Source organism: Embiotoca jacksoni, unplaced genomic scaffold (assembly GCF_022577435.1).
Source record: "Embiotoca jacksoni isolate LCO1_2020_lvr unplaced genomic scaffold, fEmbJac1.0.p SCAF_73, whole genome shotgun sequence".
Taxonomy (NCBI): Eukaryota; Metazoa; Chordata; class Actinopteri; family Embiotocidae; genus Embiotoca; species Embiotoca jacksoni.
Genome location: NW_027185429.1, coordinates 237,796 through 526,153, shown reverse-complemented (window position 1 = coordinate 526,153; position 288,358 = coordinate 237,796). Strand labels below are relative to the sequence as shown.

At 42.2% G+C, this 288,358-nt stretch overlaps 10 protein-coding genes across 14 annotated transcripts in view; 3 read left to right on the top strand and 7 right to left on the bottom strand.

Annotated features, from left to right (window-relative positions):
• cfap61 (cilia and flagella associated protein 61) overlaps positions 1 to 10,888 on the bottom strand; it is a 36,273-nt gene extending 25,385 nt beyond the window's left edge. The window contains exons 1-13 of the mRNA XM_069177510.1: positions 10,860 to 10,888; positions 9,770 to 9,957; positions 8,428 to 8,578; positions 8,231 to 8,307; positions 7,990 to 8,057; positions 7,779 to 7,899; positions 6,768 to 6,900; positions 5,669 to 5,848; positions 5,474 to 5,553; positions 4,630 to 4,669; positions 2,622 to 2,758; positions 1,973 to 2,099; positions 840 to 917 (exon numbers count right to left, since the gene is read on the bottom strand). Of these exons, the coding sequence (XP_069033611.1) occupies positions 840 to 917; positions 1,973 to 2,099; positions 2,622 to 2,758; positions 4,630 to 4,669; positions 5,474 to 5,553; positions 5,669 to 5,848; positions 6,768 to 6,900; positions 7,779 to 7,899; positions 7,990 to 8,057; positions 8,231 to 8,307; positions 8,428 to 8,578; positions 9,770 to 9,912 (1,335 nt within the window). The 5' untranslated portion in view covers positions 9,913 to 9,957; positions 10,860 to 10,888. The remainder of the gene's footprint in view (positions 1 to 839; positions 918 to 1,972; positions 2,100 to 2,621; positions 2,759 to 4,629; positions 4,670 to 5,473; positions 5,554 to 5,668; positions 5,849 to 6,767; positions 6,901 to 7,778; positions 7,900 to 7,989; positions 8,058 to 8,230; positions 8,308 to 8,427; positions 8,579 to 9,769; positions 9,958 to 10,859) is intronic.
• Positions 10,889 to 11,013: 125 nt separating this feature from the next.
• On the top strand, positions 11,014 to 18,631 carry crnkl1 (crooked neck pre-mRNA splicing factor 1). The gene is made up of 14 exons (XM_069177464.1): positions 11,014 to 11,181; positions 12,173 to 12,325; positions 12,432 to 12,523; positions 12,719 to 12,877; positions 13,785 to 13,951; positions 14,692 to 14,870; positions 14,950 to 15,120; positions 15,388 to 15,579; positions 15,700 to 15,759; positions 15,850 to 15,930; positions 16,226 to 16,465; positions 16,571 to 16,672; positions 16,788 to 17,039; positions 17,716 to 18,631. Exons 1-14 carry the CDS (start codon positions 11,134 to 11,136, stop codon positions 18,514 to 18,516), a joined length of 2,697 nt encoding a protein of 898 aa, XP_069033565.1. The 5' UTR covers positions 11,014 to 11,133; the 3' UTR covers positions 18,517 to 18,631.
• Positions 18,632 to 18,642: 11 nt separating this feature from the next.
• Positions 18,643 to 22,690, bottom strand: naa20 (N-alpha-acetyltransferase 20, NatB catalytic subunit). Its single transcript, XM_069177465.1, has 6 exons — positions 22,584 to 22,690; positions 20,391 to 20,415; positions 20,137 to 20,227; positions 19,713 to 19,848; positions 19,472 to 19,617; positions 18,643 to 18,888 (listed from the first exon to the last, which is right to left on the bottom strand). The coding sequence occupies exons 1-6, from the start codon at positions 22,634 to 22,636 to the stop codon at positions 18,803 to 18,805; spliced, it is 537 nt and encodes a 178-aa protein (XP_069033566.1). The 5' UTR covers positions 22,637 to 22,690; the 3' UTR covers positions 18,643 to 18,802.
• A 708-nt stretch (positions 22,691 to 23,398) lies between these two features.
• cd109 (CD109 molecule) lies at positions 23,399 to 43,223 on the top strand. Its single transcript, XM_069177486.1, has 32 exons — positions 23,399 to 23,463; positions 23,835 to 24,001; positions 24,797 to 25,122; positions 28,188 to 28,313; positions 28,738 to 28,777; positions 28,861 to 28,942; positions 29,037 to 29,130; positions 29,675 to 29,810; positions 30,019 to 30,125; positions 30,299 to 30,571; positions 31,271 to 31,372; positions 31,569 to 31,631; positions 31,711 to 31,884; positions 32,352 to 32,504; positions 33,419 to 33,511; positions 34,019 to 34,088; positions 34,188 to 34,305; positions 34,644 to 34,761; positions 34,857 to 34,970; positions 35,926 to 36,144; positions 36,398 to 36,539; positions 36,867 to 37,043; positions 37,802 to 37,883; positions 38,003 to 38,231; positions 38,349 to 38,520; positions 38,624 to 38,814; positions 40,129 to 40,284; positions 40,994 to 41,059; positions 41,330 to 41,466; positions 41,681 to 41,837; positions 42,416 to 42,518; positions 42,921 to 43,223. Exons 1-32 carry the CDS (start codon positions 23,399 to 23,401, stop codon positions 43,118 to 43,120), a joined length of 4,452 nt encoding a protein of 1,483 aa, XP_069033587.1. The 3' UTR covers positions 43,121 to 43,223.
• A 59,374-nt stretch (positions 43,224 to 102,597) lies between these two features.
• Positions 102,598 to 217,227, bottom strand: col12a1b (collagen, type XII, alpha 1b). Of its 3 annotated transcripts, none has more exons than XM_069177466.1 (75): positions 216,713 to 217,227; positions 212,647 to 212,763; positions 210,464 to 210,607; positions 209,681 to 209,740; positions 208,778 to 209,041; positions 208,186 to 208,350; positions 206,562 to 206,735; positions 205,804 to 206,094; positions 205,084 to 205,686; positions 201,667 to 201,945; positions 191,295 to 191,564; positions 189,242 to 189,508; positions 188,082 to 188,274; positions 187,189 to 187,313; positions 184,596 to 184,745; positions 183,486 to 183,605; positions 183,211 to 183,375; positions 182,850 to 182,996; positions 181,684 to 181,826; positions 177,680 to 177,809; positions 176,153 to 176,298; positions 175,339 to 175,468; positions 174,613 to 174,749; positions 174,286 to 174,415; positions 173,388 to 173,527; positions 170,431 to 170,563; positions 170,307 to 170,324; positions 168,425 to 168,564; positions 164,689 to 164,818; positions 163,756 to 163,904; positions 163,451 to 163,580; positions 163,222 to 163,361; positions 162,884 to 163,013; positions 162,661 to 162,800; positions 162,116 to 162,245; positions 161,894 to 162,033; positions 160,704 to 160,833; positions 160,177 to 160,316; positions 159,967 to 160,096; positions 157,712 to 157,851; positions 156,976 to 157,105; positions 156,524 to 156,663; positions 156,271 to 156,400; positions 153,341 to 153,486; positions 149,690 to 149,819; positions 149,409 to 149,551; positions 148,273 to 148,402; positions 147,955 to 148,074; positions 147,445 to 147,591; positions 147,015 to 147,131; positions 145,528 to 145,680; positions 144,968 to 145,042; positions 143,746 to 143,885; positions 142,742 to 142,865; positions 142,520 to 142,663; positions 142,269 to 142,433; positions 142,150 to 142,188; positions 141,934 to 142,072; positions 141,698 to 141,840; positions 141,513 to 141,622; positions 140,408 to 140,566; positions 139,910 to 139,987; positions 138,162 to 138,248; positions 136,649 to 136,702; positions 135,754 to 135,849; positions 135,032 to 135,085; positions 133,710 to 133,763; positions 133,578 to 133,631; positions 133,412 to 133,483; positions 133,290 to 133,325; positions 132,848 to 132,914; positions 132,585 to 132,770; positions 132,191 to 132,259; positions 131,868 to 132,038; positions 102,598 to 103,585 (listed from the first exon to the last, which is right to left on the bottom strand). In XM_069177466.1, the coding sequence occupies exons 1-75, from the start codon at positions 216,786 to 216,788 to the stop codon at positions 103,494 to 103,496; spliced, it is 10,380 nt and encodes a 3,459-aa protein (XP_069033567.1). In that variant the 5' UTR covers positions 216,789 to 217,227; the 3' UTR covers positions 102,598 to 103,493. The 3 variants fall into 3 exon arrangements, with proteins under 3 accessions (XP_069033567.1, XP_069033568.1, XP_069033570.1); XM_069177467.1 differs by having other exon boundaries at positions 163,765 to 163,904; XM_069177469.1 differs by having other exon boundaries at positions 103,493 to 105,489.
• Positions 217,228 to 219,464: 2,237 nt separating this feature from the next.
• cox7a2b (cytochrome c oxidase subunit 7A2b) lies at positions 219,465 to 223,256 on the bottom strand. Its single transcript, XM_069177499.1, has 4 exons — positions 223,149 to 223,256; positions 222,753 to 222,842; positions 220,613 to 220,697; positions 219,465 to 219,743 (listed from the first exon to the last, which is right to left on the bottom strand). The coding sequence occupies exons 1-4, from the start codon at positions 223,164 to 223,166 to the stop codon at positions 219,685 to 219,687; spliced, it is 252 nt and encodes an 83-aa protein (XP_069033600.1). The 5' UTR covers positions 223,167 to 223,256; the 3' UTR covers positions 219,465 to 219,684.
• A 1,122-nt stretch (positions 223,257 to 224,378) lies between these two features.
• LOC138215381 (uncharacterized) lies at positions 224,379 to 228,995 on the bottom strand. The gene is made up of 9 exons (XM_069177498.1): positions 228,867 to 228,995; positions 227,834 to 227,993; positions 227,265 to 227,351; positions 226,782 to 227,108; positions 226,394 to 226,648; positions 226,124 to 226,237; positions 225,506 to 225,601; positions 225,364 to 225,392; positions 224,379 to 225,035 (listed from the first exon to the last, which is right to left on the bottom strand). Exons 3-9 carry the CDS (start codon positions 227,323 to 227,325, stop codon positions 224,958 to 224,960), a joined length of 960 nt encoding a protein of 319 aa, XP_069033599.1. The 5' UTR covers positions 227,326 to 227,351; positions 227,834 to 227,993; positions 228,867 to 228,995; the 3' UTR covers positions 224,379 to 224,957.
• Positions 228,996 to 229,873: 878 nt separating this feature from the next.
• Positions 229,874 to 235,174, bottom strand: LOC138215358 (cell cycle control protein 50A-like). The gene is made up of 7 exons (XM_069177463.1): positions 234,754 to 235,174; positions 233,083 to 233,202; positions 232,880 to 232,987; positions 232,672 to 232,759; positions 232,225 to 232,371; positions 231,375 to 231,581; positions 229,874 to 231,290 (listed from the first exon to the last, which is right to left on the bottom strand). Exons 1-7 carry the CDS (start codon positions 234,991 to 234,993, stop codon positions 231,097 to 231,099), a joined length of 1,104 nt encoding a protein of 367 aa, XP_069033564.1. The 5' UTR covers positions 234,994 to 235,174; the 3' UTR covers positions 229,874 to 231,096.
• Positions 235,175 to 235,708: 534 nt separating this feature from the next.
• On the bottom strand, positions 235,709 to 260,883 carry filip1b (filamin A interacting protein 1b). 3 transcript variants are annotated; one of them, XM_069177462.1, is made up of 7 exons: positions 260,541 to 260,883; positions 247,691 to 247,944; positions 245,479 to 245,652; positions 244,368 to 244,546; positions 239,440 to 242,200; positions 238,449 to 238,506; positions 235,709 to 236,119 (listed from the first exon to the last, which is right to left on the bottom strand). In XM_069177462.1, the coding sequence occupies exons 2-7, from the start codon at positions 247,934 to 247,936 to the stop codon at positions 236,085 to 236,087; spliced, it is 3,453 nt and encodes a 1,150-aa protein (XP_069033563.1). In that variant the 5' UTR covers positions 247,937 to 247,944; positions 260,541 to 260,883; the 3' UTR covers positions 235,709 to 236,084. The 3 variants fall into 3 exon arrangements, with proteins under 3 accessions (XP_069033563.1, XP_069033561.1, XP_069033562.1); XM_069177460.1 differs by lacking the exon at positions 235,709 to 236,119 and having other exon boundaries at positions 237,877 to 238,506; XM_069177461.1 differs by lacking the exons at positions 235,709 to 236,119; positions 260,541 to 260,883 and adding an exon at positions 250,308 to 250,384 and having other exon boundaries at positions 237,877 to 238,506.
• A 5,421-nt stretch (positions 260,884 to 266,304) lies between these two features.
• Positions 266,305 to 285,394, top strand: senp6a (SUMO specific peptidase 6a). The gene is given in 25 exon segments (XM_069177490.1): positions 266,305 to 266,406; positions 271,001 to 271,094; positions 272,051 to 272,108; positions 272,302 to 272,408; positions 272,742 to 272,879; positions 273,527 to 273,544; positions 274,167 to 274,237; positions 274,364 to 274,458; positions 274,600 to 274,981; positions 275,938 to 276,185; positions 276,265 to 276,405; positions 276,800 to 276,833; positions 276,999 to 277,187; positions 277,585 to 277,778; positions 278,487 to 278,650; positions 278,905 to 279,021; positions 279,105 to 279,227; positions 279,312 to 279,404; positions 279,864 to 280,165; positions 282,338 to 282,420; positions 282,505 to 282,543; positions 282,545 to 282,597; positions 282,710 to 282,778; positions 283,485 to 283,635; positions 284,376 to 285,394. Coding segments are annotated over 25 exon segments (3,243 nt in total). The 5' UTR covers positions 266,305 to 266,375; the 3' UTR covers positions 284,625 to 285,394.
• The last annotated feature ends 2,964 nt before the right edge of the window (positions 285,395 to 288,358 follow it).

Sequence of the window (288,358 nt, the reverse complement as noted above, 5' to 3'; positions counted from 1 at the left end):
TGACATTTTAATTAATGTTGGTGTAATATGCCCTGTAAAGTGCTGCAAATAATGAATATTTTTACTATCAAATAATCTTCTAATGAGGTTTTTACTGGATTGCAGATCAAAATGATCCAGCTGTTTGTTCTGTCTAGCATCCAAACACATATTTAAATTACAAGGATATAAAATGGAGACAGAAATCATGATGAATTGAAAATATGAAAAACTTCTATGATTGATATCAGTTCAGTTTAAGGATCACATGATATTCTGGTAGAATTGGTTACAGGTGAAAAAACAACACGATTTACTTACTTTTTATATAACCTGTCAAAAAAACATGCAGATTTTCCATTTCCACTGTAGTCTGTGCTTTTTGCAGCATGTTCCTGTAGCTGGTTGTTTTCTTTATTTGCAGTAACAACACGTTGTTTTCTGTGTTGTTGAATTGATGCAGATGTTTTCTGTGTGCTTGTGTTTTGCATGTCTCAAGCTGCACTGTGTTGCAGGGTCACTGTTATTTTCAGACTTTTAACATTGAACTTCTAAGAATTTGTGGGTCTACAGAGGTTAAAACGGGTGCTGCAGACGTGGAGATCTACTCTGGATCCTTTATTTCTCTTAATGCAACCGAGTGACAGCTTTGACCATCTTTTATTAGATCTGTCCTGACAATGCTGAGGAAGAATATTCCTGATGACTCAAGTGTAAAACTGGTGGAGTGCCCCTTTAAGGACGGACGTAAACATTTGGATTTAAAGGGTTAAATCTCCACACAAATAAAAGATGTTGTGGTTTCATTGTTTTGTGTTGATCCTCAGAGACAGAAGTGAAGACCGATGAACTGCACCTACCTGCTCGTCCCTGATGACCACGACCCCGACCACCAGACCGCCCACCTTAGCCACGAAGGCCTGCAGCGCCACCGCATCCTGACAACACATCAGATTTACATGTGAGCCCTGAACTGAACACGAGCCGAGTCCGGTGCCATGAATACACATGAGGTGTGTGCACTCTGGTTTGAGAAGTAATTATCGGTTCTGGAGCTGCGGCGGCGACAGCTGGGGTGTCAGTCAGAGAGGAGACTTCTCACCAATCTGCTGCCTGGCACACGCTCCCTGTTCCTCCTTATTCCAAGACAATCACACCGGCTCTAGTCACACTCCACGCTCCAAAATAATCACCATCTCATTTCTCAAGCAAACACAACCGCAACCTGGATATTTTATATATTATATAACAGTTTAAATCTTCTCTGCAGGCCAGAGTCTGTTTGGACAAAGAAACAGAGATGATACTGAATAAAGCTATAAACGTGTGATGTTATATGGAGCTTACAGAGTGAGCCACCTGACCCTCAGGCTAACTCTGAACTATGACTCCTGTTTCCATGGTTACACTCAGTGACACCTGCTGACAAAAAAAGGATGAAAATGTTGATAAAGCCATGATTTAATTGAACCATCCTCTCACTGTTCTCCTTCAACCGTCCTCCATGTGGTCTTAAAATTTACTTTAATATTGACATTTTGTCCGATTTTCTATTTTTAACTAAGTTGTATTATCTGTTTACTTTCATTTTCTTCTGACACTGATATTTTAACGAGGTTGTTCTTTGTGTTTCTTTGCACTTCTTAAAAACATGTGCCCTGCATTTTATTGTTGTTTTTTGTGTTTGTAAAGTTTATTGGATGATTTTGCACCATAAATAAAACTCAATTGAATTACAGAAGGACCAATGAGAGGAGAAAGAGTTTTTTTTGTAGACTACAGTCATCATATTTTGTCCAAATCTCTTTATTTTCTTTGTATTGTCACATTTTTCTCAGACCTTCCGCAATAAAATATCCTTGTAACTGTTATTTGTTTCAAGGAGCTGCTTCATTTAAAGTCAGAAACGAAACAGCTTGTTTCTACAGATCCGTTCAGAGCTCTAACTGAAGTCTGTCTGCAGGCGTGTTAGTATCAGTGTGGGTGGACTGACCGGGTCACTGCGGGCCTCGTAGTACTGGTCCAGGTCCTTCAGCAGGGACTCGCTGTGGTTCAGATCATTAACCAGTCGGGAGACAGCCGGTTGGTCTGCAGCTTTAGCCGTCCTCACCTTCATAGTCCTGCAGGAAGAAACACAAGAAACACACAAACTCAGAGGAGCTCTGGTCTTTCAACAGGCTGTGTGAAGAGTTTTAACATGAATAAATAGAGTTGTTCGCATAATTATAATAAAATAAAGGAGCTCAGCAGATTAAACACTGAATTTAATTTTAGGATTTGTGGCCCCCTTGTGGTCTGACTGAGCACTGCAGGTACACTTGGATGATTTTTCAAATAGTATGTATATATGGATATTTACCGATTAAATCAGACATATTTTCTTATTGAAATGATCAATATTAGATTTCAGAGGAGAACAGTGAGACGACAGGCCTGATGCTGAGTCGTCTTCTGGATGCAACTTCAGGAAGCAGCGGAAATCTCTGCAGATTGAGTTTATGGGGTTTTATTTATTTATTGTTCAGGACTTAAATTCACCTGTTACTGAGATGAGTGTCTCTCTTTCAAATGTTTAGCATCCTCCAACACTTCCATTAAGAAGTCTGTTGTTGTTGTTGTTGTTTGTTACCAGGACAACCCACCTGAGTCCGCCGCGGTGGAAGACGTAGAGCTCACAGGGCAGCAGGCTGCTGTGACGTGGCGGCACCCTGACAAAGTTCTGCAACAAGGAGAGCTCGGGGGACAGAACGGGAACCTGGATGATGCAGTAGTTCAGGTCCTGACAGACAGAGAAAACACACACTAACACACTGTAGAAGGTCCTGACAGACACAGAGAAAACACACACTAACACACTGTAGAAGGTCCTGACAGACACAGAGAAAACACACACACTAACACACTGTAGAAGGTCCTGACAGACACAGAGAAAACACACACACTAACACACTGTAGAAGGTCCTGACAGACACAGAGAAAACACACACTAACACACTGTAGAAGGTCCTGACAGACAGAGAAAACACACACTAACACACTGTAGAAGGTCCTGACAGACACAGAGAAAACACACACTAACACACTGTAGAAGGTCCTGACAGACACAGAGAAAACACACACACTAACACACTGTAGAAGGTCCTGACAGACAGAGAAAACACACACTAACACACTGTAGAAGGTCCTGACAGACACAGAGAAAACACACACTAACACACTGTAGAAGGTCCTGACAGACACAGAGAAAACACACACACTAACACACTGTAGAAGGTCCTGACAGACAGAGAAAACACACACTAACACACTGTAGAAGGTCCTGACAGACAGAGAAAACACACACACTAACACACTGTAGAAGGTCCTGACAGACAGAGAAAACACACACTAACACACTGTAGAAGGTCCTGACAGACAGAGAAAACACACACTAACACACTGTAGAAGGTCCTGACAGACAGAGAAAACACACACACTAACACACTGTAGAAGGTCCTGACAGACAGAGAAAACACACACTAACACACTGTAGAAGGTCCTGACAGACAGAGAAAACACACACTAACACACTGTAGAAGGTCCTGACAGACACAGAGAAAACACACACTAACACACTGTAGAAGGTCCTGACAGACACAGAGAAAACACACACTAACACACTGTAGAAGGTCCTGACAGACAGAGAAAACACACACTAACACACTGTAGAAGGTCCTGACAGACACAGAGAAAACACACACTAACACACTGTAGAAGGTCCTGACAGACAGAGAAAACACACACTAACACACTGTAGAAGGTCCTGACAGACACAGAGAAAACACACACACTAACACACTGTAGAAGGTCCTGACAGACACAGAGAAAACACACACTAACACACTGTAGAAGGTCCTGACAGACACAGAGAAAACACACACTAACACACTGTAGAAGGTCCTGACAGACACAGAGAAAACACACACTAACACACTGTAGAAGGTCCTGACAGACACAGAGAAAACACACACTGACACACACACAGTTCTTAGTGTGGCCGTATTTTATATTTCAAACAGCAGCAGCTCTCCAGACTAAACTTCCAGAGTTCTTTAAGGTGTTTAGGAGGAGAACGTGTCACAGTTCTTCTTCTGTGGGTTCAGTTGGACTCCACGATGCTGAGATCTGAACTCGGTGTGCTTCAGACCGTCTTCACAACCGTTCTGTTCTTCTTGTTGGTTCTTTGTGACTCCGACTGGATGTTTGGGCTCATTGTTCAGTGGCCTGATGTTTTAGGTGCATGTTGTCACGTCTATGGTTTGATTTCTGACTGGGAGACGCTCATTGCGTTTGATATCTTGTCTTTCTACATGATCGACTCTCAAATAAAAGCAAAAATGCCCAAATTAATCATTTTTAAGAATCGAAAACATCTGGATTGCCGAAAACATTTTCACAACGCTGCAACTTAAGTCCATGTTCACTTAAAAAAAAAACTTCCCCGAACTGTAAATCAGAAGATTTGTTTTTCTGTTTGGAAACTTATTTCCTGACCTGACATATTATCAGTTCAGAGTTTTTAGTTAATTTCTTGTCTGCTTTATAAAGTGTGGATCCTCAGGTAGAAGACATGAGCTGGTGGCTGAAATGAAATGTGAATGTGGTACTCACAGGGAACTGCGTGAATACGTGTGGAACGAAGTCCACCGATCTGGAAGAGCAGAAGAAGAAGGAGAGGAAGTTGAGTGTGTGCGGTGCAACAACTGCTCGCCTCGGCCTCTCTGTCACTTCAGGAGCTGCTCTCATTAATAACGTGCTCACTGTCAGCGGGAGGCGGCTCGGCTCGGCGCTCAGGAACAGCTGGGAGGTGAGAGGAGCTCAGCGGGAGCCGGCTAACAGTCACTCTCCCTGGACGGCTGCCATCGCAGCAGCCAAAACTCACAAAACCAGCAAAATATTGAAATCTAAAACATGAAAAACTGCAGGAAGTTGTTTCTTTTTTTAACAGTATCAAGTCATGTCAAAACATTTTCACTAGACTCTAATTAAACTCTAACTGTGGTTTGAAGTATTGTGTATTTTTATTGTTGTCTGTATAAAAGAAGATTTTCTTCCATCTCAGTGCTTCCTGACTTCCTTTCCTGTCTGTGACTCTCAGCTTCAAAACCTTTAAGTTTCTACAGAAGAATTCTTTACAAATGACTCAATTTTATTTTTACAATAAGATCAGTAATTTTCTAAAACAAAAAGTTGGTGTTGTTTTCACTAAAACTTAATTAAACAGGAGGAAATAGTACATTTTTGTTTTGGACTAATCTGCATTTGGTGTTTGTGGGATTTCAAAATAAAATACTAAATAAACTACAGTGTGTTCATTGTGATGGAGGACGATGCACCGAGTGGCTCACAGAAGGATAAAAACATTCATAGTTGGTTGTAGTTCTTTCACTGAATTTGTTGACGACATGAAAACATAGAAACCTGAAAGATTTAAAATTTTTGAATTGAACTTTACCTCATTTCCTGATTCTTGTGGATAACGAAGAGCTGAACACAGAAAGCGTCAGAATTCTTTGGAAGCTGTTCGTCCTCCTGCTGACAGGAGACAGTCACATCACACAAACAACAGATGTTGGATAAACCACACAGTTGATGTATTTCTGAGTTGCTCTGACATGATGCAGGACGATGTTTGCAGCAGTTTATTTACCTGCTGTGAAGCTGAAGTCTGCGTTTCTTCTTCTTCTCCTGATCGAGCTGCAGCTTTGTTGTGTTTCGTTCGCTGAACTTTGTACAAACCGTTGAAGTCACTCAGGTCAAAGTCTTCGTGGAGCTGCTTCAGATTCACGTCAATGCTCACGCTGATGAAGCCGGAGGCGTTTCCGTCGCTCTGTGGAGGAAACACACGTAAACCATGTCAGGTTTTTACAATGACTGTTTCAAAAACTTTCTATCTGGGAGCTTCTTCAGCTTATAAACTTAAGAATAAACCACAGAGAAGAGAGTGATACCCTTTGGAGGAGAAGAATCTCCATCTGATGAGGCTGAAACTGCATCAGTAAAAAGTCAGAAGAGTTCGGCCTCACAGATCTGCCGTCACTCAACAGATGATGTGGGCAAAAATACTGAGGTTTAAATTTTGTAAAAAAACTCTGTTTCTGGAGCTTTCAACCTCAACACATAGTTTTCATCAGCAGGTGGAGGTCACTGAGTTGTAAAGAAACTGAAGATGATTTTTTTTTTATCCTGATTGTTTCTTTAGAAATTATTGATCAGAGTAAGAGAGCATTTTTGTTCATGATGAGGAACTGAGCTGAGACACAGTTCTTAATCCTGCTGACGTGCTGCATCTCTAACTGACCATCTAACCGGATGAGAGGACCATTCAGAGGAACATCCTGCAGCTCCGGCGCTGCTTTGTGGTGGACTGAAGCTCCGAACCCCTCTGGGACGGTGTTGGACAGTTTGTCCTCTGAGTGCTGAACATAATCAGACAAAGAGCCCAAAATGCTTCAGATGTCTGGACACAATATGTTCAGTGAGAGCATGTCTTGGCCGACTATCAGCTCGCATCTGCCATATGCTGCCGTGAGCACATGTCAGCCCGACAGGCGGAGGGAGGGGAGGTGGAGGGGAGGTGGAGGGGCTGTTGGAGGAGGGGCGGGGGGGTCCCGAGGGAACAGAGCCAGGCGGATTTCTGACAGTCAGTAAGAGCATCACCAGCTTTTAGAGTATTTTTTAAACTGGAACAGTGAATCATAACTCAGATGAAATAACATCCAGGAGGACTTCGTGTGTTCTCATCTGACCTCACAGACGGCGTTGTGATGCTCCTCCTTCTGACAGTCTATCAACTCTGCCAGGAAGTACGGACGCTTGATGATGGACAGCAGCAATGTCTGCTCTTCAAATATGGCCATGATGTCGTCATGGTCTTCAACCCTGAGACACACACAGAAGAAATAATAGTAACCTGCACCTTAAAGCAGCAGCAGTCAACATGTTTAGTATCAAAGTGAATCCACTTTTCAGCCTTTTTTAGATCACAGTTTTGGTTGAATGGCCAATTTTCTGTCTCATTCGGTTCATTTCTAACAACATCAGACAGTCAGAGTCGACATAAAGTTCCCATTTTAAGTCAAATGTCAGACTCCCTGACTTCCTCCTGATTTTCACGGACTGAAAGGTGAAATTCAGAAAAACATGCCGAGCAGATATGAAACCGCCACGTTGTTTAGTTTCAATCATTTAAAAAGCTTACAGTTGTTTTCACTGCAAAACATTTGAATGCTTAAACCAACTGCACAAAAAAAAAAAGGGAACAAAATTAATGAATTTCCATGTCTTTTTTACTTCCTTGCAAACATACATGAACTTTGTTTTGCAGGATAAAACCTCTCAAGCAACACAGGAAACACGTGAAATAACGAGAGTTTTTATGAAGAAACATCTGGATAAAGAGCCTGATGTTTTCTCAGGAGCTGATGGAGACCAAATCTGAGAGAATATCAGGCTAACATTAAATAGGTGGAAGCAGATATGACCTGAATATGATGATGAAGTCACTGTCTGACCTCTGGAGGTGAAATCTGTGTTATCAAGGTGATAAATCGTCATGTTTGCGGAGCTCTACTGCCCCCAACTGGACAAAAAGTCTATAAATGCAGCTTTAACTTTGTCCAATTGTGGGCAGAATATTAGACTATTGATAAATGTCTGATGATGTGAGTATGGGCATCGTAGACAGCCAGTGTTCACATGTCCAGATCCCAGCTTGATCTCCACTGCTCTGATACTGTATGAACAGGAAGTAAAATCACCTGGCAGGGCGGATACAAAGCCGCGGACAGTGATCCCGTCTGTGGCAGATCGACGCCGAGCACCGCGGCCCGGGTTCAGTCTGCCGCTGCATGGGCTCAAACATCTCATCCAGCGCCGGCTCTGCACACACAGAAGGAACCTCAGTGAGTCTGCACAATTAACCAGCGAGTGAATGATGAACGAAGCAGTGAATCTGAAGCCGTTCTCCACCTAAAGGGCCGAGGCTCGGGCGGACCAGGCAGATGTGCTCCAGCTCGGTGGTGGCGTTGAAGACAGACCTGGAAGAAGAAGCATCACAACACAGTAGATAAATATAAGAATATTCATGAAACCTGACAGTGTCATCCAGGAAGCTATAATCCCAACACCACACAGAGCACATACATGGACATATAAGGCTGAATAACCCCGACAATTTACACGAGTTTATGTCACATTACATTTTTCATACCTCAGTATCTCCTTCACACCTGCTGAATCAAAGTCCGTCTGTGCCACGAAAAGATGGAGGAAAAGTGTGTTCAGAGGCTGCAGAGAGGAGACAAATAATAATAACAAATCATTTAGCCAAATCTCCCCAAAATACTGCATGTATAGTGAGAAACTGTGAGAGTATTCATGTTAAAATGAGACTAAAATGACACTGACGGTGCATTTGTCCACCCTGAAGTGTTCCTGCAGGAAAGCTTCCCATTGAGCCTGATGCACCACGTCTCCCAGAGGGTGATCGAAGAAGGAGGCGTGAGCCACCACGTCGTCCTGTTCGTTGGCCACAGTCACGGCCAGATTGGCTTTCTCTCTGAAAAGTCCAGGAGGGCAGAAACACAATAATGCCAACATGATAACTCGGTGGCACGATTTCACCGGAGACAAACACAAATCAAAATGTCAGGAGAAGAATCTCAAATCACTTTTTATAGAAATCCTACATATTTGAAATAAACTGAGTGAACAGAGAGGAAGTAGATTATATTTTTATTATCAATACTTCCACCATTAGATTCCACTTTAAAACGTTTATCCAAGATGATCACAACTGCTGGTTTTTTTGTGACAGAGGAAGTTTTCTTTTCTAACTCTTTGATTAGATTAAAGGGAAAATTGTCAGCATGTAAATGATACATGAAGATATGTATCAATGTGACTACAGCAGAATGGGAAATGTACACAATATGAATTAGATTTAATAAAATAATAATGACCTGATAAAACTTTCTTTGGTTTTAGTATGTTTTCAAGGGTATTCATCATTATCTTTCACTTTTTAAAGACTAATTATACACTAAGTGTTGCTATTTAACGAGTCTTTGTGAAGAAAGCTTGTTGCTGACTATCTTAACTCCAAAGATATTTAAAATAAAAACTGTAAGCAATGATCTGCGGACCCTCGCACGCAGCACGCGAGGCTCCGCATATTCCCGCTTGCAGTTTTAATGTTTTTCTCGATCTCATTCCTTATTCTTCTTTTTTTTTTAAATGCCTTTTTTTTTTGGCGGATTTAACATCTTCAAAAACTCATGAAAGTTGGTGCCTATACTATATACTTTATACTATATACTATATACTATATACTATATACTATATACTATATACTATATACTATAAACTATATATTATATAATATATACTATATACGATATACTTTATACTATATACTATATACTATATACTATAAACTATATACTATATACTATAAACTATATATTATATAATATATACTATATACGATATACTTTATACTATATACTATATAATATAAACTATATAATATATACTATATGCTGTATAATATATAATATATACTATATAATATATACTATATACTATATAATATATAATATATACTATATAATATATAATATAAACTATATACTATTTACAATATACTATATACAAAAATGAACTTTGGGTGACGTTTTGGAGGACATGCTACAGTGAGTTTGTCCCACCATCGGTGGTCGGGCCCTAAAAAGAAGAGAATGGTTCTCACAGCAGATGAATGACGTTGATCCTCCCGAACACGGCCCGGGTGGACGGACTCATGAGGACGTCGATCCTCTGAGCATCCGAAGACTCACTCCTCCTCACCGACACAGCTTTCTGATGGCCGCCGGCGGAAGTTAAAGTCCTCATCTTCTCCGGACGGAGGGACACGAGGAGGGACACGGAGGAGGGACACTGAGTAGAGACACAGAGGAGGGACACTGAGTAGAGACACGGAGGAGGGACACGGAGGAGGGACACTGAGGAGGGACACGGAGGAGGGACACTGAGTAGAGACACGGAGGAGGGACACGGAGGAGGGACACTGAGTAGAGACACGGAGGAGGGACACTGAGTAGAGACACGGAGGAGGGACACGGAGGAGGGACACTGAGGAGGGACACGGAGGAGGGACACTGAGTAGAGACACGGAGGAGGGACACGGAGGAGGGACACTGAGTAGAGACACGGAGGAGGGACACGGAGGAGGGACACTGAGTAGAGACACGGAGGAGGGACACTGAGTAGAGACACGGAGGAGGGACACGGAGGAGGGACACTGAGGAGGGACACGGAGGAGGGACACTGAGTAGAGACACGGAGGAGGGACACGGAGGAGGGACACTGAGTAGAGACACGGAGGAGGGACACGGAGGAGGGACACTGAGGAGGGACACGGAGGAGGGACACTGAGGAGGGACACGGAGGAGGTACACGGAGTAGAGACACGGAGGAGGGACACTGAGGAGGGACACGGAGGAGGGACACTGAGTAGAGACACGGAGGAGGGACACTGAGGAGGGACACGGAGGAGGGACACTGAGTAGAGACACGGAGGAGGTACACGGAGTAGAGACACGGAGGAGGGACACTGAGGAGGGACACGGAGGAGGGACACTGAGTAGAGACACTGAGGAGGGACACGGAGGAGGGACACTGAGTAGAGACACGGAGGAGGGACAGTGAGGAGGGACACGGAGGAGGGACAACAACACGGAGACAACAACAGATGATGTAGGTGACGTTTGTCAGACTAAACATTATAAACCACAACAGAAATGATGTCCTCCACGTCTTTGAGGACAAGTATGACGTACCTCTGACAGCTTGAAGTCCTCTCTGTGTCCTGACAGACTAAAGGACGTTAACTCACTCGCTCCCAACGGAAACTCCGTTGCCATAGTAACAGAACGCTCTGCAGGAGTTCAAAGGGTAAACGGGAACTCGCAAGGCATTCTGGGTAGCGTCATGGCGGCTCGCGCTGCGTGAACACACGAACGTCCTGCTTAGCTTTTTTAGCTCCAGCTGCGGCCGGAAACAAGTTCAATAACTTTCTGTTTAAAGTATCTTTTGGTCAAACCTGCCAGCAGAATGGCGTCCACGGCTGCGGGAAAGCAGCGGATACCGAAGGTGGCGAAGGTAAACAAAGAAAAGCAGGATCTGAGCGCCACGAGCGGGCTGCGGAGCTAATGCTAACAGCTAGCTGTTTCTTTGAACGGAGATCAGATCGAGATGGAGCAAAGTTGGATGTCCTATTTATGTCCTATTTATGTCCTATTTATGTCCTATTTAGGTCTTATTTATGTCTTATTTATGTCCTATTTATGTCTTATTTAGGTCTTATTTATGTCCTATTTATGTCTTATTTACGTCTTATTTACGTCGGAGGACAGGATGTCTTATTTATGTCTTATTTATATCAGAGGACAGGATGTCTTATTTATGTCGGAGGACAGGATGTCTTATTTGTGTCTTATTTATGTCTTATTTATGTCTCATTTACGTCGGAGGACAGGATGTCTTATTTATGTCTCATTTATGTCGGAGGACAGGATGTCTTATTTATGTCAGAGGACAAGATGTCTTACTTGTGTCTTATTTATGTCGGAGGACAGGATGTCTCATTTACGTCGGAGGACAGGAACCAGGCCACGACGTCCTGTCGAAGGTCTCTGGAGCTTGTCTTCACTGTTCGTGGTTCACTAATGTGTTTCATAGTTTCTATAATCTGTGACGTGTTTGTTAATAATCTGGTGAAACGAGATTCTTAATCTGTCAAGTTGTCTGAAAACGTTTAAAAAGCTCTGAAATATGCTGACGGACACTTCATCTGACTGACATGTGTCTATCACGCATGAACAGATCTAAAAGTGATTCAATCCAACTTTATTTCTAAAGCACCAAATCACAACACGGTTATTTCATGGCTCTTAACACACGAGAGTCTTCACAGCAGAACTTTCCAACATCACAGAGAAACCAACAACTCAACCGGAGCTGGGAGGGAAAGCTCCTCTTTGAGGGAGGAACCTCCGACAGGGACAGAAACGCTTGGACAACGCTGTTGATCACATGAACAGGAAGACATGACGCTGATAACCGCAGCGACTCCGTCTGTGCTGCGTTTCAGGTGAAGAACAAAGCTCCCGCCGAGGTTCAGATCACCGCCGAGCAGCTGCTGAGAGAAGCCAAAGAGAGGGAGCTCGAACTCCTGCCGCCGCCGCCGAAGCAGAAGATCACCGACGAGGAGGAGCTCAACGATTACAAACTAAAGAAGAGGAAGGTGAGCGACGACCGCTCGGTCTCTCCCTGAGCCGAGACACGCCGGAGGAGAAATATGAATCGTGTTCTTGACTTCATGTCAAACCGTCGTCTGTCTTTTCTTTCAGGGCTTTGAGGACAACATCAGGAAGAACCGCACTGTCATCAGTAACTGGATTAAATACGCACAATGGGAGGAAAGCCTGAAGGAGATCCAGAGGTAGGCTTCCTGTGAGAGAACGTTTATTCTGCAGAAAACAGCAGCGAATCAGGTTTTTTGATATTTCGGGTGAATTTAGCTCGATTTTACGGCGAGTTTCTGTTGAACAAACGTCACGTTGCTTTCGAATCGTTTCCGTCCTCGTGTGTCTCCGCCGTCCGGTTGTCGCTCACCGCTGCTTCCTTCTGGTTTCAGGGCTCGCTCCATCTACGAGCGAGCGCTGGACGTCGACCACCGCAACATCACGCTGTGGCTGAAGTACGCCGAGATGGAGATGAAGAGCCGGCAGGTGAACCACGCCCGCAACATCTGGGACAGAGCCATCACCATCCTGCCCCGGGTCAACCAGTTCTGGTAGGACGGACTGTCACGGCCTCCTGACACACAGATTGGACTGCAGCGTCTTATATTATAATATCTTACAATATTTCAAATGAAAAAACCTTTGATATTATGTGGAAGTTGTTTCTACTGAAGCCAAGTAGAAACCAAACAATGGAGCCTCTTTGGTGGAAAAGTGAAATTATGTTTAGAAACATTCTTATGCGTAAAATCAACATCTACAAAGAAAAAGGTGAAGATCAGAGAAAGATGAAGTCATCATTTGTTTATTTTATTTCACTTTTTAGAAGGCAGAAGCTCCAGCTGCCTTCTTTCTGTTTCTATAAAGTGTTTATCGTGTGTTCATGTTTTTAGTTACGTTTCATTTCATCTGATTTTCTTGATAAATAGTTTAGTTTTTAAAATGTCACAATGTTTTTAAGAATATTGTTTTGAGAATCACTTCAGCTTAAAAACAAAAAGTCCTCAAACTGTTCAGTAATGATCAGAAATGTTCTGATTGATTTCCTGTTGGACCACCAATGATTGCAGCTCTACATTGATTGACAGATAAATTGCTGCCAGTTTGGAGACATTATAATATAGAAGTTTACATTTATACTGCAGCCAACAGTTTGTGCTTCATTTCACATTTACAGACAATAAAGTAGAAGAAATGAACTCCTAATTTTTCATATTCATATTTTTCCTAATTGTATTCAGTTGCTAGTAGCAACAGGTTGCAAACTGTTTATGTTTGAAAACTCCACAAAAGGATCATTGAATCTCCTGAGAATGAACGTTGAACCGTGTGTTGCTGTAACAGCGTCGCTGGAGAATCTTCTGTGTTTTTTCAGCCTCTTTTCATTGTTTTTTTTTAATCCTGATTTGTTTGTTCTGCTTCACCTTTCTAACGTTTGACTGTCGGTGCTTTGAACAGGTACAAGTACACGTACATGGAGGAGATGCTGGGCAACGTGGCCGGCTGCAGGCAGGTGTTCGAGCGCTGGATGGAGTGGGAGCCCGACGAGCAGGCCTGGCACTCCTACATCAACTTCCAGCTGCGCTACAAGGAGGTGGACAAAGCTCGCATCATCTACGAGACATATATCCTTCTGGGTTTTACCCTCTCGGAGGAGCCGCGTTCACTGGAGCTGTTTGTACGAGCGGCCGGGAAATGAAACCTCAGGGAGGCCGACCGAGTTCGGACGGAGAGTGTTGAACGTTCAGTCATGTGACAGAAAGCGTGAGCAGAAATAAAGCTCCAGTTTATCGTCATTAGAGCTGCAACTAACAACTGATTTAATTATCCTTTAAGCTGCAGATGAGTATCGATCCAAAAAGTTTAAGTTACATTTTTCAGACACCTTTGTTTGACATTTAACTCACGATGACATCAAATGCATAAAAGCAGCAAATTCTCACATTTCAAAAACTCAAACCAGAGAATTTATTTGTTTAAAAATGATTTCAAGAGTTTTGGTAAATGATTTATCAGCTGAATGTTTCAGCTCCCAATTTTTCATGTCGACCATAAAAAATATACCAGAGCTAAACATTTTTTTTAATACTAATTATCCGAAGTTCACATATGCATCCAGAAAGAGTTTAAATTAGAATAAGATGATGATTTAGACTATTTGAAGCTTTTGCTTATTTATTTTAAATGCAAATTCATGTGTAAAATTTAAGATGAAGTTCAACACTTCCTGTCAGACCTCCTGCTGATTTGTTCCTCCTGCAGCTCCTATCAGTCATGTTTCATTTGTTCATTTGGCTCCGCCCCTTTCTGCAGCCCGTTGTTGTTGTTTTGTTTTGAATATTTGTTTTCCTTGACTCCGCTGCACTCGTCATCGTTCACCCCGAAGTGAAGAACTGGATTAAGTACGCTCGATTCGAGGAGAAGCACGGCTACATCGCCCACAGCAGGAAGGTGTACGAGAGGGCGGTGGAGTTCTTCGGCGAGGAGCACGTGGAGGAGAACCTGTTCGTGGCCTTCGCTCGCTTCGAGGAGACGCAGAAGGAGGCGAGTGAAGACCGAATTCTTTCTCTGGTGTGAGTTACAGTCGGTGTGTGTTCGTCACTGACGGTTCCTGTCTTCACAGTTCGAGCGCGTTCGGGTGATCTATAAGTACGCTCTGGACCGGATCCCCAAACACCAGGCGCAGGAGCTCTTCAAGAACTACACCATGTTCGAGAAGAAGTTCGGAGACCGGAGAGGAATCGAGGACGTCATCGTCAGCAAACGCAGGTTCCAGTACGAAGAGGAGGTCAAGGTACCGACTGGAGGAGATCGGCCTGGAAATGTTCCTTTTTACATATTAATGACACTTTCTGACAGAGAGTCCAGATAATTCAAATAAAAACTTGAAAAATGACAATAACTTGAATTTCAATTATTTTACAATAAATTAAAACACAAACCTAAACTTGAATTGATAATGTTCATATATAGTATTGGTGATTATAGAGGGATGTTTTCATCTTCATCAAGTATTTACTGCTGAGTTGTCACTCTGCCTGAATAAGAATTGTTCTTCCAGGCGAACCCGCACAACTACGACGCCTGGTTCGACTACCTGCGGCTGGTGGAGAGCGACGCCGACCCCGACACGGTGAGGGAGGTGTACGAGAGAGCCATCGCCAACATGCCCCCCATCCAGGAGAAGAGGCACTGGAGGCGCTACATCTACCTGTGGATCAACTACGGCCTGTACGAGGAGCTGGAGGTCAAGGTGGGTCCATCAGACGCCGGCGGGACACGACGCGTTCAAACGGTTTAAACTAAAACAACAAAAAAAGGATGTTTAACGATCATCAGATTCACCAGAATAAGAGTTTTATTCTCTCTTCAGGACCCTGAGAGAACAAGGCAGGTGTACCAGGCCTGTCTGGACCTCATCCCCCACAAGAAGGTAGTTTCTGTTGTCAACGACGGTCGATGGACTGAAGTCTTCCTGCTGTCGTCACCTGATTGTTTGAGTCGTGTTTTGTTTTGGTTTCAGTTCACGTTCGCTAAGATTTGGCTGCTCTACGCTCAGTTTGAGATCCGACAGAAGAACCTGCAGGGAGCCAGAAAGGTCATGGTAAGATTCAACGCCGTATACACCTGATAATCCAGATCGGGGGTTCCCAACTGGTGGGTTGTGACCTGAAAGTGGGTCTTGGAGCTACTTTTAAGGGGTCACGAATGTCAAACTTTTAATCAGGACGACTACAGAACTCCTGTTGCTGCACTTTTACTTTGAAGGCCGTTAGTCTCTGATGAAATGTGTGCAGAAGCTGTTTGCTGCCGGCGTCGCCATGACAATAACGACCAAAACTAACGTCATCGCATCGGTAGTTAGCTTCGTCCTGTCTCATCGCCGTCTCTCCGCTCAGGGCACCGCCATCGGGAAGTGTCCGAAGAACAAGCTGCTGAAGGGCTACATCGAGCTGGAGCTGCAGCTGCGGGAGTTCGACCGCTGCAGGAAGCTGTACGAGAAGTACCTGGAGTTCAGCCCTGAAAACTGCACCACCTGGATCAAGTTCGCAGAGCTGGAGACCATCCTGGGCGACGTGGAGAGGGCGCGCGCCATCTTCGAGCTCGCCATCGGACAGCCGCGGCTCGACATGCCGGAGGTAGCGACGTTCCCAAACGTTTGTCCACCAGTGTGTTCCTGTGCTGGAGGAGGTTCTCTTTAAGGCCCATCCCTCGTGTGCTGATGTTCTCTGTCACCCTCTCAGGTTCTGTGGAAGTCCTACATCGACTTCGAGATCGAGCAGGAAGAGTTCGGAAACACCAGAAATCTTTACAAGCGGCTGCTGCAGCGCACTCAACACGTCAAGGTGAGAAGGAACCTGCAGAAATCATCTCTTCGAAAGCAAATCGCATTTATTTACAATCCACTGAGTGTGAAAATCTGATCCTGATTTTTCTACCTTGCCGCGTTCCTCCGTGCAGGTCTGGATCAGCTACGCTAAGTTCGAGCTGTCCATCGACGACGGCGGCGATCGGCTGCAGAAGTGCCGGCAGATCTTCGAGGAGGCCAACAAGGGCATGAGGAGCTGCGAGGAGAAGGAGGAGCGGCTGATGCTGCTGGAGTCCTGGAGGGACTACGAGAAGGAGTTCGGCTCCGACGCCACCAGAGAGCGGGTCAGCAAGCTGCTGCCGGAGAAGGTGAAGAAGAGGAGGAAGCTGACGGCCGAGGACGGGGTGAGAGAAGATCACACTTTGTTTGGAGCGACGCAGTTTCTCATACAAATTAACCTGCGACTATTTTGATAACCTATCACATAAATATTTGATGGATTTCAGGCTCTAAAATTGAAGAATCTTTTGGTTTTGAATTTTAAACGTGACATTTAATAACAGGAAATTAGATTTTTAAATGTTTTATAGAACAAGTCATCAGTAAATTAAGTTGAAGTTGAATCGATAGTGAAAATAATCCTCAGTTCTTTGTTTTGAAATTTATTTCAAGTATTTATCACTTTTAATTTGTGCTAAAATGATCAATCACTTGATTAATTAACATGAAAATCAGTCACAACAACTAATAATTGTTTCAGTCACATGTTGAAAATGTTGAACACTTTTTTGGTTCCAGTTTTTAAATTTTTTGTTATTTGCTCTTTTTAAATCAAGACATTGAAAAATATTGAACATATTGAGAGAGTGAACAACATTATTGATTAGCTGTTGTCTCAACTCTTCGTTCACTGACTGACTTGAAGCCTTTAGAAACTCCCTATTCACCTTTTTAACATTTTAAATTTATACTAATGTTTTAACTCCTTAATTTATGATTTTCTTTTTAAATTGACTTCTGTGAGGCACAAAACTAGTTTATATGAAATTTAACCACCGTCCCTTCCTCTGATCCGATCAGTCGGACGCAGGTTGGGAGGAGTACTACGACTACATCTTCCCTGAGGACGCCGCCAACCAGCCTAACCTGAAGCTGCTCGCCATGGCGAAGATGTGGAAGAGGAAGCAGCAGGTGGTGGACGACGACGACAGCGAGAAGCCGCCGGAGACGAGTCCAACGGGAGAAGAGATGGAGACGACGTCTCCGCCGTCCTCCGAGGACGCTGCAGCTCCTCCCGAAGCTCCGCCGCAGAGCGAGTCCAACGGCGTGACGGAGGTGGAGCAGGACGACGACCGAGACGACAACGGCAGCAGCAGCAGCAGCAGCAGCAGCAGTAGTAGTAGTAGTGGTAGTAGTGGTGGTAGTAGTAGTAGTGGTAGTGGTAGTAGTAGCAGTAGTAGTGAGAGTGACAGCGATGATGGTAAAGGAGGGAAGAAGAAGAAGAAGAAGAAGAAGGTGAGCAGGAGCAGCGACAGTGATGATGATGATGATAAAGGAGAGAAGAAGAAGGTGAGCAGGAGCAGCGACAGTGATGATGATGATGATAAAGGAGAGAAGAAGAAGGTGAGCAGGAGCAGCGACAGTGATGATGATGATGATAAAGGAGAGAAGAAGAAGGTGAGCAGGAGCAGCGACAGTGATGATGATGATGATAAAGGAGAGAAGAAGAAGGTGAGCAGGAGCAGCAACAGTGATGATGATGATGATAAAGGAGAGAAGAAGAAGAAGAAGAAGGTGAGCAGGAGCAGCAACAGTGATGATGATGATGATAAAGGAGAGAAGAAGAAGGTGAGCAGGAACAACGAGGAGGATAAAGATTAGCTCCTCCTCTCAGGGACACGGGGGGTGGGGGGTGGTGGAGGACAGGCGTCCTGAATTTTCTACAGTTTGTCTTCTTTGTGTTTTCTTTGTTTCATTACACACACGTGAACTCAGACTCACTCGTCGTGTCGTTTCTTCAGCAAACGTTCATCTTTAATGAATTTACAGGAAATGAAACCTTGATGATGATGATGATGATGATGATGTATGACCGACGGCTCCCTGAGTGACGGGTCAACTATGTACAGTGTCGCTGAGCAGGGCGTCGGGGAGCGTCGGTCTGCCGTTATTCGATGTCCTCGGGTCGGACCGGGTGCGGCAGCGGGACGATGGACTTCTTCTCCGTGTCTCTGGACAGAGCTTTCCTCATATCTGCAGGTAGATGGAGGAAAGTCATCAGTTTCACCAGGAGGAACAGCGCCCTCCTCTGGTTCACTTTAATTCTGAAGCTGAACAGATTTCTACTGGATTCTATAAGCTTTGGTCAGTGGATATTAATAATAAAGTTACTTTTCTTAAACTAGTTGATGAGGAAGCTGAGAGAAAACAGTTTAGTGGTAGATTCTGATGAAAATATTCCAAAAGCTGAATAAAATATCTGCAGTTTTGTAGGAACTTTATGGGCAGTGATTTATTTTGGGTGAAATAATGAGACTAAAAAGACCCAAAATGAAAACAGTTTTCCATCCAGTCTTAAAACTCATATAATCCTCAATAGATTAGAAAAAGAAAAGTCCATTCAAATAAACATCCATAAAGTTGCCTGTAAATCAAAACCTCTAAAATACACATTTCAAATAAAAATAAAATTCCTCAAAATTTGTTGATCAAATCAAACCAACTTTGAATGACGTGGTTCATTTCTCTGACTCGTGTTACTTCCTGTTTCCTCCAGATGTTTATATGTTCCCGTACGTAGGAACCTGTAACGTGTCGTGTTTGTAGTTCGTCTCACCGTAGGCGTCTTCGTCGGGCTCTCCGTTGCTGGCCGAGTAATACTCGATGACCGTCCGGTACACGCTGTAGCCCAGACGCTTGTACATGTTCACCGCCACCTGGTTGGACACGCGCACGAACAGGTCCACGAAGAAACCGCCCTTCCTGCGAGACATCAAAACACCATTTCCTCACACTCCTTCAACTCTATTAAATCTGGTTTCTGTTGGTAAAGCCAGTTTTGTCACGAAGCCGCAGACCTCTCGGAGATCTCCTCCAGCATCTCCATGAGTTTGGCGGCCAGGCCGAGCCTCCTGAACTCCGGCGCGACGGACAGAGCCGTGACGTGACCGTGCCACTCCTCACGCGCCACGGATCCCTCCGCCTTCCCCATGACTGCAACACACGAAGGAGGCTCAGGATCTGTTCAGGCTTCACCACAGTGAGTAGGAGCACATCGTCCACAGGACAGCAGGGTGTGGACATTCTTTATTAATAACACTGAAATATATTTAGATCGTACTTTCCTTAACAAATCAGAAAACAAACATGAAATGACTTGAAGTTACACTAAAATAAACTGAAGTGGGAGAGTGAAACATGTGGAGAGTGTGTGCAGTAAAATACACAAACTACAAACTTAAATACAACCTGGAATTATGTTGTAATGGATGATGGACTTACTGTAACCCATCAGCTCACCGCCAGGAGCCTCGGCCACGATGAAGTACTCGGGCCAGTGAGCCAGGTACTGCAGGTAGAAGGGGATCCCGTACTGAGGTCAGACGTCAAAGAACGTAAACGGTTCACTACAAAGAGAGGTCATACTGATGTAATGATAGTTTAGACATCATGACATTCATGAAGGGAAGGCTTTTATTTCTATATCTTCATGTGGAGCTGTATGTGAAGTTACAACTGAAGAAAGTGAAGGATACAGTTTCAGTCAGAGGATCCAGGTTTCTGTTGGACAAGAACACAAACATCAGTCAGCTGATCGGAAACAACAACTCTATGGACTAATGGCAGGTTTACTTAACGTGACGTTATGTCACCCAAATATTGGACTTTATATTATTTACATGTTCCTCTCCGTGTTAGGGAAAAATCGGCATACTTGTGGTCAACTTAAACCTGTTAACTTATGATATTACATTTAAACAGCAGGTCTGTAACTACTGTATGAGCGAGGAGTAGCTAGCTAACCAGCAAGTTTGTTTCCTAAAAGAAGATCGTTTGACTGACGGACCATCAGACATGTTTGGAAGACACGCTGGGAGTCATGGTGGACCATCAGACATGTTTGGAAGACACGCTGGGAGTCATGGTGGACCATCAGACATGTTTGGAAGACACGCTGGGAGTCATGGTGGACCATCAGACATGTTTGGAAGACACGCTGGGAGTCATGATGGACCATCAGACATGTTTGGAAGACACGCTGGGAGTCATGGTGGACCATCAGACATGTTTGGAAGACACGCTGGGAGTCATGGTGGACCATCAGACATGTTTGGAAGACACGCTGGGAGTCATGGTGGACCATCAGACATGTTTGGAAGACACGCTGGGAGTCATGATGGACCATCAGACATGTTTGGAAGACACGCTGGGAGTCATGGTGGACCATCAGACATGTTTGGAAAACACGCTGGGAGTCATGATGGACCATCAGACATGTTTGGAAGACACGCTGGGAGTCATGGTGGACCATCAGACATGTTTGGAAAACACGCTGGGAGTCATGATGGACCATCAGACATGTTTGGAAGACACGCTGGGAGTCATGATGGACCATCAGACATGTTTGGAAGACACGCTGGGAGTCATGATGGACCATCAGACATGTTTGGAAAACACGCTGGGAGTCATGATGGACCATCAGACATGTTTGGAAAACACGCTGGGAGTCATGATGGACCATCAGACATGTTTGGAAGACACGCTGGGAGTCATGGTGGACCATCAGACATGTTTGGAAGACACGCTGGGAGTCATGATGGACCATCAGACATGTTTGGAAGACACGCTGGGAGTCATGATGGACCATCAGACATGTTTGGAAGACACGCTGGGAGTCATGGTGGACCATCAGACATGTTTGGAAGACACGCTGGGAGTCATGATGGACCATCAGACATGTTTGGAAGACACGCTGGGAGTCATGGTGGACCATCAGACATGTTTGGAAGACACGCTGGGAGTCATGATGGACCATCAGACATGTTTGGAAGACACGCTGGGAGTCATGGTGGACCATCAGACATGTTTGGAAGACACGCTGGGAGTCATGGTGGACCATCAGACATGTTTGGAAGACACGCTGGGAGTCATGGTGGACCATCAGACATGTTTGGAAGACACGCTGGGAGTCATGGTGGACCATCAGACATGTTTGGAAGACACGCTGGGAGTCATGGTGGACCATCAGACATGTTTGGAAGACACGCTGGGAGTCATGATGGACCATCAGACATGTTTGGAAGACACGCTGGGAGTCATGGTGGACCATCAGACATGTTTGGAAGACACGCTGGGAGTCATGGTGGACCATCAGACATGTTTGGAAGACACGTACAAGTCAAATCATGTGTTGGTTCACTTCAACCAGGAATGAACAGAATCCCTGAATGATGGGATTTTTATATGGAGTTTGGCAGAGCGCTCCCCCATCAGTGGACGGGGACAGACCGTGAGTCTGGTCCCCCATCAGTGGACGGGGACAGACCGTGAGTCTGCTCCCCCATCAGTGGACGGGGACAGACCGTGAGTCTGGTCCCCCATCATCAGACCATCATCAGACCGTGAGTCTGGTCCCCCATCATCAGTGGACGGGGACAGACCGTGAGTCTGGTCCCCCATCATCAGTGGACGGGGACCGACCGTGAGTCCGGTCCCCCATCAGCAGTGGACGGGGACAGACCGTGAGTCCGGTCCCCCATCAGTGGACGGGGACAGACCGTGAGTCCGGTCCCCCATCAGCAGTGGACGGGGACAGACCGTGAGTCCGGTCCCCCGCTGAGTCCTCTAACGGGCTGCTCACCAAACACGTCTCACACATCAACACCGGAAGTCTGGGTCAGCAACGGTAAATGCAGCGCACGTGGTAAAACAGACCAGAGTCCACTCACATATTGTTGAATTTAAACAGGTCGTCGCAGGTGAACGGTCGTAGTGTTGTCATGTTGGCTTGCTGCTGTGTCCTTTCACCCCACAGAGGAAGAGAGAAAACGGCTTCCTTCAAAAAGCACCAAGAAAACGAGTACCGCCCCCTGGCGAAAAGAGCAGGTACTACTTTCTATTGACAACATATTCCGATTTCATACAGAATGTTGTTTAGGCTTATATTTTTATGGCCTCTGTTTTGCTTGTTTGTTATTTTCTCAAAACAGATTAATTTTTGTAATAGTAAATTAAAAAACCTCTAACAACCATGCCAGCCTAATTAATCCTTGCTGCTGAAATAAGGAGCAGCAACTATTATTAAAAATAATAAAAATGACCTGGAAATCTACGGAGTCCCGCAAATTAAACTTATTGACATAAATGTTTTTGGTCAATTGTAGTTGATCAAATGTCATAATCATGATTAAAATCCACCCATACTTCTAATTCTAATACTTCTGAGTATTTAAACAACAAAGGAGGCATTTATCAGTCACAGGAGCTTTTCCACTGCGCCGAGTACTTTTTACTACTTTATGTACATTTACCTGTTTATACTTGTGTACTTTTACTTGAAACTGAATCAGTGCAGCAACACCCAGAAATGAAGCCTCCCTGTGGGGGATTCAGGTAAACTGACACTGCTTCAGCTCGTCAGGTGATACTGAGTGAGGAGGGGGAGGGGGTGGGGGCGGGGGTGTGGTCACTGTCTGCAGGTATGAAGGCGGCCGCTGACATCACCGGCCTCCAGCACCGAGTGAAGCCCCGTTGAGCGAGGTTCATGGAGCGTCTCCAGATGTGGGGCATCTTCGGCCTCGCCGTTCTCGCCGCCGCCCAGACGAACAGGTAAACGTACAGGTGGACTCACCGGGACGCTTTAAAGGGCCCGTCAGGGGTTTATCTGCTGCTTCTATCAGCTCAGTTCATCTTTTAAAAATGAAAGTTAAACATGTTTGAGGTAGAAAAAAACTAAAAGCAATGACGTATTTAATAAAAAGTATTAACTAGCTAGTAGTTTAAATTAGTTCCACATTATTTTTGTTCATAAATATACTTTACACAGTTTATTCATGCCATTATTCCATTTGTTTATATTAAATATTGAACACTTTGGGACTCCGTACAACTGCTTAAACAACAGATTTCCCTTTTATTTCCATGAGAAAATGTTTTTTTTGAATTTAATATAATTCCTGACAGTACGTTTGGTTCCTCAGGTCTGACCCGCCGCCCTCCTACCTGCTGCTGGCTCCCAGAGCGCTGCGACCCGGCATCCCGACATCCATATCGGTCACCATCCTGACCGCCTCCACTGTCACTGTGTCTGCTCACATCGTTGACAGCAACCGGACGCTGGCCTCGTCCTCTGCGACCGTTGAAGGAGGTACAGCATCATGTGATCACCGTCGACCAAACCGAAGGATCGACTTCTTTACACAGATTCAACATCACTTTTAAATTCTGTCTTTTAAAGGTTCGACCGAACTGCTGACTTTACCACCAGTAAGTATGACACAATTCTCTATTTGAGAAGTTTGCACAACGATTAAGTGTATTAATAGATTAAAAAAACAATGAATTTATTGTGAAAAATATTGGCAGTGTAGTTTATTTTGAAACAGCCTCACAGGAAGTGATTGATAGACCAGAAATTGATGTCATTTTCTGCAAAATGTTGTAATATTCCTTTAAAGGAGGTTGATCAGCACCATCTCAGGTGGTTTCAGTCATGTGACTCTTTGGGGGTCGAAACATCAACTGTGTTTGTATTCCTTCAAACTCTTGTTCCTTGTGTACGCCCACACTTTTCATGACAAAACACAGTCCAGAGTTTAGAAGCATTAATTCACTCACCTGTAGTTTACCTCCAGAAACAAGTTCAAAAGTCTGCTGTCTTTACAGGATGATATTTATCATTTTACATGACGTTCTCCTCTGAACACGTGTTTTCTAGTTACAGTTGTTGTGTGTCTGTATTGTTGTTTAAATTGTCGTCTGTCAGTTTCCTGCTAAATGAAACCAGAACGAACAGCAGCTGTGTGTTTGTGAAGCAGAGCAGGGAGGGGAAGCGTAAACCGATACGACGGGTTCAAACTCCCAGATGTTGAGCAAATTCACAGTCGGGTCGTCTCATCTGGACTTCGGCCCGGCGCTCGCTCGGCCGTGGTTTCTGTTACAGACTCCGGAGGAGCTTTAAAATCCTCCTGGAGCGCCTTCAGAAATCAGTGTTTATTTATATCGTTATCTTTACGTGTTGCTCTCCTGCAGGTCGACGAGGGCCAGTCCACCTACAGGCACCCCTACCGCCTGGAGGTCAAAGGTCACGTAGGCAGCGTGCAGGTTTTCTCAAACTCCACTCAGCTGCACTTCGACCTCAAAGCCTTCGCCACCTTCATCCAGACCGACCGAGCGGCGTACCTGCCGGGGCAGGTGGTGAAGATCCGAGCAGTGTCGGTGCTCCCCGACGGGGCGCCGAACGGCAGCCCGGTGGATGTCGTCATCAGAGTCAGTCTGTCTATTATACATATTACAGATATAGATATTATACATATTACAGATATAGATATTATACATATTACAGATATAGATATTATACATATTACAGATATAGATATTATACATATTATAGATATAGATATTATACACATTACAGATACAGATATTATAGATACAGATATTACACATATTACAGATATAGATATTATACATATTATAGATATAGATATCACACATATTACAGATATAGATATTATACATAGTACAGATATAGATATTATACATATTATAGATATAGATATTACACATATTACAGATATAGATATTACAGATATAGATATTATACATATTATAGATATAGATATTACACATATTATAGATATAACACATATTAGAGATACAGATATTACACATATTACAGATATAGATATTACACATATTACAGATATAGATATTACAGATATAGATATTACACATATTATAGATATAGATATTACACATATTACAGATACAGATATTATAGATACAGATATTACACATATTACAGATATAGATATTATACATATTATAGATATAGATATCACACATATTACAGATATAGATATTATACATATTATAGATATAGATATTACACATATTATAGATATAACACATATTAGAGATACAGATATTATACATATTACAGATACAGATATTACACATATAGATATTATACATAGTACAGATATAGATATTATACATATTACAGATACAGATATTATACATATTACAGATATATATATTATACATATTACAGATATAGATATTACACATATAGATATTACACATATTACAGATATAGATATTATATATATTACAAATACAGATATTATGCATATTACAGATATAGATATTATACATATTACAAATATAGAAATTATGCAAATTACAGATATAGATATTATACATATTACAGATATAGATATTATACATATTATAGATATAGATATTATACATATTACAAATATAGAAATTATACAAATTACAGATATAGATATTATACATATTACAGATATAGATATTATACATATTATAGATATAGATATTATACATATTACAAATATAGAAATTATACAAATTACAGATATAGATATTATACATATTATAGATATAGATATTACACATATAGATATTATACATATTATAGATATAGATATTATACATATTACAGATATAGATATTACACATAGTACAGATATAGATATTACACATAGTACAGATATAGATATTACACATATTACAGATACAGATATTATACATATTACAGATACAGATATTATACATATTACAGATATAGATATTACACATATTACAGATATAGATATTACACATATTATAGATATAGATATTACACATATTAGAGATACAGATATTACACATATTACAGATATAGATATTACACATATTACAGCTATAGATATTATACATATTATAGATATAGATATTATACATATTACAGATATAGATATTACACATAGTACAGATATATATATATATTATACATATTACAGATATAGATATTACACATATTACAGATATAGATATTATATATATTACAAATACAGATATTATGCATATTACAGATATAGATGTTATACATATTACAAATATAGAAATTATACAAATTACAGATATAGATATTATACATATTACAGATATGGATATTATACATATTATAGATATAGATATTATACATATTACAAATATAGAAATTATACAAATTACAGATATAGATATTATACATATTACAGATATAAATATTATAAATATTATAGATATGACATTTTCAGAACACGCATACCTTCAATAACCAGACATCATCAATATAAATCAATCCATCCATAAATAAATCCTCTGAAACACCCTTTTCCTCTTATATTTTTACTGTAATTTTCCATTTCATCAAACAATGCGGGCCACAGTAAAATTTCATCTCATTATGAATTAATTACATCATTGTTTATTTAATAATGTTCTTTTTTGAAAGTCAGTTTTATTTTTCTTAATGCAAAGTTGATGTCACAATCTCACTTTTTAATTTGTATGGAGACCTATGACAACAAATAAAAGTAAATACCTTCAAATACTTAAATACAAATATTCAAAACCATGAGAAAAAAGAAAAAACAATGAGAAAAAGAATTGAGATACATTTTAATTATTATTTATTTATTACATTTCTCTTTTATTACGTATATTATGTTTATCATCCATCCATTTTCTGCTGCTCATCCAGGGGCGGGTCACAGTTTATTATTTATTACAGTTATATTTATGACAAAAAAAACTTTACAGAAAAAACATGAATTTCACATGTGGAAAAACTTGTGACCACGTGATTGTGCACATGTGAAACATGCATTTTCGGAAACGTGGGTTTCGGAACATTTCCACGGTGTAATGTGTGAACCTCTGCAGATTCCCATGTGAAAACCTATTTTCCAGATGTTATCATACATAACAACAAGTGATAAACATGTTTCATACATGTGGAAAAAATCATGGGGAACTTTTTTTTTCTTCTTGCATTTTCCAAATGAATAAATTCAAAGTTAAAAAAGTCTTTTCTTTCCAAAACAACATAATAATGTTTTATTTTTTGTAAATTCGTCAAAGTAATCGGTATTGTCATTTGTATTTGATCCAAGTTCTGACTTTATGTGGAGTTTATTATGAAATAAACCCGATTGAACTGAATTTCAGTGTCCAACATTAGTTTTGTGAGGTTATTCCGAGAAACGATGAACCAAAGTTGTGTCTGCTGTTCGTCTCGGATATTTTTCTTCTGCATCCTGATTGCATTACTGAAAGAAAGTTTCTGTTTCCAATTCTTAGATACGTGTTATCATTAGAGTTTATGCCGAGCTCTGTTTTCAACACAGCGTTTGATGCGTATTTTATGAAGTGAGTCACCAGCATCTCCAGGAACTGTGGGCTTAATCAGTGTCTTGTGTTGAACATCAGAAACAGGTGTTCTTTTACGACACCTCAACAATATTTAAGCTACAAACTGATCAGAGTTTAATTTGGTCCAGGACCCGAGGGGGAACCTGCTGCGGCAGTGGCTGGCAGCGGAGGACGTCCTGGGTGTCGTGTCCAAAGAGTTCGAGCTGTCTGAAAACCCTCCTCTGGGTCAATGGACCATCGTCACTACAGTCAGTGTAAGTCTGCTACCAGAGAACCTCACTGAACCTGAACCAACCCACCTCTGCTGGTCTTATATGAAACTGCAGAGAAACTTTGGTGGAAGTGCAATGAACTTTTATTAATGTGATTCTTTTCAAAACAAAGCGCAAGATTAAATTCCATGTTAAGATAAAGATGTTTTTCTGTCTCGCTGAATGAAGCTCAATGTTCTGGAAAGTATGTGAGCGATAACGGTCACGACGCAAACAGTCGTAGACGCTGTTCAGAAGCAGGTAGATCGCCGGTCTTAGTCAGTAATCTGCTAGAAACTGATGCTGATGTGAGGCTTATTACATACCAATTATTAAATGTATCATCCTCACCACGAGTGGGGCAGCAAAATGAAAGGAGAGGTCTTGTTGTTTGAACCAGAAGGGTTTAATCTTCTGTGTTTCACAGGGCGTTTCAAGTGTGAAGTATTTCAGAGTGGCTCATTATGGTACGTATGTTACATGATAAAACATCCGACTTTTTACATGAAGAAAACACAAATCCATGCGTTGTGCGTTTGTGTGGTTGCAGTGCTGCCGAAGTTTGAGGTTGTGATAAAAGCTCCGGACGTCATTTATCACGAGGACATTCTGGAGGGCTTCGTCACAGCCAAGTGAGACCTTCATTTCAACCAGATTGTGTATCAATGATTTATCTTTCTGAATAAATGTGGGAATTATTCAGGATGATTGTGTTTTTATCCTCAGGTACACGTACGGCAAGCCTGTTCAGGGACACATGAATATAACGTTCATTCATCATTTTCATGGTATTGACGAGGCTTACTATGAAGACAGAGAGGTCTGTAATTCAGTTTATTCATAATACATTTATATTTCTTTGGTTTCAAATTGAGCTTATCCTCCACTCACATTAGCGTTGCATATTGCATAGTTCCACAAACCTGGAAATTATTATTAAATTATGAAGATAAAGTGCATTAAAGTCTTGGGTTATAATTCACCATAAAAATTACAACCAAGGAATTATTTATTTGAACACTGTGCCCTTTGTTTAAAAGGATTCATTCAAATGCAAAGCCGTGTATCACCTGCATAGAGGCGGAACAAAATCCCATGTTTACAGATTTGTTTTAACTGGAAGCAAACTGACACTTAAATATGATATCAAGAGCAGAAAGTTCAGCTGGTTAACATTAAAGTCATTTATCAAGTAAAACAACAAAATAATTGCTCACTGCAGGATCTCAAAGTACAGGATTTACCTCTTTTTCATCAATACAAATAGAATCGTTTTTGGAATTTGGACTGTTTCACACTTTTTAAGCTCAAAATCACATTCAACAGGTTAACTGATGATGAAAAGTCTCCTTATTTCTGTTTAGATCGACGGCACTGAAGGCTTCATGTTCTACGTTCCCGACTTCCATTCACGAAACAAAAGATCAACAAAAATGATCTTCTACGAGGGAAACATGGAGTCTGTAACAGTTGTTGTCCATGTAACTGAACACCTGACAGGTAATTACACAGGTCACTCATATAGATCACAACTCTTTAACACTGACTGTGATATTTATTTTCACTTTTACAATATTAGTCAGCCTTTTGCTTTGTACTGTTATGTTTTGTAGGAAAATTTTAGTCAGTCAACAGTCATTTTGAAATTTAGTCAGATATTACTCACATTGTGTCTTCTTGACTATTGTCAATGGTTCTCCTCTTTCAGGTTTCACATATAACAGTACGGCGAAGGTGTCTTTGACAACAACCAGATATAAAGTCTATTTTGAAAGTTATCCCAAAATACTGAGGCCCCTAAAGTTCACAGTCTGGGTAATAAAAGCAAACATTTTGTATAGATTCAACAACTACTCTGTTTATAATTCTAATTTTTTTTTTTTTTTTTTTTTTTTTTTTTTTTTTTTTTTTAGCACATTCTGTAACATACGTAACATACATATTCATTTAAAAACCGCAGAAGGTAAATAATTTTCTTGATTTTGTAGGTAAAAATATGTAAATACAATGATCAGCCATTGTCCCCTGAGGATCGACAAAATATGGTTGAAGTGTCAGTGGTGCAGCAGCAGCGAAGTCCGTGGGGTTGGATCATAGACAAGTTGGAAAAAGACTCCACATCAAACATTTCAGGTCCTTCAGGATTACGTCCGCAGAAGGAGGAGATGCCACCCGAAGACATGGAGCTTCCTGTCCCTGCAGACGGACTCATACCGCTCCACGTTGTGGTCATGAATGACACACAAGTAGTCACTATTGATGTAAGTTACAGAACAATATCTTTATAGTGTAAAAAAATACAAATATAGTAGACTTTAAAATGGCAGTTTGTAGAATGAAATGACAAGATTTGTTTGTGTGATTTTTAAGCACTGTCGATAAATCATTGAAAAAAGGTGTGAAAACACTGTAATTAAAAGAAAAATTAATATTCCTTTAGGTTCAAATTGAGCTTATCTTCCAATAATATTCGCTTGTATTTCATTTATATCAAATTGCAAGATGCCATGAAGCCAGAAATTATGAGTAAATTATGGACTCAAATAATTTTAAATCCCACTTTCATTGACATTTGATGGTACATTTTCTGTGGTATTTCCTTTTCACAGTAATGGCAAAGTGCATTAAAGTCTTGGGTTCTGATGCACATTACAACCAAGGAATTAATCATTTGAACACAGTTCTCTTTTTTTGATAGGATTATCTGAAATGTAACGCGGTATATCGTCTGCATAGAGGGGGAGCAAAATCCCATGTTTACAGAATTTGTGAGCCAACTAGAAGCTGATCAAGATGTTTAATGATTGATTAAGATTGTTTTTATCAAACCCCATCCATTTTCAATCTGTTGTTTATCATATGTTGCAGATGCCAAAAGAAAATATTGTCCAGTGTCATTTAGCACCAGGAGAGAAAAAGTACTGCGAGACTTTTCTTTTTTTTTTTGCTTTTGCTTTCAGGTCTCCTTTGACGACAGTCACAACACTCTGCAGCTCTACAGAAGCTACACATCACGCAGTCAGACCTACCTGCAGATCCAGAAACCCTCCAGACCCCCGGAGGTAAAACCAGAGGAACATAAGGAACGAAGTTTATCGTTATATATTTGTCAGAATTACAGAAATACTGTTGGTTGAGAGGATAAACACTTTCAAAAAAGATGCAAAAGAACTTACCGACATGATTTAAAAAAAAACATAAACCTGTTGATATTTTGCCTTTGGTGAAATGAAATATCTAAATGTTCCCTTCCTTCAGGTTGGTTCGCCCCTCATGCTGCACATTGAGAGGAATTTCCCAATGACTGAATTTCACTACATGGTAAGAAACCCATGATAATACCCAATTTCTGTTTAATCATCTGTTGAAAGGCCTCATGTCTGACGTGCTGTGTGTTCAGGTGAAGTCCAGAGGTCAGGTGGTTTCTGCTGGGAGAAGCTCTGGTGATCTGACCCTGGTCCCAGGGGTCTCCTGGGCTCCTCTGGCCTCCGTCGTCGTTTACTGTGTGCATCCCGACGGAGAGGTCGTCAACGATGTGATCCAGCTGCCCGTTACCCAAGTTTTACAAAACCAGGTGATCTGTTATTACCTCGGTTAAATAAAAGTACAAAATAATATCTTCGATGGCAGCGCAGTGTGATTTAGGAGTTTGATGTTATCAAGAAGGAAAAACCAGAGAACAAAAAGTTAAACTTTACCTGAACAACCTCGTCCATTTGTCTAATCTGTGAGCCAGTGACACGTCTTTGAAATCTGTGGAAAAGGAGGGATTTAGTTATCCTGGTTTTGCCTGTCACATCTTCAGTCTTCACCGTCATTATAGTCTAGAAACTCAATAAATTACAAAATGACCATCAGCACACTTAACAGAGGGCCTGGATTTAGAGATTGAGATCATAAAAATGTTGTATTTCTGGAGAGAACTTCAAACCTGAATGGGAGTCAGTTGGAGCGAGCATCTAGAAACGACACTCCAACATCCGTCAGCCTGATTCTTCGTAGTCATTACTTATATGTGACCGACCGGCCTGTGATTGGCAGGTGTCTCTGAGCTGGAGCGACGTGTTGAGACGCCCAGCTGACGAGGTCACCCTCAGGGTCACGGTGGCGGAGCCCCGCTCGCTGGTCGGCATCCTGGTGGTCGACAAGGCGACGCAGTGGGCAGGATCGCACAACGACATCACCAAGGAGACGGTGAGCACAACCTCACTATTCTCTGTCACCTGACTGCACCGCAGGCCTGTCAACCAAACAGACACGCCCCCAAACGTGCCGCTCTTTGTGGCCTAATATCTAATTAATGGCGGGATTATTTTCAGATGGACCGAAAGAAAACTAATAGCAAGTGGGCAACGACAAAAAATAATATGAATATTAAAGCTCAAAATGACACGAAAACAGTGAAGTAATATAATTTTATTATTGGTAAACAACATGCATTAAAGATTACAACATAAACAATTCAATTACATGAGAAAAGATTAAATCTGTTGCAGCAGCGTTTCTCCATACTCCAACTACGGAAGGTCAAGAGGACCAGAAATAAACAAATAATTGAAAATAATGAATAACGTCCCCTTTATTGCAGTTTTTTGCAATTTTTTTTATAAACAGAAGAATATCATGATTTTATCAGCAGATTTACTGTTTCTTAGATATTTTTTCCTTAAAGGAAGATGAGCTCAATTTATCTTAAAAAATGGTAAAATTGTCTTTATATGTTTCAGAAGTTAACTGAAAGATCAGTTTTTAATGAAGCCCATTATTTGTGTCTTTATTATTGATGTCAGCTCGCTGTGACTTCAGTCACCTGCTTCCTGTTTTTCACCGACCGTTGTCGGTCATTTAACCTCGCTGTGTTGTTTACAACAGTCCGCTCTGGGATCCGTGAACGCCACGACTCCCCCGAGTCCTCTCTGATACATCCAAACATTTCCTGGTGTCTCATCATCCCTGCGGTGAAACCCGAGCCGCCTCCACGCCTCGGTATCAGTGCGACTGTTTCATCTCGGAGCGGTCGGACTGGTTTCTAGACAAAGAGTTTTGTGCCGCTGTTTGTTGTGTTGTAACAGTAGCAGCTGCTGAGATTGACGGTGTTGCTTTCACAGGTGATGGAGTGGATGGGGGAGAAGTTTGGCGGTTCGGTCGGCGACGCCTACGCCGACATGCTGAAGATGGGAGATCCGTACTCCGTCTTCAAGGTTGGCCTCCGTCACATCTGTTCCTTCCACCATTAACGTCCTGTTTGCTCCGGAAGAACAGCATCCGGTTGTTACTATTAGTTATTATATTTACCTTTAATCAGCTGTGTTTACATTTCTTGCCATTTCAGGTACATTAAAATATATTCTGTCCTTGTGGACTCGATTAACCCCTTTAACCTGGAGGTTCTTGTACCGGGAACGAGCTGCAACTGATAGCTTTTATAACAGGTTCAGTAACATGAGTGTCACTGACTCTTTGCTGAAAGTCATTTATTTACTCTCTTATTCACAGTTTGGATTGAAGAAAAAACGTCAGATTTGATAAATTTGACACAATATTTTAGACGTCTACATCTGATGTCAAATCAACAAACATTCTCTCTCAGTTCTGACTGGAATCATTCTTGTATATGAATCAGCTTCCTGTTGAAGTGACTATTAAAAACTACAGAAGTGATTATTGAACCGATAAATGTGCAGTGAAATGTGTGTTGTTTTGTGCAGACATGTGATCTCGTTGTGTTGACTGACGCCAGTTTAAACAAGATGAAGCATCCGCCGGAGCCTGAATTTCGTAAGTCTCAAACAACAGCCTGCTTTTCACGGTCACTGAACTGTTATTGGTGTTGTGACCACGCAATGCTAATGCAGCTGACGCTCTTCATCTCAACAGCAGGGGAGGAAATGTTTACCCTGCAAGACACCGACAGTCTGGACATGGAGGAAAAACGGGAGCCACACGAGCGCTGGAACTTTCCAGAGACGTGGATCTGGATGAACGTCGACATGGGGTGAAGCACCGCCAACATCACGCTGTAAAACACATTCAAAAGACAACTTAAGAAGGAAGAAGAAGCGCACAGACTGAAATACAGCAGGAAGGGAAAGACAACGAGGGACAGGTGAAATCAACCAGGGGGCGGGCCCAACAATCATACAAAAGAAAAGGAAGTGAAAAAAGATATTTCAAAATCAAACAGGAAGCACAAAACCCCGACCGACTTGAAGACTACGAACCAGAAAATAAGTCCGAACTAGAACAGATCGGGAAACTTAAACAACATCGCAAACATAAACATGATTTTGTTTTTGGGTAATTAAAAGTGACATTTTTACAGTTTTTTTGCAGTGATTCGAACACAACGGAGATCCTTCTGACTGTACCAGACAGCATCACCACCTGGACCGCCACGGCCTTCGTCATGTCTGAGACTCGGGGGCTGGGCGTCGTCGAGCAGCCGGCCGAGGTATTCACGTCCGTACAAAACGCTCTTCTACACTGCAGCGGGACTGTTTGTCGCGCTGTTTTCAGTAGCAGCGTCTCACGTGACCTTTCCTGCAGCTCACGGTGTTCCAGGACTTCTTCCTGTCCCTGAATCTCCCGGCCTACATCATCCGAGGAGAGGAGCTGGTGCTGGAGGTCGTCCTGTTCAACTACCTGCAGCAGCACCAGATGGTCAGTCCGCTCCACCTCACACAGAGCATGTTGAAAAAAAACTAAGATCCTACAGGTGAAGAGGTCATTTCAAACACGTGAGCTAAAACTGTTTGTTGTGTTAAAATCTCTCTGACAACCTGAAGTATTTGTTATTTCTTTATACTTTAATTTCAAATATTCAGAAAAATGCAGGTTGTAGTTTAATCACATTTTTATTTACGTAGCAACCGATGCTGCTAAATTGTGATTGGTGCAGCCGTGTTGAGGCACTGCTGCAACATACAACTGCAGCCAGAGAAGCATCGATGTGATCAGAAAACATCCCAGTTTGTACGTTCAGATTCAGATGAAGCAACCTCAGTGTTCTGGTGTGAACTGTGTTTCATGACCAGCTCACCTTTAACCTCACTGGGACTCTTTCAAACTTCCAACCCCATTAGCTGAGAAGTGATTTCTATCCTTTGGAAATGAAATACACAAAGACTTGAGCAGCAGCAGATCTGCGATCGCTGCAAGTGAAAGATGATCCACCGCTCTGATGTTAATCTGGAGTTTTAATAAAAAAGACATGCAGGTCAGCGTGAACGTAGAAGAATCAAAACATTAGTCTTCAGTACAAAATGTGGTCAAATAGTCTGAAGGATTTTTTTACAGAACAGTTCTTTTGTTGGGGACTAGTTCCAGCGGCGGATTTATCTACTTCAGTTTCAAAAATACACGAGAAAAGTATTATTTTTTGTTGAGATGTGTTGCAGGTGGGATGAATGTGGTTCACGGGGTGAGTGGAGTCGGGTTTCTTTAATCTAATGTGCCATCGGCGGTTTTAAAACTGCTGCGAGGAAAAACACATCTTTAACCTTTAAATCCTTCAGAGTAAAAGAGCTCCTTTAAGTGTGCCCTCTTTGTTTCCTGCTCTTTGTGTGGAGCTGAACGTGATCTGGGCGGACTCTCTCTCTCTGGCTTTTGTCATCAGGTCACCGTGATTGTCGCGCAGAGCGACACCTTTGAGTTCGTCTTCCCAGACAATGAGGCGCTGGCCACGCCCAGCGTTCGCCAGGTGTTGGTGGAGAGCGAGAGCGGCGCCACCGTGCTCGTTCCCATCAGGCCGCTGGTCCTCGGAGAGATCCCCGTCTCCGTGAAGGCCATGTCGGAGGCGGCGACAGACTTCGTCCGCACGACGCTGCTCGTCAAGGTGACAAAACAACACCGTCACGTAGAGAGTTCTCCACACGATATAAAACACTTGATAAGCAGCTGTGATTCAGATTTTATATTTGAATAAAAAGGCATCGACAGTGAGAGGTGAAGCTGTTAGATTGTGCTCATCAGTCGGGAAGCCGACCGTCTGCTGCTCCACTGTGAGAACTCTTGATCTTCCTTTCCCACAAAAACGCCTCACCAGGTTTGTTTGTGTCCTTTTTGTTTGTATTTTGTGGATCCTGCAGGCCGAAGGACTCGAGCAGTCTTTCTCCTCCTCGCTGCTGCTGGAGCTCTCCCCGCCGCACTGGAGCCTCTCTGGAAACGTCACGTTCTCCTTCCCTCCAGATGTTGTGAGGGGCAGCGAGAGGGCTTCGGTGATGGCCGTCGGTATGTAAACACGCCGAGGAGAAAACAAGAAACTCGAGTCCTGGACCTGCCGGGAAACAGATTGCCTTCAGGTCCCAGGCTGATTCCTGGTAAACAACACATCAGGAGTAAATTATTCCTGACTAACAATAAGATTTACTGAGTGTGCAGTAAACACAGCTCTTCACCCGTCTCATTCCTCATTTTAATTAAAATCTTAATTTAAACGACCGCTATGACTCATTAACTTCACCAACTCATTATTTTCCTCAGTAAAAAATTCCTCATCTCTCCACCGTCGTTTCTCACAGCATCTAATGGTTTTGTCTGGTTTCCATGGTGACGAAGGCGACATCCTCGGCCCGTCCATCGGCGGCCTGGACTCTCTGATCCAGATGCCTCGCGGCTGCGGGGAACAGAACATGATCAACTTCGCACCGAACATCTACGTCCTGCAGTACCTGAATGCCACCGGGCAGGCGGACCAGGACACGAGCGCACGGGCCACCGGCTTCATGATGAAAGGTGGAGCGGCACGCCATGTTTCTACACCCCATCAATTACAGCACATTTACAAAATGTCTGTCTAGTATGAACGCCGTGAAACGCCAAACCTCAAAATTATTTGCAAAAAATTCAAACTATTAAAAATAATTAAAAGGAAAATCAGCAAATCTTCAGATTTAAGAAGCTGTGATCATGAAATTTGGGGTATTTTTGAGTGAAAAGTAACTTAAATATGATCAACATAGCTGCAAATAAACTTCCCTTCAATTGTTTACTTGTATTTACTGTTGGCTAATTTAATTTGTAACTACAAAGCATCATATTTTACAAACTCCTCGTTTCACATGCAAAAATCTGAATTTGGAAAGTAAGTGCGGCTGTTGCATTAATTTATCGGAGTAAAAATGATATAAAATCATTAACAGATTCGGAGAACCTGGAGAATTCAGGCCCTCAGGCAGCACTGCTTTAGAAATCCTGTAGTGGAAATCACCGCATGGGCTCAGGAACACTTGTGAAAACCATCGTCTGTGAACACAGTTCATCGCTGCGTCCACAAATGATGTTAAAACTCTCCAAAGAAGAAACCAGATAGAAACATGATCCAGAAACACCGCCGCCTTCTCTGGACCGAGATCATTGAAGATGGACCGAGTAATTCCATATTTGACCGTCATCAAGAGTACGAGACTTGATTCCAACAAGTTCTTGTAACACGCTGATTTATTTTGTTTGAAAGATTTTGTTTTGACGTCCTCGTCTGTCCTTCTCACCAGGTTACGAGCGCGAGTTGTCCTATCAGAGGGCAGACGGCTCCTTCAGCGCCTTCGGGGACCAGGACTCATCTGGAAGCACCTGGTATGTTACACACACACACACACACACACACACACACACACACACACACACACACACACACACACACACACACACACACACACACACACACACTGATGGGAGGAACCGTGTGTTTGCAGGCTGTCTGCCTTCGTGCTCAGGTGCTTCCTGCAGGCGCGGCCGTTCATCAGCATCGACCACCACGTGCTGCAGGCCGCGGCCGGCTGGATCGGATTCCAGCAGGCGGCCGACGGGCGTTTCCAGGAAGCCGGCCGGGTCATCCACACCGAGCTCCAAGGAGGCCTGGACGGGCCCGTCTCCCTCACGGCGTACGTCCTCATCGCTCTGCTGGAGGACGAGCACATCCGGGTGAGATGATCCGTTCTGTTGTGTCCACAGGGATCAATAACGATCGATGTCTGTAGCGACAGCTGGAAGAACTCCTGCGTTCCTGTTGTCTCTGCTGCCCTGCTTTCTGTCTGCCAGGCTCAGTATGCGAGCCAGGTGTCTGCAGCCCTCATGTACCTGGAGACCCGCCTGGCTCTGGGCGTCTCCAGCGACTACAGCCTCAGCCTGCTCACCTACGCTCTGGCTGTGGCCGGGAGCTCCAGCGCCACCGCGGCGCTCAGCGATCTGATTGGACGAGCTGAGATTCAAGGTATCGGACGAGCTGAGATTCTTTAAAACAATAAATAAAACTCTTCCTTTCCGTCTCGGAGTCGCCGTCCTCACCGCTCTCGTCTTTGCTCCTCCGTGAGCAGACGGCGTGCCCATGTGGTCGTCCCCGGACGCTGGCCTGTCGTCGTCGTGGCAACCTCGCTCTGCAGACATGGAGATGGCGGCCTACGTGCTGCTGTCTCAGCACCGGCTGGGTCGGACCTCAGAGGGGCTCGACCTCATGAAGTGGCTCAGCCGGCAGAGGAACCACAACGGAGGATTTGGAAGCACTCAGGTCAGATTTTAAAAGTCTAAACGGACACATCAGGGTGAGAAAAGTGTGAGAATAAATAATGTGTGAAGGTCTCATGTTCACGTTCGGTGACAGCTACATTCGGTTCGGTAATATATTAATATTCAATAAATTGATGATAGTTAATAGATTTTGAAGCTAAAGACACAAACGAGGAGGGATGAAGCTTTAAAAGCACTAAAATCAGCGATAAATATTTCCTTTTACAGAGTGTGTGTCTGAAGCCTGATGAATCTTATTCCTCTCGTTGCTCCAAATATGTTCCTTGATTTCCCTGAATTATGACCCACAGAACCACGAGACACATTAATGGGAAACGGGTTGAAATAGGAAACGGTGGCAAAACCTTTTGAAGCTTCCTCTTCTTTTTTGTTGGTGCTTCATAGAAGGTGGAATCAAAGCGTTCAGAGAGTTCCTGAACGCAGCACGGAGATGCACACGGAGCAGCAGGAAGCAGCGACCTTCATCAGGACGTATTCAGAGTTCATCATCATCACTGAGTTCAACACGTTAACGTGACCGCTGGTACGTGAACATTAGTGATGTCACCATGGAAACCTGAAACTGGAGCAGAGAAACAGCAGATTTTAGGTCAAATGTTTGGGAGAACCGAAAATCTTCAACACGTCCACTAACAGCCGAGTGTTCCTGAGCCCATGCAGTGATTTCTAATACAGAATCGTGTGTCAAACTCGAAGTTGTCAACAGAGACCCTTAAAACGCTTCAGAAAGTCTACGGCGATGAAGCGACGAGCCGGCGAGGTGTTCTGATGACATCACGTTTCAAGAGGGGCGGAGCTTCACTGTCCACTGTTGATGAAGAGACGACGCTGAGTACTTCCTGATGAAGGTCGCTGCTTCCTGCTGCTCCGTGTGCATCACTGTGCTGCGTTCAGGAACTCTCTGAACTTTTTGATCGAAGACAAACAGTAAGTCGTCAAACTCAATTTGCGGTAACGACGAGACTTCTTCTCGACCGGCCAAACTGGATTCATGCAGAAACAGAAATCCCCGTCTGTCACTGAGCAGTAAAGTGTGGTTGTACTGAAGGTCACATCAGAGGGAGGCTGTGGTCGTCTGGGTATGTGGTGACTAAAGGGCTGTTCACTCCTCAGCACGCTCTCACAGGCACCAACACGTTGACAGATGGTCTGAATACAGTCAGTGGTTTCAAATACAGCACAACGAATGAAGAGCAAAGCTTCGTCTGGAAAAAAAGACACGCAGCTCCACTCGGCCGTAAACAGGAAGTTGAGCTGTAACGGAGGATGTTGACAGAGTCTGGTTTCCTCTCAGGACACCGTGGTGGCTCTGCAGGCCTTGTCCACGTTCGCCGCTCTCGGAGGGTCTTTGGACGTCGACCTCGCCGTCACGGTGAACGGCGACGCCTCGACCGCCGTCGCCTCCTTCCGCATGGACCGGGACAACTACCTGCTCCACCAGAGCCAGCAGGTACACCGAGACCGGCGCTGATCACAACCACCGGCTGACACATTATCTCAGTTTGTGGGAATGAGTCAGATATCTGCTGGTGATTAAAGACTGTCAACAACCAATGAGAGGTCACGGAGCGGTGAGGCAGGAAACTGTTCACTTCCAGTACGAACGCACTGACGCTCACGCAAATGACTGGACTCAAGATAAAGAGCAAAGTTACATTTTAATTCCATTTTTTTAAATATTTGTGTTGTTTTCGCAACTGAAATTTATCTTCATTCATATTTTTGTAAAATTTCATTCACGTTTTTCTCACATTCACGTCAAATATTTCTCAGTTGCAATTTAGTCTTCTTTCTTAGTTGCCTTTTAGTCTCATTTTCATCAGTCACATCTTGGTCTCATCTTCCTCGTGAGAATTTTAGTCCGTCAATCAATTGATTAATCCAATAATTACGTCCGCTCTAGATCACCGGTTGGTTTTTTGGTTGAAGGGGAAATAATGAAAGTTTGATGTGTAATGACGGTCAGTAGCTGCTTGGCTCCACCAGACTATTGCTCTCGGCGTCAGTTGTCTTTTGTGAAGTTATAGTCTGGAAACCTCATATCGACTCGTGTATTTACGCAGTGAAATTTGGTCTGGTAATACCGGGCTCGGTCAGTAGGGGTCCAAAAATACATTTTTGCCAGTAAGAAAACTGTAATTTTATTTTTCACGTTTCAGATTGCACCAAAAGACGAGCTGAACCTGCAGGTGACGGCAGAAGGTCGTGGATTCGTCCTGTTTCAGGTACCAGGATGGAAATATTCAAACTATGCTATGAACTTCTACGTATCACTGTACAACAGCGCCGCCCGCTGGTCAGTGATCACCAACTCCTGTTCAGTGTGTTCAGTTAGGATAAGAAAATAAGTGTTTAATCATCAAATCCACTGTTTTTAATTTTTTTTACAAATTCACTTTAAACCATTTAACCGGTTGTTATGTTTGAAGTATTAAGTAGAGGAATGTAAAAGAAGTCGTTTCCTTCTTTCCTGTGAACCTCCTCGTCTTCCTCAGCTGAACGTGTTCTACAACGTGAGGACGGAGGCCGTGATGAGGAGGAGACGTGACGCCGGCGAACACGAAGCGTTTCATCTCGACGTCCAGTTCTCTGAATCCGGAATAAACTCGGCGAATCTGCTCATCTGCAGCAGGTTTCATCACGACTCTTTACAAACTATAAAATATCATCAAAGACACAACAAGAGAAACACCGGATGTCAATTTGAGAAGAAAATAAAAAAATATACTACTTTATTTTCCGTTGATTTCTTTCCGTGTGTTTCTGCATCAGAGAGACTGAGATTCATTGATTGCACACGATAAATAAAACGTGTGTTCTAGTGTAACTGCTGGTCTGTTGTTCAGCCTGCGGGGGGGTCTGAGTCTGAACGCCACCGGGATGGTCATCGTGGAGGTGGAGCTGCTCAGCGGCTTCAGTCTGCTGCCGGACGGCCCCGAGACCAACGACATCCTGAAGAGGGTGGAGACACCGCCGGGGAAAGTCGTCCTGTACCTGGACTCTGTGAGTCAAACACACACACACACACACACACAGACACACACACACACACACACACAGACACACACACACACACACACACACACACAGACAGACAGACACACACACACACACACACACAGACAGACAGACAGACACACACACACACACACACACACACACACACACAGACACACAGACAGACAGACAGACAGACACACACACACACACACACACACACACACACACACACACACACACACAGACAGACAGACAGACACACACACACACACACACACACACACACACACACACACACACACACACACACACACACACACACACACACACAGACAGACAGACAGACAGACAGACAGACACACACAGACAGACAGACAGACAGACACACACACACACACACACACACAGACAGACACACACACACACACACACACACACACAGACACACACACACACACACACACAGACACACACACACACACACACACACACACACAGACACACACACACACACAGCCCTGAGTGACTGCTGTCCGTGTCTGCGGCCAACACGTGAACTGAAACCCGTCTTGTGTTTCCAGGTGACGATGCAGCGGAGGTGTGTGGAGCTCCCGCTGGTCACGGAGTATAAAGTCGGCAAAGTCCAGGAAGCAACTGTTCTCATCTACGATTACTACGAACCAAGTAAGACTGGATTGAACTTTTAAACCTTTAACCCGACAAAAGTAGGACTTCTGAAGATAAACGCAACAAATAGATAAATAAAAATGAGGCTGGAGGCTTTTTAAACATGCGAATGTTCATAGAGAAAATAAAGAGCTTGTTCACGAAGTCCCTGGAGACGAATATAAACTCGGGCTGTTTGCTGCAGCGGCCATGTTCACACTAAAGACACAGACTGGCAGATCAAACCGACAGGTTGTACCACTACCGACAGAAGGGGAGGAACCACCTGGTGGTGACGCTCGGCATTGCAGCTGTTACGAGTTCACCAGTCCGACGAAGAGGAATAATGAGGAAGAGTCTTACACAATGGAAGTGATTAGTATTGAACTCTGACCTCTGACCCTTGTCCCGCCCCTGCAGGGCGGAGGAAGGCGAGGTCGTACAGGTCGTGGAGGCTGAGCAGCCTGCCCACCTGCTCCTTCTGCGGCGACGACTGCCGTCGGTGCAAAGCGGTCGGATGGGACGACACCATCAGCATCATGTCGCGCTGCAGCCGCCACCTCCCGCTGACCGCCCTGCCGCCCGCTCTGCTCCTCCTCTTCATCATCTTCGGCTTGTAAATACGACCGAACGAAGACTAGTTCACCTGTAGACGTGTAAATGTCAGGTTCAACATAAAGTAAAATGTGTAGACTGACCACAAACATTAAATGTGACTGAAAACATTTTATTGTTGCAGACTTTTTATTTGATTTAGTAAAGATGGTTATAAAAACTTTGCGTCAAACAATCGAATACGTAGAATCACAAATTCACAAATTATTCAGAACTGAAGAACTTTCATCTCTCAATCATCGATACGGATGGTAAAATAATTGTTGTGATAACTTTACACGGTTGAAAATATAAATTATTCCAACTCCATAGACTCCCATTATTTACTCCCAAGTTTTCCATCAGTTCTCTCGGTGTTGTTAGCTAAAGTCACTCCTTCTTATTAGTTTTCTGGAGGTCCATCTGAAAATAATCCCTCATTCATTAGAAAAGAAGATTCAAGAAGACCTGTTTTTGGGGGCGTGTCTGTTTGATTGACAGGCCTGTGGTGCAGTCAGGTTACAGCTATCGGTGGGCGGGACGTAGTATCGTCAGGTTTCCGATCAGATCGGTCAGATCCACCTCTGGCTCCTCCCCCAGCTCGTCCAAATATGGTCACTTCCTGCTCCAAACCGGTCCGAACTAACAAAGATGGTGACGGACAGAATCTGAACTGGTGACGTCACTGCTGGCTGCTGATTGGTTGTTGCACTTATCCACCAACACGCAAAAACTTTTTGGACTTCTTCCATTGAGCTGCAGAAGAAGGAAAGAAGATGTTCCTGCAGGAAAAACATTTAGCACCAAGATGAACACGTAGAAAACGTATTTCCTCCCGTTAACCAGCTCCGATCGCTCTGTGACCGCTGGAGGTTTATTTCCAGCTGGAGATGGGAACAGTAGCCGACTCGCAGCTTTCCCTCGTCAGATTAATGAGCAACAAAAAACGAAACAGCACCAAACAATCTGTTTAAAGGATTTACTCTGCGGACGTAAACCGCCGCCGGCAGAGTCGCTTTAATCAAACTTTGACCGTGACGAGTCGAATGTCCAAACAGCAGCAGGAGCGGCCTCGAAGACCTCCCGTAAATCTGCATAATAAAGCAGGCATGCTGCGGCGGCACGATAAATCTCCACGACAATCAAATTGATGGAGACATAAACATTAACGACGACGCGTCTTCAGACTTCAAAGCTCCGGCGATGGTGGACAGCTTGAACTTTCCGGTGAAGAGAAGCGCCGACTGCAGCTGAGAATATTTGACCCACATGTGGACGTGAGAAGCAGGTGGGATCGATACAGCCGGCGTTTATCGTCCTCTGGCTTTTTATGGCCTCAGATGTTCTGCCTCATTACAGCTGACCTCCGCTTGACATGTTCAACGACCCGCAGCATCATTTATCAGAAGAAAAGCCAGCGATCTTTAGACTGTAACAGTACGAAGGAATGTTTGGACACGGAGGGAAACGGAACAAGCTGAACATCTGACAACCAGCATCAGCATCATCTGCTGCTTGTGTTCAAGTTGGTTTCAAAGCTGCAAGAAGTCATGTTTGATCACGACTCTACAGACACGAGGTGAGATCAAAACTTTCAGAGAGTTCCTGAACGCAGCACAGCGATGCACACGGAGCAGCAGGAAGCAGCGACCTTCATCAGGACGTATTCAGAGTTCATCATCATCACCGAGTTCAACACGTTAACGTGACCGCTGGTACGTGAACATTAGTGATGTCACCATGGAAACGTGAAACTGGAGCAGAGAAAAGACATTTTTGGGGAACAAAAAATCTTCAACACGTCCACTTACAGCTGAATGTTCCTGAGCCCATGCAGTGATTTCCACTACAGAATCACAGCTGTTATTAGAGCAGTGCTGCCTGAAGGCCCAAAGATCACATTCATCCAATTTTGGTGTCTGGCATTGTCCCTTGTATCCGATTTTGAAATCCTCAATCCTCATGTTGTCATGTTGGAGAAGCCTGTTGCCATGGCGACACAGTTCAGGTGGTTCGCAGCAAGTATTCCCCCTCAGACGCCTCAGAAGGTCCCAGTGGAACTTGGTGTTGACAGTCTGACTCTGGGGAACCAATTCACGGTGACACAAAGAAAGCCCAGCTGGTGTCTCCTGACCTGACGCCTTCATCGGTCTTGGACAGTGAAGCTCCGCCCCTCTTGAAACGTGATGTCATCAGAACACCTCGCCGGCTCATCGCTTCGTCGCCGTAGACTTTCTGAAGACTTTCAAGGGTCTCTGTTGATGATGTACAGAGTTTAACACACACAAAAAAACCCCATCTCCGATTCTGTTGTGGAAATCACTGCATGGGCTCAGGAACCCTGTGAACAAGCGTGTTTAAGATTTTCTGTTCCCCAAAAATTTGACCCATAATCTAATGTTTCTCTGCTTCAGTTTCAGATAAAAGAAAAAGTTGTATTCTTCTGAAATACAAAGAGTGAAAGCAACACAGTCTCTGTAAGAAAGAGAAAGTTCGGGTGAAAACCACCGAGCTCACCGCTTCAGCCTTCAGACAGTCCATCAGATCCCGTCGGAGTATAAACACGACCGCAGAGGCTAAATATTTCCTCCGAACATCATCTGTCAGCGCTGCACCACATGTTCGGTCAACATGCGCTGCAGACAGCTCTGCTCAGTCTCATCAAACAATGTAAGAACGTCACAATCACAGCTACCATATTTCAAGAGAGCGCTTCAGATGAAGGAGATGAGTCACTCGGACGTGCAGCTGCACACATCTGGCTTCGATCAGCAGCCGAGGCCGGAGAGCAGAGGTTGTTTCTACTGGACAGAAATCTGAGGATACGCTCACATCCTCCTCTCGGGAGGTTCAGGTCCCAATCACAGGACGTTTTATCTTCTCACTGATTGCCTGATAAATCTAAATCATATTAAACTCTCAATGCTTCAACAAAAACCCTCAAACTTACATTAAACTCTCCTTAATTCATGTCAAGCCCCTTTGAATTAGTTTCACATCCTCTTTAAACTACTCGTCACTGTTTACTTTGTAATACATCCCATAATTTAACAAGCCGTGAATCGTTCAGTTGAAGGTTTATTAAAATCTCACCCCCTGCAGAGGGATTCTTTCACTCAGTGGGCGGGTACGTCTGTCTGATTGACACCTGTTGGGGGCGGGGCAACGTGCAGCTCTGTTGCTGTCATTGGTTCAGAGCTCTGCCAACCTTCAACCTGAACACAGGTGTAATCAGGGTGAACAAAAACACCCGGTCTCTGTGAAGAAGTGATTTAGTATTTTTAAGTGAATTTATTCACTATAAATTGTGAATAAAGTCAGTTTAGTTGTCAAATTGAGTATAAATTTAAGTTAGTTGGTTAACAGCGATATGGATCGAAGGAGGACAACTATTTTGGTCCTGACTAAAATATTTCAGCAAGTATTGGACATAAAGACTTTAATTATCCTGTGACATCAACATCTGCTGGGTGAGTTGGCTTCATTTTGGAGAGATTTTGTTCATTATTCTGTTTTATGTCCAAACACATGCAAAACTAAGGTTTATAAGGTAAAATTGTCACTGTTTTTTGGACATTTGAAGAAATGAATCCCGCCACTGTTCCCAGCTCCACCAGTAGGTGGCAGGCTTGCTTCAGGTAAAAATAAAACCTAAAATAAAACAACCTGGTTTGAACTCCCCCAAAACTGCAACTTTCCATGACACAAAGGTAACAACGGGAAACTTTTTATAGAGGCGTTCACATGAGCTGCGTAAGTCGAGGCGGTGCGAGCGGCGCTGACTGCCACCGTTAATGGGAGGCAGATGGACCTGGACCCAAACGCTGCCGACTAATGAGGCAAATATGGAATCAGTAGAGGTTTCACACAAGCAGGCAGACGGGATGCTGATTGTATATTTTGTTCTGTCGCTGTCAAACGGAGAGAGGAGGGTGGTCCGATCCAGTTATTCTGCTCCCAGTGATGCAGCTTCACATTTAGACCAAAAAATACATCACAGCAAATGTATTTATTACAGGACATTAAAGACTAATGATCTTGGCATCGAGCACCACAACGTGCATTTCTAAGAAAATAGCCTTCACTGATGTCGGTAAACCGAGCTGCTTTTTTTACAGGCTGCTTTGCTGTTTGAATCCAATTTAACTGAGCTCCATTCAAAAGGCAGAGCTCCATGAAGTGGCCCCCAGAGAGGATGAGGTCAAAGCTCAGACACTCGTTACACAAATCTGGAAGCTTCAGTTTGGTGATGAAGACGATACAAGAGAACAATAAGCAGCCTTTAGGTGTGTTTCCACCACAGGAACAGGAACCTCAGGAACCACGGCCCAAACTAAATACCAGTCATTGGTTGACTACATTGGTAAACACCTGGAACTTTGTAAAATCTGCAAATGCAAAAGAGTTTTGATTGAATTTTGTGGCCGTCAATAACCGGGATAAAGAAGCCCAAGAGATTTTACAACCTAGAGGTTGGTGATAAAGTCCAGGTCTTGTTGTCCTCTAATAATTTGTTTAATCTTCATCCTCCTGTGGAAAATGAGAATATGCTGGAGGCAATTTTGAATCCTGGCAAAACCCCTTAAAAATGTTTAGATTTTTGGTATAAAAGCATCTTTTGAATTAAATCAAGCAGTAAACTTCATGAGGACGTTTTCAGAGCGTCGCCTCTTGATCAACATCAGCACGTTAACGGGACCGCTGGTACGTGAACATCTGGGATTTCACCGTTGACCTGAAACTGGAGCTGAGAAACAACAGATTTTAGGTCAAATTTCTGACGTGTAACTGACTTCTAACCAACAACAGTAGCTTTAGTGGCACTTTGTGAAAAATAAAGTCTTTGGTTTGAACCTCGTGAAGCATTTAACAGGTAAAGAGCCGGATATCCCGTCAGGAGTTGGTGGAGACCAAAACCAAACTAAACGAGAACATCAAACTTCTCTTAAATTTACACGACTCAGAATGAATGATAATGTTGAGTTGGTCCTTTAATATATTTACATCTTATTACGCTGTTCTAAAGTGGAGAAAGTTTTAATTATTACACTAAAAGTATCGATACAACAATACGTCAAAGTCCCCAACTTTTTACTGACGTATCTAAATTCCAAGTACTGACTGTAGAGAGTTTACTTTACAGTTGGCTTGAATCTTCAGTGTTTTAGCAACACGGTGCTGCTGATCCAACGCTGGCGTCCGTTTCCAAATGTGACCTTGTGTTGAAGAACAACAGAACCGAACCAGGGAGGCCAACTTTTCACTGACAATTTGTCAGCTGACAGTTGTGTGATTGTCGGAGTTGGCTTCATGTTTGGGAGTAAATGTGTAATCTCAGACACCCGAGTGGCTTTTTATTCTCAGTCCTGTGTTTCAGCAATGCACTCACTGACCAATTACAACTGTAAATCAAAGTCATATTTCATTTATTGGACAGGTTTGGGAAATATGTCACATCTGCCTGGTTGGAGTTTATATCGGTTTTACAGAAAGTACTCGAAGCCAATTCAATTTCTCTTCTTGCTCTTATGTTATTCAGACTGTGAAAGGACCCGGAATTCTGCATACTTTCTTTAATGAAATAATACTTTTTAGTTCATTTTGAATGTTTTAAATAAAAATCTTGTATATTTATTGTACCTTTAAATCGGTCACATTTTATTCAAACTTTGAACGGTCGCTAGAACGTGGGTAAGAGTTAAATATTCTAATTGTAATGACTTGGTGTATAAACATACGTGTTTCTTATTATTTACCATTTCTTCTTCTATTTATCTTTCACTAGCTAACTATTAATTTGATTTATTCTGTATTTTGACAGCGCAACATTTAGCATTTTTCAATTTTTGTTAAAAACTAAACATCTTTCAAATGACTGAAGCTCGCTTAACAGAAAACAGTGTTGGCTTAACACATCTTTAAAATCACTTTCATCCTAAAACGCCACGTTGTGACAAGTTGTTTGTTCTAAATCTCTATTCTGTCCTTCATAGTGCTGCCGTGTCGTCGTATCAAGTATTTTTGCTAACAAGCTAACAAAATTAGCTCGTTCAACGTGTTACTTCCATGTTGACTTCTGTCTTCATATCTTTTTTTTACTTCTATATTTCCTCTTCATGACGGCCACAATTCAAATAAATTCACCGTTGTGTCCTTTTCCTTCTTTTCTTCTAAGTGTCCAAGTTAAATAAGCTAACGCTACGTGGCCATATCACCAGTAAACGTTGTTAAACTAGAGCAGATGTAGATGTCGCAGGCAGCGTGCCACTTCAGTTCAACTTCATCCATCATTTCAACCTCTGCTAAGTTTCTGGTGATAAATAGTCACGTTTCTCAAAACAGGCAGTCCAAAGATTGCACAAAGAGAAATGAAAGAGGGTGAATGTTTATTTCTTTGGGGAACAGAGAAGTGATTTTGGGCACATAAGTGTAGATTTTGAAACTGAATATTATCGACAGCAGTTCACAGGGTATTTACTCAGGCTGCAGGAGTCGTATGAGGAACCTGACCGATGCCCAGAAAATGAATCGAACAGAAAACATTTGTCAATATTACAGTAAATTATAGCTGCATTTTAATCACACTGACTTTCTGCTGGCAGAAATTTATACACGTCAACTATTGAGGGATTTAATGACTAGCACGTGTGCACAGTTTGTAAATTTACAATTTTACAGTCCAGTGAAAGACAAAAGAAGACTTTCTTTGAGCTAAACGTTGAGAATACGCAAAGTCATTCAGTTTTCTGCAGGAAGAAAGACCTGTCGCCTGTCGGGGTATTTAAGGAGCATTCAGGAGAAATATTATCATCAGATCTGCACATTAAATGATTGATGACTCAAACAGGACATCTTGACTTTTCCGTACAGCGTAGTTTTTATTCTTCATTTTTGGTGTTGCTACTTTTATAGAGTCTAAACTAAATTTGAAGAAGTCTAAACTTTGTCTACAAGTCCAGACAGAATTAAAGAAGAAATGAAATGAAGATAACGGTGTGAGTAGCAGCACCTGCAAAAAATTTACAGATGTGCGTGAGCCTCTTTATTTAATCAAAATTTTATTTTTATTTGGTCTGACACAGAACAATAAATGAGATATTCTGAAGTTTTACCACCAAACTGCCCTGTAGCTGTGTGTGCGAGTATTTGTTGTTCATTTTAAAAGGAATAAACCAAAATCCAGGATGAAAATAACTGCGACACCATCTTCCACCAAACTCCCCCAGAGGCCAGTTACATCAGAGCCGGAGCATCGGTGGAAGGCACAACTGTGTTTATGATATTACTTCAGGACAGATTATCTCTCCTATTTGTCAAAATCTCCGTGGCTGCCAGGCGACAGGAACTGCTGGAGAGCTAAAGCCAAAACTCCTATTAGCAGAAGAGCTGGCGTTTGAATTCAGCCTGAGCCCAGCGTGGGTTTATACGCAGTCAGCTGCCATAGACTTACTAAATCACCAATTAGAGTAATGAGAAGCAGGCGGCAATACTTCTTTTCAGTCACGTGTCTCCAGTGTGCATGTGAGTGTGAAAACGAATGGAAAAAGTGAACGAATTAAACTCGTCTCATACAGTTCGGTGTCATCGAGTGCCCCGAGAGAAAAGGTAGAGAAAGCAAAGGAGAGATTAAAGTTGTGAAAAGTGCAGACAGGCTTAACTGTGAGGAATCGGGAGCCATAAATATACAAGATTTTGGCATGGTGACACAAATTCAGCTCCCGCTTTCCCAGAACTACTGTTAAAAGATAAATGCTCCCATTTATCTTGAATGCCTCATACAGCTGTTTGCCCAGAGAGGTGTTTAAAGGCAGAAGGAAACTGAAACGCTCAGTTTGGTTCTCCAGGAAGTGATAACCACGCAGTGTGAAAGCACTTCATCAAATCCAATTATAATCCTATCAAGTCCGAAAATGTTTCAATACTTTTGATACAAAAAGGCAGAAAAAAGAAATGAAAGTGTAAAAAAAAATCCAATGAAGTCCATGAATGTTTTGGCCTGTGACTGTAGTGTAACGTAAAAAATATTTTTTATGAACTCAGCTACTTCGTTGTGGCCAAGAAAAGGTGGAATCGGTGCAGACTGGCTCCGTTAAAATGACTAACATTTACAGTGCAGATTTGAGAAGTGCTCGAGTACATTTTTTTTATTGCCACTTAACAGTTTGGGGATTTCTACATGCATTTTGAAGAGCATTGAAAGAGAACTGCAAGTTTTCAGTAGCAGATTTTATAAACCAGATTGAACCTCGTGGGACGCCTTTTGTTATTGGTTGGAACTCTGATTTAACTTTATCCACGTTTATGCATATAATAACCCATTCAACGTCATTTAGTTCTTGAAATCGTAACTTTCACACTCGGAAAATTTTAAATGAAGAAAATGTTTTTTTCTTTCTTAGTTGCTGTCTGAGGTCTCATATTTCCATGCTGTTATTAACAGCATCATGATCAGTCATCAGATTGTTGTCTAAAGTATTTTTGAGTTGAGGTTTAAACAGATTTAACAAGTAGAAGGTAAGAAGATAAATTCAGCTCAGAGGACACATGTTGTATATAATTACATCACTTTAGAGGAATCTAAAAAAAAAGACAAAAGAGTCCTTATAAAGTAAAAGAACCTGTTCAGTGCTTGTATAAACATTAAATTAAATAATAAAAATCTTATTAGGATCTCCCAGGTTTAGCTTTATGACCTCTCGACTGTTGGCTCCCTCACTGTGATGGTCGAACGCGATTTAAATGCAGATTCTGAATGATGAACCTCAGGCAATGATTGTTCTCCGACATCAACGCACAACATCGTGGAAATAAGCTCCTCGTTAGAACAAACATGTTGTAAAACCAATTAGATTTCATTGGTTATATGTGACCTTTTAAAACCTGTAATTGAAACAGCGTCTTCCGCAAATGGTATCAATAAGAAGGCACATGTTTGTTGTAGTTGTTTATTCTTTTAAGAGCCTGAGCTGAGGAAGAACATCCTAGATCTCTTCATTTTCTGCCACCATAATGGAATCAGTCTAATCATATTACTTACATTAAAGTTCAGATAATACATTATTGAGAAGACGAGCCATCTATTGGCTGGCGTGTGAAGTCAATAGGTGCTCATCGACATGTCGCATGTTAAATATTAGAAGTTCAAAACCTTGAGATGAACACGAGGCGCTAATCAGCAAACAAGCGTACGTTCCTCTGCTGCTCCAACAGGTCCATCCCGAGGTCACACTCACCTCCATGATTTGCAGCGTCTGGACAGCTTTGCTAACATCCATCAACAGCCCACTTTGACTCGAGGGCGGGGGGTGGGGGTGGGGGTGGGGTGGGGATTATCGTGTGTCAGAAGAAGACAGAAAATTGGACCCCCTTATTTTCCGAGGAGCTTTTGCGTCACTCAGGCAGCACGATGCCACGTTGGACAGAATTATGTTCTCTGAAGAATTTCCATTTGATGGCTTATTTTTTTCAAACATCTGAACTCCACATGAAAGCAGGCGTCTGCAGATTCACCTCCGAGCACCAAACATCTCCAGTTCAACTATTTATTTAAATGACATTTGAAATATAATCTTTTAGTCATTCTCATATTGTGGCTTATTTCTCATACAGTTGGCTTAATCCTTGTAATATTATCTATTTTCATGTAACTTTTTTTCCATGATAAACCTTTATTTAATGTTACCGTTTCCGTTTTTGGATTCTCATATTCACGTCAACGCAACAGTGAATGAATGTCATTGCCATGGCTGCTGTGGCAGACGCAGGAAGAAGCCCAACGTACTGAAAGGATGCTCGATGCGTAACGTGGAACAACATTTAACGCCCGTATGAAGACATAGAGGATATTTCCTATTTTTGAAGTGCTGGTTTGCTTTTACTGATCTTTGGATGACGTACAGACAAAACCTGGAGAATCCAGAGATCCATCTCTCTCTTTTATGGCACACGTGAAGAACATTTTGATCCCAGTACTTAGTTGGACTGAATTAAGAATCGCTGCTCTCCGTCTTTGTTGATCTGCAGATCCGTCTGTTTACATCCAACACGTGACGGTGAATGAACCGTCCACGCATCACCATGCCAACGATGTCTGTCGAAGGCCTCACAACGCAGCTGGTTGGTGGGAAAAAAACCAGCTGTTTAACTCAAACACCATCATCTTAACTGTATTTCTAAGAACCAGAAACATTTGAATAAATACAGAATATAAGACGGTGTGGTAGAAATAGGATGAAGAAGTGTTTAACGTCGGAGCTCCTACAGGTGGTCTGGGGTTTTCGGGTTCTATAGTTCTTGAAGTTACTGCTCTGATGTTCTGACCTTTCTGTGTTAAAGACGTCTGCGAGGTTTCGCCGGTCATCCGTCTGTCCTGTCATCAGCACAGTTTGCTGCTGGTATTAGCTGATGGGCGTCTGTCTGCAGCAGCATGACGGATGAGGCTGAACTCTGAAATAATATGTTGTGGTTTTAAAACGCTGGAGACCTGATGGCTATCAGAGGCGACCCCGAACATTTCAGTCACTCAGGTATTCAATAAGTCAACGGGGAGAAGATATGAAATACTCCCTGAAGGAAAGGAAAACCTTCAGGTGGGGGCCGAGTTGAAAAGACCAAACTGGCGCCGGACTGGTTTGACAGAAGGTTGAGCTTCGTTTCAGAGTCCAAACCAACGCAGGTAACCAAGACCACAACCATCTGTTTTAATACAGTATCCTTCATATTAACTCAGAAACATGAAGTACACTATTTGGAAATTAAATTAGATGAAGCTGAACCCATGAGACCAAATGGGAGACTTGTTGCTGGTGTTGTAGACATGAAGCTCGTAGTTGAACTGCAGGTTTGTGGGAACGGTGAAGCTTCTTCATCTTAAAGTTCTTGTGGATCTCTCAAGTTTCTCTTCTTCAGAAAGCTGCTGGCTTCATTGTTTATTGGTCTCCCGCAATTTCCACCTGGGTGAGGTTACTGGACCCTTCCTTCTCCACACTGGAGTCTAAACATCTAGTACTTGTACAACATGCTTGTAACCTCCATGTTTTCCTTCAACTACGTCACCTTGCAGAATCTTCAGTCCATTTTTTTTCCTTTCCATTTTTTTTAACGGTAAATGTATTGATCACTAATCTGCTTTGGTTCATAAAAGTGTCGTACATATTATCAGAAAGCCCTCTACCTCTGCAATCGAATTAAATCAAATCTACTGCGGAGTTTGAATTTGCGAGCTCACGGCTTTAAATACATGAACAGAAAGTCAGGTGTGTTTTCAGTTACTGCGCTCTGCAGTAAATGTCGCTGTGACAAGAGTCGTGAGATAATCCTCCAGATTCAGCCAAGCAACTGAGGCGACCTCATGAATCGGACTGTTAGAGGGATTAAGTGCGGTCATGTAGTTCTACCTGCTGCACATGTAAAACCAATCAGCACTTCAGCCTTTGATCCGAGTTATTAGCGATCTCGATGCGACGTGACGGTTCGTAAACATCAGACTGATGAGTTCGTCTGTCATAAACGGATATGAGTGATGTAGTCATTCGGAGAAATCTGTTTTCTTGAAGTTCTTCGCATGAATTATTGACTTTTTGGGGAGTCAACATGGAAAAAGTGTGTGAGAGCAGAAAGGAGCAGCTCTGCCTCCCCCCCCCCCACCACCACCACCGAAAGACAAGACGCAGGATGGACAGCCTGACTACGTTTGTTGTGCACATTGCCCAAAAGAATTAGCAATTAATGGAATTATGTTGATCCAAATGATATGAAGTAAACTTGCAGCATGTTCTTTGTGCAGCTTCCACTTGTTAAATGCAGACATCATGCAGCCATTTCAATGCGTGATCGACATACATGTTCACACACACAACATTTTCCTCACGCTGTTGAGTTCATGCCAGATCTTTTTTATTAACGCCGCGGCTCTCCAACCGCCTCAGGTGCTGGAATATTTTCCAGTGTAGCTCCATAAACTCTGCTCTGCTCCTATTTGTAACTCCTTTAAAAAAAAACAACAACAACAAAAAACTTGCATGCATTAAATTTGCTGTCATCCTAATCTTCACTTGATTGGTTGGTTCTGGTGTTCAAGTGCAGCAAACATCTCTGCTTCTCCATAATAATCTCTACTGCATTAAAGTTTTATGTCTTGAAATTAGTGCAAGAGTACATTCTTTATAAATTACCATGATTACCAACAACCGACAGCACCGAGAGCCAAATTCCCAGAATTCATTTCTGCTGTGATCATAGATTTCTGTTGTCATTGTTTCCCCTGTGGTTTCTGTTTTAATATATATGCAACATGCCGGGTTGTTTTCATGCTTGTCGAGAGTGTGCGTCATAATAAAACAAATTACTGACTCGCTTCAGCTTTAAAACAGGTCACGCATGCCCTTTGGGATGAGATCCGTCTGTCATATTTCATCCACAAATTCTTTCTGTAGTGCTGTTACTTCACCCGACCTCCGTCTGCTGCAGACTCAGATATAATATGCACGACTGAATTATGAATTTATGACCAATAGTGACAGAAGTAACATATGATATGGTGTCCACAAGCCTTTAATTGCCAAACACACCACGAAAATGTTGATTTACGAACATTTTCAGTGCTCGTTAAAAAGCACCACCCTTCAGTCAAAGAAAACTCCACATTCATCAGCAAACACGTCAGGAGAACTTGGTTTGGTTTCGTAGATGAATGCGTTAGTAAATATAATGATTGATGATAACACTGGCGGTTTTCTAGTTGTTTAGTTTTGTACCGTTATTTTACATGAAAGTATTTTGGCGAGTGTCACTTATTTTTCCCCAAAAGGGGGCGGGGCCTCGCTGCGAGCCGAAGTTCCCAAATGTTCTCGTCTGATTTATCGCTGAGTTTTCAGCACTTTCTTCAAAACGTTTTACCATTGTTGTTCTTGCTAACTTTAATTCACAAATTGTCTTCCATGTTGAACACTTTAAAGGAAGATATGCGGCGATCTTACAGACACGAACATGTAACCGAAGCAAGTGTAGCAACATTTCAAAAGCTGTGTAACTGAGATGTCTGGACTAAATAAAATGTTGGGAGTGGAATTTAAAATTGTCCCGATATCCAGGAGCTTCAAGGACGAGCTGAAATCTGCCTTCTCGGCTCTTCAGACTCTGACGGCGACGTCACCGTCAGAGTCTGAAACACCGATTAATCCGAGCAGCTCACCGTCCGGCTACAGGCTGCAGTCATGATATGTAAAACTGTGGACGGCTGTGTTAAAGGAATGTCTGAACCAGCAGGTGGTCTGGAAGCTTGGAGGCTGTTTTTTTCATTTCCAGACTCAGATTTCCCCTTTAGAAAAAAAAGCTCGTAAATTTCTGTCACTGACACATTTTTAAAATTTCCCCAGAAATCTGGCGTGGATTTGTTCATAGCTGCGGATCTCCAGCGAGTCCAGACGACCAGCAAACACACAATCAGGCTGCGTCTTCACATCCTACACACGTATGTGTCGCAGTATTTAATATTGTTTTGGGATTGGATTTAAAATTTGTCTTGATTTCTGTCACAAGATTTACTTAATGTGATTTGTGTCGAGCTTCAGCCGGATTGTGGGACAGTTCAGACAAGCAGCAAATGTCAGGGAAGACTAAAATATTGTTGCTTAAGCATACTTGTCATGTTGTGGCTGATTTATGGATTCATGACTCGAGGGCCTTGATGTTCATTCGAACACCAACATTATGAAATGCAGCTGTCACTTCGCCAGGATACAAACAGTATTTTCCTGAAAACTTCCCGAGAGCTTGAACCTTTTGACAGCTGAAGGATTTGATCAAAGATTGAGATGTAACACAAGCAGGTGATGTTTGATGTCTTAACTTCGATAAAATCTCACATCGAGAACACTGTCGAGACATGCGGTGTAATAAATTCACTGTCAGGTCAAAGGTCGGTAAAGTAACCTGATCTACCTGACCTACCTGACCTACGTGATCAACCTGATCTACGTGATCTACCTGATCTACGTGATCTACCTGACCTACCTGACCTACGTGACCTACCTGATCTACGTGATCTACGTGCTCTACCTGATCTACCTGACCTACCTGACCTACCTGACCTACGTGATCTACCTGACCTACCTGACCTACCTGATCTACGTGACCTACCCGATCTACCTGATCTACGTGATCTACCCGATCTACCTGACCTACCTGACCTACGTGATCTACCTGACCTACCTGACCTACCTGACCTACCTGATCTACCTGATCTACCTGACCTACCCGATCTACCTGATCTACGTGATCTACCTGATCTACCTGACCTACCCGATCTACCTGATCTACGTGCTCTACCTGACCTACGTGATCTACCCGATCTACCTGATCTACCTGACCTACCTGACCTACCTGATCTACCTGATCTACCTGACCTACCCGATCTACCTGACCTACCCGATCTACCTGATCTACGTGCTCTACCTGACCTACGTGATCTACCCGATCTACCTGATCTACGTGCTCTACCTGACCTACGTGATCTACCTGATCTACCTGACCTACCTGATCTACCTGATCTACCTGATCTACGTGATCTACCTGATCTACCTGATCTACCTGATCTACGTGATCTACCTGATCTACCTGATCTACGTGATCTACGTGATCTATGTGACATTGAAAGTATTAACGATGTTGTGTCATTTGTGACCGTTGAGACTGTTCATGGCAGCAGATTAAGTCGTAATTATTATTTATACACAATAAATGGTGGTGATAACGGATCTGAATCCTAAACGATGTATTACCGTCGTGCAGAGGTCAAAGGTCAGAAGTGATTGTGAGTGAGAAAATCTGAGAACATTAATACAACAAAATTAGGAGAGAAGAAGATTGTTGATTGTTTTCAGGTTGGACTCATGAGAACAGTTCAGTTTGTGGTTTTGTAATAAACTCAACTGAGTCTGATTGAGCAACGTGGCAGAGGAGGAGGAGGAAGAGGAGGAGGAGGAGGAAGAGGAGGAGAGGTCCTTCACCCCACCCAACACACAAACACACACTGAGGAATGCCGGGAATGCTGGGAAACCTTGAGATGAACCGGTGAGTCACTGCTCGGAGCAGCCGGCTGGAGGGAAACCTGCAGGTGAGACAACAGGTCCACGTCAGCCACCGCTTTGCTGCCTTTGGGTTTTTGTGTTGGTGGAACGTCTTCGTCAGATCCCGTGACTCCAGAATAAATGCAAGGAAGGCCGAATTTTTGTTTTACTTCAACAACTACTGCACACGTTTTTCATTATTGGCAAACACTATTAGAAAGAAAATGACTTCTTACTTCATGCTACTCTAACCTATTGTCAGTCCATCGCCCTTTTATTATATTTCATCTGCTTAGTTGTTTATCTATTCGATTATTAGTTATTTGGAAGTGAATTTTGGTTTCACTGGTTTATTAGAACAAAATAATCTATAAATTGAAATCAAACATTGTTTGAATTAAAGTATTATGTAAGAGTTAAACCTGTAATTAATCTATAATTTAATTTAAAATGAGAAAAATGGATTTTTCTTGGGGATGTAATATTAGTGAAGTAATCTCATCCTGTGCCTTGTTTCTTAAAAATGCATCAATTTAACTGCTTCAATAATAAGTTTAAGCATTTATTTCTTCCTGTTAAATAAATACGAATTAGGATTAAAGGATATTTCAAAGTCCTGGAGGTCACACGGGCTCCTGAATAGGTTTCTAAATGTGAACTCTTAAGTCTGGCCTGTAAAGAAAGATGAGAGGTCCCAATAAAAGCCATAAATCCAGCCGAGAGGCCTTCAGGCAGCCGTCCGTCATTCAGTCCTCTGGTCTCAACAGAGCGAACGCTGCGTAGTTTGGATTTGGTGCATTTGGCTGCCAGTAATCTGGAGATTTTGATGATTGGGGAGTCAAAACAATTCTAATTTATCTGATTTAAAGGGAGATGTGTCTTCACTCTGACATCTCATCTGGTTTGAGGCTGATGTTCTTCCTTCCAGCCATCCTCTGGTTTCAGCTCATTTCTAGGAAGAGTGACTTGCAGAGACTTGAAACCTGCTGCAGATGTGTAATCCATCAAAATCCATCAGTTGGCGTTTCATTATGGAGGTCAAGCAATTTCAAGTGGACGGTTTTTAAAATAAATTCTCACTTGTTGTGTTACGTAACATTCAAGATTTTAAAGTCAGAGACTAAACGCACATTACTCTTTCAAAAAAAATTGGTGATGTCTCGTGTCGACTGAAGGTTAAAACCAATCTTTTTAAATGAACTTCGAGATTTAAAACCAGTTTTGTCTGCATCATTGCTGGTTTGTGGACGTTTACAACTCGTTTACATGTGAAATAAGTTGTGTAAATAACAAAAACTGAAGTCTAAATCAAACAAATGCCAAATGGTTCCAAAATTATTAGCAACTTTTAAGATATAAATAGGTAAAATAACAGGTTTGTAAATGTTATTGGTGTTTGGCAATTAATGAAAAACCTTTTTCAAACCTCTATTTCAATGACATTTGATACTTTGAGCCCATTTTCACTCTGACATAAATAAATCCATGTTTTTGTTTTTAATATGCTCCTTCATTCAGCTTCCTACTATTTATTTTCATGCAGACATATAAAGGATGTAATTTATGTTTTTATATTTAATGGAATGAGTGTTTGCTTCTGTTTGAACCTGCAGAGTTAATAGTTGGGAACTTCCACGAATTTGTGACTGATAACGACACCATTAAATTAGTCATCGACGGCATCCGACCGCTGCACTCATCCTTTTGAGTGGTGGACCGACACGGCCACAAGATCGGCCAACGCCAGCGTCGTTGGAGCTCCTTCAGTATCGTCCCATTGGGCCACCTGACTCGTCGCAGCGCTTCCAGACTGTGATGACGGTGAAGACTGAAGCTGAGAGCGTCCAGCGTGCAGTCAGGCTGATGGGAACCTGGAGATGAGCCGGAGATGAGCCGGAGGATCGGCGACAGGTCAGGACACCTTGGAGGCCTCTGCAATCCGATTCTGGATAAACAGGCGGATGAGGACATGAAAGATTAGTTTCAGAAGTTTTGGGGCGTTAAAATGCGATAAAATTTTACTATCAATTTGTTTTGTGCCGTTTGTGTTTGCTTTGGTGTGTTTTGAGTTTGAGCCACAGCTTGATGTTCTCCTGGCTGCGCTGCCATTAGGGGTCAGCAGAGCTCTGCACAGCGTCACGGCAACAGAGAGGTGGAGGTGGTGGAGGAGAAGCCGGTGGTCCACGGTGATATCATTTTCCATCAGTTTACCTCCTCGCGACAGGCAGCAGCAGCCGCAGAACAGATGAGGTGAGGAGGAGGAGGAGGAGGAGGAGATTTTTCCACTACCACATTTCACCTCCGGGCGACCGCGTCTGGAAAGACAATATCTCCAGAAAGGAGGTCATCAGTCAGAGCGAACAGCATTCAGCCCAGCGAGCGAGTGCCAGTGATTCCTGTCTGGAGAGCAGCGTACAACATGCATCCTGCAGGGAGAGAGAAGTGTGTTCACAGACCGTTCAAAACTCCATTAGACCCGAACAGCCCCCATGAATCTCCCCACGCCACAGAACAAAACCTCCACGTCTTGGATCGGCTGGTTATTACATCAGCACAAATTGTTGATCGGTGACGAAATTCTCAGTGATGTCCAAATAAAAAATAAAAAAAACAACACTGCGTTTCCCTTGATGGATAAATGTTTCTCTCGGTTGTCAGGATTAAAATGTGAATGCGTCACCGGTCTGCGGCTCAGAGAGCGGCGCTGCCAAACAGACGTCCCGGTGTTTCTGACGTCTGCACCGGCACCGACCGGCACGACCGGCACCGACCGGCACCGAGCCGCGTCGGCATTCAAACCAAACTGTTCTCTTGAAGTAACGGTTTCAGGTCCAGACTGGTTTCCGTCACACGAACATGACAGTTTGACAGCTGTTAGGATGCTGACAGCTGCTCGGAGAGTCCGACGGGGCCGTAAGAATCTGGGTCACGATCCTTCAGCGACTTTCAGCTTTATTTACTGCTTCAGATTTGTGAGCCATATTTAAAAAAAGCAGAGACCCTGAATGTACTTACTCACATTTTCTAAAATACAGATGTTTTTTTTTTTTTTACACACATTTAAAGTTTTTAAAAATCTGATCAATCCATTTTCTAAAGTTTAATTGGTCGCCAAAACTCTGATGTATCTTCTGCAGGAATAAATACGCATTTAAGCAATATTACTTTTAGTAATTTTAAGCAAAAGTACTCCTTGGATTTCACGGGAACTAGTCACTATTATTCGAAGACCCCTCCCCCGTCGCTGGCACGCACACTCAATCCTGTTCACTGCGTAATCTCAGGCTTCAAAAACTCACGACTTCGACAAACCTGATGAAAAATTGTTTGTTGTGGAGATCCAACATCAAACCTGCTTCATCTGATGATGAAGCGAGCCTCTGGATGGAAAATCTGATCTGTGCTTTGCCTGATAAGGTTTTCACTGCTAGTAATGTGTTCTCCTCCTGTTGTTGTTTGATGGCAGTTTGCCAACAGCTTCTAGGTGCCTTTACACCACCTGGTGGCGGCAGTAGTGCGTTACAACTAGGCACCAGTAAAAATTCTTAGTAAAGAGTTAAATTAAATGCTGTACAACAGTAACAGTAGAAATGCTATGAAGTCTGCTATAGTTCAGAATTTTTTTTAATTAAAAGTCAAATCCATTAAAAAACGGCCAAACACAAACCTTTAAAGATGAAGCTCATAGGTTCAATTAAAATGTTGACATAAAAGCTGCAGACAAATATCATACGAGAATCTCCATTTGCAAAACCGTCTTCTCTTTGCTTCAGCTGTCACTCGTGACATTAATCCGCTTTTGTTCTGTTAATTCAGAACAAATGAGGGATGAAACACAAAGTTCAGAAAAGCCTGGCTGGGAAACATCACGTCCACGCTGGGAAACATCATGTCCCCGCGGGGAAACATCACGTCCACGCTGGGAAACATCATGTCCCCGCTGGGAAACATCATGTCCCCGCGGGGAAACATCACGTCCACGCTGGGACTGGAGACTTTAAGACATTCGAAGGATTTGTATGGACACCAGAAGGAACGCATGTGAACAGTTATAAATTATTATTGGTGACCGTTTCTGGCAAAGTGATTCAACCCACATGTCCGATAGACACTTTGACAATAAGAGAGAGTCTGTGGTCCCGTTACATCATTTAATGGTGGGAGTTACACCAACATTATCATCAGCAGCCATAACAGACACAACGCATGTCATGTCGGCTCGGGAATGTCTTTCTTTTGATGCGCAATTTTCTGCATGTTTTCGTTTTGTCATTAAATTGATTACTGGTTTGGCAGATGTTGGACAAAAGAAGACTGAGAAATGTTGTGCAGACGTTGGTTTTTAATTACGAGTAAAGCAGAATACTGACAGATCACTAAAAGTCGATAATCCAAGCAGTCTTTTTTAAATTATTCATAAAAGCTGCATTTATGATTTTTGGCCATTAGAGGGAGACGTAGTAACAAATCTTACAAATCATTTACAGTAAATCATCTCACCACTTTTAATTTTGGTGCATGCAATGTGCTTTCAGTAGATCGGAGATCTTAGTGAAGGGATTGTCGATGCTTCGTGACTTCACGTGAAAAATATTTACGATCTTTAACCACGTGTTTTTTCAGTTTGACTGTTAAAGCTGTCCTTCTGTTAGTTTTAGTCCAGAAATTAACCTTTAAAATTTTGAATATGTGTTTCCTGACCGTTTTCTGAACTGGCGTTATGAAGCCTCGAGTTCGCCATTTCGACTGTCGCCATCTTGCTATATACACAGCGGAAACCTGACAGCACGCAGGCCTGTCAATCTAACAGACACGCCCCCCAAACATACCGCTTTTTCAAGCCTAATTAATGATTTATTTGTCAGCTACGTCCAGTTTTATTAACAGTCTGTGAGTCTAACTACAAATAGATCCTACTCGAAAACTTGCATTTGGTTTTGTCACGTTCAGTCGAGCCAAAACTTCTAATCTCCATCCTCACATTTCCAATTTCTTATTTCCCTCCAGAATAAAACCCAAATCAGAGGAATTCCAATCATTTCTTTTACCAGCAAACGGACCTCCGCTGTGATTTCACCAACGGGTCTCTTCTCTGAAACAGCTTAGTTTTTATTTCTTCCACCTTTTTGTTCCCAGACTGTTCCTGGAGGCTGTTTTTCTTCTTCACCCAGTCTGACCGCCATCCAAACCCTTCAACGTCTTCACTTATTGTCTCTTTAGTTTCTCAGCCTTGCGCCAGATGATTTGGTTTGGGGTTAGAGCTCGCTGCTGGCAAACCCATCTTTCATGCAACCTGTGATTCATCTGTCAGAAAAAGAATACTGTCCTACGACATCAAAGGTTTCAGTTTATTTCATCCTGGTGGATTTCCCAGCGATGTCTCTGCTGTGTCCCTGTAGGTCAAACTGACTTTGGGTTCTCCGCCTCTGTTATACACATTCAGGGGAAAAAGAAGCGACACAATAAAAGCATAAATCAGGAAAAAGCTGGAGCTCCCTGCAGCGACTGCTCTCTAACTATAAGGATCTCCATCAGGGAACTTAATCACCGACATATTCATCCCTGAGACTACCAACATTATCATCTGAGATGCAGAGTCGATTTGGTTGCCGTGTCACGTAAATCTTTATTGATTTACGTGACACGGCAACCAAATCGAGCATTTGCAGCGAAGTTGGACTACCGAGTTTGTATTTGTGCATTTTGCTGTGAAAAAAATGTGTCAAATGTCATTGTTCTGAAAAATACAGGGAGAAAAACACAATTTATAATTCAGATGAAGCTAAATCAAATGATTTGATTATTTGTATCTATAATCACGACAAGAGGTTTACTGGAAATGTGGATTCCTTCACTGAAGGTAATGACAGCGGAAAAGTTCATTCAGATTATAAATGATCCCGTTCCCTCCAGACAGAAGCACCAAGAAGTGGGTTTAACGTCATCGTGTACGATGATGGCAGGAAAAAAATAACAATGACATAAATCAAGGTTTTTTATTTAGTGCCTGAAGGAGCGAGATAAAGTTAAAATCTGAATTTAAATGGAGATAATTTAATGGAGATAATTATCATGACAACTCCCAACTTCTCTCTTATCCACATTTATGGATCTTTGCCCGGATGAAATGAGAATATCACTGCTTCAGTCTCTCGGTCCTGAGGAGAAACGTTTGGTTGGTTTCCTGTTATTCTGTGTTATTTAGTCAAATTGTAATGTTATCTCTCTTTTTTGACATAATGCATTAGTTTCCCGCTTCAGATTGAACTTTCTGCATCAACCAAACTGTTTTATGTTCTCTCACATCAAGTATTTGATTTATTCTGGATTGCATTTTTTGCGTAATAATATAAAAACAAAAAGCTGTTGATTTATAAATGAGTTTAATCTAAAGGTGGAGACGGGAGATCCATCCCAGAAGAAAAACAAAGTAAATCCAATATTATCTCGTGAATGAATTTATCACAGATTTGTCCGACGTTTGGACCCATTTAGTTTGATTTGTTAATAAAGAAGTCAGGTGTGAAATAAAGCATCCTGTTACCAACCAAAATGAAAAGGTATTAAAACTATGAGATGAAACAAACTGCTTTTACGAAGATAAACAGACAGAGACTTTTGTCAACAATGTTTCAAAATTGAATTTACATCCATTAAGTGTCAACAAAGTACGTACATCAAAGCTGCAATTTTTTTTTATTTTATTTATTTATTTTTTTTAATATTAAGCATGAATGCATAACAGGCGCTGTAAAAGGGATTAAAAACAAAAGAATTATCATTCAAATCTGAAGTTCCTCTCAGTGATTTATATGCTTTCAGCTCATTGTTTTTGGTTTTACAGGACATTTTCTGTTGGATTCACTCTAGCTCATCTTATGAGATGCTTTCATTAATTAAGCTCCAATAGTTGAACCAAACACAGTTGTTACAGACGAATGAGTGAAAAAAGTGAGAGACCGATCAGAAGATCCATCTGAAGTTGGTTGAGACCAAAAATGGAGCTAAAAGCAAGAGAATTCTGGATTTAACGTCAATATTTAGAAACTAACAGCACCATAAATGAATGGAATGTATCTGCTGGTTGTATAAATAGGAAAAGGTTTAATGTCATGTTTACCTAGTGCTGCCCCCTGGTGGCCAAGAAAATAAATAAATCCCAAAGAATCAGCTAAGAATTTGTTTGGTGAAGTTGTTTCACACTCACGATGTTTTTACAAAAACATGGATTTAAACTAACAGGATAATGATGAGCCAGACATGTCCTGCTCTGCCTTCAGCATCCCATCGAGACATGAGGATTTACTAAAGTCAAACATTTCTCGGAGAGGCTTGCGGCTATATTTTGGTGCCAAGTTTTTAAGATTCAATGTACAGCCAGAATCTCCTGCACAGATTTCTTAGTAAAAAACGTGAATCCTTTCTCCTGCCGACAATATGGATTTTTCTACCCGTGCAGTAATCTATCAATCATCCATCAGTGGGTTTGCACATGTATTTTTTGGACCTTTGTGCTGCAGGATGCAAAAGGTGCAGACGGCCGCCGCCTTTGAGAGACACCAGATCGAGAGGCTGATTCATCTCCTTCCAAGTTGGCGGCGCAGCTCGCAGCGTTACCTGCCGGCCACGTTGGGATGGTTGGGTTGGCAGGTGTTCTTTCAAACCCTGAAAACACGTGTACAGGTACAAACACACACACACACACACACACACACATCCAGCCAACTGTATTCTGATGGCGGCGGTCCAGGTTACATTTAAGGTGAAAAACCTCGACCGTCGGAGCGACTGAGGCGAACAAAGTGTCCGCTCGAGTTTTTCTCGGAAACATGTGTTTCCCAGCTGGGCAGCAGCCGAAAAGCTCGAAACATAGCTCAAGTCTTTGAGTCTTAACAACAACGGTATGGTCCATTCGATGGTTATTTTCCTGACACCTCTCATTTCAAATATTTATATATTTTCCCTAAAATTTACAGCAAATTTTGAGATTGTTTTCTGGTTTCCAAGCAGCTTTTTTTGTCTAATTGAAAAGGAATTTACAGAGTTGAGTTGTAGTGCAGCTATAATTAGGTCTAATTAGTTTGACCACCCAACAACATGACCATATTGTTCACATCATAATTACAAGCTGAAAAACAACGTCAACTGACTTCATGACTGAAACTGATTTTCTTAAGTAATAAAATCAAAGTCTGTCAGGCTGAAATAGAATCCAGTATGAACACAAACAGAGGGACTTCAGCTACTTGTTAATAATTAGCTACACACTTGAATATTTCTGGTTTCACCTGTCTACATCACTTCAATTATAACTCACCTGAAGAAGCTAATTTAGGATATTGCTCTCGTGTAACCCCGACTTTTTTGGACCAACGCATGAAGGCTGACGTCTGAATGACGGATGTTTTTTTTAACCTAATTTAAGCAAGATGGTGTGATGATTGGTCAATGTAACCCAACACCCATTATATTTGGTTTTAATTACTTGGCTGACCTGAAGCGGCCATATTTGTTTGATTTTCCAGCACTTAAGTATCATTATGAGCCAAATCAGAGGTTCCAGAAAAATCCGTTTCCAGGTCGTAACTGTAACTGGGATGTCGACATGGATGCTAAACTGATGATCACATGAGACTTTTAAACCAGCGCCTCCCTCAGGATAAACCTTTATCTGCCCCAAAAGGATCAAAGACTTGACAGCCTGCATTTCAAGCAGCATTTTTGTTTTTTCGTCTGCCGGCTGAAGCTCATCACGAGGCCTCTCGTGTGGCTGAAGACACGCTAGGGTTTTTTTCAGTGTTTACTTGACTGTGATTTCTTATTTACCACCTTTACAACCAGCTGTTTCCATTCTATTGAGAGCAGACCTTTCATCTGATATCTCTAATTGGAAAAATGTGCTGAGAACAACAGAAGTGAATTAAGCAGAGTCTTGTGTGGCTACGAATTTAATGTGGCACACAACTAAGAAAGAACCACAAACTGAATTTGCAGTTTGCTGAAGAGCAGTAAATTTGTGGCAGCTGTGACCTGAAGTGTGTATTTACATGATGCAAACAGGATGTCAGACACAGAGCGAAGTGACAGGACATGATGACAGACAGAAAACTGAGACGCTGCAGCCTCAACATCACAGACGCCAAAAGATGACCAATAACAACCTGGGACATTTACACAGGAACCAATTCATGGTCGTAAAACTTTCCTTCATAATTCCACTTTGCAGCTGTTTTGTTAATCGGATCATTTCAATGCAATTCTAAATCTTCTGAATTAATTTCTCTACGGTGAAAAATCTGGAAATAATAAGAGGCTACTCAGAAAAATTAACCTTCTTCTTGTGCGGAAATCATGTGGAAAACAAAGACGTTTACACATTAACACTATTAACTATTAAAACTTTAGGCGATAGCGGATTTGTTTCCATCGACGTTTGTATTTTTCCAACCCGATTGTCAGAATCATTGGCACATTATAAACAATCGGTGCGGCTCCACATCTGTTCCACAGCATCGTGTTCTTATGGTAAATCATTTATCATACGAGTACGTTGATTATCGAACTTCTGACAACACTGGTCAGAGTTTTACATTCCAGGTGTTTGAGATGATGTTTGAAATGACCTTCTGCTGGTTGCTCGTATCTTCAAAAAAATTTCTGTGGCCTTCAAGAGAATGAAATTCTCTGTTGGAATGATTGATTTGACTTTTGGAGACACTCTTCCTGACCTGAAGCTAAAAAAAAGTGTTTATAGAAATTATTCTAAAGGGTCCATAATACCAGATCTTTAGAATATGCCTAAACAAGCCCTGATAGGGCCTTAAAATCAGCGCGGGACATCTCTTATCATCTGAAGTAAAGCATCTTCAAATTGTGGTCAAATTTATTACAGTAAATATATTTCAGCTGAAATCCAAAGAAAAACCTCTGCTGAGCTGCTCTGAGCTCGTTGACTGCACTGCAGATTTAAGTGTTGAGAAATCGGAACAGAAATATTTTTTGTTAGCAAAGAAGTAGGAAATGAAAGCAGGAAGGACTCAGTGAAATGGATGGAAGGTGCATTTTCAACCTGCTGTTTGTCTTCTTCAGCAGGAGCTGCAGGTGTTTCACAGCTTCGCTCACATGAATTATCAGTAAACAGACATTTCCTGAGTCATGACGTAACTATTCGGCCAATTTACCTGTTTGATGTGACAAACCTCACTTAGTTCAACCTGATGAGGAAACGATTACGCTTGAAGCAACAGCAGCTACGAGACACATTAACATCCTCCAATTATGTTTCCCGCCTTAAAGTCTCTTGTTCTTTTTGTCGAGCCGATTGCTCGATAATCCTCGGAGCTGTTTTCCAAGTCAGAGTGCAGGTTTTTTAAAGATATTGGCAATCGTTATCATCTTGAAGCACAGACTGTTTTAAGAAAAACCAGGCAGCCACATGCTCTTATTTCTCATGTCAAAGTCAAAGGAATTATCAAATTAGCATATTTCTACACATGTGCGCTGCTTTCTCTTGGATCCCGTCCACGTTATTTAAAAGGTGTCGTCGTACAGAGAGACTTCAAAGGAGGGAAAGTGACGGACTAATCAGCTGTCTGGAGGAGGGATGTGTTTCATTTTCATCACATCTGTGTGTCTGTTCTTGGACGACATACTCTGATGTGTAGTTTCTGTTTTCCAGATCCAGGCAGTGTTTAAAAAAAGTCATTTTTTAGTAGTGGCCAAACTGGGATTTGTTTCGTACCACACTTACCAAACTGCAGCGTATTTTCCTCAGTAACATCATGTAGGCCACGTAACGCAAGTGAAATACGTCAGTGCTTGTAATTCCCCTGGTGGCGCCGAGGTGCGTCGGCGGTGTTCCAGAAGCAGCTCCGGCTCAGTTTTGCTAAAGTTAGGCAGCGAGTCTATTTTGATGGACGGAGCAGATCAGCCCGGCAGGAACGTTTTATCCCCAAAAAAGTCAGTTGGTCAGAGAAGCTTGTCTGCAGGCTGCAGCACAACGAAGTAGGAATTAACAACAAACACAATTAAAACAGAAGAAAAGAAACCATTTAACTGTTAAATCAAAACAAAAACATCATTATTATTATTTATGATAGACGCACAAAAATCGGGAACAAAATTAGGAATCGAGGTCATAAAAAAAGCTCTTCGACCACGTCTGAGATGCTTCTGGTGACGCGTGAGCAGCTTGAAGGACGCAACGTCACAAACACAACAGCTGGAATTTAGACTCTTTTACCAGTGAAAAGCCAGTTTGTCCACTCAAACCACAACTCACGTTCTCTCACCTCGCGTTCTACGACGTAACACGACCTCGCGTTCTACGACGTAACACGACCTCGCCTTCTACGACGTAACACGACCTCGCCTTCTACGACGTAACACGACCTCGCGTTCTACGACGTAACACGACCTCGCCTTCTACGACGTAACACGACCTCGCGTTCTACGACGTAACACGACCTCGCCTTCTACGACGTAACACGACCTCGCCTTCTACGACGTAACACGACCTCGCCTTCTACGACGTAACACGACCTCGCCTTCTACGACGTAACACGACCTCGCCTTCTACGACGTAACACGACCTCGCCTTCTACGACGTAACACGACCTCGCCTTCTACGACGTAACACGACCTCGCCTTCTACGACGTAACACGACCTCGCCTTCTACGACGTAACACGACCTCGCCTTCTACGACGTAACACGACCTCGCCTTCTACGACGTAACACGACCTCGCGTTCTACGACGTAACACGACCTCGCCTTCTACGACGTAACACGACCTCGCGTTCTACGACGTAACACGACCTCGCCTTCTACGACGTAACACGACCTCGCGTTCTACGACGTAACACGACCTCGCCTTCTACGACGTAACATTACCTCGCGTTCTACGACGTAACACGACCTCGCCTTCTACGACGTAACACGACCTCGCCTTCTACGACGTAACACTACCTCGCGTTCTACGACGTAACACGACCTCGCCTTCTACGACGTAACACGACCTCGCCTTCTACGACGTAACACGACCTCGCCTTCTACGACGTAACACGACCTCGCCTTCTACGACGTAACACGACCTCGCCTTCTACGACGTAACACTACCTCGCCTTCTACGACGTAACGACCTCACGTTCTACGACGTAACACTACCTCGCGTTCTACGACGTAACACTACCTCGCGTTCTACGACGTAACACGACCTCGCCTTCTACGACGTAACACGACCTCGCCTTCTACGACGTAACACGACCTCGCCTTCTACGACGTAACACGACCTCGCGTTCTACGACGTAACACGACCTCGCCTTCTACGACGTAACACGACCTCGCCTTCTACGACGTAACACGACCTCGCCTTCTACGACGTAACACGACCTCACGTTCTACGACGTAACACGACCTCGCGTTCTACGACGTAACACTACCTCGCGTTCTACGACGTAACACGACCTCGCCTTCTACGACGTAACACGACCTCGCCTTCTACGACGTAACACGACCTCGCCTTCTACGACGTAACACGACCTCGCCTTCTACGACGTAACACGACCTCGCGTTCTACGACGTAACACGACCTCGCGTTCTACGACGTAACACGACCTCGCCTTCTACGACGTAACACGACCTCGCCTTCTACGACGTAACACGACCTCGCCTTCTACGACGTAACACGACCTCGCGTTCTACGACGTAACACGACCTCGCGTTCTACGACGTAACACTACCTCGCCTTCTACGACGTAACACGACCTCGCCTTCTACGACGTAACACGACCTCGCGTTCTACGACGTAACACGACCTCGCCTTCTACGACGTAACACGACCTCGCCTTCTACGACGTAACACGACCTCGCCTTCTACGACGTAACACGACCTCGCCTTCTACGACGTAACACGACCTCGCGTTCTACGACGTAACACGACCTCGCGTTCTACGACGTAACACGACCTCGCGTTCTACGACGTAACACGACCTCGCCTTCTACGACGTAACACGACCTCGCCTTCTACGACGTAACACGACCTCGCCTTCTACGACGTAACACGACCTCGCGTTCTACGACGTAACTCGACCTCGCGTTCTACGACGTAACACTACCTCGCCTTCTACGACGTAACACGACCTCGCGTTCTACGACGTAACACTACCTCGCGTTCTACGACGTAACACTACCTCGCCTTCTACGACGTAACACTACCTCGCGTTCTACGACGTAACACTACCTCGTGTTCTACGACGTAACACGACCTCGCGTTCTACGACGTAACACGACCTCGCGTTCTACGACGTAACACTACCTCGCGTTCTACGACGTAACACGACCTCGCGTTCTACGACGTAACACGACCTCGCGTTCTACGACGTAACACGACCTCGCCTTCTACGACGTAACACTACCTCGCGTTCTACGACGTAACACGACCTCGCCTTCTACGACGTAACACGACCTCGCCTTCTACGACGTAACACTACCTCGCGTTCTACGACGTAACACTACCTCGCCTTCTACGACGTAACACGACCTCGCGTTCTACGACGTAACACTACCTCGCGTTCTACGACGTAACACGACCTCGCGTTCTACGACGTAACACGACCTCGCCTTCTACGACGTAACACGACCTCGCCTTCTACGACGTAACACGACCTCGCGTTCTACGACGTAACTCGACCTCGCGTTCTACGACGTAACACTACCTCGCCTTCTACGACGTAACACGACCTCGCGTTCTACGACGTAACACTACCTCGCGTTCTACGACGTAACACTACCTCGCCTTCTACGACGTAACACTACCTCGCGTTCTACGACGTAACACTACCTCGTGTTCTACGACGTAACACGACCTCGCCTTCTACGACGTAACACTACCTCGTGTTCTACGACGTAACACGACCTCGCGTTCTACGACGTAACACGACCTCGCGTTCTACGACGTAACACTACCTCGCGTTCTACGACGTAACACGACCTCGCGTTCTACGACGTAACACGACCTCGCGTTCTACGACGTAACACGACCTCGCCTTCTACGACGTAACACTACCTCGCGTTCTACGACGTAACACTACCTCGCGTTCTACGACGTAACACGACCTCGCCTTCTACGACGTAACACGACCTCGCCTTCTACGACGTAACACGACCTCGCCTTCTACGACGTAACACTACCTCGCGTTCTACGACGTAACACTACCTCGCCTTCTACGACGTAACACGACCTCGCGTTCTACGACGTAACACTACCTCGCGTTCTACGACGTAACACGACCTCGCCTTCTACGACGTAACACGACCTCGCCTTCTACGACGTAACACGACCTCGCCTTCTACGACGTAACACTACCTCGCGTTCTACGACGTAACACTACCTCGCCTTCTACGACGTAACACGACCTCGCGTTCTACGACGTAACACTACCTCGCGTTCTACGACGTAACACGACCTCGCGTTCTACGACGTAACACGACCTCGCCTTCTACGACGTAACACGACCTCGCCTTCTACGACGTAACACGACCTCGCGTTCTACGACGTAACACGACCTCCTTCTTTGACCCGGTCGTCATGCGAATCGTTCTGACGCGAACGGCTTGGATAGAACGTCCGAATCAGACGGGTGGAGGTTGCGACCAGGCTGGCCTCCGATCGTTCAATACAAGTCTTCATTCAAAACGACTCAGAAACTGCAGATGAAGCAAATCAATCACGTGAAATCAGAGAAACGGTTTTCAAGTTCTGAAATGGGCTGTTATTTGTATTATTCTGTTTCCTGGTGTTGGTGAAGATTTGTGGAGAAACTCGTCCGCCGGACTGGAAGGAAAAACATCTTTCTGCCGCTGGCCCGTCGTGCTGCTGTCAGGCTTCAACTCGACCAGATGATCTCTCCCAGTGACGACCGTGACGAATGACTGACAGTCGATCAGATAAAACGTTGTAAGAGCTTACATTTATAATCCGTGTTTATTAAAGCCCTCTCTGACTGACAGGTCGCCGAGGACCCGAGGAATGCTTCAGGCCGGGTTTCTGCAGACGTCTCACCTGTTTGCAACCAAACTATCTTTCCTGATTATTCCATAAATCTTCAGCTTCTTTGCTTAAATGATTAGCCGTGAGAGAGCTGTTTAGACATCAGCTGTCATTACTTACACTCTTAGACACAAACGGCTAAATGAGAATGAAGTGAGGATCGATGACCACCGCGATGCTTCTCCCAGCATGCCGTTCTCCTGCGATGTCTCATTTATCTGCACAGATGTGAGGTTACAGGAGAGGACACGTTATCAGCTCGTTGAGCACCTGCTGGTCCAGGAAAGGTATTTTCTGGTCAAAAACAAATAGATAAAAGATAAAAGTGTTCACGCAGCGTCATCTGATGGTCGTCTGTTAACACTCGCCTCAGATAAAGAACAAATGTGGCAGGTGTTCGCCGGCGGGTTTTATTCTAAAACACTATGAATCTGTTTTCAAAATGAAGAAAGAGACTTTTCCATAAAATTGATTAATGATCAGATTTGAAAAAAGGACAATGAACTCTTAAAGTGTGATTGTTTCGCTGGCAGATGTCTGGAAATGTTGCGCAACTTGTTTTGCTTTTGAGGAAGAATTGATCATCGTCTGAGCATGAAGGTTCAGAGTCCATTTAAAGTTCTTTTATCTAAAACATTTCAAACAGTGGTTGCAACTCCAACACAGCAATAAATAACAGAATATTTGTTCAAACTAACCAGCAATCACAAAACAGGTTTGTCTTTAAATAATTGTAAGAACACAAAATATAAATTGTGACTTTCCTTGAGATGTTTTGGTGGCTGCAGTGATGCGCTAGCAGCAGCGGGGTGTCGGAGGACCTGAGGACGAGTTGTGACGTGAGGGTCCAGTCGTTTATTTATTTCATACCAAGAATCTCTGTCTCTACGTACGTAGGTTTGTTTGTTTGTTTGTTTGTTTGTTTGTCCTTGCATATCTCGACAACCGTTTGTCCTATCAGCTTCAAATTTGGTGGATGTATTGATGAGGACTCCAGGATTTGCATTGTCAAATTTTGTGCAATTTTGACAATTTTGAGACGTTTAATATTAATAGATTTTAATTAACAGACGACCGTCACTCTGTGCTGGAGCGGGGGCGGAGTCACAGCTGTAGTTCCAGAGAGCATCGCAGCGTACGTAGTCCAGCATGTTCACATCTACGTCTGCAGTGAGCTGTTTCCAAGAAAGCTACGCAGCAATACCACAAGCCAGGAAGTTTTCAACCGGCACTACACGAGTTTGAAGAATCAATTCTAAAAACAAACTGGGCGCCCGTGTAGCAAACTTTACCAGCAGTGGTGTCACATCGGTTTGTGAACTCCCATTTTGAAGCCGCCAGTCTGGCAATTTCGCCATCCGCCATCTTCACGTCTATTTTTAAATAGAATCTCCCCCAATTGGTCCTCGTGGTCACTTGTGGTATTGCAAGAAAACAAAACTTTTATGCAAACATTTTTTATTCATCGAGGTTTCATGTTTGAGTTGTTTATCTCTCAAATTGAAATTGTGACTAAAACGAGTTGGAAACTCAGCGAGGTGTCTCCTCTTTCTATTAATAAAGACAACATCAGGTGTAATTTCTCTAATGAGACCTGTAAGACTGATTTTTTTGCAAACAAAGTACAGAATAATGAATTGTGATGCTCCTTTCCTTCACTCCTTTGTTTGAATCTGCTGTCAACAATTAGCCAATTTACTCTGGATTATTTCCACATGAGAACAAACAGCTTGAATCTGACAAACTGAATTCTTTATTCACATCTCATAAAAGAAAGAATTTTTGCTTTTTCATTTGATGCCAGCAGCGAAAACACAAAAGACACCCTGATTCACTCATTCCTGGTTAACGCTGCATTTTGTTTGTTTGTTTGTTTGTTTGTTTACTACCCCATGTAATGTTCTTGGGTAATTACTACATTTAATGACACGGCACTTAAAAGCCGAGCAGAGTAAAGATGATGTTCAAACCTTGCAAGTCATGAGGTTTGCATCAAGACGAAAAGCAAAAAGCAGGATGATCGTTAAATCAGACCTGCAGGAGTCACTTTGATTTTAACAGGATTTCTTTTTGGTTTCTTTTTAAATACTTTGAATAGTTAAATCATGAGTGGAAAAGTCATTAAAACAGTCAGCTAAATGTGATACGTGGCTGAACGGTCCAGCTTGCATCCAAATGTTTGTACGAACGCAAACATCAACCAAAGAAACCAAAAAGCAACACTGACTTTTATGTAATTAATACTAATTAAGTTTACAATAATAAAAAGATATATAATGTGGCAACCCAGAATGATGTCACCAACAAAAACATTTTCAGCATTCTGGATTTTTGGTTGTTTTAACAATGATTTAATAAAGATCTTGTTTTGTTTTGAAATTTAATAAAATTTCAAAGATAAAATAATTTCAACCCGATGATGTTTTCTATCAATATCATGAACAAACGTTGTCTATTGAATCTGGCAAGTCCTGAATTGTTAATAGTCCGTGCAGGTCTTCCATGTTTCTAACGGAATCATGTTTATGACTTGTTCTGACAGAAGTAAAACTCCACTTGAAGAATGAAACCTTTGTTATTATTCTGACTGAATTGTTGAAAAATGTAAAAGCAGCCTGTTTGGCAGACGTATAAAAGTGTTTCCGTTCCCGAACATGACGATCTAATGTAAGAAATCCTGTTTCTCGATGTTTTCCCTGCAGGCTGTTGAAGGTTAAAATAATGTTTTGCTTTGCACACTGTCAGGCTGAGCTTTGCTCGCAGGAGGAAGCGGCTTCGGTACGACGACTTTCTCAGGATTTAAAACAACGAGCCGTTTTCATACCAGATGCTGGATTTTACAACCTCATTAGAGGTTCAAAAGGATTTCTCTTCAGGTTGGGGAAACTAAAACCTTCATGCTGCTGAGTCCAACTCATTTGTTCCCAACACTGAGATGGTATTTGGTCAGAAATCCAGTGAAGAGTTTGTCACCAGCGTTAAGCAGCTTCTGTTTCCAGACCTGTAGCTTTGACGGGTCAGTTCATTGGACTGTTTGGCCATCGGCAGGTTTCTGTCCAGACACGGCACACATTCTACCCAAACTCCCAGAAAACTGGCCAAGAAAACCCACCAGTTACTGAAATGTGTTTCCATCCATTACCTTTTAAACTCCACTCATGAATAAGATTTCCATGGTTTTCCGGACTGTGTTTTCTGGTCAGACCGATGCCTCGGCAGGCTGAGTGTACATCCACCTACTGAAGGAGAAAAGTTTCTCTGAGCAAAACCTGAAGCTACTTTTAAGACCTGACTTGTTACGTTGGAAACGTATTGGTCAATTGGCCAATCAGTGCAATCAGAGACATAAACAAGTTGATGTGAAGCTAATAACCTGTGTTCACACAGTGAGAATGGACAGAGTTTTACATCTCTTTGGTGGTTTTGCATCTTTTTGTGGTAGTTTTGTGCCTCATTGTTGTATTTTGTGTCTTTTTATATGAGTTTTATGTCCATTCTGTGTATATTTGTGTCCGTTTTGTGTTTCTTTGTAAACGTTTTGTGTCTCTTTGTGGTCTTATTGTGTCGTTTTTGGCAGCCTGGCATCTCTTTGGCAGTTTTGAATTTCTTTGTGTCAGTTATGTATCTTTCTGTTGTTTTTTTGTGTCTCTTTGTTGTATTTTTTTTGTCTCTTTCTGGTTGTTTTGTCGTGATTTTGGACTGTTTTGGGCCCTGGACCCCGTGGTTGGTCAACTCATTCAGTAATCCATAGCTGGTAATAAACAGCACAGCTCTGTGGCACAGATGAATAAGATACATCAGGACTTGTCAGTGGATTCATTCTGTGTTCGTTTTGATCTTTTCATGGAATTTGTTGACAATATAAAACATGATGTATCATCAGACTTTATGTTTTAACATGAAACTGTTTGCTGGCTGGTTATCTGAGCTTCACCGTCTGCCTGGCCACAACCTCCCAGGCCAAACCAAACTTTATGTTTATTGCTCGTTGTGGTCCAGACACTGACCTCAGCTCATGGATTGATTTAGACTCAGGGATTTAAGGTCCGGGAGCCTGAAGGCATCAGTTTCCTGAAGCCTTATCTCTGCTCTCTGGTGATGCAGACGGTAGTCTGTCTGCAGATTTATGCAGACGTTGAGAGAGAGAAAAAAAAAAGAAACCTCAAATGAACCGTGGAAAAACTGTTAAATCACTTTTTTTTTAAGCGCTAAATCCTAAATAAAACTGTTTCTGCTTTTTTTTTTTTTTTTTTTTACTTCATGCACAATGATGTCCTTTCCTGCTCGATGGAAATACTTAGTGTCTGTAACCAGAGGCCGGATTTTGTAGATGTAAGCAGTAATTTAAAGGGGGTTGATGTAATTCTAGGTTCCATTTACTTGCATGGTTTTGAAATGTAATCTTTTAAACATCCTTTGATTGATGGTAAATTAACATGTCTAGTTTTCAAAGGATTTTATGAGCACTTCCCATGAAGCTGAACAAACTTACTCGAAGCAAAAGTCGGCCCCCGTTTTATAAATGAACACTCAATAAATCAATTACCAAAGAAATGTTGTGCCTTTTTATTGTATTTATGTACTGCAGGCTTACAAGGTGCTGCACTGTCCATAACAAAGAGTCCATAACAGGAAGGATATCACATAACTCAATTTTATTACATCATTAAAACAAACAACAGAAACACAACATAAAGAACACGAGTGTGGCGAGTCAACTGTGTAAATATTGTTTATATTTGCAGCCATAAAGTCAGTTTATTTTGTCATAAACCAGGTTGCATGTTTTACACTGTTACCAAGGAGGACACACAGGTGGATGGTTTTATCTAATTATTGTTTTATTAGTTTTACTCTTATTTCAATGCCTGTAATTTGCAGTCTTTTTTCAGCCAAAGCATGTAAAACACCCGTCAGTCCACTAGAGGACGTGTCAGTGCCAAGTTCTCTTCAGTATCGCAGTTATCTAAAGATAACAGTCTGTACATTAATGGTTGCATTACAAACAGGAGCTTCTAACAGATAACTCAGTTACTTTTAACATGCACAATTTGACAAAATACTTCTAATATAGACTAAAAGCAGGTCTCACAGAGAACAGAAGCACCTCCTTAAAACACACGGACCAGAAGCTCGCACTTGCGTTCGACCGTTTTTGTTCTACATGTTTCTTTACGATGTAATTATATGTTACTATGTTTCTCCCATTTTTCATTTCAATGTTTTAAAGTGTATTTCCTTTTTATATTTATATAACACATTACGTAAAGTACTTTGAAGTTTTACATAAAACAGAAATAGTCTTGTTAAAGCCGCCAGATCACATCAACCAGACAAAGAAAAAAAATACTGGCACTTAAGCCAGAAAAATAAACAAGTCCAAAACTACTCCAAGAAAATATTAAAACATCACAGGAAGAAGAGAAATGAACCCAAATGTTGAGGCATCTTTAAAAGTTGTGCAATAAACCAGTAAAATAGAGCAACAGATAGGATTAGTGACTGATATTTAAAGCCGGGTTGATATCTTACTGCTGTCAGAAGCTAAAGGTCCCCACTAAATTCTACTCTCATGCCAGGAAGCTTTTAAAGAGTGATCAGCTCCAGTGCGGGATGTTCCCCGCAGACATTAATTATTGTTCCATGTGGAGATGATTACTATTGGTGAGACAGCAAAACTGGAATGTCCACGACTGTAGTTTCAAGTCTATCTGTCTCTGCAAAGGAGTCGGTCCACAGTTTCAGTCATGCTAGCGGAGTCACGCAAACATCATGCAGTTAGCCTGGTTTGCTTCATGTAAATATACAGATGTTATTATTATGTTTTATATGTAATAGCACGGTTGTGCTTTTTATCCACTTCATGCCAGAGCTGCACGGCTCCAAATTTGGCATTTCTTTTACTCATGGCGACAATTTCCCATTCATTTCAATAGGACATTTTTCACTGGTTTTTTATGAATTTTGTAAACCGAGTGCAACAAATCGCTAACATCAGTCATATTTTGTATATTTGTTTTTGCAACGCTACGAGTTACGTGCAGAAAATCTGAATGAGACAAAGGAATAATATGTATGAGTAATAGTAATAGGAAACAACTTTACAGTGAGTATGTTTACGTCAATAAAGAAAGAAGAATGTCGGAGATTTAGTGCTGTTAGCACATAGTGCCCAAAGTTTAAGGGTTGAAAAGGAAGTCCATATTTAATATTAGAACAATCTGAGTAGTGTTATCCAAAAGAGATCATCAAAATGTTTATTTTTAAAATCTTCATCCAAAAAGGAAATAGCATCTAAAGAAACAGAAAAACAACCACATCAAGTCAGCAGGAAGTTTATTATGAACGTGGATCATACTCTTATTTACCATCTGGTATCTGTTGTCAACGCAGAGAGCACTCAGAAGCATTCATATATTTGATCTTTCTTTTATCTTCTCTTCCCCAATTTTCTTAATTTGATTTACATTTATAGAGACTTTCACGTCCCTCAGCTCTCTTATCTTAACCTTTAATCTAATTCCAAACACGTACACTCAAACATGATCTCATTCATTATTCCGGATCTATGTGAAGCACCTGCGTCACATGTGGACACAATTAGCGAGCTGGAAATCCCATCCGTCCCGCGACGACAGGTTTCAGCGGAGAAGCTGTGCTTTGTTTGTTTGTTGGAAGTAACGATGACAGTTTGTTCAACCTGGAGAAATTCTGTCCTGAAAACAGGTATTTGTGTCGTCAGAAGCATCAAAACGCAGTGAGTGAAGGTCTGGAAGTGACTGAGAGTCTTCACAGTAACCCACCGAGGGCTCTCATCTGGCTAACGAGCGTGTCAGATGGTGGGGATTAGATCTTGGATTGAAACAGTGCAAATGTGGTGCTTGTGTTTCTGTATAAGATCCTTTCATCATCGGGAAGACTTTCATGTAAGCTCTGTAAACATCAAGCCGATCATTCACACTTCCCACACATTCATAACACTGAAGTTTCCCAACAGCTCGACTTTTCTTCTTACAATTAAAACCTTTCAGAGATACAGCCCCATAAATATCTATAGGACCTGGAACATCTGCACTTTATTTTCACACAGTCCCACGAGCGTCATTCTGCTGCTGCAAATACTCTGAAGAGCTCCAAATGTGGATTAATCCGCCGCTGAAAATAGTCCCACCAAGAAAGGAAAACTGGAAGGTCTCTAGACCTGTCTTTTAAACATATCTGGCATTTTTCTTTTCAAAGTGGCGTTATTAGAGATTTTACATAATTGATTACGAAGGTAATGCTTAAAGTAACAGACAAAAAGTGAAAATGAGCTGTTTCCCAAAGTCATGAATTCATCATTTTTTCACCATTTTGGTATTACTTAGAAACAGCGAAAATAAATTCCTGGACGGAGCCGTTTGCGTGACTGCGTTCCATGAACACTCATGCAGCACTGCACCGCGAATCGACAGGAGCTTCCTCTCCTTTGTTGGGAACATATCAAAACTCTGTGTGGTTTAAATGTGCCGTCCTGTAAACCCGTCTGTGGTGAGACGGCGGTCAGATACTGAATCAACTGTAAGTAAACCAATGAGTCACTGAGAGAGCAGTCAGACCGCATGTTCCTGACAGGTAGCGTGTTCTCCGGCTTGTTTGGTCTCCATGGAAACCTAGCGTTTACTGAAGCGTATAATAAAACCTGAGTGGGCTCACATCTACTCAGCAGTTCTGTGTTTAACTTTCAGTGCACAGAAATGAATGTTGGACTGTTTTAGCTGACTCGTTTGTTTTACTTTGTTTTGCATTAATAAAATTCCCTTCGAGTCGAAGAGCGACAGGTCACATTATTTCACAAAAATGTGAAAGAAGATATTTGTTCCGTGTTCAGATTAAGACTTTGAAGGACATTTTAGTAAACATCCTTAAATCAGTATATAACCGGCAATAACACATAAAATGGGTTTATCTTTGGTGTCTTTTAAACCACAAAGGAAACAGAATGTTTTCTCTTCAGGGAGAAAAACAATCAGTTTCTAGGTGATGTTAGTTTACCTGAATGTTGCCTGTTTCCTCATTTAAACCTATAAATGCTGCTGAATTTTTACTGATGTGTTGTCAAAAGGTAAAAATTGAGTAAAAACAGAGAGCTAAAAGTTGTTTATGACATTTTAAAACCCCAGATGAAAGGTAGATTACATATAATCGCACATGTAAAAAGCAGCAATTTGCTGGAGCTGCTTAAATCTAAGTCGTCCTGCTGCCCAGATCCTTTTCATCCAGGAATCTTCTGCAGACGTGCAGTTTATCTGATGGATTTTCCCCCAAGTTCTAAATCTAATAAAATAAAGTGACATCAGTCTGAAGCAAGCCTTTAAAATACACTTTGCGCAGTGTAGGAGCACATTGGAATAGTCTTGTCATGAGTAATGACAGACGGTGAAAACGTGAGTTGTGGCTGCTTAAAAATATCCTTTAATCTGTGTTGTGAGGTGGTTTTATGTTTTTTTCCAGAAGACGACCGCTGAGTCTGGACGGGATCTTTCCACAAATGCCGGGATTTAAATTCAGGCAGCCGGACTCACGGAGCGAAAGCCCACGCTGCTGCAGTAATGATTAATCTGATAAAACCCCAGACTCACCTATCAGCAGGAACCCTCCGTATACTTGGGTGAAATAGGATAACACATCAGGCTTTGTGGTCTTTGGGATGGATGAGGGTGTCGGCGGGTTCGTCCAGGGCTGTAAAACGACCAAATTATTTTTCCTCAGTTTATCGACGTAATCTGAAACTTAGAAATTCTCCCCTTGACAGTAGACAGTTTTGATCTGCCACCAGTTATGTCACAGCAGAAAGGCAAGTCAAACATGCTGGGAAGCTTCAGGAGAAGCCCACCCTGCCCGATCATACGAGGGTGGATCAATACGTTCAGAGACGGCTCCTGTTGTGTGTGAACGGAGGAGGAGGAGGAAGGTCCATCATCACTTCCTGAGTTCCTCACGTTAATGTCACCGCTGGTACGTGAACATTAGTGATGTCACCACGGACCTGAAACTGGAGCAGAGAAACATCAGACTTTAGGTAAAATTTTGGGGGAACAGAAAATGTTCAACACGCTCGCTTACAGCCGAATGTTCCTGAGCACATGCAATGATTTCCACCACAGAATCAGGGTTTTCTTTGTGTCACCGTGAATTCGTCCCCCAGAGTCAGACTGTCAACACCGAGTTCTACTGGAACCTTCTGAGGGGAACATTCGCTGCGAACCACCTGAACTGTGACGTCATGTCATGGCAACAGGGTTCGCATTTCTCACCTGCAACAACACAATCGCAGCCCCGCCCCCTCCTACTCACTGGATTTGACTTTGACCCAAACTTTGATGTGCGCTCTCTGCTCCAGTTTCAGGAATGTAACGAATTGCAGATGCAGCAGACCACTGCTCACTAAAACATGTTTAACTCAGGTGCTGATTTTGATCGAGCGATGAAACTTGGACTACTTACTCATGACGGTTACATCTTCTCTGCTGCGTTCACATCACGATGCGGAGGAGGAGTCTCTGAAGTATCTGATCCACTCTCGTAGTTACCAGAGTCCCATGACCACCTGGAAACGAATCACAAATGCCCCATTACTGATTATTTTAATCACACTTTTAAAAATGATTGTCACGTTTCTTAGTAAATCACGAAAAGCCAAACTTGGTGTTGCTGGATTTGGATTCTTGTGTATTTATTCTGTAAGAGCAGCTTCCATTGAGGTTGAGTTTTATTTTACAGCAGAAATAAAGATGAACAGGAGTGTGTGCAGATCTCCAGCAGCTCCGTGTTGTATAAAATCGGTCCCATTGTCCCGTTGCTGTGTCGGCTGTGAGAGTATTTTGCAGCTTGTAAACCATATTTTAGTTTTCCATTATGTTAGCAGCTCGTGCTGATCCAGTAAACCCTCTCTGGGTCTGTTCTGTTATGTTAAGCTCTGTCTAATGAAGTTCTGGCTTCTGTGCTTTAATTAAACTAATTTACTGTAGGTCAGAGTGTCGCTCCCAATAATGGCTGATAAAACCATCTGCCAGACACAAACACGCTCTAAATATTGCTCTTTATTGAGGCTGGAAAATCTTTCTGTGACTTTTAAGTCAAATTATAATTCTGTCTAATGCTGTTTGGACCGTGAGGGCTCCAATAAACTCTGCTGTCATCATCCAGCATCCAATAAATGTCATCATCTGGTATGAGAAGGTCCAGACTGCTGTGTGCCCAGAGCTCCAGGCATACTTGGATAAAGATGTGGTTTGGGGCCCCCAGGGGCCACCGAAGCTGCCCGCACGATTGTTTCACAGGATAATGGTGTCACCTCTCAGCATGACACACTCATTTAATATTTATTCTTGGCTCTCACAGGAATGCTATTCCAATTTTTCATATTCATAGCTCATAAATGCGAACAGAGGGTTTTACTTTTTGTCACTTTTTTTTGTAAAAAAAAAAAAACTCAACTCGATTTAACCCTTTAAACTCTGTAAATCCTCTCAGAATACTTTGGACATTGAGGCCAGATTTTAAGATATGCAGATTAATGTTGTCATTTCCTATTTACACACTTCAACAAAGCTGCTGCTGTTGACTGTATTTGACAGTTTAATACTTTCTGTTATTGAATAATAAAATCCTCATGTAGGTATCTAAGGCACAAAACAACTGATTTCTTTAGGAACACATTAAAGACTTCTGCAATATCAAGCTGGACTTTATTTTGCCGGTCTTTAGCCGAGAGGAATACCCTCCCCCACCCATCAGAAAAGCCCATTCATTAAAAAAGCAAACGTTTCCACTGACATCACGTCCATTCTGTAAGTGTAAAGTTAGAGGACCTGCTCCCGCTCCTTGGCACGGCCATCTCGTTTGATCAGCATCACTTCCCACCTCAATGTGAAGCAGCTGTTGGCCCGTTGGATCCCGTTGGATCCCGTTGCAGCCGGCAACCTTCACCATACTTCCATTTTAACTTGTCCTCGGCACAACAACATCGGGGTTCACGTTTGAGCATGATGAGCTCTCGCCGAGAGGCCGGCTGTATGGACGGAGATCATAAATCATCACTACAAATGCACTGTGTGATACATAGTGTGTATAAACAGATGAAGCACATGTTGAGTATAACTTTACTGTGTTATGTAGTGAACTCACACACAGTAGGAACGGCGCACAGTGGAAACACTTTGCACACTGAAGCTTAAAAATGTTATTTAAAAAGATGAATTTCTGCTTTCAAACCTAAAGAAATGCAGCGCTGCTCTGTCGAGTGGACGCTGGCATACAATTCATTTGCAAACATCAACTGTAGTTGTGGTTAAAAATACTGCAACTCTGCACATTTTCTTCATATGAATTTGTCTAATTTTTCAGAATTAAAATGATGAACATTGTGATTTACAGGTGCTCTCTAAGGAAGATACATTAAATATTTAACATCCATATATTCAGGTTGAACAGTATCACTTCATGGAAAAAAAAAAGATAAATCAATTTGTATGATTAATCTGAGTATGAAGGTTGTATTCAAGCAACATAAAGTCCAATAAACAAATAAGGTAAACAAAAAGAACAAGGGATTTCTGTTTGTCATGAGTTAATGTATAGTTTGTCCCTCTTTTGTAGGACAGAGGGCTCCTCCAGTTTCACTTCCGCTCCAAACTGGGGAAACAGCGCCCCTCTGGGTGATCAATAACCGTTGTGGTGAGACGTGGTACTGCACTCCCGCCGTCACAGCCGCTTGGAGTCAATCTAACGTGTTCTGATGAAAACTGGAGCTTCAGCCACTCATGTGACCACAGTCGGGTCTGACACGGGGCTGTCCAACACTGTGGGGTCTGACACGGGGCTGTCCAACGCTGTCGGGTCTGACACGGGGCTGTCCAACGCTGTGGGGTCTGACACGGGGCTGTCCAACACTGTCGGGTCTGACACGGGGCTGTCCAACACAGTCGGGTCTGACACGGGGCTGTCCAACGCTGTCGGGTCTGACACGGGGCTGTCCAACGCTGTGGGGTCTGACACGGGGCTGTCCAACACTGTCGGGTCTGACACGGGGCTGTCCAACACAGTCGGGTCTGACACGGGGCTGTCCAACGCTGTCGGGTCTGACACGGGGCTGTCCAACGCTGTGGGGTCTGACACGGGGCTGTCCAACGCTGTCGGGTCTGACACGGGGCTGTCCAACACTGTGGGGTCTGACACGGGGCTGTCCAACGCTGTCGGGTCTGACACGGGGCTGTCCAACACTGTGGGGTCTGACACGGGGCTGTCCAACGCTGTCGGGTCTGACACGGGGCTGTCCAACGCTGTCGGGTCTGACACGGGGCTGTCCAACGCTGTCGGGTCTGACACGGGGCTGTCCAACACTGTGGGGTCTGACACGGGGCTGTCCAACACTGTGGGGTCTGACACGGGGCTGTCCAACGCTGTCGGGTCTGACACGGGGCTGTCCAACGCTGTGGGGTCTGACACGGGGCTGTCCAACGCTGTCGGGTCTGACACGGGGCTGTCCAACGCTGTGGGGTCTGACACGGGGCTGTCCAACGCTGTCGGGTCTGACACGGGGCTGTCCAACGCTGTGGGGTCTGACACGGGGCTGTCCAACGCTGTGGGGTCTGACACGGGGCTGTCCAACGCTGTCGGGTCTGACACGGGGCTGTCCAACGCTGTGGGGTCTGACACGGGGCTGTCCAACACTGTGGGGTCTGACACGGGGCTGTCCAACGCTGTCGGGTCTGACACGGGGCTGTCCAACACTGTCGGGTCTGACACGGGGCTGTCCAACGCAGTCGGGTCTGACACGGGGCTGTCCAACGCTGTCGGGTCTGACACGGGGCTGTCCAACGCTGTGGGGTCTGACACGGGGCTGTCCAACGCTGTCGGGTCTGACACGGGGCTGTCCAACACTGTCGGGTCTGACACGGGGCTGTCCAACACAGTCGGGTCTGACACGGGGCTGTCCAACGCTGTCGGGTCTGACACGGGGCTGTCCAACACTGTCGGGTCTGACACGGGGCTGTCCAACACTGTCGGGTCTGACACGGGGCTGTCCAACACTGTCGGGTCTGACACGGGGCTGTCCAACACTGTGGGGTCTGACACGGGGCTGTCCAACGCTGTCGGGTCTGACACGGGGCTGTCCAACGCTGTCGGGTCTGACACGGGGCTGTCCAACGCTGTCGGGTCTGACACGGGGCTGTCCAACGCTGTGGGGTCTGACACGGGGCTGTCCAACACTGTGGGGTCTGACACGGGGCTGTCCAACGCTGTCGGGTCTGACACGGGGCTGTCCAACACTGTCGGGTCTGACACGGGGCTGTCCAACACTGTGGGGTCTGACACGGGGCTGTCCAACGCTGTCGGGTCTGACACGGGGCTGTCCAACGCTGTCGGGTCTGACACGGGGCTGTCCAACGCTGTCGGGTCTGACACGGGGCTGTCCAACACAGTCGGGTCTGACACGGGGCTGTCCAACGCTGTCGGGTCTGACACGGGGCTGTCCAACGCTGTCGGGCTGTAAGTATCCTGGAAACAACCTCTGATTTCATCCTGATGTCACAAACCGAGCGAATTTAGATTCAAAAGAAAATGGCGGCTGGCTTCGTGTTAGCTGTTGCTAAGCTGCATAGAAGGAGGCTGCGGGTATTTATCATCACAACATCAGGTGCTGGGGACGCGAGGGGACGGATGAATGGACCGTTTCACCTCCATGAAGGACAAGAGGAAGACTTCTGGTGAGGAAGGTGAGACACATTCACTGTTTCTGTTAGCTGTGTTAGCTTTACTGTTGGCGTTAGCCCGCCGGGGCTGGTCATGAATGAGTCAACTTCCGGTGTTAAACTGCTTGAATTGAATTCAATTTGGTTGGTTATTTATGTTGTTAAACACCCTGTGATGTAATATTATATTGTTAAACACCCTGCGATGTAATATTATGTTGTTAAACACCCTGTGATGTAATATTATGTTGTTAAACACCCTGTGATGTAATATTATGTTGTTAAACACCCTGCGATGTAATATTATGTTGTTAAACACCCTGTGATGTAATATTATATTGTTAAACACCCTGCGATGTAATATTATGTTGTTAAACACCCTGTGATGTAATATTATGCTTGTTAAACACCCTGCGATGTAATATTATGTTGTTAAACACCATGTGATGTAATATTATGTTGTTAAACACCCTGCGATGTAATATTATGTTGTTAAACACCATGTGATGTAATATTATGTTGTTAAACACCATGTGATGTAATATTATGTTGTTAAACACCATGTGATGTAATATTATGTTGTTAAACACCCTGTGATGTAATATTATGTTGTTAAACACCATGTGATGTAATATTATGTTGTTAAACACATGTGATGTAATATTATGTTGTTAAACACCATGTGATGTAATATTATGTTGTTAAACATCATGTGATGTAATATTATGTTGTTAAACACCATGTGATGTAATATTATGCTTGTTAAACACCCTGCGATGTAATATTATGTTGTTAAACACCATGTGATGTAATATTATGTTGTTAAACACCCTGCGATGTAATATTATGTTGTTAAACACCATGTGATGTAATATTATGTTGTTAAACACCATGTGATGTAATATTATGTTGTTAAACACCATGTGATGTAATATTATGTTGTTAAACACCATGTGATGTAATATTATGTTGTTAAACACCATGTGATGTAATATTATGTTGTTAAACACCATGTGATGTAATATTATGTTGTTAAACATCATGTGATGTAATATTATGCTTGTTAAACACCCTGTGATGTAATATTATGTTGGTTAAATAGTCTGTGATGTAATATTATGCTTGTTAAACACCCTGCGATGTAATATTATGTTGTTAAACACCCTGCGATGTAATATTATGTTGTTAAACATCATGTGATGTAATATTATGTTGTTAAACACCCTGTGATGTAATATTATGTTGTTAAACACCATGTGATGTAATATTATGTCGTTAAACACCATGTGATGTAATATTATGTTGTTAAACATCATGTGATGTAATATTATGCTTGTTAAACACCCTGTGATGTAATATTATGTTGGTTAAATAGTCTGTGATGTAATATTATGCTTGTTAAACACCCTGTGATGTAATATTATGCTGGTTAAATAGTCTGTGATGTAATATTATATTGTTAAACACCCTGTGATGTAATATTATGCTTGTTAAACACCCTGTGATGTAATATTATGTTGGTTAAATAGTCTGTGATGTAATATTATGTTTGTTAAACACCATGTGATGTAATATTATGTCGTTAAACACCATGTGATGTAATATTATGTCGTTAAACACCATGTGATGTAATATTATGCCGTTAAACATCATGTGATGTAATATTATGCTTGTTAAACACCCTGTGATGTAATATTATGCTGGTTAAATAGTCTGTGATGTAATATTATATTGTTAAACACCCTGTGATGTAATATTATGCTTGTTAAACACCCTGTGATGTAATATTATGTTGGTTAAATAGTCTGTGATGTAATATTATGTTGTTAAACATCATGTGATGTAGTACTATGCTTGTTAAACACCTTGTGATGTAATATTATGTTGTTAAACATCATGTGATGTAATATTATGTTGTTAAACATCATGTGATGTAATATTATGTTGTTAAACACCATGTGATGTAATATTATGTCGTTAAACACCATGTGATGTAATATTATGTCGTTAAACATCATGTGATGTAATATTATGTCGTTAAACACCATGTGATGTAATATCATGTTGTTAAACATCATGTGATGTAATATTATGTTGTTAAACATCATGTGATGTAATATTATGCTGTTAAACACCCTGTGATGTAATATTATGTTGGTTAAATAGTCTGTGATGTAATATTATGTCGTTAAACACCATGTGATGTAATATTATGTTTATTAAACACCCTGTGATGTAATATTATGTTTGTTAAACACCCTGTGATGTAATATTATGTTTATTAAACACCCTGTGATGTAATATTATGTTTGTTAAACACCCTGTGATGTAATATTATGTTGGTTAAACAGTCTGTGATGTAATATTATGTTGTTAAACATCATGTGATGTAATATTATGCTTGTTAAACACCCTGTGATGTAATATTATGTTGGTTAAATAGTCTGTGATGTAATATTATGCTGGTTAAATAGTCTGTGATGTAATATTATGTTGGTTAAACAGTCTGTGATGTAATATTATGTTGGTTAAACAGTCTTGTGCTTATAAAGGCCGTGCTGCTTAAATTAAATGTCCTGTTTTGGTGTTTGATTCCTTCGGTGCTTTGTTTGGATGCTGTGGAGGTTAGCCGTTACTACTTCCGGTTTCCATGTTAAGTCAGTCATGTTCTGAAGTTTATACTTTATGATGTTTATATTTGACACGCTGCCTCTTAAAATACTACAGACGGTTTGTCTGGTGAGTTTGATGAGTCCAATGGTCTCAGCTCCTCTGCATGTGTGACATGTGCATTATTTACCTGTTTGTTTGAGTTATTGATGTTCATGATTGTGATTTGTTGTGTTGCCATCGGTGACAAAGACATGGTGGATTTATAAATATATGTAAAATAATGGTTTCAGGTTCAATTTAACTGGCCTCTTAAATAACGGTGTAAAAGTGTACAAGCTGCAGCCAGCAGATTAAATTATTATTTTAATAAAAATAATGCACCTGATTATGTAGTAAATACTGGAATTAGGTGATTTGATTTGATTTTCATCTGTTTCTGTTTCACTGCTTTTTCCTGTGCTGGAGCAGAGGAACGTTTGCGGTTGAGTTTCACTTCCTTTCTCTGCCGTCGTCACTTCTCTGCGGTGCGGTTACCTCCAGCCGCCCGGGTCGCCCAGCAAATAAATGACTCATTCAATCAGAGTTGGACGCGTGCAGTCGGCCCACAGGTGTTTCTATATTTGGCTGGAAGTCCTTGTTTTGATTCGGGGAACTTTCTTTCCTGCCAGTAAAAGTCTCCAACGCATCCCGGAGCTTGTAAAGCAGCGTGCAGCCTCACTAATGTCACCCTGAGACGCCTGTTGGCAGCGCTCACTCAAACAGTCATCGCCTCTGGTGAAGGCAGCGGGCACGTTTTTGTTTTTTAAGATTTCTCTCCTTGTTTCCAGTTGGAGGGTCCATGCATGTTAAAATCAGGAAGTGCTTTAAAATGTTCAAAAATTCTAATTCTAACGTACTTTTACTTTTGTTTTACAGCTTTTAAATTGTTTTGTGATATCACATGAAAGTCGGCTGCTCCATAGTTTAGTCTTTAATGATGGTCATGCTGGTTGAGTTTGGATCTCAGACTGCTGAATGCTTCTATTTTTATTTTTTCTTTCATATCGTTACCGCAGAAGTACCTCAAAATATCGTGATAAACTTTGAAGTCTCTATCTAGTTGTTGTTTTTGTGATTGTTGTAATAAAAAATAATTTATTTAGTTTTTGCATTAAAGTAGAGGAAAAAAAATTAGATTTGTCTTAACAACTTCCTGCTGAGGAGTAATCTGTGCTAACTTCCTGTGAAAATAATCCTGCTGCACATCACAGAAATATTCTACCTGTAATGTGTTTGTCTTCCTGTGTTGAACTCAGAGAACCATCACGCGGCTCAAAGGGATGAAAAGAGTCTAAAGTGACGAATCTTTCCAGAACAGACCGTCTGGGACTGAAATATAGAAACTAAGAACACATCTGCCTTCAAAATAAGAGCTTTAGACTAATATAGAAGAATATTGTTTGGGCGGCACGGTGGTGCAGTGGTTAGCATTGTTGCCTCACAGCAAAAAGGTTCCGGGTTCGAATCCGGTCCTGGGCTTTTCTGTGCGGAGTTTGCATGTTCTCCCTGTGCTTGCGTGGGTTCTCTCCGGGTTCTCCGTCTTCCTCCCATCATCCAAAAACATGCACCTCAGGTTAGTTGGCGCCGCGGTCGTGGCAGCCTGTTGCAGCAGCTCCCCCTCGGGATGCTGCTGTAGCGAAAGAATTTCCCCTCGGGGATTAATAGAGTACAATAAAAAAAAAAAAAAAAAATTAGAAACAAAGAACACATCTGCCTTCAAAATAAGAGCTTTAGACTGTAATATAGAAACAAAGAACACATCTGCCTTCAAAATAAGAGCTTTAGACTAATATAGAAACAAAACACATCTGCCTTCAAAATAAGAGCTTAAGACTGTAATATAGAAACAAAGAACACATCTGCTGTCAGAATAAGAGCTTTAGATGCTTTTTAATTCATGTTAATTCAAAACTAAAACAAAGTTCAGTCTCTTCCATCTGGAAGTGGAGAAAACTCATTGAACATGTTCCGTGTTCATCATAAGACCACATTTCCCACAAACCCCGTCACTTCCTGTTGTTGCTGTTAGCTAGCAGCAGTTTGTTTTGATGGTGAGAGGAGAGGGGGCGGAGCCTCGCTGGTTGGAAATGAACAGTTATTTTTGGTAATATAGTCAGTTTTATATTGAAAGGAGACTTTATGATGTCATACTTTCAGCAGAGATTCTGTTGAAGACATTTTTTGTCGAAAGATTGCAGGAATTTTTGATTTATATTTTATAACGGTCTCAGATTTCTTATTTTCTGTATTTTAGTGCAGCTGTGGGAATTATAAAAAAATTACAATTAAAGGAATTTATTAAAAACAATTTGTGATCTTTGAGTTTTTGGTCTCTTCTACAGTTTGTTGCTGAAATGTTCTCCTCTCGTTAAAGCACCTGAAGGCAACATATGACTCACCGGGATGCCATCGGCCTTCTGGGAAATGTAGGACTTTGCCAACACAAACAATTGAAGGCGGGCAGATTGTAGCAGATATTTAGAGGCACCGCAGTGCAGATGTGTTTGTGGCTGACGGCGTGTTCATTTGTCTGAAGCTGACATGTTAACGTGTCTTTGTATACGTGACGATGCGTTCTCGCTGTCACACAGGTGTTCACGGGCTCGTCTGAATGAGTCCAGATGAGCGCGGGTCATGTGATCCGTCGCTTGGTTGAACATGTTTATCTGCCGTGTAAATAAGCACGATTCATTTCGACGTGTGAGCACGCTGAAGTCCGACCACGTGTGTCCAAAATGTCACGTAGAGGAAGGTCTGTTTAGGACATTTAATCCTCTAATTCACAACATTTTTGTGTCCAACGTGTCTCAGTTTGATGAAATATGAAGTGGAGTGGTTTGTTTTCAGGAGATCAGCTGCAGTTTTCATTTTTCACTGCAATAAAAAGACAATAGGAGGCTCCTGAACGCAGCTCATCATCATCAGACACGATTAATGGCTGTGAGCAGTAGAGTGCAACATCTGGAGTTTACTACATGTAAACAGCTGTTTTTTTTCCCGCTGGTATGAAAACTCTACAACCAGAGGAGGAAGAAATTCCCAGGAGACCTGATCTCTGCATGCAGCCTTTAATCCGACCGGAGTCCCGCTTTCATCCCGTCTTTATTTATAACTGTCCAACTCACTTCCAGGTGATTATTAAAGGACTGTGGAGACAATGACACATAAAGGAGAAGTCCAACAGTTTGGAGTTCTTCAGAGAAAATGTCTAAACGTTCCGGCCGTAGTTTCCGGGTTTCTTTAAAAGTGCCAGAGGTGAAGTTTTTGATTTGGCTGACGGTGTTCACTGTAGTGGCTGATGTGCAACTACGCCATCAAAAGCCATGCATATACAAGAAAACAACATTTGAATAGCTGTCCACTGTAGTGACCTCTACACATGAGCGGGTTAAGAGGGGTAGTACGAGGTGATTGTGCTCAGTTTGTAGAAGCAGCCGAATTTATTCACTTTGTATCTCAAACTCAACTGTAGAGGTCTGTTTCATATTTTTATTAAGTTTATAGTTTCAACTGTAGTTTCATCATTCTGCTGAGTCACAGCTTTTATTCTCAATTTAGTAGAAAAAAAACTTCAATTTTGCTAATTTTGCAGAAATGTTGCCTTCTTTCTATTATTTTTCTGACATACTGATCTTTTAATTTATGAAATGTGAGAGTTTGTCAACTTTCTAGTCCAAAAGCCCCAAAAATATAAAGAATGGCAGTAAGACAACAGAGAGACTGCGATCAGATAATCTTTGGCATTTTTTACTTGACAAATGACTTCAACACTGAATCACTTATCAAAACTGCAGCCGATCTACGAAGAGATGAATCCTGCCAGCGCCGGTTTTGTCGTCCATGTGGCTCAGAAACTACAGAAGAACTCCCAGAAACACAGATTACATGAAGCACAATGAGGAGACGTCGGACTGAAACGCTCACACAGTATGAAGCTTAATGTTTGTTGTCGTTTGTAAGTGAAGTTCAGACGGTGGAGGGTCGACGATGCAGCTGCAGCGCCGGGAGGCTACGAGCTGCTGCCTCCCGTCAGACTGCAGCTCTGGACTCCATCAGCTGCGTCTCAGGGGAGGTCAGGGGAGGAAACGGAGAGGGAACGGAGAGGAAACAGAGAGGAAATGGGGGGAAGCGGAGAGGAAACGGAGGGGAAACGGAGAGGAAATGGGGAGGAAGCGGGGAGGTCAGGGAGGAAGCAGGGAGGAAGAGGGGAGGTCAGGGAGGAAGTGGGGAGGTCAGGGAGGAAGAGGGGAGGAAGCAGGGAGGAAGCGGGTAGGAAAGAGTCTCGTTGTTGTTGTTTTCTCTGGCTTTCACACCGCAGAGCTCCTGAAGTCCCAGCAGCCTCGAGCCAGAACATCCCGATCATTTGAGATAATCTCCACTGGCTCGGTGGGCGGAGCTGCAGCAGTTCTGTCATCGGTGAGTCATCACTGATCGCCGGAGAAGAAGCTTATTAATCATTTAAATAACAGCTCCTCTGAAAGGGTGTGATGACACAGAGCATGCAAATAAGAGCACGCGTGTTCAGACGGGAAATGGACACGAGAGACTAACATGCAGGCATATTAGAAAGAATAACACCAATCTAATAAAACCAAAATAACTCCCCATGAGACCATAAATGACTTGTTTCAACTTCAAGACAAATAGCAGAAGGGTTTATTTGATTTATCTGATCTATGCTGTCATAAACAACAGTTTACTTTGTTTACCAAAACCTCCAATCCGCTCAGAGGAGATGAAGTGGAGATGCAGCCCATCTGTGACCGCACGACCCCGAAACCAAAACCATCTGCTGGGAGTCACGTGACTCCGCCTCCACAGCCCAACGCTCAAAACCTCTTTACAAACTGTATCGGAGAGATGTGCCGGAGGTTGGAGCCGCCGCCACACTTCTCACAGCACGCACACGTGACCTGACCTACAACCCAGTTTTATGGTGTGTGACGCTGGGAAACAGTGTGACTAACAGGACTCAGTGTCGGAGCTCAACGGGCCAAAACACCAACGTCACCGTCGGCCAAAGATGTTCACAGAGGTCACGGACGTTCACAGAGGTCACGGACGTTCACAGAGGTCACGCGCGTTCACAGAGGTCACGGACGTTCACAGAGGTCACAGGCGTTCACAGAGGTCACAGACGTTCACAGAGGTCACAGACGTTCACAGAGGTCACGCGCGTTCACAGAGGTCACGGACGTTCACAGAGGTCACGGACGTTCACAGAGGTCACGCGCGTTCACAGAGGTCACGGACGTTCACAGAGGTCACAGGCGTTCACAGAGGTCACAGACGTTCACAGAGGTCACGCGCGTTCACAGAGGTCACGGACGTTCACAGAGGTCACGGACGTTCACAGAGGTCACGGGCGTTCACAGAGGTCACGGACATTCACAGAGGTCACGGGCATTCACAGAGGTCACGGACATTCACAGAGGTCACGTACATTCACAAAACTAAAGCATTAAATCATGTTGGAGAAGCTTCACCCAGAGAATGGAAGACTTATTTTCTATTGATGAAGTTTGACGAAGAGGTCGAGGAACCTGCTGCCGAGGGAGGAAAGCTGTGAGCAGAGTCCTCTGGGTTTCTCTCCTGCTGGTGATTCACTAGTGGTTTGGACTCAGGACAGTGTTTTCCACTGCGTGTTAATCAGAGGGGGAAGTGGTTCTCTGTTGTTCCCGGTCAACTTGTGTTCACACCATTTATCACTGAGTCGGCAGAAGAACAGGCTGCTGTCTGTTGCCTCGGCGACCCCTGACACCTCGCTGTGTGTTGTCACACCCCCAGAGAAACTATTGGCATCATCGCTCCGACGGTTGATGATGAAATAAGTGCTTTGCAGAAGCATTCCTGTAGTTCATGTCTTTGTTTCATCTCAGTGTTTTACACCTGGATGAAATATGACTTTGAACTGAACATTTTTGTTTCGACCCATCGGTTAGACAAACAAGTCATTTAAAGATGTTACATTGGCAATGTATAGAAGTGATTGATTCATATTTTGAAAATATATTTTAAAGTTATAGAGATATTAATAGTTACTTACAGCCCTACTATTAATAATAAACACATTTTACCACATTTTGGCGGTAGTGGACATTTATTCATGTTGGTGTTGTGACTATGAATATCTGCACTAAACACTCGTCCAGCTGAGTGAAAACTACGAGACCAAACGATAGCAAACAAACTTTTATCATTCATCTTGGCGTTAATGTTGGAAGTAAAAGTACATTTATATTAACTTTTCTGTTGAGTGTCGAGTTGTAGTTTTTAATGTTTGCCGCTTCAGTCACGACGCAGCAACACATTTAATTTTAAAAAGGTTTACTTCATCACAGCAGCAGCGGTCCATCTGCCAGTTGCACGTTATGGAAAGTAGATGTAAAAATGTTGAGTGAAAGAAAACCAACATTAATATAATGACTTTAACCAGGTTTTATTGGAGAATAAAACCTGCAGTGTTTCCCTGCAGCTCGTCAGGCTGCGTTGTGATCCGGCAGGAACGTAAGGCGTCCGTCAGCCTCTCCTCACATGATGACGGGAGCCGTAAATGATAATGGACAAAATGCACAGCCATTAAACTCTGCCTGCTTGTTTAATATCAGCACTTATCAGAGCTGCAATGTTAATCTTGTATGAGTCGTAAAGACGGGAGCAGGAGGAGCCAGTCGTTCACCTCGAATGCCCCGCCGCCTCGGGAGGTCGGGGACTGGGAGGTCGTTTCTGTTCACTCCCTGTAATGATGTCATGATTTACTCATCACATCTAATAAACCGGTAGGTTTGATTGCCAGCGTGTTAGCTTGCTATTAGCATCGTTACTATTTGCTGATACTTGCTACTTACAATGCTGATATTCTGGTCTGGTTTTCAGCAGTTTGAGGTTTAGGTTTGTCCATTGATATCTTAATTTTGGACGTTTAATTAATTAATTAGTCAGTTGTCGGAAAAATAATTGACAGTTCATTCAGTTAAAATTTTCAAGCTAAAATATGTCAAAAAACAAGTCAAACAATTTGAGGAAGGCTCGTCCTGATCTGAACATCCTGGATCGAACTACAGACTGTTTATAAAAGAGTTCGTCGAGTGCCACTAGAGGTCGACTCCAAAAAGCCTCCGGCTCCATAGACTCCCATTCAACTTCTCTCATCAAATCCAAAGTGAATAAAATGTGTCCATCAGTTATCTCGGTGTTGTTAGCTAAAGTCACTCCTTCTTATTAGTTTTCTGGAGGTCCATCTGAAAATAATCCCTCATTCATTAGAAAAGAAGATTCAAGAAGACCTGTTTTTGGGGGCGTGTCTGTTTGATTGACAGGCCTGTGGTGCAGTCAGGTTACAGCTATCGGTGGGCGGGACGTAGTATCGTCAGGTTTCCAAATATGGTCACTTCCTGCTCCAAACCGCTTCAAACTAACAAGATGGTGACGGACAGAATCTGAACTGGAGGCTTTATAACGTTCACAAACCAACGATGACATCACTGATGGTTCTGATTGGATCGAACGCTCGACGAGTTTCTGAGTTCTGCAGGAAACAAACATCTTGTATCTCATGTGGGATTCATTAGAGGATCTTTGATTCCTTCAGCTGCCTCCTGGGAGGGAAGATTCTGTTTGTTGTGCAGTGAGCTTCGACATTTGGTCCATAATCGGATGTTCAGTCAGTGATGTTATCAACACATGAATGTTTTTCTTGCTGTCAGACTGAATCATTCCTGATGAAGGTGAGGAAGGTCTGAGGCCAAATGATGAAGGTGATCTTGTATTGCCTCCATCTGGTGAAGGGTCAGAGATTTGTTCTGGATTTGTTTTATGTTTCCTTCGAGGGTTTTTGTGTTTGAACCTGATAGTCTGAGAAAGTAATTCATTTAACAGAAGAGAAATGTTTAATTGGCCTGAAAGCTGAAAATGAAAACTGTCTGGTGTCTGAGTTGACCTTCCTCAGGTCCCTCCTCTTCTCTCTGATGCCACTTTTCCACGGGCATCATGTCAGACACTGATTAGCTTCACACCTGCTTCTGCTTCCAGTCTCTTCCATATTCCAACGTCAACAAAACTCAATTTTAAATCTCTAATCTGATATATTAAATCTTTTATTTTTTGGAACTTTCAGTCATAAAGTCGATCCTGAAGGAAAATACAGAGGTGAACATTGAATTTAACGTCACAGTTCAGTTTCATAGTTGAAATATGTTTTCAGATTTGCCAAAAGATGATAAATCTTTTATTGGTTCTGCAGTCAGAGATGTTTTCGGGCTGCAACGGACGAAGGAGTCTCTTCATTGACTATTAGTTGTTAGTTCAAGCTCAGGTTGACTAAAGATGGATGGATGGATGTGTTTGTTGTAGAAATTAAACCAGAAATCTTCCTTTAACGGCTAAAAACACTTTATAGCTTCAGCGAAGGTGAAAAACCAAAATGACCTAACGATGAAGAAAAAAACCATTAAAAAAACTAAAACATAGAAACGGACTCAATGCGGCCATTTTTGAAGTTGTGATTTTTGTCATTTGCATCATATTAAATTGCATTTTCCTTTAGGAGGTACAGAAGAACCACAAACTGAAGGGTTCGTCATTGTTGGAGTATTTTTGGCAGCTCATCTTTAGTGCTGCAATTTTATTCAAATATCTTGTTGTTTTAAAATTACTTTCAAGCATTTTAAAAGTGAAATTGTGAATTTTCAGTTTTAAAAATGTACGAACAGTAAGTGCTCCGTTCAAATTTTATATCTGTAAAAGTAAAGAAATAACAAAGGCTGGAGTTACTCAGAATTATCTTGCTTTTAACAAATCAATATGCAATAAGATCAAAACCAAAGTGTAAATCACAAGTTTCCAAACCTTTAAAGTGCAATTTGTTCATGATGTCAACATGAAGTGTTTCGAAGACGTTCAGCATCGGAGGCTGATGTTTATCCGTGTTGTCCTCCGTCTGGATCTGAAGCCGGCTGGTGACAGTAAACCGTGCCTCATCGTTATCAGATGGTTTCACCTCAAAAACATTTCAATATTGAGCTGAAGTTTTTTAATTTCCTCTGGAGATCATGTGACTTCTCTTTGGACGAGATGCAGCCGCTGATTCGGCTCGTTTAGTGAAAGTTCATTAAAAATCATCGGCAGACAACGTGCAGAACGTCAGCAGACATTTTCTTTGGGCCGAGCCTCCAGACGTTTCATTACACCGATAAATTAACAGAGCAGCCAAAAGCCTCCAATAAATAACAGGATACATGCATGTGTGGAAAATGATTTGATCCCCGTTGAGGAGCTCGGCCTGATCGCAGCGCTGACAGAATAATGTGGATCGATCGGAAGAATGACACACAAACGCTTCTTATGTCAACTGGACTTTATTTTTAGCGGCAGCTCTGATCCAACTTTCTTCTACACACCATCTCACTGCTGGAGTTTCCATAGATGTGGACGTTAGTGTGTGATGTCGTCTGCATACACTCTGCTACAGAGGCAGTGTGTGTGTGTGTGTGTGTGTGTGTGTGTGTGTGTGTGTGTGTGTGTGTGTGTGTGTGTGTGTGTGTGGTTTGATGTTTAACAAGCAGCCGATCAAAGAGCAGGATGACGATATAACGGAACCACAGACTTTATATGTGTACAAAGGTCGATCAAAAAGTTCGGCCCTCTCACAGCCAAGTGTTTCTGAGCCCATGCAGTGATTTCCACGACAGAATCCGGGATGTTTTTCTTTTGTTCAACAGAGACCCTTGAAATGCTTCAGAAAGTGGTGGAGTGGCTTGATAGGAGAGAACCGGTACAGCTGTAGCGTTGACAGTCCATTTCCCTCGGTTGAGGTCCTTCTAGTTTTATCATCAAATCACAGATGGAGTCGATGATTCTTCTGTAAAATCAGTGAGTTGTGTAAATGCAGACGTTTCCAGGGAGACAGTGACGGCTCCGTTTATGGAACAGTTTTCTTCGGTTCGATGACTTTTTTTCGATCTTCCAAGAGGAGCGAGTAAACGCAGAGTCAGCATGTGTCCGAGCTGCTGCCACCTCAGAGAAACTGGTCCAATTCCTGTTGGATATAATCTAAATAAACCGGAGAAAGAGCTGCTCCCACATCAGCTTTCAAACATTTCACAACCATGACTCAAACTGTCTCACTACAAACAATAATACACTTTAAACAGTTTGCTTTTGGTTTCAAACTGAAGCTCTCAATCTTGACTTTGTAAAAGTTGAATTAAAGCAAATTAATTGTTTTTGAGTCATGTAATTTCAGCATTTCTTTTTAAATGGTTTTCTAAGTTTAAATGTTGCACTCATCCACTTTTCTTTTGCTTCTTTGTCGGTTTTTGACTGATTCAGTAAATCCTGACGAATCAACATAATGAATCTGTCTTTAAAAAAAGAAATGATCTCAGAGGATGAAGCATGCTTTTTTATTATTCATAATCTCTGCCTCCAAGAAAAGCTGTCAAACTGAGCTGCAGCCTGTTGGTCAGCAGAACGTGTTGAAAGGAGCGACTCTGGTTCTGGTTCTGGTTCTGAACGGTGGCAGCTGCAGGGACAAACTGAGCAAACCACTGCTGCTGCCAGACTTTCCATGATGTCATCGCTGGCCGGCCGGCTTCTCCCAGTTTATAGTCTTGCTCAGAGCCGGAGACACCGAGCTGGAGGATGAGTTTTTATTGCACTTAGCAGCGACGTATCTACCGTAGGCCACAGGTCTGGACTGAGTCTGTCAATCTTTCTCCTCCAGGTGATTTGGACTCCAGTTTATTTGTTGAGCAAAGTGCTTCACATTAAACATAAAATACAAAGACATTAAAGATAAAGAAGGTGATATAAAAAGAGAGATAAAGCAGTTTAGTCCTGATGTTTAGAAAGTGAGCAGCTGCCAGTCATCTCCAGCACAGCCACAGATTTATCCTTGTAGTCATACATGACAACATCCGGAGAGTTTTCATGCAGCTGAACTCCCAACATCCCTGAAGCGTCTTTAATCTAATTTCCCCTCAGCAGGATGAAGGAAATGTGCATGCAGTTTACAGTTTGTTCTTAATGACCTTCAGTCATCGTGAAATATATATATATGTATATATATATATAGACGCCGGAGATACCACGTTTGATGGGGGTCAAATTTAAAACATTTCTGAGCGTGATGAAACACTTTAGGAATTTTTGTTTTTGTGTGTATATATATATATACATATATATATATATGTATATATACACATATATATAAACATATATATAAACATATATATATATATATAAATGTTTTAAATTTGACCCCCATCAAACGTGGTATCTCCAGCGTCTGCGAGGTCGAGAGAGGAACATCGAAGCTGCTGATAAGCTCGACCCTCTCAGGGAACAAGGCCACGCTGTCCTCCTCATCCCGTTTCAATTACAGCGCAGGAGCTTTCTGATTGGAAACAGCACGCTGGCTTTTCTAAAGCGCTTCTTTTCCTTTTTTCAGATTGGTGTGCTGCGGTCGCTGCTTTCTGCTGTCTGACTCAAGTAAGGAAAACATCCAAGCTGCTGGTGTGTGAAATGTCCACAATTAGTGAGACATGTTTCGTTATATCAGTTCAAATCCCCAAAATATTGTAATTAATACGAGGTTAATACGAATTCACGGTGACACGACCCCGCCACGTCAGAGAAAACCCACTGAGTGTCTTGAAACCAGAAAATTTTGACTTTTTTTGTCTGAAATATAACTTATCACTCATCGGGATAGTTAATGATTAATATTCTATCAAACGAGTGCCTGAAGGGAGAAATTAGACCCAGCAAAGCAACGCTGGATTTAAAAAAGGTGGCTACAGATGTGATATAAAGGCCAGCGGGCACTTCTCTTTTTCCTCTCTGATATGTAAACTGTATTCCTGTGTTATAACTGGTAGCTGTAGATGAGTCACACTCGAGTAGAGATGAACTCATCTGAAGAGACGGAGGGCAGTGATGAGGTGTTTCCATGGCACAGATCTCATGTTTACAGCTTATAGATGATTAGTGCGCTCAGCTTTATGTTTGTGGCAGTGATTCAGGGGGAAAATGTCCCAGGAGAAAATAGTGGTGAGCAAATCAGGCCAGTGAAGTTATAGCTGATTCTAAACAGCTTCTGGCTTTGGGGTCGTAAAACAAAAAGTTAGCGTTCAAAAAAGATGAAGAAAATAAGAGCTTTAAAACATTCCCCAACTTCCTGACTGTCGTATTTATACCTGCCTTTCCAAGTTTTTCTCAGAGACATAAAAAAGTGAAAATGTGCAGATGAGCTGTGGGACCGAGCCGATAATCCTGCTCTGATCCTTTTACCTCACCGTGGTCTTTGTTGCCAGTTCAAGTTCAAGTTTAGAAGTAGAAGAGGCCCTTAGCTGCAAACCTTCCTGATGGAGTCCAGATGGCCTTGAAGTCAAACCAGGAGCCCCCGAGTGCCTCTCTAGTTGACCTTTGACCCACGGATGATCTCTGGTGCCTTCCTTGTCATTTCAAGTGCCCTTCTAGTTCATCCAAATACTCTAAACTGAACCGTGACTACGTCCCACTAGGTGTCCAAGTGCTGCTCTTTCTTCTGTGTTTTTCTCTTTGGCCCACGTGGCCTTCTGGTTGGTCTTAATGCGTCTGATTGGCCAAGCGTCCCACTCGGTCACCAAAACGCGCCTCTGGAAGCCAAAGTGTCTGCGCGCCGAAGGATTAGTTTCACCAGAGATTCAGTTTTGATTGATCCAAGTGTTCCTTTAGCAGTTAGTCCAAGTGAACCTCTAGTCAACCCCAGGAATGGCGGCCCCTAGGGGCCCTTCTAGTATGTCCAGCTCTCCTTTCTGTTCCTCAGAAGAGCGTAAGCGTCCTGCTGGTTAGTCAAGTTCCCTCCAGTAAATCTCTACCAGAGCTAACAGGTGATCCACTCCGTGCCCCCCACATCTAATCAAACCCTCTCTAGAGTTTTATCATCAATTCCAGCAGGTGGTAACTGGGAAATTTCCCATTTTGAAACCCTGAGACAAAAAAAAAACACACAGGTGTAGATTTTCAGTAGTTTTATTGAAAAATGCCTCTTCTGTTTTCAGAAATAAATAAGAAAATAAGGCTGTGGAATTCACAATCTGCAGTTAAAACATGAAGCAGCAACACCATTTCCATAGTCTTGCACGCAGGTTTAGACTACATTCGATACTGAGAAAATGACAAGAATGACAACAACTTTTATTCTGGTTAAAACAAAATGAAATGTAACAAAGACATTTACTAAATAAACACCACAGACATGCAATTCCACCTTTGGTAAAATTAGCTGTGACGGAATAAAAGGAAACTGATAAATATTAAGTCTAGGGATACAAAACGAAAGCGGTGTTTAACTGCCGTAATGAAACTGGACCTCCTTGAAGACGACACTGAGCCGAAGGTTATATTTAACGTACTGATGAACTGTGACAGAAAAAACAAAAATCATTTCTCATCTGATGTCCCGACACTGTGAACATTTCTTTCTTGCGCTGCCGTTGCCAGCTTCGTTCCGATGAGTGCACTGTTCAACACTGCTAGTCAACACAAACTCAATGCAAATATGTTACAAGCAAAAGACACGAGTGGGAAAGGAAAGCTCACAGGTTGTCGTGGTTTCGTAACAGTTTTTCTTCTTCCATTTAAAAGGATTTTTGCTGAACAATCAGCCCCCCTCCCCACCCCCACCCTCACACACACACCCCCTCCGATCTGTCCGAACCCTTCACCTGCCACAAAAAGGAATATTCACAGACACTTGAAGGCGTTTAAAGGTATTTTCGAATAAATTTGAGGTGTCAAACCCCATTTTGTTTTCTGTGTATAATTCTAACAACAAACACAGTTTGAACAAGAGAAAAGGAAAAGGAGAACTGGGCTTCTCTTATGACGTTAGCCTGTTGGATGTCTTTCTTCATAGCGACCTCTTTCGACGCTGGTTTTGCAACACCTCAACCTCGTCGGGGACTTGGACGACCCGGGTGTCTGGTTCTGGAGGGTATCGGCCTGCTCGGAGATAGTGTTTGGGCTGGTTGAGCGAAAAGTTGACAAGTTTCCTCTGACTTTGTCTCAGCATGCACAAGAAGAACGGTTTAACTGAGGTGTTTCTGTCTGACTGCTGGTTAGTAAAGAGCTGGGGGCGTGGCCTCAGGATCTGGGAGGGAGTGGCTTGTGTGACACAGCAGGTGGGAAAGAATCGTTCCTGTTTTCAACTCAAAACAGGAAGCAGTGACATTTGTTTTGTAGACCTACGAAGCCAAAACAGCTTCCACTCAAAAGTGAGTGAGTTTCCAGCCTTAAAAAAACAGGGCTGATCGTGTGATTTTTTTTGGGGGGGGGAAACAAAATGTCTTCAGAACCAAACTGCTCAGTTAGCTTAGGCAGTTTTGAAGATTTATACGAAGTCATTGATTAATATTCAGCCTAAAATCAGCCAGTGAACCAGATTGACAACAAACTCTTTTTTTATAAACTTGACTTTGATTCATTGCTGCTGTCTTTATTTTACAGCTGGGAAGCTGCAGGCTAACAATAAACAAAGCTAACAACATTAGCAAAGCTGAGCTACTTTAATCTAAAAGCAGGTCATCGATTCAGCAGAGAAACTCAGAATATCGTTAGATATTTGAATGATTTTCACAGTTAACGAGCTGTTTAAACTACACCTGAAGTTAATCTGTGATTTTAACCAGACTAATTAATTACTTTTCTCTCGCTTTTCGCTTCTTAACAGCAAAACGTATTATTGTTATTGTTATTAGTATTGTCCTTGTTTTGAAAATCTAACAAACAACTAGTGGAGAAAATAAACTTTATATTTCCATGATAACATTTAATGTCCATCTGCTGCTAAAAGACTTTGTGGTGACAAATTCTCCAAAAATAAATCATCTTTAAATGGCAGGATGTCATCAACAACCTTCTCGTGCTGCACTGCCATTGGCCGAGACACCGACAAATTCACAAACACTGAGGGGTGTGGTCTCCCGAGGCCCCCTTTGGACACGCCCCCGGTGAACATGGCAGTGCGTCCCTGTTCTTCCAGGTGTTAGTCTGATCAGTCAGGTGACTTCACCACACAGGAAGTACCAACACTCATTCATTTACAAAATAAAACACGGAAACATTCAAGTAGGAGCTCTGCTTTGGGACACACGGTTAGTATTTCATCACAGGTACAGTGGAGGCGTTCAGGGAGAAAAGCTAAATAAAACCAGTAAAAAAGAGGAGAAGCTGCTTGTTGTACACGAAGCGGTGAGTCTAAACCTCCAGGGTCACATGTGCAGGAGAAGAGATTCAGTTTGGCCCTGAGCAGTTTACAACGGACACTTTAAAGAGGCGTTTCTGTCGGCATTCAGCAAGCAGCGGGTTGTTGTTGTTTGCAAGGCACAAGCTGTCAGAGTCCAGATGTTAACGACTGGACGTCGAGGACTCGGTTCAAACATCATTTACAGGCACACATTAGTTTATTTACAGGTCACATGTTAACAGTTGCTGCTGCTGCCGGTGGTGCTGCTGTTGCTCTCTCTGCTACCAATCCACCTTTGTTAGTATTTGTTTGGGGCTGTTTGTTGTTGTTGGTGCATGCTCCTCCACTCAACACAAGGGTTCTTTGTTTGGTCTTTGGCTTCAAGATGCAAACAGGCCACTAAACAGGTCGGTGGCATCATCAGCGCTGCTGCTGCTCTGTTCTACCGGCTGTGAGTCGATGTTAGTACGGGGTCCCTCTTTGTTGTTGTTGTTGTTGTTGTTGTTTGTCAGCACAGTTTGTTAATTGTTTCCTTTGGCGGTTATCCTTTAAACAGCTCTAGAGCGTATGAGCATGTGTTTCAGTTACTGGACTTGTGTTTTTGTTTGTTTTCAGGAAGTCAGTGAAAGCAGCACAGGCGGCATGAAAAGTTACTGTGAACCTGAAACAGGCCAAAGAGTGGGAGGAGTCAGTTAGAGGGATCAACAGGTTCCACACATGCATCAATCATGAAATAACATTTCAGGGGACTCACGTCTTCCTGTGTGAACCAGCAGGATGTTATAGTGTGACTTCTTTATCATATTATAGACGACATGCTATAGTGTGACTTCTTTATCATATTATAGACGACACGCTATAGTGTGACTTCTTTATCATATTTTAGACGACATGCTATAGTATGACTTTTTTATCATATTATAGACGACATGCTATAGTATGACTTTTTTATCATATTATAGACGACATGCTATAGTGTGACTTTTTTTATCATATTTTAGACGACATGCTATAGTGTGACTTTTTTATCATATTATAGACGACATGCTATAGTGTGACTTTTTTATCATATTATAGACGACATGCTATAGTGTGACTTTTTTATGATATTTTAGACGACATGCTATAGTGTGACTTTTTTATCATATTATAGACGACATGCTATAGTGTGACTTTTTTATCATATTTTAGACGACATGCTATAGTATGACTTTTTTATCATATTATAGACGACACGCTATAGTGTGACTTTTTTATCATATTTTAGACGACATGCTATAGTGTGACTTTTTTATCATATTTTAGACGACATGCTATAGTGTGACTTTTTTATCATATTATAGACGACACGCTATAGTGTGACTTCTTTATCATATTTTAGACGACATGCTATAGTGTGACTTTTTTATGATATTTTAGACGACATGCTATAGTATGACTTCTTTATCATATTATAGACGACACGCTATAGTGTGACTTCTTTATCATATTTTAGACGACACGCTATAGTGTGACTTTTTTATCATATTATAGACGACATGCTATAGTATGACTTTTTTATCATATTATAGACGACACGCTATAGTGTGACTTTTTTATCATATTTTAGACGACATGCTATAGTGTGACTTTTTTATCATATTTTAGACGACATGCTATAGTGTGACTTTTTTATCATATTATAGACGACACGCTATAGTGTGACTTTTTTATCATATTATAGACGACATGCTATAGTGTGACTTTTTTATCATATTTTAGACGACATGCTATAGTGTGACTTTTTTATCATATTATAGACGACACGCTATAGTGTGACTTTTTTATCATATTATAGACGACACGCTATAGTGTGACTTTTTTATCATATTGTAGACGACACGCTATAGTGTGACTTTTTTATCATATTTTAGACGACATGCTATAGTGTGACTTTTTTATCATATTATAGACGACACGCTATAGTGTGACTTTTTTATCATATTATAGACGACACGCTATAGTGTGACTTTTTTTTATCATATTATAGACGACATGCTATAGTGTGACTTTTTTATCATATTTTAGACGACATGCTATAGTGTGACTTTTTTATCATATTTTAGACGACATGCTATAGTGTGACTTTTTTATCATATTTTAGACGACATGCTATAGTGTGACTTTTTTATCATATTATAGACGACATGCTATAGTGTGACTTTTTTATTATATTTCAGACGACAAGCTATAGTGACTTTTTTATCATATTATAGACGACATGCTATAGTGTGACTTTTTTATTATATTTCAGACGACAAGCTATAGTGTGACTTTTTTATCATATTTTAGACGACACGCTATAGTGACTTTTTTTTATCATATTATAGACGACATGCTATAGTGTGACTTTTTTATTATATTATAGACGACATGCTATAGTGTGACTTTTTTATCATATTATAGACGACACGCTATAGTGTGACTTTTTTATCATATTTTAGACGACATGCTATAGTGTGACTTTTTTATCATATTATAGACGACATGCTATAGTGTGACTTTTTTATCATGTTATAGACGACACGCTATAGTGTGACTTTTTTATCATATTATAGACGACATGCTATAGTGTGACTTTTTTATTATATTATAGACGACATGCTATAGTGTGAATTTTTTATCATATTATAGACGACATGCTATAGTGTGACTTTTTTATCATATTTCAGACGACAAGCTATAGTGTGACTTTTTTATCATGTTATAGACGACACGCTATAGTGTGAATTTTTTATCATATAGACGACATGCTATAGTGTGACTTTTTTATTATATTTCAGACGACAAGCTATAGTGTGACTTTTTTTATCATATTTTAGACGACATGCTATAGTGTGACTTTTTTATCATATTTTAGACGACATGCTATAGTGTGACTTTTTTATCATATTATAGACGACACGCTATAGTGTGACTTTTTTATCATATTTTAGACGACATGCTATAGTGTGACTTTTTTATCATATTATAGACGACATGCTATAGTGTGACTTTTTTTATCATATTTTAGACGACATGCTATAGTGTGACTTTTTTATCATATTTTAGACGACATGCTATAGTGTGACTTTTTTATCATATTTTAGACGACATGCTATAGTGTGACTTTTTTATCATATTATAGACGACACGCTATAGTGTGACTTTTTTTATCATATTTTAAACGACACGCTATAGTGTGAATTTTTTATCATATTATAGACGACATGCTATAGTGTGACTTTTTTATTATATTTCAGACGACAAGCTATAGTGACTTTTTTATCATATTATAGACGACATGCTATAGTGTGACTTTTTTATTATATTTCAGACGACAAGCTATAGTGTGACTTTTTTATCATATTTTAGACGACACGCTATAGTGACTTTTTTTTATCATATTATAGACGACATGCTATAGTGTGACTTTTTTATTATATTATAGACGACATGCTATAGTGTGACTTTTTTATCATATTATAGACGACACGCTATAGTGTGACTTTTTTATCATATTTTAGACGACATGCTATAGTGTGACTTTTTTATCATATTATAGACGACATGCTATAGTGTGACTTTTTTATCATATTTTAGACGACATGCTATAGTATGACTTTTTTATCATGTTATAGACGACACGCTATAGTGTGACTTTTTTATCATATTATAGACGACATGCTATAGTGTGACTTTTTTATTATATTATAGACGACATGCTATAGTGTGAATTTTTTATCATATTATAGACGACATGCTATAGTGTGACTTTTTTATCATATTTCAGACGACAAGCTATAGTGTGACTTTTTTATCATGTTATACACGACACGCTATAGTGTGACTTTTTTATCATATAGACGACATGCTATAGTGTGACTTTTTTATTATATTTCAGACGACAAGCTATAGTGTGACTTTTTTTATCATATTTTAGACGACATGCTATAGTGTGACTTTTTTATCATATTTTAGACGACATGCTATAGTGTGACTTTTTTATCATATTATAGACGACACGCTATAGTGTGACTTTTTTATCATATTTTAGACGACATGCTATAGTGTGACTTTTTTATCATATTATAGACGACATGCTATAGTGTGACTTTTTTTATCATATTTTAGACGACATGCTATAGTGTGACTTTTTTATCATATTATAGACGACACGCTATAGTGTGACTTTTTTTATCATATTTTAGACGACATGCTATAGTGTGACTTTTTTATCATATTATAGACGACACGCTATAGTGTGACTTTTTTATCATATTTTAGACGACATGCTATAGTGTGACTTTTTTATCATATTATAGACGACACGCTATAGTGTGACTTTTTTATCATATTATAGACGACATGCTATAGTGTGACTTTTTTATCACACTATAGACGACATGCTATAGTGTGACTTTTTTATCATATTATAGACGACACGCTATAGTGTGACTTTTTTATCATATTGTAGACGACATGCTATAGTGTGACTTTTTTATCATATTATAGACGACACGCTATAGTGTGACTTTTTTTATCATATTATAGACGACATGCTATAGTGACTTTTTTTTATCATATTATAGATGACATGCTATAGTGTGACTTTTTTATCATATTTTAGACGACATGCTATAGTGTGACTTTTTTATCATATTTTAGACGACATGCTATAGTGTGACTTTTTTATCATATTTTAGACGACATGCTATAGTGTGACTTTTTTATCATATTATAGACGACACGCTATAGTGTGACTTTTTTTATCATATTTTAAACGACACGCTATAGTGTGAATTTTTTATCATATTATAGACGACATGCTATAGTGTGACTTTTTTATTATATTTCAGACGACAAGCTATAGTGTGACTTTTTTATCATGTTATAGACGACACGCTATAGTGTGACTTTTTTATCATATTATAGACGACATGCTATAGTGTGACTTTTTTATTATATTTCAGACGACAAGCTATAGTGTGACTTTTTTATCATATTTTAGACGACACGCTATAGTGACTTTTTTTATCATATTATAGACGACATGCTATAGTGTGACTTTTTTATTATATTATAGACAAACACGCTATAGTGTGACTTTTTTTTATCATATTTTAAACGACACGCTATAGTGTGACTTTTTTATCATATTATAGACGACACGCTATAGTGTGACTTTTTTTTATCATATTTCAGATGACACGCTATAGTGTGACTTTTTTATCATATTATAGGCGACACGCTATAGTGTGACTTTTTTATCATATTATAGACGACATGCTATAGTGTGACTTTATCATCGTATTATAGATGACACGCTATAGTATGACTTTTTTATCATATTATAGACGACATGCTATAGTGTGACTTTTTTTTATCATATTTTAAACGACACGCTATAGTATGAATTTTTTATCATATTATAGACGAAACGCTACAGTGACTTTTTTATCACACTATAGACGACATGCTATAGTGTGACTTTTTTTATTATATTATAGACGACACGCTATAGTGTGACTTTTTTATCATATTTTAGACGACACGCTATAGTGTGACTTTTTTATTATATTATAGACGACACGCTATAGTGTGACTTTTTTATGATATTATAGACGACATGTTATAGTATGACTTTTTTATCATATTTTAGACGACACGCTATAGTGTGAATTTTTTATCATATTTTAGACGACACGCTATAGTGTGACTTTTTTATCATATTTTAGACGACACGCTATAGTGTGACTTTTTTATCATGTTATAGACGACACGCTATAGTGTGAATTTTTTATCATGTTATAGACGACACGCTATAGTGTGAATTTTTTATCATGTTATAGACGACACGCTATAGTGTGACTTTTTTATTATATTATAGACGACACGCTATAGTGTGACTTTTTTATCATGTTATAGACGACACGCTATGGTGTGACTTTTTTATCATATTTTAGACGACACGCTATAGTGTGACTTTTTTTATCATATTTTAGACGACACGCTATAGTGTGACTTTTTTATCATATTATAGACGACACGCTATAGTGTGACTTTTTTATCATATTATAGACGACACGCTATAGTGTGACTTTTTTATCATATTATAGACGACATGCTATAGTGTGACTTTTTTATCATATTGTAGACGACACGCTATAGTGTGACTTTTTTATCATATTATAGACGACACGCTATAGTGTGACTTTTTTATCATATTATAGACGACATGCTATAGTGTGACTTTTTTATCATATTTTAGACGACATGCTATAGTGTGACTTTTTTATCATATTTTAGACGACATGCTATAGTGTGACTTTTTTATCATATTATAGACGACACGCTATAGTGTGACTTTTTTATCATATTATAGACGACACGCTATAGTGTGACTTTTTTATCATATTATAGACGACATGCTATAGTGTGACTTTTTTATCATATTGTAGACGACACGCTATAGTGTGACTTTTTTATCATATTATAGACGACACGCTATAGTGTGACTTTTTTATCATATTATAGACGACATGCTATAGTGTGACTTTTTTATCATATTTTAGACGACATGCTATAGTGTGACTTTTTTATCATATTTTAGACGACATGCTATAGTGTGACTTTTTTATCATATTTTAGACGACATGCTATAGTGTGACTTTTTTATCATATTTTAGACGACATGCTATAGTGTGACTTTTTTATTATATTTCAGACGACAAGCTATAGTGTGACTTTTTTATCATGTTATAGACGACACGCTATAGTGTGACTTTTTTCTTATATTTCAGACGACAAGCTATAGTGTGACTTTTTTATCATATTTTAGACGACACGCTATAGTGACTTTTTTTATCATATTATATACGACATGCTATAGTGTGACTTTTTTATTATATTATAGACAAACACGCTATAGTGTGACTTTTTTTTATCATATTTTAAACGACACGCTATAGTGTGACTTTTTTATCATATTATAGACGACACGCTATAGTGTGACTTTTTTTTATCATATTTCAGATGACGCTATAGTGTGACTTTTTTATCATATTATAGACGACACGCTATAGTGTGACTTTTTTTATCATATTTCAGACGACACGCTATAGTGTGACTTTTTTATCATATTATAGACGACACGCTATAGTGTGACTTTTTTATCATATTATAGACGACATGCTATAGTGTGACTTTTTTATCGTATTATAGATGACACGCTATAGTATGACTTTATCATATTATAGACGACATGCTATAGTGTGACTTTTTTTTATCATATTTTAAACGACACGCTATAGTATGACTTTTTTTATCATATTATAGACGAAACGCTACAGTGACTTTTTTATCATATTATAGACGACATGCTATAGTGTGACTTTTTTTATTATATTATAGACGACACGCTATAGTGTGAATTTTTTATCATATTTTAGACGACACGCTATAGTGTGACTTTTTTATCATGTTATAGACGACACGCTATAGTGTGAATTTTTTATCATGTTATAGACGACACGCTATAGTGTGACTTTTTTATGATATTATAGATGACATGTTATAGTATGACTTTTTTATCATATTTTAGACGACACGCTATAGTATGACTTTTTTATTATATTATAGACGACACGCTATAGTGTGACTTTTTTATCATGTTATAGACGACACGCTATAGTGTGAATTTTTTATCATGTTATAGACGACACGCTATAGTGTGACTTTTTTATTATATTATAGACGACACGCTATAGTGTGACTTTTTTATCATGTTATAGACGACACGCTATAGTGTGACTTTTTTATCATATTTTAGACGACACGCTATCGTGTGACTTTTTTATCATATTATAGACGACATGCTATAGTGTGACTTTTTTTATTATATTATAGACGACACGCTATAGTGTGACTTTTTTATGATATTATAGACGACATGTTATAGTATGACTTTTTTATCATATTTTAGACGACACGCTATAGTGTGACTTTTTTATCATGTTATAGACGACACGCTATAGTGTGAATTTTTTATCATATTTTAGACGACACGCTATAGTGTGACTTTTTTATCATGTTATAGACGACACGCTATAGTGTGACTTTTTTATCATGTTATAGACGACACGCTATAGTGTGAATTTTTTATCATGTTATAGACGACACGCTATAGTGTGACTTTTTTATCATGTTATAGACGACACGCTATAGTGTGACTTTTTTATCATATTTTAGACGACACGCTATCGTGTGACTTTTTTTATCATATTATAGACGACATGCTATAGTGTGACTTTTTTTTATCATATTTTAAACGACACGCTATAGTATGACTTTTTTTATCATATTATAGACGAAACGCTACAGTGACTTTTTTATCATATTATAGACGACATGCTATAGTGTGACTTTTTTTTATTATATTATAGACGACATGCTATAGTGTGACTTTTTTATCATATTTTAGACGACACGCTATAGTGTGAATTTTTTATCATATTTTAGACGACACGCTATAGTGTGACTTTTTTATCATGTTATAGACGACACGCTATAGTGTGAATTTTTTATCATGTTATAGACGACACGCTATAGTGTGACTTTTTTATGATATTATAGACGACATGTTATAGTATGACTTTTTTATCATATTTTAGACGACACGCTATAGTATGACTTTTTTATTATATTATAGACGACACGCTATAGTGTGACTTTTTTATCATGTTATAGACGACACGCTATAGTGTGAATTTTTTATCATGTTATAGACGACACACTATAGTGTGACTTTTTTATTATATTATAGACGACACGCTATAGTGTGACTTTTTTATCATGTTATAGACGACACGCTATAGTGTGACTTTTTTATCATATTTTAGACGACACGCTATCGTGTGACTTTTTTATCATATTATAGACGACACGCTATAGTGTGACTTTTTTATTATATTATAGACGACACGCTATAGTGTGACTTTTTTTTATCATATTTTAGACGACAAGCTATAGTGTGACTTTTTTATTATATTATAGACGACACGCTATAGTGTGACTTTTTTATTATATTGTAGACGACACGCTATAGTGTGACTTTTTTATGATATTATAGACGACATGTTATAGTATGACTTTTTTATCATATTTTAGACGACACGCTATAGTGTGACTTTTTTATCATGTTATAGACGACACGCTATAGTGTGAATTTTTTATCATATTTTAGACGACACGCTATAGTGTGACTTTTTTATCATGTTATAGACGACACGCTATAGTGTGACTTTTTTATCATGTTATAGACGACACGCTATAGTGTGACTTTTTTATCATGTTATAGACGACACGCTATAGTGTGACTTTTTTATTATATTATAGACGACACGCTATAGTGTGACTTTTTTATCATGTTATAGACGACACGCTATAGTGTGACTTTTTTATCATATTTTAGACGACACGCTATCGTGTGACTTTTTTTTATCATATTTTAGACGACACGCTATCGTGTGACTTTTTTTTATCATATTATAGACGACATGCTATTGTGTGACTTTTTTTATTATATTATAGACGACACGCTATAGTGTGACTTTTTTATCATATTTTAGACGACACGCTATAGTGTGACTTTTTTATTATATTATAGACGACACGCTATAGTGTGACTTTTTTATTATATTGTAGACGACACGCTATAGTGTGACTTTTTTATGATATTATAGACGACATGTTATAGTGTGACTTTTTTATCATATTTTAGACGACACCGCTATAGTGTGACTTTTTTATCATGTTATAGACGACACGCTATAGTGTGAATTTTTTATCATATTTTAGACGACACGCTATAGTGTGACTTTTTTATCATGTTATAGACGACACGCTATAGTGTGAATTTTTTATCATGTTATAGACGACACGCTATAGTGTGACTTTTTTATGATATTATAGACGACATGTTATAGTATGACTTTTTTATCATATTTTAGACGACACGCTATAGTATGACTTTTTTATTATATTATAGACGACACGCTATAGTGTGACTTTTTTATCATGTTATAGACGACACGCTATAGTGTGAATTTTTTATCATGTTATAGACGACACGCTATAGTGTGACTTTATCATATTTTAGACGACACGCTGAAGTGTGACTTTTTTATTATATTATAGACGACACGCTATAGTATGACTTTTTTATTATATTATAGACGAAATGCTATGTGTGACTTTTTTATTATATTATAGACGACACGCTATAGTGTGGACTTTTTTATTATATTATAGACGACACGCTATAGTATGACTTTTTTATTATATTATAGACGAAATGCTATAGTGTGACTTTTTTATTATATTATAGACGACACGCTATAGTGTGACTTTTTTATTATATTATAGACGAAATGCTATAGTGTGACTTTTTTATTATATTATAGACGAAATGCTATAGTGTGACTTTTTTATTATATTATAGACGACACGCTATAGTGTGACTTTTTTATTATATTATAGACGAAATGCTATAGTGTGACTTTTTTATTATATTATAGACGACACGCTATAGTGTGACTTTTTTATTATATTATAGACGACACGCTATAGTGTGACTTTTTTATTATATTATAGACGACACGCTATAGTATGACTTTTTTATTATATTATAGACGAAATGCTATAGTGTGACTTTTTTATTATATTATAGACGACACGCTATAGTGTGACTTTTTATTATATTATAGACGACACGCTATAGTGTGACTTTTTTATTATATTATAGACGACACGCTACAGTGTGACTTTTTTATTATATTATAGACGACATGCTATAGTATGACTTTTTTATCATATTATAGACGACACGCTATAGTATGACTTTTTTTATGATATTTTAGAAGACATGCTATAGTGTGACTTTTTTATCATATTATAGACGACACGCTATAGTGTGACTTTTTTTATCATATTATAGACGACATGCTATAGTGTGACTTTTTTATCATATTTAGACGACATGCTATAGTGTGACTTTTTTATCATATTTTAGACGACATGCTATAGTATGACTTTTTTTATCATATTTTAGACGACATGCTATAGTGTGACTTTTTTATCATATTTTAGACGACATGCTATAGTGTGACTTTTTTATCATATTTTAGACGACATGCTATAGTGTGACTTTTTTATCATATTTTAGACGACATGCTATAGTGTGACTTTTTTATCATATTTTAGACGACATGCTATAGTGTGACTTTTTTATCATATTTTAGACGACATGCTATAGTGTGACTTTTTTATCATATTTTAGACGACATGCTATACTGTGACTTTTTTATCATGTTATAGACGACACGCTATAGTGTGACTTTTTTTATCATATTATAAACGACATGCTATAGTGTGACTTTTTTATCATGTTATAGACGACACGCTATAGTGTGACTTTTTTATCATATTTTAGACGACACGCTATCGTGACTTTTTTTATCATATTATAGACGACATGCTATAGTGTGACTTTTTTATTATATTATAGACAAACACGCTATAGTGTGACTTATTTTATCATATTTTAAACGACACGCTATAGTGTGACTTTTTTATCATATTATAGACGACACGCTATAGTGTGACTTTTTTTATCATATTTCAGACGACACGCTATAGTGTGACTTTTTTATCATATTATAGACGACACGCTATAGTGTGACTTTTTTTATCATATTTCAGACGACACGCTATAGTGTGACTTTTTTATCATATTATAGACGACACGCTACAGTGTGACTTTTTTATCATATTATAAACGACATGCTATAGTGTGACTTTTTTTATCATATTTTAAACGACACGCTATAGTGTGACTTTTTTATCATATTATAGACGACACGCTATAGTGTGACTTTTTTATCATATTATAGACGACATGCTATAGTGTGACTTTTTTTATCATATTTTAAACGACACGCTATAGTGTGACTTTTTTATCATATTATAGACGACACGCTATAGTGTGACTTTTTTATTATATTTCAGACGACAAGCTATAGTGTGACTTTTTTATCATGTTATAGACGACACGCTATAGTGACTTTTTTTTATCATATTATAGACGACATGCTATAGTATGACTTTTTTATTATATTATAGACAAACACGCTATAGTGTGACTTTTTTTATCATATTTTAAACGACACGCTATAGTGTGACTTTTTTATCATATTATAGACGACATGCTATAGTGTGACTTTTTTATCATATTTCAGACGACACGCTATAGTGTGACTTTTTTTATCATATTATAGACGACACGCTATAGTGTGACTTTTTCATCATATTATAAACGACATGCTATAGTGTGACTTTTTTATCATGTTATAGACGACACGCTATAGTGTGACTTTTTTATCAAATTTTAGACGACACGCTATAGTGACTTTTTTTTATCATATTATAGACGACATGCTATAGTGTGACTTTTTTATTATATTATAGACAAACACGTTATAGTGTGACTTTTTTTATCATATTTCAGACGACACGCTATAGTGTGACTTTTTTATCATATTATAGACGACACGCTATAGTGTGACTTTTTTTTATCATATTTCAGACGACACGCTATAGTGTGACTTTTTTATCATATTATAGACGACACGCTATAGTGTGACTTTTTTATCATATTATAAACGACATGCTATAGTGTGACTTTTTTTTATCATATTTTAAACGACACGCTATAGTGTGACTTTTTTATCATATTATAGACGACACGCTATAGTGTGACTTTTTTATCATATTATAGACGACATGCTATAGTGTGACTTTTTTTTATCATATTTTAAACGACACGTTATAGTGTGACTTTATCATATTATAGACGACACGCTATAGTGTGACTTTTTTATTATATTTCAGACGACAAGCTATAGTGTGACGTTTTTATCATGTTATAGACGACACGCTATAGTGACTTTTTTTATCATATTATAGACGACATGCTATAGTGTGACTTTTTTATTATATTATAGACAAACACGCTATAGTGTGACTTTTTTTATCATATTTTAAACGACACGCTATAGTGTGACTTTTTTATCATATTATAGACGACACGCTATAGTGTGACTTTTTTTTATCATATTTCAGACGACACGCTATAGTGTGACTTTTTTATCATATTATAGACGACACGCTATAGTGTGACTTTTTTATCATATTATAGACGACACGCTATAGTGTGACTTTTTTATCATATTATAGACGACACGCTATAGTGTGACTTTTTTATCATATTATAGACGACATGCTATAGTGACTTTTTTTTATCATATTATAGACGACACGCTATAGTGTGACTTTTTTTATCATATTATAGACGACACGCTATAGCGTGACTTTTTTTTATCATATTTCAGACGACACGCTATAGTATGACTTTTTTATCATATTATAGACGACACGCTATAGTGTGACTTTTTTCATCATATTATAGACGACACGCTATAGTGTGACTTTTTTATTATATTATAGACGACACGCGATAGTGTGACTTTTTTATTATATTGTAGACGACACGCTATAGTGTGACTTTTTTATGATATTATAGACGACATGTTATAGCATGACTTTTTTATCATATTTTAGACGACACGCTATAGTGTGACTTTTTTATTATATTATAGACGACACGCTATAGTGTGACTTTTTTATCATGTTATAGACGACACGCTATAGTGTGAATTTTTTATTATATTATAGACGACACGCTATAGTGTGACTTTTTTATCATGTTATAGACGACACGCTATAGTGTGAATTTTTTATCATGTTATAGACGACACGCTATAGTGTGACTTTTTTATTATATTATAGACGACACGCTATAGTGTGACTTTTTTATCATGTTATAGACGACACGCTATAGTGTGACTTTTTTATCATATTTTAGACGACACGCTATCGTGTGACTTTTTTATCATATTATAGACGAAACGCTATAGTGTGACTTTTTTATTATATTATAGACGACAAGCTATAGTGTGACTTCTTTATCATATTTTAGACGACACGCTAAAGTGTGACTTTTTTATTATATTATAGACGAAATGCTATAGTGTGACTTTTTTATTATATTATAGACGACACGCTATAGTGTGACTTTTTTATTATATTATAGACGACACGCTATAGTGTGACTTTTTTATTATATTATAGACGACATGCTAAAGTGTGACTTTTTTATTATATTATAGACGACACGCTATAGTGTGACTTTTTTATTATATTATAGACGACACGCTATAGTATGACTTTTTTATCATATTATAGACGACACGCTATAGTGTGACTTTTTTATTATATTATAGACGACACGCTATAGCGTGACTTTTTTGTTATATTATAGACGACACGCTATAGTGTGACTTTTTTTATTATATTATAGACGACACGCTATAGTGTGACTTTTTTATTATATTACAGACGACACGCTATAGTGTGACTTTTTTGTTATATTATAGACGACACGCTATAGTATGACTTTTTTATCATATTATAGACGACACGCTATAGTGTGACTTTTTTTATGATATTTTAGACGACACGCTATAGTGTGACTTTTTTATCATATTATAGACGACACGCTATAGTGTGACTTTTTTATCATATTATAGACGACATGCTATAGTGTGACTTCTTTATCACACTATAGACGACACGCTATAGTGTGACTTTTTTATCATATTATAGATGACATGCTATAGTGTGACTTCTTTATCACACTATAGACGACACGCTATAGTATGACTTTTTTATCATATTATAGACGACACGCTATAGTGTGACTTTTTTATCATATTTTAGACGACATGCTATAGTGTGACTTTTTTATCATATTTTAGACGACATGCTATAGTGTGACTTTTTTATCATATTTTAGACGACATGCTATAGTGTGACTTTTTTATTATATTATAGACGACACGCTATAGTGTGACTTTTTTTTATCATATGATAGACGACACTCTATAGTGTCACTTTTTTATTATATTATAGACGACACGCTATAGTGTGACTTTTTTATGATATTATAGACGACACGCTATAGTGTGACTTTTTTATTATATTATAGACGACACTCTATAGTGTGACTTTTTTATGATATTATAGACGACACTCTATAGTGTGACTTTTTTATCATATTATAGACGACACGCAATAGTGTGACTTTTTTTTATCATATTTTAAAAAGACACGCTATAGTGTGACTTTTTTATTATATTATAGACGACACGCTATAGTGACTTTTTTATTATATTATAGACGACACGCTATAGTGTGACTTTTTTATCATATTATAGACGACATGCTATAGTGTGACTTTTTTTATTTTATTATAGACGACACGCTATGGTGTGACTTTTTTATCATATTATAGACGACACGCTATAGTGTGACTTTTTTATCATATTTTAAACGACACACTATAGTGTGACTTTTTTATCATATTATAGACGAAACGCTATAGTGTGACTTTTTTATCATATTATAGACGACACGCTATAGTGTGACTTTTTTATCATATTATAGACGACATGCTATAGTGTGACTTTTTTATTATATTATATACGACACGCTATAGTGTGACTTTTTTATCATATTATAGACGACATGCTTTAGTGTGACTTTTTTATTATATTATATACGACACGCTATAGTGTGACTTTTTTATCATATTTTAGACGACACGCTATAGTGTGACTTTTTTATTATATTATAGACTACACGCTATAGTGTGACTTTTTTTTTATCATATTATAGACGACACGCTATAGTGTGACTTTTTTATTATATTATAGACGACATGCTATAGTGTGACTTTTTTATTATATTATAGACGACACGCTATAGTGTGACTTTTTTATCATATAATAGACGACACTCTATAGTGTGAATTTTTTATTATATTATAGACGACACGCTATAGTGTGACTTTTTTATTATATTATAGACGACACGCTATAGTGTCACTTTTTTATTATATTATAGACGACACTCTATAGTGTGACTTTTTTATTATATTATAGACGACACGCTGTAGTGACTTTTTTATCATATTATAGACGACACGCTATAGTGTGACTTTTTTTATTATATTATAGACGACACGCTATAGTGTGACTTTTTTATCATATTATAGACGACACGCTATAGTGTGACTTTTTTTTTATCATATTTTAAACGTCACGCTATAGCGTGACTTTTTTTTCATATTATAGACGACACGCTATAGTGTGACTTTTTTTTATCATATTATAGACGACACGCTATAGTGTGACTTTTTTTATTATATTATATACGACACGCTATAGTGTGACTTTTTTATCATATTATAGACGACACGCTATAGTGTGACTTTTTTATTATATTATATACGACACGCTATAGTGTGACTTTTTTATCATATTTTAGACGACACGCTATAGTGTGACTTTTTTGTTATATTATAGACGACACGCTATAGTATGACTTTTTTATCATATTATAGACGACACGCTATAGTGTGACTTTTTTATTATATTATAGACGACATGCTATAGTGTGATTTTTTATTATATTATATACGACATGCTATAGTGTGACTTTTTTATCATATTATAGACGACACGCCATAGTGTGACTTTTTTATCATATTATAGACGACACGCCATAGTGTGACTTTTTTATTATATTATAGACGACACGCTATAGTGTGACTGTTTTATTATATTATATACGACACGCTATAGTATGACTTTTTTATCATATTATAGACGACATGCTATAGTGTGACTTTTTTATTATATTATATACGACATGCTATAGTGTGACTTTTTTATCATATTATAGACGACACGCTATAGTGTGACTTTTTTATTATATTACAGACGACACGCTATAGTGTGACTTTTTTGTTATATTATAGACGACACGCTATAGTGTGACTTTTTTGTCATATTATAGACGACACGCTATAGTGTGACTTTTTTGTTATATTATAGACGACAAGCTATAGTGTGACTTTTTTATCATATTATAGACGACACGCTATAGTGTGACTTTTTTATCATATTATAGACGACACGCTATAGTGTGACTTTTTTATTATATTATAGACAACACGCTATAGTGTGACTTTTTTAACATATTATAGACGAAACGCTATAGTATGACTTTTTTATATTTTAGACGACACGCTATAGTGTGACTTTTTTATTACATTATAGACGACATGCTATAGTGTGACTTTTTTATTATATTATAAACGACACGCTATAGTGTGACTTTTTTATTATATTATAGACGACACGCTATAGTGTGACTTTTTTTTATCATATGATAGACGACACTCTATAGTGTCACTTTTTTATTATATTATAGACGACACGCTATAGTGTGACTTTTTTATGATATTATAGACGACACTCTACAGTGTGACTTTTTTATCATATAGACGACACGCTATAGTGTGACTTTTTTTATCATATTTTAAACGACACGCTATAGTGTGACTTTTTTATTATATTATAGACGACACGCTATAGTGTGACTTTTTTATTATATTATAGACGACACTCTATAGTGTGACTTTTTTATCATATTATAGACGACACGCTATAGTGTGACTTTTTTTTATCATATTTTAAACGACACGCTATAGTGTGACTTTTTTATTATATTATAGACGACACGCTATAGTGTGACTTTTTTATTATATTATAGACGACACGCTATAGTGTGACTTTTTTTATTATATTATAGACGACACGCTACAGTGTGACTTTTTTATCATATTATAGACGACACGCTATAGTGTGACTTTTTTATTATATTATAGACGACGCGCTATAGTGTGACTTTTTTATTATATTATAGACGACACTCTATAGTGTGACTTTTTTATGATATTATAGACGACACTCTATAGTGTGACTTTTTTATCATATTATAGACGACACGCTATAGTGTGACTTTTTTTTATCATATTTTAAAAAGACACGCTATAGTGTGACTTTTTTATTATATTATAGACGACACGCTATAGTGTGACTTTTTTATTATATTATAGACGACACGCTATAGTGTGACTTTTTTATCATATTATAGACGACATGCTATAGTGTGACTTTTTTTATTTTATTATAGACGACACGCTATGGTGTGACTTTTTTATCATATTATAGACGACACGCTATAGTGTGACTTTTTTATCATATTTTAAACGACACACTATAGTGTGACTTTTTTATCATATTATAGACGAAACGCTATAGTGTGACTTTTTTATTATATTACAGACGACACGCTATAGTGTGACTTTTTTGTTATATTATAGACGACACGCTATAGTGTGACTTTTTTGTCATATTATAGACGACACGCTATAGTGTGACTTTTTTGTTATATTATAGACGACAAGCTATAGTGTGACTTTTTTATCATATTATAGACGACACGCTATAGTGTGACTTTTTTATCATATTATAGACGACACGCTATAGTGTGACTTTTTTATTATATTATAGACAACACGCTATAGTGTGACTTTTTTAACATATTATAGACGAAACGCTATAGTGTGACTTTTTTATCATATTATAGACGACACGCTATAGTGTGACTTTTTTTTATCATATTTTAAACGACACGCTATAGTGTGACTTTTTTATTATATTATAGACGACACGCTATAGTGTGACTTTTTTATTATATTATAGACGACACGCTATAGTGTGACTTTTTTTATTATATTATAGACGACACGCTATAGTGTGACTTTTTTATTATATTATAGACGACACGCTACAGTGTGACTTTTTTATCATATTATAGACGACACGCTATAGTGTGACTTTTTTATTATATTATAGACGACACGCTATAGTGTGACTTTTTTATTATATTATAGACGACACTCTATAGTGTGACTTTTTTATGATATTATAGACGACACTCTATAGTGTGACTTTTTTATCATATTATAGACGACACGCTATAGTGTGACTTTTTTTTATCATATTTTAAAAAGACACGCTATAGTGTGACTTTTTTATTATATTATAGACGACACGCTATAGTGTGACTTTTTTATTATATTATAGACGACACGCTATAGTGTGACTTTTTTATCATATTATAGACGACATGCTATAGTGTGACTTTTTTATCATATTATAGACGACATGCTTTAGTGTGACTTTTTTATTATATTATATACGACACGCTATAGTGTGACTTTTTTATCATATTTTAGACGACACGCTATAGTGTGACTTTTTCATTATATTATAGACGACACGCTGTAGTGACTTTTTTATCATATTATAGACGACACGCTATAGTGTGACTTTTTTTATTATATTATAGACGACACGCTATAGTGTGACTTTTTTATCATATTATAGACGACACGCTATAGTGTGACTTTTTTATTATATTATAGACAACACGCTATAGTGTGACTTTTTTAACATATTATAGACGAAACGCTATAGTATGACTTTTTTATATTTTAGACGACACGCTATAGTGTGACTTTTTTATTACATTATAGACGACATGCTATAGTGTGACTTTTTTATTATATTATAGACGACACGCTATAGTGTGACTTTTTTATTATATTATAGACGACACGCTATAGTGTGACTTTTTTATGATATTATAGACGACACTCTATAGTGTGACTTTTTTATCATATTATAGACGACACGCTATAGTGTGACTTTTTTTTATCATATTTTAAACGACACGCTATAGTGTGACTTTTTTATTATATTATAGACGACACGCTATAGTGTGACTTTTTTATTATATTATAGACGACACGCTATAGTGTGACTTTTTTATGATATTATAGACGACACTCTATAGTGTGACTTTTTTATCATATTATAGACGACACGCTATAGTGTGACTTTTTTTTATCATATTTTAAACGACACGCTATAGTGTGACTTTTTTATTATATTATAGACGACACGCTATAGTGTGACTTTTTTATTATATTATAGACGACACGCTATAGTGTGACTTATTTTATTATATTATAGACGACACGCTATAGTGTGACTTTTTTATTATATTATAGACGACACGCTATAGTGTGACTTTTTTATCATATTATAGACGACATGCTATAGTGTGACTTTTTTTATTTTATTATAGACGACACGCTATGGTGTGACTTTTTTATCATATTATAGACGACACGCTATAGTGTGACTTTTTTATCATATTTTAAACGACACACTATAGTGTGACTTTTTTATCATATTATAGACGAAACGCTATAGTGTGACTTTTTTATCATATTATAGACGACACGCTATAGTGTGACTTTTTTATCATATTATAGACGACATGCTATAGTGTGACTTTTTTATTATATTATATACGACACGCTATAGTGTGACTTTTTTATCATATTATAGACGACATGCTTTAGTGTGACTTTTTTATTATATTATATACGACACGCTATAGTGTGACTTTTTTATCATATTTTAGACGACACACTATAGTGTGACTTTTTTATTATATTATAGACGACATGCTATAGTGTGACTTTTTTATTATATTATAGACGACACGCTATAGTGTGACTTTTTTATCATATTATAGACGACACTCTATAGTGTGACTTTTTTATTATATTATAGACGACACGCTATAGTGTGACTTTTTTATTATATTATAGACGACACGCTATAGTGTGACTTTTTTATTATATTATAGACGACACTCTATAGTGTGACTTTTTTATTATATTATAGACGACACGCTGTAGTGACTTTTTTATCATATTATAGACGACACGCTATAGTGTGACTTTTTTTATTATATTATAGACGACACGCTATAGTGTGACTTTTTTATCATATTATAGACGACACGCTATAGTGTGACTTTTTTATTATATTATAGACAACACGCTATAGTGTGACTTTTTTAACATATTATAGACGAAACGCTATAGTATGACTTTTTTATATTTTAGACGACACGCTATAGTGTGACTTTTTTATTACATTATAGACGACATGCTATAGTGTGACTTTTTTATTATATTATAGACGACACGCTATAGTGTGACTTTTTTATTATATTATAGACGACACGCTATAGTGTGACTTTTTTTATCATATGATAGACGACACTCTATAGTGTCACTTTTTTATTATATGATAGACGACACGCTATAGTGTGACTTTTTTATGATATTATAGACGACACTCTATAGTGTGACTTTTTTATCATATTATAGACGACACGCTATAGTGTGACTTTTTTTTATCATATTTTAAACGACACGCTATAGTGTGACTTTTTTGTTATATTATAGACGACACGCTATAGTGTGACTTTTATATTATATTATAGACGACACGCTATAGTGTGACTTTTTTATGATATTATAGACGACACTCTATAGTGTGACTTTTTTATCATATTATAGACGACACGCTATAGTGTGACTTTTTTTATCATATTTTAAACGACACGCTATAGTGTGACTTTTTTATTATATTATAGACGACACGCTATAGTGTGACTTTTTTATTATATTATAGACGACACGCTATAGTGTGACTTTTTTATTATATTATAGACAACACGCTATAGTGTGACTTTTTTAACATATTATAGACGAAACGCTATAGTATGACTTTTTTATATTTTAGACGACACGCTATAGTGTGACTTTTTTATTACATTATAGACGACATGCTATAGTGTGACTTTTTTATTATATTATAGACGACACGCTATAGTGTGACTTTTTTATTATATTATAGACGACACGCTATAGTGTGACTTTTTTTTATCATATGATAGACGACACTCTATAGTGTCACTTTTTTATTATATGATAGACGACACGCTATAGTGTGACTTTTTTATGATATTATAGACGACACTCTATAGTGTGACTTTTTTATCATATTATAGACGACACGCTATAGTGTGACTTTTTTTTATCATATTTTAAACGACACGCTATAGTGTGACTTTTTTGTTATATTATAGACGACACGCTATAGTGTGACTTTTATATTATATTATAGACGACACGCTATAGTGTGACTTTTTTATGATATTATAGACGACACTCTATAGTGTGACTTTTTTATCATATTATAGACGACACGCTATAGTGTGACTTTTTTTATCATATTTTAAACGACACGCTATAGTGTGACTTTTTTATTATATTATAGACGACACGCTATAGTGTGACTTTTTTATTATATTATAGACGACACGCTATAGTGTGACTTTTTTTATTATATTATAGACGACACGCTATAGTGTGACTTTTTTATTATATTATAGACGACACGCTACAGTGTGACTTTTTTATCATATTATAGACGACACGCTATAGTGTGACTTTTTTATTATATTATAGACGACACGCTATAGTGTGACTTTTTTATTATATTATAGACGACACTCTATAGTGTGACTTTTTTATGATATTATAGACGACACTCTATAGTGTGACTTTTTTATCATATTATAGACGACACGCTATAGTGTGACTTTTTTTTATCATATTTTAAAAAGACACGCTATAGTGTGACTTTTTTATTATATTATAGACGACACGCTATAGTGTGACTTTTTTATTATATTATAGACGACACGCTATAGTGTGACTTTTTTATCATATTATAGACGACATGCTATAGTGTGACTTTTTTATCATATTATAGACGACATGCTTTAGTGTGACTTTTTTATTATATTATATACGACACGCTATAGTGTGACTTTTTTATCATATTTTAGACGACACGCTATAGTGTGACTTTTTCATTATATTATAGACGACACGCTGTAGTGACTTTTTTATCATATTATAGACGACACGCTATAGTGTGACTTTTTTTATTATATTATAGACGACACGCTATAGTGTGACTTTTTTATCATATTATAGACGACACGCTATAGTGTGACTTTTTTATTATATTATAGACAACACGCTATAGTGTGACTTTTTTAACATATTATAGACGAAACGCTATAGTATGACTTTTTTATATTTTAGACGACACGCTATAGTGTGACTTTTTTATTACATTATAGACGACATGCTATAGTGTGACTTTTTTATTATATTATAGACGACACGCTATAGTGTGACTTTTTTATTATATTATAGACGACACGCTATAGTGTGACTTTTTTATGATATTATAGACGACACTCTATAGTGTGACTTTTTTATCATATTATAGACGACACGCTATAGTGTGACTTTTTTTTATCATATTTTAAACGACACGCTATAGTGTGACTTTTTTATTATATTATAGACGACACGCTATAGTGTGACTTTTTTATTATATTATAGACGACACGCTATAGTGTGACTTTTTTATGATATTATAGACGACACTCTATAGTGTGACTTTTTTATCATATTATAGACGACACGCTATAGTGTGACTTTTTTTTATCATATTTTAAACGACACGCTATAGTGTGACTTTTTTATTATATTATAGACGACACGCTATAGTGTGACTTTTTTATTATATTATAGACGACACGCTATAGTGTGACTTATTTTATTATATTATAGACGACACGCTATAGTGTGACTTTTTTATTATATTATAGACGACACGCTACAGTGTGACTTTTTTATCATATTATAGACGACACGCTATAGTGTGACTTTTTTATTATATTATAGACGACACGCTATAGTGTGACTTTTTTATTATATTATAGACGACACTCTATAGTGTGACTTTTTTATGATATTATAGACGACACTCTATAGTGTGACTTTTTTATCATATTATAGACGACACGCTATAGTGTGACTTTTTTTTATCATATTTTAAAAAGACACGCTATAGTGTGACGTTTTTATTATATTATAGACGACACGCTATAGTGTGACTTTTTTATTATATTATAGACGACACGCTATAGTGTGACTTTTTTATCATATTATAGACGACATGCTATAGTGTGACTTTTTTTATTTTATTATAGACGAGACGCTATGGTGTGACTTTTTTATCATATTATAGACGACACGCTATAGTGTGACTTTTTTATCATATTTTAAACGACACACTATAGTGTGACTTTTTTTATCATATTATAGACGAAACGCTATAGTGTGACTTTTTTATCATATTATAGACGACACGCTATAGTGTGACTTTTTTATCATATTATAGACGACATGCTATAGTGTGACTTTTTTATTATATTATATACGACACGCTATAGTGTGACTTTTTTATCATATTATAGACGACATGCTTTAGTGTGACTTTTTTATTATATTATATACAACACGCTATAGTGTGACTTTTTTATCATATTTTAGACGACACGCTATAGTGTGACTTTTTTTATTATATTATATACAACACGCTATAGTGTGACTTTTTTATCATATTATAGACGACATGCTTTAGTGTGACTTTTTTATTATATTATATACAACACGCTATAGTGTGACTTTTTTATCATATTTTAGACGACACGCTATAGTGTGACTTTTTTATTATATTATATACAACACGCTATAGTGTGACTTTTTTATCATATTTTAGACGACACGCTATAGTGTGACTTTTTTTTATCATATTATAGACGACACGCTATAGTGTGACTTTTTTATTATATTATAGACGACATGCTATAGTGTGACTTTTTTATTATATTATAGACGACACGCTATAGTGTGACTTTTTTATTATATTATAGACGACACGCTATAGTGTGACTTTTTTATTATATTATAGACGACACTCTATAGTGTGACTTTTTTATTATATTATAGACGACACGCTGTAGTGACTTTTTTATCATATTATAGACGACACGCTATAGTGTGACTTTTTTTATTATATTATAGACGACACGCTATAGTGTGACTTTTTTATCATATTATAGACGACACGCTATAGTGTGACTTTTTTTTTATCATATTTTAAACGTCACGCTATAGCGTGACTTTTTTATCATATTATAGACGACACGCTATAGTGTGACTTTTTTTATCATATTATAGACGACACGCTATAGTGTGACTTTTTTTATTATATTATATACGACACGCTATAGTGTGACTTTTTTATCATATTATAGACGACACGCTATAGTGTGACTTTTTTATTATATTATATACGACACGCTATAGTGTGACTTTTTTATCATATTTTAGACGACACGCTATAGTGTGACTTTTTTGTTATATTATAGACGACACGCTATAGTATGACTTTTTTATCATATTGTAGACGACACGCTATAGTGTGACTTTTTTATTATATTATAGACGACATGCTATAGTGTGACTTTTTTATTATATTATATACGACATGCTATAGTGTGACTTTTTTATCATATTATAGACGACACGCTATAGTGTGACTTTTTTATTATATTATAGACGACACGCTATAGTGTGACTTTTTTATTATATTATATACGACACGCTATAGTATGACTTTTTTTATCATATTATAGACGACATGCTATAGTGTGACTTTTTTATTATATTATATACGACATGCTATAGTGTGACTTTTTTATCATATTATAGACGACACGCTATAGTGTGACTTTTTTATTATATTATAGACGACACGCTATAGTGTGACTTTTTTATTATATTATAGACGACACGCTATAGTGTGACTTTTTTATTATATTATATACGACACGCTATAGTATGACTTTTTTATCATATTTTAGACGACATGCTATAGTATGACTTTTTTATCATATTATAGACGACACGCTATAGTGTGACTTTTTTATTATATTATATACGACACGCTATAGTATGACTTTTTTATCATATTATAGACGACATGCTATAGTGTGACTTTTTTATTATATTATATACGACATGCTATAGTGTGACTTTTTTGTTATATTATAGACGACATGCTATAGTGTGACTTTTTTATTATATTATATACGACATGCTATAGTGTGACTTTTTTTATTATATTATATACGACACGCTATAGTGTGACTTTTTTGTTATATTATAGACGACACGCTATAGTATGACTTTTTTATCATATTATAGACGACACGCTATATTGTGACTTTTTTTTATTATATTATAGACGACACGCTATAGTGTGACTTTTTTTTATTATATTATAGACGACACGCTATAGTGTGACTTTTTTATTATATTATAGACGACACGCTATAGTGTGACTTTTTTTTATTATATTATAGACGACACGCTATAGTGTGACTTTTTTTTATTACATTATAGACGACACGCTATAGTGTGACTTTTTTATTATATTGTAGACGACACGCTATAGTGTGACTTTTTTTATTATATTATAGACGACACGCTATAGTGTGACTTTTTTATCATATTATAGACGACACGCTATAGTGTGACTTTTTTATCATATTATAGACGACACGCTATAGTGTGACTTTTTTTATTATATTATAGACGACACGCTATAGTGTGACTTTTTTATCATATTATAGACGACACGCTATAGTGTGACTTTTTTATTATATTATAGACGACACGCTATAGTGTGACTTTTTTATTATATTATAGACGACATGCTATAGTATGACTTTTTTATTATATTATAGACGACACGCTATAGTGTGACTTTTTTATCATATTATAGACGACATGCTATAGTGTGACTTTTTTATCGTGCCGTTCTTCACAGCAGTGACCGCCTGATCGGTTAATGATCCTGTTAGCTACATCAAAGTTTTTGGAAGGTGTTCAGCTAGCAGTTTCCCTCTTCTCCCAGTCTTTGTGCTAAGCTAAGCTAACACCATTCTCGTCCGATAGTCGTCCTATGACAGGAAGACGTGGACCTCCTGAGACGTCGGAGCGCTCGTCTACAGATCCGATGGATCTCAGATTGTGACGGGAGACGTTTAGCATCTACAGGACGTTGCTGTACGTACCTCCGTATCCCTGCCCGTTGTAAGGAATACCGACACACTGGGAGGAGTCGCAGTATCCAGGAGGTCCGGGAGGACCGCGGACTCCGGCGTAGCCCGGACGTCCGGGTGGACCGCGAGGTCCAGCTGAGCCTGAAGGGCCTTGAGATCCGGTCCGACTCTCTCCTGGAGGACCTGGTGGGAAAAGAACCAGGAGTTACACACAACAAATTCACCTTCAGCTCTCCAAAAATCATCCTTCTGTCACATTTTTTTTATAGATTTCCTTCTTTCGTTCCGTTATTGATCAGGTGAACTTTGACCCACTTCTTTTAAAGTGAACGTACCTGCGGGGCCTCTCGGTCCTTTCTGTCCAACTCCTGAAAGTCCTCGTTCACCTTTCTCTCCCGCAGAACCTGAAAAAAAAACATTGAGTTAGAAGTTATTAATTAAAACATGAATAGTGTTTCTAAATGAACATGTGAATCACTCGTTAATCATAATAATAATACAAATAATAAAAACAATAATAATAATAATGTTCAAAAGTTCCAGCTGTAAATGAAACCGTTAAAATGATGTCAGTAAAATCTGAGGAGTTATAATCTACAGAGATCGGTCTTTAACTGGGTCCAGTTCTCGTGTGGTTCTGGTGACGGTTCTGTGTTTTAAATGAACCTGCTGCAGTTCAGAGTTCAGAGTTCAGAGGTCACAGTGCTCCTCTCAGGTGTGTTTCTGTACCTCTCTCTCCCTGCTGGCCCGGTAAACCGGGACTTCCGGGGAAACCGTTCCTTCCTGCGGCACCGGGCTCTCCCCGGGGCCCCTGCCTGCCGGGAGGTCCGGCAGGTCCCGCCGGTCCCGGGTTGTTGTTGCGGTAGTTATCGCTGGGGATCTGGTTCAGTAGCGAGTTGACCCGAGTCATTTGTTCTGGAGGAAAAAAAGGAGCGTTACAACAAAGTTCAACAGGAAGTGACGGACAGACGGACATGGAGATGAAAACGTACCGTTGACTAACTGCACGCACACTTGTCTGGCGATGGAGCGCATCATGTTCTGAGGAGCGAAGTCGCCCTGAAGACAGAACACAGGAAGTGAAGAGAGAGAAACAGGAAGTGAAGAGAGAGAAACAGGAAGTGAAGAGAAAACACAGGAAGTGAAGAGAAAACACAGGAAGGTTCATAAAACAGAAAACTTCTTTACTGTCAATCATTTCTTTAAAGGTTTAAATCTGAGAATAAAGCTGCCTTGTTGTTTACGTATCTGGACAATCAGGAACTGCATTTCCCATGAGTACTTGCATGAAGAGGCACAGGTGTGTTTAATATTCACAGATCGGTTGATGAAGCAGCGACAATAAAATCTGTCTGAACATCCGAGTCAGCGTCTTTGTTCTCGTCGTCCCGACCGACCCGATAAGAAAATAAAAGTTCAGAATCTCTGACTCACTCTCTCTCCTTTGTCTCCTTTGGGTCCGACGGCACCCTGAAAGCAGAAAAGCAAATCGGTTAATTAAACCGTTCCAACTCCACGTGGACACTGATGGTCGCCATGGCAGCAAGGACACTCACAGAAGGACCCGACTCTCCCTGGTTTCCTGGTTTCCCGCTGCCTCCCGATACTCCCGGAGATCCCGGAGGTCCCTGAAAGCAAACGAGAAGTCAGAGAGCGGCTCGACCGGACCAGATGATCGACTGAAAGTGATCCTGAGATGGTTCTAGATCGTAGGAGTCCCACCATCTGTCCGGCCGGGCCTCGAGGTCCCGTCTGTCCTTCCTTCCCTGGAGGACCCTGCAGGTAGAAGATGAGAACTGAGAACCAGAAGAGACTCTTTGTGTTTAAAGGTTAAAATCAGCCTTCGTCTCTCACCCTCACTCCAGCGGGTCCGATGGGACCGGCGGCACCAGGAGGTCCCGGGGAACCCTGCAAACACCAGAAAGAAAACGCGTCGGATCAAAGGGTTCCGACCGCCGTCTCCGTTCGCTCAGAAACGTTTTCTGCTCTTTGATGCGTCAGATTTACGAGCAACATAACACGTCCCAGATCCGTTTTATCGGTCGTCACGGCGGCGGGCTGCAAGCCGTTAAAAGCATTTGCTCCGACGAGGTTACCTGCAGCGCCGTCAGCTCCGGCCACGTGGAGGCGGAGCTTCACTGGAGGAGCAACGAGCGGATCGATCGGCCAGACAAAGGAAATGTGACGCTCTGCAGGAAGGCTGCAGCGTCGTGGGTTCGAATCCCAACAGAAACACTCCGAAGACGAGGAAGGAAACTCTGACAGGTGACGTTCACTGCTCACAGAAAGCAGTTCCTCAAACAGCCACTAGAGGCTTTAGTCCATCATCATCTTTGCTCGATCTGATTGGAAACCTGACGATACTACGTCCCGCCCACCGATAGCTGTAACCTGACTGCACCACAGGCCTGTCAATCAAACAGACACGCCCCCAAAAACAGGTCTTCTTGAATCTTCTTTTCTAATGAATGAGGGATTATTTTCAGATGGACCTCCAGAAAACTAATAAGAAGGAGTGACTTTAGCTAACAACACCGAGATAACTGATGGACACATTTTATTCACTTTGGATTTGATGAGAGAAGTTGAATGGGAGTCTATGGAGCCGGAGGCTTTTTGGAGCCGACCTCTAGTGGCACTCGCTGGTATTGCAGCTGAAGACACTTCTGGATCAGAACCATCTTACAGACCTGAAGATATGAACTCTTTTACATCCAGTCTGTAGTTTTATATCCAGTCTGTAGTTTTATATCCAGTCTGTAGTTTTATATCCAGTCTGTAGTTTCCTTCCCGTCAGACTGAAAACAACCTTCGTTTCACTGAATCTCTAAGCACCGAGTTCAACCGCCGTCTAATCTGAACCTGATCTGACCTTTGACCTCTGCTCGGTCTGTCTTCACTGGTTCTTTTCTTAAGGAAGCTGCAGAAACGTCCTCCTGCTCAGAGTCTCAGAACGAGTCCTGACGTTCAGGTGGAGTTCAGGTGTCTCGTTCTTCCTGCAGCTCCTCGTAGATTTAAACCAGCGCCGTTAATCAGCCCGACTGGCTCTTGGCTCGTTCTGCGCTGGAATTTAATTTAGATTTGATCTTCAGAAACTCTCTGAGTCCTCTGCAGCTGTCAGAGCCAGAGTTTATCCACCGTTTCCTGTTTCAGAAACCTTTCAGAGCTGCACTCACCTTCTGTCCCGGCAGACCGGAGTCTCCGGGGTCTCCCTTTGGTCCTGGACGGCCCTGAAGGAAAAAAACAACAACATGAATAAACAAGCAGCTGAGTGAGTGACAGGTGGAGGAAGTTCATGTTGGGAGGAAGAAACGAGGACTTTAATCCTCTGAAGCTGATCAGGAATCAGAGGAAGATCTGATTAAAACTAGAACTTGAATCAGGCGTCATCATAAAAACTGAAAGTGATTAATGTTGCAGTCAAAGTTCCTTCTGATCAATAATAATGACAAGCAACAAAAAAAAAATGGAAATCCAGACGAAAAAAACTCGCGGGTGATAAAAAGTTTTAAATAATAAAGTTATTCCTGAGCGTTTACTCATCGGAGGGTTTTTTGTCCCTGAGCGTTGACTCGTCGGCGACAGGAAGTTGGTCAGCGACACGCGTCATCGGTCCCGACGGAACATCCTGCTGGACGCTTCTCCAGCATAAATATGAAAATGTCAAAAGTAGAAAGTCAGGTGAGCGTCTGTCGTGTGTCGAGGGAACGGTTCCGACTTCCACAGATTTATTTCTCGTCCTCGGTACTGCAGACGTGGAAGAAGGTGAGTCTCTGCTGCAGATCCTCCTCCGCCTGTAAATCACCCCCATCACCCCCGCTCTGTGTGTGTGTGTGTGTGTGTGTGTGTGTGTGTGTGTGTGTGTGTGTGTGTGTGTCAGGTGTGTTCACAGACGTACAGCCTCTCCTGGAATCGACAGCCCGCTGGGTCCCTGAGGGCCCGGCAGACCCATGGGCCCCGGTGGTCCGAGGTCTCCCCGCGGACCGATCGGCCCCTGATGAACACAGAGAGGAGGTCCGATAGAAGAATTAAACACGGAGAGGAGGTCCGATAGAAGAATTAATCTCAGAGAGGAGGTCCAATAGAAGAATTAAACACGGAGAGGAGGTCCGATAGAAGAATTAATCTCAGAGAGGAGGTCCAATAGAAGAATTAAACACGGAGAGGAGGTCCGATAGAAGAATTAATCTCAGAGAGGAGGTCCAATAGAAGAATTAATCTCAGAGAGGAGGTCCGATAGAAGAATTAATCTCAGAGAGGAGGTCCGATAGAAGAATTAAACACAGAGAGGAGGTCCGATAGAAGAATTAAACACAGAGAGGAGGTCCGATAGAAGAATTAAACACAGAGAGGAGGTCCGACAGAAGAATTAAACTCAGAGAGGAGGTCCGATAGAAGAATTAAACACAGAGAGGAGGTCCGACAGAAGAATTAAACTCAGAGAGGAGGTCCGATAGAAGAATTAAACACGGAGAGGAGGTCCGATAGAAGAATTAAACTCGGAGAGGAGGTCCGATAGAAGAATTAAACACGGAGAGGAGGTCCGATAGAAGAATTAAACTCAGAGAGGAGGTCCGATAGAAGAATTAAACACGGAGAGGAGGTCCGATAGAAGAATTAAACTCAGAGAGGAGGTCCGATAGAAGAATTAAACACGGAGAGGAGGTCCGATAGAAGAATTAAACTCAGAGAGGAGGTCCGATAGAAGAATTAAACACGGAGAGGAGGATGTTGTTTAAACTTGAAGCTGCAGGTGTTAAAATGACAGAAGAAGATTTTCTGACGGTACTTACAGCAGAACCGGCCTCTCCTCTTTCACCTCGGGGGCCTTTGCTGCCGGGAGCGCCCTGACGAGAGACGAGAAGGTTGGAAAACATCCAAACTGAAACACCCTGAAAACCTCGTTTCAGCTCTTTAAACATTCACCGTGTTATTCAGCATTTCAGAAAAACGATCAGAAATGTCGTCTTCCTACGTTACCCACAATGCAATGGGTCCGATACTCAGGTGTGTGATGCTCGCAGCCAACGCTCCGACGTGTCTCTGGACATTTAACTCGTCACACTACAGATTTATGAATATTTGAGTAGTCATTACTTTCTTCCTTATTTCCTCCGTCTGGTTGTAATACGTTACTCCCGTCAGAAGGTGGCAGTAATTCACCTGAAAGCTGTTTGTCAACCGTCATTAATCGAATAGCAGTTAGAAAATTCTGAGCGATATCTTGAAGTCTCGTCCCTCCGTCACACAGTTCTGGTTTTGGTTGAATATCCAAATCGTTTACTTTTTCCATATTTAATGAGTTTTGATGAAATGTTCACATTTTAGTGACGCAAGACATGAAAATATTTAGCGGCTTTGCAGATACTTTAAGGAAGAATGTTTTTTACTAATTAATCTATAAACAAGCCGGATTCAGACATCTAACAGTGATTTATGGATTTCCACAATGGGAGCTGAACAGGAAGTGTTAAAATCCGCCACGTTTCAGATCAATAAAAATGATCAGCAGAATCTGTTCAATAACGTAAAAGTGAAGCTGCAGAGAAACCTTCGATCCCGTCACATGTTCCTCTGAGAGCACATTTACTTCCTCACTTAGAGCTCGTTTTTCTCTCCACTGCTTCTTTTTATGGTTTTTAATAAAACATTTTTCCTCTGCGGTGTTTCTGCTGCCTGATTCTTGAAGGACGTTTGCCGCAGAAAATCTCTTCGCAACTCCTCGTAAAATCTTTTAAGAGAGGGCAGAAGGTAAACTGTGGTGCCGGTCTGACAGCTGACGAATGAAACTCCTCCTCCTCCTCCTCCTCCTCCTCTTCCTCCTCCTCCGACTGATGGGACAGTAAGGCTGCTGTTGGTCTAAACTGTTCTTATTAGCAACATGTTTTTGTCCATGTTTTTTCTGATCAGGCAATAATGGGACCACATTTCACTTTCAAAGCTCCATAAACTGGTCTCTTCAGTTCTCGAACGTTTACAGAGTGTTGTTAAAAGAAGAAGTGATGCAGCACAGCGGTGAACATGACAATGAGAAAATATAAACTTTTAAACACTGGAAAACCTTTTTAACTGTAAATAATTTAGAGTCTTTAATATGTTTTTGGACAGGCAGGCAGGCAGGCAGGCAGATAGACAGGCAGATAGACAGGCAGACAGACAGACAGGCAGGCAGGCAGGCAGGCAGACAGGCAGACAGACAGGCAGACAGACAGACAGGCAGACAGACAGACAGGCAGGCAGGCAGGCAGGCAGACAGGCAGGCAGACAGACAGACAGACAGACAGGCAGACAGGCTGAAGGTCTCACCACTGGTCCCTGAGTTCCCGGCTGCCCGCTGGCCTCCGAGGTGCAGGTGCAGGCGTTGGGAAGAGATGGACACTTCAGCTCGTCTCTCTGGTGGACAAAGAAAAGAGACGTGACGATGAGACGATGACAGAAAAGTCTCGTCCACGTTCAGCTGATTGAACATCATGAACCATTTTCTCCAGTAGAAGCTGAGCTGAAGTGCTTCCTGATAAAATGTTCCCCGACGCTGCCGGTCCCTCCGGAGTCGACTCAGCGTTTCCGGAGGTGAAACTCTGGAACAGGACGAAGAGCAGATCCGACTCAGAGCGCCCTGGAGAGGCTCCGCCCACTAAGAAAAACCAGAAGCAACCTGCCGGTAAACCAGAGCGGTTCCCAGCAGGAGGTCCATTTTCTGCCTCAGAGTTCAGCACCACGAGGAAATCACACAAAGGAAAGCAGCTGAGGAACCTGAAGGTGTTCTGGGCGGAGGACGGAGCAGGTCGAGCCTGGCAACTGGTCTGAATTTAATCTGGTCAGATGGAGAGCTTCACCCAGAATTATCAAAACAAACCTTCCAGGCAGCGAATGTCTGTTTCCTTTCAGTCACAATAAAAAACGAATCTTTTGGTTTTAATTTGTTGGTTAAAGAAAAATTTAAAAAAAAAGCATTTCTCAGCCTCCAAAGATCTTAAAAATGATTGTTGAACAAGAAAAAAAAGGTTGATTCTTTGTTTTCTTCATCAGCAGACGTATTAACACTAATAATTTGATCTACTTCCTGGTTGGACACCATTGAACCAAGTAGTTTCTGGTTCTGTTTTTTCTGGTTGGAGACGACGGCAGCTTTTCTCGGAGTTCTCTGCTCGTGTTGCAGATGGTCTGGTTTTAAGATAATCCAGCAGAGCTCCTCCAGAAGTCCTGAAGAATGAAGCTCAGTCCGGACCTGAACTCGTCCGTCTGTCTGGGAGGATCGGATCCTTTAATACCCGTCAGCAGCTGTCGCCGCTCCGCAGCCTTCGAGAGAATAATCCGCCGGAGCCGAACGCTTTCTTAGAAACGTTTTGGACGTGCAGCTGCAGACGTGCTGCGCTCGCACAAAGCTTCATTTGTTCCGGCGCCTCTGGAGATCCGGACCCGAAGCGAGAAGCCTTCACAGTGAGAAAGACCCGAGTCCAACAGCCCGAGCAAATATTTAACCGTCTCAGAACCGGCGTTCTTCTCTCGGCGGACGTCGAGAAAAACATCGTGAACACGCTGCTTTATATCCGACTCTGTTAAGGCTGCTCTGATCGATAACTTCCACATTTACCATCAAACGGTTTCATCCACGGAGAAAGTTCAAACTTCCCTTTGTCTTGTTTTAGTGTCTTCCAGCGAATGTTTTGTTTTTTAACGCCACGACTTTTTCTGCTTTTGGCTGTGAAACTCGTATTCATCGACAGTCGGAGAGCAGCTGGTGAACGAGGAGCTGCTGGTGGAGCCCGAAGACGGAGCAACAAGACGTCGGTGTGTCCACGTTGTTCTTAAAGATGGAAACACAACATGCGTCCAATCAGGAAGTCCTCGTTCACTGTTTGGTTGTTTATGGTTGAATTCAAAAGGATTTCGGAGGGAAATCTTCCTTCATCAGACGTTTCTATCTGGATGAAGATGAGGTGATGAAGACTCCTCAGAGTCGGAGGAGCATGGACACGCTAAACACATTAAAGACATGTTAAACACGTTAAAGCTGAAAGGCTTGGTGTTTCCTGGAGGTCGAAGTTTCTTACCATTGATGGGAGGTCACAACATCTGTCCCTGCTGGTCCACGCCAGGCTGCAGACGATGTCGAACATCTGGAGCTGGAACTGAGGAGGAGGAGGAGGAGGAAGATGAGGAAGAAGAGAAAAACAAACACATGTAAAGGCAGCAGTAGCTCCTTGCTGTCCTGTTTTTATTTATTTTTTATTTATTTAACTGTATGATGATAAATGCTGTAAAATATGAAGCTACTAAATCAGAAATTAATCTCAAAATTAATAAAACACTCCAGGAAGTTTGTAATAATTTGGATAAAAAGGAAACTTAAAAACTAAAAACTTAACTTTTAGGAAACATTTTACATGTGCCTGCTGTTGTGTTTAATTTACTGCAAACAAAATCCTCGTCTAGTCAACTTGAATTAAAACCCATTAAAACCCATTTAAACCCATTTAAACCCAGTTGAACGTTCACGTGAACGTTGAACGTTGAACGTTGAACGTGAACGGTTCCTCCTGCAGACGTACTGTTGCCGACGCTCCTCTGGAGCCGATGGCCTTCGACATCTTCCCCAGAACCTGGTAGCCGTCGCTGGACGTGTTTCCTGCAGCTTTGATCTCCTTCTCCGCCACCTCCTGGCAGTCGATGTTGAGTTTGACGCTGGTGGATGAAACGAGGATGTGGAGCTTCAGGGAAAGACGGAGAGGAAGAGATTTTACCGGAGAAACTCTTTGTTCCACGACCAAGTTTCTGCTTTTATTCGCGGCGGCCGGCAGGTTGTTGGAGGATGAGGAGGCTGCAGTCGGTCGGTCGGTCGGTCGGTCGGTCGTTCGTTCGTTCGGTCGGTCGGTCGGTCGGTCGGTCAGTCGTTCGGACTCTAACAGCCAATAACAACACAGACCCGATGACACCGAACCGGCCAACATCCAGAGTCCAGTTTCACTCTCGTCAGGCTGGAAAATCCTCCGACGTTCCCGATGAACAAATCTCTGTTCTGGATCACGTGAGCCGCTACTGGCACGAGACCCGCCAAAATAAGAGCAGGCTGAATATAGAACTTCATTCATGTTTCAGGCTGGAGGTTTTTTTCAGCAAAGAGAATTTCAAATTTCACACTGAATATTTCAGGAAGTAATTTAGTCAAAAAGTAGAGATCTGCAATTTGTTTCAGATGAACAATATCAAATATACTGTTTCCTCCAGTTTGACTTATTTCTGCTAAAGATAACAGCATTCAGGTGTTAAAGGAGATTACAGAGCCTTTTAAAAATAAAAACAAACATTTGTGTTTTCAGATTTATGTCGAAAAAACAGGGAAGTCGGCCTTTTTGTAGGTTTTTGACAAGAAAAACATAAATCAACAGCAGCTTCCACCTTTCAATAAATCCTCCAGAACAGTGGACCTGACTGCAGCCTGTGTTTTACAGGCTGACCTTTGACCTCTCATACCACAGAAGGTTTCGAGCTGCAGGCTGTCACAGATGGAAGATTTCATCTGACCTGGAGGTCAGCGGGACAAGTTTGAACGTTTATCTGCCGTCGCTCAGCCGGTCGGTGTCCATCGATAGTTGGACACGTCCGACCGTCCTCTAACGTACAACACATCTCCGTCGATGACGTCGCTGAACTCACCTTGTGGAAGCTGCCGTGGAAGATCTTCTTCACCTCGCTGCTGTCGAACGTCACCCTCTGGATCTCGCCGCGCTCGTCCTTGTTGTAGAAGGACACCGTCTGAGCGGAGGCTGCGAGACAGAAGGAACGTCAGTCTCTCGTAGAGCTCATCGCTCGCCGCTACGAGAACGCCGGCGGTCACTCACGGTCGATGGTGACGCCGGTCTCCGGTTTGTGGTCTTTGCTGGACACCTGCCAGATGTCGAAGGCCTCGGCGGGCGAGTCGGGCAGCAGGCGGAACATCAGGATGACGGTGTAGGCGTGAGGGAGGCCGTCGGGGTGCAGCTCTCTGTTCGCCGAGCAAAACAAACACAGACGGAGATCAGCTTCAGGTCAGGTCTGAAGCTCCGCCCACTGAGCTGCCGCCCGGCGGGAGACTCACGTGGTGGGCTGCGTCAAGAAGGCGTTCTTGTGGAGTCGATACGCCGTGAAGCTGTTGAAGGAGCCGGTCTCCATGGAGACGCCTTTGACGTAGCTGTAGGTCTTCTCCGTCAGGTTGAACGCTTCGAGCATCCTGAAGCCTGAAGAACAAACCGGGAGTTTAGTGTTGGACGGAGGAAACTGGAGCAGCCGGGTTCATTCGATGCTTCATATTTACCAGGTGAAGTGAATCCGTTCAGGAAGATCAGAGGACACGCTGGAAGAAACAAACAAACACGTCACCGTCAAGTCTTCGTCTGAAACGGTCTGCCGGCTCGTCGGCGGCCGCTGACTCACATGAACTCGCCGTTTCACAGATGAACGTGATCAGGTTTTCTTTGATGGTGTCGAAGGCGTCGAAGTCATCCACCACGAACACGTGTCTCTCGCTGGGTTTGCTGCCGATCTCCTGCAGCTCCATGAAGTCCACGTCGGCCACGCCGATGGCGAAGACGCTGTAACCTACGGACGGACGGACGCGGGCGGTCAGAGGACGAGCGATGGCGGGGGGACGACCTGCCGGCGGATCGTCTCCGACTCCTGCTTACCCGCGTGCTGCAGCTTGGCGGCGTTCTTCTTCACCTCGTCCTGCGAGCGTCCGTCCGTGATGGCGACGACCACCTTGGGCACGTTCCTCCTCATCCCGTTCTCCACCGAGAAGCCCTTCTCGTACGTGTGCTTCAGAGCCACTCCTGCTCGACGCAAAGGAAAAACCGTCAGATCAGCAGCCGATCGACGAGCTGGCCGTCTCCGTCACGGAGTGATCGTACCCGTCTTGGTGTTTCCTCCTCGGTAGGGGATGTGGTACAGCGACGCCATGGCGACGCCTTTGTCCTGGTAGGCGTTCAGCTTGAACTCCGTCTTGGCGTCGTCGCTGTACTGCACGAAGGAAACCTGAGAGGACGGACACAAGACTGAGGTTAGAAAGAAATCAGCGCACGGGCTCAGGAACACGTCTGTGAACACAGCTCATCGCTGCATCCGCAAACGCAGCTTAAAACTCTCCGAAGAAGAAAGCAGATAGAAACATGATGCTGGTGAAACGTTTCGGTTGCTGCAAGCAAATTCAAAATAAACATAAAACAATCAAATTCAACATTTGATATCTTGTCTTTGGTTTATTTTCAGTTAAATATGGGAACAGATGCACTGATTGAAAAATTATTAAAAAAAGAATCAAGTAATATCCAATATGATGTTATAAATTTAAGGTTTACAATTTAAAAGCATTTCAAAACATTTTTTTCAAGGTTTTAAGTGAATTATAAAAATGTAACTTCCATTTAGTTTTACTTCTCTTTGTATTAAATATTGTGATCTGACGAGGATGTTTGAAATCCATCTAACCGTGAACTTCAAATAAATATGAACCATTTCAAATATCTGCAGGATGAGTCATGAACCCCACAAGGAAATATTGTTTCTGTCACGTCTGATGTTTTCCAGAACATCTGCAATCAATTCCCAGATGTTGATTCATATCATCTCACACATGTCAATCAGATCTACCTTTAACTACGGAGCTGCTTCTCTCTGGACAGATTTTAATAATAATCATCTGCGTCTGCAGGAAGGAACCATTCAGCAGAAAGCTTTGACTTGGTGTTTGTTCCTCTGGTCTCCTACCTGCTGTTCTTCTTCCTGTTTTTTTTGTCTGTTCCTGATTACAGCTGATTGAATTTCGTACGAGGAAGAAGCTCCGTCGACCTCTCGGCTTCCTTCTTGCACGGCACACATCCGTAGAAACAAACCGGCGTGATGAAGCACCACTCACCTGCATCCCCGACGGCCCGACCACGTCGAAGGCGCCGATCATGCCGGAGACGAAGTGCACGACTTTGGTGAAGCTCTCCTCGCCGATGCTCCACGAGCCGTCGATGAGGAACACCACATCTGCTTTGGCACCTTTGCAAACTGAAAAACGTACGAGGAGCTTTAGAGGCCGGCGGGCCGACCGCGGGGCGGCGGAGAGAAAACAGCTCGCTAATTATAGTGTGTGAGTCGGAGCTCATAAAAGAGTCAACAAAACAAAACGATGGAGAAGGATGACGTGATGGGGCCACGGATAGTAAATAATGGGTTCCTCCGTTCGACAAAAAAAACTACTGGCACAACAAGAGAGGAACATTTGGTCAGCAGAAGGGTTTAATGGGTTCCTCACTGATGGAGAGCTCAGAGTAATGTTTGCCTGATGTGATGCAGCTCTCTGATCGGCTCCATCGTTTCCTCACATTTACACGTTTTACACAACAACAAACAAGCTGCTTGCAGCGCTGCGTTCACACCTGACCGGTTCCACTCGGTCCACCCTGCGGCGCTGCGTTCACACCTGACCGGTTCCACTCGGTCCACCCTGCGGCGCTGCAGCACATGTGGAGGCTGTTCATTCACTGCTGGGGTCCAAGTTGCTGTTCCAACCGGCAACCCGGCCAAAACAACGCAGAGAGGTTCAGGCCGGAGCCGAGGCCAAAGGAAACGACTCAGTTTACTCAGTCTGGGGCGATCCATTCTATCATGGGGCGATCCATTCTATCATGGGGCAATCCATTCTATCATGGGGCGATCCATTCTATCATGGGGCGATCCATTCTATCATGGGGCAATCCATTCTATCATGGGGCAATCCATTCTATCATGGGGCAATCCATTCTATCATGGGGCAATCCATTCTATCCCGGGACGATCCATTCAGCCCTGCGGCAATCCATTTTGTCCGGGAACGATCCAGTTGGGGAACGATCCAGTTGAGCTTGCTGAGCTGAAGTTCTTCTTCAGTTGAGCTGGTTGACGTTATGTGACCAAACCAGCTGACTTCCTGTTGGTTCCCGGCACATAACATTTAAAAAAAAAGTAATCACGTGACTCCTCTAAAGGTACCCGAGCTGAAACAGACCTCATAAACATTCAGATAAAGACATGGAGGACCACAGACAGGTGGCGCCATCATGAAACTACACATCTGGGTTTGTTAACTTTCAGGTGCATCTCAGTCTTACCTGCCCACGCTGGAGGGATGGTGGGGGGGGGTGTTGGAGTTGGAGGGAGGGTTGGAACTGGAGTCGGCTTCACCACTGAGACAAACACACACACACACACACACACACAGTTAACGTGTTAATAATAAACACGCCGAGCGATGAGGTCATCGTTCTGACGAGGTGATGTCATGTTTGAATCCTTGAGTTTCTGCACATGTGAAAATCATGTTGTTTTCTGTCAGAGAAGTTTGACAACAACTAGTTTATAATATAAACTAAATATTATTTAGTTTATATTCTGCTTCATTGATTCAAAACATTTGTTAGAAAAGTAAATAAATATAATGAATTGAACTGAGTATCTAGTTAATTTGAACAGGAACCTTCCCATCGCTGATAACAGCTGTATTTTAATGGGTGATGTCACTCAGAGTTTACGTGTTTACGCAGTTAAATAAAATCAATAAATATATCCTCCTCTGGTCAGAAACATTGGTGTCGTCATCGGGTCACATGGTTCTGTCAGAACTGGAGCTCCAACGTGTGTTAAATGACCAGAGTTTGAAGTTTGGACTCACGGGTCCTCTCGTTGGCGCTGACTCCGGGTCCTTCCAGGTTCGGCGTCTGGACGAACACGGTGGCGGTGTAGAGGGCGTCGGCGGAGAGCCCGTCGAAGCAGTACTGAGGCACGCCGGCCGGGATGGTGATCTCATGCTGCCCTTTACTGGAGGCTGCAGAGCGACAGGAGACATCGCCGGGTTAAAGAGATGTAGACATTTATATATAGACGTATAAGGAAGAGGCTCCACTCGGTCCTCTGAACAAATGTAGACGCGTGATGCATCTTCTCAAGCAAACCTATCTTTGACCCTCTGGTTACGCTGATCTTTGGAAACTGCTGGTTTATCTCTGGTAGATTTCAGCTTCACAAATGACACAGAACTTTTATTTTGCAGCTTTTTGCCATTTCTGTGCTCCATTCGTAACCATGACGACCGGGTCTACAGCAGTTTTATCCTTTGATTGACTCATTAAACACTGAAGGAAGGACGCCTTCAAGCTGCTGATGGAAACGACCACGACGTGAATCTGGACAGTGAAAGTCCTTCACATGCCGATGACCTAGCTTTGTTTCTTTTATGTGTTTATTTTCTGAATTAGATAAACATATTAAAAACTTTTCAGCATTAATAACATGTCACACATTTGTTTTTTTTCTGGTCCCCTTTTTTTTCCAAAAGTGTTTAAACTTTGTCAGACAATGCTGTGAAGGATTGAAGCTTCAGGATGACGTGAAGCGTCTCTGGTGACTTCATTCAGTTCGTGGATCTCTTTGTGATTTTTTCGGTTTCTTTGCAAACAAAAGAAAAGTTTGCGTCTCTGAGACTGTTTACATCTCTGTGATATATATTCATAATCATGTTTTCTATTTACACTGAGAGCTCCATCAGCACAAACAAACAGCGTTGTTTACTGGAGAGGAAGCGGCCAGAGATGACGAGCGGCTCTTCAGCATCTTCAGTCTGAAGGAGACGGACGTCTAGAGAAGTTCAGATTCTGTCCGTCACCATCTTTGCTAGTTCGGAGCGGTTTGGAGCAGGAAGTGACCATATTTGGACGAGCTGGGGGAGGAGCCAGCGGTGGATCTGACCTATCTGATTGGAAACCTGATGATGCTACGTCCCGCCCACCGATAGCTGTAACCTGACTGCACCACAGGCCTGTCAATCAAACAGACACGCCCCCAAAAACAGGTCTTCTTGAATCTTCTTTTCTAATGAATGAGGGATTATTTTCAGATGGACCTCCAGAAAACTAATAAGAAGGAGTGACTTTAGCTAACAACACCGAGATAACTGATGGACACATTTTATTCACTTTGGATTTGATGAGAGAAGTTGAATGGGAGTCTATGGAGCCGGAGGCTTTTTGGAGCCGACCTCTAGTGGCACTCGCTGGTATTGCAGCTGAAGACACTTCTGCATCGTTCATTGATAACAGGAAATGTTTAAAAACCTTGATAAAAACATACATTTAAAGAACCTTAATCTCCAGTGGTACTTACGGTCCACCGGGTTGAGTTTGATACGGTACGACGTGGCGGCCCGGTGAGGAGCCCATTTGATGCAGAACTTGTCGTGTCCGACGTTGAAGGTCTCAATGTTGGTGACGTTCAGGTAAACTGCACAAACAGAAGAGTTTATCAATAAAGAACATTCATATTTTATTCTGAAAAGACTTCTGTTACGCTGGTTTATGGGACCTTCAAAATAAAAGGACACCTTCAATAATCACTCTGTGCCATAAAAAAACGATTTATAAAAAGGTTGAAAAGTTAAAAATCACTTTGAGACAAAATGCCAACTTTTACCGTGAAGTCGAGTCAAGCTTTAATTTTTCTGATTTCAATCCACTTTAAATTTCCCATCTGCGTGTCAGAAACATCTCAGTGATGAACTCAACCTGACCCGACTTGAAAGCTGACATGGACCTACGTGTGGTTCCCTGTCCGTCCAGCGGGGCGCTCATCCCGCCGGTGTACTGGGCCAGAACTTTGACGTCGTAGGTGGTTCCGGGCTGCAGGTTGTGGAGCGTGTAGGAGGTGACGTCGCCCACGAAGAAGTCGACGGGCTGGTTGGAGCCTGGAAACACGACAGAGTGGAACATCACAGAAAAACATCAGATCAGAGGAAGAAGATCATCGACACGTTCAAGAAGAACCCACAAATCAAAACAGGAAATTATTACACATCAACTCGAATCATTTCTAGCATTCTTTTTTAAGTCAGTTTGAACTGAATCTTTTGGTTTCAAACGTCGCTCTGCGTGTCAGGCGGTGAATGTGTGAAGGAGATGGAAGATGAATCTGAGCAGGCAGACGATGAAGAATACAATAAAAAGGATCCTGATTTTATCTCCTGTGAAAAACTGCAGTTTATTTTGCTGCTAATCGAACGAACTGATCATCATCTGATCAGCGTTTCTGACCGTGAAGTGCGTCTCACCTTCAGGAGAGTAGATGAGCCGGTAGCCTTGAACCGGAGCCGGAGCAGCGTCCCAGGCTACTCGGAAACGGGTGTACCACTCATCAGACACCCGGAGGTTCCTGGGACTCAACATGCCGACTGGGATGGAGAGGAAGAGGAAGACGAGGAGGAAGAGGAAGAGGAGGAGCTTCATTTAACCGGGTCATAATCAAAATCATATTTATTCTGAAATCCAAAATAAGTTTGGACGCCAGGAGAGTTTCTCGCATCAAAAATATGAATTTAGATCCCAGAAATGCTGACAAGACAGCTCTTTCCTCCATAACAACGGCTCACCTGTGCGTCCGTTGCCGTTCAGGGAGCCTCCGGGTCCTTCGGCGTACACCGCCTCCACCGTGATGTTGTACGGCGTGTCGGGCAGCAGGTTCTGCAGCTGCGCGTTGTTTCTGTTTCCTGGAACCACCGTCTGTCAGAGTCACAGGAGTTCAACAGGAAGTCAGCTTAGACTCCTCAACACAGTTTACTACCAGAAGTAAGGCTGGAATAAGAAGGACGTTTGGTTTCAATCATTTACTGAATTAAAGGTTTTAATTTAAGGCGTGCCGTGTGGACGTCCCTTTGAGCCGGCTGTAATGTGAGTTTCAAAGTGAATAAAATTGGATAAACTGCTTTGAGTCCGTGATGCATTAACATTCATGTCACGAAGAAAATGAAAAGTTAAACTGTTGTTACAGACAGATCTTTCATTTTTTCAGAGTGCTGAAGCAGAACATTTTCTTTTAACTGGATTATAGCAGCAACACAAACCTTCTGCATTAGTCACACGTGTTAAATGTTAATAATCCTGTGTGCACGTATGAAGGGTAACAGGTGGTTCGGTCGGTCCCTGTGCTGCAGTGACTCACAGAACAGGTGCTTCAGTAACGAGCCGACAGCTGGACCGTCTCCGACTCATTATTCAGAAGTATTAATAACGTTAATACGCCCCCAATTACACTGTTTGTTTAAGTGAGCCTGTAATTAGTCTCACTAATCGCTGATTCATAACCTGAATGAGGCGAAGCTGACGTGTGACCTCATCGCATAGTTACAGGGGAACATCACGGTGACTGGAACACATCATCACCTGGAATTAATCTCTCATTACGCCTCTGACGTCGAGGCGCTGACACATTTCCTGTGTTATGACTTCGCAAAAATCTCAGAGGTTTTTTCTCACGGTGAGAAATCATGAAACAGGTGCTGAATGTGTGGATTTGAACTTTAACTCTGATGATGTCGATCAAGAGACGACACTCTGAATACTTCCTCTTGAAGGTTGTTGCTTCCTGCTGCTCCGTGTGCAGCGCTGCGCTACTTACTGTTCACGCGCAACAGGAACAGTCTTGATCGACCCTCGAAATCAGACACTTTAGAAGACGGGACTTGTGGTTTAAGGCTCGACAACAAAACTAGCCTGACGATGTACTTACGAACTCGGTGATGGGGTCTCCGGTCATGGGAGCGTAGGCGATCTTGTACTGCCTGACGGGTCCCTCGGCGTGGTCCCAGCCGATGGTCAGGGTGGAGGTGGTGGCATCGAACACGCGCATGTTCCTGGGACCGGTACGCGGCACTGCAACCGAAACAAGACGTAGGTAATGACGTGTTTTTTAGCCTCGATAGAGAACAAGTGCATTTAGTTCATTTAGTCAACGCAAGAAGTACATGAAGTGTTTCTTCTGTCAGTTCGTGAGCCGGTTGTCGTACTTACGTGTTTTGCCGTTGCCCTTCACCGACGACCCCTCGCCGTCAGCGTACAGAGGGAAGACGGTGATGGAGTACGGAGTGTCTGGGATCAGGTTGTCCAGGAAGGCGTTGTTGATGCTTCCTGAAACCAGGACCTTTGTGGAGAAGAAAACAAAGAGTCATCTCTCAACCAGGAGAATCTGTCTGTTGAAATGAGCCTCTTGGTGCGTTACATAAAGACCTGGCGGGAGTAACGTACATAATGAGCTCAGTGCTCATCCAACATCCAGCTATCTCCACGGCCAAAGTCCTCCTCAGACACTAACAGAGGAGCTTCGACGCCAAACAGATCGTTCATCCAGCGAGCCGACGGATAAACAGTTTCCTCCGGAGAGAGCGGCATCTGTTGCGTTCAGACACGCAGCTCGACGTGTTCCTAACAACACGGCCGGCTGCAGAGCGGCGGCTCCCGTCGACGGGATTACCATCAAAACCCACCGCGGTTACATCATGGGAAAAATATCTGATGTTTGTTTTGGGTAAATACCTCAAAGAGGTTTGGAGGCGAACAATGAAGCCGGTTCCTCAGCGATGATGTCGAGGCTCAGATCCCACAACTGGAAGCTCGCTAACGCCCACTGACCCGGCGGTTAGATCCCACCAGTAAACACCACGGTGAGGCCGACCGTTGGCCGCTGGCCTTTTAAAACATTATGAATTATGTTCAACTGGAGGTTTAGTCTTCCAGTCATTTCCTGTGTGCTGAGCTCTGCCTCATTGTTTGGGTCTCTCGCTGACTGAGCCAAATGATCCAGTTGTTCTGGCTGATTAAAGGAGTGTGGTCACTTTTACCCCGACAGAGAAAGAGTCAAACTAACAACCCTGTGATGTGGTGCTGAGCTTCGTAAGTAGGTCATCAAAGCTCATGAAAGCAGGAGTTTTCCCTTTGAGAATGTAATCAGAGGCTTTTAAAGTTGATCCTTTTCTTTGTTTCTTTAGAAAATTCTTAATTTAAGGCTTCACAACACAAGATTAAAAGCAGGGATGGAAACCCAGTGCTTGACTTACACCTACAAAATCTCAGCGCTGAGGTTTTGAACGGTAGCGGAGGAGGAGCCTATTATTGGCCATCAGTTTCCTGTTGAACCGGAATCAGACGACACGATATATTCGTCTTTAACGACGGTGACTCAGTAATTCTTGCAACATTATAAATACGACCTGTTCAAATTAACGTCCAGGAACACGTCGCGAGATACGTCAAACCAGGTAGATAGAAACTAAATAACTCGGAGACTTTTCGTAGAGTTGTCGTGCATCGCTGTTCTTCAAAGATGTCACACTACATTCCCGATGTTCATATTTGGGCCTGATAGTAGAAATTTGTCAAAGACGACTAAATCGTGTCAAAGTCCTGCTGAATTCATGAAGTCTGATCCCACTGTAGTGTCTCACTCCACCCAACAAACATTAAGTGCAGCGTACACCAATCTTTTTTTTGTGAAGATAATGAACTGTAATCTGGACCTCACCAATGCTCCCTGCAGCCACGGCACCAGATCAATGACCCATACAGGTGTAACGTTCAGGTGTCCACATACTTTTGGCTACACAGGTTTTTTTTTACTCTGAAGTTTCAGTTTCCAGTTCCATCACTGGATTTTAATAGATGACAAAATTTTACCCTTGAAAGAGCTGCTCTTCCTGTTTGAACTATGAACATGAACACCTTTGTGGGTTAAAAAACTTTGGTTTAATAAATCTGTGATGTGAAATGAGGCCAGAGTGAGTTTAATTACAGGAGATTAGTCATCAGGAGTTCATGAAACTTCTGAACTCATCTTCACAACTTCTCTGTCTTTGCCAAACCAACTTCCTCTCAGACCGAATCAAAACCAAAGTTAATTAAAATAAAATACAGCAACAGTGAAAATAGACGAAGGAAGCAGCGACCACCGGGAACAATAACATACACAACACCGTCACAGCATCATCATAGCAGACCTTCATCATCATCACAGCTTCATTAGATTACAGCTTCATGCAGCCAGAAACTTCCACCATGGGAGCTTCCAATGATGTCAGTCACAGCTGTGTCCGAACTTCACAGTCAGAGTTCAGACTGTTTGTGGGGAAATAAAAACTTTCGTTTCTCTGCCTGACATCCAGATATTACAGCAATGATGGAGACTCGCCGATAACGTCAGGATTTCCACGTTTAAAAGCTCTACTGTAATTACTGCTGAGCAAAGAAGTGTGAAACATCAACACAAAAAGTTAGAGAAACAAACAGGAACGACCAAAGGGGACCAGAACAAGTCCAAAGTCAAGACACAACTCCCAAGTCCAGACCAACAAGTCCCACTTCAAGTCCTAAGTCAAATCTTGAGTCAAATCTCGAGTCAAATCTCAAGTCAAGAACCAATAGCTCCAAGTTAAAAGCCAAGCAAGGCCCAACAAAGTTTTAAAACAAGTCTCAAGTCAAGATCTATTTTAAGAGCAAAAAATTTTTTTAACAAGTAACAAGTTAAGTCCCCAAGTCATGACCAAGACTAACAAGTTAAAAAACCAACAGTCAAAGTCAACAGTCAAGCCATAACCAACAAAGTCTCAAAACAAGGGCCAAGTCAAGAACTACAAGTCCAAAGTCAAGACACAAACCTTTCGAGTCAGGACTAATAAGTCTCAAGTCAATATCTAAAAGTCTTAAGTCAAGTTCCAAGTCAAAGACCATTAGTTCCAAGTCAAAGACAATTAGTTCCAAGTCAAAGACCATTAGTTCCAAGTCAAAGACCATTAGTTCCAAGTCAAAGACCATTAGTTCCAATTCAAAGACCATTAGTTCCAAGTCAAAGACCAATCCAACACCACCAAATCCCACGTAAAGAACGAAGTCAAGATCTACAAGTTCAGGGTTCAAAGCCAAATTAAGCTCCAAGATAAAACCTGTAAACCTTAAATCAAATCCAAGTCTGAAACTTTGTTTTGTGTTTGTGCATTTTCAACAAAAACACCACATGACACCCGTGTGATTGACTGCTGTTGGATTATATCTGTTAGCGGGGAATAAAGAGCTAATCACTGCACGCTTTATAACACAGAGGTGATATTAGGTCCAGAGAGAGAATAAAGTTTCAGATTCATGACTTGAATCATTTACCTTTTTCAAACAATTCGATTCGTCAATCAGAAGAAAATCGATCAATAACTGTGAGTGAGGATCTCTTCCTGTTTTCATTCTGGACTCTGGGAATTCAGATACTTATTTCTACATTTTATCGATGACATAAACAGTTGATTAAAAGTAAAAATAACCAACAGATTAGTTGATAATAAAAATAATAATTGCTTGCAGTCCTATCTGTTATAATATCAAATTTATCTCAAAACAAACAAGACAAAACCTGATATGAGATAATTCCTCTTTTTTCTTATCTGAGGAATTTCCTGGAGGCACATCACATCTGAATGATCCGACCTCACCGCCACATTTTTATGTAACTGTTGAACAGTGAAACAACACAGCAGAGTTTTTTTGTCTCCACATTCTTGGCTGTAATCGTGCCGGCCTGCGAGCAGACAGGAGATCTCAGGGAAACCACCTCCTCCCGGCTGCAGGCGGATTCTGCTGCTGATGACAGTTTGTGTTTTTAACGGCCCGGAGAGAGTTACTCACCGACGACTCGGTGGGTCTGGCACCGGTCAGGGGGGAGTACACCACCCGGTACTGCTGCACCTGGCCTGAGGCGGGCTCCCAGCGCACGTTCAGGCTGTTGGGGGTGGGGTTGTACACCTGGATGTTCCTGGGTGGCGTGCGTGGGACTGCAGAGGTCAAGAGAGGTCAGGAGAAAGTGAAGTGAGGAAGGTGGTGATCTTCACTAAGCAACCAAACATCGAACCCGGTTGGGCTCGTTCCAAGTACGTCACACTTTACAGGTAGAAAGTGACAGATAATGCTGAAGGACTTAAGAGCTGATTACGTTCCCGCAGGATCAGATGTCAGCGAGGGTTCGATTCAGATTTGGGGCCCGAGCACGGAGTGGTGCGAAGGAATTATTATTCTTTTTCGTAAAAATAAATTGCCTTTTTGGCGGCTTTAACATGCTAAAAAAACTCATGAAACCTGGCACACGCGTCAGTCCTGACAAAAAATTACATATTTTAGTGGTTTTGCAGATGGGCGTGTCCAAATGGCTCGCTAGCGCCCCCTAAACTGCAGCCCTGACGGATACTTTCACCCATACCAAATTTGGTCTGTCATCTTCAGAACTTTGGGATGAAAAGCTAAATAAAAGGTCACGTACTTTTTGAACGGTGTGTCCGTGGCGTGGCGGCCATTTTGAGCGTCTCGCCATGAAACTACAAGTTGCTGTAAGTTTGATGTACAATGTCTGAACTTCCTCAAACTTTACATGTCTGACAAAAGTCCTGCCCTGAAAAAATCTGCATGGTATTATTCGGTCATAATCATAGAGCCACCTGCTGGCAACAGAACATTACATGTTTGAGACCTCACTAAACGTGGCCCATGAATCAGGCATGTTGAACTCCATGGCCGCGTACAACCTCCATGTGCCAGGTTGTGCCTCGACCTGCCAGGTGCCTCTCGCTGTCTCCCCAACGGGCGCAGGTGCTGCAGTTTTAATTTAGGTTTTCTATGTCTTGAAGCAGCTCAGAAACCTGAACGTTAATCATTTTGTTCTGCTTCTGTTAAAACTGCAAATTAAAACGAGCTGATTTACGTTGGAGTGAATCTCCAATCGGAGTCAAACTGGAGGCTGAACTGAAATGCTGAGCGCAGCAAAAGGCTCCTGCAGGAAAGTCGTTTTTATTGTGTGGAGAGTGTGCAGAAAGAAGTAGCACAGTTTGGCTTTATGCAAAAGCCCTTAACTTGCCTTTTAAACCAAACCAGATGTCCATACCCCTCTGGTATCTGGAGCTTTACCCAATAAAAGCTAAACTAGATGCAGTAGATGGACGTAAAAGGAGCCTTCTCCTTAATAAGGCCAAAATCCTCCAGAGCAAAACTCTGTTGTTGTATTTAAAACCACATTAAACTCTTGTCATCTTTCTGTCCTTCAGGGAGATGATGTAATCTGTAAATCATTGTTTCTCACTCTGGACCGAGAGGCTGTTTTTGTCCGGACGAAATGTGACAAATTCCTCTCGGGGCCGAAACAGTAAAACTGGACGGAGTTACTGGTAATAAAATATCATTAATGTCACACGCAGGCTCATTCAGCGATAGAGCGACTCGCTGCGAGGACCCGGTGATGGAGGGCCTCGTGAGCCGCCCGCTACCGGTCCAGCACAAACTAGCGGCTTAAAACCTAAATAACTCAAGACAAGAACACAGTGCAAAAAAAACAGCAGCCACGTTGGCGGGAACCAGAGATGAGGAAATATTCATCGTCTTTACCCTGAGCCCAAACATTATTCAGGATCTGTTAGCTCACCATCATCCTCTGACCGCGGAGGGCAAAACTAAAAACACAAACCCTGAGCGGCCACTTCTTACACGACCCCGCGCTTCATAGGAATATGAAGTCTTTAAAGTTATCGTGGCAACCGTTACGTAATCCTCCGAAGCCTCCTGACAGGACGTGAAATATCCAGCTTCGATCTGTGGAATAGTTTCTGAGCCCGAGTCTCTCCAGTTTTCCAGTTACAGTAAAAAAGCCAGGATGCTGTTCTGCCGACTGAGCAGTTTCTGTGTGCAGAAACGAACCCAGCGCCCACTCTGTGGTCTGGTTCCCCGCGGCGTCTCTCTGGAAGCTCCCTCCGGTTCCTTCCACTCATCCTGAACTGCTCCTCTTAAGTTTTTCTGTGATTTAGGAGTTTTGGCTAACTCAGCAGATCACAGTGGTTTTTCCACAAAGGTTCACCTGAGACAGAGTTTCAGACTGAGGTTCACTTCAGGACAACAGACTGAACCTGTTGCAGGAGACACAACTAATACGTCCATATTTAGCTTTATTTTTCTCCACCGAGGCCTCTGAATGTTCTGTTTCTTCTCAGCTTCACTGGCAGCTGCTCATTTACACCGCGACCTCTGACCTCTGCCGGAGGTGATGGATAAAGGTCTCGCTCAAAGGGAGGCTCGACAGCCTCACCCTGATGCTGACCTTTGACCTCAGATCACATTTCTGTGGATGTCTCTGTGCTGACACATTAAAACTGCTCATGTTGAAGACCTGATTTCCCTTTTTTGAGGTTTGAAGTACAGACTTTCAGGATTTTTTTATTTTGAACTAAATCTGCTCTCAGTCACCTGATGAACTCGAGTCAAACTGGTCCAAATACACAGAACAAAGATTTATAATGTTGCGTTTGAAAAATGGAGGTTGTGGTATATTACACAGTTACAGGGGAGCCGATATCATTTTGTTTCATATTCTATCAAATCGTATCAAATCGTATCTCATTGTATCTCATTGTATCTTTGCTTATCGTATCGTACCACATGGTATGGTAAATTATTTTTGGTATTGTGTCGTTTCTAATGGTATTTGCTGGTATCTCGTCGTACGGTATGATATTGTACGTGTTGCAGGTTATTCGGGTTATTAATGGCCTTAAAGTTGCTGAGTGGTCTGAAGGACTTACGTGTCTTTCCGTTGTCGGACTGACGCAGACCTTCTCCCTCGGGGTAAACGGGCACCACGGTGACGGTGTAGGGGGTGTCGGACAGCAGGTTCCTCAGGACGGTGTTGGTGGTGCCGCCCGACACCTGCTCCTGTTCACACACACACAAACACGACTGTGACCGCGAACCAGTAGAACCGGATCCTTAAAGAACCGCATCCAGAGCGAGTGACGAGTCTGTGCTGACGGACGGGCAGTCAGTCCGACGTCTCACCATGTCCTCGGCGCCGCCGGACGCGGGGACGTAGAAGAGGCGGTACTGCCGGACGTTTCCCTCCGCCGCCTCCCAGCGCACCTTCAGGGAGCTGGTGGTCGGATCGGTCACCTGCAGGTTCTTCACTCCGCCCAGAGCCTCTGTCAACACAACACCACATCCTTCATTTCCTGACCTGCTGGTTTGAACCCTGTCAGAGCAACAGCTGGGCGGCTGTCAGGTGTCAATCAAATACTTTTCTTTCACTATCTAAACTTCCTGGTCCTGTTGTTGCTCCAAATTATCTCATTTTTTATGCTTGAATGTTCCAATGTTTTAAATCAGAGTCCTGAAGGTGAGGTTTCTGTTGGGGTGTTAAACCCTCTGCAGTGTCTGTAAGGTGGAACAACAACTGGAAGACGTTCTGCCGACGCTCCTCGTGAACCAGACGTGTTCCCGGCTGCTGCACTCACTCGTCTTTCCGTTCTCCGACTGCCGTTTTCCCTCCACGTCGCTGTAGACGGGAACCACCGTCACTTTGTACTCGGTGTCGGGACGCAGCTCTCTGAGCAGCGTGTTGGTCGTCATCCCGGACACCTGAGTCTGTGGAGGACAAGATGGATTCATCCGTCTCATCAGCTGCACAGATTAAAACGTTTTTTTGTCTTTGGCCTTCAAACAGAGAATTTAGCTTTTTTTCTATATTTTTATTTTGTTGTCTTGTGTTTAATTTCATCTGCTCTTGTTTTTAAAGAACATTTCAACATGTTTTTATGCGAAACGCTGTAAAAACCCTTTGAGTTGCATTAATTGTATGAAAGGTTCAAATACATTTTATCATTATTAATCCTTTTACTGACAGTTTTCTCCTTTTATTTCTCCTCTTATTGCACTCTGACATTATCTTACATATATTCTGTTAAACTGGGATTTATAGCTGCATTATTTCATCACGTATAATGAAACCACTGTGAACGTCTCCTGCAGCATTTTAGAGACATTTTCCCAGAAATCAGAAACCAGAAATTTTCAAATCTCTCCTGAAATTTACAGTAAAGTGTTAAATGTAGTTGAAGTGTAATAATGAATCTTTATTAGACTGCATACGTGTCTTTCACAGAAAACTAACTAAACTAACATTTAGTTTTCTTTTTCAACCTGTCTTCGACAATATGAAATGAAGCCGGATCATCGTCCCTGTGAACTGACCATGATGTCGGTGCCTCCGGCCGCGGGGACGTAGATGACCTGGTACTGCCGGACGTCGCCGTCCGCCGGCTCCCAGCGGACCCTCAGCGAGTTGATGGTGGGGTCGGTCACCTGCAGGTTCTTCACTCCGCCCAGCGGCCCTGAAAGAGACGGGACACGTCACAGCCAGACCAGATGCCCTTCAGTCCGTCACCGTCTGAACTCTCCGGGACTCTTGGAAACAACAGGCTCCCTAAAGTGTTTTTTAGACTTGAGAGAAGAACGGTTTGTATAACTGCTGCAAATAATTCCCGAGCGTTTGTTTTGTCCTGCAGGGGGCACCGGGTGGGCGGGTTTACCACATCAGGAGCCTCCAGATGTGCCTGAGTCGGGGAAAGTGCCTGAACTCTCTGGCATTCATTACGTTGGTAACGTAAACAGTTCTCCTCGCTGTCGGTCCTCCAGGATCAACCTCTCACAACTACAAACGGAGCTCGACTCCCTTCTCTGGCAGGTTTTCAGGTCAGAACAGTTCTCTGTTTCTGTCTCTTTTTTTGGAAGAAGGTACGTTATTGCACCTTTTTAAAAACTAAACTTGCGCAACAGCAGCTGAAAACATCACATGTCCCGACTGCTGCAGGACTTTTTCTTCCTCATGGCTGAAGACGGGTTTCTTTATGATGGTGGATTTGGAGCCAATCAAACTTCTGGACACATTTTATTCACTTTGGATTTGATGAGAGAAGTTGAATGGGAGTCTATGGAGCCGGAGGCTTTTTGGATCCGACCTCTAGTGGCACTCGCTGGTATTGCAGCTTAAGAACACTTGTTTAATGTCTCTTAGTTGAAGCTGAAACTTCTAATTATGGAGCAGCAGAGTTGGTTTAGAACAGAGTAACTTGGATTCTATTTTATGAACTGTAATATGAAGCGTGTTCATCTTCTGATTGTTTAAACTGTCATCTGGTTCCTACGCTGGCTGCCATCGTGTTCTGTAGCAGAAACACATTCATCTGTAAAATCCCGCAGGTATGAAAATAAATCTGTTTTCTTCTTTATATCCTGTTCTCTCTGTCAGAACCTCCTCAGCTCATCTGTTGTTTTCTGAGCCGCCATAAAAGATAAAGTTCAAACACAAACAACGATCCAGTAAATAAATAAATCATACAAACGAGAGCTGAAGGAGGATAATGGGAGTTTTATGGCTGCAGTGAAACGTGTTCTTTGGAGCTCATCGCTGCACCAATTTCCAAACTAATAAGTGGACGACCACAGCGGAGCGACGGGAAACCAGTCTGACAACACTCGGTGTCGGTCGGAGGGTGTTTGGCAGGAGAATCGGGCCTCGGTGGGACCGGATGGTGCAGAAGGATGCTGAAGCAGCTGGAGGTGGAGGAAGTGCTGCTGTCAGCTGTCCCTGATGGTGTTGGCTCTCTCCGTGTTTTCTTCTCAGCTCTCTGACGCTGTTTTCTTTGCAGAATTAAAAAGGAATGGAAGCAATCAGCGTTTTGGAGCACGCTCAGATCGACTCTCTAACGAGGAGCTATCACCACAAACACAAACGCCTTCACCAGAAACACCCTGCATGAACAGAGACACTTCTTTAACGGCCTGAAACCTTCAGGATCCTGTAAAGAGACAAAGTCCTGATCTTTCTGGCCCCTCTGGTCCTGAAGCTGCATCCCTCCGGTCTTCAGTCACCGGCCCACCAACAGTTTATCGTCTTGTCTCTCTCTGCTGTTCTTTTCTCTCTCTGCTCTCCCCTCTCTCTAACCGGTCGAAGCAGAAGTTCTCGGGAACGCCGTATTGCAAAAAGGCCTCGAGGGAATCTGGGAATTTCTTCAAATTTGTCGCAAGTGTTCAGTTTGGCTCAACGATGAACTATTCAGATTTTGGAGGTCAAAGGTCACTGTGAATTCAATATCTACATGGGTTTGGACAGATAGACATGTAAACTACAACTTGAGTGGTTAGACAACCGACAGGCGGTAACTGTAGTTCTTCTAGCAGCCTGGTTCAGGCTACAAATAATCCTGCCAGGTGCATCGGACGGATGTTTTCCACAGCGACGGCATCACATTGGACTCTTGTATACATTCCTGTCTTCTCTCAAACAGTCCAAAAGAAAGCATTTTCAGATTTGATTATGTGACTCTTCCTGGAACAGCCACACACACACACACACACACACACACACACACACACACACACACACACACACACACACACACACACACACACACACACACGTGTCTGCAGGAATGTGCTGCACTCACTGGTCTTTCCCTTCTCCTCCTGCCGGATGCCCTCCACGTCCGGGTACACGGGAACCACGGCCACGTTGTACAGCGTGTCGGCGTCCAGGTTCCTCAGGGTGGTGGTGGTGGTGCCGCCGGACACCTCCTCCTGTTGAAATGTTAAAACCTCCGTCAGCCCGGATGTCAAACCTCCATCGGTCTGGTTCTGTCACGGTGAACGGTCTTTACCATTCGCTGTTCTCCTCCCGGCTGAGCGGTGTAGAAAACCTTGTAGCTCCGCACGTTACCGACCGCCGGGTCCCAGCGGACCGTCAGCGTGCTGATGGTCGGGTCGATCACCTGTAGGTTCTTCACTCCACCCAAAGGATCTGAGGAGGAAGAGGAGGAAGAGGAGGTCTTAATCAGTGCTCAAAGGAGTAAAGGACAAAAGTTTCAGTCATTTCATTTAAACATCTCGAAAAAATAACATTTGGAAAGAATCCGAACGGAAAACTCCCTTTAAACAGGAAGAAAACTTCTTCTGCAGCTTTGAAGTGTTTATTTTTTACAGATATATTTCTTGTATTTGGTTAAAAACAACTTAAATAAAGACAAAGATGCTCATCATTGAAATGTAAAGGAAGTCAAATGATCTTCCTGAGAAAACCTGGATTGTAAATCTAAAATAAGATGATCATCCAGTTTTTGCCCTTTAACTCGTGACTCATGAAGAAACTTCTTAAAAACCAGAGGCACAAATCCTCCAACGGACTCACTTGTCTTTCCGTTTTCGGACTGAGACTTCCCCTCCATCTCGTGGTAGACGGGCACCACGGTGACGGTGTACTCGGTGTTGGGCTCCAGGTTCTTCAGGACGGTGCTGGTGGTGGTTCCGGAGACCTGGTCCTGGTGGAGGAGGAGAGAAAAAACACTTTGAACCCGGAGAACTCTCAGACAGATCAGGTCGGGACGGGTTGGCGGAGAGGCTGAACGTGTCGGGTTTCTTGGACTTGGGTCGGTAACTGTCTCCGAGCGCCTCACTATCAGGAACGGTAAAAGCTCCGGGATTAAGGAGGATTTCAGCAGAGAGCTTCCACTTTAAAAACAGACGGAGGCTTTTTCTTCCTCTGCTGCAAATTATAACTTCAGTCGTTGTCTGTTTAATCTCATTGTGAGTCGTAAAAAACCTGCCGGCGGACTGAGATAACTCCAGCTGTGTCCAAGTTCTTCCCCCACGTGTAACCGGATCTTCAGGGTATTTAAACCGACCACTTTAAGACTCTTCACAGACAACAAATGATGTAAACGGTCCTCCTTCGCCTCCAAATGTTTTCCATTGGTTGTAAGAAAATGAAGATTTTTAAACATCATCCAGCGGTTTTCATCTTTTCGTATCTTGAACGTGAAACTTTTCCTCACGCTGCTGGCGCCGCGACAGAAAACGCCAACGTGAAGCCAGAACGGAGATTCACCCGCACAGCAAAAATACCTCCTGCGACTTCAAAGAAATATGAGTAGTTTCTTCGTTATGTAATCGTGAGTCTTTCTACTGGTGTTACTCCAGTAAATAACTTTGTTATTCTTCGTACGTTGAGGTTTAATCTTGATGTGATCGGCAGTTCTTAGATTTTATTTATTTGGTTTGTAAAAACTCCCAAAACATACCTTTAGCTTTATATAATAATAGTATAATAATGAATCGTTTTTTAAAGAAGATATTAACATATACTATACATCATTTAATGCTACTTAAAGAACCATTCTACTGAGTTTTCATGTTTACTTTACATATTTGTTGTATTTTGGAGACATGAATGTATTTTCAGCCCCTACTGGGTCTCGGTGGTATTGAATAAATTCTTTAGCTTTAGCAACAAGAACGACTGCAAAGTACATTTTAACTGTCGTCAGTTAAACTACGTAAAGTTTCTGTAAACGTCCCGGCGGCGTGTCGACCAGCTCTCACCACGTCCTGCTCTCCTCCGGCGGCCGGCACCCAGATGATGATGTACTCGCGGACGTTTCCCTCGGCGGGCTCCCAGCGGACGTTCAGGGTGCTCGTGGTCGGGTCGGTCACCTGCAGGTTTCGTGCGAAACCCAGCGGCTCTGAGAGGAAACAGGAAACAGGAAGACGCGGTCAGCGGTCGGAGGTCAGTGAGAAATGTTCACTGCGGCCGCAGACACTCACTCGTCTTGCCGGTGTCGGCGAGGCTCGGCCCGTCTCCCTCGGCGTAGACCGGCACCACGGTGATCTTGTAGCGGGTGTCGGGCAGCAGTTTCTCCAGGACGGTTTTGGTGGTGCTCTCGGACACTTGCTCCTGCGAAGGCACACACGGGGTGAAATTAACACGGAGAGGTTAAATTCCTCTGAGCCCCGGGAGCCCCGACCTTTGACCTCCGGCAGGTGAAAACACAAACGTCCCTCCAGAGGAATCGGCCGGGTTTCACAAAAAAAAAACACATCAGTTTCCTGCACTGATGTGACCTCAGAAAATAAAGCAGGGATATTTGAAATGAACAAGTTACAATTTATTCTGATATTGAGCATTTTTATGCTTTAAGATTAAAATAATTTGATTTTAGGGAAAGTGTGAAAACTAGTTATATTATTTAATGTACAGGTTTATTTTAAATGATCAAATATCTTTGCCCTCTAAAGGATGTTAACTCAAGTTAACCTGACTTGGTTCAGCTTCTGTTTGTGTTCCTGCAGAGACGGTTTCAGGATCTCACCACGATCTCCAGTCCTCCGTCTGCGGGGGTGTAGATCACTTTGTAGCCCTGAACGTTGCCGTCGGCCGCGTCCCAGTTGACCGTGAGGGTGGTGATGGTCGGGTTGGTCACCTTCATCCCGCCGACTCCCCCCAGAGGCACTGAGAGAAGGAAACACCGAGCGGGTTGGTGAGACGGTGTTTCTGTCCCAGAGAAGAGAAGTCACACCTCTGCTGTAACTCACAAGTCTTCCCGTCCTCGGACAGGCGTCCTCCCTCCCTGGCGGGGTACACCGGTAACACCGCCACCGTGTACTGAGTGTCGGGCAGCAGGTTCCTGAGGATGATGGAGGTGGTCACTGCGGGGACTTGTTCCTGTTTGACGAGATTCAGAATAAAACAAGTCATTCAGTAAAAGTTGAATTTAATGACCTATAATGGAGGAAAAACCGTCTCCTTTGTGCTGATCAGTCAAAATCCAGCCACATTATTTTATTGCCAGCAGTTTGTCAGCTTTATTTATGAGTAGTTTATAAGCGGCCGCCTGCCGGAGGAACGAGGTCGGACCGCTGCAGCGTCTCACCATCTCCTCCCGGCCTCCGGCGGTGGGAACGTAGAAGACCTTGTAGAGGCGGACGGCGCCATCAGCCGGCTCCCAGTTCACCGTCAGAGAGGTCATGGTGGGGTCGGTCACCCTCAGGCCCTTCACGACCCCCAGAGGCCCTGAACGAGACAGCAGGTCAGGAGGCGCTCGGAGGTTTAGACTCTACTTCAGTACAGTTTGAGTTTAGTTTTTAGGGTTTGGGTCTTACTCGTCCTTCCGTTTTCAGACATCAGCTTTCCGTCTCCTTCGGCGTACACCGGCACCAGGGAGACGGCGTAGAGGGTGTCGGGCTGCAGGCCTCGCAGCACCGTGGTGCTCGTGCCCGCCGACACCGTTTCCTGCGTTGGACAACACATCACGCTGATTTGACAGGACGGAGCCAAATGAAAAGCCAACAACGTGCACGACTGCTAAAGTTGAAGCTGTTACAGAGGAACGTATTTCTGACGTTAAAGCTTCGGATGCCTTCGAACACACAGCTGTTTAACTCGGCAGCCTTCGCCCCGGTCCTACCAGTCCTACCATGCTCTCAGGTCCTCCGCTGGCGAGAGCATAGATGACTTTGTACTCCTTCACTCGGCCCTCGGCCGGCTCCCAGCGCACGTTCAGGGTGGTCATGGTCGGGTTCAGCACCTGCAGGTTCCTCACGCCGCCCAGAGGCTCTGAGCACACAAACAAAGGCCGCTTCTTTATCCCCTTTTTCTTGTCTTAAATTCTTCTATTTTTGGTCACTAATCTTCCTGCTCTGTCCCTGTCCTGTGAAAACCACATACCTCTAAAATAGCTATGACACAAGCACGAAAATTTTACCAAAATAATTGGGAGAATTTTTACAAACTATAAAGACACTCTAAATGTGGACATTTGTCTTTTTTATGTCTTTCTTCAACTTCAGCATGAAAGTCTGAAGACATGACGTTTTAACAGTATTCAGGGTTTTTTCTGCCATCATAAAGCTTTGGTGCAGCAGGATTTCAGTCCAATCATCGTGGAGAGAATCCAATTAACTTAAATGAATTTTCCCACATCTGATGGTTGTCGCTCTTCCAGCTAGTTTTGTCTTTAAGCATTTTGGGTGTTGTTTTGTTTATATCTGCTCGAGCTTTTCCAAATTATGGAAAATTGTACACATATGGAGATAAAAAAATGAACATAAATGATGTAAAGTTGCTTATTTTTAATTGGAAAATCTATCTGCACCTTTGTTCTGGTTCCAGCGTCTCATGAGTGAGAAACAAGACACCAAAACAGGTTATTTTTTGACATTTTACTGACAAAACGATTAACTTATAAATGAAAAAAAAGCCATCAGAATATGATTGACTTAAGTTGATTTTTGATTGCAGAACTTTTACATGTGACGGAGGATTTTTTTCCAGATACAGATATTTAATCTTAAGATATATAAACTCTCCTGTATGCAGCACATAATGGACGGTGACTTACTGGTTTTTCCCTCTCCGGAGATGTCTTTGCTGACGCCGGTGGCGAACACGGCGGCGACGCTGATGACGTACGGCGTGTTGGGATCCAGCTTCTGCAGGACGGTGCTCGTCTTCTTCCCTCCGACCTGCGTCTGTTCACAGGAAACATGTCGGTGGTGAGACTCGAGAAAACAAAAGTATTCACTTCCAACGGCGTAGAAAAGAGAACACTTCCAACATATTTTACCTCTTTTATATATTGATGGTATTTGAGCTTTACTTTATTTTTGTTTTAATTCCAAAAATAATCCATTTTGGTCGTCGCCATTTTTTTTGGGGGGGGGGGGGCAGAAGTGACCATATTTGGACAAGCTGGGGAAGAGCAAGGGGACCACTATGCCCCGCCCACCTATACTGGCAAATTGACTGCACCACAGGCATGTCAATCAAACCAGCCACCAAACACACCTCTCTTTGAGGGTTAATATCTAATTAATATTGGAAATATTTTCAGAAGCCAGCCCCTAGTGGCCTTCAGTGGTATCTTCACTTTTCAGACCCCGAGACTGCGAACATTTTTAAATACAGCCGATGAAGCAGAGATGCTGAACTTTTGTTTTATGTTTTAACATTGAAAATACCTAAATTCCATAAATTCCTGTTCAAATAGTGACACGATGAAACAAAAAGTTAAAATCCCTCCGGAGCCACCGACTTTACGAATGTTTCTCAAAATAAAAAAAATCAGCCGATTACCTAAAATTCTGACGTAAACGCGGCGTGACAGCTTCGGTCATTTATCTCCGAGCTTCCCTGCAAACTGTTTATTCCCTCTGAGAACGTGTTTACAGCGTTGCTGATGCACTGCAGAGATGTTTGCTCGGGATCTCCCAAAGGCCCACTTGGACTCCCTTCCAGAGAAATATTTTCCTTCCTCATGTGTAAATAATGTAAATAGTTTGCTGACACCGTCCTCAGAACCAGCGGATCGCCCTCCAAAACACGACCCGTCGGGAGTTGCTGTGGATTTTTCACGGTTTAGAGACGAAAGCGTTGATAAGTGATCGCAGACTTCGAGACTCGTAATGCCGGTTGATGTGGCGACACCGGTGGTCGTCGCTGGTAACGGCAGCTGTGGTTTTAACCCTCACGTTGTCCTCGGGTCAAAATGACCCGCAGCTGTGTTCAACCAAGTTCTATTTTATTTCTATATTTTTATATTTTGTGGGATCATTGGTCATCATTCTTTAAAGAAACAGCCTCCTCGTCACCAATGATCCCAAAAAATATGAAAATAAAATAGAACTTGGTTGAACACAGCTGCGGGTCATTTTGATCCGAGGACAACACGAGGGTTAAACGACATCAAACGGTCCCTGAGCAGAACCAGAAGATCAGCTGCTGCATCTGTTTACAGCGCAGCCAAACAAGCTGGCGTCTGTTTTAATAAATAAGTCAGTCAATAAACGGCCCGTTTTTCCGTCATGTCACGAGAAGCCGTGATCTGACTCATCCCGCATGAAGGCGAGTAGTTTTCCACAAGGCAGCAGGACGCAGGAAGCTGGCGGGTCACCGAGGTCAGCTCTAATGCTGTCACTGATTCACAGGTTTCTGGTATAGGTGGGCGGGGCTTAGTGTCCTCTGGATCTCAGTAAGATCCGCCCCTCGCTCCTCCCCCTCTCGTTAAAATCGTTCTGGTAAGAAAAACATAAAACTTCACGAGACTTCTTTACAGGTCAAATTAAAGGTGAAATCGAGTTCAACCTGAAGACTCTGTAATTCTTCTTCATATTTCAACCCTAATGTTCAGTTTGATTTATTTCACCGCTGAAGGGAGTTCATTCTTCTTCTTGACTATAATATTTCATAATTTAGCCCGCAGGACGGTCGCAGCATCGTTCCAAGCTGAGAGGAAACCCTGAGCTCATCCGTTAAACAAATAAACATCCTGTCTGGTGTCGTATGACTGATGTTAAAACGCATCTGACGCAACGACGTATTTGTGGCGCTGACATCACGGTCCGACCCCGACCTCTGTTTGGGGGAGCGCTGTCATAACATCTCAAAAACACAATGAAATCTGGGATTCTTCTCTTTCTGCCCGCAGCTGCCTCTCAACTCATTCTCAGCGCCGATCGCTGGTGGAGTCACCGTGCAGGAATGTGAGTCCGACTCATATCAGCCAAGAATGGGACCACATTTCACTTTCAAAACTCCAGCAACTGGTCTCCTCGGTTACCGGACGTTTACAGAGTGTTGTTAAAACAAGAGGTGATGCAACACAGCAGTAAACATGATCCTGAATCAACTTTTTTAAGACGTGTTGCTGAGATTAAATTCAAAATGAGCATTTATTTTTCATAAAACACGAAAAATTTCTCCGTTTCAATATTTGATATGTTGTTGAGGTGCGCAGATTGTTTGAGTCCAACTCCTTTAAAACTATTTTTCACCTATAAAGAAAACACAAACTTACGTTGTACATGGCCCTTAAGCTCTATCTAAAGGAACTACAGCCAACAAGTAAAGTGAAGGCGAGAAAAAGAAGAATTATTTTTCCAAAAAGGTTTTATGTTTTTTTTCCGTTCTGCAGATTTTGAATTTGTATCTCAGGAGGGACAGAAACCGTCCCATCTAATCCAACTCTCCATAATTGATTTGTTTTCTGTCAGTGCTCTCTTGACAGATTTAAAACCCTCCATCACGTTGAGATGTTTGTGGATTTGTCATCGATCGGCTGCGGCCGACCGGATATGTCCAGCTGGGAGCCGCCGCGCCCGAACAACGGCCGGACGAGACGGGAAAATACACCCGAAGAAGGAATTCGGTCCGATTGTTCGGCTGTTCGCGGACACACAGATGAGAACCAGAGCGACGGAGGGGGATTCATCTTCTGGTAAATGTCAAGCTCACAAAACACCCGAGCTGAAGCAGCGTTGGGTGTGAAAGTGAAGTCGCAGCGGCTCCAGCTGACGTCTCCCGACGACACCGAGCGCCAGCGAACTGAGTTTTATGGGAACTCTGCTGCTCAATTACTTTACATTAGATTAACGGCTGAGCATGTCATGTTGAGGTTATATAAATATCCAGTTTTACCTTCTTACAGACTCAGCTGGCAGAAAATAAATCCAACTGTGATCTCAGATGAGGAAATCACAGCACGTACTTTTAATTTTATCTCCAGAAAACTGACATTAGTTTGCTTGGGCTGTAATTTAATCATCTTTTATTTCACCATGAGTGTAATGCAACTGCACTCAAACTTCTTCTGTATGCTGGTGACGTCATTTTTCAAACATCTGTAAATGAACTTATTGACGTCACCATTTCTGAGATACTTTAGCTTCACTTTTGTACAGCAGGAGGAAGTTTTCCATCTTTACAGACAGTCTCTGCTCTACTTTTATATCATTTAATTCCATTATAGTGTTTTCTATTCTTTTTCCTCAGTTTATAAACATTATTACATATTTTTCTGCATTATACTTTTTAAATTTAAAAACCTGTGGCCTACATTACCCACAATGCAAACTGACCCCTGATGATTAGATGCAGCCTGCAGCCTGCAGCAGGGATGAAGAGGAGGTCTGTTAATCTCTGACTCCATCTGGAGACACTAAACATTTCATACTACTTTTGTTTTACATGGAAAACACTTCTGTGTTTTGTTTTCCGAAGCAGAATTCAATTTGTGCAAATGGAAGGTTTATTTTATGTCTGCTGAAGACGTCGCTGCACTTTTTGGTCCGTAAACGTACCGTGCGCGGCTCGCCTCCAGCGGCGGGTCTGTAAGTGATCTTGTAGTTCTGGACCGGGCCGGGGGCGTGGTCCCACTTCACCGACAGCGTGGACGTGGTGGCGTTGAAAACCCTCAAGTTTCGAGGAGGCTCGGGAACCACTGGAAGAACACAGATACATCCAGTGAGATAAACAGCACCGTCTGTGATGAGCGATGAAGATGATGATGAGGGTGAAGAGGATGAAGAAGATGATGATGATGATGGTGGTGGTGGTGGTGGTGACGGTGACGCTCCCACACTGAAGTGGATGATGGAGCTGGAAGGGTTAACGCAGCAGAGTGATGATGTGTTCAGGTGCAGAGCTGGAGTTCAGTTTGTTAACGTTAATAATTATGGTGATATTTTTAAAACTAACAGTTACAATGTTTAAATTTTAGCAAAATATGGGATTATTACAAATTAATTTAGGGAGTCATGATGAGAAATCTGGTGAAAAGAGTCAAAAGAATTCTGTGAATTTCAATAAATAACTGCAACAGCAAAATATGAGATTATAACAACTTCTTTTAGGGGGACACTGAAGCAAATTGTATAATTGTTTTACATATTTTGGTGGTAATTATTATATAATAACATTTTTTGATTGTAATAAAAAAAAATTGGGGAATTTTAATGATTAACTTTGGTGCAGCAACAATGTTTTGGGGGACTCATGATAAAAAATGTGGGGATTATAAACAGAATTGTGGATTTGTAGAAACAATTAGGGGCATTATATAAAATTTGGGGACAATAATAAATACATTTAAAAGAAAACTAGACCATAGTTCATATTTCTTGGGAGGGAGCATTAGAACAACTTAAAAAAAAATTGGGTAGGTTGTACAGAAATGTTTTTAATCTAAAGTAAAAAAGTTTAAAGGTGAATTCTATTGTTTCGCTTACTGACTCTAATGTAGCTGAACTGGACCACTGAGCTCAAACCCTGCAGCAGAACCACTCAACACTAATGCAACAACATGCGACGACATGAATCTGATGACATGATGAGATGATAACATGACGTTACAGTGTGAGATGAATGTAATGACACAAACGTTACAATGACAACATGGTGGAATTAAAACAGTGGATGGAGGTCTGTGGACGATGACGTGTTACTGGTCCTTTTTCACACTTTTTGCATTTGAATCCACGTTCACACCACAATCTACGACACGACTCCCGCTGCGACACCAAGGGGGCAAAATTCTGCAAAAGTTGATTATTATCTATATCAGGATACTTCAGACTGAATTATCATTTTTAATCCGTAGCTCACTGGTTTACTCGCAGCCAAACACTAACAAGGTAAAAAAGTCACAATGTTCTAGTTATGTTTCCAGCAGGAAGTTTTATTTTAATTTTTTTTTCCAGGATGTTCTTTCATAAAAGTCGGATAACGTTTTCTAAACATTTTAGGAATGTTACCACAGAACATTTGTCGTGTTTTGAAAACACATCATCAGACTATAAAATAAAGCAAAAAATGTCCAGCTGGATAAATGCACAATAACATAAAACTGGAGACGTTTGAGATGTCAAAATGTGAAGTTTTAACAAGTGCTTTCTGTTTTCATGGAATTCAATTCCTTAATCAGCTGAACCTTTAGTAGACTTAACAAAATGGTGAAAATGCAGCTGTTTGTCTAGTTTCAGAAAGTTAACAGATGTCCATCAGCTGAGCTTCGGAGCTGCTTGTGGTGTGAACGCGTAGCGAAGCACTGAAATGCACGTACATGCAGTTAAGAGAGAAAAAGTGTGTTCCCGTTAACATCGTCCTTCATGGACCGATTTACCATTCCACACACAATCATGAACATCACACTGAAAAGGAAGCTGTCCTCTTTACATGACATACCCACTGGACCATCTTTCACTAGAAAGAGACGTTGAGAAGACAACAGAGTTATTTCAGTGCGAGCTACATGTGTCGGTGTAAAACATCATGGTGGTTCGTTGGGAGCTGACGGGGGCTCACTTACATGTACGCTCGGTGCCCATCAAGTCTTCGCTCTCGGATTCGTCGAGGTAGATGGCGCTGACGGTGACAGAGTAGTCGGTGTCGGGGTCCAAGTTCTCCAGAACGTGGCTGGTCTCATCGTTGTTCAGGATGGCCTGGTGACAGACAAAGACAAGAATAAAGTCAAAAGTCTGTTTTATTTTTGTCAATTACTATTATCGTATAAGTGGAACATTTTCGGAAGAATGCAATACAACCCAAAAAGCTCAAAGACAAAATTAGATCTGGGAAAATTCATTTAGTCAGTTTTGATGCTTTTCAGCCTTATAATGGTGGGAAAACCCTGGATGTGTTGAGTTTGTCCAATAAAGTTTATTCTGATAGAAAACAAAGTTTTATCCATCACAGCAGACAATGCTTCAAAAATAGACGTGACTGCAAATAAGATAGAAAATTCTAAAACGTGGACACCTCACACACTTCAGCTTCAGACAATTAGTGTCACCTAGTTCATGAGAATGGGAGGAACATGACGTAACAGTGAACTTTGAGTACCAAAACCTAATCAGGTTATCCTGAAGTCCAAGAGAACTATTGTGCCAAATTAGAAGAAATTGTCTCAATGCGTTCTTGAGATATCAGGTTCACCAGAATGGGAGGACATGAGGTAACTAATGTTTTACCCCCAAAATCAAATCAGTCTATCGTTGGGACCAACTGAACTGAATTCCATCAAGATTAGTGTCACCAATTTAGTATCCAACCAAATGTGAAATATGGTCACAAGCTCCCCCTCTGTTCCTCAGTTATGGCGTCGTGCTCACAATTATGGCAGGGACATGAGGCAACAGTGACCTTTGACCTCAAACATTTAATCAGGTCATCTTTTGGACCAAGTTAACGTTTGCACCAAATTTGAGGGAATTCCATCTTGAGATATCACTTCAACAAGAACAGGACAGAACGGACAACCTGAATGCATATCGCCCATTGGAGGCATAAAAAAAGGACACTTGCAAAATCCAAAAACAAAACATCCCCCTACTAGTTTTTAAAAAGGTAGCGTGCAAAACTTAGCACACAGTAAGAACAACCACACTTCAGAATTAGCCTGACTTTATGTTTCAGTTTTCTGTTTGAACTGGTTCATGAAGAAAGTCTCTCGACGTGGAGCTCAGAGACGAACCGAGAACCTCGTATGGATTTCATTTCATTCACAGATTCTTGTGCTGAAGTGTATGATGGGTGGGGAGACAAAAGTGGGCCCGAAAAACAGCCTCGGAGGGCCAAAACATAACCAGAGGAAAACAAAGAGAGCTTTATTGTTGCTTTGGATGAGCTGAATGTTTCTACTTAAGACCTGGCATACACAAAAACTAAGTTTTGTGAGGCATGGCAGTTTTCAGGCATCTGTGAAATCAGAGTGGGTCCTTCTTAAGATCTATTTTACATCAATAATAAGAAAAATCTTCAATGTCAGTTCTACTGAATGACAGATGCACGTTGCATTTAACCAGTGCCATCTTCAGTTTCATAACCGTAACTCAGTCGACACGTTAGAGGTGCAGGACCGTCAAGGAAGGTTGATGGTTTAGACAATCTGAGCAGTGAACTCAGTAACAGAGGAGGCTTGAAACTGAACTCAGAGCTGCATTCGTGTTCAGGCTCCGGTTTTAAAAAGGCCAAGAGCTCAATCATTGGTAGGATACAGATGAGCTACCAGATGTTTACGTCACTGCAGACAGTCGTTGCTGTCCAAGCACAGCTCATTTCCATATTAAAAGAGAAGGCTCTTCAGCCAGTCCCTCCAGGACATCGCGATCTTGTGGTAACAATATTTAATGCAAATTCAAACCATCTCACCAGTAATTTTGCAAAATTTCTGCAATTTTTCTGCAAAAGACGTCGTCAATAGAAGCTCTGCTGAAAGTATCACAGCATAAAGTTTCCTTTCCAAACAAAACTGACTTTATTTACAAAAATAACTGGTCATATACGATCAGCAAGGCTGATTAAATGTCAAATGTTTTTGTGATGTGCAGCAGGATTATTATCACAGGAAGTGATAACATATTACTGCAAAAAATTCACTTAAAACACAAATCACATCAAATATTTTGAGAACATCTGCTGCAAAATTGAAACTTTTCAAAACAATCACAACAAGAACTCGCGGAGGGACTGTTCAGTGGAATATCCATCCAGCTGCTGAAGATGCATTTTTTTAATGACAAACTTTTCTCGACTCGTTCAGAAAGTTTGAGGGATTGCTTGCCTTCTCAGCACTAAATATCACTCTCAGGGAGTCTTTACCAACAGAGGTTTCAGCTTTATTTGCATTAAAAAGTCAGAATTCATTGAATAAATGAATTTAACTGTTAAAGGACTTTGTAAAACTAAACTGATTCTCATGTCTACTGCAGGTTTTGGAACTGGTTTCCAAACTCCTGGCCAGCTGTTGCTTTCACGTCATTTTCATGTGCAACAAAAATCGACCGCAGGAGTGAAAACACAATAAACACTTTTCATTCTTCTATGTTTTGGCAAAACAATGCCATCTTGCAAAATTCAATGTCCCGTTTAGGATCATCTGAATGTTGACAGTTGAAATTTGAAAATTAGTGTGTTAACAAGCTGTGTGGTTGGATAATTAGAGGCAAGAGACGAACCACATGCCTACATGGGAGTCTTAAGAAAGTCTGAGATCTGATTGTTTTCTTGCAATAAAACTGTCACGGAAGTGGCTGATTCAAGAACAAGATGTCAGCACTCGAAATGTGCAAACAGAAGAGTTTTCTAAAAGCTTAACTGCACTATCACGCAATAATAACACTGACAACATGAATAAATAAAGCGGGAGGAACACGGTGAAGGGAAATGAACCCGGCGGCCGACTGAACACTGAAAAAACAGCAGAAATGTGAAATGGACTCAAACCTACGACACTTGTTCAGTCTTCAAAAAAACTCAGCAACTTACGGACTGGAAGTCCTTCTCGCCCTTCTTGGCCCAGCCGATGCGGTAGAGGGACACGTCGGGGGCGCTGTGCTCCCAGGTGGCTCTGAACGAGGTGTGGGTCACCTCGGACAACTGCAGCTTCTTCGGAGCCGGAACCACATCTGTTCACAGGAACGAGAGAGGGAGGTGTTTACGAGGAGGTCTGAGAGACGAGGCAACATCATCAGAGGACCGTTTAGCTGACTGCACAGTGTCGGCCAGCGTGTGTGTGTGTGTGTGTGTGTGTGTGTGTGTGTGTGTGTGTGTGTGTGTGTGTGTGTGTGTGTGTGTGTGTGTGTGGTGACGTATGTGTGCTTCGAATATGTGCATGCGGGCAATGAGTGTGTGCTCGGGTTCTCCTGTCCTCGTGAGGAACAGATTGTGGTTAACACAGAACAGTTTAGAAAGGTGAGGACATTTTCCTTCTGTTACAGTGAAACATCTCTGAATGAACCCTTGTTGGGGCTAACCATTGAAACTATAACCAAGCGGCAACCATCAGTGATGTCATCAACCATCAGTGATGTCATCAACCATCAGTGATGTCATCATCCATCAGTGAGATCATCGTTGGTTTGTGAACGTTATGAATCCTCCAGTTCAGATTCTGTCCGTCACCATCTTGCTAGTTCGGAGCGGTTTGGAGCAGGAAGTGACCATATTTGGACGAGCTGGGGGAGGAGCCAGCGGTGGATCTGACCGATCTGATCGGAAACCTGACGATACTACGTCCCGCCCACCGATAGCTTTTTGTTTTATTCAGGACAGTCGAGGCTAACGAGATCTTTCATCATTTAATTTGATAATTCTTGTTTTGTTTTTTTGTTTTTATAAAAATAAGTAAATGACCAAAAGACGTGAGTGAAAATCAGTTTCCGACCTGTGACAGCGGTTCCGAGCATCAGGGGCCCGGGTCCCTCGTCGTACATCGGCGTGACGGCCACGTCGTACTCAGTCTGGGAGATGAGGCTGGACAGCGGCAGCATGGTGATGTCACCGTTGACTTCCACCTGCCGTGAACACGTTTCATCATCAGTAAATAAAAACATCATTCACTGACACTGAGGCCCAAAGTTTCATTTGATTATTTTCACCGTGATCTGCATCAAAAAACATAGAGTGGATTTCTGCAGGGTACAAATCCAGTCCAGGTTTATGAAAACTAAATCAGAGACCATTTGAACTGGTTTATAATAATCTTCTGTACCTCCTTCAGGTCTCCGTTCTCTGGTTTGTAGGTGATCACGTATTTGCGGACGGCTCCGGGAGCGGCGTCCCAGTTGAGCTTCATGGTGCTGTGAGTGACGTCGGTGATTGTCAGGACTCCTACGGGAGGCACGGGCACTGAGGGAGAACAGGACATCCGTTAAAACGAACAGTGTTTGTGTGACGACGTCTAAAGATGCTGACGGACTCGTCGGGACGAAACCTTTCTGGAGAGCTGAAGAACAGACAGCAGCTTGTTTTGGGTGTTTGGCGGTGCATCTGTTTTCTATCTAGAACTTCTCAATCCGGAGTATCAACTCCAGCATGTGGTGGATGTCATCCAGCTCTTATAAAACCACCGCTGACATGATAATAAAACTCTATTAAAGCTCCCACCTTTCCTGAAACCGTCTCTAATAAAAAAAAAAAACCTCCAAAGGATGGAAGTTGGGATATCTGGGAAACATCACGCGTCCACATTTGTGGACAGATTTTGCTCTGAGGAGGAGATCTGTGAAGACAGCTGATGTGATTACTGGAGATAAATATGAGCGACATGATGCTGCGTGAGTGATTGCACTCTAGTTTTAAAAATAGCTATAAGCGGCTTTCTAAGGACCTTTTCTTTTTTTCCCAACATGACTTGTCGTCCAGTAAAACTGAGGCTCTCTTGCTTTGCCGGTGGAGGTTTAAATCAACTGCAACATTTCAGGAGCAGGTTACGTACAGGTGACTCCTCTCCCCTCCAGAGGGTCGCTGACAGTTTCTCCGTACAGCGCGTAGATGGTGATGGAGTACGCCGTGTCGGGAATCAGCTGCACCAGCTGGATGTTGGCTGCATCTCCTCCAGCACGAACCTACCGACAGAGCAAGGAACAAAGGTGAAGGTCGAACACGGTGTTTTTTCACCCCACGCCTGGTTCTCATCCCCGCTGACCTCTGGAAGACACACCAGCTGCACTAATGATGTGAAAACACGTGAAATCCTCCGCTTGCAGAATGTAGGTTGAACAACCACAGAGGCGTGTCGCATCTGCTGTGTTTATATCGTCCCGATGACTTCAGGCTATGAGCTAATCCTTCCCGTTACGCAGCGAGTCGGAAGGCTCGGAGCTGCCCGTCGTACCGACATCTGGAAACAGCGTGACGCGAGACCAAGCCCGTTCTTACAGAAGAAATGTGGAAATACTCAAATTAAGATGCAGGTGGAAGTTTCTTCACGTGACTGTTTTTACGTTGTGTTCAAGTTTTCGTTTGTTAATTTCCGCTAACAGAGCAAACAACTAACGTTAGTTAACAAAAGCTACGATAACACGCAACAAAGCTAACATCGCATTAGTGAAATTTTGCGACAAGCAAACCAACATTAGATAAGAGGAAGCTAAACGTGGCATGAGCAGGGCTTAAACTATTTCACGTGTTTCATTGTCAGAATTTGAACCATCTGGTCCGATAGCGTTTGGAAAGTATACAAAAGTCGCACAATGGAATTATTGTTCACGTGACTTCCCACATGGCACCTGATGGTGGCGCCGCCGTACCTCTTTCTCCAGGTCAGGCTCGGAGGTGTTGAGCGCTTTGTACAGCAGCATGTAGCCGGTGGCGCCGGCCGCCTCCTCCCAGCTCACCCTCATGGTGGTCGTCGTCTCATCGTAGACGTTCATGCGCTTCACGGCCGACAGCGGCACTGAGGGGACAGAAACACAGAGTATATGATGTAATATATAATAATATACAATATATAGTACATAACACTACAGCTGTTTAAATCATATAAATCAGTGCTTTGATGTTCTGTGATTTAAAGAAGACAAAAAGCAAGAAATGGAGATTCTCTGGATGAAATAAACCTTTTTGATTTATAATATCTGGAGGAGGTTTTGGCAGAATAAAAAGATAATGATACAAACAGATGAGGACACCGAGGTCACACGAGGAAAGTCAGACGGTGCTACTGATGTGAAGAATATTTGGTATGGTGTTGGGAGAAGGCTTCTGCTATTAAAAGATGTTTTGGGGGGTTTGTTTGTAAACAATCAACATGATTTCTTTAAAAAAATCATTAAAAAACAAAATGATTTTCATCATGTAGATGCTAAAACGGCATCCAATTTATGAGTGTGTGACAAAAACATACAGAAAAGTTGGAATAAAACGTCAAATAAAGGGTAAAATATAACGTAAATGAATTATTTCTTGCTTTTTTTTCAATTTTAACTCATTCATTTAGACTCCTTTTTTGCAGAGCTTGCACAGAAATAAATGTATATACTGCATATTAGTTATCAACTTAGAAACCAGCTTTAATTTAAAAATGTGTTGGATTCACAACACAAACTGAGCCACAGACTTTTATTGTGAAACAGGAAGTAGCATTGTAAGCAGCCATGAGTGTGTGATCTTTGTCGTTTTATGAGTGTGGTTCGTCCTATCACGGGACACCTCCGCCCAAACCCACAGCCTCGGGCGGGAAGTCGTAGCCGCACGGACGGACGGAGAACGTGTTTCAAGACGGACAACCGAGTGTTTGTTTAATAAACGACAGTAACTGATCTAACGGCTGCTGGATGACAACATCAGCCGGTTGTTGTTTTTATGACGGCGGGAAACAGCTCGCCGTAAAAATCGGTCACAAATTTAAGTGCAAATAAAGCCGACATTAAAGGACAAACGAGCAAATAAAAGCACTTTGAGCCATGCGCTAAACGTGTCATTAAATTCTATCAGTTTATTTAAGATTTGATGCAAAAAGACCGCAGCCCCGATAAATACGTTTCCAAGTGTTGTCTTTGTGGGTGATTCACACGTTGGGCTCGTTGCGTTGCATCCCGGGACGTTGTTTGTGTTTACGGTAAATATACACAGTGTAAACAGAGATGTTGGACCAGATATGAAGTAAATCAAGTTGTTTATCTCGCAAACCATTTGGAGGAATCAGAACGCTTCCTCACGTCTGTCCGCCCAAAAGGCAACCAAACGTCTCGTGACACGGAAACGAAGCTCCTCTGACGTCGGGCGAAGAGGTCGTGATGTTCAGAGGAGGACGAGGTGGAGAAGGAACAACTCACGGGTGGTCTCGGTGCCCTTCAGGGGCTCGCTGCTCTCCTCGCCGACCAGCACGTAGACGTTGACGAGGTACTCGGTCAGAGGGGTCAGGTCCTGAAGCACCGCGGACGTCACCGTCCCGTCCACCAGCAGCTGCAACGATAAATACTGGCTTCATTCTGTGGTCTTCAGTCCAAGGCAGGTAACACCGACAAGAAAGTCCACGTCAGAAAGTCTCACTGACTGGTCTGAACCATCAAACACACAAACAGCAGCGGAGGCTTTTTAAGTTCACGAATACTTTCATACCAAGTTGATGCTAACGGAGGCTAAAGTTTGCTTATAGCCCCACGCTACATTCACACAGGCTAATGTTAGCCTAGCCACACACTACTTTGACAGAGGCTAATATGGTAGCTTAGCCACACATAGGCTTAAATTAGCTTGTTTAGGCTAATGTAGTTTATAATTTAAGCTGAATGCTGCTCAACTTCAGTAGCTACCGTCATTACTGTCAGTCTGTCAATATATAATGTTGTGTATGAATGTGTTCGATAAATAAGAGTTCATGTTTAAATACTTCATTCTTTTTTCAGATTTGTTTTAGATAGTTGTGGAATCTTAATGGTTTCCGTAGCGACTAACTGTCTGTTTCCTGTTTCTGCTATTTGCGTTATTTTGTGCTTCAGACCTTCATCAAATCAAAAATAAGTTTTTGTTCTTTTCAAAAAGAACATTTAATCGTATACAAAAATCAACTCAACCTTTCTAATCCCATAATGAAAAATTTTGCAGTCTGGATTGGAGTTTTTGGAAAAATGAGTCAGTGTAGAGCAGATTGGGAATAAAAACCATCCAAACATATCTTGTGTTGTCGAACCAGAAAACTGGTCATGACATGAGATTTGAAAAGGACACATGGCAGGTTGAAGTGACGACGCTCGTCTCATCGGTTTCTGGTAATCTAAAATATAAAAACTTGTTATCTGTCTGAAGTGTGAAGGCAGAGACGAGCCAAACAGCATTTTTCTCAGGTCGGTCATCAGACTTTTCTCCAACTTCTTCCTTCAAAGTAAAACATTAAGGTCGCATCAGAAAACAGACGCTCACGAGCGGTTTGTCAGTTCATGATTGATTTAAGTTGGATATGTTAAATATTCAGATGAATATTGGATCATCAGGATCTGTCAGTCAGCGTTTGGTGGTCGTCCAGCTCTTGTATTTCCTCCATTAGATGATTACAGTCTGTGAAAGAGTTGTGTTCATGAGCTGATGGGAAAGTCCTCGTGTGGGACGTCCAACTTGGCGGCTGAACGGTGTCACATTCCTGCAATGTTCCGTCGGAAAATCAAACCAGCGGTGAAACAATGAACGAAGCTTAACGAGCTGCTGGATCGTTCAACAAATCTCCTTCTTATCAACTTATTCAAGTCTGTAATTGATTAACTTCAACCGGTTTAGTTTTTCTTGACGCTAGCGGAGTATTGGGTTCTCGTGGTCGCTCACAGAACTCAGTAACGAGACTTTAAATCAACGTTTGACAGGAAGCGAATGGTTTGATGAGCATTCAACACCTGATATTCATTTCAAGACACATGCAGTTCTCAGCGGGCGGGCAGAACTCACACAGGCAGAAGAATGGGAACGCTTCTGTTTTCAGCTTCATGAGTCACCAAACATAAAACCAGTTAGTTTCAGTCTCTCGTCTTCTCCTACAAAACATATTTTAATGTTGGCTATTTTCTGCTGCTGTGTTACCCCACTCCGTGTAAGGCCACTTCGTGTATCGCCACTTTATGTAAGGCCACTTTGTGTATCGCCACTTCGTGTATCGCCACTTTATGTAAGGCCACTTTGTGTATCGCCACTTTATGTAAGGCCACTTTGTGTATCGCCACTTCGTGTATCGCCACTTTATGTAAGGCCACTTTGTGTATCGCCACTTTATGTAAGGCCACTTTGTGTATCGCCACTTCGTGTATCGTCACTTTATGTAAGGCCACTTTGTGTATCGCCACTTTATGTAAGGCCACTTTGTGTATCGCCACTTCGTGTATCGCCACTTTATGTAAGGCCACTTTGTGTATCGCCACTTTATGTAAGGCCACTTTGTGTAAGGCCACTCCGTGTATCGTCACTTCGTGTAAGGCCACTTCGTGTAAGGTCACTTCGTGTAAGGCCACTTCGTGTATCGTCACTTCGTGTAAGGCCACTTCGTGTATCGTCACTCCGTGTAAGGCCACTCCGTGTATCGCCACTTCGTGTATCATCACTTCGTGTAAGGCCACTTCGTGTAAGGCCACTTCGTGTACCACCACTTCGTGTAAGGCCACTTAGTGTAAGGCCACTTTGTGTACCGCCACTTTGTGTAAGGCCATTTCGTGTAAGGCCACTTCGTGTAAGGCCACTTCGTGTACCACCACTTCGTGTAAGGCCACTTCGTGTAAGGCCACTTTGTGTACCGCCACTTTGTGTAAGGCCATTTCGTGTAAGGCCACTCCGTATAAGGCCACTCCGTGTATCGCCACTTCGTGTATCATCACTTCGTGTAAGGTCACTTCGTGTAAGGCCACTTCGTGTAAGGCCACTTTGTGTACCGCCACTTCGTGTAAGGCCACTTCGTGTAAGGCCACTCCGTATAAGGCCACTTTGTGTACCGCCACTTTGTGTACCGCCACTTCGTGTATCGCCACTTTGTGTATCGCCATAAGGCCACTTCGTGTAAGGCCACTTTGTGTAAGGCCACTCCGTATAAGGCCACTTTGTGTACCGCCACTTTGTGTACCGCCACTTCGTGTATCGCCACTTTGTGTATCGCCATAAGGCCACTTCGTGTAAGGCCATTTCGTGTAAGGCCACTCCGTATAAGGCCACTTCGTGTAAGGCCACTTCGTGTAAGGCCACTTCGTGTATCGACACTTCGTGTATCGACACTCCGACCCAAATGAAAATGCGTCACATTATTTTAGAGACGAGATCACAGAGGTTTGAATCAAGATCGTGACTTTGATACGATTAATTGTGAAGCCGAACCCCGCATCCTCATTCCATCAGTCTTTTCCTCAAATACGCAAAACCACCCATGTGGTTCTCTGAGAGGGTTCTAGGTTTTACTTAAACTCCTTACAGTTTGAAATACTTTGAACGACACAAAAACTCCTATATGCACCTCTTCCTTGGTGAAATGTGCTTCATGTCTCTAGTTGCACCAGAGAGGAGTGAGGGGCGGTATGGCGAGCTGTGAGGTCTATACCGTTAAACTAAGTGGATCCAGTGGAAACTCTGCTTGATTTCAGACGAGCCGGATTATAATCACGCCGGCTCCATCTGACGAGGGCCAATAAAAGCAAAGAAGATGGAAAAGGCCCAGGCCTGTGTTTTTAAAGACGGCACTGACGGGAGGTTAAGTGTAAACCGAATGCAGGTTCACCACAGAGACTGGGCTCCAGATTTCAGTTCCTTGAGGGCTCAGTGAGCCAGGTCTTTGAATGAAAGCCAGACCTGGGTATTTGGAAACACACCTCAGAGTCGTCCTTTGTAAGGTTCACCAGATAGGACAACAAAAACATGAACATTAAGCAACAGGGGGGCATTTAAGTGTCTATTAGTGCTTATTTTGTTGTTGTGACTGACAACCTGTGATTATCTAACTTCACAGGAAGCAGTAAATCTCACCTGACTGGGTCGGTTCGCAGATAAAAACAAACCAAAGAGGTTTATTTTACAGTTTAATTCAGGTCTAATGGGAGCCAAAAGGAATTAATAAGCCAACAAGAAGCTGTTTGATAGTCAGAGTCTCTTCCAGATGGTAAACATAAAGTTCAGCATCGCAGGAAGCAGATTCTTCTAATGAAGTTCTGTGAAACTGAGCGACTATCTGAGAGCCTTCTGATCATTTAAACCTGGAACCACAGAGTGAAATCCATCCCGAACAACGATGATAGAACAGAACTTTATATCAAAACCAGGCCGAGGAAAGATGTTCAACTTCTGCAGCCTGTGAGAGTTTGTGTGGTCTTTGTCTCACCTCCTGGGTCGGTCCTCCGGCCACCAACATGTACGTGATGCGGTACTGGTCCACGGGGCCGTCGGGAGCCGTCCAGGTGGCCCGGAAGGAGCGGTGGGTCACCTCCGAGGTCACCAGGTTGGTGGGCGGCTCCAGTTCGGCATCTGAAACGGAACGATGGGATCCGACACGTCAAGTATTTCACACCGTGAACCCTGCCGACAGGAAGGCTGTATGTTTCAGCTGAAAGGCTTCATTTAAAAACGTGTTGTTCTGCAGCTGAGCTGTGAATCGTTTCTGTTTCCTCCTAAAACTGATTTACAGACAAGCAGCGCTTCTCAAGATGTCTTCGGTCGGTGTGCATCGTCCTCTGACGGCCTGAAATAGTCTAATGTATCTACAAATTGATCTCCTTCTGCTTTTTTATTTTCAAGAGGAGATATTGATTTGTGAATCATAAAACTTCTCTCTACTTGTCAACAGTCATTAGTTTCATTATTCAAACCAGGTAAAAGCAGTCGTGCTGAGGCGCTGTAGTGTTGCAGATAACGGTGTCTTTAACTTGGACTAAAGGCTTGCGCCGTCCTCCATAAGCGGACCAACGTTCCCGCCCTGCAGCGTCTGTAACACAAGCTGAAAGCCTGCAATAAAATCCAAAATATTTATGGTCGTCAGTCTTAAAAAATGCCGTTTTGTAAATTCCGGAAAAGCCAAACTTTTTGAAGCTGCAAACTTTCCATGTGAGCTCCAACCACCGGTAATTACTGAAAGGTGTAAATCTGACTCAGCGGTATTTGAAGACTACAGGCCATACAGCTGCAAGCCGCAGCCATCACTGGTATTCAACCATGAAAGAGTCGCTTAAACGGACCATCGTGTTGTTTGGTGCATTTCCATTCAAGGGAACTTTTGTGTTAAATAATAACATAAATCAGGTCAACAACAATCTAAAGCCTAATTCCTATTTAATATGTTTCAAGTGTCGTCATAAACACTCCTTTTTCCATTTATATCCATCGAAATGTTTTACAACTTGACCGAAACGTTAAATTCGAAGCTTCCCGCCCTTTTTTTTTTTTACAAAGATTAGGTCCTTTCTTTAAGAGACTATTTCAACCATCTCCAGGACGTCTTACGGTCCGTCGGTGGATCTCAGAGCTGATAAAGTTGGAGGACTCTCGTCCTACCTGAGCCCTTCACGCTGTTGCACAGGTTGATGGAGACGTCGTCCACGATGTCCACCAGGAACTGGAAGTCGTTGACGTTGTACATGTGGATCTCGTCGGGGTCGGAGGCGATGGACCGCAGCTCGTTCTCGTCGGCGTTCTTCACACCTGAGAGGACAAAAAAATGTGGCGTCAGAGCTTTGCTTCAAAACAGAGACCGGAAACTAAGAGAAGATATCAAACCAACTTTAGTCTCGTACGCTCACTCAGATCCAGAATGAATCTTAACTGGAAATTTGTAGTCTAATCTATGGACACATTAGCGGTACAATTATTCACTGATTGCTTTACTTCTTATTTTCAGTCAGACACGTTCTCTCACCGATGGCATAGAGCTCGATGCCGCTGTCTCTCAGGTTCTGCGAGTTGAAGACGATTTCGTCCTGCGACTTTCCGTCGGTGATCAGGACGCCGATTTTGCGCGAGTCTGGGCGCATCCCGACGTTGGTTTTGAAGTTGTTCTGGAGGATGTAGTTCAGCGCCATTCCTACACGACACATATAAAGAGGTTTTACAGAAGAAAGAATCACAGGCTTGAGACAGCGAGTTGCTTCCCTGATCTCTCTGGCAGAGTCCGAATATTAAAGAACACATCACCTGTCATGGTGTTTCCTCCTTTGTACGGCAGGTTGGCGACGGCGTTCATCAGCGACGCCTTGGTCGGGTGAGCGTTCAGGTGCCATTCGGTCTTCGGGTCGCCGCTGTACTGAGCGAGACCTGCAGAAAAACCACCAAAGACCAGCTCTAACGACCAGTGGCTCTACAAACCCTTCACAGTTATGCTGATTTAACAGTAAAGAAAATGCAGTAAGTAAAAGGAGAAGTTGTGCTACAGGAATACCACCGTCACCAAACCCAATCAGTGACCTGCATCAGGAACAGTAGTAACGTAGCAACAGGACTGGAAGCAGCATGAGGTACAAAACTAAGGCATGAGTTCAATCAAGAAGACGATCTTTACGTCTCATTCTTCCTCAGTTCACTCACTTCTGCGTCTTCTAATCACCTGACTCGGGGGCGTTTCGGGTAAACCAATCAAACTGCACCGTGATCTTAACCAGCCAATCATTAAAACTTTAAATCTGTCGTCCTGCTGCGACCCTCCAGTCTTCATAATGGAGATCTACGGTCACCACCGACCTAGCCAACATCTGTTGTGGTGTCTCTATGCTGTTCTTTTCTCTCTCTGCTCTCCCCTAACACCGGCTGGTGGAGGCTGATGGCCACCCACCTCTCAGTCTGCTTCTGTCCAAGGTTTTTCTCCATTTTTTTTTTCCAGCTGTTGCTCATAAATTGTTTAATATTGTAAAGTTCTGCATGACATCACAACTCTCACATCCCTCACAATGATTCTCCTTTGAGAATAACAATAAATTTGGTATTTTGTTCACTCAAATCGAGTCTCTACTGATTAAAATAGCAGCAACAGAAGGGAGAGCAGTAAAAGCGTTGGTAGCCGCACTTCATTAGCAGGTGCAGCAGGTAATTCATGAGATAATAGTTCTGGTACTGATGGAAGCAATAGATGCAGAAAAGGTGTCAAAGGTTGAGCACCAGTTGGGTTTGGAGACTTTAAATTCAGTTATTTAGCAGCTGTAGGAGCAGCGGCAGTGAAACTACGTGTGTTTAAACAGCACACCAGCTGTGAGAAACACCGGAGACCGCTGCAGTCGGACTCTGTTGTAGCGACGGCGGTGCAAATGTTACCGATCTGGACTCTGTCGGGGCTGATGTCAAACACGCTGACCATGCGAGCGATGAAGTTGCGGATGGTTTTGAAGTTGATGCGTCCGATGCTCCAGGAGCCGTCGACCAGCAGCACCATGTCAGCCTTGGCTGTGGTCTTACACTGATTGTCTGCGGGTGAGACGGGGGTAGGGGGGTGGGGGGTGTTAGAGGGGCACCTGGCACACAGCAGACACCATCAACCGAGTGAGGAAAGGGTGGAAAGAAAGGTGAGCAGCAGAGGATTGTGGGATACATGAGGAGGAGAGGAGCGCATCACAAAACTCACAATCACAAGATGTTTACACAGAATTACGTTACAAATAATTCACAGCGGTAACACGTCGTAACAGCTGATTCACTGCTCTCTTCAGGCCCTTTTTTTTATCGTTCTGTCTTCCAGCAGAGAATCAGCCTCGTGGTCTTTTCTGAGGACAGCAGGAGTTTATCCTTTCTGACTGATATACGAGGCCTCCTCGCTTCCCAGCGTTACGGCACATTCCTGCTCCACGCACCTGTAGGGGCTGAAAAACGGCCGCTCGCCCTCGTTTTCGATTAAAAAACGGAGCCCCTGCGAGTGCAATTGAAAACAGGTTAGGAGACAATCAGTTTTATTAGTTCTTTCTCTGCAGAAACAGATGCTCACAGGAACCGAGTTGGATGCCTGGCTGCAGTAAACAACATGCTCATGTGTCCCTCAAACATTCATTAATAAAAACAGATGTCATAAACAGAGGCAGCTTTAGGAGTTATCTAATACGCTGCAGACGCCCGCTGGATCCCAGCAGATGATTATCCAGCTCCGTCTGACTGCGGGAGATAAATCACTGCTATCCACTCTGACTGGTTGTTGGTTTTGTTTTCAGGCCAGCGGCTGCTTGAAGCCTCGAAACCCACAAACGGACGGATTTTTCTCTAAAATCCAAAACGCATCATTTAAGTAAAGCAGACAGCGCGACAGCAGGAGTTTGGATTTTTGGGGTTTACTTCATTTATCTCTGCAGATGGCTGCGAGTTAGCCAACATTATGGGTGATGTGCTTTTGTTGATAATCGATATAAAATTGAATGACCTTAAATGGCATCAGTAACATTTTGAGTAAGAGCTGAACAAATGTGAGTCTAGACCTTGGACAGTCCCAACTCAAGGTCCACTCGCTGGCTTGGTTCAGACTTTTCAGCTGTTAAGCATGATGAAAACACAAGATCCCTCTCTGGGGAAACTCCAAGGGTGGATCAAAACGTTCAGAGACGGTTGGTGTTGCACATGAAAGGAGCAGCGAGCACGGAGCGGCAGGACGCAACGACCTCCGTGAGGAAGTACTCGGTCGTCTGCTCATCGACATCATCGCTGAGCTCCACACGTTAACGTGACCGCTGGTACGTGAACATTTGTGATTTCACCTGCTGCTCCGTGTGCATCACTGTGCTGCGTTCAACAGCAACAGATTCTGAACTTTTTGATTTATCCTTTTCTGGTGAGATTTGTTTGTCTGTGAGGTTTAAATTTATGTTTTGATAACGTTCTTAATATGGATGTCACTTTTATTGGAGCTCTTCTATATACATCCAATTTACATAGATCCGATCATGTAAATTTTAACAAGCTAGAAAAGTCTAGAAAAATGAATTTGTAAAGTAAACAATCTAATATAACACTGAATACTTCCAGTGGCAAAATGCTTGAAAGGTCCTGGAAACAAGTAACGTTTTCTAACCTCACTGTCAAGTTTTTCGCACTTTGTTTAAAGAAGATAATCTAAAACCAATAAAGAATTGAATGGCCTGTTAAACATAAGGTTTTTGCAGCATATGGACGCTCTGCCAGACCGTATGGACCCGTCAGAAAGTCTGGATTATTAAGCAGCCAGCCGCAGGAGAGCTGCACTTAAAGAAAGGAGGATCTCGGGGGAACGTCCTGCTCCCTCCTCGGTGGGCAGTCGGTAACCGAGCCTGCTCAACATTACATCAGGAATCTCTGCCCAGGGTCAGCGCCTCCTCGGGGGCTTACGAGAAGCATAACATTTTCCGAGCTGCATACATCCCCGCGGCAGCTAAACGTCTGGATCATAATCTATAATTGCAAGCAGAGATCCTTTTCCAGATGACATAAAAACGGGAAATATCATCTTCTGCATGACTAAAAAAAACATTTGGTCGGCAGATACTGAGCTCAGCGGTGACTTGTGGGAGCTGATGGAGATATAAGTTTGTGAAGACGCCATTAAAGGTCAGCGGCTGACCGCACGCTGGTAAACCGGCAACACTCGAGGTGGTCCGGGAACGTGTCCAATCAGGGCAGTTCGTCAATGTTAGTGTCAACACTTGAGCGTATGTCTGATAAATAGCAGGGAGGGAGGGAGGGGGGAGGTGAGGGGACGCCAGCCAAGCCACTCATAATAATTTGTACTAATCATAATCATCTGCGTCGAGTTTTGTCTACGATCCCAAATTAATTCCCTTCGACAACGAATAATTCAGCGTTCAGGCTCTAATCTGGGCGATGCTTCAAAGTCGGGCCGAGCGTCTGGTCTGCAGGCGCTAATGCAGAGCAGCGGGGCGTTATCAGCTTTTACCAGAAGGGTCGAGAGGAGGAGGTTCAGGGTCATCAAAGAGGGTCGTCTTTTCCTCTCCGGCAAGAGGCAAACTGTGGCCTCCGTCAAACATCCCGAACACGGCGACAGAGTACTTCGTTCCTGCCCTGAGGAGAAAAGGGAAATGACGTAAGCCTCGTTAATAACCTCGACCAGAGGGATGCAAAGTCAAAATGAGATTTCAAACATGTCGCTGCCAGTCTTTAAATTGCTGAAACCAGAAACATTTCGCGGGATCTTCTGCTGCAGCAGGTCCTGATTTTTCTTGACTTTAAACACCAAATTAAATATCTGCAGTTTAAAAGAAGTACAGCGAATCTTCACAAAATGACGCGCAGCAGGTAGCATGAAAGTCCGTTAAGAAAACACTGCTGAGGTGGTTGAAGTGATTTAGGAATACATCCTGTACCCGAGACTTTACGTTGGTCTACATGTATTCTCAGGTTCAAGGTTAATATGTTCGGTTAGGTTCTTGGTGTGTACTAGAGTGTTTTTCATTATGTGCCTTGGTAGCTAAGGCTGTACTACGTGGTTGCTCGGATTACGCTAGATATTGTACAAGGTGGTTGCTAGGGTTATGCTTGGTAGTTGCTAGGGCTGTACTAGGTGGTTGCTAGGGAATTACAGACACTAAGAAATACACTGCTTATGTTCATGGCTGCTAAGTTAAAGAAATGCAGGTGTCTCCTCAGGTGGTTGAGGAACATAACCTCAGACTTTTCCTGTAAAAATTTCCCCTCGGGGATTAATAAAGTAACTACCTACCTAACCTAACCTAATTGTCTTCTTTTCCATCCAAATTTGTTTTCCCTTTACAGGAAGATCTCTAATTTAAGCACAGAAACCGTCCGAATACTGAAAAGCCTAAAGCTTACCTGAGTTCCTCTAGAACGACTGTGTTGTCATAGGGTCCGACCAGGAGCTCCCCCAGGTCAATATCACTCCCCGTGGGGTGAAAGGTCACTTTGTAGCCCTTGACGGCCCCGGGTGCTGCATCCCAGGTGACTCTGAAACTGGTCTTGGAGGGCTCTGAGGTCTGGAGGTTCCTGGGAGCTTTGTAAGGTGACACTGAAATAGAAGAACCCGGCAGGAACTTCAGGAAAAACTCGTCCAGAAGTGAATTTGAAACAACTCCAACTCTTGACAAAGGCTTTACAGATCAGCTGCACCACATTCAAGCCAGTTTCTCATTAGTCCATAATACAATTCCTTGAACCCGGTGTCAGTCGTTAAAAGAAGCCCAGTGTCATGCTGTGTGTTAGTAATGCTCGCGTGTGGATGAGCATATAACTGTGGTTTTAGTGTTCTGGTTGAAAAGATGTTGCCTCTCTGCAGCGCAGCAGCATCTGTGGTGTGAGAAACACTCATCTTAACAAGTTGTTTAAACTTGAAGTCAGTCCCTAAAGACACAAGTCAACGCAGCTCTCTCCCGGCCTTGAAGTGGGCTTTTAACATTCTTTTGCCCTGAGTCGTATTAACTCATCGTTTTCTTTTTTTTTCTCATCATGTTGCAACTCCTAAATTAGAGATACCTTCAATACTTTGCATACATTCACCTGTCATTACTAATTCTTTATAACTGTCTTCACATGTATCACAAATATGCAGATTCACACACCGTGGAAGTTTCACAAATTTAAGGACACTTTTAGATTTAAATTTAAGTCCAACTTTGTTGCAGTTTGCAAAGAATTTGAATAATATCACCCATTTTTCAAAACCCTATGAATCAGTTAGATTCTGTCACACTGAATATCTATTTATATCAACATAACTAGAAACTATATCCTTAAGTTAAGAAGTGCCACGTGATTCCATGGCATCAAGCCATTGAGCTAACTGGCTGCTAATATCCTCTGGATACGTGGGACTAAAAGTGGCCGAAGCTAATAATATTTAATTCGAATATAATAAGACCTATTTAATATTTGAATATGTTTAGACTGAGCCCAGGTTGAAGCGTCTTGGTTAAGATGTGGACGTGTTTCTGCAGTGATGCCGTCTCTCAGATGGGTTGAATTATGGACCAACGTACGTGTCGTTCCTACTCCTTGCCTTGCTTTTCCTTCCCTGTGCTTGTAGATGGGTAGAAGGGTGATGTGGTAGGTGGTGACGGGCTGCAGGCGCTTCATGACGGTGGACGTGACCGTCCCGGGGATCTTCAGGAGCACCTCTTTGCCTCCGCCGCTGGGAACGTACTTCAGCCGGTAGTTGAGCACTTTGCCCGGCGCCGGCATCCACGTGACCTTCATGGTCCGCTCGGTCTCGTCGGACACCGTCAGTCTTTTCGCTGCAGCGGAGGCTGAAAACAAAACAATGAATTTTCAAAGCAGGGTTTAGATCATACAGGTGATACTGACTGAATTGCTTTCAAGTGGAAAGTAAAAAAAACAACAACAAAAAACAGCCAAGAGCTTGAGGGGTGAAGTAGAACCTGATCAAAATGTCTCTGCTAAGGTTCAAATGGTTCCCATAGTGTTTCCCAGTCGTGTTTTCATTTCTAGCAACCAAACAAATTGCATCTTATCTATTGTGTAAGAGTTGGATAAATGTGGCTGGATGATACCGACATCTTTCACGACTCAAAGTGAGCCTCCGTCCAACTCGACTGATGTCAAACCTCACCGTCTCTTCCTCTTCAATAATGAATTTGTTATGATATATAACATCAGATGTTATATTCGTCCCATCATCCTCAATCCCTCAATATTCTTTTTTCATTTAAACCCTTAGACAGTCAACTCTTCTTCTCTATTTCCAGGCCAACTGCTGCGTCCCTCCTTCCGTAATCATTCAGTATTCATGACTTCGGGCATAAATGTTGAGTAATACCATCAGCTTCATGCCAAATCTAATTGGTGATGAATTAGGCTTTTACCCAGAAGTGATCAATTGGGAGGAAATGGTAACCACATTTTTCCTTTTACCCCCGAAACAACCGAAGCCCTGTAAAATAAAATCAACTTATTCCTACGATGCTGCAAGTGATTAAAAAAAAACATTGCAAGGGAATATCATGTACATTTAATGATCCCAAGGAAAGTTTTTTTAACTCCTTGATTTACCTCTGGAGAAATTTTATTAGTGGAAAAAAAAATATGGCATCCAAACTTTTTAATGTGTTGATGGATTAGATCAAATCTACAAAGTTTGAGATGTAATAGGTGTGCTGCAGGGACTGTTTATCTACACGTGGCCTGTTTGTTTGGACCTGGTTTCTCATGCGTGCATTTAAAATGAGTCGTGTTGACATTTTTAGAGATGATGCAGTGTGTCAGAGGTTCACAGGACACCCACGCTGTGCGTAGTATTCCCCTCCAACGTTCATAGTATTATTTTTGGGAACATAAAATGACCAAAACTGTCACTGCGTTGGTGTTTCATTCTGCAGCGCAATTTAAAAAGAATCTTAATTTAAGTTTGGACCATTCCCATAAACTAGAAACTGGAAATCTTTTAGAGGATGCCAACTGTACAATTATGTAAGAAATTGATTCTGCTTTTCCAACAAAAGGAAGTATTGAATCTACTTTGGCTCGTAGTCACATGGCTCGCTGCCTTGTAATCAAAACACTTTATTCTCTGCCAAAGTTCTAACTGAAAAAACGTCCTTAATGAGTTCATGACCCGACCACCAACTTTAAAACACCTGAACTGACCCGAACCGAGCTGCCCTTGGGCAAACCTAGTGGATCCCCTCTTTACTGAATATACTGGACAACCGGAGAGGCTAAACTTTAAGATACAGTATATACTGATCTCAAAAGTAGAGCTGCTCCAGAGACAGAAGAAAATCTGACTGGTGTCCAGTTTTCAATTTGAAAATCTCAGATTTGCCATGATGTACTTCACTGACCTCAAAACCGGCCATCGTGTTGAACCTGAATACCTTTTTGATACCAACTCAAATGTGGACAAAATAAAGAAAAGTACCAAAAGCTGGTAATCTTGTTTACTAAGCCGTCTATAAAGTAGCCTCCAATTTGACCTGAAACTTTGCCAATTTTACACTGTGAGTATTTAAACAACTTAAGGATTCAATTGAAAAGTTGTTTTTCTTGTTGAGTAAAATACGTGTAGTTCCTTACCGTCGGTGGTTTCCTGTCCGCTGAGCGGGTCGCTGTCTTTGTAGCCGTACGCAGCGACCACGGAGACTTGGTAAAGCGTCTCGGGACTCAGACCTTCCAGCACGGTGTTGGTTTCATCTCCCGGCACCGTTTTCTCTCCAGTCTCAGCGGAAAACAGCGACTTCCATCGAACCCGATACATCTTCACGTTTCCCGGCGCCGCCGTCCACGACACCGCGAAGCTGCTGTCGGTTACGTCGCTGGTGACCAGGTTTATAGGAGGGCCGGCCTCTGAAAACAACGAGTGAAGGTACGGATTAATGAAAGGTGCAACACACAAGGTCATATACTGTTTACACAAATAAAAAGCAATCATTACTTATGTGGTTTTTGAATTGAATACATGTTAAATTAGGTCATATTTCTGAACGATATCTCCCTGACTTGTCATACTGGCTGCGGTGCTCAAATGTTCCTTCCAGTATGTCAGTTGTTGTTTTGTTTTTTTAAATCCATCTTCCCTAAAAAACAAAGGAACCATTTGAATGTGCTGGCAGATCGAATTATTTTTTCAAAATGGAAACTATTAAAAGTGTTTTTATTAAGAGTGGACAGCAGAGTTGAACAGCTCACCGCAGCCGTAAAGGGCAGAGCGACCGGATAAACACATGACGAGCCGTCCAGGCCGAACCGATTACTTTCTTCGTGTTTCTGAGAATATTTGAAGACATTTCGGCTTCGTTAGCGAGTGAAGCGTCGGAGGAGGGAAGACATAAAACATGTCATGAACCGGATGAACTCAAAATGTCCAATGACTAATGCAATAGCACAAAGAGGAAATCTCTTTATTGGACTTTATTAGACATCTTTACTTCATCAGATCATTACCGTACTCCTCCCCATGCTGGAGGATCGTAAACTGAAAACTTTGGTGTTAAACATTTTGACATGTTTTTATCTTTTAGCTAACTAGTGTCCAATTAAGCTGTTGCGTGATCGAATGTCTTTCTTTCTGTCTTTTATGAATCTTGAGTGTTATGTATTATAAACCTCTGGCTCTGGTTTTTACATCATATTTTTCTAGTTTAGAAGAAACTAAACTGGTTTAAACCAGTTAAACCACAAGACAGTCTGCGATAAATTCATATGGACATTTTGGTAATCGTTCCCGTCCAACTCTTCCGATTAAGTTTAGCTAACAGCGGGTTTGTGGACAACCTGTTTGATCATATAAGTGTAATAATCGAATGTATTTACTTAAAAAATAATATTGTTTTATTCTGGTTTTTTATGCTTTTAAACATTTCTGACGAACTCTGGGTCATTTAAAAAAGAATAAAGGTTTCTGTAGATTGATGAGCAAGACGCAAGAGGAAAATTGTTCTACTTGTGCACTTGAAATATCAACATGTAATGGGCAAAATTAAATATTAGATTGTTCCCCAGAGAATTCATCTTTAGGATTTGTAGACGCTACAAACTAAATATTTACTTCTCAGAGAATACACCGTTTTATTACGATTAAACTTTCTTTTTAAAAGACTCAGCTGCAGTGACTCCACCAACTAAACTCAACGGCAAATTGTAAATTGTTTGTTTCATCCTACGTACGAATTTTGTGTTTTAATAAATGCGGCCACATGTAGGAGCTGCTAGGAGCTCTTCAGGTTCATATCTCGCCTTCATTTTCAAAACCCCAAAACATGCAAACCATTTTTAAAATATATATGTATATATATATATATATATATATATATATAAAGAGAGAGTTTTAATATTTTCAGGAGTACTAATTTATATCTGTATTTCTCATAGAAATAATGTACTTATACAGAGCGACTGCTAAAACAGGGACATTGTAAACATACAAACTCTAATTAGATTAAAAAGTTTTGCACCACAACTTCAAACTTAAAGTCCAACTCCTCCATGAACTCTAAACTCAAGACGGGTAGAAGAAATGAAGGAACCAACATTATACTGAAACTGCTTCTTTCAAAGATGGTAAATCAAGAACACACAAACATGCACACATCCACAGAATCAATGCTGATGGTATTCAAATGTTTTCATCGATTTCATGACCTCAACTCAACTTTCTGACTGCGCAAACACACAAAAGCCAAAACCCAATATATTTTGTACATAACCGCAAATCTAATTCTGAAGAACCACAGCGGCTCGTGTTGCTGCTCAGACACACGATCGCTTCTCCAAACACAACCACTGGAAATATTTTTGAATGATGGAAAAAACGAGGCAAAGGAGGAGGGAGGGTCGAGATCAAATTATAATTCAGTGTAGAGCAGCTGACAGCACACAGAGAAGGAGGCACTGGAAAGACGGAGACGCCAAGTTTCCACAATGTGATAATTATCACTAAATATTAGAGCCAGATATATAATCAAGAGTGAGCATGAATAAATCACTTTCGAGCTTTTGCCAATTGATAGAGGTCTTAGGAGGGAGCGATTAGGAACGGGAAACACCAGCGACTCCAAATGTTTACAGTCGGAGAAAAAGTTTCTGGTCTGGATTCAAAGCAACGAAATAAAGATGAATATTTTAGGCAAATTTTTGCCTTAATTAAGATATTGCAGTGCAGACAGGAAATGTGGTTGTCCATATGCAGGACAGTTCGTTTGGTATGAGCCACTTAAGTCCAAATATGTGCACACTATAAATAACGTCAAATTCAAGTGAAATGAGTCTGGAAGTTGTTGAGCCAGCCAACTGATTTCCTGCCAACTGACGGCGGAAATATCATTTTGAATGTCTTTTTAAATGTGCAAAACATGTGGCCAGACACAAGGATGACCTTTACTAGTCAATTAACCCTCATGTTGTCCTTGGGTCAAAATGACCCGCAGCTGTGTTCAACCAAGTTCTAATTTATTTCTATATTTTGTGGGATCATTGGTCATCATTCTTTAAAGAAACAGCCTCCTCGTCACCAATGATCCCAAAAAATATGAAAATAAAATAGAACTTGGTTGAACACAGCTGCGGGTCATTTTGATCCGAGGACAACACGAGGGTTAAGTCATTAATTAAGGCCGATGAGCATGTTATGATGCCGATAATAAATGTAAAAAGATTAAAAAAAATACCGCCAGCAGCTCCCTCACTTTTCGGTGCAAAAGAGAAAATGACTTGAAAGTTGCAGATCGCCTCAAACCAAACCAGGCTTTTGATTTTGATTGAATTTCATGTTTGAAAAGGAAAAAGCTCAAACTTCCAGTCATAAATATACAGTTCCATTAATGCATGTGTCTAATAGTTTATTTTTGTCACGTGCAGCTCGGTTGCCGTCACTCAGTCTTCACCGCACTGCAGCTGCCGTCAGCAGGAAGCCACCATTTGCTGCCATTTATTTATCTGCCTCGAGGAGTTCTGTCTGTCCCTCAAAGCTGGATGCCAAGTCCGGGAGGCCTTTCGAAAAATAACAGCCATCAGATGGAGAGTGGAATATCTGGCGCTGTGCAGACGGCGGCTGAAACGCACTCAGATCTGTTTTTCCACCGTCCATCACAGAGCAGCAGATCTCAACAAAAACCACAGGAAATTCAAGATGTTTCCACTTGTCTGCCTGTCTGTCTGTCTGTCTGTCTGTCTGTTTGTCTGCCTGTAAATCTGTCTGTCTGTCTGCCTGCCTGTCTGTCTGTCTGTAAATCTGTCTGTCTGTCTGTCTGTCTGTCTGTCTGTCTGTCTGTAAATCTGTCTGTCTGTCTGTCTGTCTGTCTGTCTGTCTGTCTGTCTGTCTGTCTGTAACTCTGTCTGTCTGTCTGTCTGTCTGTCTGCCTGCCTGCCTGCCTGCCTGTCTGTCTGTCTGTCTGTCTGTCTGCCTGCCTGCCTGCCTGCATGTCTGTCTGTCTGTCTGTCTGTCTGTCTGTCTGTCTGTCTGTCTGTCTGTATGTCTGTCTGTAAGTTTGTCTGTCTACATGGGCTCCAACTGTGGGCACAATTGAAGAGAACACATCCATTTTGGAGCAAACATTTTACTAATATTAAAAGTACAAATATTATTTTCAATAATTCAGTTGTCATTTTTAAAATGCTGGAAGTGTTTTAGTCTGGCTTCCGAATTTGGACTTTTTGGTGCCTTTTTGTGGCGTTTAAACAAAAAAAAAAAAGAAATGATGCTTCTAAATTCTTCTGTCAAATTTGAGTATTGATGATAAAACCACCTGGTGAGGAATACTGTGACGGATTAAAAGCTCCAGAACAATCACTAAAATGATTTTGTCAACAAAAACATATTGAGTGAAATTTTTTGATGCACTTGCTCCCATGGCTCAATAAAATATGGTTAAGATTAAAATTTGGATTCACGGTGCAAAATTGCGCAAAAGCAGCTGAGTTGCAGATCCAGAGTACATTTATCAACGTTGATCTCGGAGTATAAATGATCTGTCTGGCTTGGTTTAACTTCGGTTGGAAGATCTGAAGAAGCAGACGGAGTCGGTGAAGGCTTGAAGTGCAGCTGCTTCGCCACCTGAAGGACACGTGGTTGAAGCAGTCAGGTCTTCTAAAAGGTTTCTGAGCAGCATGTTGTCTCCCAGAGACGGTGCGAGGACGAGACTCGGTCTGGGACTCCCTGCTGCTGAACCGAGTCACAGTGGAAACTCTCTCGGTTTATTACTTTGTTTAAACTTGGAAAGTTGACACGTTTGTTCTGCCACCGGCCGTTTGAAGCCCACTGAGCGTGGGTCCGGGTGGCCCAGATGGGGAGCACTTCACTCCGCTGGTGCTGCTGGCGTCTTCCAAGAGAGGGGGGCGAAATCCCAGCGGATTTTTAATACCACAAAAACACACAGAAAGGTTTCAACATGTCGGCGCGTTTGCACGAAAAAAATCTGATAAAATTGGTTCCCAATAAGCAGAAACTGAATAACAATCAGAATGAAACTGAAACTTCTCCATTTTGTACTCTTTGGCGCCACCTGTGGCCATCACCTGTGTGACGTCATTTCTTGTTTCTTTGGATTTACAGTTGTTTTTTGTGTTTTTTTGTGTTTGATCTGTTCCTGTAACTATTAACTCACAACGCCAGCAAAGACCGGAAAAAAACAAGACTTTCCTTTAAGGTCGTTCAATTTGTAAATCTGTAAATGTTAGAGCTTGTATTTGTGGTCCACGGGATCAGTCACCATCGTGATACCTCGTTCGGAGATAGATAGAGACTTCACAGACATTAATGTAAAAGAAAATCTTTAAGATTATCCCTTCACATTAAGGTAGGCGAAAAATTTACGAATTTGTTCCACTTGTTGCTTCGGATAAAAACCTATCGTTGACAGCATTATGTCAGTTATACAGCAGATTTAATACAACCATTAAAAATCCTCTCATCAAAGATCTTGATGGAACATATGATGGAAACTTGTCTAAAATCCATTTAGCACATTTTCTAGATCGGTGGTTCAAAAACTTTTATTAAATCTTTGCACCCTCAAGGGGAAATATTTGTTCGCAGCCAGTCTGTACAGCCAGCCACAGCATTCCTCTGGTGTTTTTTACCTTTTTAGACTTTCCTACACGACACAGGAATACTAAGCGAAGTTTGGTCGAAGCCAAACGAAGCTGAAAAGTCTCCGTGTCGCCTTAACGGCAGCCGTAACCTCATTTGTGCCCTCCGAAGAACAGCTGGGAGGCAAAAGCTGCAGAGAACAAAGTGCCTGCTGAAAGCTGAACTCATTATAACAGGTTGAGACAAGTTTGGTGTCCAAGACTGAAGAAACCAACGACTGCAATCACAGAAAAAGAAACTTATTACGCGCATCAAAGACTTGGTGAGTATTTTTAGATTTTACGAGGTTGGAGTTTTGAGTTTAATGGAAATTGAAAGTCCTGAAATATAAAGTGCAAAACAACAATTGTCTGAAAAACCTTTTCAAACACACCTCATCATTTTAATTCTGCACATTTTATTGTTATGTGTTTTTAATGCTGAGGGTCCTTTGGAAGCCATTCAAACTGAATTGCATCATTTCGTAGATGCAGAGTCATCAATCTGACACTAAGTTTGGCTTTTGCCTCTCTTGAAATGTTCCCTTCATTTTAGAAAGTTTTCCATCTCACAGCATCGTCACGCCTCGACCGGCCTCACAATCAGGAAGTCCTGGTTACCGTCAAACCTTTCTGGAGTTCTTCCAGCCGAGTGTTGAACTGAAAAGGCTGAACTGTATCAGCTGCAGACAGGTTTACACCAAACAGCTGAGCGAGACGGACCACAGTCACACAAAATGTCCTCATGAGATCTGCTCAGTCGCTGTTTGAACAAATTAGAGAATGAAAACAAAGCTTCCTTGGTGGCGGTTACACGGTAGTTTGTGCAAAGACCTGAATTGGATTCGATACCAGAGAAAACACTGTAAACTGCTGCTTTTGGAAGGAAGATCGCGTTTTCCATTTCAGCCTCCATTTGGTCGTAAATCTCTCGCGCACAAACGAGGCTTGACGTGAGCTCTTACTGTACGACGCGGTTTTACAATGAGGAGTGAGCTCACTGGTTTTAATGCGGTACAGTATCAGCGCTGCCCCGTTTTTTCCGCTGCAGATTCAGACGCGCATGTGAAGGAAACAAAGATAATGAGGAACCTCCTGCCAGCTGCCTCCGCTGTGGGCCAAAAACCCGCCGATGTCTGGAGGCTTTCGCACTGAGCTTCCTCACACTCAACTCAACCCGACTGTGAACGCACCGCGGCAGAACAAGCTCGCCGGGTCGTGCCAGCGAACACCCGACACGACAACCTGGAGCGTCGGGGGAAAAGGAAACGCGTTGATTCGCGTGGCACGACGAACGCACACGGCACCGTCGAATTCCAGACAAGCCCTCACAAGGCGGAGAGAAATAAAGACAGGCAGAAAGAAAATAATACGACGAGACAACGAAAGGCCGAAGGAGAGGGCGATGGAAAGAGAGCGCCGGGAATGAGTCAGTCCTCCCGGCTCCTCCTCACCTTCCTCGCTCTCAGCTGGTTTTACATTCCTGTCCGGTCTTGCTGCTTCTCATCGTTAGCGCTCAGAGTGGCTCGGTCCACCGTGTGCTCTAAAGAGTCCGCTCTCACTGACCCGTACAACAACGCTACGATGAAACCGCACCGTCAGGTGGCCAGATGTTCAAAGAGGTTTCTACCTCATCGGACGGCGAACACGGGGAATCGGAGAGAAGTTCAATCGAAGCGAGGACATCCTAATTAAACGACATGTTTTAACCTTTGGTCCACCGGGACGCCTCGCTGCAGCTCATCTCTAATAGCACCTGTAGCAGTCGGCCCGACGTAAACTTCATCCAGAAATATCGCTCACGTCTTAAAGTCTCCATGAACACCATCTGTACGGAGACCAGGATTTACATACGTGCCGACAAACGTGCACGAACACGTCTTTTGATGCAGACCCTCAAATATCAACAGGGAAGCACGCATGGATGGTCCTTCAGTCCTTTTTAGAAGTATAAATGACACATTTTCTGGTTTTTGCATGTAATGTGAAGCTTTTCTCTGATTTATGTTTGAACTTTTAGTTTTGGACTGTAGATCAGAAAACACAAATAATACATCAACTTTCAGTACAACTTTCTGAGAGCTCACCTTCAGTTTACTGAAGGTTTGTTTACGACCTCTGAATGTTCTGATCTGTTGAACTCGACTGAAGTAGCTGCACTCGAGTTCTTCTCAAAGTTATCTTCAGACTAAGATCGTCTTAGTCCCAATGTTTTAAATCTATGGGTTTAAGATATTCTTTACAGTTGACCTAAAGTCGTGTAATCAGACCAGAGAGGTAAAAGATGTTCAACACGACCAGTAAATCTGACTGAAAACTGGAAGGTTTCTTCGTCTTCTTCTTCCCTCTCGCTGCCCCTCTAATCTGGTTGGAAGTGTTTATTATGACTCTACAGGAACAACACGCTCGACCTTTAGAAACAGGATCACTTCAAACATTTCGCTCCAGCCGTGTTCAACACAGTCTCGTATTAAATGTTTCTTCTAAGAGCCCGTGTGATGATTTGGATGACTTCCAAGGTTTAGTCACAGCAATTACAGTCAAACCTCAAACATTAGCTGTGAGCTGTTGAGCCATACGGTCATAATAAAAAAAACGTAGAGTCGCTTCTTCGTGGAGGATCAGCAGCTCTCAGCTTTGTGAAAATAATGTGCAGCTACACTGTTTATTTTTTCTACATTAGCAGTAAAGACCGCGATCAAGACACCCTGAAATATGAGTATTTATTCACTGTATCTTTAATAAAATATACACACTACTGAATGCTTAGTTAAGCTCTCTACAGTAGCTGTTAAGACCATTATGAAGACACCCGTCTTTAGGAGAACTTAGGCACTACGAAATGTTTATTTTAGGCTTAAAATTAAGATGTTTTGCAGCGTTTTCCAACCCAGAGTCAATTAAATCAATCAATGCTTTTGATATTAAACGAAACAACTCTGTAAACTGACACTGTCACTCAGACACACTAAGATTTGGCATCCGACTCTAAAGCTCTCCTGAGCTTTTAGCCTGTTTTAGTTCATTGTTTTGGCCAACCAACAGTGACGTCAACCGTCGGTTTGCCATCTGGCTATTTGAAGCTAAAATGGACCATATTAGGACGAGCTGGGGAGGAGCAAGGGGTAGATTTGACTCGGTCTGATTGGAAATCCGAAAAGACGAAGCCCCGCCCACCAATAGTGGAAACCTGACTGCACCACAGGCCTGTCAATCAAGCAGACATGCCCCCCAAAGATACCACTTCGAGGCCTAATATCCAATCAACGATGACACCATAAATACTTCTGGTAAAATGTGTTGACTTTGTATTTCATGAGAGAAGTTGAATGGGAGTATATGGAGCTGGCCCCTAGTGGCACTCGGTGGTATTGCACTTCACAGCACTTCTGAATCAGCCTCATTTTTCAGACCCTGAAGCTACGTCCACTACGTCCTGAACTGGAGAAAAACTGGACGAAAAAAACAATCTTTTCTAGTCATTGAACAAGACACTGAACTCCCAGTTGCTCCTGTAGAGCAGCACAATCCAAAGCTTCGCTTGTCCTGGGCAGCTACCAGGAAGTGAGTTAGTGAAGTATGTTCAAACAATTCCTCTTTGAAAAATACTTGTTAAAATGAAGCAATGTTATAGGTAACTTCTGGTGACGGTTTCCAGTCACACAAACTGAAAACGTCATGGATTGAAGTCAACTGCACTGCTTTTTTCTCCCATAATAGCAGCAAGGAAAAACAGAATAAAGAGCAAAACGATTCCCATGATGTCTCAACACCGGAGAGGGTGGAAAATACTGCAAGCAAACAGGGCATGCAAAAAACCAAGGCACTGCATCAACTCATAGTTTTGAGATAAAGTCATGGCACAGTAAACATCGTAATGGGAACAGTGTTGTGGGGCCATACGGGAGGGAGGGGTGGACATACATCCATCTGAGAGCCAGCTGGGTGTTTCATGTCAAAGAGGTGCAAGCTGGGATTAATCCTGTCTCCTTTTATAAACCGTCAAAGTGGTCTGTCTGAAGGCGCTGCAGGGACCAGGAGGTAAGCGGTACTCCGACACGGCTAGCGGGCCTGTTGCCATGGCACACACCAATATAAGCTGTTTATTTCCAGCCGTGTCCTCAACATTTTGGCTTTCTAATCTTGTGTCTTTGGAGGATACCTAATCCCTCCTTGAAGGCAGGGAAGCTAACAGCCCTGCTGGAATCTGCAAAAGGTCACAAGCGGTTCATAAAGTCACCGTCCAGAGTTTGGAGAACTCGGGGGAAGTTATCTCTTGTTTACTCTCTTGGTTGTTTATCACCTTTGAGTACATCTCGACCCACTTCTCTCCACCCTCCGAGCTCTCCGGGCTGCTGTCTGTTTTTCATTCCTCTCCCCGTGAGGCAGGACGAGATCTGACGAGCAGCTCGATGGGTGGCGGGTTGAACTAACACGGCGGGGTGAGGAGTTCACTTTCCGCCGGGGTCAAAAATGTGCCGACTCCTGGCACTCCCCGGCAACGCTGGACTACGAGCCGGCGCCAAATGGCAGAAAAACACAGACTTATTTCCACTGTGGGACAGCTTGCAAGCTAGATTGTATTTTAAAAGGTGCAATTAGCTTTTCGTAGTTTTTACTGTCCCACAGCACAAACGAGATGATCCCAAGATGTCGACGAGCACCTGTAGTGGATCAGAACTTCGACTCAACCATTACTTAACCAGCCTCTCCTCTTTCTGGACTTCAGAGCTTTGGAACAAAACGTCACCAACTATTGAATCTTTAAACGTTCCTACAGGTCGTTATCTGTTAACCCTTCAAACCCTATGTGCTTATTTACACCCTTTATTTACTGGTTCATATCTTCGTCACAGAGGACACGGTAGAAATAGAAATGAATTACCTTCTAACGTGGTCTCGTAGCCGGTCACAGGCATGCTGTCGCCTTTGTCGTACTGGGCGTACACGTTGACTTCGTAGCGGGTGAGAGAGGTGAGGTGGGGGAGGAGGGCGGTGAGGGTGTCCCCGGGCACGGACATGGACACGTAATGACCGTCGGCGTCGTCTCCTGGCTTGAACTGGATCAAAAAGGCCTCTGTGTTGGTGGCGTCGGTCTCCCACGAGGTCCTGAAGCCGTGCGGTCCGACCTCGGAGAAGGACAGGTCCCTCGGTTGGACCAGTTCTGGAGGGAAAAAACAAAGATGTTTCAAATAAAAAGAAAACAATCAAGTAACGATCTTAAAGAACATTCGTGTGTGTTCATTTGAAATCTGTCACATCTATCATCTATGAATTGCTTTTGAACATATAACATCCTGTTTTTACTGTGTTGAGCTCAGTTGGGTTGAGGTGAGATTAGTTAAGTTACATTGGTAAGAAAAATGAGATAAAGTCCCTCCACAAAGATTGGATGCATATTCAAACAATTTCTGCAATAGTGATGGCAGCTTGCAATTTTGCAAAATTCACAACATTTTTCTGCAAAAAATGTTGACCAGAGAAGCTCTGGTGAAAGTATTACAGCATGAAGTCGACTTCCCAAACGAACCTGACTGATGTCACTACGTCACGTCACTTGTCAGTATAAAGAAAAAGGAGCACAAAGTCTTGACGTTACATCATATTTTAGTTCCAGTTGGGACAATTTTAAAAAGGTACGACTCCATTTTTTTCTCCTGAAGAATAAGCTGGAAACTATTGTGTTGTTTTAACCTTTTATTTTTGAAAACATGTTGCAGATTCCCATCGTTGGTGGTATTAATAGTTTTAATGTGAAATGTTTGCCGGCGATTATTTAGTATTTTGGTGCCGTTTATCGGTCACGCCCCGTTTTAAAAAGACCTTTAAGCTGCTTTTCCTGTTCCATTGTAGAAGTTTTGAGGCATACAGGAGAAAAAAATAGATAACTATCTGAGATGTGACAGTTACAGTCACAGTTTGTCTTTGGCGCTTTGGAACTTACTGATAGAACTTTGTAGTTTGGCTTTCTGGAAGAAATTGTATTTTCTTGATTCCTGTTGTTCTGGTTTTGTACCCTCGTGGTTGAAATGAACTTATTGTAAGTCTCTTTGGATAAAAGCGTCAGATAAATGAAATGTAATGTAATATAATGTAATGTCTTTGTGAAACCGGCCCCAGATGTGATATACGAGAGTCCCGTCATTAAAAGGGGCCCTTTAGGAGCCCTGTTGTTACAGACTTTATGGTTCAGTTCTTGTCATTTGAGATTAGACCCGACACAACCCTGACTAATTTATTATCTTCCTGTTTTATTAACGTATTACTGTAAACAGCTGGCAAACAGGCTGAGACGTACGTCATTAATCAGCTTTGTCTTTCTGCTGTAAAACTTAAAGGAGTTGTACAATTTGTATTTTCTGAAAGTCCGTTGAGGTGGAAAACTACAAGCAGGATTCTCACTGAGATTGAACCTGTATGTGTCTTAAAAGTTGTTTTACACTGTAGAAAAAACAACTCGGACTAACTAAGACTGCATACGTCATTTAATAAAGATGAACCATCTCCAACTCATCTGACAGCCTCATCAGTCAAACACCACGAGGAGGGCGGCTGCCGTGAAACGTTGTGAACCGTTACTCTGGAAGCTGTGACTGCTGCTCGTCGGGCCTTCTGCTTCTCTTTGTTGACATAAAGTCATTATTATATAAGAATTATATAATCTGCAATCAAAGCTGGTGTGAGTCACATTAAACGCTGGCAGACGTGGCGGCTCGGAGCCATTGTTTGCCTCTTTAAGTGGCTGAAACAGCACTTTTTGAGACGAACTCTTGTTGCTCGTTGGAACTGTACCATCAGATGTTTGGAGGTGGCTCGTGATTTCAGCACAAAGAAACGCTTCTCAAAGTCAAATTTTGTTTGTTTGTGACTGCGGCACACCTGACAGTCTGGACCGTCCTTATGTGGTGATACTGAGGCATCTGGTGCTGCAGCGAGCTTTTAAAACGAATGCAAACAGAACCTCTGCAACCACTGCTTGACCCACTTCTACTATTTCCACATGCAAGAACTCTTTCTGCCCTTGAAAGATCAAAAGGTGGACATGTGTTTTACACATTGAGGCAAAAAAAGAGAGGGCTTAGCTGAAAAAGACACGCTTGGAAAAGTGACATGAAAGTAATTGTGTGCACATGGACGGCCGGTGGTACTATTGTGTATTATTCTCCACCACGAAGGGTGGTAGAGTTACATCTGGCTGCCGCAGTAATTCATTGTTCAAATGTTCCAAATAATACCAGTTAAATGGTAGTTGTGCAACATGTGCTTTAATAAGAAAATAAATATGTTTTCTAATGAATGTGCGGAGTGATTGAAAACATGATCCTGGCTCGTAGTGCGGAATAGGAATGAATGAAAGTAGTTACAGACGTTTTTCAAAGTCTTTTAAATTCTTCAAAACTAAAAAGATGTAAAAGTTCCTCGTGACTGTTTGTTGCTCCATCGCTGGTACATGTGGAGTTATTTTGTGCAATTAAACAAAGATTGCGTACGAAATTAAGCAAACAACAGATAAACAAAAAGCAACCGCCAATTTTCTCACCAACAATCGATAAACAAGCGTATGACCGGAGACTCACAACTGTGACTCAAACAGCGTTAACGGTAAAGTGGAACCACTGCACATGATTTCATCCAATCAGGGAAGACTTAAAGCTTTTTCCTGGAGCATTGAACTCAAATAAGCATTTGATGTCGCCACTGATTCAGCTAAATAAAAAAAAAAAGGTGTTCAGCACATGAGGAAATCTTTAAAACCCAAATTCTCAGACTTAACTGAGGACACAGAATCATTAGCATCGATGACCAAAGCAGTAAAAAACATGGTGAAATCAATCATGGTGCAATAAATCTGTTCCAGATTGTTGGTTTCTGAGGTAATAATCTTATGAATAGTGCTTATACAGACCAAGATTAACGTTATAACGGTTCAAACCGAGACTGAACTGATTACAGTCACAAGCAACACCATAACTCGGTTCATCTTGACGTACTTCATCTCTTCAGACCGTGAAGAGTGATCTCTAATTTCCATCTCTGCTGCTAAATCTAAGATCCAACGGCTCAAGGAACCCTGAAACCAGTGAAAATAAAGATTCGCTAATGTCGAGATAATTTGGTTTCTGTTTTTAGAAAAATATTCCCAGAATCAGAGAAAATATTTGCTAAGAACCGGACTGAACTTTAATTCGTATCAGAGTAAAATCGGAGGGACACTCGACCCTCCAACAACAGCAGAGAGCTCAGAAGAAGCCAAACAAAGCAGCGTGTCGTCTGCGTAGAGGATTACCGCAGCGGTACTTACGTCTCTGCAAGATCTTGCGGAGCTCCTGCTCGATCCTCAGGCAGATGGACTGCGTGAGTTCTTTGGAGATTCTCTGGAAGGCATCGAAGTCTTCGACGGTGTACACGTGGGTCTCCGCGGGTTTGTTGGCGATGGCCTCCAGCTCGCTCCGTACGGCGTCCTTTACGCCCACGGCGAAGATCTCCACATCGGTGCTCCTCAGCTTGGTGGCCGGATCCCGGAAGGCGTCGGACGACTTCCCGTCGGTGATGAGGATGGTGACGCGCGGGACGTTGTCGCGCGCCCCCCTGGTGGTCTGGAAGATCTTCTCCCTCACGTAGGTCATGGCCCTGCCGGTGTTGGTGGAGCCGCCGCGGTACGGGAAGGTCCTCACCGCCTTCACCACAGCGCTGAGGTCGTGGTGAGTGTTCAGGTAGAACTCGGTGTGAGGGTCTCTGCTGTACTGGACCAAGCTGATCTGGACTTTGTCTCGTCCGATGTCGAAGGAGTTCACCAGCACCTCGAGGAAAGCTCTTACTTTGGCGAAGTTGGCCAGACCGATGCTGTAGGACCCGTCGACCAGGAGGACGACGTCGGCCTGCACGTCGACGCCAAGCGAACACTCTAGATGGGGTCAAAAAAACACCCAAAATGAAGATGTAATTTAGGGAAGACTCTTCACGTCTGCTTTTACATCTGTAAGACAAAAATCAACTTGTACCTTCAATATTTTGTACTCACCCAACGAAACTTTGACCGGCTGCGTCTTCTGCATGGCCGTGGCGGGGTCGCTGGGCGTCAGGCCCTTCAGGGCGAACAGACTGATCTCGTACTCCGTGTCTGGAGAAAGGTCTCGGACCACCACCGAGGTCTGGGTCGGGCCCACGTACAGATCCTGCCGCTTGCTGCCGGTCATCATGGGGATCAGCTGCAGCTTGTAACCGGACACGTCCCCGATGGAGGCGTCCCACGACACGCGCATGGACTTGGAAGCCACCTCCAGGACGCGGAGGTTCGAGGCCGGCTCAACGACTGCAGAAATCACAGTCGGTTATCAGATTATTCTACACGTTTGAAAATACAAACTTCTCAGAGAATTAAAACTGATAATAAACCTACAGAAGTATTAAATTATTGGGCTCTGAATCTGAGTGGGCAGCTCTGGTAACTTATCACAGAGACTTCTGTATGAACAAACTTTGATAAAAAAAATAAAAGCCTGGAAAAGAGAAAAATACTAAATATGTTCTACTTGTTACAAGAGGAACTGGTTACTGTGAACTACAACTGGAAGTTCATGTAAACTTCAATAAACATGGTCTTTTTGCAACAAGGTAAACAACTTTTTCATATTTAGCATAAAGTCATGAATGGTTTCTACCTTAAGCGTTTACGGCAAAAGGTGAAACTCTGTTTTAACTTCACGTGAAAAGACACGATGGCGGAAAACTTTTAGCACGTTAGCGAGTATAAAAGTGCTTTTTTTTTCCACATCTCACCTTCCTCTCCGCTGACGGGCGAGTTGAGTTGGTCGTCCACGCCGGCGCACACCTGAGTGATGAGCTCCTTCTGCACGCCCTTGATCATGTCGAAATTGGCGACGCTGTAGACGTGGCTTCTGTGAGGGGCGGAGGCCATCAGCTTCATCTCCTCTTCGTCAGCCTGTTGGACACCTGACAGAGAAATCACAAATCAGAGTTGATGTCAACGCATCTGAAAACGGGGGGATTGTTGTGGTTGTGGGCGTCGGCCCGAGTGACGGGCGACGCCAGCGCTCGTAAAGCCGCCGGCGTCGTGCGTATTTTCTCCGGGTCCGTAAATACCGAGAGGTCCGTAACGGAGTTTAGTGAACATTTGTTTTCCACATTAGCATATTAAAAAGTTCTGCAGCTTTTCTATTCCACGTTGGCTGGAAAGTCTGACCACATGGGCAGGAAATATGAAACTGGTCCGACTCCCTTTCAGAACTTTTACAGTCCGACTGTGTGGAGGAGCCGAAGTCCTTCACAGACCAGTTTATTCAAAGTTCAACTCAAGACGTGTTCATCTGAAGGACGCAGGTGGTACTTCCTACTTTTAAGACTTAATATGACTCTAAACTGCATTTTAGAGGAAATTTTGTGTACGACTTCCATTTATTTGACAGATTAGATTTAGATTTATAAAATAAAGTTACTTCCAAAAAAATACCAGCTCCACTACCAAAATAAAGCAATTAAATGTCAAATAAAATCTACTGTTGCTCCACTACATTCAACAGGAAAATACTTTGCTTTTTTAAGCACATTTATATGACATCTGCTTACTTTGCAGAATAATACATTGATGAAATATGAACATGAGCTAAGTCTATAAAGCATTACTGATTTAATTTCTCTTTATTTCTTCTTATTTATTCTCTTGTGTTTTTCTTTCCTCATTTCATTCCTTCTTGACTGATTTCGTCCTTTTTATTTTTATAATTTTTCAGATTTTAGTGCTCATATTTGTTTAAACTTTGACGAGTTACCTACTATAGTAAAACAATACTAACATGCTAACATTACAAATATTACAAAAATGTGTGCCCAATATTCTGTTCTTTGCAGTTGATATTGTTGAATTCGACTTGAATTTTTGACTGCAGTACTTTTACTTGTGTTTAAGTATTTTCTCTTACAGAAAAAAACACATAAGTTTTATATGTTTTCCACGTGATCACATGTATGACTCATGTTGCAACATATGATAACGTGGGGAAAAAGTATGGAGAAATGGGAATCACATGGGCGTCATGTTACACCATGAAAATGTTCCAATGTGAAATTCATGTGGTTTTTCTGTAAGGATTTACATTTTGATGTTTCTGACTTTACTAAAGTAAACAATCTGAAAACAACCTTGAATTTGGAGTGTTGAAGATTTGAATAAAGAGATTTCAGTCTCTGATGATCAGTGTTTTGACTCCTTCATTGTTTTTCTGACACACTTCTGTTTGTCCAAAGAGATCATCAACAACTCTTCACTCCACAAAACTAAACTTTACCAGTTGCTGAAAGGAGGCCGACTTCCTCTGAGCTTTAAGAAAAACCCTCCACCTCTAAAAATCCTCCTAAAACCGGAGAATGTAAGAAGGCTGCGTACCGAGGACGAAGATCTCCACGCCGTGGCTCCGGAGCTGCTTGGCGTAGCTCTCCACCGGATCCTCAGATTTGCCGTCCGTGACGATCACCAGCACTTTGGGGAACCCCCGCCTGGAGCCGGCCGCCTCCGTGAACGTGTTTCTCAGGACGGAGTCGAGGGCGGCGCCTGGACCAGAGACACAGATTAAACTCCACTGGGACGACATTATTAATCAACAAGTGGAAGATAAATTCATAGATCTGCATTTGATGTAAAATATGGAACAATAACAAAAAAAGAAACATTCTGATTTTTGACAAAAAACAAAACTTCTTGAGATTCTTGTTTAATTTTATCGACTTCTTTTATATTTTTAAACTTTTTATGTTCCTGCAATAAAACCATTTGAGTAAAATACAAAAATGTTTACAATAAATATTAAAATATTTTCATGTAGAATATAGTGTGTAGGGAGAGTTAGGAAAATCTGCCACTGTTAAAAAATTAACTGTAAAAAGTTTGTTGAAAAAAAAATCTATTCAATGGAAAAAAATCACAGGAAAACTTTAACTGTAAAAAAAATCTCCCCTAATCGGTGGTTTTACCAGCTCACCTGTCATGCTGCTGCCTCCTTTGTACGGCAGCGAGCCGACGGCTCTCAGCAGCGCCGGTCGGGTCAGGTGGTCCTTCAGGTGGAACTCGGTCCGGGCGTCGTCGCTGTACTGGACCACGCCCACCCGCGTTTTGTCCCCGCTGATCTGAAAAGCTCCGGCCGCCGCCGAGATGAAGCTGCGGACGTACTTGAAGTTCGGCCTGCCGACGCTCCAGGAGCCGTCCACCAGGAACACCACGTCGGCGACGGTGCCCGCTGAGCATTCTGGGGAAATGAAAAGGTCCGTCAGTCTTCATTTAACTTTAATCCCATTTAATGGTTTGATATGTTTTACTCCACATTAATGTTTGACTGGTTTTCAGAAAAGATTCTGTGATTTTGAAAGACTTTTTTCTTTGTTTTTGGTTGTTTAAGACTCGTTAAATCTCTGGATGTTGGACCAAACTGCACGGTTGCAGGTCCAAGAACAGGCCTCTCCTCCCTGCCCTACTTTCAGGGAGTTTCCTCGTGACTTTCCTCTCATGAAAAGAAGGAAAAAGCAGCACCAGCTCGTCATCCTCTGCAGAGCGGCATCCAGCAGCAGCAGCAGCAGCAGCGCTCTTGTAAATCAGTATCTGTCATGGTTTCCACTTCTCTCAGCACTTCAGGGCTGAGCTGCTCTCAGCTCGCTCCCCCGGCCCCACCTACGACCCCCGCACTGAGCATGTGCAGCTTCCTCCACGCTGGCATAACGGGCCGGCAGGGGACCAAACCGATGAGCGAATACTGTAGAGATTTACGGGGCCTAATTTTGATTGTTGCTGTACAATGGGTCGTTGTGTGGTGGGAACCTCCCTTCTGCCGCTGAGCTCACGCTGATGGACGCCGACCAGAAGGAACAAAACGTGAACAATAAGGACTTACTGACTGAGTCTGAAGGGTCCGGTTTCTTGGAGGGTCCTCTCGTGCTGCCGCTCGACTCCACTGAAAAACAAACGTGAAATTAGAAAAGCTAGAAACGATTCAGATCGGTGTTGAAATCTTTTCCTGCAGCGAACGTCAGACCTCTTTTGTTTCATGACATTTATTCCCTCATCTGAAGCTTTCGTCAGCGTTTTAAACAAGTTTCTAAATGTCGGAACAAACAGGTCGATGTCATCGTTTCTGGGCGATTTCCAGCTCGGAGCGTTTGTCGGATCGTGAGCGAAGGCCTCGCCGCCTGCTAGAAATCTGGGTCAGCTTCCCATTTTTGTGTTCACGTTATCCCTGTTTCACAAAACATGGATGATCCAGAGAATCTCCAATACGCTAGCTGAGAAAGTAGGACTGAACATCGACCCTGCTGCAGCTGAACTGAGATCTGAAACCTGAATTAATCCGTTCTGAATGTCATAAACGGACCCGGTGGTGAGATCGTTTTACAGTCGCAGCGTTGAAGCCAAGAAAGACGAGAAATCAAAGCAACTTTAAAGAGAAAAAGTAAAACAGAAGTGTTTGTGAGATTGTTTTTCTCTCTGAGCTGCAGAGATTAGAGAATCGACCAGAAACACTTCGGTCTGTTTCGGAGTTGAAGGTGTTTCCGTGTTGTGTGCTGGTTGCAGGTGACTTCCTGCCAACAGTGATCAGCTGCAGAGCAGCTTTACTCGCCTGTGTTCGGATGTCTGGTGCTGATTTGCGCTCAGACTCGGGGACACGGCGGTGACTCACGTGTGATCTGGCCGGAGATGGGCAGACTCTCCTCCGATCCGGCGTACGCGGCTATCGTTACGACATAATCCACATCTGGAGTCAGGTCTGAGATGGAGGTCTTAGTGGCAGATGCAGACAGAGTAAATTCCTTTGTTGCTTCTCCTACAAGTATGCACAGAGTCAGGGGGAAGCCATTAGGAAACTATTACGTTACTCCGAGTCGGAGCAGGCTGCAGAAAAAAAGAAAACCTGACTCCGACGGATGACCTGAGGACTGGAACAGCCGTGTAAACACAAAACAACAGTTTGATTCAATTTAATGAAAACTTTCCGCATAGCTATAAACCAAAATACATCACGTTAACCCTTTAATCTTCCATAAAACAAAGGGTAAATATTCATTCACGCTTTAGCTTAGAGTGAAATCCTGAAACACCTGCAGGTGTTTTTACGTCCTTAATGCAGGATTACTGTTTTATTCATGTTTGTTTGACATGAAAAGACCCATAAAATCTACATTTAAAGATTAGTTTAACATCTTGAGGAACTGAAATTGAGGTGAAGATCGATTTCAGTGTCACGTCTGGGATAAGAACAGCGCTGGGTGTGGTTAGCCTAGCTTAGCATAAAAACTGGAAGCGGTGTTGAAAATAGAAATGATTGGAATATTGCTTCATAAACATAAATTTATTTAGGTATAAGATATTGAACTGAAAAGTATATAAGTAGGATAAATAAGTTGGGAGACTGCTCCTGTTGCGCGTGAAGCACACGGAGCAGAAGGAAGGTTAAATAAGTGTTACACATTTCATCTCTTGATCAACATCAGTGACGAATCTTTGGGGAACAGAAAATCTTCAACACACCTGCTTACAGCCAAGCGTTCCTGAGCACATGCAGTGATTTCCACCACAGAATCCTGGTTGTTTTTAAAGCAGCGCCGCCTTAAGGACCAAAGATCACAGACAACATCAGACTTTGTGTCAAACTCTAAACGGTCAACAGAGACTCTTGAAAGTCTTCAGAAAGTCTCCGGCGACGAAGCGATGAGCCGGCGAGGTGTTCTGATGACATCACGTTTCAAGAGGGGCGGAGCTTCACTGTTCAAGACCGAAGACGGCTCGTCAGGTCAGGAGACACCAGCTGGGTTTTCTTTGTGTCACCGTGAATTCGTCCCCCAGAGTCAGACTGTCAACACAGAGTTCCACTGGGACCTTCTGAGGTTCTGTTCTGGTTCTGACTTCTTTTCTACTTTGTAGTCTTCAGGTCAGTCTGGGTTTTGTACTTCCTGTTTGATTTTGTTACTACTCACCTCTTGTGTCTGTCTTGTTTTACTTCCTGTCCTTGTTCTGGTTTTCCAGCTTTGGCGAGTTTGTCGCTCCTTTTCAACATTTTTCAACATTTTCTGTTTCTCAAATATTTGACCCAAAATCTGAATCAAGGGACCAGGCCGAAAACCAATATTGGATGGCTGTGATCATCGGGTCCTCAGGCGGCACTGCTTTAAAAACACCCACAATTCTGTAATGGAAATCACTGCGTGGGCTCAGGAACAATCGACTGGAAGCGGCTGTGTTGAAGATTTTCCATTTCCCACAAATTTGCCCCAAAATCTGATATTTCTCTGCTCCAGTTTCAGGTCCACGGTGAAATCACAAACGTCCACGTACCAGCGGTCCCGTTAATGTGTTGAAGTGAAACGTGAAGTTCCACTTTGTAAACATTTGATTATAACTTGGCAGTTATGAAGTTGATGCAACCACCTGCTATCTTTGAGCATCGTGGCGTGTTGAAACAGCCTTTTTTCAGACTGGTGCCACAAAGCTGAAAGCACGATTATCTACAATAATAATGTATGATGTAGCGGCAAGATGTGGACACATACTTTTATTTTGAGTCAAAAGGAGCTGCAGGTGATGTAGCTGTTGTTTTAAAGCTTCTCAGCTGTTGAATGAGCCGTCTGACAGATGTGGCTGTGGTGCAGTTGATAATTACACTTCATACATAATGTTTTTCTTCTTTTTTTTTTTTTTTTTTTTTTTTTTTTATCATTAGAGCTCCCGGAGCGAAACATGTGTCTGCAGAAATCTTCAGATAATTGGGGGGAGTGTTGAGTCTTGCCGGGCAGAGCGAAGTCTTTGTGACACTTGTAATGTTTGGGGCTCGGCAGGACCGGACTCGCAGGTTTAACGAGCACCCACCTGTGTCTGAGGTCACTTGTATTCTGTAGCCTTGTATCCTCGACCGCGGTCTGCTCCACATCATCTGCACTGTGTTTTCATTTAAAATCTTAAACTTCAGATCCGACGGAGCGTCCACTGTGGAGAGAAGACATCAGCGCAGTTAATCCTTTCAGCTCCGGGCGGCTGATGTATCGTAATGATCAACACAAAAACAAGGGTTTTCCCAACAGTCAACACTTTCAGGACGAAGTTAGACAAGTTCACTGTTGGGGTGAACAACAAAACAGCAGACACACCAAACTACAGATGTGAGGAAAGCCATTTTCTTTGAAAAAAATGACCTACGTTTGAGCTTGTGTCAACAACAACACACTGAGACAACAAACACAACAACACAACACTACGCTGCTATGGTTTACTACATTGAAGAGGGAAACACAAACAGGGTGAATACAAAAATTTGGTGAATTTTGTCTGTAATCAGTCTACGGAAGCAAATAAAGGTCAAACTGAGTCTTCAGTTGTGTATTTAGTTGTTATCAAAACCGAATACTGAATGTTAAAACTTAAATATTACTCGATATAAAGCATTTTGAACAACATCTTTCTGAACATAAAGCTATTTCAATTGCATTAAAATTTTTGCATTTAAATAAAATTGGTCCACAAAGTCCGAGAGAAAATTTAAGCGTCCAAGTTTTTAACATGTAACTGGTAATTTTCAGACTAAAAAATAATTATCCAATTGGATTAATGAAATCAAAATCAAACAGAGGATTCAACATCAAACATCTGAGATATATTCAATTTAGATTTATTAGAACTGATCAGACCTTCGTCAAATCAGGTCGCTTTCTGTCGGTCACATGACCCAGTGAAGAGCATTTTTGGCTCAATTTGATTCTCTAGATCCGTAAATGTTCAGTTAAATCTGATCATCTTCATTTTTAGCTTTTCAAATACTGGATATTTAAATGTTTGATCCTGCAGAGAAATCAAATTGGAAGCTGAAAACTTCAAATCATAATTCAAAATTTTAAAAATCCCGCCATATGAAAAAAGGCAGGAATTCAAACCAGATGAAATGTTGAAATTCAGATCGTTGGATTGAACATTAAGAGATTTCAATTCTATAAACTTTGATTTTTTTTTTCAACAAGAACTATTCAGTCGGGATCATATTTCACAATTAAACATGTCGTTGTTTTTAAAAAGGAACATTTTTCTGGCCTGTTTTTGCTTCCGTACGCTGCTCACTTTGGCTGCTGACGTCGTGAAAAATGTTCTTCAATTCATTTTTTTTTTAAATCAGCAGCCGCTTTGTAAAATTCTCCGTCAACAAACTACAACATGGACTGAATGACACCAGCAGACTGTCCATGACCTCAATCCAACTCAGGACGCTGAATTGACAAAAATTCTTTAAAAAAACAACAACTCCCCGGTGACGATTGTACAATGGACGAAGATCTGAACGATCCATTGCAAACCTCATAAAAGAATACGCAACGTCAGTGCAGACGTGTGTACGTCTTTTCTGCTCTCAAAAATCTGCACTAGCGGTTCTTAAACTAGTTTCTCTTGTTAGTATAAGAACCGCTGGTCTCTTAAATAAAGATTATTTACACACAAAATACAGATCAACACTGTGATCACTGACATGGAGGATCATGCATGTGTACATGAAAAGTTGTTTACAACAACTTGGAGCGACGGACAATAAAGTTTCCATGTACACAACGGACCACAGATTGTTTAAAAAAAAATATTTTTAAAATGATATTCTTCAGGTTGGGGCGGAGGACTACAACATCACAGCCTATCTGACAATCCTAGCTCGCTATCAGGAAATAAAACTTATCTTGGTCGTAAAGACTCACTTTAACACTTTAAAATACCTTAAAGAGCTCAAATTAGACAAATTACATCTGAATTATGAGATCATCTTAAATACATATGCAACTAGCAGGAACTGGTGCCGTTTCTCAACCATTTTTCACTCTTAAATGGTAATAATGGTCAATAAATTCCACAAAAAGCTCCTAAATATATCATTTAACCTTTTCAAAATGCTCATTAATCTCCTGAAACAGAAGATTCCTGCAGTTTGTAGCAAACAAACCGGAGAAGATGGTGCATTTGGGACTATTTTCAGCGGCGGATTAATACACATCCCGGGCAGGTAACTCGTACATCAGGAGATAAAGAATACTTATTAGCTGCATGGATTTATTGACTGTAAGAAAAACGCGGTTTTGTTCAACTTTATCGAACCTTGTTAACAAACAGGTGTCTGACGCCTGAACTTTCTACAAAGATTCTCCTGAACTTCCTCCCGAAAAAACAAAAGTATCTAAACACCGCAGAGAGCCTAGCTGAGACTTTAAAGAGTATTAGCCGGTATTTTCTAGACCACCAACCGGTTTGTCTGTTAGTGTGGGAGTGAAGAATATCATCGTAAAATATTGTCGTGAAGCCAGGACCGGAGGTCGAGGCTTGACCGGGGGGAGGGTGACAGGAACGTCGAAAACGGGAGGAACCACCAACCTGGTGAATCAATTCAAGGGCGGCGGGCTGCAGCTTCGGTTTCCACGCAGGTCTAAACTACCCGAACAAACTCCAGAGACACACACTCACACACACACACACACACACACACACACACACACACACACACACACACACACTCACACACACACACACACACACACACACACACACACACACACTCACACACACACACACACACACTCACACACACACACACACACACACACACACTCACACACACACACACACACACACACACACACACACACACACACTCACACACACACACACACACACTCACACACACACACACACACACACACACACACACACACACACACACACACACACACACACACACACACCGTCCACACACTCACATCCACACTGTAAAACTCTTCTTTGAAGCTTTCTGCATCAAAGGCTGCTTTTATTTTGTAGTTTTTCACCTTAAATGTGACAGCTGGGAGCCTTTTTTTTATTATTTTTTATTTATTTATCTTCAAGGTGTTTCAGGTTTTAACTTTGGCCCCCGGCATGTCGAACTATTCCACGCCGGAGAATATATACGACCCCGTTAGTGTGTGGTGACCTCTGGAGAGGCTGCCGAACCCCCGCCGGGGCGTTAACGACACAAAGGTCACCGGAGGTCAGAAGCTCTCGTGGAAGCAGAGATGAGGAAGACTCTTTTACGGCACCTTCTTCTTTTTATTCTGGGACAATGCAGAGCTGCGGCGGGCCAATTTTCTCCTTCTCCGATCTGCTAAAAAAACTTCTGGAAAATAATGTGAAACTCATATTTCGTCTTTCCGTTCCACCAGGAGAAAGGACGGAGGGAGGAAACTTGGCTACGTGCCGGCTGGCCTCTTTCCTTTTTTCCCTTCTTTTCTTGAAATGTGGGCTACGGTAGAGGACAGTTTTGAGCAAGGGCTCCTCCTGGTGGCAGAAAGGCTGAACAACATCTGTCTGAAGGGGAAAGGTGTTCTACTTATCCAGTTATTTGATGATCATTTAATCTTTTAAAGATTGAAGAAGAAGAGCCAAAAGTATTAAGATTTTATCTTTTAGGGACAGAAGTAAAATTTTTCTACATGTTTAAATTATTTTTTCTAAATAGTGGTGGCTTAAAACATAACTGGAAACCACATTTGAATATATATTTAAGTGTCTGCTGCATCAATGCTTTCTGTAAGTAACATTTATGACTTAAGCTGCTTTTACTGGCTAGAAATAAACAGCTTCCATCCATAAATTCAAACCAGATATTTGAAGGAAATCTTGCAAGTTCCTGATGGAGAATAATTGGAGTCATAAAAGAAAGAATCATCAATCAAAGGTTAAACACAATCTGAAAGTTAAAACGTCAGTTAACAAATCAATCCACAAGAACACATTTTCTTTAGCTGTCATTGTTTTTATTCAGACTTAAATATGCAGCTGTAGAGAAAAGGCAGAAAGATGTGAGAGGGGCTGGAAGTCAGATGTGGAGGAGGAGGAGGATGAAGAGGAGGATGAAGAGGAGGAGCGGCTTTACCTGGGTCCTGGGCCTGACAGGAGGACAGCAGCAGTGCCAGGAGCGCCGCCGCCACCAGAGACAGCCTGCTCTTCATCTTCAGCTCCTCCGGCTCAGCAGCGCATGAATGAAGCTGCGAGAGGAACGAAGGAGGCGGTTTAGAGTCTGAACGGCAGCTCCACGGCAGCCTCAGGGCTTCACCAGACCTTCACGAGACCTTCACGGTACCTGAACGTGCACCTCGGAGCACAATTATGTAACTATCATCAGTTAGTTGTTGAAAAGCCACCAGAAAACGAAACTTTGAGGACAGGAATAGTTTACAAAGTCGTATTTCTACGATCCTGGCGCTCAAAACACAGCCAGAAAATAATTACATGACAGACTTAATACGTATAAAGTCCAGAAATCATCAACTTTACAGCTTTAAACAACAAATAAAGCCTGTTTTACTGAATGGAAACCTGTTGGAATAAAAGCGCACGAAGTCAAATTTGTTTCCTTTTTCCACTTTCTATTGGAGCTCAAATTCTGCTGCATTTACTCTGCAGAGATCTCAATCATGCCTTTAATATATCTGCCTGATGAGAAATACTCACTCCGGTGGAGACAAAGTCCACTGTTCAGAATAGCGGAATATTGAACCCTGGCGCCGCGCGCAATTACGCACCGCAAAGCTAAACAAGTCGTCCACGCGTTTCTCCAAATAATCCAAATTAATGATGAAAAACTGTGATGTTAGAGGATATAAGAAATAACACAAACATTAAAGCTGCAGTTAATTAAAACAGGGAGGAAAATAATTCACCTAAAAACGTTAAAACCATGCAGGACTGACCTGTAGAGGAGAATTTCGTTGGTTTGTTGTAAAAAAAAAAAAAAAAAAAAAAAAAAAAAAAAGAAGAAAATAAAAAGGAGCTTTAAGCCTTCGCTGTGGCCCCCAGCCTGAGAAAAACGGAGAGTGGGTGATCCGGTGTTGAAGTCAGAGAGCTCCGCGGGTTTCTGGTTCCCAGACGCGTCGGCGAGCCTCTTTCCAAGTGGGAAGACTCTCCACACAATCTGCTACTTAACAGGGGGGCTGCTCCCAGCTCTGCCTGCCCCGCCGCGAGCTCTTACGACATCCAGCCGGGCCAACAAAAAAAAGATGCGTAACCCCTGAAAACGCTGCGAGACACACACACACACACACACACACACACACACGCACACACACACACACACACACACACACACACACACACACTCGGAAACTTTTACATAGTTTGCTGCATTCCTTTCCGGTGATGGAGGGCTTCTGTGCGTCTCGCCGCAACGAGACAGCAGCAGCGCCGCTTTTCGGGAAGTCGGGGGATCAGTGGAGGGAAACTGAAGCTTTTACCCCCTTTTTCATGCGTGAATCAAAGGGAAAATATTACAGTCTGGTCAACTAAAGCCCAACTTTTTCCTTTTTAGTGCCTCACTCTGGTCGTCAGGGCCGGAACAGAAGTTTCTGGGGTCCCAAGTCGGAATTCATGAAGCAGCAACAGCTGCACTGAATGCGATTTATGACCATTAAAGATGTTCAAGACTGTTGGAAATACACATTATGTTCAGTGTTAGACAGAAAGTGAAAAACAACAAGTAAAAGATGTGTCGAATTCACTTCTAGGTTTTGTCCTCAAAACACACAATGTGTCCATAATAATAGTCCTCGTTAAGAGCCTCCACATTGGATATGTGACTCGCGTTATTTATTTGTTATATTTCCATTTGTTAAAGTACCACAAATCCTAAATTTAGGCACAGAACCTCCAGAAAAATCACTAAATTCAGTGTACCTTCCATCAAAAGCTGTAATTTAATAGTTTCACTGATTAAACTCCTAAAACTGGTTACAGCACCCCCTATGTCCCAAACGCGGCACTGCAGCCGATACTTGCGTGAAATAAATACCCAATTTTAGCCCCGTGTATAAATTAGTCGTTGAGGCAAACATTTTGTATTAAAACATGGTTATTGTTGGTTGGCAGGAAGTTTTGAGTCTTATTCCATCAGAGGTTTGTTATCATCTCTCAGGAATCTGCTGTCGAAGATCACACGTTGGACGTTCTGGTTCCTGTGAAGTGTGAAACGCTCAGCGCCGGGTTTGGACTGATACCAGAACCGGCCGAGCCGTCTCCTCGACACGGTCGGTGAAATTAAAACAGACAAGAGAGGAACAGAAACGACACGACACGAAGAATTTACACGCTTTCAGTTTGTTTCCTGTTTCAGACATGTGATTATTTACATGTGGACGAGTTCAGATCCTTGAACATTAATTATGAAGACTTCACTCTGAATCTCAGCTCATTTCTTTGGAAACGTCGCCCTCTAGTGGCAAGAAGAAGAAACGTTGGGTGGTTTTCTGCTCTTGTAGAAAGTTTGATTCGAACTTTGAACTGGAACGGTCAAAGTTGTCATATTGATTCACAACTTCAACTCAGCCTCCATTTGATCCGCTACCGTTTGCCCTGTTTAAATTACTGCATTACAACAATAGACTGAATATAAAATTACAATTAAGAAAAAGAAACTCAACACTTCCTGGATTGTTTCAAATTAAAGGCAGTCTGTAGCTTCAGTAAACAGAAACCCTTCTTTTATTTTGAAACATTTGCAGGAGTGTTTTGCGACTGAAATCAGACAATAAAACTTTTTCTTTAATCTACAATAAAAACATATTTTTGACTGTATTAAATTAAAGTGAACAATTAAATCATTAAACTCAACAACAAAAGGAGCCGCAAACAGGTTTCGGTGGTTTTAGGAGTAATTTTTTTATTATTATTGATCCGCAGGAAATCAGAATACAAGAAATAAATATTGATCCCATGAACACGAAACAACAACGCACCATGACAGGAAACACGCTGCTCGGCTCCGACGGAGAATCATCATCTACGTTTCTTCTCTTTTATACAATAATGAGCCGGCGGCCGGGTGGAGACAGTGGAACTAACCGGAGGGAGGAGTCAGACCTTCTTCTGAGGGAACGCCGCCTTCACCAGCTCGTACACCACGTACCCGGTTCCTACAGGAAGAGGCACGCCGTTAAACAGCTGATGAGGACGTCCAACCGCCAGCCCTCCGCTGAGGAGCGCTTGTTTTTGTAGCCAACGTCAAGCCGTTGAGTGACTCGTCTTTATCTCTGCTTTTAAACCAGCGATTCTCTGCCGGTCGAGTTGCACGACACAAAACGTTCCCTCTGTCGTTCAGTCACGGACAAAATCTTTGAAATTTTTTTAAGATGCGAAAATTTATTTAACAAAAAAAATAAAAGAAAAAGAAGTGTGCAGTTATACACAAACAACAACAACAACAAACCCCAAAAAGAGTGCAGTAAAACAAAATGCTTTCATGCAGTTAAAAACAGGAATAAACAAAACAGTGTAATAAAAGTCCAAATCGGGCTAAAAAAACATTTTCTAATTACTAACCCTGTTTATAAATGATTAAATGTAAGCAAACGACTGACGTATGGATGTTATTTTTGGTCGTTACGGCAACTGGACGCCAGCTGCATCATGGGAAACACGTCTTTCAAAATAAAAGCACAGCAGCAAAAATTCTTCTGTATACATTTTTTATGTATTTTCCACCAAGTCTCCGTCCTGTCACTCCCATCGGCAGTTAATGATTTAAAATAAACTTTTACTGTGTTTTTATTCTGTTGTTTGCACTTTGATTTTTTAAATTCTCATTAGCGACGAGTATTTCAAGCAAAACTACTATTTGAAATCCAGCCCTGAACTATTGGATTTTTCTCTAAATATTGGCGCCATAAGACCGAAGCTGTTCTCTCGTGCAGTTTTCTGTGACAATAAAAAGCTGTTCATGAAATATTGCTCAGAGAAGCTGCTGATTTGAGATCAGTGAAGAAGAAGAAGGAGGTTTTCTCACCGAGGATGGTGAGCGCCATCGTCGTTCTGTACAGCAGAGCGTCGCTGCTGCCGCCTTTCAGGTGAACCGGAATCCCGTTATCCTCCTGCAACACCGCGGAAACGCCACCGAAGTTAAACTCCGTCGTCATGACAACACTACAGCACAAACAATGTTCTCTTAAACACAACCTGACTGTTTCCTTAGAAGATTTTTTTTGTCACCGATTAATGTTACAGATTTAAAAAGGAGACTTTTCATGGTTTAATTCTTCGTTTCTATTCAGTTCATCGTGCAGCTTCTCTCGCTGACGTTATAACGATGACTCAGCAGAATAACACGTTCAACTAGTTTGTTCAGTCAACAACACACGGCTGATTAAATCATCTACATGTTTAACATCCTTACATACAACCAGAGAGGCTCAGTAAACTTTAACATTAGTGACTTATTCACTGCAGGTTCATCCTGTGAATCCTAAAACAAAATAACAAGTATTTATGATGGATTACAACAGCAGAGACAAAAATATAAATCAAACGTCTGGTCCACCTCTGATTGGCCGAATAAAACGACTTCTCCTTCAAATTAGAAGCCCTCGTTTCATATTTAAGTGTTTCGCACACAGTCCAGACGAGCTTTAACCCGGTGTTGTGTTTCTGTCCGGGGTCCCAGTGGTCGATAGTTTCCCTGGTTTGTGGAGCAGGGGGCGCTGGCGAGCCATTTGGCCACGCCCACTCGCAAAACACACATCAGCTGTATCGTCTCACCACGCTGGATGTATGTGACACGTTTCGTGAGGTTTCAAGCATCCTTTGACCTTAAACATCAACTTCCTGTGTCACGGCTAGACATCCAACTTTGCCGCATCGTCACGGCGACGCCCATTGACAAAGTCAAACAAATGTCTCAATGTATCATCAACTACATGTTTATGTTATTGTGACCCGACTTTAGGTTCATGGGATCAACCAGCTCGACGTAGAATGTGAACGTATGAAAAGTGTCATTTCCAGTGGCCAACAGGGGGCGCTATGACTATGAGCAAATATTCCCCCACAGGGGTCTTCAGGGCGGGGCTGTTATCATACCTGTGATGTTTGGAGAAGGTCGGTCCATGTACATAAGATTTAAAGAAACTCATAGTTTCATGGCGAGACGCTCAAAATGGCCGCCTCTAACGGGCACACACATCGATGAAAACGAATTATTATTATTTTAAGAAGATTTAATCTCAAACATGTTTTCTATCCAGAGAACCTAAATTCAAGTCGGTCCGACAAAATCCCTCGAAGGAGTTCGACAAAGTACAACGTGTCAGAATCGCCCAAAATGGCGACTAAATTCAAAATGGTGGACTTCCTGATGAGGTGACGTAACGGTGCAATGTAACTTTTTAGTGCGTCCAGGTGTGATACACCTGTCCACCGGATTTGGTGAATTTAGGTAAATGTGGCCGCCGGGGCATCTCTGTAGGGGGCGCTCTCTAGCCGTTTGGCCACGCCCACTCGCGACTCCACTAGAATACGAAATTTTTCACCGGGAGACAAATGTTTATTTACTTTCATGAGATTATTAATATGATAAAACCTCCAAAAAGGAAAATCACTTAATGTAAGAAGAAGGTCTTTATGAAATACAACAGGGCTACTCGGTGCTCGGGCCCTAATAATAACAATAATAATAATAACAATAATGATAATAACAACAATAATAATAATAATCCGGATTATTATTATAATAATAATAATAATCCGGATTATTAATATAATCCGGATTATTATTATTATTATAATAATCTGGATTATTATAATAATCAGGATTATTAGCGTTATTATTATTATAATCTGGATTATTATTATTATTATAATCTGGATTATTATAATAATAATGATTATTAGTATTATTATTATTATAATCTGGATTATTATTATTATAATAATCTGGATTATTATAATAATCATGATTATTATTATTATTATAATAATCTGGATTATTATAATAATCAGGATTATTAGCATTATTATTATTATAATCTGGATTATTATTATTATAATAATCTGGATTGTTGTTATTATTATAATAATCTGGATTATTATCCGAGCCACAGCTGGTAACGCGCAGCCGGAAGTCTCGCGGGGTGTCGGCTCGGTCCGTTTACCTGGAACATCTTCTGTTTCTGCGGGACTTTGTTCTCCACCGACCGGCGGGCGGTGCTCGTGATGCTGCGCCGCGCCACCTGCTGGACCGCCTGGGAAAAAGCAGGAAAACCGGAAAGTCAACCCCCGCCTTCCGTCACGCGCTCAACCGAAGCAGCAGTCGGGACATTTCTGATGTTTAACCACGAAGTGAACATCCGGTCGGAGTGAACATCCGGTCGGAGTGAACACAACGGTGCTAAGCTAATGCTAGCTCTCCCGGCGTCTCAACGCCGCTTTGACCCCTGCTGAGTTGGACTAAACACGGCCGGTCTGAACCGATATCACTGGTTCACACAACAACCGGTCCATTCACCGGTTCTACAGAACCTACTGGCCGGTGAAAGAGGGAAACTTACGATCATGTGCCTGTACATCTTTACGTCCGTCTGCTATCAGCTCTGCCGCACAAGGACACCGGATGACTCCACTTCCGCTTCCAGCTTCTTCTTCGCGGCTCTTTTACATCCTGCGCGCTCTGCTGCGCCCCCCGCAGGCTCCCAGGTGAAACGACATGCGACAAAGAAAAAAGTTTAAAAACAGAATTTATTCATCATTTTATATCACCAAATTAATTGATATGTATTCAACCGAGCTGCAACAATTAATCCCCCCCAAAAAATGCAAGAAAACAACTATTTCAATTAATATTTTCATACTTTTTTAAATCGATTTGCTGAATGTTTAATGTTTCCAGAGAATTTTACAGCTTTCCTTAATTTTTTAGTTTTTTTTTTAGTTTGGACATATTGTGCTCGTAGAAATTATATTTTTTTGTGTCACTTTTGCTTCATAAACATTGTCAACATTGTTAGTAATAATCATTCATCAAGAAGATATTCAATGATTTGTGGCATTTACAGCACCCAAAAACTAATTTAGAAAAACAGAATTATTTATTTTAAATCACTATAATTCACAAAAACTGTTTTTCTTAATCAGCCAGAGAACAGAGGAAGTTGAACGTGTGAAGATCTTCACTTGAGATAAATGTTTGTGTGAATGCTGCTGGTCTTTTCTGCACCGTGAACCCAGCTGCTCCGAGATGAACCGGACGGTGCAAAGGGAGGATGTGTTGTTCAAGGGTTCAGGTTTGGTGGATGTCCAACGTATTTAACACCATTTAGACAAGTAATGAAAAGGGTTTTTTGAATGCAACCTTCTGATGCAGTTAATCATACAACTAGAATTACCAGCTGGAGGTTGTAGGACTCTGTACTTTCTCTAGAAACTAAAGAGGAAGTGTTAGTGGTGAGGATGTGGGTTGAACAGCAGAAGAGCTCTGCAGGTTGGTTTTACTAACGATGACCAGATGAACATCAGAAACACTAATGCTTCTCACATTAATGAGCGTCTGACTGAACCGTCCTTAAGCGTCCCAACATCCAACTTCAAGATGTTTCATCAGAGTCTGTTTGACGGAACAACTTCAGGGTTGTTTCCTGCTTCGCTCGCTGCAGACATGAACCTTCGGTCCTGTAACGCTATCTGAGGATTTAGGAGTCTGTTGTAGCTCCAATCAGAGGAGATCCACCGGAGGTCCTGAGAGACTGAGGACCTCTGGCGGCCGGAGGGAGTAACACAAGGAACAAAACCATGACAGACTTGTAGTGTGGTCTGGAGGTGTCTGAGACAGAACTACAAAACACACTGTGAAAGAGGAAATGAGGAATCTTTATAATTATCAATTTTACATCATCAGCCGTAGAAAAGACATTTTTTACAGATAACATTAAGACATGAAGCTCATTAAAGTCAAATATTCTACATTAAATTCTGTCAAAATCACTTTAAAAAGAAACAGTGAATCTTAATCTCATCGCTACATGTTGCAACAGGAAGCCAACAAAATGAAATACAATAAGAATGAAAGAGTTATTATAAGTTATATTTCTTATTAGATAAATGTAAAATACAGCTGTTGTGGTCTGATTCAAATGCAGATTAAAAACATTTTGCTCCTTAATATGAGAGAAAATCCAGACTTGAACTTGTCTTGAAATTTCAGCTTGAAATAGAAACAACTCGTCACAATAAACACGTTGTCATGTTGGTAAGAAAACACAAAGACATAAAAAGTAGTACAAATATTTGCTGATTCTGTTTCCTACTCGTGTAAAACGTGATGAGATGATGTTTAACAGCAGTGGAGTCATTTCTGTTGATGATCAGCGGAGTTGGAAGGAAACAGAAGGTTTTCCGGTGTTTTCATAGTTCACTGTACCGACGTCTTCATCGTTATGCACCTGTGAAAAAACAACACAACACTGTTTACACTGAGTTTAAACTGAGGTCATAGTTTGTGGTATTGTTGAGATGAACTGTCTCATGTTGTCACGTTTATCTCTTATTTTCATCTTCTCATGTGCAACTTTCAGTTTTTCTGGTATAAATGTTCAGTTTAGATTTCCTAAAGATTCCTTCGCTGAGATAACACTTCATTTCAAAACAACACAGTTGTGCAATTTTAGCTCAATTTTCTTCTCTCATGTTTCTTCAGTTATAGAAACAAATATCACAAACACTTGTTTTTATCTGTAAAGTTATAACTGAATATTCAGTGTTTAAACTCACAGTGTTTTCTTCCTTCTGCTTTTGGTTTTCTGAAAAGACAAAAAGACAAAATAAAGAGTCGACTTTTGCTTCCACAGAGAAACTAACTTCAGGTTTATCAGAAGTTTTTGAGTAGAAAAGTTTCCTCTGTGAACATTCTCACCTTTAATTCTTGTCCAAATGTGGACTATAACAACAAATATCACGAGTGCTGCTAAACCCAAAGACAGGATGATGCAACTCAACAAATATAGAAAACCTGAAATCAATAAAGAAACATTTGGGCTTCAGGTTTTTTGTTCTGTGAATTAATTGACATGTTTTCAAAGGTGATAAATACAGTCGGTGTTACATGTTGTTGTGAATAATAGACAGAAACAAATAATAGTCATGTCATCCTGTTAGAAAAGTGTGTGGAATATTGTATTAATTAATGTGTGAATTAATGAGTTATGACCACAATTGTGTTTTGTGAGGTCACAGTTACCTTTTACCACCAAAGTTAATGTTGGTCCCAAATTTGAACAGAATTCTCTCAGGAAGTTTCTGAGATATCTCGTTCGCAAAAATTGAATGAACGGATAAGATGGACGAGAGGTGACAGGGACTTTGACCTTTGACCTGTGATCATCAAAATCTATTCAGTTCATCTGAGGTTAAGTGAACATTTGTGCCTGATGTGAAGAATCAATACATCTTTAAGACCAAGTGAACATTTGTGCCGAATCTAAAGAAATTCCATGTGAGCATTCCTGAAATATCACGTTTGTATTGTTTGTACCTGGTGATGTGTTTGTTTCCTTTGTTGTCGTTGGTTGAATTGTTGGTCTGATTGTTGTCTTTGTTGTCGTTGGTTGAATTGTTGGTCTGATTGTTGTCTTTGTTGAAACTTCATCTGAAAAAATGAAAACAACAACAGGACAAAATAACTGTACGGTGAGAACGTACTTCATGTTACCTTGACAACAACAGAGGACATAAACTGCTGATATTTAAGCAAGTGTTTTGTGTAATTAAACATCAGTTTGATGATTTTAAACAGTTTTCTCACCTGACGTCTGCTGACTGAAAGAAAAGAGATTTTGTTCTTTAGTTACAACATCTGTCACGTTACACTTCGATGACTTCTGAAACTGTGACTTCTGATCAACATTAGATGTTGTAAATGTCACGTTGGCAGAACACCAATATGACGATGTCGTCATGTCCGAGGAGGTCTTCAGCCACTCCACTGTGTGTCTGCAGCCTCTATATGTCAACACAGAGCAGGTCAAGGTGAATGTCTTGTCCTCTTCGTAGTCAGTTACTGTTGAAGATGTGTTGAGAAAGACAACAAAGGTTAAATCAACTTGATCAATAAAATCAGAATTATTGTATTTTTTTCAGTATTTTGTTCCAACGCTTTGAGCTGAAAACACAATAATGTAATAAATACTCACTCTTAACAACAGACAGTAGAACAAAAAAGTCTGTTATTTTTCGTCTTGATTTGAGCTGTCTGCAGTTGTAAAGACCATAATCTCTATCTGTGATGTTCTTTATAACCAGAGAACAGTTGGATGCAACACTCAGTCTGTCTGATTTAGATCCAACATCTGGTCCAATCTGACCGCGATTAACCAGCTTTACCATTGGTCTTGTACTTAAAAAAGTGAACATCCAGTCAGTGATGGCACAGTTACGTTGACTACGTATCGCATTATCACAAGGCAAAGTGATATCATATCCAAGTTTAACAGTGAAGGCCGGATGTTGTCCAGCTGTTGCTGTCGAGGAGAAGAAAGAGAAATGTGACAAACTGTAACATGAAGATGGCTGAAAAAACAAGAATCAATTAAACTCATCAAGTTACAAACAAATCGTATCCGTCTCAGTTGAAGGAAGAATATTTGTATTTTAAGGTTTCTGATATGAATTCTTACCTGTAAACTGAAGCATCAGCACCAGAAATAAAGACATTTGACTCCATTTGAACGCAGCCATCCTGCTTCTGTCTCTCTTGCTCTCACCTTCACAAATGACACAATCAATGGAGTCATTTCTTCTTGAATATAAATATAGTTTCTCCTTCCTATGTAGACTGATCTGTTACTTCCTCAGAGTGACTTCAGTCCACGTTTCCTAATGTGAATAGTGAAATTAATTCAAAATATTAACTAATAATCTCCCTAAACTTTGTGAAGCGTCTTCCATGTGTAGTCTATGTAACACAGTAGATTTCCTGTGTTCAGTTTAGGACTGTCTTTAGGTCGCTCTGGGAGTGAATGAAACACGGCAAATGTTTGCAGTTTAAAACAAGGAACTGAACTGCAATTAATTATAGTTATTAACACAGAAAGTCAAGGGAACAACATAAAAGAAAAAATAACAAATTCAAGTAATAAACCCAATACCGGTATTTCTCTCACAGTCAGTCAGTTTCAGTCTATTGTCTTTCAGTCTACTACCCGGTAGTGTACGTCTGGAGGCTCTCAGACTAACTGATCTCAACCTTTTGCTCCTCGGTGCTCCTGCAGGAGAATCCAAGAAGACCAAATGCAGCTTCACTCGCAGCAAAGATGATCAGGGGTCACAGGGTCACTCAGCTCCAGCTCTGTGGAGGTTTCTGGGGATCGCTGTCTCCATCACAGATCATCCAGAAAAAAAACAACCTGCATACAGCAGAATTTAATATGATGTCAGTACTGTAATTTATAAACTCTATTGTTGGTGTAACAGTAAATGACCAGTAATATAGTATACACACACACACATATATATATATATATATGTGTGTGTGTGTGTGTGTGTGAAATTTGTTGGTATATATATATAAAGTGTATATATATATACACACATTATATATAATGTATATATATATACATTATATATATTATATACTATATATAATGTATATATATTATATATTATAATGTATGTATATTATATATATACATTATATATATAATATATACATTATAATATATATAATGTATATATATATTTTATATATACACATTATATACACATTATATATATAATATATATACATTATAATATATATTATATATACATTATAATGTATGTATATTATAATATATATACATTATAATATATATAAATATTAACATAGCAACATATTTCACACACACATGTCCTCATGTCTCAGTGACATCTGTCACTTACACCTAACAGACATTATTTAAACGTCCACCGTTGCTAAGCAACACACTCAACAGCTGTTCTCAATCTGACCGTTTACTTCTGGCGCTAAAACAAGAACATGACGTCATCGTTCCCGCTCGGGTCAACAGGTCCCGACGTTTAGATAGCCCCGTCCCGTACATGTAGCTCCACAACCACAGATATCAACCCCGTAAAATAATATTCATCAACAATTTAATATTTATCTCCGACTGGTTGTTGTTCTCTTCTCTCCTGATCGGTATCTTTAACCCAACTAACAACTAAACAACTGTTTACAACTGTCCTCCTTTGTAGCTCTGCACCAACGGCTAACTGTTAGCAACGCATCCGTCACTCACCGGAGATTCTTGTCAGACTTAAAGAAACTTCTTCCTCCGGAGTCGGTCTGGTTAACGACCACATAAATAAAGATCCTCAACAGCAGAGAGCAGAAACCAACCCAGTGAGATCTTCATGGAGATCATGACCTGCTGTTGGAGACATGAAGGGTCGTCTCCAGGGAGACGGCTTTGATCTCCCGACGTGCACCACAGCGCCCCTCTGGTGAACGTCGGTACTGCATGTGTGAGTTAACCCTTTAGTTTCTGGTAAAACTAACGTGGGCTACGCGTGTTTTACCGTTTATGTATTTTGTGAAGTCTTTTATATCCGATGCGTTGTGTTTCCGTACGGTGTAATTTTGGTGTCGTAGTTTCTCCTCCGACAGCTCGAACCAGGTCCACCTGATTCAGAGGCTTCAGTGGGTCCAACCGTGAACAGACTTATCCAAAGGCCCACAGACAGGTTTGGTGGATGTCCAACGTATTTAACACCATTTAGACAAGTAATGAAAAGGGTTTTTTGAATGCAACCTTCTGATGCAGTTAATCATACAACTAGAATTACCAGCTGGAGGTTGTAGGACTCTGTACTTTCTCTAGAAACTAAAGAGGAAGTGTTAGTGGTGAGGATGTGGGTTGAACAGCAGAAGAGCTCTGCAGGTTGGTTTTACTAACGATGACCAGATGAACATCAGAAACACTAATGCTTCTCACATTAATGAGCGTCTGACTGAACCGTCCTTAAGCGTCCCAACATCCAACTTCAAGATGTTTCATCAGAGTCTGTTTGACGGAACAACTTCAGGGTTGGTTCCTGCTTCGCTCGCTGCAGACATGAACCTTCGGTCCTGTAACGCTATCTGAGGATTTAGGAGTCTGTTGTAGTTTACTTTTGCCCATTCTCATCCTTAATTTTGACCATGTTTCACCTGTTTTCTGTGCTGCTGAATCACGTGACTTTCCTCTCTTCCCAGCTTGAATAATTTACAACGACTCATAAAAAACAAAGTGTAGAAACAATCCAACATGTTTTTAAATGACAAATTTATTCTTTCTTTTTTTTTTAAAGCAACATCACAGATGGAGTATCAAAAACAAACAGCTTCTCATTTCTGCAGGCAACGATTTATCTCCACAAAATGTCTTCAAGAAAAACAAAATAAGACACGTTTACTCGGCACATTTTCAACATGCAGCGTACGGAGCAGAAGAGATTCACTCACAAACATCTAACCATGCTGCGCTGACCTTCTGTTATTACTGCATGTCGTCGACGGTGAATGAAGACGTGCAAACACGATGCAAACGACTCATAAAACTCCACAATAAATACAGAAAAATAACCACGTGCCGTGGGTTCGTTCTGCGTTCCCTCCGTGAGCAGGTGGGTTTTAAAGCGCTACGACTCGGTGAGTTCGGTCTGAAAGCAGGACGATGTTACGGATGAAAACGATCCAGCTCACCTCCACCGTCCATCACACACTTCAACCACTCAGCTGATCCCTTCATTTTACATCAAGACAATTCTCTGATTATAAAATACATTTATTTGGGGTTTTATTTGGCCTAAAAAGTCTCAAAAGCCAGTTTATATTTCTTTATACTGAACTCCTCTCCGGTCTCTTCCTCACATCTCTTCATACAGACGAGCTGCCGCTAATATTTCCATCACTGATGACATTAAATGTTAGAAGATTTAATTCACTATCAGAGAAGAAAACCAACAGATGATCACAGAGGAGCTGCAGTCAGAGAACAAAAGATATTTCTCTCTTTAAAACAAACTCATTGTTAATTTTCTGCTGATTTTCTCATCAATGATTCGACTGAGAGACAAACTGAGTCTTCCTGAAGTCACAGCGCTCTTTTTTCTTTCTCTGTTCAGTCTCAGCTGAAACAGGATCTTAAACAGGAAGCTGATTAACTGACAGAATCCATCCAGCAGGTGACCAATCAGCTGCTGGACGGAGCTCCGGATCAATCCAGTCTTATTCGTCTCATAAGAATATTTCCTCATAATTCCTTTAAAATAGAACTAAAAAGAAAAATCCAACTTTAAGTTGTAAAAACTGATTCTTCAGGTTGTTTCTGAATGTTTGGCTCCTTTTTACTGACTTTGTTGAACATCATCTTTGAACCTGCTGATCGCTCAGTTTTAAAATACCGTTCCTCTTCCTTCAGACGGCGGCGGAGGCGAGCCGGACCGAGCCGAGCCGAGCCGAGCCCCTCCTCCCCCCCACCCCCCCGTTCAGTTGGAGATGTCGGCGCTGTTGTTGCGGTTGCCGTACTTGTGGTGGATGATGAGCAGCACGACGCCCAGGAAGAAGCAGACGGAGCCCACGGTGATGTAGGCGATGCCCAGGAACGGGTTCTTGCCTCCCATCCAGGAGATGGTGCTCAGGATCATCCGCTTCCGGCCCTCGAAGCTGCGCACCGGGTAGTCTGGTCGCCCGGTTAAAGACCGAAACACCTCGGTTTGTTTGGAGCCTCAAACCCACCTGAGCAGAGCGTTGTGTGAAAGGATACTGTAGACCACCTCCAGCGTGTAGTTCCCGCGGGGCAGCGTGGGAACCAGGTTGTTCTTCTTCTGGATGATGCGGTAGAGTTTGCGGAAGGTGGGCAGCGCGGCGGTCCGCATCCACACGATGAAGTCCTCGTTGATGAAGCCGTTGTTCTCCGGGTCGCCGTCCAGCTCGAACACGGGCCGCCGCCAGTTCACCGGCTTGCTGGTCCCTGAAGGGGGCGGAGTCAAACACGGGAGGAACCGTTACTGATCGGAGGTTCCCCTCTCGCTGAGACCTTCACATCGTTCCTAATCTCACAAACATGTTTTCTTTTTTAACTCTCCACATTAGCGTTGAACTCGTTTTCAGCTCAACTCAAACTGACTCGTCACATTTCACAGCTTTTAAAAACGTGCTGTTTCTGCGTGTCTGCAGTCGATCCTGTTCTTCATGCAAACATCAAACAACACTTTGAAAGAATCACAAACTGGAAAAACACACCGGAGACGCTGACGCATCTTTAAAATGTCTGAACCTTCACGTTAAATCCAGAAACTGATTAACGGCTTCCAGATAATAACACTTTCTTTTATCGTCAACAAATCTGTGAGTGAATAGTTTCTAACTTTCCTGCTGTTTGCTTGTTTCCACATAAAAAAAGAAAAGAAAGTTAAAACAACAACGTGTTTTTAAGCATGAGCTGGGGACTATTTCCAGCGGCGGACTGATCCCACAACGTTTTACTAGTTTAATGGAGCTCCGAGGCGTCGAGGAATCGGACTGTGATACAAACACGACAGTTCACTGGATCAGCTGCTGATAAAAACATAAAAAGGACGAGCCGCTGACTTCCTGGAAGCTGCTGCTGTTACCTTGAAACACGGCGGTGAGGTTCGGGTTGTTGCTTCCGGGGTTCCTGAACTTCACGTGTTTGTCCGTCCACCAGGCGATTCCCGTCGTCGTCAGAGGGATCTGGATCTTGGTGCCGTTCGGGTCGTTGTAGAACAGATCCAGAGTGTCTGAGAGGAAAGTACAGATGGTTCACGAGTCAGATTATAAAACGGTCACTCAGCCGGATGCTGGGACGGTTTATTAATCATTATTCTGGAATTTAAGCACGAAATAAAGAGCTCAGATTTAAGCCTCCACCTTCCTGAACGTAACTCCACATTAGAAAAGTCACATCTACGAATGAATCTGTGTAAATATCGTCAGGCCTTTAACTGCCTTCATCTTTGTTTCCACGTGTTTTGGTTTGTTTTGTAAAACTCATCAAAGAGTCGATGATTAATTCATAAAAAGAAGAAGTGTGTGCCGACCGTTGAACATGCTGTTGGCGATGGCTCCGCACGGCGCGATCGGCTTGTTCTCGTGTTTTGCGTACGGCTCGCACTCCTTACTGGGATTCTGCAAAAGATCGGGACGAGAGATCAGCGGCGCCACCTGCCGGCGGCATTTAGAACCGCAACGAGCCGAACAAACAACACATCTTATCAAGGAAACGTGCGCAGGTCGGTGTTGATGTACCGCGAGGGATTCAAGGTCTCCGTTCAGCTGGCTGTCGTCTCTCGACTTCACGTAACGACGGTGGTTTTGGTAGAAGTTGGAGAGGCCGTAGTACATGAAGACGTTGCTCTGTTGAGGACAATATGAAGGTCACAGCGTTAAAACTGGTGCCTGACTGTATTTATATTTTCTTAATATCTGAAGTGTGAAACGGCAGATCTGACCTCATAAGACTGGTCCAGGTAGAAAGGTATGGTGCAGGTACAAGGCTTCGTGCTGTTCCAGCTGAAGTTCAGGGAGCAGTTGAAGCAGGGACTGGACATGTCCACGCCGGTGTAATCAATCTGTCCACACAACATAACTCAGGAACCCTCCCGACATATACAGATACCAATACGAGCAGGGATGCATCTCATCGGACCCTAAATACACTCACACAAACAAGCCCGCTATCACACCCACAAAACCAATATTAGTCAGCCAGATACAACTTGTATTTTCTAATAATGTGAAAGAGTATTTTGGGAAACGTACAAGCCGAAGTATCAACTGGAACACAGTCTACCAAATGATATGTCATATTGTACAAGACGTGGAAAAACTGTTCATGTAAAAACGCACGATTAATGAATGGAGTTTGGTGGGAGTGTCCGCAGCAGACACGGCGTGTCCTCTGGATGTCTGATTCTACCACCTGTCCTCTGGATGTCTGATTCTACCACCTGTCCTCTGGATGTCTGATTCTACCACCTGTCCTCTGGATGTCTGATTCTACCACGTGTCCTCTGGATGTCTGATTCTACCACGTGTCCTCTGGATGTCTGATTCTACCACCTGTCCTCTGGATGTCTGATTCTACCACCTGTCCTCTGGATGTCTGATTCTACCACCTGTCCTCTGGATGTCTCATTCCACCACCTGTCCTCTGGATGTCTCATTCCACCACCTGTCCTCTGGATGTCTGATTCTACCACGTGTCCTCTGGATGTCTGATTCTACCACCTGTCCTCTGGATGTCTGATTCTACCACCTGTCCTCTGGATGTCTGATTCCACCACCTGTCCTCTGGATGTCTGATTCTACCACGTGTCCTCTGGATGTCTGATTCTACCACCTGTCTTCTGGATGTCTGATTCTACCACCTGTCCTCTGGATGTCTGATTCTGCCACCTGTCCTCTGGATGTCTGATTCTACCACCTGTCCTCTGGATGTCTGATTCTGCCACGTGTCCTCTGGATGTCTGATTCTACCACGTGTCCTCTGGATGTCTGATTCTACCACCTGTCCTCTGGATGTCTGATTCTACCACGTGTCCTCTGGATGTCTGATTCTACCACCTGTCCTCTGGATGTCTGATTCTACCACCTGTCCTCTGGATGTCTGATTCCGCCACCTGTCCTCTGGATGTCTGATTCTACCACCTGTCCTCTGGATGTCTGATTCTGCCACCTGTCCTCTGGATGTCTGATTCTACCACGTGTCCTCTGGATGTCTGATTCTACCACCTGTCCTCTGGATGTCTGATTCTACCACGTGTCCTCTGGATGTCTGATTCTACCACGTGTCCTCTGGATGTCTGATTCTACCACCTGTCCTCTGGATGTCTGATTCTACCACGTGTCCTCTGGATGTCTGATTCTGCCACCTGTCCTCTGGATGTCTGATTCTACCACGTGTCCTCTGGATGTCTGATTCTACCACGTGTCCTCTGGATGTCTGATTCTACCACGTGTCCTCTGGATGTCTGATTCTACCACCTGTCCTCTGGATGTCTGATTCTACCACCTGTCCTCTGGATGTCTGATTCTACCACGTGTCCTCTGGATGTCTGATTCTACCACGTGTTTGTTACCGGCCTGAATAATCAGTGTTTCGCTGTTTCACGTGACGTCACCTCGAACTCTTTGATGTTGTTGGACGTCACGTACAGGCCGATGCCGATGGGGATGAAGATGAGGCCGATGATGAAGAAGGCCGGGAGGACGGTGCCCGCCGTGAGGATGGGCTGCCACGCGGGGAGTCTCTGCTGTTTGAACGCGGTGTTTTCGGGCTTCTTGCTCCGCAGACCGCCGGCCGGTCCGGACACGGTGATGTGTCCGTCCTCGTCTTTGGCGCTGTAGCTCGACGCCATCATGGCTGCTGCTCGTAGTTACGAAGTTGTTGCTAGCGTCAGGTGGCTAACGGTGCTAACACACCAGATGTAACTTATATTCTTCTTAGTTTTAGTTTTTTCTGTGATTTAATTCATGTCTTTAATCGCCGAGGGGCTAGCAACAAGGCTACTCCTCCCGGAAGTTTACAAACAAGATTAACAACATCCGCTGACGTCACGTGTTTAATCAAAACAGAGTTGCTGCTGCCTTCACAGGCTGAAGAGAAAATCGGACATTAGTATTACAACCAATCCAAAGCCAATACAAGTGGATGAAGTGTAATTAGAAGACACATAAAGGGGTGTGATTTACGGGATGATCTGATCGGCGTTTAAATTTAATAAACAACGTCTTTATATTTTATATGCTTGAATTTCTGTACTTGAATTTAAGATTTACGTGAACCACCTGAAGGCATCATCATTGCCAACAATTTAAATTACACAAAATGAAGATTGAGGTTGTGTCGAGTCTCCTGAATTTAAATTACAAAACACAATGTATTTTGATCAACAAGAATAATTTATTCTTACGTTTAATAAACCGTCAAAGACACTTTAAACCTGCAAACTCAGCTTCATTTTAACATTTGAATGAAATTTAAACTTTTAAACAAGATTGTAGCGCTTCCATGCCAAAGTATGACCGTCATAACTTTAAAATCTTCTTAAATGTTTGTCAGAAATCAACTTTTTTTATTTAAAATAAACAATAGCTTGAAAAAATGTCAGCATACCTGTAAATCTTTGTTCACACTGACCTCATTCTGATTGTTTACCTCTCACGTATTCACACACAGAGTAACCAGCTCTATTTCCAGATCAGATTAGAGCTCTAACGAGTTTTATTGGCTGCTTCAAGACTCATACATGTGTTGATTTAGTGCTTTTCTTAGTCGTACATCACTGTAACTGCGTTTTTAGGGTGTTTATGTTCTACAACATAAATAAGACATGTTTGACCATTTTCTGATGTTTTATTGCTCATTTTTCAGTACAGCTTTGTTTGTGTGTATTTTTGCTGTTTTGTGAGAAGAAGAAAGTGTCCCGTCATCATCATCGTTCTTCACCTCTCAGCGGTGGCTGTTTGCTGCGTCCATCTGTGAACCTGTGGTGGAACAAAACACGGGTTTCCATGAAGGCCACAGTCTGTAACTTACATTTTAGAAAACTCAGAACAACATTTTTATAATCATCAACTATCAATTAAATTCTCTATTGATTGATTTTTTTTTTTTTATTTTTTTTTTTTTTTTTTGCCGCTTTCAGGCAGAAGAACCTGAACAGTCTCGAGTCTCTGAGGTCGTTCACAGCTCAGATTTTAATTAATATCTGAGGCCTCAGGCTACAAGACTGAAAAAATCAAACACACCTACAACTTTTTTTTGTTTTGTTAAAACATGATTAAAATGGAATGAATTAAATTAGATCAGCACACATAGACAGACAATTAAGAATTACAATTAATTACAAAAAAGAAGCAGATACATGAAAAAACAGCTAAAAAATAAGCATAATATCATAATTCAGTTTGTTCGTTTTTAAAAAAGTTTTTTCTCACTTGGGAAGCCCTCTCAGGGGTTTCTATTGGCTGTTCTACTTCCGCTGATTTATGTTATATTTTAAAGAAAAATAAAATGTTCAGCCTCTTAGTATTTGGAGATATTCTGTGTTTTGTTTCAGTGAAAATTGAATAGAATCGAGTTTTGAAATGTTGGTGGGATGTGTTTCTAAACTCTGGGAAATTGTGAAACTGTTTTCTTACATTTTATAGACTAAATGAATAATTCGATATTTGCAAATATGTCAACAGGTGGATCAATACTGAAAATATTAGTCAGTTGAAGCTCCTGTCTCGTCATAATGTTGATATGCAGTATGTGACTGAGATTAAACCTCCAGCTATGTTTCCTCCTCTGCAGCAGAAAAGTCCTCCCTTCAGTCTCCGGTCTGTTTCCTCAGAGGAGCCGGCCATGACGGGGCCCTGATGTGATTTTCATAATCCCATTCAGCCTCTGATGGTGTTCCCAGAAGGAGCATTTGATCCATCTAAATCTCCTCCCCGCCTCGGGGGAGTCACGACCAACGTGCTGCAGCTGAAACGAAAGCCATTCAGCTTGTTGTGATTGCAGCGTTTTACTCTCTCCTCTAATGTTTCCCCTCCTGTTGTACAGACGCTCCTTTTCAACCCTCACTGCACTCTACAACATCCTGCCTTCATTCCCTTGTTTCAGCACACTAGCAGGATTTCTCTCTCATTCTCTGTCGGACAGAAGAATTCAAGATTTCCTTATTTCCTGGTCTCCTCTTTCAGAAAACCCTGCAGGTAATTGTGGTTTATTGATTTGTGTTTATTCGGAGTATGCAGTTATTTAATAATCAGACCATCAGAGGCCGTGTGAGGCTGCCTCTGCTGCAGTTTCTTCCTGAAACGAGTCCTTTACGTGTCCACAAGAGGGAGCTAAATGCTCACAGTGTCCAATGTAATACAGAAAAAAATCATAAACATAATCATAAACCCCGCCCCCTCCATGTTAGCTGATGGGACACGAAATAAATAAACTAATAAAATCAAAATCAGATAAATTGTTCCAAAATATGGCGTCTCTCATACAAAGTACTTTTTATCATGTTTGTTCAAATTAAAATTGTTTTGTTAAATTGTGTCCTGATTTGATTGATAGCTGCTTCAAATAAATTTGTGGACTTTGAAATGTGCTATTATTTCCACACAGGCCATGGAAGCAGTAAAAATTAGTTTTCACGGCTGTTCGGTGGCGTTTCGGTCGCCAGCATGGGTTAATATCATGGATGTCACACAAGGCTCACACACAGACAAAAAAAAAGAAAGCTATGAGGCAATGCTATACTTGGTTTCAGAGATAAATAGTTTTTATTTGGGTGCCTGTCACATGGATGCTGGCAGTTCAAACAGTTCACAGTGCCTCAGTAACCGAAAATAAACACATACTACGAAAAATATGAATGATGAGATTAAAAGTCTGGGAGTTAATCAAAATGCATTCAAATTCCTTCTCATGCAAAGAAAAGGTTCATTAACATAAAACCTTAAAAGCCGGCGCCTCAAATGACACAAATATTCTGACCTGACGTGTTCAAAAGCAAAATGAAAGTCGGAGTGACATGAAATCACGTTCGGAAACTGTAATAAAAGGCGACATCACAGTCCCATATGTGACCTGTTTCTTAAATTTGGCGGCAGATTTCGTGATAAACTCGTCATCACGAGACGCCCACGCCGAGTCGTTGCCATGGCAGCGTGTTAGGTCCTCAGCTCTTGCCTCCCCCAGAAGAGGCGGAGCCGCACACGATCGACTTCCTCAGCTCGATTTTCATGGCCTGGCCGTCGGCCCGCGACTCTAACCTCGTCACCGTCGACACGCCGCCCAGAACCGCCTTGCTGCTCGGTTTCATACCTTTTGACACCGGGATCCGTGTGGCGGCGCCCCGAGCCGACTGCACATCCGCGCCGGGCTGGAAAAATCAACGAAAAAAACCAACATGAGACACAGGAAAGAGTCCGGATCGCAGAAAAGACGTTGTTACGTGTTTCTACGGAACCGTATGAAAGATTTTAAGTTTTTTAAGTGAAGAAAATGTGAACGCCCCAGTAAGCAGGTTTTGGACAGGCTTTGTCCATGATAACGTATTTAGTGGCAATTGATCATTTGGGGATAAAGCGCCCCCTGCTGGCTGCAATAAAACAACGCTAAAAGGTCACAATGGGAATTATCTCCAAAATACTTTTACGTTCTCTGGTAACAAGTCCACTGAACTACAGAGAAAGATGGAACGGCATGAAATGTACTAATTGATATATCGAAACAACAGTTCAACCAAGGTGCCTTCATAGTCTTTGATTTTCAACCATATTAAGTCCAAATTCAATTTGAATTTCGTGACCTGTAAATCAGTGCTTACTGGAACCGTTCACACCACCGTGTTGGAGTTAACTCAAGTCGACCTTCTTGCAATTAATTGACACCAAGAATCCTGAAACAAGGTTGTTTATGCGTAAATTAAAAGTGCTCATAAGTCAAACATCCCCAGTGTTCAGCAGCCGCCGACATTTAGTTCAAAAGGAGTGAATTGGTCAGTTGGTGAATTTGTGAAATCTGTCCGTGCAGGACTTGTAGAAAGGTCTGTGGAGGGGGGGTCGAATGATTGGCAGGTCATTCCAGGGGTTAGCTCATACCGTGTGTTTATGAACTGGCTGTTTGGTACCTGGAGAGAGTGCTATCTAGGAAGCACACACCATCTGAATTCATTTTGAAACATTTCAGAAGCAACTGCAACGTAAAAAATTAGACATTTTTTAGACGTTTTTTGTGAATGAAAAAGTCATTTAGGTTTGAGGAACGTATTCAGATGGAGGACATTCGAGTTAATAATGGTCAAAGCTCTCACCACTGACTGTGTCGGTCTGGAGGCCGCCGAGGTGACCGGCGTGATCGTTATGCTGCTCGTCATTTTGCTCGGAGTCGTCTTCCCCGTCAAGGGTTGCCGTGGCGACCGGAGTACCGTCCCCGTCGGCGTCTCCTTGCCATCCGGGCTCAACCCGACCGACCTGAGTGTCAACACGGGACTGCTGCAGCTCTCTGACGGCCTCTTAAACTGTGGACCCAAGTGGATGTGGATCTTGTTGTCCTCTGTTGTGATGATGTTGCTGTTGCCGTTGTATTTCCGTGCCGGTCCCGGTTGCTTCTCCGGGGTCATCTTGATGACCGTGCGGCTGGCGGTAACTTCGTGAGGCTCAGACGAAGCGCAGGCTTCGGCCACCGGAGTGGCGCTGACGGTGATGATGGACACCGGCGACTGAAGGCTGCCACCGCCGCCGTTGCTCTTGTCCAGACTCTTCGCCCTGGAGATGGTGGTGATCGTGACCGGGGATTTGGCCCGATCCAGACCTCCCATCGTATCGGACCCTTTGGCCTTCGAGGCGACGGTCATGGGTTTGGGGACGATGGTGATGCGAGGTTTCTGGAGGCCGAGAGTCGGGATGATGGTGGTGCTGGAGAAGAAGTCCTCGGCTCGAGGGCTGGTGATCTCCAAGGTGGCGGTGCTGTTCTCGTGATCCGGGGTCACTCGAATGTGGAGTGGCTGACCCGGCTTTTGGGACATGGTCATCTCGGGCGGATGGAGCATGGACGACGCCCCGTTGGTCTTCTCGCTCTGAGTGAGCGTGATGGCCTCCTTCTTTTTCATCCAGGGTATCCAAGACTTCCTCGCCCCGAGTTCTGCCGAAGCCGGAGGGTATCGCTCCAGGACTGTCGGCTTCTTAACGCCACGTTGTCTGAGGTGGCTCATTAGGTGGTTCTCTTCTAGAACTGATTTACGGATAAAACCTGCTGCCGTCTCCTCCTCGGCCGGCTCGCTGGTCATCACATCCGTCTGGACCGCCGTGGAGGTAACCGGGACGTCGACCATCCTCCTGCCGTTCATGCTGGGTCTCAAGGCGCGACTGTACCGCTTGGTGGCTTCCAGTTCCTTGGTGAGGTTCTCCACCTCCTGGCTCATGCTCTTCTTCTTCTCTTCTTCTTCTATGAACCTTTGCTGGAGGACAGAAAAGTCCACCTGCAGCTGGGAGAGCTGGTCCTCCTTGTTCATCAGTTCGTGGATCTTCTCCTTCAGGGCCTGGACGTCCGCCTGCAGCTCTCTGGTTTTCACCTCCTCCATCTTGCAGCGGACCCTCAGCTCGGCCTCCGGACCCACGACCTCGCCTTTCTCTATGGCTTTGTTTCTGGCAATCTGACTTTTCATTTCTTCCAGCAGCGTGGAGAGGGCATTTGCTTTGTCCTGCTCCGTCCTGAATTTCTTCTCCAGCAGATCGTACTCGTCTTCGGTTTTCATCAAATCTCCCTCCACCACCTCCAGTTGTTTGAGGCGGCTCTTGAGTCTTTCGATTTCCAGCGTGAGCTCTTTCACTTTGTTGTCTTCGTCTGGATTTCTGTAGGCCTTCTTTCGCTGCATCTCCCTCTCCGTCTCCTCTAGTCCATCCATTCTTATTTTCATCCCCCTCAGCTTGTTATTTAGCTCCCTGCACTTCTCCTCCTCGCTCACAAGTTGATTCTTTAACACATCTTTCTCTTTTGCGAGAGACGTCACTTGGATCTCCATTTCCGATTTGAACTTGAGAAGTTTTTTGCTCTCCTCGATCAGCTTCTCCGTGACCTCCGTAACTTTGCTCTGCTCTGCTTTGAACTTCCGACTTAACTCGTCACTTTTCTGTTCTTCCTGCTTCAGTCTCTCCGCCATGTTTTTCCTCTCGTCCACCAGTATAACCGTGAAGGACTTCAGCTTCATTAGATCGTCCTTGAGGACCATTTCGGCCTTTTCGCACTTCGACTCTGACGCTTCCAGCTCCTTCAGCCGGGTCTTCACCGTCTCCAGCTCACCGGCCAGATCTCTCACGACCCGTTTCTCCTTCTCCAGGTTGGTGTGAAGCTGAGAGCACTCCGTTTTGCTCCTGTTGAACGCCCCCTCCAGCTTCTCCAGTTCCACCATCCTCTTCTGGAGCTTGTCCACCTCCAACCGCAGCTCCTTGCTGTGGCTCTCCTCATCCTGCAGCCTCTTCCTCAGCTCCCGGCACTGAGTCTCTGCCTTGGTGATCTCCTCATCCTTGCCCTCCATCTCCAGCACTCTCTTGCGTAGATTCTCCAGCTCGGACATGAGAGACGAATTCCCGCACTCCCCTTTGCTGATCTTCTCCCTCAGCTCCTGCAGGTCCTCCTCCGACTTCAGCAGCACCTTGTTGCTCTCTTCCAGCTCTTCGATCTTGTTCGCCAGCCCGGCCAGCTTCAGCCTGAGCTGCCGGCTTTGGGACTCTTGGTCCGCCAGCTTGGCGGTCGTCTCTTCGTGCTCCTGCGTGAACTTTGCTGCTTTGTGCTCCAGCTCGGCCTCCAGCGTGAGGACCTTCTGGCCGTCCTCCTTGGCGGAGTCGCTCACCGCCGCCAGTCGCTGCTCCTTTTCCTGCAGCTTTTGAGCGAGGTCCTGCACCTTCTGGCTCTGCTGGTCGATCTGCTCGATGTGCAGCTGCCGCTCGTCCACCAACATCAGGGCGAAGGACTTGAGCTTGACCAGCTCCGCTCGGACCTTATCCAGCCTCCTGCTGTGGTCCTTGTCCTTACGAGCCTGGTAGGCCTTCTCCTGCTCCAACAGCCGTTTGAGTCTAAGAGACAGAGGTGAGGCCAGATGGGAACGGAAGTTAGTATCAAATATTTCCAACAGACAAATGTTGAGAAATTTGATTATAAACATGAATAATTGGACGCGGGATGGAGGAAAGTAAATGATTATTGTTTGTTTTTACCATCTGGTGACCAAAACAAAATGACCAACATGTCACTTTACTGCTCCACAGTTTCACGTATTCCTGCATGCAGCCTCTGCAGGTTCACAAAGCGCAAATTTACAATTTAAGTTAAAACATTTTCAACTCGTTTGGCTGCATCTTCTTCACTTTTCCATCAACCCCAAATATTTGCATTCGTGCCGTCACCAAAACTCACCTTTCATTGACATCTTTGGTAGACAGATTAAAACAAATTCAACTCTGTTACCCCGACGTACAACTTCAAGAAAACTTTCACACATTTAAACTTGCATCAAACCATTGGACAAAGCAATAACAGGAGAAACTGGCCAATCAAAGTTCTGAAAACTCAACTCCTTTTTAAAAATGTCAGACACTCGAATACAAAAACAAATCTTAGCCCTCCGCAACGAACCCTTCAAACTCCAAACAAATGTCAGTCTTCAAAAACCAAACCTCCAAACTCCTTCCCTGCATCAAAACCTCCTTCCTAACAAACTTCCACTCAACTCACCAACAAGTATTGATGCATCGCAGGTTGATCCATGTCTGAGAGTGTTTTTAAAGCCGAGCTGCTGAGCTGCTGAGTGTCTCCGGGGTCAGAGAGGGGAGGAAGGAGGGGAATTAGCCGCCACATTCCTCACATGTCATCGGTGGACACTGAAAAAAGGTTGTGCTCAACCTGATGTCATCCCCCCCTCCCGTCTGTGGCACCCAGAGGCCCCGCCCTCCTTCGGGATGCTGAGGAGGAGGCGGCAGGTTTGACGTAACTCCACTTTCAAGTTTTCAAACATTTCTTTTTCCAAAAAACTGTTGGTCCGGTCTGATGTGACCGTCTGCTGCCAGCCCGGCAGCGTTTCCATGGTAACACGGGAACAATGCGAGGCGTGAGTTCTTGTTTTGGGAGGAGGACAATGCCAGACTCTCGCCGCCTTTCTCATTATAATCCCTCCGTATCATGCAAAAGGGAAAATACGTGAGACATAAATCCTCCACGGAGGCTGGATCGAATGTGAGTGAGGTCACAGAGGAGGCTCCTAATATGAGCTTACAGATGCACAGGCTCTCCATCTCTGGAATCCATTATTCCAGCTGCATGTTGTACATAAATAAAGAGCACTCGGGATGGCCTGTGTTTTGTCGTGCAGACATTTGCACTTTTTGTTGGCTGCTTGTAATTTAGGAGACGTGGGAAGAAACTGTCCTCCTCTGCTGCACAGATTGGATCTCTCGTTGGAGAAAAGCAAGAAGTCGTTCGTTATTTCCAACGTCTTGTGTTTTAGGCAATTAATGACGTTAAAAGCATCAATTCTCAGGGAGAAATTTTATCTATACTGTACAAGATAATAACTTAATTTTAAAGTGTTTGATTAGGACTTTTCCTGAAGAATATTTAACAGTAAAATCACAGCAAAAGAGGAGCAAAAGTAGGAAAACCAGACGAGGCTAACATTAATAAAAAAAAATCCTGCGGCTTTAAAATAAGTTTTAAATCTAATAATCGTCCTCCTTCCTCTCAGGACTCAGAGCGTCTGTCTTTGCGGCCTCGTTGGCAGACGATGTCTCTGCAGGAAGCCTCTGGCTGTGTTCGGGTCCATTCAGAAACCCGTTGGTTTGGTTTTTATGACCCAGAAATTGTTTGCAGCGTTGCAAAATCGCATGAAATATAAAAGATTAAATCTCAGAAACACGTTTCAAAAATCCTCCACAAATCAGTGTTAAAATGTAAAATGAACTATTTTAGCAGAAAGATCCAGAAAGAGGAGGATTCAAGGAGCTCCGATGACTGTTGAGACGGTTATTGATGAAGGTTCTCGGATGGATTCAGATGTTGGTTTGGTTTTAGAAATAAAAGTAAAGTTTTTTAAGCAGTTTTTGAACTTTTAAATCATCAGCAGTGAGTTCGGAGTTCAGAGCCACAGACAGGAAAGTCTGACAAACACAAGAAGAAATAAAGAGGAGCTGCAGCTTTTCTCTGCTATCTCAGACCCGTGTGGAGGTGCTGTCGCCGTGGTGACCTCACCTCTCCCTCTCCTGCTCCAGCAGGTTGGTGAAGTCGTCGCTCTTGTCCATGAAGTCGGCGTGTTTGAGTTTCTCGTTGTCGAGCTCCATGACGGTGCGGCGGTGACATTTCTCCGCCATCAGCAGCTGCTCCAGCATCCGTCTGTACGTCTCCTTCTGTTTGTCCTCCAGACGGTCCAACTGAGGGGGAGACACGTCCACACTCGTTACCGACGGCGACTCGGCACATCTGCCGACGCAGCATGCCCGAGCATTAGCCACGGTGATGGAGACATTGTGTGTGTGGGAGCGACTCTGCACACGATTACGAGCTTCATTCAGAGACTTTCACGCCGTCCGGCTCGACTGAAACCCTGCAGATCTCAGGCAGCGTAGAAAATCACACTTTCAAACAGAAACCGTCGCCATTCAACGCAACAAAGAATCAGTTCAGCAGATAATTTCACTCACATGAAGTCTGGTGTAAATGCACCGCCAAAATAAAAGTTTGGAAATCACTGCTTCCTGTATGTGGAGTTTAAATTACAGTTAAAAGTAAATTTCAGAGAATTTCCACCAGACTTCCCCTGATAGGTACTGCTGTCAAACTGCAGAAAGAGTTTAATGACAAGAACTGAAATGTTCCTGCTTTATTTTATGGATCACAAAACCCTAATTGGCAAAAATGATGTAATCACGTATTAAACACAAGATAAAAAGAGACAAATTACAGAGTTTTTAATCTTCTTTTTGAGAGAATTCCTCCATTTGAATGCATTAGTATGTAAAAATCTTAACTAAACAGAGACTGTAACTGGAAAATACAAAGCAGAAACTTCTCTGCTGTGTTTCTGTCCTCTGATCTCTGTGTCTCACTGTGGGCGGAGCTGCACCTCCTCTGCACTGACACAGGTGGAGGAAGCGAAGGGAGGTCGTGCACTTGTTAATGGATCAAAGTTGATAGCCTCGTTTTCTCGGACAGGCGAAACATAAATAACAAAAAAATGCTGAGATGGATCGGCGAGCGACGGGTTGGAGACTTCTGCTCCACGCGGTGAGAAATACTTTCGTTAGTTTATGTTTTGACCTGATGGAAGAGTGTTGGAGATAAAGTCCGTTTGTCGTCGGCTCACCTCCATCATGGGCTTCTCGTACACGTCGTGGGTTTCGCTGCAGCTCTGGACGAGCTGCCCGTCTCTCTGCAGCGCCTGCAGCGGCTTGGTGGGGACGGCCGAGCCGTAGTGGGCCTCCAGAGTCTCCGGTCGGGTTCTGTCAGACTTCATCAGGCCGATGATGTCCTCTCTGGCCTGAGGACACACAGCAGGGGGCGATACGGTCATGTTGGGAAACGGAGTTTGGTTTTAAAGTTGTATTTAGTGGATATTTGTATCCTGAACTGTTTTTACAGGTGAATGAATTAAACGTTTTAACTGTAGATGAAGCGCAGCATGAAACCAACTTAAAGTTTTAGATGCATTTTTGACCCACGTTTTTGTGACAGTGATGGTAGGGTTACTATTGGTTTTACTTTAACACAACAAAATGGATAATGAGGCTGTCTAACGATGTTAACATACTGAATAATGAAAATAATAATAAACTTCTCTCAGGCGACCTGTACCCAAGTGGCTCCAAAACATTACCTCATCAATTCCTTTCACCCTGATAACATGCAACCACACAACAAAACACTGCAAGTTTTCTGCTTTTTCCGGGTTTCACCAGCAGAGGGAGCTGTTCCCTTCACACAGCAGCTCACACTAAAAGACACAAAGTCTGGAAAGGCATCACTATTTTCTTAATGTGAGGAGTATAAATTCATTTATCATCTATCTCGTGATTTGATTAAAAGAGTTTCTTCTTAAATCATCTTGTTTACGGATCTTTCTGGAAAAATAGTTCCTTTTTAATTCAACATTGATTTGTGGAGCGTTTATATGGTGCAATCTATAATATTCCATGTGATTTCACTATGCTGTGAAGTTGTGCATCACTGCAATGTTTACCTTCGTATTGTTGATCACAGTGTTAATACTGCCAATTTTGAAAATTCTGATTTGTGATCTCAATGAGTAGAAATTATTAAAGGAAAATGCTCTGTTTTAAAAGACAGGTGACAAAAACATTGTTTCATTCTTGGCATCCTCAATATTTAAAAATCTGAACCAGAGACTATTTTCTTTCCAAGCATTTGAAATGTGAAACAAAAGCTGCGTGAAGTGTCGCTCCTCGTTGAGTATTTCTCTGTTTCTCTGATGGAAAATATTCAACACGCCCAAACAGATGAGCGGGATGGAAACAGAGGGCGAGGCGGCGGCAGCAGCAGCATCCTGCCTCTCCGGAGACCCGTTCAGAAATCTGCCTCCATTAGAAAATCATTATCAGACTGGAGGCCGGCAGCAGCTGGTTGGCTGCTTCCACACCGGGAAGCTTATTTTCTAAATCTAACCATCACACAGTCAAATGTCACTATATTTCCAAGATATTTTTGGTTTTGCGTGACTCCTTCACCCAATGCAGCTTTAGGCAAAAAGGAATTCAACTGTTTCTGAAACAGACAATAACCAACACTTCGGTTGGCATGGTAACCAAGCTGTCCTCTTTAAACATCTCAATCAATAACAAATCACTTGGATTAACTGCAATGAAACTGTAACTGAGTAACTTCAACAATTAGGAAAACAGTTTTTATGGTCTTTTTTTAAAAAATAAATAAATAAATAAATAAAACTTCAGGGCCCTTTTCCACTCCTGGTAAAAAAAAAAAATTCTGTTTAATGACACCAATGAAATTTTTTTGATACTATCTACTACAAAACTTTGGCCATCAAATTCAAATCAGTACATCCTTGAGTCAAAGTGAACATCCATGCCAAGTTTAAAGAAATTCCCTCAAGGCGTTTGTGAAATGTCACATTCACAAGAATGGGACGGGCTTGAGGTCACAGTGACCTTTGACCCCCAAAGTCTGAACAGTTCATCCTTGAGTACGTGTGAATGTTTGTACCAAATTTGAAGAAGTTCCTTCAAGGTTTTACCACAAAGACCAATGAAACAAGCACAAAAGGAGGCCGAAGAGCTCGGTGAAAAATTTAGACTCAAGTAAAATTACAAAAAGAAGCAAAAAGACCACAAACGTACTGATGAATGCAGCTTTGAACTTGAACTTTCTGCTGCAGTATTCTGAGAAACATAAACATTATTTTAGGTCTTTCAAATGTTTCCATCCCAGAACCTCTAAATCTAAATGAACCGGGTTGATGTGGTTAACGGCAGGATGACGATGAGCACCATTGACCTGTCGTTAAAGTAATCACACTTCTTGGAAGTGAACCCGACTCGTACCTGAACTTCTCCCTCCATGACTCCCAGCAGGTGCAGCAGGTCTTTCTTCGACAGTTCTGGCGTTGCTGGTTTCTGAGGTTTCTTGGTTCCAGACACCATCGTCCTCCCGTCCTTCTCGTCCCTCTGAACCTTCATCTTCCTCTTCGGCAGCTCCGGCGTGTTTTCCTCCTCCTGCTTGATGAAACCTTTCGTGGGCTGCATGTGTCCGTCATCTGGACCCTCCATGGTGCAGCTCCTGGATCGCATTTTTTTACCTGTGAGGAGGTATAAAAAAAACCCGATAAATTTCCACATCAATGCCGTGAATTCAAGCCACTGGTTTTAGTTTGGATCCAGTTTGACATCAACTTGTAGAGATTTACTGGGCTTGAAGGTCCGCCCAATTATAGAATGCTTTTGTGCAGCTCAGCCTCAAATTTGAGTTGTTCTTGAATGCACCACAAAAATATATTTGCTAGTGATGACAGCGTGGCTTTGACAGGAAAATAAAGGCAATGAAATGTTCCCCATGATGGATCACCTATCTAATCTTTCAGCTTCAAGTCCTGCAAGATGGTTTTCATTGCGTACCGGAATTAACTGGCACCAATTCAGCAGCTGCCTGGAAAGTTACGGTATATATTTCAGGAACTGTGAGTCTTCTAACATGAAATATTCCACTTAATGGACTGAAATGTGTAAAATGATCCTTTACAGGTCTGAGCTGTAATCTTTAAAAACCTGGTTCATCCATGTTTTAGGAGCGTGACAGCATGTTGATTGTACGTTTTACTGTTTTCTTGAAGAATGCAACAGAAAATCTCAGTTCTGTGTCCCATAACATTTCCAGTTAATATTGTTTTAAGCGAAACCAATATCTTTCCTTGTCCTGGACCAAAATATTACCCTACCGATGAGTTCCAGTCCTCCAATGTTGATCTTAGTTTCCTTTCCATAATGAAACTCTTTCCCTGATGCTAAATATAATTTGGGTTTTGCCAAAACATCCAATGTCTACATTATTTTTGCCAAACATGCCGTTGGTATTTCGCCCAAACATCTCCATCACACCGAGGCCTGAACGCTACAAAACCTCTGAAGGTGCCCTGTGGCACCAAGAGGCAGTAGATCCTTTCAGACATTTTCCAGCCCATCACCCCGAAATTCTGCCACCAGTTCATAGTTTGTACCTCAAAGGACGACTGTCAGTCCTCCGGACATAACGATTGGGCACTTGACCTGGCTGAGGTTTATGTATTTCAGATAATCAAACATTATGTACTATGACCAAGTAAAAGTCCAAATGATCCATTTTAAGGTACAACGAGTGTGTTTACATGGTGACTTTTTTATATCCCAATTCAGAAACCTGAATGAAACCAAATATGCCAACTAAAGTACCCAAAATAAACCAGCCTCGTGCATTTTTAAAACTATTTCCTGATCTCACACCACTTTGGTTCAAGTTTAAACACAAAACCACATGGTTATGGTTCGGGAAAGATCATGGGCAGGTTTAAATAAGTACTTGGTCAACATTAGGGAACAAACGTGGTCATGTTTAAAAAGAAACTCTAAAGAAACAGAAGACAAACTGCGTGGTGTTGAAGTCAATAACTACAGAATGAAAAGTGAGTTTAATACATTGCGACACAGGAACATAAATCCAGTGAGTTGGCTCACTGCTTCCCTCACTGATGTCTCTTTAGCTTCAACAATGATGAAATCAACAGCCGGGAGCGTTGGCGGGAGGGGGGTCCTGAGAAAACAGTGCGTTTCAGGCTATTAACCGTGAATGAGGCCAGGGTTCGTGGAGGCTGCAGGTCCGGATGAAAGCGGGCCGTGACTCAGCCAGAGAGAATCCTGGCAGCAGAGCGGTAGCAACGCGGTGCTGCCGGTTATTAATAGTTGTTTCAGGGGAGATGCCAACGTCGCCCACGCTGAAACCACACAGCTCCTCGTGGTGGCGGCCGGACCGGCGGACCAGAGGAGGAACCGCAGACCGATCCGAGCTGGAGGTTCAGGCGAAGGGTTCTGGATGAGAACGTGGAGTCGGTCCACTTCATGGTTCTGTGTTGTGGTTCTGCTGCCTCAAGGCTTTTATTACAACACTTACTGTACAGACGGACGCACATAAACAACGTTTTACAGCGTTCTGCGTGTAAAAAACAAACTGAGGGTTTTAATGTGAAGTCTCTTTATTTAGTTTTATCGTTTCCATTTCATTTTTATTTCATCTGTGGTTAGCAGAAATAAAAATTCTTCAATTTTAGTGATAAATCACCAGTGTTGTCAATTCAAATAACAATGAAATAACATGGGAAGGTTGGACAAGTGGGGTTTGTTGGGCATCTGAGACAATTTCATTGGTTTTATGAAGTAAATACATAAGATTACAAAAGTAGTTGTTATACAGGACATTATACGATATAATCCATATTTATGTACGGTTTATATGTTGTTAAGATTTGTTTTGTTTTAAAGTGTAAAATACGACTTAAGTTTAATATCATGTGCATTTCACACATTTCAAAATATCAGTTATGTCTAAAAAAAAAAAAAATTCTCCAAAAAACAAACCAACTTCAGATAAGATCAACTTTTGAAAGAGTTTGTTGAGGGTCACATTTACACTCACGGCCAATTCAGAATCACCGGTGAAGCCAACACGCAGTAAAGCCACGCCGAGTCTCTGAAAACCTCCGAACCTTCCACCCGCTGCACCGCGTTGTCGCCCCGTTGTTAACTATCGTTATAAAATGTGACTCCTTAACGAGGCCAGTTGAACAGAGTAAACAGCGAGTATCGGGTCTGTAAATAGAGACGCTCGGTTTGCAGGTTGTGTCATTTTCTCTCTGGTTGCCAAATGTTGCATCACGAGGTTTCTCTCCGTGCCGACGGCGTCGGAAACTCCTCCGTTTAAACAGTTTTACCTTCTCAGGAGGATTCAGAGCTTCGTTCGCCAGAGACCTCCAGCACGAAACACTGCTAACGTCTCCCCGGAGAAGTCGTCTGATAATGTCCGACATTTTACCCTGTGCAACGGTTTTGCAAAATCCATAAATATTCTGACTAGAAACACATTTTATGATCAGAAAACACGTCTTTCACATCGAGGCCGACGTTAAATCTGTTTGTTTGTAAATTTGGAGATAAACCGGCTTCCATGCTGCAAAAGAAAAAAATATCTATATCTATCTATATCTATATATAGATAGATATAGATATTTATTTAATAGATAATATGAAATTAGTTTTCCTTTAGTACGTCAAACTCCTGAGGAACAAATGTAAACAAACTAAAATTAGAAGCTGAATAAATTGTGGTTTGGATCTCTGGCCCTCCGTGTGTGTGTGTGTGTGTGTGTGTGTGTGTGTGTGTGTGTGTGTGTGTGTGTGTGTGTGTGTGTGTGTGTGTGTGTGTGTGTGTGTGTTTCTGGTTTATGCTTCAGTCCAGATAAAACCTCGGACAGCTGTGGCCGGCGGTCGACACACGACACCAGCGGTGGATAAGTGGTGCCGGAGGAATGCCGGCAGCAGCGTGTTGAGAAAGCTCATCCAATAACGAGAAGGTTGCGGGTTCGACTCCGGAATCTTTCTTTAAAACAGGTGGTCTGATGACCTTCGTGCAACAAGTCGGATTTAAAATAAGAGAGAAAAATGCCGCTACGAGGGATTGTTTGTTCACGCTGCTGGTTGCTCATCGTTCCAGTCGAGATCAGTCATGTTAACAAACCACCGTTCTGATACGCTGCGAGCTTTACAACACGAGCGCTAACCCTTATTCTGAGCTTTCATTTATCACGTTGTTATGACAACGACATCCGGCTAAATGGACTAAAATAAAAAAAATAAAAAAAATGTGTTCCTACTTTTTAATTAGCAACTTTTTATCATTTAGGTTTTTCTGTGCTGATGGCAGATTTTTTTGTCCAAAAAAGGAAATGATAACACTGGTAGGATATTAGCATTATAAATGACTATTCTAGATCTGTAACACTTTTTTAAGTATGATATATAATTTGAATACTGACAACTTTGCTAGCATAGCATGTTAGCATGCTGTAACGCTCATATTTCCAGAGTCTCCATTGTTCTTTATCAAGGTCAAAAAACTAAATCTAACAAAAGACGAACGCTGACTTAAGAAGCGGTTTGTTTAATCGTTCGTGTCATATTGTTTAAACTGTGTTCGAATGCCGTAACATTTGAATAAATTCCATTATTGATAGTATTTATCCGGCGTGACGGCGACGCTGGAGATAATGTGTGAATAATGGTTTTAATTGTGCCGACACGTCCTGAATGCAGCGCTCTCCGGTCACATGTCACTTCATCCGACGCCTCACCTGTCACTCACGTGCTCTTCGGCCGACTTCAGTGTAAATACGTTTAACGGCCGTCCTTGCAGCAGTCGCAGCTGTTTGTGTGGCGAAACCAAAACAGGGTATTTTTAGTGTCTCCCCGCTGGCGACCAGAGTCCAACGAGGGGGAAACTCCAGCTATCACTTTATAAGCCATCAGCGCCTCCATGTTCCTTCACAGCTGCAGCTCTCACGATCCTCCAAACAAACGACCACCGGGCTTCATATTTATTCTTCTCTTTATCCCCCCTGACGTGGCTCCTGCTTCCTGTCCGGCCAGCGAGCGTTCAAAACGCTGCCATTTGAAATCACTTCAACCTTTAAATCTGAGTTTATCTACCTTTATAGGCGGATTTTCTGGATTTGTTTGTTCTTTAAGGCTCTTCTGGATTATTTTGTGAGTTTTCCATCCAAATATTGCACAAATCTTGAAATTTAGAAAACTGGCAACAGAAAGAGTAAACTCATGTCGGACAACTGGCTGGTGGCGACAATTCATCAATCGGTGCCTTCAAATTGGCACAAAATATGATATTTATGTTGGTTTCATGTATTAATACAAACAAACATTTGTTTATTTCCCTAAATAATTACCTGAGTTTCTAAAAGAAAAAAAACAATTTTATTATCTACAGATATTGATTGTTTCACCAACAAAGCAACAGGCGAGACTTCTTCACCTTGTTATCAATACTTATCATAAAAATTTACTTTTGAAAATATACTTTAAATGTTCTGAACACAAAATCTAATAAATAAAAATAAAGTGTTCTTGTATGTGTATTATATATTAAGAGCTTGATAAAACTTGATCTATTTCTTCTGTTTTTACAGATTTAAAACGGCACCGGAGCTTTTAACTGTGAAGCTCACTACGACTCCTGATAACAGGAGTTTAATGCGACGGTGCGTGACTCCCTGCAGGCGTTCGACTCAGCTTGGTCGAACTGTGTTCTTCGTGTGCAGCGTGATTTAAAGAGAGCAGATTGAAATATGACTATAAAAGGGAACGAGCGTCTCCGGGAGGTCCGGCCGACGCTGCAGCTCTCCGCCAGCAGCCAGTCATCCGTTAGATACCAAACCTCCTGCTGCCGTTCATCCAAACCTCTCAGTCTATTCAACCTTCACCCCTTTAAGTGCACAACTCATTTTAAAATAGTTTATACAGTCAGGCTGATATTTCACTTTCTTTCTGTGTGTTTCCAGCCACCTATTTTTGATATATAGTTTCAATTTGTGCAGAAGCAGAAGAAAAGCCGGATTTTTTCATTAAGTTTTGGGGGAAAACATTTCCTCCAACTAAACAAGTAAAGTTAGTAAATTAACGTATTTGGCTGTAAAAGCAGAGCAGTGATTGTAGTGACATCTGGTGGACGGAGAGGGCGTTACTCACCGGTCCGAGATGACCTCTTCATCCAGGTCAGGGTGAAGTCGTAACGCCGTTTCATGACCTCTCCACCAATCAAAAGTGACTTCCTGAACTTTAACGTCTCTGGTGCAAAAAAAAAAAAAAATACCCCAAAAAATACCGCCAATGAAATTGTGGAAAAACCTGTCGACGCCGCCGGCTGAAATCAAAAGTGTCGGTGCTTCACTATCAAGAGCTTGTGCTTGAAATAGTGACACTCACAGTTGGGACTTCACACGGACTCACGTTAGCACCTTCAGCCGGTCGCAGCCACGTCGGAAATAGAACAATCAGAATCTGCACACGTCAACCGGCAAGTGTTACGAACACGGACTTAAAAAAACCCGCTTCTGTTTCAACGCACCTGATTCATATTATTTAAATCAGTTACCGAGCTGCAAATTTGCAGGATTTGATTGTGTTTTTAACGTATTTGAGTTTTTACAGTTAAAAACCCAAAGATCCCTCACAGCTCCATAAAACAACAAGTACTCAGTTATTCTACAGGAAACCAAAATATTATCCAAATAGTGTCATTACTTTATGATTAATTACATTTTTTGTCATATTTGTTCCTTTGTTAAACCATTCGATTGATCCACCGATTGATTGAAAGAAATTTCATCTTTTCATCGTTTACCGAAGCGTTATCTGTAAAAATGCAAGATCAGCAACTTTCTTTTTGTCCCAGAATTACATTTTTTATATTTTCCTTTAAATTGATGTTTTATTGATGTTTTAACATTGTTAATTTAGGTGGTTGTCTTGTTTGTTTTTTTAAATGTTTGTTTGCACCTTTTTTTTTTTGTATTTCCTTGAGATTTATATGTTAATCTGGTTGTTCTTTTTCTTCCTCAAATGTATTGGGAATAAAATGTTGATATAACTGTTTTCTTATCATCTTAATCTGTTTAGTCACTTTTCAGTTTGTTTATCTCAAATATTAAAAAATGTTCTGTCTACAAAATTTGACCCGAAATCATTGTTTTCCTTGATGATTGTCTTGAGTACAAATAATAATAATAATAATAATAATAATAATAATGATAATGATAATGATGATGATGATGATGATGTGAGTTGAGGTGTTTTTGGAAACGACTCTCACCGTCCTTCTGTCCTTCAGTAGGTTGTTAGATAACTGAGAGCGCTTCTATTTTCTCCGCAGAACTTTTATTTTGACGGTCTAGAAGAGTTCTCCTCGTCACTTCCCACCAGACTGCGGTTCATTCAGAGGAACACGTTGCAGACGACCTCTGCGTGACCTTCGACCCTCCGTCGGTACCTTCCTCCTTTCATGGAGGTCTGATTGCTGCGCGGACGAGTGAGCTGGAGGGCCTGAAAATAGAAGTCGTAGCTGCAGCCCAGTTTAATGTAAAACCGGGCGTGAAATGTGGGTCAGAGGTTCGGATGTGATGCGGTCGGGTTATTTCGGAGAGCTGTCTGCACGTACAGGAAAACCTCTCGGCTGCAGACGAGTCCGTCGTGAAAATAACGTGGTGAAAGGATTTTTTTCCCTAAAGTTGTAGTTTACTCATCCGGGTGAAGCTGGAGGCGGAGCTTAGAGTAACGTCAGACATCTCTGTGTCTCTTCTTGGTGATTATTTTGTCTCTTTGTGGTCGTTTGAGTGTCTTTATTGTCCCCTTGTTGACGCCCCTCCACCGTCTTGCCGTCCTCGGCCGGTCTCGTCTCCCTCAGAGGTCCGTTGGCCGCCAGCTGACCGTGGTTAGTTGATGCAGCTCACCTGTGGCCTTCAGGCTGGACATCTACTCTCTGTTGTGTTCACACCTTCGACATCTGTTAGTGCTGCTTTCCAAACTCCTCGTTGGGTTTTCACAGATTTAACTTCACTCAGTGAATCTTTTGCGTGGACTCTCTGCTTCTTACTTTGTCGGAGTTTGTGACATCTTGTCTTTGTTTAATTTCCTTCCAAAATAAAAGCTGATAATTCTACAGTGAACAGAGGAATCCATCGTAGCTTATGTACAGTTTGTCTTTATTTGTAGCTCGGAGGTCAGTCCTGTCTTATTATTTTGTGATTCTGCATATTTCTGCTGTTTGATAAAGTTCAGGAAACTTTCTGGCACGAGACAAAGATTCAACGTCCTCTTGCGACACCTTTGAATCGTCTCGTAATGTTTTGCTGCGTCCAACACAAATCTCCACCCGGTGCGGCTTTTAATCATCCACATTAACGATACATTCCCGAAGCTCGTCGGTCATCGGGGCCGGACGGTTTTTTTCATCGTCCCAGCGGTTCGTTCACGAGCTCTAATCAGCAGCGACCGGTCCAGAGAGATGACATCATCCCGACATGCAGCCGGGCAGCGGACAACTCTCACATGCCTTTCAGATGGCCCGAGCATGAGGTCACTTCCCTCATAAACTCTGAGAGGAGGAGGAGGAGGAGGAGGGAGAGAAAGGAGGAGTAAGAGGGAGGAGTAGGAGGGAGGAAGAAGAGGAGGGAGAGGGAGGACGGAGGAGAAGGAAGAATAGGAAGAGGGAGAGGGAAGAGGAGGGGGAGGAGGGAGAGTTGGCGGGCCCAGCAGAGTGAAAGAGAGTTTGACCGCTGTTCGTTCTTTTTTTTTGCGTCATTTCACCGTTTACGAGCCGTCTCGCTGACGAGTCTCCTGCGGTCGGCGGTCGGTTCACCGCATGCGTGACGACAGTTGCAGAAATGAGTCGTGAGAGAGCAACGAGTGGTCTCAGAGAGCACGGCCACCATCGCAGACCGCCACGCAGACCAGCACACAGACCAGCACACAGACCAGCACACAGACCAGCACGCAGACCGCCACGCAGACCAGCACGCAGACCAGCACGCAGACCAGCACACAGACCAGCACGCAGACCAGCACGCAGACCAGCACGCAGACCGCCACGCAGACCAGCACGCAGACCAGCACACAGACCAGCACGCAGACCGCCACGCAGACCAGCACACAGACCAGCACGCAGACCAGCACGCAGACCAGCACACAGACCAGCACGCTGACCGCCACGCTGACCGCCACGCTGACCGCCACGCAGACCAACACACAGATCAGCACGCTGACCGCCACGCAGACCAACACACAGATCAGCACGCTGACCGCCACGCAGACTGCCACACAGACCAACACACAGACCAGCACGCAGACCAGCACGCAGACCAGCACGCAGACCAGCACGCTGACCGCCACGCAGACCAGCACACAGACCAGCACGCAGACCAGCACGCAGACCAGCACGCTGACCGCCACGCTGACCGCCACACAGACCAACACACAGATCAGCACGCTGACCGCCACGCAGACTGCCACACAGACCGCCTAACACCAGGAGCCTCGAAGCCTCTGGTGTTGCTGAGCGGACCGAGTGCTCCTGATTTGGGTGAACTGACACTTTAAAGAGCCCAGAAGGAGAAATTGTGCAGTTTATTTGAGAGTAGAACAAAATTCACCTCCATGAATCAGGAAGTACAATAATACTCCTAATAGTTCATCTATAATAATCTGTTGTTTTTTATGTCAAAATCTTTTTATTAGTTTATCTATGATTTCTGATCCATGATCATTTATCGAACCACGGCAACTTACGGAACAATAACACGAACTTTTTTCATTAACTTAAGTTATATGTAAACAGAGTCCCGTCGCGTGACACCGATATGCTTCCCTCTAGTGGACGGGCGTGTGTATTACACGCTTTGCCGTGATACCGTGGTCGCAGTACCAGAGGTTCACCAGGAGGTTCATCTGGACAGGAGGTTTTTACTAAGAGCTGTTCAAAAACAATTTAAAACTGATTTATTTTCAGTTTTTTTCCATTTTAACCTCCATTTAATTTATTTATTTCTCCTCAAACCTTCTCGTGTGTTTCGCTTTGACTTAATCTTGCTTCTTACTTTTTTGTTTAAATACTTATTTTGCTGTGAAGATGATGTGTGACTGTTTGAACTCTGTTTGATTATGTGCAGCAGGTTGGTCGACCTCTGTTGTGTTTAAATGTGTTGCAGTATATAAATAAATCGGACTTCCCCCAAAAGGTGTCAAAGGAAGTGGTTTTAAACTCTGTTGAACCAGCTGACGAGCATTTCCATTTGATGCCTTCATCGTGGCCCTTGAACACCATGTTTCCTTTTTTCTGCAGTCGGTATGAAGCGGACAACGAACGCGACAAACAGACGAACGCATCCATCAAGTTTGCGGGAGACTGTTGGGAACTTTCTGGGTCATAAAGAGGAACGTTGACGCAAACGTGGACGACAGTGCAGCATCTTCGGCTTTTAATGAGACCAAGAAAACTCCTGTAGTTCTGCTCATCTTCATCTGATGGACGGTCCGGCGCTGAGCTCAGACAACACGCCCCAACACGGAGAGCTCAAACGCCACCGTCGTCATCTTTCCCAGCGAAACACACCCTCATGTTATCAGCTGTTCGATACGCTGCCTCCAACAACTACACCCGAACACATGCTCGCTCTCAGCTCCCTGTTATGCTGTCATGGGAACAGATGTTTGCTGTTATGAAACCAAACAGGACACTGCTGAGCGTCCCACACAGATTAGTGAGCAGAATTAGCAGAGTGATCTCATGGTTCCCGTCTTATCGCTCAGCCTTGAGCTGCAGCCGGGAGATACGAGGATGCTGCAACCAACCCGACGGAGGACCGACTGCTTCACCTCAGAGGCCCCAACGTTTTCACAGGACAACACTGTCTTTCTTCTACTTCCTGTTTATTGTATGACCACGGAAAGATGTGAAGTTGAACCCTTCGTTGGTTCCTTATCAGTTTCATTGGGTTTTTAAATACTTTGGAGGAAATTTCAACCTGATTTCAGCCGAAAAAAAGTCCCCGAAAGCAAAGAAACATTCTCTTTGCATTATGAAATATTAAAAGCTCCATTTGATTTGCTGATACGGTGTGATTGAGAAAGGAGCCAACCGCTCGTCCCTTCTGTCAACGTAACATTTGAATTCAAACTAATATCCATATTTAATATCCCGTCAGGACTTGGAACAGAATCAGAGATCTGGATTCTCACCAAAACCCAATCAGAGGTTCTCGGGCCTGATGACGGGCCGTCTGCACAATCTCACAGATGATTGTTGATCGATTTTAGTTTGAGACGTTTTACTGTGAGACAGTCAAAGAAAACAAACAGGTGATTTCAATATTTCAGCTCCAAACTAAAAGAAAATATCTTTGAATAAATGAAATAAAATCCGGGTTCTCCCACGTTCTGACTCTTCAGTGGGTTTTAAAATAACTTGCAGTGGAAACACTGGAAAACAAAAGTCTATTAATGCGGAGGACGATCCCAGGAGACCGGGACCGGGCAAAGCATGCTGGGTACAATAACACCGAGGAGGTCGAGGCCGGAGGGCTGTTCCATGTTTTTACACACAGATCAAATGGGGAACATTTTCCAACCAGAGAGGTCATCGTCTGGAGGGCAGCTCGGTCGCCACAGCAGACGATCGTCCAAAACACTGAACGACTTCTGACCTCAACCTGAAGTTGAGAAATCGAGTTTTTTGTTTTGTAAACTAGCAGGAAAGTTTAATGCTTACAGAGGCGGAAAGCCCGCAGAGGGGAAACGTGGCGGTCGTTGGCGTCATTATTCCTTCACTTGGACTGAAGAAGGAACTGATAAGATGTTGGGGGTTAAAGGTCACTGTGACCTTGCGTCAACCCATTCTCGTGACCCCGATATTTTAGGGACGCCTTGAAGGAATTTCTTAAAATTTGGCACAAACGTTCACTTGGACTGAAGGATGAACTGATAAGACTTTGGGGGTCAAGGGTCAAAGGTCACCGTGACGTCATGGTGATCAACCTCAGAAAACACACGTGTAGCCATAACTAAAGACTTCATACACTAATTTCGCACAAATGTCTAATTGGATGAAAATGGTGACGTGGTGACATTTTATATCCAAAAGGTCAAAGGTCAACTTCACGGTGACATCATAATGTTGCGCAAAAACCTTTTTCTGTCCATTATTCGTGAACACAAGAGGAGACTGGGACCATATTTCCCATGTGCTCAGATACTGTGTTGGTTGAATTGCCATCAGTTAATTGAACCTCTAACGTATTCCTTCACTACCATTAATACTTGTACAATATTAAAAGGACTGCTTTGGTTAGTGGACTAAATTCCTGCAAAACTAAAGACACAGAGCTCCAGAAGAATAAATGTTTGGAGGAAGTTGTTTGGATGTTTCGGTGTGTTTTTCTGCTGCATCATCGGCGCTCTGCCTCCTTATGTTGCAGCTGCCGTACGTACTTCCATCCGTGGAGCCGCAGAGAGCCGATCCTGAGTACTCCGGTAAAACATCTATTAAATTAATGCCTCCTGATGTTCTGCTTCCTGAAACAAGCATTTACTGGGCGGCGGATGAAGGGAGTCGTAACTCACTGATTCACCGAGTCTCATAGACGCTGCTTTCATGACTCAGTACGAACACGCTTGCCACGGTTCAGTGTTCCTGTAACTCATTATTACAGCCGTCACCACGGAAACGCTTTAACTTATTACATTTCATATATACTGAACTTTCTTCCTGCAGCAGCTGTTTATTTCACATGCCTCCATTCAAAGTGTAATAACTCCTCATGTAAACACAACAGCACCCTCCAACTGAAGAACCATTAAATCTATTAGCATAAATTACTGTATTTATTTATTGACAATTAAACTGTACATTTTATATGCATTTTATGTACATATAAAATGTTCTGTATTAACATAGAATTTCAAATAGAATTTGAAAGATTTTGATTTATTTCAAGAGATGTGTATTTTATTCATGCAGTGTTGGACATGTCACACTTATTCTCTCTTTTTATGTCTTACAAGTCTTTCTGTCCCATTATTTCTTATTTAAAGTTTATTAAAGTTGATCTTGTCTTTAGTTTTTACTTAACTTTGGATCCAAGTATATCTGAGTATCTGTGGGTAAAAGTATGTTTGTGTATTTACAGTATATGAGCAACTTTATGATTATTATATGTGTATTTTCTTTTAAATGAAACACTGTCAGATTTGTTTTTCTTTTACGAGCTAAAATGTCCAAAACTTCCCGTGTTGGTGATGATATCAAACTCACCTGTTCTCGCAGCTCTTCTGTGGTGTCACAGACATTCAGTCCAAAAATGACTCCGGTCCTTATTAATAAGTCGGCTGACACTCCTCACAACATCACACAAGTTTCCTTTAAAGCTCCTCTTTAATCCAACCTTCACTTTGTCTTCTTCTGCTCGGCCAAAGTTGAAGGCGCGTGAAGCTGCGGTTGGAGTCCGAGTCAGCCGGAGCGGTGTCGGGCTCAGAGAGCAGAAGAAGCTCTTTCTTCCAGCTGAAAGTCAAATCATTTGGGGATGTCCAACCTCTCCCTCCAGCAGCCCGTTGGGTCCCCGGTCATCAGCAGCTATATTTAACCTGTGCTCTCAGTGTGTGTTAGCAGCTCAACTGACCGACTGACTGAGGCTCTTCCAAACCCCTGAACAGCTGAAGGATCGGCCGCTCCTCCCCCTGCTGCCGGGGGCTCGGTTCGGTTCGGTTCGGCTCGGCTCGGCTCGGCCCCGTTAACTTTGTGGTGGTTTGATGGGGTTTCCCCTGCTGCTGTGAAAATGTGACATAACTCAACTTAAGTTGAATAATTAGTTCGAAGTTTTGTAAAATCAGCTCAGTTAAACGTGACAAAACAAGTTCTGTAAACTTGGGATTCATGTTTTATCGATATTTCACAAACGCCTCAAAGGACTGTCTTCAAATTCGGCCCAAACATTCACTTGGACTCAACAATGAAGTGGTTTGGTTTTGGAGGTCAAAGGTCAAAGATCAAGGTTCAGAGGGCTCCCATTAATTCCATTCTTTTGAATGCGATAACTCAAAAACACATCGAGGGACTTTCTTCAAATTTGGCCCAAACGTTGCCTTCAAGTTATAGAAAAGAGGTGTTTTAACTCTCAGAATTGCATGCTGGGAAATCTGCAAATATTCAAATTCTGTTTTTTAATTGAATGAGTTTAGTGTAATTTATTGAATGAATCATTTCAAGTTGATTCAATTCATTCTAAATTTAATAATATTACGCCAAATCACAATATAAGTCATCTTAAGTTTTCAAAGAAGCAGAGGAAAATAAAACGTTTTTTCTTTTACCAGCTTTCTAATAATGTGAACAATAAGTTTGAGATTTTGTATGGTTAACAATCAGCTTGTAAATGTTTTTTTATTTCAGAGTTCCTCCGGCTCCATTTATCTTTGGCTCGGCTCTGTAAATGAACGGGCGTGGCTGCTCATTACTTTCTTTTTATTCATTGTTTTCAGTGTTTGAAAAAAAAATCCCCTGGACGTGCTTTCCGGACTGTCTCAGCAGTTTCACTGAGACTGGACGAGGCGAGCCTTTTCAAACACAACTTGATTTATTCGCAGCTGTAAATACAAGAACATTTGTTCCTAATGAGAGCCAGTTAGAGTGAAGTGTTGTCGACGTGGGAATCTGAGCGTGTGCTGCTTCAGGAGACACAACACAGCTGACTGTAAAGGCTGATCGGCGGATTGTGTGGTGTTAAACATCAACTCTCAATCATTTTCTTTAATGAATGAAAACAGTTAAAGGAGTTTTTTTTTTTTTACCCTTCAACACTTTTAATAAAAAATAACGACATTATTTCATAAAACAAAGCAGCGAAGCCAAAACTGCTCTCATAATTGAACAAAAGCACGCATGCACACTCATTCTGGAGGTCAAGGAGTTTTTCTTTTACTTCTTCCTGGAAATATTCAATCTTATTAAGGGCCAAATATCTCCGCACATCTGCCTCCTTCTGCCTCCTCCTCTGACATGTGTTCGATTCCCCCTTGAAGTATGTCAGAAATCAAAATGCATGTGAATACAATAATAAACCAAAACTTCAATAAACCAACACTTACACCAAAAAACCCTAAAAAATACAATAATATAATACAAAACAATATCAATCAAAAAAAACCTGAAAACCAAATCCAATGATAAAGAAAAATCAAACCTCAACTGATAATATCACAAAAAATAAATAACAACTTTTGCAGCTTTCAGAGACAGATGTAAAAACTATTCTAGTTTTAGATCTTCATTTTTGTCATTTTTATGGTAATAAATGTCATATAAATAAGACTTATTAGAGTTTTGGTCATTGCCATTCAGATTATTATATTAAACGTTATTGTTGAGTGGAAGATTTTCAACACTGTCGCCCCCCTAGTGGTTAAATCAAAGCAGACAATGTGGAAACATTGATCGCCACAAAATATGAACTCTTTTTAATCTTTAGTTTTCTCAATTTATGTAGATAACTGCCACATAAATAGAAGTTATTACAGACAGAGAGAGCCAGTGTAAGCACCAATAAATTCACATAATAACAAATATAATCTGTGACTAAATAAATTTCACATTAAAATCATCACAAGCCCCATTTAGACACTCTTTTAGAGCATACAGTGATATTATGTCATCTTCATTTAAAGCACTTCAACCCCTTTCTGCAGCGCCCCCTGCTGTTTGGAGGTTGGCACCAAGAAAGACAGAAATGTGGGTCAAAAATTATGAGTAGCTTTGATCAAAACGCATTTAAAAAACGTTTTCTTTTGTGTGTGCAGTGACATCAGGTTCCTGAAGGTAGTTATTCAGGTCAGATCTGTGACGTCATCATCAACTCTTCATGACAGGAAGATGTGAAGGATGATGATCACCTGGAAAATGTTGCTTAGCATTTTTTACTATCAGGATAAATTATTAATCAATGGATCTATCAAAAAAAAAAAATTTTTTATACCAGGTGTCTTTATTTCAACATCCTATATAATGTTTATATTTTAATTATAGCCTCCACCTATTTTTCTTTCTGAATGCTTTATTAAAAACATGTTTTTTTATATTTTACTAATTCTAAATTATCTGCATACAAATACTAATAAAACTCCGATTAATATTGTCAGGAATAAAAAAGTTGATTTATACAAACTCCATGCTTGTCCGCACAAATGTGTAAAGTGACAGTTTCATCCAAACAAAAACGTTAAGTATCCGGAAGTGACCTTCAAAATAAGACTATGATTTGATTGAGTCTTCCACAAATCATAAATGTTATTTTGTTACGTGTAATCTGTAATCAATGATTTATTTGACTCAAAAATGATTTCTTCTTGAAATAAACATTTAATCTTTTTTTTTTTTAACTTTTGGTGCGTTTTATTCAATTAACTTCAGCTGTAGGTATGACCTTTCATTAATCTTTTTAAAATTAATATTCAGATTATACAGTTCAGTTCAATGTTGTGTTGACAAATATTGAACATGACTTGGACTAGTCCTCCAAAGACTTGAAACTTGACCTGGACTAGTCCTTTAAAGACTTGAAACTTGACTTGGACTAGTCCTTTAAAGACTTGAAACTCGGCTTGGACTAGTCCTTTAAAGACTTGAAACTTAACTTGGACTAGTCCTCCAATGACTTGAAACTTGACTTGGACTGGTCCTTTAAAGACTTGAAACTCGGCTTGGACTAGTCCTCCAATGACTTGAAACTTGACTTGGACTAGTCCTCCAGAGACTTGAAACTTGACCTGGACTAGTCCTCCAGAGACTTGAAAGTTGACTTGGACTAGTCCTCCAATGATTTGAAACTTGACTTGGACTAGTCTTCCAATGACTTGAAACTTGAATTGGACTAGTCCTGTAAAGACTTGAAATTTGACTTGAAATAGTCCTTTAAAGACTTGAAACTTGACTTAGACTAGTCCTCCAATGACTTGAAACTTGACCTGGACGAGTCCTCCAGAGACTTGAAACTTGACCTGGACTAGTCCTCTAATGACTTGAAACTTGACCTGGACTAGTCCTTCAGAGACTTGAAACTTGACTTGGACTAGTTCTGTAAAGACTTGAAACTTGACTTGAAATAGTCCTTTAAAGACTTGAAACTTGACTTGGAGTAGTCCTCTAGAGACTTGAAACTTGACTTGGACTAGTCCTCCAGAGACTTAAAACTTGACTTGGACTAGTCCTTTAAAGACTTGAAACTTGACTTGGACTAGTGCTCTAAAGACTTGAAACTTGACCTGGACTAGTCCTTTAAAGACTTAAAACTTGACTTGGACTAGTCCTCCAATGACTTGAAACTTGACCTGGACTAGTCCTCCAGAGACTTGAAACTTGACCTGGACGAGTCCTCCAGAGACTTGAAACTTGACCTGGACTAGTCCTCTAATGACTTGAAACTTGACCTGGACTAGTCCTCCAGAGACTTGAAACTTGACCTGGACTAGTTCTCCAATGACTTGAAACTTGACCTGGACTAGTCCTCTAATGACTTGAAACTTGACTTGGACTAGTTCTGTAAAGACTTGAAACTTGACCTGGATTAGTTCTCCAAAGACTTGAAACTTGACCTGGACTAGTTCTGTAAAGACTTGAAACTTGACTTGGACTAGTTCTCCAAAGACTTGAAACTTGACCTGGACTAGTCCTCTAATGACTTGAAACTTGACCTGGACTGGTTCTGTAAAGACTTGAAACTTGACCTGGACTAGTCCTCTAATGACTTGAAACTTGACCTGGACTAGTTCTCCAAAGACTTGAAACTTGACCTGGACTAGTTCTCCAAAGACTTGAAACTTGACCTGGACTAGTTCTGTAAAGACTTGAAACTTGACTTGGACTAGTTCTGTAAAGACTTGAAATTTGACCTGGATTAGTTCTCCAAAGACTTGAAACTTGACCTGGACTGATTCTGTAAAGACTTGAAACTTGACCTGGACTAGTCCTCTAATGACTTGAAACTTGACCTGGACTAGTTCTCCAAAGACTTGAAACTTGACCTGGACTAGTTCTGTAAAGACTTGAAACTTGACCTGGACTAGTTCTGTAAAGACTTGAAATTTGACTTGGACTAGTCCTCCAATGACTTGAAACTTTACCTAGACTAGTTCTCCAATGACTTGAAACTTGACCTGGACTAGTCCTCTAATGACTTGAAACTTGACTTGGACTAGTTCTGTAAAGACTTGAAACTTGACCTGGATTAGTTCTCCAAAGACTTGAAACTTGACCTGGACTAGTTCTGTAAAGACTTGAAACTTGACCTGGACTAGTCCTCTAATGACTTGAAACTTGACCTGGACTAGTCCTCTAATGACTTGAAACTTGACCTGGACTAGTTCTCCAAAGACTTGAAACTTGACCTGGACTAGTTCTGTAAAGACTTGAAACTTGACCTGGACTAGTTCTGTAAAGACTTGAAACTTGACCTGGACTAGTTCTCTAATGACTTGAAACTTGACCTGGACTAGTTCTCCAAAGACTTGAAACTTGACCTGGACTAGTTCTGTAAAGACTTGAAACTTGACCTGGACTAGTTCTCCAAAGACTTGAAACTTGACTTGGACTAGTTCTCCAAAGACTTGAAACTTGACCTGGACTAGTTCTCCAAAGACTTGAAACTTGACCTGGACTAGTTCTGTAAAGACTTGAAACTTGACCTGGACTAGTTCTGTAAAGACTTGAAACTTGACCTGGACTAGTTCTCTAATGACTTGAAACTTGACCTGGACTAGTTCTCCAAAGACTTGAAACTTGACCTGGACTAGTTCTGTAAAGACTTGAAACTTGACCTGGACTAGTTCTCCAAAGACTTGAAACTTGACCTGGACTAGTTCTCCAAAGACTTGAAACTTGACCTGGACTAGTTCTGTAAAGACTTGAAACTTGACCTGGACTAGTCCTGTAAAGACCTGTGTAATCGCGTTTTAAGCCCGTGTGGAGTCTTTTATTTTGAAGCCGAAGCCACCGGACGTCCGGTCGTCGGTGAACTTCTGGCTGTCGTCCTGTCGGCGGATCAGAGCAGCGACGCGCCGCTGATGAGCACCGACCTGATGTGAGGAGGATCATGGACTAAACATGGCCCACAGGAGAAGCCCTTTCCTCGAAGGTAAGCCGTGACACTCCGCTGCGCTGCTCCGGGCGGCCCGCGGCCCTCTTACCCGCTCTCAGCCGCCGGATCCCGGCCGGAGGCTCGTTTCGGGTCCGCTGGTGTCCGAACATTACCGGTCCACAGTACGAGCGGCTCCGGAGCGTGTGGCTAACGTTAGCTAGCCCCACAAAGCTGGCTGTTTCCACCGCTCATCCTCACACACAGGCGGGGAGGAGGAGGGGGATGAGCGCCGGCAGGCCGGTGGCAGCGCCGCATGCCCGGGCCCGGAGGGGGAGCTCAGACACCGGCGGGGAGCTCCGGTCCGGCCGGTGTAAAAACGGAACCTGGTCCTGGGAAGCCGGAGCTAGCTCTGTTAGCGCTGCCGTTAGCACGGCTGCTATGAGAGGCCTTCCTGTCGCTGCAACGAAACGTTCATGAAACACAGAAAGATGCACAAACACGTCAATAACAAACAAAAACACGGAGAGGGAGGGCAGACATGCAGGCAGCCGCCGGAGAGCTTCAAATACCCGCTGGAAGAAATAGGAAACCCGTAAACACTCACTGGTTCTTCTGGTTCTCATAAGTTCACCTTTAAAACGGAAGATCTTTGATTAGAAATGTCAATAAATAGATTAAATGATGATTAAAACCATCTCAGCGGGGTCCCCCCCCCCCCCCCCCCCCCAGGAGAGGACCTTTCTGGGTTCAGTGTGTCTGAAGCAGAGCAATGAAAACATGCTGAAAGAGGACAAAACGGAGTCTGTGTTGTTGTTGTTGTTGTTGTTGTTGTTGGGCGGTGAAGCCCTCCGTGTCTCAGACCTAAAGGATGTATCATGTTTTAAAATCTGGAATTATAATATGAAACCTGAGCAGCAAAACAAACACTTTTTAAACAGCTTCCTGAGAGAAATATCATCATTTTAAAACCTTTTATATTTAAAGGTTAATCTGTTGTTTTCTCACAATAAACATGAAAATCATGTCAAAACATTAGTTAGTAAACGTCCACTGGCGCGCCACGTGTGGATTGATCCGCCGCTGAAAGTAGTCCTCATCAAATGCACAATGTTTACTTGAAACTGCAGCAGTCAGCTGTTTAAGATGCAAAACCTTTTTTTGTAATGTGCAACTAGATATGATTTATGATCAGTAAGTTCAGAGTCTGCAGGAAGCAACAACCTTCAAGAGGAAATGTCCCGAGTGTCGTCTCGAGGTGGACTTCAGACCTGAAACTGGAGCAGAGGAACATCAGACCTTCGGGTACAAGTTTTGGGGAACAGAAAATCTTCAACCTGCCCACTTATAGCTGAGTGTTCCTGAGCCCATGCAGTGATTTCCACCACAGCATCATGGCTGTTAATTGGAGTTGTGCCTCCTGTGGGCCCAAAGATCACATCCATCCAATGTTGTTTCTGGCCTTTGGTCCTCGTATCTGATTTTGGGGAACATGAAAGCGTCATCGGGCCCGCTCGGCCTGTTGTCCTGTTGGACAAGCCCGTAGCTGACGAGGTAGACGGCTCGTTGTCTGCATCTTTACCCAGAAGCCTCAGGAGAGGGTCGGACATGTCGGCAGATCCACCCGGTGCTTGTTATGGAGGTGGTGAGCTGCGTCTCCTCTCTGATGGTTTGTGATGGCGACTCGTGTCTTTTGGACTTTGAGCTTCAGGTGAGAGTTGAAGCTGCCGGACGCGTCGGTCCGGATGAATCCGGTCTGTCGGTTCTGTTTCGTAGCTGTCGATCACAGATTTCTGTTCAAGCCTTCGAGGAGCAGATAAAAGGAGACGTCTGAATGTTGTCATTCACAGATCTGTCGGAGAGCTCGGCTCCGCCGGAGGAGACGTGAACGAGCTCCGCGCAGGCTTAAGTGCTGTTTACCTGCCGGATCACCTGCGTTACCGTGACGATGTTTGATTACGTTTCCTCCTCCGACTGAAACACATTTCTACATTTATCGGCGTTTCCGGTTGCGTTTTTCAGTAAAACGTTGGAACCCTTTGCTGTTTTCTGGGTTTGTTTTTCATCCTCTTCAGAAAATTCTGTTGATTTCTTTTTTTTTTTTTTTTTTTTAGGGAGAAACAGGAAGTCGGGATGTTGCGGTTGAACTCTCAACAACATCCAGCAGATGTTTTCTTTGTCGGTTTGTGCGACGACGACACCGCGGATCGTGTTTGTTCTCGGTTGGTGTGAAAGTCACATATATATCTTTTTATATACCTTCGGAGATGTAGAGACGTACAGGAGCTGCACAAAACTGAAGCATGAACAAACGGTTCAGACTGTGGGCAGCGAACACGTCTCGGTGGAGCAGACCGAACAAAACAGCCAATAAACACATCCATGTCTCCACAACTCAGTTTATTCTTTAGTAATTTATCAGCGGGACCAGTTTAATACCTGGCTCTGGAACACTAAAATGACCCCAAAAAACTCTAAACTGCATGAATGCTGCGTTCAGGGGAGGTCAGGAGATATGTAAATGCCAGTTCTTGTTGCAGGAGACAGATCTTGGGCTGCATGAAGATCTAAAGTTCATCTTTAAACCCTGAAGCAGGTCCTTGTTCTCCATAAAAACAGCGCCAGTGTTTGGTGTCTGAATCATCGCTGATCCTGCAGCCTCCTCCGGTCAGTACCGAGGGTTTGTTTACCCCGTCAGGACGCGGACTTCCTGTCCACACGGACCCTCCGTCGGCCGGCGGAGGCAGATTAACTTCATTACGTGCTGCTGATTTGGCGGTTCGAGGTTCTCGCTGCAGAGCGACGGAGACGATTATATTTCAGGGGAGAAAAGCGGCGTTGAGATAATAGATGTTTTATCATCCGGCACTTTAGGGGCCTCATTATACCAATAGAGCTGCACATGAACGCACCAGCAGGCTTTAATCAATCCACACGTGGAGCCGCGTTTCCACTCGGAGGCACGAGAGGAATAAATAAAGGAAAGGATGGCATCAAGTCTACATGAAATACTTCTGTCATGTAATGAAGCTTTTACCTGCAGAACAGACTGTCAACATCATCAAGTGTAGAGGACATGTTGGGAATCCAACCGCTGGCGTCTTCCTCCAAATTCACCTCAAATTTAGTTCTTCGCCTCTTTATCCAACAGCTCCGTGAACTCCAGGGCAAACTTTGTTTTACTGGACGACCTCTCCGGTTATTTGTGTCTTTCTTAAAGCACTTTTCTGCAACAACAACATTTCCCTAATAACAGCTTCAGGAACAAAACTCAGAACCACAGACTGGATATTAAACTACAGACTGGATATTAAACCACAGACTGGATATTAAACTGCAGACTGGATATTAAAACACAGACTGGATATAAAACTACAGACTGGATATAAAACTACAGACTGGATATTAAACTACAGACTGGATATTAAACTACAGACTGGATATTAAACCACAGACTGGATATTAAACTGCAGACTGGATATTAAAACACAGACTGGATATAAAACTACAGACTGGATATAAAACTACAGACTGGATATTAAACTACAGACTGGATATTAAACTACAGACCGAATATAAAACAACAGACCGAATATAAAACCACAGACCGGATATAAAACCACAGACCGGATATTAAACTACAGACCGGATATTAAACTACAGACCGGATGTTAAACTACAGACTGGATATTAAACTACAGACTGGATATAAAACTACAGACTGGATATTAAACTACAGACTGGATGTTAAACTACAGACTGGATATTAAACCACAGACTGGATATTAAGCCACGGACTGGATATTAAACTACAGACTGGATATAAAACTACAGACTGGATATAAAACAACGGACTGGATATTAAACTACGGACTGGATGTTAAACTACAGACTGGATATTAAACTACAGACTGGATATAAAACTACAGACTGGATATTAAACTACAGACTGGATATTAAACTACGGACTGGATATTAAACTACGGACTGGATGTTAAACTACAGACTGGATATTAAACTACAGACTGGATATAAAACTACAGTCTGGATATAAAACTACAGTCTGGATATTAAACTACAGACTGGATATTAAACTACAGACTGGATATTAAACTACGGACTGGATGTTAAACTACAGACTGGATATTAAACTACAGACTGGATATAAAACTACAGTCTGGATATAAAACTACAGACTGGATATAAAACTACAGACTGGATATAAAAGAGTTCGTAGCTTCAGGTCTGTAAAATGATTCTGATGCAGAAGTGTTTTAATCTGCAATACCACCGAGTGCCACTAGAGGTCGGCTCCAAAAATAGTAAATAGTGTCCGACCTCCAGGACACTGAATGATGCTCTGAAATTTAAGAAACATAACAGCACTTGTTGACCTACTCTCATGTCACAAATAGTTATATTTATTTACCACATTCTTATTGACCAGAACTTCCAAACAAAATGATTTAAATCTGAAAAGAAATCAAATTAATATGCTGCTTTTGATGGAAGGTGACATGAGTGTACATGTGGACATGTTTGCAGCTGTTAATAACCAGCGGCTGCCTGTGATCAGCTGATGCCTGTGTGTTGGTGTGTCGGTCCTGTTGTCGTCCTGCACTGACGTGAGTCTGGTTTTATTGTCCGATTCAAGCGCTGGAAAGATCAGAGAGCCGCCGAGATGGAGGCTACAAGCCCAGCTGGAGCTTCTCTCTTCCTGGTGACAGTGAAGTGGAGAGGAGACATGAGTAAGCACTTCTCCAGCCCTCCTTCTCAGAGCTGCACTGCATCCACATCTACCTCCACCTCCACCTCCACATCCTCCACCTCCACCTGAGCAGCAGCACAGGCTCATGTCCTCCACTGCTAATCCTCCTGCATGCTCGGGTCGGACCGATATGTTCAGGAGACGCACCTGCAGCTTCATTTAAGTTTAATCTTCAGCTGATGAGTATTTTCTGTATCTGAGTCTCAGCTGATGTCCAAAAAACAAAGTTTATAAGAAAATGTATCACATTTCAGAAGCTGTGATCAAAATGTTTTCTCCAAATTACTTAAATAATTTAACTTTTAGCAGAAATAAGTTACTGATTTAGGTTTCTGTCCAAACGTTGAGCAGATTTTATAAAAATTTCAAGAAAATCTGCAAAAATAATCTGCACAAGTAGTTATTTATGGAGATGAACAGCAGGTGGCGCTGATTCTCTCGTCAGCGCTGTTAAACAACTACAGAAGAAGAGTCACTAAACAATTAAAAAAGCACCAGTCAAACGGATAAATATGAATTATGTTTTCGTCTATATTTCGTCCTTCCAGTGAAACTTCTCAGATATTTCGTTTATTCACGAGATCTGTTTCCATTTTTTATTTATTTTCTTGAAGCCTAAATGAATAATTATCACGTGAAAAAGGACAAAAACTGAAATGAGCTCGTTTTGTGTGTTTATGTTTGAAAAATGTGTCAGGATTATTAATATAGTTTATGATTCATTTTACTGTTGGAATATTCAGGACTGAAATTATAAAAAAAAAAAATATATCGGTCAAACCCTACATGTGATTTTGTTAACGTACAGACGTGTTATTTTATCACACGGACACACAAACACTCATTAAACTCCATGAAACATTAAAATGTTCTGAAACTGAGTGAACACATGATTTTAACCTTCCTCTCCTCTTCCTCTAATCCTCTTCCTCTCAGTTTGGTGAGCATGGAGGAGATGGACCGGCAGCAGCCGACCTCCCCCGAGGAGAAAAAGGTACCCCCCCCCCCCCACCTCACTTCCTGTCTCTCTGAATGGCTCATCTTCATCTGTTGTTGTTGTTATTGTTGACGACCTCTGATTGTTCCTGAATATTTATCTGTGACTGATGACCCCTCTCTTTGTTTTCTTAATGTGTGTGTGTGTGTGTGTGTGTGTGTGTGTGTGTGTGTGTGTGTGATGTCTCCAGTCTCCGGCTCTTCGTCACTTCTCGTCCTCCGACTCTTTGAGGACGTATGAAAACCGGCCGAACAACCACATCAGGCCTCTGAGCCGGATCGGACCCAAGAAGCTCAGGTACTTCCTGTTTACAGCTGTTTACACCTGTTTACAGCTGTTTACACCTGTTTACAGCTGAAGTGAAAACACTTATTACAATTATTTGCCTCTCTTTTTTTACCTGTGTGCTGCTAACACAGCTGTGACGGCAGTTGTTGTACGAGCAACAAATCGTTCAATAAAATCAAATAAATCAACAACAATTAGTGCTGAATCAGTCGGATAATAAAGTAGAAAGTAGATCCAGACACTAAGTTTAAAGGTTCATAACAGATAGAAACGTGTTTATAGAGGAAAATCTGCTGAGCTCATGATGTAACCGTGATCCTGTGGCTCCTCCCCCTCCCACAGTGAGGCGACGTCGCCCCCGGTGGCCAGCAGAAACAACTACTTCATCATCCGGCCCGCCCCGTCGCAGGGCGTCGTTCTGCAGGGACGACACTTCCAGCACGCAGAGATGCCCTCAGCCATCAGGAAACCAGGTCAAAGGTCAGTGAGAAGGAAACCCAGCGGCTCCACAACTACACTTCCCATCATGCATCGTTATCTGGGTTCTAAACAGGAAGACGCGTTGCCGTGATTCAGTGAGTGTTTACATGCGTGTTTACATGCGTGTGCAGAATCAGCTGTTAGCGACACACTCGCCATCGGAGGAATGTTTTACAACCGAAGGAAATCTGAAACACGTGAAGTTCTGCACTTAAAAACAGCGATTTAAAAAATAAAATAAAAAATCTGGTGATTTCTAAGCACATTTATTTATTCTTTGTAACGGACGATGGAAATCATTTTAATCTGAGAAAGTAGAAGTCAAACTGGATTTAAAAACATGGACGTCGTGTTCTGGAAACGTGTGAACGACCTGCGTGACATCGATGAGTGAACTCGGTTCAGACAACCGAAGATCATATTTCAGCTCATTTTCATTTTGGGAAACTCTTCAACGAGTGTTTCCTGGAAGCTCGTATCTGCTGCATGTCAGATATTCTTCTGCAGACGTGAAAGCAATTTAAATGTGAAGATGAACTTCGTTCCGTTTGCAGACGACAGATTAGAGTCTTCTGTTAAAATGGAATCGGTTTGGTTGAATCTCCGGCTGTTAAGATGTTTCTCTTCTGATTGTCGTCTTCACGCAGCCTCGATCTGAAGGAAAGGTAAGACTTTGATCCCGAGAGTTTCACGCCCCTCCTCATGTCTGCAGACACACCGTCATGTTTTCTCAGCGAGGACTCGTCTCGTCCATCGTGTGTTGTTTCACTGTGTAAAATGAAGTCCAGGCGTCGCCGCGACTGTTTGAGGAAGTGAGAGAATAAAGTGGGAGGAGCTTCAGGTGTGGACGCACCTGCACGCTGACACGGTTCGACGGAGGAGCTCCTCCTTCACGTCTACTCCTGAAACCCCGTCTGGATTCATGTTTGGGTTTTCAAGCTGAAATGGAAACAACAACACAAACAACAACAGCGGCAAACCGACAACAACAACAATAAACTGATAACAACAACAATAAACTGATAACAACAACACAACAACAACAACACATCAACAGATTCGTGTCCTAAAAGCCCTTAAAATGTGTAGATTTGGTTTGAATCGGGCACAAATGTGTTCAATAGCTTGAAGTCTCATCAGGAAATCATTGAAAACTTCTTCCGTCTTTAAGTTTCACATTAAATGCAAAATGTAAAACTTTGAAAGTGAAATAAAGTGATGAAACGTTCCTCCGTACTGCTGTTGGATGAAGTTTCTCTCTGACCGAACGCTTTGTCGTCTCTTCAGAAACGACTTCTCCACCACGCAGCAGGCTGTCGAAGTGGACAGCATCGTCCTCACCTGTCCGGAGATCACGGGTAAATAAAAACGGTCGCGTCACTTCCTGTCATGAAACGGAAGATTTCTCTGAAAAGTGGAACTCTGAATGAATCGTAATAAAATCCTTAAACGAGTCGTTTTGTGTCGATGGTTTGATCCTTCAGAGGCGGAGACGCTGAACATCAAACGTCGCGTCCAGCAGAAGAGGAAACCGCTGGAGGACTTCTGCAGTCTTCAGTCGCAGGTCAAAGCACCGGAGGTAGGCTGGACTTCATTACCCAGAATGCACCTGATGCCTGCACGTATCTGTTTGTGTGGAAGCTTTAACACCTTTATGAGGCGATGACGTCACACGTTTCTGTTTTTCGGCGTCATTAACGAGTTTTTGTTGCTCCGTTAGTTCCGGCCGACCTTCTACAAGACGGTGTGTGTGAAGTGCAACAAGCCGAGCGAGGACGCCGCCAAGTGTCCGAGCTGCGAGAGCAGCCCGGCGCTGCTGCCCTGCCAGCAGGCCACGCTGTCGTCGCCGACCCCCCGCCCCCCCATCCGGTCTCAGCCCTCCGCCGGGCCCAACAGCCCGCAGCAGAACTTCTACAAACCGGCCACCACCGTGAGGGCGGCGCCGCCGCGCGGGGAGACGCTGCCCATACGGATCTCCAACACCAGGGGGACGCTGCTGCCGCTCAACAACCCGGCCGGGACATCCAGCTGCTGCGGAGTGAGGAACCCGCCCAAAGGGAAGCGGACGGCGGCGGCCCAGCGGCACGAACTCAACGACCCCAGTGAGTAAAAGAAGTGCTTCGTTCTCTGTGTCTGTTTGATTGACAGGCCTGTGGTGCAGTCAGGTTACAGCTATCGGTGGGCGGGACGTAGTATCGTCAGGCTTCCGATCAGATCGGTCGGATCCACCGCTGGCTCCTCCCCCAGCTCGTCCAAATATGGTCACTTCCTGCTCCACAAAACCCCCAAAGATGACGACGGCCTAAATGCTTCCCTGAAGTCGCACCTTTGTCGGGTAAAGAGTGAGATGAGCTGCTGGTTCGTCCTCCTGCCACGTGCCGCTGAGTGTTCGTGGTATCTGGTGGCTGCCGTCCTCCTCGGTCTGCTTTTAAAATGTCTCCTCTAACATCAGCAGCCGCTCGGATATCTTTAATGTCACGGCGGCTCGGTGAGTTCAGACTCCCGCTCGGCTCTGTGAAGTGTCTAGATGTGGAGTGGGCGGTTTGTTTGTCTCCTGGCGGCGGGTATTTCAGCCGGCGGAGACGAAGTGCAGAACCGTCTGAGTTCTGGACCGTGTTTTCAGACGGAGGGTTTTATTAAAGTGAGACGATGGTGTGACTGACCTGTAGAGGGCAGCACTGCGTTCATCACCGTCACGTGCTTCACGTCAACCCGATTAAACTGTCCTCTCGCTTCCTGTCTCGGTGACACATTCAAGGACCAATAAACACCAGGAATATTCTGTATTTATCCACCCACTGCATATTTCATGTGTTTTTTGTTTTTTTTATGTCAAAAATCCTTCGGATTCATTCTGAATATAACAAGTGATGAGCTTCGGCTGTCAGTCTGAACGTGACCTCGGTAGAAACATCCCTTAAGAAATCGTTCCGGTTTTGCATCTGGAAACACGTCTGATGAAAACTGAGCTCATCATTTAATTTAAATAAATTTCTGAGAAGAAAATCCATCAAACGACAGCGTATTTAAACGTCCGTGTGTGACGACTCCCTCTCAGTCGTCCTGTCCAGCGACGACGACGACGACGAGGCCGACAACGCCAGCACGGGCAGCGTCAACCGACTGGACAGCGTGTCCCCTCGACCCGCCGACTCCGCCCACTCCTCCCCGGCGCCCTCCGGAGGCCGAGTGGAGGCGGCGGTGAAGAGCGCCGGAGAGCCGCAGCAGGACGAGCTGAGCGCCGAGTTCTTCGAGGACGTCAACATGAAGATCACGATACCGCGGAGAGCCCGCATGAAGGACCAGGTGGGAAGAAACAGGAAGTGATGTCAGTGTATTTGATTGTTCAGTGAAGTAAATAAAAAACCTTCTCGTCTGTTCCCAGTTTGGAAATCAGCCCCCCGAGCAGTTTTCTCCGCGGCCGAAGAAGCCAAAGTTCATGTCGACGAAGTGCGACAGCATCATCCTGGAGTGTCGGAGCGTGAGAGTCGGGACGCTGCGCAGGATGGTGACCAAGCCCGTCGTCGTGAGTCAAAATAATACACATATTATATATCATTATGTCTGATATTATTATGTAGAGTGGATCATTTAAAATCAGGGAAGTCTGTATTTGGAGGGCTTTATAACGTGCTGTGAACTTTTTACCTCGCTGACTCCACCTCAGCACTTCCTGCAGGTCTTTCAAAATTAAAGCCTTCACAGGAAGTGAAGGTTTATTCCATTTTTTTTAAAACTGCTGTTGAGTTTTTATTAAAAGCAGCTTTAATAAATTAATTAGTCAAACACGACAGGTGTCTTTATTTTAAAAAAAAAAATTGAATTAATCTGTATTAAAACCATAAATAACAGCTTTATGAACAGTTAAATGTGTGCTGTTTGTTCTCAGTGATAAATTCTTTGTTCTTCTGTGTTTTCAGTTTTCCGTCGATCACATCCAGCTGGAAACTGAAGGTGAGACGCTGCAGCCGACCTGCTCGTCACCGAGCTCTGAAATCAGCTTCTCTGGAGTTATTTCTGATGTGTGTGTGTGTGTGTGTGTGTGTGTGTGTGTGTGTGTGTGTGTGTGTGTGTGTGTGTGTGTGTGTGTGTGTGTGTGTGTGTGTGTGCTGCCGTCAGGTCCGGAGCGCGGCACCCTGGAGAAGGTCTGCCTGCAGGCGTCGGAGCTCATCAGCTGCGAGTGGTGTAGCGTCCGGAAACTTCCCGTCCTGTTCTTCCAGACGAGCCCGTCGGAGTGTCTCCGCCTCCGCACGCAGCTCGACATGTCGAGGGAGAACGGCAGCCTGTGGTACGACTGCAGCGGCGACCGTGAGTACACCGCGGAAAACAAAAACAAACAAAAAAACTACCGAGTCAGCACTTTTCTCTCACCGTACAGGAGTGAAGTGACGGATGTTAAACACAGTTTTTATCTTCGACCTGCAGTCAGTTGAATTTGTACACGTTTACACTCCTTCACACATGATGGCAACACAGTTGTAAACAGTGAAACTATTTGTGACTCGTGTACTCAATCATTAAAAAATATTTTAAAAATAATAATAAACTCGATAAAATAGCTGAGAATGAATAAAAAGGCTTCAAAGCGTAAATCCCAGAAAGTCCAATCAAACAGGAGTCGCACAGTTAAAGGTCGACTTTAAATTGAATCTGTCACACAATGAAACGTCTGAGTCGAAGCGTCTCTCGTCTTCGCTGCCGTCAGAGGTGGACGAGAAGTACATCGTGCTGATCTTCGAGAACGGGCTGGCGATGAAGGAGCAGATGATCCTGGAGGACATCCTGGGCGTCATCGGGAGGACCAACAACCTCAGCAACTTCCCGGCCAAGCTGACCTTCGAGGAGGCCAACATCCGGCTGGTGAACTACAACAAGGCCACGAGGCAGAAGGAGGAGAAGGTGGGTGTTTATGTTCCGTCAGCTGACTCGTAGTTCACGTCTCTGCAGCTGTTTGATGAATCCAGGAGATCCGAGTTTTTGTGTTTGCAGCTCAAAAGGACAATTGTGATTAAAAAAGAAAAAAAAAGAAGAGTTCTTCTTTTTTTTTTCAAAGGTTTTGAGTCCAAAAAACATATAACACTCAATCTAATGGTCTTCATTTATTAGTAGTCTTGTTTAAGACACCTTAAATGTTTCATACCACGACTATCTGAAGATGAACCGCTTTGTTCCACTGATGAAGTGAAGCCAAAATATGGTGGACGTTTTGGGAAAACCCCCGAAAATGAAGTTAAGGAGGAACTTTGTTTACACGGGGTGATAAAAAAGTATTTGGTTCGTAAAATTAGTGAGTGGCTGTTGCTGGTTGTTGCCATGGAAACGTGGGTGTACGTTTGAGTTTTCTGAAGACATGACCGCTCATTTTTCCATTAACTCCAGCAAAGAACGGACGCCGACTGGAAGAATTTAAGTTTGAAGTATATTTTAATTGCAAAAAATTGAACCATGAATGTAACGAAACAAAAGAGAAACCGTGGAAACGCGTCTCTTCAAGTGATGGTCTTCATTTTTATTTGTCGCCAAACTTGCCACCATTCTTCCACGTTGAAAGAATTTGGTGAGAAAATTCCCAGCGTAACGTTTTCTTTACTTCCCGTCTCTCTGCAGGGGAAACTGGTCTCCCCGGTAACCACGCAGGTCGCCGCGGGAACGCCCGTCACCGTGGCCGTACGCACGCGGATGGCCACCCGCCAGCACGCCGGCAACTACTTTGAAGACGACGACGAGGACATGACCGACCTCCAGCCCACCTTCTCCGGACCGATCGTCAAGTGAGTGACTTCAACCGTCTCGTATCAGGAGCTGTCGCGACTTTAATAAAGAACATCAGCTGCTACGTTAGCATAGAGAAGCTAACGTTAGGGTTCGTGGACATTGTGAAGCGTTTTCGTACCTTCGGTGTTCAACAAACCTTCACGACCGGTGGAAACAACAAAGCGTACAATAAAGTTTTACAAGAGTACTGAAGCATCAGGTGGTAGAAAGTAACCGTTGCCGTGGTGACCGCTGGATGCTTGTCCTCCAGGTTGATGGTGTATCCGCCTCCTCCAGCCAAAGGTGGCATATCAGTCACCAACGAAGACCTCCACTGCCTTAACGATGGAGAATTCCTCAACGACGTCATCATAGACTTTTATTTAAAGTAAGTCCTTCTGTCATTCATTTTATTTTTCAGAGTGAAATCGTGTCGATCGGTTTCTGACATTGTTTTTTATTGTGTTTCAGATATTTAGTTTTAGAGAAATTGAAAAAAGAAGACGCACAAAGAATCCACGTGTTCAGCTCCTTCTTCTACAAGCGTCTGAACCAGAGAGAGCGCAGGAACGTCCCCGACGCCGCCAACCTGCCGTGAGTTTCCACGGTTACGGCCAATCACGTTTTTACAGAGTTTCACTGCTCAACTTCAACTTCAACTTCGTTTTGGTTTCTCAGGATCCAGAAACGAAAGCACAACCGGGTGAAGACGTGGACTCGGCACGTGGATCTGTTCCAGAAGGACTTCATCTTCGTTCCCATCAACGAGTCGTGAGTTGGATAAAATATCTCGTTCGTGGTCTCCAGAGGGTGAATCTGACGAGGTTGACATTTTGAATCCAAATATCTCGACACCTTTTGGATGGATTGGTTTGAACTTTGGTGCAGATGTTCGTGATCCCCTCATGATAAGTTTCAGTCATTTTGGTGATCCTTCACCTTTTCCTGCGGCGCCACCTTCTGGTAGAAATTAGAATTCGTCCAATACTTTGTGTTCAGTGCTAATTCTCAATTCTTAATACACTTTATGGTGAATTTTAGCATTGGCATTGTGACCTTGTTAGCATGCTAATGTTAGCATATAGCTCTCACAAAGCTACTAGCGTGGCTTGAGACTGAGGAAGCAAATTATACTCGACTTATTTTGGGAAAGCTGTAATGATCTCTTAAAAGTCCCCTAAATGATTCCAGGAACTTGATTTGTGTCCTTTTTAAACTCTTTCTGGTCAGAGCTCACTGGTACTTGGCGGTCATCTGCTTCCCGGGCCTCGAGGGTCCGGTGTTCGAGCAGAACCCGCTGTACCCCGGCCCGTTTCCCGCCTCGGCGCCGGACCTCCAGCCCGAGGAGCCCATCGCGGACCACTGCCGTCCGCTGTCCCCCGACGGAGACGAGCTGGACAGCTCCTCGGAGCAGCCGTCCCCCGGAGGGCCCGACGGGTCCGCGGAGGCTCCGACCAACGGCGACCACTTCACAGAGGGGGGTCCGGACCCGCCCACCAACGGCCGGGCCGACCCGGAGCAGCACTACACGAGTGAGTCGACACGGCGCCGCGGGGAAGACGTATTTAAGAGTGTTTTTATATCTGAGTTACACAGTTAATGCTCCAAAACCTCTGGACCTCAGACCGGACCGAAAGATGAACAATCAAACTCTTAGTTTTTTTATTTGCACCAGTTTGAATTCCAGAGATTCACTTTATCAGCAGCATGTTTTCTGTTTGGAGGAACGATCTTCGGTCACATCACGGCTTTCTAGAAACCTTCAAATCTCGTTAACTTCCAAATATGAGCAGCAGCGTTCGTATCAAAGAGCCTTTAATTTGTCCACTGAGACTTTAATAACTATCGAAAGAAAAATGCTTTGAAATGAGAGTCGGTCTGAGCCACTTTAATGTGACCCCCTAATTGGCTTTAGCTTTTAAAACGGTCATTGTTTGCGTCTGTAATAGATTAAAATGTGAAAATCCTGAACAAACTAATCACTAAACTAGAAATAAAATTAGGAGCGTGAAGTGTTTCTGTGCTGCAGTAATCACATTCATCAGTTTTCTCACATATTTTAACTTTTAAACCGTTTTTTTATCAGATTTTAATTTCATTATTTTAAATTTATTGACTCCACATAAGAGTTTCATGTTCAGATGTAAAAGATCAAATAACCATCTGAGGAAGGAAACCTGAGTGTTATTGATGTTTGTTTGTGTTATTGATGTTTGTTTGTGTGTTATTTATGTGTTTGTTTGTGTTATTTATGTTTGTTTGTGTTGTTGATGTGTTTGTTTGTTATTGATGTGTTTGTTTGTTATTGATGTGTTTGTGTTATTGGTGTGTTTGTTTGTGTTCTTGATGTGTTTGTTTGTGTTATTGATGTGTTTGTTTGTGTTCTTGATGTGTTTGTTTGTGTTCTTGATGTGTTTGTGTGTTATTGGTGTGTTTGTTTGTGTTATTGATGTGTTTGTGTGTTATTGATGTGTTTGTTTGTTATTGATGTGTTTGTGTGTGTTATTGATGTGTTTGTTTGTGTTCTTGATGTGTTTGTTTGTTATTGATGTGTTTGTTTGTGTTATTGATGTGTTTGTTTGTTATTGATGTGTTTGTTTGTGTTCTTGATGTGTTTGTTTGTTCTTGATGTGTTTGTTTGTGTTCTTGATGTGTTTGTTTGTTATTGATGTGTTTGTTTGTGTTATTGATGTGTTTGTGTTATTGGTGTGTTTGTTTGTGTTATTGATGTGTTTGTTTGTTATTGATGTGTTTGTTTGTTATTGATGTGTTTGTTTGTTATTGATGTGTTTGTTTGTTATTGATGTGTTTGTGTGTGTTATTGATGTGTTTGTTTGTGTTATTGATGTGTTTGTGTGTTATTGATGTGTTTGTTTGTTATTGATGTGTTTGTGTGTGTTATTGATGTGTTTGTTTGTGTTCTTGATGTGTTTGTTTGTTATTGATGTGTTTGTTTGTGTTATTGATGTGTTTGTGTGTTATTGATGTGTTTGTTTGTTATTGATGTGTTTGTGTGTGTTCTTGATGTGTTTGTTTGTGTTATTGATGTGTTTGTGTGTTATTGATGTGTTTGTTTGTTATTGATGTGTTTGTGTGTGTTATTGATGTGTTTGTTTGTGTTATTGATGTGTTTGTGTGTTATTGATGTGTTTGTTTGTTATTGATTTGTTTGTGTGTGTTATTGATGTGTTTGTTTGTGTTCTTGATGTGTTTGTTTGTTATTGATGTGTTTGTTTGTGTTATTGATGTGTTTGTTTGTTATTGATGTGTTTGTTTGTGTTCTTGATGTGTTTGTTTGTTATTGATGTGTTTGTTTGTGTTATTGATGTGTTTGTGTGTTATTGGTGTGTTTGTTTGTGTTATTGATGTGTTTGTGTTATTGATGTGTTTGTTTGTTATTGATGTGTTTGTTTGTGTTATTGATGTGTTTGTGTGTTATTGGTGTGTTTGTTTGTGTTATTGATGTGTTTGTGTTATTGATGTGTTTGTGTGTTATTGATGTGTTTGTGTGTTATTGATGTGTTTGTTTGTGTTATTGATGTGTTTGTTTGTTATTGATGTGTTTGTTTGTTATTGATGTGTTTGTTTGTTATTGATGTGTTTGTTTGTGTTATTGATGTGTTTGTTTGTGTTATTGATGTGTTTGTTTGTTATTGATGTGTTTGTTTGTTTGTTATTGATGTGTTTGTTTGTGTGTTTTCCAGGCGAGTTGCACAGAATCAGTGTGTGTTACGGTTCAGTGAAAGAAGACGCCTTCACCTTCTCTGACGACCAGAGCTCCTGTCAGGTACTCCGCCCCTTCCTGTCTGCCTCTTACTTCCTGTCTCTCCGTCATCAGCCAATCACTGAGTGTGTGTGTGTACCTGTGCAGGACGAGTGCAGCGACGACGGGGCTCTGGCCGAAGACCCCCCCCCCCTCCTCCGACACCTCGGCCGTGGCCTCCAAGCCGAGCCTCTGCAGACAGTGAGTGTGATTGCAGCGCTGCGTGTCCACCTGCAGGGGGAGCCGCTGCTCCGCCGGGAACAAGCAGGAAGTGTTGTGGGTGACGATGTGTTCTCCTCTCGCTCCGTTTCAGGCCGTGTATTCTCATCATGGACTCCCTGCGCGGTCCGGCCCGCTCGGCCGTGGTGAAGACGCTCAGAGAGTGAGTGTCTGCTGCACGTCAAACTTTACATTTCATTTATTTGTCAGGTTATTTACAGCAGTTGTTGATTTGTGTCTTTATAAAAACAGTTTCTATGTCATGTTTTAACTCTCAAGGTTTTCCACGATTCCTTAAAAGGTGTAAATCTGATTTTAAAACGTCTGTGCGAAGTCTTGAAGTCTTTACAGAGCCGAGGGAGTGATGAAAAAACGACACGAAAAAAACAAAATACTCACAAGCAGATATTTCAGAACTCTTTATAAAAGCACCAAAAGACATAAATCTAATTCTCCAGAAAAATTATGGATTCAAAGTGGCAAAAATCAAAAAGGAAATTAAAACCAGACAAGGCAGATAAAATATGAACTTTTGAAAGTGAAACATTTTTGACTGTAGTTTGTCTGTAGTTTGTAGTTTGTGACTCTGAGGATGACACCAAACGAATAAATATGACGATTGATCTGATTTTATTAAGTTTACTCTGAAACAAACTGTAACCAGAGTCCATCTGGAATCAAAAAAAAAAATCCTTTAAATGTTTTCAGTTCTGTGTAATTATTAAAGTAGAAACGTCTCAGTGAGATCAACATGAATGCAGATTTTTTTTAGATCAAAAACTCGCTGTTTCATTTTGATTAGGTGTTTTTAATTTTTTATATTATTAATCCGTGCAGCTGGTGTGTGACTGAGTGTGCGTTTGTTTTAGGTACCTGGAGGTGGAGTGGGAGGTGCGTAAAGGGAGCCAGCGGAGTTTCGGGAAGGACGTGACGAGGGGCTCCAGCCCACGAGTGCCTCAGCAGGACAACTTCAGCGACTGCGGAGTTTACGTCCTGCAGTATGTGGAGAGCTTCTTCGAGGTGAGAAACATCCTCAACCAATAAAACTTCACTTCACTTCTTCTGTGGTTTTACCAGCTCTTCTTCTCAATCTTCTCTTTTTTTTCAATCATATATTTTCATTGATTGATTGATATTTATAACATTTATTTAGCTGCACACACGATAAAAACCATCCAAACTTTCATATTTAAATTTTTTACATTGAATGAATTCTTTAACACAATAAACACGTAATTATTGCTGCTGTTTTCTGAAGGTTATCTCACAAATCTTTATTATATTTCATTTGTTAACAATAAAGTGTTTTGTTTTTATGTCTTGAAGTTATTGTGTTTTTCTTAGCAAATCCCATAAAAAGACCAAAACCAGCAGTGTTTGTGAATCTCTCTTTTCTGAGTTCTCTACCATATGGAAATCTTAAAAAAGAAATAAAACAAGTCACATATATTAGTTATATATTTAAAAAAAATTAAAGGCTCAAAACTTCCTAAAATTTAGGGAGCGACTATTTTCCGCGGCGGATTAATCCACATTTAGAGCGTGTTTACGGTAAATACATAAAATGTATTATTAACCATGAATAATTTTTGACAACAATGGAGGTTTCTGGCTCAGAGGAATATTTAGTTTTGGTCTTTTTATGCGACTCAATATCGTCTTTTATTTTAGAATTTTGTCCCTTTTGGACTTCCGTACATTCCCGGTTCGATGACAAAGTAAAACGTTGATGATCGTCTTTTATTTCTCGTTGAATGCAGAACCCGATTCCCAGCTTCCACCTGCCGGTGAACCTGTCGGACTGGTTTCCTCAGCAGAGGATGAAGACGAAGCGGCAGGAGATCAAGGAGCTCATCCTGAAGATCCAGGCGCAGCAGGAGGTGGAGCGGAAGGAGCCCGGCCGGGTCGAGGCTCCGCCCCTCCGCCCCGAGGCTCCGCCCCGCCGCCCAGAGGAGCCCGAGATCGAAGAGACATCTGGGTCGAAGGGCCGGACGCCCCTCAGCCCCTGAGACGACCCCGCCCTCCCCCTCCCCTTCTCCGCCCCCTCCTCCTCCCCCTCACTCGGAGGAGGAGGAGGAGGGGGCGGAGCCTGACTGTACGTTGCTGGTTTCACTTCGCCGTGCCCCCCCGACTCCCTCCAGGACCCCACAGACATCGAACCACACCTTTAACTTTGTACCGATGAAGACTGTACATACTGGAGCTCCTCCGCTGCCTTTGTAATTTACTGTTTCACTCACGACTTCGGCCCGTTAACTTATGTTCTCCTCGCCAGGACCGTCTGGGCACAACATACTGTTTTGCTCTTGCATCATTATTTTTTATGCTTTCAAGTTGTTTAGAGAAAGATGATCATAATAATAATAACAATAATAATAATAAAAGCAGAGAAAGTTATTGTTATTTGTAAGTTAACGATCGACCCATCTGGAAAAAGGAACCAACGTGTTTTCAGAGACTTTATTTCCAGCTGGTGAGTCACAGACGTAGTTCAGTGCTTGTTGTGTCTCTTCCATGTGACTGGATGAATTTTCAGCATTAAAAGCAACGGCAGATGCAAGAGCACTTCCTCCGCCTTAACTTTTCATTCATCGCAACGATCTTCAAACGTTACGACTTGTGTGATGAGTTTTTGTTTTTTTCCAGGTTGAAAAACTAAAGTCGGTTCGACCGATGTAGCGCGACGTACCGTGAAGTCAGAAAATATGAAGACCCGTTCACTTTTTGCACATTTTATCATGTAGATTTTCAAATGAATAAAATATTTCCCTTCAATCTCCATTCAGTAACCCGGAAGGACAAACGTTTTTGCTGCTGCGGAAAGAGCGAGAAACTTCCCGATATCATACCACCTCCGTGCTTCACTGTAGGGAGGGTATTACCATCATGATGCTACCACCTCCCTGCTTCACTGTAGGGAGGGTATTAGCATCATCATGATGCTACCACCTCCGTGCTTCACTGTAGGGAGGGTATTACCATCATGATGCTACCACCTCCATGCTTCACTGTAGGGATGTATTACCATCATGATGCTACCACCTCCGTGCTTCACTGTAGGGATGTATTAGCATCATGATGCTACCACCTCCGTGCTTCACTGTAGGGATGTATTAGCATCATGATGCTACCACCTCCGTGCTTCACTGTAGGGAGGGTATTAGCATCATGATGCTACCACCTCCGTGCTTCACTGTAGGGATGTATTAGCATCATGATGCTACCACCTCCGTGCTTCACTGTAGGGATGTATTAGCATCATGATGCTACCACCTCCGTGCTTCACTGTGGGGAGGGTATTAGCATCATGATGCTACCACCTCCGTGCTTCACTGTGGGGAGGGTATTAGCATCATGATGCTACCACCTCCGTGCTTCACTGTGGGGAGGGTATTAGCATCATGATGCTACCACCTCCGTGCTTCACTGTAGGGAGGGTATTAGCATCATGATGCTACCACCTCCGTGCTTCACTGTGGGGAGGGTATTAGCATCATGATGCTACCACCTCCGTGCTTCACTGTAGGGAGGGTATTAGCATCATGATGCTACCACCTCCGTGCTTCACTGTGGGGAGGGTATTAGCATCATGATGCTACCACCTCCGTGCTTCACTGTAGGGAGGGTATTAGCATCATGATGCTACCACCTCCGTGCTTCACTGTAGGGATGTATTAGCATCATGATGCTACCACCTCCGTGCTTCACTGTAGGGAGGGTATTAGCATCATGATGCTACCACCTCCATGCTTCACTGTGGGGAGGGTATTAGCATCATGATGCTACCACCTCCGTGCTTCACTGTAGGGAGGGTATTAGCATCATGATGCTACCACCTCCGTGCTTCACTGTAGGGATGTATTAGCATCATGATGCTACCACCTCCGTGCTTCACTGTAGGGAGGGTATTAGCATCATGATGCTACCACCTCCGTGCTTCACTGTGGGGAGGGTATTGGCATCATGATGCTACCACCTCCGTGCTTCACTGTAGGGAGGGTATTAGCATCATGATGAAGACCCGTATGGTATGAAGACCCGTTCACTTTTTGCACATTTTATCATGTAGATTTTCAAATGAATAAAATATTTCCCTTCAATCTCCATTCAGTAACCCGGAAGGACAAACGTTTTTGCTGCTGCGGAAAGAGCGAGAAACTTCCCGATATCATACCACCTACCTCCGTGCTTCACTGTGGGGAGGGTATTAGCATCATCATGATGCTACCACCTCCGTGCTTCACTGTGGGGAGGGTATTAGCATCATCATGATGCTACCACCTCCGTGCTTCACTGTAGGGAGGGTATTAGCATCATGATGCTACCACCTCCGTGCTTCACTGTAGGGAGGGTATTAGCATCATGATGCTACCACCTCCGTGCTTCACTGTAGGGATGTATTAGCATCATGATGCTACCACCTCCGTGCTTCACTGTAGGGAGGGTATTAGCATCATGATGCTACCACCTCCGTGCTTCACTGTGGGGAGGGTATTAGCATCATGATGCTACCACCTCCGTGCTTCACTGTAGGGAGGGTATTAGCATCATGATGCTACCACCTCCGTGCTTCACTGTAGGGATGTATTAGCATCATGATGCTACCACCTCCGTGCTTCACTGTAGGGAGGGTATTAGCATCATGATGCTACCACCTCCGTGCTTCACTGTAGGGATGTATTAGCATCATGATGCTACCACCTCCGTGCTTCACTGTAGGGATGTATTAGCATCATGATGCTACCACCTCCGTGCTTCACTGTAGGGAGGGTATTAGCATCATGATGCTACCACCTCCGTGCTTCACTGTAGGGATGTATTAGCATCATGATGCTACCACCTCCGTGCTTCACTGTAGGGAGGGTATTAGCATCATGATGCTACCACCTCCGTGCTTCACTGTAGGGATGTATTAGCATCATGATGCTACCACCTCCGTGCTTCACTGTGGGGAGGGTATTAGCATCATGATGCTACCACCTCCGTGCTTCACTGTGGGGAGGGTATTAGCATCATGATGCTACCACCTCCGTGCTTCACTGTGGGGAGGGTATTAGCATCATGATGCTACCACCTCCCTGCTTCACTGTAGGGAGGGTATTGGCATCATGATGCTACCACCTCCGTGCTTCACTGTGGGGAGGGTATTAGCATCATGATGCTACCACCTCCCTGCTTCACTGTAGGGAGGGTATTGGCATCATGATGCTACCACCTCCGTGCTTCACTGTAGGGAGGGTATTGGCATCATGATGCTACCACCTCCGTGCTTCACTGTAGGGAGGGTATTAGCATCATGATGCTACCACCTCCGTGCTTCACTGTAGGGCGGGTATTAGCATCATGATGCTACCACCTCCGTGCTTCACTGTAGGGCGGGTATTAGCATCATGATGCTACCACCTCCGTGCTTCACTGTAGGGAGGGTATTGGCATCATGATGCTACCACCTCCGTGCTTCACTGTAGGGAGGGTATTAGCATCATGATGCTACCACCTCCGTGCTTCACTGTAGGGAGGGTATTGGCATCATGATGCTACCACCTCCGTGCTTCACTGTAGGGAGGGTATTGGCATCATGATGCTACCACCTCCGTGCTTCACTGTAGGGAGGGTATTGGCATCATGATGCTACCACCTCCGTGCTTCACTGTAGGGATGTATTGGCATCATGATGCTACCACCTCCGTGCTTCACTGTAGGGAGGGTATTAGCATCATGATGCTACCACCTCCGTGCTTCA

Bases quoted from the DNA above. Each gene is read 5' to 3' on its own strand.
- crnkl1 (XM_069177464.1), top strand. From the start codon at position 11,134: ATGGCGTCCACGGCTGCGGGAAAGCAGCGGATACCGAAGGTGGCGAAG. The intron at 15,760-15,849 runs GTAGTTTCTGTT...TTTTGGTTTCAG, and splicing joins ACCTCATCCCCCACAAGAAG to TTCACGTTCGCTAAGATTTG. The intron at 16,466-16,570 runs GTAGCGACGTTC...TCACCCTCTCAG, and splicing joins CGCGGCTCGACATGCCGGAG to GTTCTGTGGAAGTCCTACAT.
- col12a1b (XM_069177466.1), bottom strand. From the start codon at position 216,788: ATGAAGAGCAGGCTGTCTCTGGTGGCGGCGGCGCTCCTGGCACTGCTG. The intron at 210,608-212,646 runs GTGGGTGCTCGT...GCATACTTGTAG, and splicing joins ACAAGTGACCTCAGACACAG to GAGAAGCAACAAAGGAATTT. The intron at 132,915-133,289 runs GTGAGTCAGAGA...TTCTGTCTTCAG, and splicing joins AAGGAGACAAAGGAGAGAGA to GGCGACTTCGCTCCTCAGAA.
- cd109 (XM_069177486.1), top strand. From the start codon at position 23,399: ATGGAGCGTCTCCAGATGTGGGGCATCTTCGGCCTCGCCGTTCTCGCC. The intron at 29,131-29,674 runs GTCTGTAATTCA...ATTTCTGTTTAG, and splicing joins CTTACTATGAAGACAGAGAG to ATCGACGGCACTGAAGGCTT. The intron at 38,521-38,623 runs GTATCGGACGAG...CTCCGTGAGCAG, and splicing joins TGGACGAGCTGAGATTCAAG to ACGGCGTGCCCATGTGGTCG.
- naa20 (XM_069177465.1), bottom strand. From the start codon at position 22,636: ATGACAACACTACGACCGTTCACCTGCGACGACCTGTTTAAATTCAAC. The intron at 19,849-20,136 runs GTAAGTCCATCA...CGTGTGTTGCAG, and splicing joins CGGTGAGCTGATGGGTTACA to TCATGGGGAAGGCGGAGGGA. The intron at 19,618-19,712 runs GTCTGCGGCTTC...GATGTCTCGCAG, and splicing joins CTGGAGGAGATCTCCGAGAG to GAAGGGCGGTTTCTTCGTGG.
- cox7a2b (XM_069177499.1), bottom strand. The intron at 220,698-222,752 runs GTAAACGGACCG...GCGGTGTTGCAG, and splicing joins AGAAACAGAAGATGTTCCAG to GAGGATAACGGGATTCCGGT. The intron at 219,744-220,612 runs GTGAGAAAACCT...CTCTTCCTGTAG, and splicing joins GATGGCGCTCACCATCCTCG to GAACCGGGTACGTGGTGTAC.
- LOC138215358 (XM_069177463.1), bottom strand. From the start codon at position 234,993: ATGATGGCGTCGAGCTACAGCGCCAAAGACGAGGACGGACACATCACC. The intron at 233,203-234,753 runs GTGACGTCACGT...TTGTGTGGACAG, and splicing joins ACAACATCAAAGAGTTCGAG to ATTGATTACACCGGCGTGGA. The intron at 232,372-232,671 runs GTCGGCACACAC...CTTTCCTCTCAG, and splicing joins CGCCAACAGCATGTTCAACG to ACACTCTGGATCTGTTCTAC.
- filip1b (XM_069177460.1), bottom strand. From the start codon at position 247,936: ATGCGATCCAGGAGCTGCACCATGGAGGGTCCAGATGACGGACACATG. The intron at 245,653-247,690 runs GTACGAGTCGGG...GTGTGTCCTCAG, and splicing joins TCATGGAGGGAGAAGTTCAG to GCCAGAGAGGACATCATCGG. The intron at 238,507-239,439 runs GTGAGAGCTTTG...TGATTTTTCCAG, and splicing joins CCAGACCGACACAGTCAGTG to CCCGGCGCGGATGTGCAGTC.
- LOC138215381 (XM_069177498.1), bottom strand. From the start codon at position 227,325: ATGGCTGCGTTCAAATGGAGTCAAATGTCTTTATTTCTGGTGCTGATG. The intron at 226,649-226,781 runs GTGAGTATTTAT...CATCTTCAACAG, and splicing joins TCTACTGTCTGTTGTTAAGA to TAACTGACTACGAAGAGGAC. The intron at 225,036-225,363 runs GTGAGTTTAAAC...GTTTTTTCACAG, and splicing joins AGCAGAAGGAAGAAAACACT to GTGCATAACGATGAAGACGT.